We start from the raw sequence: 288,358 nt of genomic DNA on the forward strand, positions 1-288,358 counted from the left end.
TATATCGGATCCTCACATGATTACCACATCATCAGTTGCAGAAATATAACAACTATTTCGCTTCAGCTCTGTTATTACATTTGTGTATGAGTTTAATATGTGATACGTGATATGCCATCGCGTTAAAAATTATTTATGTCATATCGACGTGCATGCACTGTGCCTGTGGGTGCTCGAAATTGTCCGGGCGTATGATGATTATATAGTTCCAGGCGATTATACTGACTCCAAGGCTGTCAGTGCGTTTTTTCCCTTAATGTTGTTAGGCGGGGTAACAACAGATTCCATGATGCAGCCAGGGTATCAAACCACCGATCAACTATTCTTTGGATCGAGGCACTTATCACGACCTACATGTACGGAGGTGGTGCTTATTGAAAAATGATACCTACACTACTGCCTAGATGTTCATTCCCCTTACACGCATGGGCAACGCGTTACGCAACCCGTGTGCACCCCGTTGGTCACTCGTGTGGAACCCGTCCGCCACGCGTGTGATACCCGTGTGCAACGCGTTGAACACGGATGTGCAGCCCGTTCGTCACTCGTGTGCAACGCGTGTCACACTCATTAGAGTGACCAAAGGAGGACCCATATTTAGATGAACCTGGAGGTTGTAACAAGGAGATAACCTTTGGATTTCTTGAGGAAAAATGTAAATACACATTTTATTATATGTACTTGCTGATTTTTTTGGAAAATATGAGAACTGTTGTGGCATCTGCATGATGTCTTGCGATGGTGTTAAGAGAATACATGATCCTGTTATATGTTATTGCTATTCAAATGCTTTTTTGTGATTTGACATTAAACGTCTGTAGTGCGACTTTCAGTGATAATGTTGATGAGGTTTGGTGGAGCATTGTATTTATTGGACCCTAATTACTTTATGATGATTGGGTCTCTTTGTCTCAGCTCCATAGTCGTGACGCTTCGAAAGGGCAGCATTTAATTAATGAGAGTAGGTTATATCATGGAGGATACACTTGAGGGAGGGTGTTCTACTAATTACCGTACATCAGGAAAAGACCTGTAGACGTGAGCGCGGGGTTGTGTTTAAGATGGCGTTGCATAATGGCCGCCAGGAGTGGTAAACATTGAGCTAAAGCAGTGTTGTTTTCACGGGCTTGTTGAATAAATTCCCAGCGCTGCTGTCCATATATCTTCTACTTGATCCTAGATACATCATTCTGGCATTTACAATTTATATTCTTCAACGTACATTAATGGTTTACTAGTCATATATTTTAGAGTATTTGTCAATACTGTTCAATGACTGTTCCCTACACCCATCAATATCATAATTAATGAACATTAGTTTATTGTATGGATTTATATAAAGCTCTCACTAAGTATATGTGTTACATGCATGACAGATGGGATTAAGGGAGAAAGGAAATATTTTCCTGAACGTTTCCAATAACTAGTGGAGGAAATTGGAAATGGCTGAACCTGCAGATCACATAACTCATAGGGTAACATTCTAGAATAAAATAGAATAGCTAGAATGTTTCATATCTACAAAATTGTATATGCGTCAGTGTGGTTTATCAACACATGTGTAATGATTATTCACGCTTGGAGTGCCAGACTGAAATTGAACATTATGATAGCGTCAGCAGGAATAATACAGGTCATAAGACGTGGATCAGAAGATCATACATAAATATGTTTCAGTTACATAGGCAGCAGACTAGATTATTTACAGCAATACAGTTCAAATATTGTGTTCAATAAAAGAAAACGTTGATTTTTAACACTCTTATTTTTGTACTATTTAACAAACTGTGGACTTTGAAGACATGTTCGCTCATTGCAATAACATCAAGGTAAAAATCATATCTTTCTCTGAAATCCACGGGCATAGTTGCTGTCAAACATAAGAACATAATCAGGGCGGCAGGTGTTGACTTGTCGTGTGCCTTAAAGTGAGTTTAAACATGTCTCAAGCGATTGATCCTACAATCAATGGTCATTTACTCCAACATTCTAACTGTCAATCGTCTTAACAGGATCATAACGTTTGTCATCATATCGACGACCTGTCTCTATGTCTTAAGTTGTTAATCGGTAACTGCGGTCCAAATTTATCAACTTATTCATCTATTGTTGCAAACTTGCAATTATTTCGCCGCAATATAACTGAAAAAAATGCTGATGTGACGTGACATATAAACTTACCCACAGACAATGCATTTTCCCAGAGAGTGTAGCACAATTTTATCAAAGTTTTATTTACAATTTGAAAAACTATAATAATATGAATATTAAAATTCATCATCACTTTTGAAGTTTACTAAAATGTCACCAGTTGGAAGATGTCACAGATAAACAAGGATTCCAACTAAGTTTGATCGTCACAGGTCTTTCCCCAGTTTGCCAGCACAATGCAGAGGATTAACAGTTACTGTGAGTGAGCATGGTTTTACGCCGCTTTTAGCAGTTATACAAGTTATACAGAAGTCATGCCTAAACGCTCACAGTCGTTAGTGAGTAAACTCAACTGAGGATTATACAAGTATCCATCACAACCTTTGAATGCTAACATGTGAATAACCTCAGTTCACTGAAATTTACATAATTTAGGCATTTGCAGTGGCCAATTAACAAGTAATCATTGAGATAGTATAGAAATACTGGGCACGCTAAACAACTTGATTGTAAATAGACAAATGCACCTGTGAATGGTCAATGTTTTAAATACCGAGTGAAACAAAAACAAGGTGCCAGCCTACACTGGAAATACTGTATGCTGCATGTCCAGCCTCCATCAACACCTCCAGTGATCTTTTCGCGATTCCGAGCCTTGCGCATAACCATTGTCATGACCTGGAACGTGAAAGGATTACCCACAGAGAAAGAAAGGATTAAAATCCTATCCAAATGGTATAAGTACTCACAACCAATTTCCTCTGAAACTGTCACCTTTGGTATCCCCAACAATACTCACCATGGTCATTGGGCAAATGTAAAAATCACAAACCATAATTGGATTCTGTCTACATGGTCACACCCGGTGATTGTGAAGATCTAAAGTTCTATCAACAGTGAGACAAAATGGCTGTTCATATTCATTTCCAATATCCTCTTAGAATTAGTGATAAATGCCCACACAAAACTTTCTCTTCATAATCCTACAAAATACCAAACAGAAAGTTGGGTGTGTGAAAATGGGACATATTCCTACGTGAAATAATAAGACATAAGCACTGATGACTGTTCTATCATAATTGTACTATCTAAAGCATAAATTTGGCGAACGAAAAACGTTATATTTGAAGTCACCCTGAATGACTCACGTGGGCAAAACTTAAAACGAATATGTTCGCAATCCACAAACAAACACTTCATTAATGACGAGGATTTACCAACCCGCGAAAATCGTGTCAACTCGGATATTCCCCTAGCAATAAACTCGCTTCTAAACTCACTACTGTTCTACTGTTGGGTAGCCACAATGGCTAGACTGGACCCTCATGGAATGGTTCATGCCATAAAAGTCCAGCAACCGAACACTAATTAAGACGGCCGACCTTGTGTTCAGGGGTCTGGTGAACACTGGTCAATGGCCGCTCATTAACTCAAGATTCACATCTCACTGTTTTGATTTATAACTGTAATTGCCAATTAATTCATTGGCATGAACATAAGAAGTGCTCCACAATCATGACGGTAGGGTCTGTCATGGTGGCATGGTTGTCACAAATATCAATAAGCTGTGTGGGGTTCAGAACAGGCTCTCACTCACGGCACGCGGAGTATATCCGAGGTCAATTACTTGAGGTGGAATGCGACGCCAATTCTCTACTTGTGCTTGCAATAAACCATGTCTACATTGTAGTCGAAATGTCGGCTGGGTTAGGAAATGGTGTTTATCAAACAATGGTTAGTGTTATCGTTAACCGACCCCAAAACATTAGCATCACGATCCTTTAAATATGAAATAATGTGAACTGACATGAACTACTTTTTCAACTCTGTACATCGATACAATGTATGGGTTATGTTTTTAATGGAATAACCATGAACAGAAACTTTCACAAACCTATTAATAATTTTTGAAAATCATTGTGCCACTTTATCTTGTCACAAGCATCTACGGGCATCAGAAATAAAGGACACTGTGTGCGACAAGCATAGTTATAAATATAAATAAGCTTCAGTTTTAACACAGTTGTGATGAGATAGCACCTCCGCGTTATCACCCAGAGGTGACCTGCATATCACTGTGAAGAATGTTACCTGTCCAGGTAGGTGCGTTGAGTCTCGTCTCCAGCCTCGCCCCCTTTGCACAGGTAACTCTTCGATATTCAGAGCTGAAATGTCAATGTGTATGTCAATAAACTAACAGGATGTCAAACGTGGTACAATTCTTAATGTTAATGTCCTGCAGAGGCATAATACCCGTGAAACGTAACTTCCGATCATTCCTACTTTCGCTTTGCATCTTGGATAGGCAAGCCACTCATACAGTTACACACTTCAGTGTTGTTATTCTACATACACTCAAGCGCACCGAATTACATTAGAAATGTGATGCTGACCCAGCGTAATTATTGACTTCATATAGACGGGAGCTACGTATTGAAAACAGTAATTGTCTCTCTAAAACAAGTCGGGCTTTGCTCCTATATCAAGTTGATACGAATTGACATACCTGAAATATACTCACTTCGTACACGACTTGATATACCTGAAATATACTCTTTATATATTGTAAAAAGTAGGGTATATTTGACAATAAAAATGATTTCAGAAATAGAAAGAGGCACCGATGGATGACAATGGGTATAGGAAGGTGTAACATGACACTCAGCAGAATATGTTGATAGGGGTGAGGGGGGTAGCATATTGTAACGATGAAAACAATCAAGAAAGGCGACAAAAAATGAACGTTTGAGATGATTTGATCAATAAAATTAGTCATGCCGACAAGATTGGTCAACCATTCCTATATACGGCGTGTTATGGTCTGAATCAATATCCAAATGACACTTTGAGGGAGTCTTCTTGCAACGCCTGGACCAGTTCAACCGCGTAGCGGGTTGCCTTTGACGTCGGCGTATACGTCTCCCGATCATGTCCTAGACGTTCGCTAACCGGGAAAAGGTCAAGACTCATTGCTGCTGATTGCATTCTGGTGATGTTTTGCTGCTGGGGTTAGACAGTTACGATAAGTGCACAGTGAGCGTTATCGACTTTAAAGGAAAGACGTGGAACAGCATGGAGCTCAAAAGGGCACACCTATTGGCTTCTGGTTGTCCCGGTATTACTGTCCTGTGAACCTTCAATGCACAATATGCAGAAGAGTTTTGGCAGTCATAGTGATCCGGCCCCATATCTTTACAGACCCTACCCTCAAAAGGTTATGCTGCCTTACATGGACGTTCATTAAGACGCCTACAGACCTGTCCACGCCTATTCAGAAAGTCCAAAGTGAATCTGGACTAATTACATGAGACCATCGGAGGTTCCCCAAGTTTCTACGATCTAAATACCTTTGGCGTATGGCCAGAATGTGGCGTGCAAAGCTGGTACAACGTGTGGTCGGCAAGTATGGAAATGATTCGTCTGGTCAGAAGCTTGTACTCTGGTGGCCTGGCGCAAGCAAACATTAATTTAATTTAGGCTGTTGGGTTCGATTTCTTAAAACATGTTGTTTTGTTAATCGATCCGGGCGCCCTGTTTGGGGACGATCACTAGCATTGTGTGTCTACAAAACACAAACATATTGGCTACCTCTCCCTGAGCTATTATAGATTTGAAGCATGTCAGTTGCCCTTTGGCGTTCTGTGGGTTAAGATGACACATTCCGAATGTTATCACGAATACTGCATTAAATCAAGTGTGGAGAGTTTATGCATTAAGGTAGATAATAAATATCAACAATACTGATGGTTCAGAGGGCTTTGACATTCTTAGTTTTCAACATTTAAGCAACATTCCTTTGTTGAATGCGTGCATCCTTCACATTTCTGGGGTGAGATGTATTTCTTCAAAAACCTGGTAATTCCCAAGCACGAATACATTGTTGCCTCTAATAACTTAGATCTTGAACCCTGCAATTTGGCATACATTGGGTAAAGACAAAGAGTTTGAATGCATGAATATTCCTGCTACCACCTATCGTAGTAAACAAAATGAAGAAATGCACCCCTGAATGCTAGCATTCAAATAGCGTTGATTTCCGAATTACGGAGTTTCTTGTTGGCCACAAATGCCTCCCTATACCATTATGCCACCGCCTCCAAACGGATGAAATTCCTGGACACATGCTTGGGCTTGCCGTTCATCCTTCCTTCGATCTACCCTGACTCTACCATCGGCATAAAACAGTTTTCATCTACTCTCATCACCGAACATAAGCCGAGCCAAGCCATGTCGATGTCGAAGTTGCACAGTTGTCACTTGGCGTTGTCGATTGATGTGATGCAGCTGTGGTTTGAGAGTTTGAGCGACAGGGCTGTTTGTTGCACAAAACTGTGACATACCAATGACTCTCCCTCATTTCGGCATTATTTTGGTGTTCTTTCACTACAAAAATACCATTAAACTCGATCCATCGGTTTTTATAGTGCTGCACAAACGACACATGTAAATGGCGAACCATGCTTTTTTCATGACTTTCACCCAAATCGAAGTAGACCGGGCTCAGGTTATTTTTTGCGAAACGTTAATGTCATGTTTGCTCAGAATATTTCTTTATTGCTGAAACCCAGCATAGTTTTAATTTGATCTTTGCTGCGAAATAGGTGTAACGTTTCTTTTGTTCTTCAGTTTAGATTCAATATCGATTGACTTTGTGTACGCTGAACTCTTTTGTATGTATCATATATTTTACTCCGAAACATCTGCAGACCTCCCAGGTGATCTAATAGTGAGTCAATGTTTTCTCGTATTTAAATATGTTTCTCTGCTCATCAGCGGTAATGCGGAACTAAAGTGGAATACAATTTCTTCTTTTTATGCAGATCGCTAATGAAAAAATGCAATTCCTATAAAAATGGTCGTGTTGCATATTATCTGTAATTACTGCCCATTGCCATGTTTAATTTCTAGCCATGATATCACTCCCAAATGTATTATTTGATTGTCTATCATGTCATAACCTTCGTGAGGTGGTGACATGTTTAATAACAGTAAATTCCTGTGAAATAGTTATCTTGGCCACTTCTGAACACAGTGTTTTCCTACAAAATAGTAAAAGCTAAATGAAAATTATTTTTTTTCTCTAATTTATGTATGTTAAAGATGTTATGCCACTCATTGGTGGGGATACAAATGTAATAATTCAAGTTTCTAGGATGTTTGTGTTATGCTATTTTTCAAGAGACATATTTCTTTTCATACACAGGAGGAAAATGTCTAGGAGATTACCCTCATGACATTGTACAATGGGCGATGATGTTCACAATATATATCTTGGAGGGTATGTACATTAATAAAATAATATTATTTATTTTGAATATTACTAAGTGTGTCATTAAACATCAAACAATGAATACTCAACATGTCAGAGTTAAAGGGGGTACAATTACATGTGTACTATTCAAGGGATTTCTAAGTCCCAATACCTCACAGCCCTCTGGTAACTGATGCGTGTATTTTTGTTTGTATTCTCAAGTCCCAAAGTCATTTTTTGTAAATATTATTATCACTATAATGATAGATTTTAGTAGTAACAATTATTCAAATCACTCAATTTGATTATTGTGTACATGATGATAAAAGCAACTATTTATTTTAATGTTGGTGGTACCTGTAACTGTATCCAGGCATAGCAGATGTGGGATTTGAGATAGACAAACTAATTATTACTTAAAAAATAAAAGAAACTAATTACATACAGAAATATTCGAGTAGAAATTGTTGAAAAAGATTTCTTTAATGTTCCTTTGATTCACCCACCACCTTATTCTTTTTCTCATTTTTTAAAGGACAAAATACCATATGTAATACTCGGTATTACAAATTCTCCATCAGCAATAACTGGGAAACTCATTGAACCTTTCCTGGTAGCTTATTGTCATATATACGTGGAAGCTTTATAACAGTTTGGCCAGCAAAATGTCCTCATATATATGGAGAGACCATAAATATGTTATGGTCTCTGTTACATATGGAATCTAAATAATATCATTTAATATGATTGAAATATTTACAAAGGCTTCAAAATTACCAACTTAAGACAAATAACATACATTTAATAAACCCATTACTAATAGAGAATTGAACTTGTTATCTCATGACATTATTATTTGCAAGACAAAGCAACAGTAAGAGTAATCCTATCCTCCCTTCACAACTTGATCAAAATGGCTCCCATGTCACGACTATCCACCGATGCTTATGAAAACTGCCCTGCGGATGGTGCTCATTGGGTAGTGACGGCTAGGACTCCAGCTGCAGGGGGTTTCAGCCCTTTTAGCCATCTCTCGTTTGAAGACGCAGACTCACCTCTCAACATTGAGGAGGAGGCGGAGAGTACACAATCACCTTCTGGTAAGAATAACGGAACTGTTTCGGGCGTCTAGAAGCGCACCTCCCTATTATGTGGTGATTGTATGTATATATGCCAGATTTCTTGGCAGCTTTGAAGTGTTATTTGTATATATTTTATTTCAATTGTAATAAAATATTTTCAATGTATGCACTTTTTAAGGTATTCTTAAAGACTTAAAGAGAGAGGAGGGAGTTGGGGGTGGGGTGGGGTGTGGTGGGGAGATATACCAGGTTTAGCTACGTCACAAGTAGAATATGTTGTATGACGTCACACACACATGCTTAGGGAATGATCACGCGATGTTACATACGTGTTCGACGATGCTATGACATCACGCAACACGACCACCGACCCAAAATGGCGATCACCCAAGGCACAATTCCCCCAAACTCAACATGTATCCTTAGGATCCTTGAGAATATAAAGAAAACATTTCTCATTTGACTTTACATTTCATTAGATTGTGTTCAAATGCGAAATAAATTTCTATCTAGAAACATTAATATGTTACAATATTAACGGAATAACATCCCTGTTTATGATTTTACCCGACTAGAGGAAATAGGTAGAGGTTATTAGAACAGATGGTAAATAATACTGATTATCATGGCAAATATATGAGCTTGCCATGAACATATGGCTCATTGTGAGGACAGGCTTCGCACGGATGGGTCGGTTGGAGAACTGCTGGTTTGTTGAGGGCAGTTAACTTCATGGTACGAATTCATTTATTATTTCTCTTTTAACCAGCATCGGTGGTACATGAGCAATAGCATAACATATGATATACAGAATGTGAATCAGTGAATACACGTTCAGTTAATGCGACATCAAATTGTATTCTGCATATATGACTATTTAGTTAACTCTGCATTTACAACTGCCAGGAACCTACCAAGTTGCTTTAAGTATTTACATTTTGGAGTACAATACAGGCGTTTTAGATTCGAAATGTTTGGGCAGTTAGGTATTTATTATCGATATGTGTTATTCTTTGTTTTCTAAAAGCCTCATGACAATGAAATATATAATGAAATTCGTCTGTATTGCCTGCATTTGTGACCATCTCGTCCCATTCCTGGGCAAGCCGAATGTAGATTCGTGTCCCTCTCGAAGGTTTCGACATTGTCGCATGATGCTTGTAGACAAACTTCTATGTATTTGTTAAAGAGAACCATGAGTTTTGAGCAAAGGAAAATAGTTTTGAGAAAAGGAATAGGCGAATTTTTTTTTAATAACGCCATAAATTAGTTGAATTCACTTAAAATGTGTTGAATCATGTGTCATAAAGCTTGTAGACAAACCTCTATGTATTTGTTAAAGAAAAACATGAGTTTTGAGAAAAGGAAAATATTCTCGCCCATGGGCGAAATATTTTAATAACGCCACAAATTATGACACATGATTCAACACATTTTAACTTAATTCAACTAATTTGTGGCGTTATTAAAATATTTCGCCTATGGGAGCCCCAGTGAGAGGGGAGATTCAGACATTGGGACATGCTAAACTTGCTTAATTGAGAACTATAGCATTACAGTAAGGGCTGGGCGGAAGGGGACTGTGAGACAGCGAGCATGTATCACCAGAACTCGCGAACGTAATTATCCCGTCTTCTTTCTGGCTAACCGTTCCAACAAATACAGCTGTATGTACGTCGTTTTCGCATCCGTGTCGCAGCCCGTTTGCGAAACACACATATATTTTGTAGGCTAATGTATGTGGTGATTATTACCAATGATTATGATCAATTAAAAAAGCAAACACAAAGACGATAATATTTTCGCTGTTATCTTGCATGAGAAATGATTTTGATTTTATATATTTTCTTTTCAAAATATTGAATATTTCTATGTAATGCTATTTAATCAACTTAAACATTATTGACTGGCACAACAGCAAACACACTGCCCCAAAAATGTCGACCTTGATGGCGAAGCACTGCCTCATACCATACATATTATTCATAACTTCGAAACAGAAACAGTCGCGATAGAATATATGCAAATTCTCTATTAACTCTGTCCAGAATTAACGTTGTTCAGATTGTAATTGTTTGTTTTTCAACGCCGCACAAAGCAATATTCAAGCTGTATGACGACGGTCTGTACCAGTCTGGACCAGACAATTCATTGATTTACATTATGAGCATCGATCCACGCCTTTGGGATACGATGACATGCATCAACCAAGTCGGCGAGCCTGACCACCCGATCCCATTAGTCGCTTCTTAAGACAAGCATATCCTGACCTACCGGTGGTACCAATCACTAACACCTGTAAAAATATTTCAGCTATATGACAAGCATGAGTTGCTGAAGACCAATACTAACCGGGTCTTCACGGGGAAGGAATGCAAATAGAATAGATAGCATTACTGTAATAACGTCATGTAGTCTTGATGGCCATACCAGCTACATCATTTAAGGATTAACCAGTTCAGAAATAACATGCAATAAATATGTGTACAGTTACCTGCTTCTTTTAAACAGCATCCATATACCACATGCTTAATGAATATTAACTATTAAATACTATATTCAGTGGAACTTTACCATATTTCATTGATACCATTTTCGTACATTTTCAGATGCAAGATCGAAAAGTCTTAATTATCCTAATTGGGGCCTGCGTGGCATGCTTCATGTACCTTTTCGCGTTGCCATCATATACCGGAAGTCGCGGTTTTGTTTCTCCCCTTGATGAAGGAGTGCGTCAATTTTCATCTCTGAAGGCAGACACGTGGGAGGATACCTTGATTGGGAAATTGACATCAGGATCAGACAGGGTTAAGAGTAACCCCTACACAATCTTACAACATGCGTCATCTCAGCTTGTCTTCAATGAAGCCATTACAAAGTACTGGAATCCAATAGGTGGGGTCAATATGGATCTCCCATTCAAATACAAGTCCTTGACAAATTACCCTGTAAATGGAACAAAGCTTATTGTATTTGATAATTGTCCTGACTGGTTGCGCTCATCACTTAAAGGTAAGATGAAGCTATGCAAATACAGCAACTGTTTGTTGTCAGAGAATCGCTCAATGATTGCAGAGGCAGACGCAGTGCTCTTCAATGGCAGATCGATAACCCCGACACCCCCAACCCGCACCCCGGGACAAGTGTGGATAATATTCGCTTGGGAGAGTCCTGCTAACCTTGCACACACAATGACCACAATGCACACACTGAAATGGAGAAGAGTATTTAATTGGACTATGACATACAGAACAGATTCCGACCTCTTCGCGCCCGTGGGGATGTTTTTACCGACTCTGAAACTCCCCTCGTATCATGATCTTCTGAATATCGTGCAACGCAAGACGAAGGCAGTTGCTTGGTTTGTTAGCCATTGTAAAACAGTTTCAAGACGAATGGCATATGTCGAAAGGCTAAAGAAAATCATTGACGTTGACGTATTTGGACGTTGTGGGCCTGAGGAATGTCTAAAATCTAGTCCAGAATGCTTAAACATGCTAAACCATACCTACATGTTTTATTTGTCGTTTGAGAACTCCTTGTGTAAAGACTACATCACGGAGAAGCTGTACAAGACATTCAACGTGCCCTGCGTCCCGATAGTCCGGGGAGGGGCCGACTACAAACACCTAGTACCCAATGGGACGTACATCAATGCAGCTGATTTTTCCAACCCGGAGTCTCTGGGCTGGCATCTCAAGAGTCTTATGTCTAACACGTCTGCTTACATGGACATACTCATGAGGAAGGAACAGTACAGGGTTTTCGGGTCACATCATGGGAAGCAAATGGCATTTTGTGAACTTTGTTATCGACTTAATAACCCAGGTACTCTGTGGGACACACAGACAGATGTAGAGAAATGGAAAGAAGAATGCCATGCACCAAGAGATCTTGGCTAGGTGAAACCAAAAGGATTAATGTTCGAATAATAAATTTACAGATTAATTAAAAAACAGTGATTGTTGTAGGCCTTGAAGAGGCATGAGTATCGCAGGGACGGGGAAACAATTTGTTTTCAATTGAAGCAACAAGAACAAGTGGTTGACGCCACCACAACCAAAATGAGTCCGTGGGTTCGAACCAATGTGCTTTTTGGTTATCATCCTTGGTCAGTGGATGCAATAATCCCGATCATTTTAAAGGGATAAACCTCTTTGTCAATTAACGTGCATAAGTCTCAGAATTAAGAGGGCACACTTTGATATAACTGATCTACTTTTCAAAACGTTGATTCTCTCACATTCACCCTGAAGATTGAGATATCCAGTTTGTGATTATAAACAGATGTTCAACAAACAACATACATCTCAATATCTAACTATACACAAATAAAATAGTTGAAAACCCCCTGTATATATAACAATGACTGGTTGTACGAGCGTTGGCATTTAAACCCCAATAGCAATAAGCTCGGAAAAAACGAATGTTGTTTCATAAAGACACCTCTGACTATAAGTAAACATAAAAAAATTATCCTGTTTTCAAATTTTAATCATTATTCTCACATCAATTCAGAGGCACACATCAATTCCACATCATGATTCATGATGAAAAATGTCATTTTCAGTTCAAGATTACATTCATGACACAAATCATTGATAGCGGGAAACCCACAATGTGCCCGAATAACAGCTTACAGCCTTCGTCTCCTCCCTCGAGTATGTCGTCTGCTCTGTTGAAGAGGCAACTGCAGCCATTCCCCAATGAAAAGCTGCCTCCCATCGGGCCAGAGCATGTACCGGTAGGTCCAGTGCCTGTACTCGACGCCCCAAAATGTCCTAAATATGCTTTTGTGGTTAAGTGCAGGTGTTGCCACATCGGCATTCTGGAGAAAAGACATTACTGCTCCGGAAATGTGGTCGGGTGATATCGATGACGAGTGGGTTGTTGTCGAAATTATGTACAACAAATGATTGCAGGACGTTACGAATGTACCGATCATCATTGAGAGTTCCTTGGATCCACTCTACGCGTCACAGGCAACCTCAAACCATAACGGAACCTCCACCATACGGGGTCGTAGGTTTTACGTTCCTGGGTGTGTAGGCCATATTGTATCCCTCTAAACCCTTAATCGGCCATGTGTGACGTGGGGAAGGAAACTCCTTCCATTGGACCAATGGACTCTTCGTCAAGGCCTCAGATTCCAAGCTCTCCGGGCCAAACACCATATTAAACGAATTTTCCGATGATGATCGGCAAGGAAGGGACGCTTGATGACCCTTCTGGACTTCATACCTGCCGATTTCAGTCGATTCCTCAATGTTCTGGTGGACATCCGTCTATTGAGTAACCATTGGCGTTTCAGAACAGAGGATGTTGCAAATGGTTGACGACGTATAAGCTGAAGCAGGGCTATGACTTCACGCCTTGACGCCATGCGAGGTCTTCCTGGGCGTAGAAGATCCTGTACGGCATTGGTGTGGCCGTGTGATCGTATCAGTCTAATGATTATGGTATAATGATATCCTTATTGACGTCCTATGCTTTAGTTGGTCATGCTTGTCGAATGCACACCAACAATGCGCCATCTTTGCGCCTCTGATAATCTTTTTCGTGCCATATTCACAGACAATGCTTCAACAATGCAAGATGGTGACGTTAAATACCCACAATTGCGGTGTACATATATTGCAATGTTAATTTTAAAATGAATGGGTGGAATGCTGCACGTGCATGTCGTACTGCGATGTGACGTTACAGTTGCCATTGTACTGTCCTATTATTTCGAAGGAACCCCGAATCTCATTAAAATCAGATCTTAGTTCTCGCAATTGCTAAACAAAGATCTGAGGACATCCCATTACGGGTCATTACGGGTTGAAACGAATGACGTAAAGCTCGAGAAAGCTGCTTTCTAATTGGCTGATGTCGACTTCTTGTTAGTCGTTTCAGTGGTCGGTCAAAGTTCGCGAAGGGTCGTTCTGACGTGACCCGTACTGGGATGTCCTCAGATCTTTGTTTAGCGATAGAATTGAGATTGACAGAACCCCATTCTTGACATATTGAACACGAAACCTGCAGTAGTTACGAATGGGGATATTTCAGTATAACTTAGTTCCAGGTGTCCTTTGCTTGTTTCTTTGTGTATATATAGATCTTGGATAATTAATGTTGTCTAATGCAATAGAACTAAGTTGTAGGCCTATACATACACTATTAAGCACGTCCGTTTAAATTACATAACTTTCATTCTGGAAAATGTGCCTACAATATTACAACTTTGAAACAGAAAGTCACATGTACCTAGATGCTCTTAAACAAAGTTATAATAAGCACTACAAACCGAACGAGCTCGAGTACCAGTGGCTAAAGCGAACAACGAGTAAAGTGTGTGAAGCCCATTTCTGGCGTCTCTGGCCTGATATAACTTACTTGAATATGAAAACCAAATCCACTGACTACGAATTGGAAGCATGTGTTGTACGTTACTGTAGCATACTGTAAATACAGCCAGAATTATACTGTTTGCAAGTCCTTCAAAGTGTGAATGACCATGACCAGTGTAAAAGTGAACTAAGAGTGAACTTAAATGAAGTATCCCACATTTTGTCAAGTTTCTCGTGACCTTGACCTTCATTGGTTATCAACAATCTTCTCCAAAAAGAGACAATATACCCAAAGTTTGGTTAAATGTCTGTAGTTATAGTAGGAACACAATTTGGTTTGAAATGTGATAAAAACATGGTATATTAATTCTTACAATACTACAAAACTATGAGAAGCTGACACAGACGAAAAGCACAAGTAAGGTACACCGGTTTCTGAACGAGTTCGTAACCTGGAGATAGAACAGAAACCAACACAACACTACATGTGCATTCCGTTTGATGCAGGCGGCTGGGGGCCCCAAGGAAGAGGAGAAACCGCAACAGTGAGGCCAGATTTCAAATGTACGAACTGACACTTGTAGAGCTTGCCGATGAGACTGCTGATCTGCTATCCGTTTAGAACAAACTTGTATACGCCTTCAAATATATGCCATTCGCCAAAAGCTTTCCTCTGTTATATTGTTCCCCTCTCAGATAACATCGGTCAAGGGGGAACGGGTGGCCCGGTCGTCTCAGGCGCCGCGATTCGCTGTGCAGAGTTGCGTCCCTTGGACACGCCAGAAACCTATGATTGTGGGTTCGAATCCAGGTTCGCCCCGATTATGTTTCTAGGTTTGTCAGCACCATACCCGTGCTCGTGGGTTTCACCGAAGTGGTAAACGTCTGGGAACTGCATCACTTCGGGCTTTCCTCCCACATTAAGCTGACACGCCGTGATATAACAGGAATAATGTTAAAAAGGGCGTTAAACCCAACTCACAAACTCACTAACATCGGTCAAAACGAGTGCAAGGTTCAACAGCATGACCAGAGCGACCTTCTTTTCCCTCGAATTTGGACTAAAGATACGCAAAGGTCGCTCTCCTGACACTTCCCCGGAGTTATGCTGTGTGGAGCGTTAAACAACAAAAACAATAATAAATACTCAAGTTATCATGTGCACAATCTCTTTGATGCCTACTTCAAGTTGTCATCGAATCATATGTCAGGAAAAAATCAGGTCTGCACATGAGGTATATCAGGCAGTGGAAACCCAATTGCAGCAGTGGCAGAGCTCAAATATAAGCAAATAAACAAAAGTTCCTGTGACACCAATATTTTAGTGTATTTTTTAAACAATTAAAGTTTGGTTTTCAGTGTTGAAGTACATGTATTGAATCAAGTCACAAAAACGCAACTGCTACTGAAAAGCATGCATTCCATGCAAAAGTTAACTTTTAGGCAAGGATCATGCATTTCACTACCCAAGAATGGACATAAAAACATGTGCCTTAACGGGATTCCATATGCAATGTTTAGCATCATGCTGACAACATGTACAACCACTCAGAAAAACAACAAAATCACGCAATTATTCAACATTACGAAATGCCACGCCTGTCCGAAAATGAGCGTCTGCAAGCCATTGATATGCTTGAAGCAGGATCGAGTCAACGTGATGTTGCAAGATAATTTTACGTCCACAGACGAATGTCAGAGATCATCCTCGGAGAGGCAGGCCACGCGTAACCAATAATCGACAAGACAACTGGGCTCGAACAACACATCTACGAAATCGATTCCAGCCAGCAACAGTGACTGCAAGAAGCATCCCTGGCCTTCGACGAATATCTTCACAAACCGTACGTCGTCGCCTCGAATTGTCGCCAGGAGACCCGCCAGCCGTCCCATTTTGACAGGAAACCACCGCCAAGCACGTCTACAGTGGTGCAGACAGTGTCTACGCTGGACGGTAATGCAGTGAGAACAAGTCCTATTCACTGCCGGGTCTCGTTTCAGCCACAGCGATTGACGGATTCGAGTTGTACCGACGTCGAGGTGAACGTTACGTCAATCACAGCAAGACAGCAATTACAGCAAGACAGAGGATCCGTTTGATAGTGGTAGAGGGAAATCTCAATGGACAGCACCACCGCGACGAGATTATCGGCGCTGTTGTTCTACCGGTTTATCGTCGTCATGGCCCAGGCATTACCTTTCAACATGACAACACCCGGCCTCATATTGCTCGACTTGTTCAGGACTCTCTTCAACAAAACAACATGAATGTCATCCCCTGGTCGGCTCGCTCCCCTGATCTCTGACCAATCGAGCACATGTGGGATGAGATGAATCGGCGCCTTCGACGTCAGCCACGTGTTCCACAGACACTCCATGAGTGACCATTGAATGACATTGAGACTGGGAACAACTGATTGATTGCGTGGCACACATCAGGTCTTTGTTGCAATGTCGCATATGTTTAGCAATACTGGATGGTTGATGTTAGACTTTCTATCAGTGGGTGGATTTGATTTTGTCTACAGGGATTCTTGATGTTATCTGAAACAAAATCCATTATCGTTCTATTTGTCCCGCGTATGTGAACATTCCATTCCATTGATTTCATTACGTAAGAGCAGGTAAAATCTGTGTAGGGCCAAACTACTTCTTTTTGCTTCTGTTCACTCATTATATTTCCTTTGTTTCACATGGAGTTTAACCATACCATATAAAGAAACCTTTAAGTGTATATGTTTCCTTCTACTCTTTTGTCTCAATTTGGTGTAACACACTTCAACACTTTAAGTTATGTAGTAGCGATAAGACCTGTACAAGGTAAACAAACAATTGCTCTCGTTTATATTTGTATACTGGCATCCCCGGCTGTCATTCTTGTTGTTCAATGACAATGGAACATTGATTGCTTCCTTTTCTCTTTCCCCTTAAGAAAGATATGTTTTGGTTTTATTTATCATTACATTTACCTCAGTTTAGTGTATGACGTTCCATAAATTATGCATGGACAGAAAAAATAATCCTTGCAGTTGGACGAAACTCTATATATAGACATTTATTTTCTAAATGCGGTGATAAGGGATTTCATAAAGGCATGTTAAAGATGTCTAATTTAAATTATGTATTTATACAAAGAGAAATTCACTCTTGTATACTTTGCTGGTACGGGTTGGTGTACTAGTATTTGAAATTAAGGCTTCTTATGAGTCCATCTTATTCTTGGTGTTTCTTTGTTTCTTCAGTTGTTATAAAATTCCACTGTCGTAATATGTACAACATGAAAATAACAAATTCTGGAAGGCATACAAAAGTCAGCATTTCAAAATTGATCATGTATATCTATCCCATTTGTCATCGTAATGGGGTCTTAAAGAGTAAGAATTATGTCTATGAACTGTAGGGGTATTGGCGACAACCTAAAGCCAAAACAAGTCTTTTCCTTTCTCAAAAAGAAAAAAAAACATCCATTTATTGTTTACAAGATTTGCATTTTACGAAACAACAAGAACAATTCATCAAACAACAATGGGGCTATTCAGAATGTTATGTTACCTCATATAAATCAAACGCTCGTGGAACTGCAATTCTTTTTAATAATAACTTTGAATTTAAAGTTTGTAAAGAATATTCAGGTAAGGACTTTAGGAATTACAAGGCCCTATATATTGAAATTGAAAATAAGACATACCTACTCATAAATCTGTATGGCCCAAATGAAGATAACCCCGAATTTTATGAACAGATTGCAGATATTTTAAACGAATCCGAGGCTGAATTTTTAATCATTTGTGGAGATTGGAATTGTACTTTAGATCCTCTAATTGATCAATTTAATTGCAAGAATGTAAATAATTATTACTACTTTATAACTAAAGCGATAGCTTACTCTAACTGTAACTGCTCGTGAAGCTTTGGTCCAGTTGCCATCAACTATTTTTGTAACCATATCAACTCAAATACTGAATTATCTGAGTTCATATGCCCCCATGATGTATGATTCTGTTGTTGTTTTAAGAATCGCTGTATGAACATTAATATGTGTGAAATTCTGTACGACAAAAAAAGTTGGATAATAAAAATAAAAAAATAGACGACTCTATCTATAAACACTAGGTTCTTGACCACCAGGATCCAAAACGAGACCACCTTACATAAGATCATTAGGGTAAACTGTATATCGGATCCTCACATGATTACCACATCATCAGTTGCAGAAATATAACAACTATTTCGCTTCAGCTCTGTTATTACATTTGTGTATGAGTTTAATATGTGATACGTGACATGCCATCGCGTTAAAAATTATTTATGTCATATCGACGTGCATGCACTGTGCCTGTGGGTGCTCGAAATTGTCCCGGCGTATGATGATTATATAGTTCCAGGCGATTATACTGACTCCAAGGCTGTCAGTGCGTTTTTTCCCTTAATGTTGTTAGGCGGGGTAACAACAGATTCCATGATGCAGCCAGGGTATCAAACCACCGATCAACTATTCTTTGGATCGAGGCACTTATCACGACCTACATGTACGGAGGTGGTGCTTATTGAAAAATGATACCTACACTACTGCCTAGATGTTCATTCCCCTTACACGCATGGGCAACGCGTTACGCAACCCGTGTGCACCCCGTTGGTCACTCGTGTGGAACCCGTCCGCCACGCGTGTGATACCCGTGTGCAACGCGTTGAACACGGATGTGCAGCCCGTTCGTCACTCGTGTGCAACGCGTGTCACACTCATTAGAGTGACCAAAGGAGGACCCATATTTAGATGAACCTGGAGGTGGTAACAAGGAGATGACCTTTGGATTTCTTGAGGAAAAATGTAAATACACATTTTATTATATGTACTTGCTGATTTTTTTGGAAAATATGAGAACTGTTGTGGCATCTGCATGATGTCTTGCGATGGTGTTAAGAGAATACATGATCCTGTTATATGTTATTGCTATTCAAATGCTTTTTTGTGATTTGACATTAAACGTCTGTAGTGCGACTTTCAGTGATCATGTTTATGAGGTTTGGTGGAGCATTGTATTTATTGGACCCTAATTACTTTATGATGATTGGGTCTCTTTGTCTCAGCTCCATAGTCGTGACGCTTCGAAAGGGCAGCATTTAATTAATGAGAGTAGGTTATATCATGGAGGATACACTTGAGGGAGGGTGTTCTACTAATTACCGTACATCAGGAAAAGACCTGTAGACGTGAGCGCGGGGTTGTGTTTAAGATGGCGTTGCATAATGGCCGCCAGGAGTGGTAAACATTGAGCTAAAGCAGTGTTGTTTTCACGGGCTTGTTGAATAAATTCCCAGCGCTGCTGTCCATATATCTTCTACTTGATCCTAGATACATCATTGTGGCATTTACAATTTATATTCTTCAACGTACATTAATGGTTTACTAGTCATATATTTTAGAGTATTTGTCAATACTGTTCAATGACTGTTCCCTACACCCATCAATATCATAATTAATGAACATTAGTTTATTGTATGGATTTATATAAAGCTCTCACTAAGTATATGTGTTACATGCATGACAGATGGGATTAAGGGAGAAAGGAAATATTTTCCTGAACGTTTTCAATAACTAGTGGAGGAAATTGGAAATGGCTGAACCTGCAGATCACATAAGTCATAGGGTAACATTCTAGAATAAAATAGAATAGCTAGAATGTTTCATATCTACAAAATTGTATATGCGTCAGTGTGGTTTATCAACACATGTGTAATGATTATTCACGCTTGGAGTGCCAGACTGAAATTGAACATTATGATAGCGTCAGCAGGAATAATACAGGTCATAAGACGTGGATCAGAAGATCATACATAAATATGTTTCAGTTACATAGGCAGCAGACTAGATTATTTACAGCAATACTGTTCAAATATTGTGTTCAATAAAAGAAAACGTTGATTTTTAACACTCTTATTTTTGTACTATTTTACAAACTGTGGACTTTGAAGACATTTTCGCTCATTGCAATAACATCAAGGTAAAAATCATATCTTTCTCTGAAATCCACGGGCATAGTTGCTGTCAAACATAAGAACATAATCAGGGCGGCAGGTGTTGACTTGTCGTGTGCCTTAAAGTGAGTTTAAACATGTCTCAAGCGATTGATCCTACAATCAATGGTCATTTACTCCAACATTCTAACTGTCAATCGTCTTAACAGGATCATAACGTTTGTTATAATATCGACGACCTGTCTCTATGTCTTAAGTTGTTAATCGGTAACTGCGGTCCAAATGTATCAACTTATTCATCTATTGTTGCAAACTTGCAATTATTTCGCCGCAATATAACTGAAAAAAATGCTGATGTGACGTGACATATAAACTTACCCACAGACAATGCATTTTCCCAGAGAGTGTAGCACAATTTTATCAAAGTTTTATTTACAATTTGAAAAACTATAATAATATGAATATTAAAATTCATCATCACTTTTGAAGTTTACTAAAATGTCACCAGTTGGAAGATGTCACAGATAAACAAGGATTCCAACTAAGTTTGATCGTCACAGGTCTTTCCCCAGTTTGCCAGCACAATGCAGAGGATTAACAGTTACTGTGAGTGAGCATGGTTTTACGCCGCTTTTAGCAGTTATACAAGTTATACAGAAGTCATGCCAAAACGCTTACAGTCGTTAGTGAGTAAACTCAACTGAGGATTATACAAGTATCCATCACAACCTTTGAATGCTAACATGTGAATAAACTCAGTTCACTGAAATTTACATAATTTAGGCATTTGCAGTGGCCAATTAACAAGTAATCAGTGAGATAGTATAGAAATACTGGGCACGCTAAACAACTTCATTGTAAATAGACAAATGCACCTGTGAATGGTCAAGGTTTTAAAGACCGAGTGAAACAAAAACAAGGTGCCAGCCTACACTGGAAATACTGTATGCTGCATGTCCAGCCTCCATCAACACCTCCAGTGATCTTTTCGCGATTCCGAGCCTTGCGCATAACCATTGTCATGACCTGGAACGTGAAAGGATTACCCACAGAGAAAGAAAGGATTAAAATCCTATCCAAATGGTATAAGTTCTCACAACCAATTTCCTCTGAAACTGTCACCTTTGGTATCCCCAACAATACTCACCATGGTCATTGGGCAAATGTAAAAATCACAAACCATAATTGGATTCTGTCTACATGGTCACACTCGGTGATTGTGAAGATCTAAAGTTCTATCAACAGTGAGACAAAATGGCTGTTCATATTCATTTCCAATATCCTCTTAGAATTAGTGATAAATGCCCACACAAAACTTTCTCTTCATAATCCTACAAAATACCAAACAGAAAGTTGGGAGTGTGAAAATTGGACATATTCCTACGTGAAATAATAAGACATAAGCACTGATGACTGTTCTATAATAATTGTACTATCTAAAGCATAAATTTGGCGAACGAAAAACGTTATATTTGAAGTCACCCTGAATGACTCACGTGGGCAAAACTTAAAACGAATATGTTCGCAATCCACAAACAAACACTTCATTAATGACGAGGATTTACCAACCCGCGAAAATCGTGTCAACTCGGATATTCCCCTAGCAATAAACTCGCTTCTAAACTCACTACTGTTCTACTGTTGGGTAGCCACAATGGCTAGACTGGACCCTCATGGAATGGTTCATGCCATAAAAGTCCAGCAACCGAACACTAATTAAGACGGGCCGACCTTGTGTTCAGGGGTCTGGTGAACACTGGTCAATGGCCGCTCATTAACTCAAGATTCACATCTCACTGTTTTGATTTATAACTGTAATTGCCAATTAATTCATTGGCATGAACATATGAAGTGCTCCACAATCATGACGGTAGGGTCTGTCATGGTGGCATGGTTGTCACAAATATCAATAAGCTGTGTGGGGTTCAGAACAGGCTCTCACTCACGGCACGCGGAGTATATCCGAGGTCAATTACTTGAGGTGGAATGCGACGCCAATTCTCTACTTGTGCTTGCAATAAACCATGTCTACATTGTAGTCGAAATGTCGGCTGGGTTAGGAAATGGTGTTTATCAAACAATGGTTAGTGTTATCGTTAACCGACCCCAAAACATTAGCATCACGATCCTTTAAATATGAAATAATGTGAACTGACATGAACTACTTTTTAAACTCCGTACATCGATACAATGTATGGGTTATGTTTTTAATGGAATAACCATGAACACAAACTTTCACAAACCTATTAATAAATTTTTTAAATTATTGTGTCACTTTATCTTGTCACAATCATCTACGGGCATCAGAAATATAGGACACTGTGTGCGACAAGCATAGTTTTAAAAATAAATATACTTCAGTATTAACACAGTTGTAGTGAGATAGCACCTCCGCGTTATCACCCAGAGGTGACCTGCATATCACTGTGAAGAACGTTACCTGTCCAGGTAGGTGCGTTGAGTCTCGTCTCCAGCCTCGCCCCCTTTGCACAGGTAACTCTTCGATATTCAGAACTGAAACGTCAATGTGTATGTCAATATACTATCAGGTTGTCAAACGGGGTACAATTCTTAATGTTAATATCCTGCAGAGGCATAATATCCGTGCTGCGTAACTTCAGATCATTCCTACTTTCGCTTTGCATCTGTGATAGGCTAGCCACTCAAACAGTAACACACTTTAGTGTTGTTATTCTACATACACTCAAGCGCACCGAATTACATTAGAAATGTGACGCTAACCCCGGTAATTATTGACTTCATATAGACGGGAGCTACGTATTGAAAACAGTAATTATCTCTCTAAAACAAGTCGGGCTTTGCTCCTATATAAATTTGACACGAATTGACATACCTGAAATATAGTCACTTCATACACAACTTGATATACCTGAAATATACTCTTTATATATTGTAAAAAGTAGGGTATATTTGACAATAAAACAATGATTTCAGAAATAGAAAGAGGCACCGATGGATGGCAATGGGTATAGGAAGGTGTAACAGGACACTCAGCAGAATATGTTGACAGGGGTGAGGGGGTGGCATATTGAAACGGTGAAAACAATCAAGAAAGGTGACAAAAATGAACGTTTGAGATGACTTGATCAATAAAATTAGTCATGCCGACAAGATTGGTCAACCATTCCTATATACGGCGTGTTATGGTCTGAATCAATATCCAAATGACACTTTGAGGGAGTCTTCTTGCAACGCCTGACCAGTTCAACTGTCAGTAGCGGGTGGCCTTTGACGTCGGCGTATACGTCTCCCGATCATGTCCTAGACGTTCGCTAACCGGCAAAAGGTCAAGACTCATTGCTGCTTATTGCATTCTGGTTATGTGTTGCTGCTGGGGTTAGACAGTTACGATAAGTGCACAGTGAGCGTTATCGACTTGAAAGGAAAAACGTGGACCAGCATGGAGCTCAAAAGGGCACACCCATTGGCTTCCGGTTGTCCCGGTATACCTGTCCTATGAACCTTCAATGCACAATATGCAGTAGAGTTCTGGCAGTCATAGCGATCCGGTCCCATATCATTACAGACCCTACCCCAAAACGATTATGCTGCCTTACATTGACGGTCATTAAGACGCCTACAGACATGTCCCCGCTTATTCAGAAAGTCCAAAGTGAATCTGGACTAATTACATGAGACCATCGGAGGTTCCCCCAGTTTCTACGATCTAAATACCTTTGGCGTCTGGCCAGAATGTGGCGTACAAAGCTGGTTCAACGTGTGGTCGGCAAGTATGGAAATGATTCGTCTGGTCAGAAGCTTGTACTCTGGTGGCCTGGCGCAAGTAAACATTAATTTGATTTAGGCTGTTGGGTTCGATTTCTTAAAACCTGTTGTTTTGTTAATCAATCCGGGTGCCCTGTTCTGGGACGATCACTAGCATTGTGGGTCCACAAAACACAAACATATTGGCTACCTCTCGCTGAGCTATTATAGATGTGAAGCATGCCAGTAGCCTTTTGGCGTTCTACACGGTAAAGACGACGCATTCCCAATGTTATCACGAAAACTGCATTAAATCAAGAGTGGAGAGTTTATGCATTACGGTAAATAATAAATATCAACAATACTAATGGTTCAGAGGGTTTTGATATTTTAGGTTTTTAACTGTTAAGCAACATTCCTTTGCCGAATGTGTGTATTCATAATCGTACGAACGAAACAATGGTTGTCTCCTTAACATTTCTGGGGAAAAGCCTGGTAATTCCCAAGCATGAATACATTGTTGTCTCTAATAACTTGATTTTGAACTCTGCATTTTGGCATACATTGGGTAACGATAAAGAGTTTGTCTGCATGCGCGTACAGGAATATCCCCGCTACCACCCAACCTAGTAAACAAAAAGGAGAAAAGCACCCCTGTATGCTGGCAATCAAATAACAATGAATGTTGAATAAGGGAGTCTTTAGTTGACCACATACCATTATTCTACCACCTCCAAACGGATGAACTTCCTGGACACATGCTTGGGTTGCCGTTCATCCTTCCACTGATCTACCCTGACTCTACCATCGGTATGAAACAAATTGAATCGATGCTCATCGCCAAACATTGGCAAACCAAGCCACATCGGTGTTAACGTCACACAGTTCTCGCTCGATGTTGTCTATTGATGCGATGTTGCGGTGTCAACGCTCTCCCATGGAATGGCTCGAAGGCCATGTTCCCTGCTTAACGTAAACGTGTCGTCTAATCACTGTGATCCTGCTTATGCGATGACCCAACTCTGTCGCTGATGATGACGCCACCGTGTGGAACCTATTATGTTGGTGAATTGTCCGGGAGCACTGGTCTTCTTGGGGGGTTGTGACCCTTGATCTTCTTCTTCCGGGACTGTCAGATGTCCAACCAATTTGTTGGACCCGTTTGTTTGAGCCATATGATTCGTTGCTGCCCCCGCCTGTGATATACATTGTACCGATGGCTCTCTCTCAATGTACTGTGGTTGATTTCGGCATTGTTTTTGTGTTTTTTTCACTACAATAAGCCTATTAAACACGGTCGATCGGCTTTTATAGTGAGCATGCACATACCGCACTTGTAAATGGCCAAAAACGCTTTTTCAGAGTTCAGGTGAAACCGTGATAAGTTTATGTCATGTTTGCTCACAATATTTTGTATTGCTAAAACTCAGCTAGTTTAAATGTGATTTTTGCTTTAAAAAACACATTTTGACAGGTGTCAAGTTTCTTTCGTACTTTTACAGTTTAGATTTAATATCAAAAATATTTTGAGTACTTTGAATTCGTTTGTACGTACGTATCTTATAATGTACATCGACACATGTACAGACCTTCTAGGTTATGTAATAGTCAGTCAAATGTTTCTCCTATTTAAAGCTGGTTAATCTTGTTGGTGAAAGATGTTTCTGTGTGGATCACAAGTGTGTAAACTTGTATACTTTACAGGTAACTGCGACACAATTATAAATAGAAAATCATTTTAATTATACATGTGTCTCCCATTATCACAATGGATGTTACTTCATCAGTGATGTAGTAGTGGTTGATGTCAGGTTCTGCTCGTCATTCGTTCCAAATCCTGATGAAGGTCATTGGCATATCGATACTTTACCCATCTATTACTGGTGTCACAATAATTTATCATATTTTTACACAATGTCACTAAATTCCCAAGTCGCTCGCTCAGGCCTCCTATGATCTCCCCCATGAACATCCGGGTAAGAAGTGTCTTCAGCAACTTACGCTTTCATACGAGGCGCCTGACGGGATCGATTGATTAAGTTCGTTGATTTATGTCATCATATTCCAGTTGCATAGATCGATTTCATAATGTCTATTATTGGATGATCCAGTAGACATTCGATTATTTACATTAGTTATTTACCATCTTGTAGGTGGAATACATTCTGAATGAAACGTCAAACAACAAAACAGACATACCATGGCGTGGTATTATTTTTTGATAGTTTTCAAAGAAAATCCTATAATCCGAGTTAGTTAGTGCTTAACCTCTGGCACACGTGTTCAACTTTCAGTGACAGAAAGGTTGATCCAAAATCAATGATAATAAACCGTGCCCTTGGTTCAACGTCTAATTCTTCTTTTGCTTTATGGGTACAATGTGTGAAGCCCATGCAGGTGTCCCCCGCCGTGATATCGCTGGAATATTGCTAAAAGCGGTGTAAACTCACTCACACACTCTTTTGCTTTAGATGCCATCTCAGGTGACATGAATAAGTATTTACAATGTATAGCATACATTTAACAATAATGTACCTTATGAACTAGATCGTTGTTTACGTGTAATGAGAAGGCCTTATATCATGCACATATAGTTATCGTGTAGTGTTATCAGATGCATGCTTCATGAGGTGACGGTGTACACCTCCCTTTGATTGGACAAAACTGGTCCATCAGTCGCATGATCTCTTTTGCACGTGACGACAGTTGGTATCATTGAACTATATTGGCGATTACGCCTCAAGTCCTTGATGTAATCGTATATTTATAGGGGTCATGTAAACTATGTTTGTCTAGGAACACTGCTAGCAGTTACTACATCTCCGTCTATCCTGATCCTGCATTGAACTTCATGGCAAGAATTACTTTTGTAAAGAATAGATCGAATTTCAACACGTGACAACCAAGTCATTCCGAGTGTTTCTTGATTTTCTGTCGTGAAAAGACATCATGGGGTTTGTTCAATATATTCCTAATACTCAAGATTTGGATCACACACTCCCTCTGTTTTATGATAGGTTTTGCGAAACATATTATGAATGAAGTCAGTCTGTCATACAGAGGCAGAAAATAAGATCACCATTACCTCATGTGAGATCAAAGTTCAAATGACAGTGTCATCTACAATGCCACATTCGAGATAATGATAGAGCCAGGATAATGTATTCCCACTATGTCCAGCTGGCCTAAGCTTTGGTCAGCCAGCCCTAACATTTACAACCAGTATAAGGAAACGCTTTGCTTGTGTGTCATCAGTGTATGGAGGCTTAGGGGTTAAATGAACCCAGTGCATCAGCCACCAGCACTTATCGGTGTTCCAATTACTGTTCTACATATCCAACCACCACTGGTGTCGAGAACCCTTGCCACCAGCTTGCCAACCACATATCCCCACGTACTAGCACATTAAAACACATCTGTGACGCCATTCTATTGTTTGAACGCTCCATTATTTTTCAGGAATGGAGAGTTGCTTGTCAACTGTACATTATCTTGAAGCAGCATTTGAATTTTTCAAATATTTTCAACTACAGAATATTTTGTCAAAGTGTAAAAGTAGAGATGAGTTTTAAGTAGGGGAATATCCTCGTAACTCTCCATTCCTTCCTCGAGTTTACCAATTTTGCAGCACTCTGCTATGACTTGCGTCAAAGAGATATATTTATCATGTCACATTTGGCACAAAGCCAATGGAAGTAGCCTAGTCACAATCTCAGTCCAGAATATTCATGGCCAAAAGTGTCGTCACAGGCACACGCATCTTGGATACAGAGTACAAAATATTTACAGGGTGTATTACAGATCTTGTGTCATCATACTGCGCTTCCTATGACATTATTTACATGAAGCAGAAAGGAGCGAGAAAGGGCTAGTGGGGTTGTAAGGATCAACTACTTGTTCAGAAAACGATTCTCAAAGAGGCTTAAACTTACGACCGTAACCTCTCAATGTGTTGGATAGACTACAGAAAAGCTTATGATTCTGTACCAGGAGAATGCTGACAGAGTCTGCTACGGGTCAATGAGGTTTTACCTCGTTTACTTCCCACCCGTTGTAATCCCCCATTGCTCTCTAAAACAAAAATTTCATCACCTATGATGAGCTTGTCATAAGACAAGAAGGCTGTCTTGTCTTCACTTCTGCCGTCCAGCATGTGGTGGATGAAACCGGCTCTAGTCTCAAGTGTCATTCAGAGCATGTATAGTTACCATGACTTTTTCTTATTGCCATGACTTGAAAACCACAAACAAATAAAACTCTTTCCACAAGTCAAAGGTTTTCGCAACAGCACAAACTTATATTGGTATTTCCCAATTACCATTGCTATACACTATGTGAACATTTATATTAATCTGTATCACGAGCTCAGAGCAGAGTAACGCAGTTGTTGCAAGTCTAGTGCAATGAGTGTTATCTCGCGACCTTTCTGACCCTCTGATGGTGTGTAAAACTGTGACGTCAGTCCGAAGAACTCAATAGCTTATTCTTAAATCACCCCTTTGCTACTTTTCGTGGTGTTTTTGCATTTTCATATTTATGGTGTCCAATTCAGATCCAATACATTTTAGTTAGATGTAATTGGAACTCATATCTGACAGCTGATATACAGAATCATTGAATACTTCTTGACAAGTAGGTGAAAATTATTTGGGAATACTTCAGGCTGTCAGCAATTATCTATAACCCGGTATTCAATGTAATTATTTATTGTTCAAAACATGACCGTATAAATAACTAGAAGACTTTTTTTGCATTACATGCCACATCCCAACTTCAATGCTCAAAAACGTTCACATCAGAAACATGTGAAACATGTTCACATCATTAACCATTTCGACCTTACCACAAAAGGGTGACAGTGGATCTCGTACAGGTCCAATTCAGTACAACTTTGACACAGAAAGTCCTATGCCTTTAAAATTTAGTTGTATTAAAAAAACACATTTGTAAGCACTTCCGGTTTAATGACATATGTGTGTTAAGAGTTTTACTCAATTCACGCTTTTCGGGACATCTCCCATCTTCTGAGTGACTTCGACCTTCAATGCCATCCAAGCACATGCGAGAAGATTACTTGTTAGAAATATAGCATACTATCAATACGTCCTGAATGAAATTGTTTATACGTCATCTAAGGATAGAATGACCTTCGACGCGACCTTCCTATTGACAGTTGCAAAAAATGCAGTTTTAGTGTAATTTGACAGTTGTAAAATCTACGATTCTTCATGAGTGAGAGAGTGAGTATGGTTTTAAGCCGCTTTTTGCAATATTGCAGCAATATCATGGGGGCAGATATCGGAAAACGATTTTTCATGAATTAACTTGACCTTTCGTGCATTGTAAACCATGTTGTTACCTCTGCTGACTGACCATACACTAGCATTTTTGACGCTAAACTAACATGCGAGAACATTACTTTTGGCAAAATAAGGCTGTGTTACAAATATAAAAATCTGCTTAAATATCCTGAATGATTCTAGTTACTAGTCATTTCACGAGTGCATTACCTTCAACCTGACCTTGACATTTGACATTGCCTTCCAAGACATTGAGTTAATTACTGATGGGCAATCAGACGTGATTGGAAAATGATTTTAATGAATTCATTTTAAAAGTGAAATTTCCTTATTGGACTGATCTTGATCTTACAATGGTATCACCAAAAAGTTGTTATAATGATTATGTCAGAAATATTCTCAAGGGGTATAATAGAGATATATCATGTCTCGTCTGCATCCATATCACACAGTCGTTCGACTTCCTATTATTATCCGTGCCCTCTGCTTGGTGTCCCCTGGCATCAGATCAGGACAGTACCCGGCTTTGCCACTCGAAGAACAATCCAACCGTCAACCTGGCTACTGCAGGCGGCTGCCGTGTTGGAGAGTCTCCTTCTCTGTCTGGAGCGTGGGTAGAAGTGGCAAGAAAATTAATTGACAGTGCCAGGTCCAGCCACTACCACACACCCTCTCCCCCGCCACACACACACGCACGCTTGCACGCACGCACGCACGCACGCACACACACACACTCTCACATACACACACACACACTCAAACAGTCAGCGACAATCCCACACCCCGCTTCATATTACAGTTAATTTCTACTTCAATCTGTAAAAATACGATATCACTCCATCATTCCATACATCTGTATATATCTGCTTTGTAATTAATTCAGACATTACATGTTTTCAGGTTTTAGAGTGATTGACTGGTGCTTGCAGAGAAGGCGCATCCAGCTTTGTTATGATGCTGATGACATGTCATCACTGGGTTTAGAAACCGCTAAGAAGTATATAGGTAACAATATTATTTTTTTTGTAATACTGCCTGCAGTTTATACGTCTTAAGATTATTGAATAATCTCAACAACACCAGGTTCAGATGATTCAAAATTTCGGACATGTACTATTTGCTTTCATATAAATGCGGTTGTCATTCAAATTGATACGGATTAGAAAGAATGGTTTCAGGTCATACGTTTTTTTACATGTCCAGTCCACCTTTAGCAAATAGAAAAAATCACGACAAGTATTAGGGTACAAGTGCCATGTGCAATGTCTGAAGTGTTATATTGAGTTAGTCTACGTAGTTTAATGCCGGTGCAATATTCCAACTAAGCTATGGTTCCCTGTAAATAATATAGTCAAGTCTCGACCAATAAAATCACTGACTAAAAGCATGAGAAACGTTCGACGCAATTGGAGTAGGACACCATGTCACCAGCATAGTCGTAGTGCATGATCAACAGATCTTACAGTTCTGACCCAGAGGCGATAGTTCAGAAAGGCAACATATACATGCACTGTTGCATAAGGTGGTATTTTGCAATGCATGTTTTAGTGAGTGTCTTTCAAATGTTTTACTGTCATATGTACATTTTCAGATGGGTGCGCAAAATGTGAGGCGGTAGGGAAATCATACAAGTCTCAATACAACAGTGCCAATTGCATTATTCTTCACACGAAACGGTGTATTATTTGTGCTGGAAAGAAATCTGGAAAACTTTTAGAAACGAAAAAGAAAACTCTTGACAGACTAGGGAAGGTAGTCTCAGCTTTGAGGAACAGCGGAGGGGGTCAAGTTCTGATTCACGTAGAGGATCAAATACCCGAGGACAGGTGTCTGGAACAGTTTGATGAGTTCATCACCAGGAGTCTGTCTGATCTCATTGATGACGGAGAGTTATATGTAGACACATACAGGCGACATTGGCTCTCTGATATATATGAGTTTCAAGGTCAGACGGACTACGTCTTAGTGAGCGTGAAGGAAACGAATGGGATAGCTACTGTGGATTTTAACACGAAAGTGAGGAACGATATTGAAAACATATCAGTAACTTCCGCCAGTTTGGCTGTGTGCATGATCAGTAGACAGAATAACACAGATACCAAGAAACTCAAGACAAAAGGTTTATGTGAGAATATTCAATATCTCCATGAAAGCAGGAATATTGAGATCAAACGTTTCAATATTGGCAAATTGAAGAATCAAATAACAAAGCAAATTTCGAGAAATCTGTCACATTTCGTAGATTATATATGGCATGATCTCAAACTTAAAGACAATCTGACCTCTATGTCCAAGGTTGAAGGGGGCGGATCATACTATGTTGGGATAAGTGAGGATATTCTGGACATTGAGAGTTACAGAACCAAACTTCTTAACATTGATGGGTTTTGTGTGACATTTGAAGAATCCGAGATCATCAGAGCCATTAAAGCTAAACTTCAAAGTGACACAATAGCCTTACAGAAGGACAAATTCCGTTGTGTTCCTGACGATTTGATTGAAGTGCAGTTACATCCATTACCGGGAACTGAGAGGCGTGTTCTAGAGATAGTTGTGCGCTATTATGATGGCATTGTCTTCAGTGATAAGGACGGACCAAGGGCGTATGAAGTAAAAGACAACGCTATACATCGGATGGACAAAGCGACCTGGTTAGGGCGTTTTAAAGCCGCAAAAAAATAATTTAAGGGACGTTCAACATGGCAGAGCAGTTGGAGTGTCCCAGCAAGACGAGTGACAGTGACGAGAGTGATGACTCCAGTGTGTCAAGCAGATACAGCTCGGAAGGAGAAGTTCCATTACTGACCTGTAATGACCTTTCTGACTCGGATGATCCAGTATTGATTTCTGGTGAGGCTTTTTGTACGTTCTATAACAGATACATCATGTTCATCTCTGTACAATGTGAATGTAATCCGTTTGCTTGACCTGTTTCAGGTGATATGCTCCCTTTTAGAAGTGTCTCCATAACAGACCAAAGGAAAATAGTGAGGATTCTATCAGATGAATCGGGACAATCATGTACGTGTAAGAGAGAGACTTCCTGATTGATATCAGGACATGCAATAATTGTATCTGACATGTACTGCGCCCGATCAAATACTGCCCATATGATTTTGTCTTATGCACAGTTTCTTGTTGTGCCTTGTGATATGTTATATCGGTATTATATACACTGTACAACTGTATACATATAGTTTTATGCCTGGACATTATTTGATCGTACAAAAGCCATGTCCATCTCCTTAGTTATCTCCAAGTTAAATGAGGGAAAACAATTCAATATTTATCATAAGGACCATCTCCTTTAGATGTCACACATATACATGCATTTAAAAAAAAACTTTTATATAAATCTGTACCCCGACATTTGTTTGACTTTATGTATACAAACTTTCGTAGCTTCCGACCTGCTGATGACCATTAGTGCAAGATGAGCATGTGTGACTCAGTTGATTTCAAAACTCATATCATTCTATTTGTGTGGTGGCTGTTTCAGTTTTTGGCATCTTCCCGGCAGTTATTGAAGGCAAACTCACCACAAAATATGCCCACATTGTACAGAGGCTGAGGGAGCTACCAGACAGAGATCGTACAGTCATCATCTCAGCAGGCAGCTTACTGAAGATAGTGGACCCATCCTGGGAGCGGCGGGTCCCCGCGTCTCTCCTGTGTGATGTATGTGTGTTCTCCACAACACGGCCTGTCTTGGTGCTGACTTTCACAGCTAGGGATGGGATCAACATGAAGACCATTCAATACAACACCCAGTTGGCGAGATTGATCGTACGACATGTGAAGGAGGATACGAAATTTGATTTCAATGTTGTACACGCTGCTGTAGACAACTTTGAATGTCAGAAGAAGTACAGTTTTCTGGCAAGGATCAACCAGCGTGAGAATGCAGCAGAATGCATCTGCTTCCCTGCCGACCTGCACATGAATAGAGACAAGTGTACAGCCATTATTAAGTCCTTCCTGAAATATCTGCCGGGAGACACTGAGTCAGAGACATCCAAAGAAGATGTAAGTATACATTCCATTTCATAGGTCAAATAAACCAGTTGAATAACCTCATCTTCAGGCAGGCAGGGAGGGTTAGGTATAGACTTAAAATTACCAGGGGTAGAAATAGGGAAAATAAGGGAAAACAAGGGTGTGGATAAATGGGGTTATTACGAGACTGTGAGTTGATATGGTAAATATACTTAATCAGGCTTAAACATTGTATTTATTCACAAGTAATATCAGTGATTCAGACAGTGATATAGGTATAACGATTCCGAATGACAATGATTTAACTACCATATATGCAAAGTTCATATTTTTTAAAAATATATTTTTAAAGTACAAAATAACTTTGTAATTCTTCGCAGAACGCCCGGGGTCCGCCCGTGAGAGTAAGCGCCCTTTCCTTTGGCCAATGAACGTTTCTTTAGTGTGTGTTACTACGAGACATTTGTTTAAAGTCATAATGTTAGGAAAGAGTGTCAGATATCTCACATTTTTGTATTTTTACGAAATCCAACAATTAGGAATTAAGCTCCAGGCACAGGTATTGAAAATAATGATTAGCGTGCTCTCTAATATCCTAATAATATCTTCAATGGTAAATTACTTGTATAGTTCTAAAAGACTTTATCCCCAGTTAGACACTGATTTTCGATATCTGAGACATCTATTTCCATAATCACAGTTCCTGTACTTCCCTGACTGTTACGTCTGTTTCGATATTTATGTTTAATTTGTAAATACTGCAAGTACTGCCTACCGGTCTTTTTATGTGTATAGTTTTCTGTCTGTTGCTTTATTCAGCCGTGAAACATACCCATGATATGATAAATCATTAAATTGAAATTAGAGTTTGTTCCTCATCGCCCCACGCTTCCTAATCAAATGTTAGTTTTCCTACATACATGTTTATTTTATTTTTCAAGGCACTTGATGAATTGCGACAACAATTACATACAGCGGAGACCGATCACGACCGTAAAATCAACAGCGTTAATCAACACTACAGAGAGGAAGTTTCACAACTGAATTATCTGCATGAACAGCAAAAGGAGAAACTGGAGAGCGAAATCAAAGAATTACTTCTTCAGCTTCCGCATGATAGACAAGGTAAAAAATCTGGAAAATAAAAAACACATTTGACATATGTAAAACATTATATAAGGTTTTCAGTCTAAGGTTTTGAAACCCTTTAGCACCTGATTAATGTATTTATATGTCTCTGTGTTTTTCCTTGTTGACTCTTTAATGGATGCTAAAACATGTATACCTACTGTATCAATATAATACAACTCGTTGGTTAATAACCACTTGATACCAAACCAAGTGAAACATAGAACCTTACAATGCCTGGATACAGTCATTACACACAATTTGCAAAAGCAAGTCAAAACTTTAATGTCGTATGTGGACTCTGGAGTTCATAGTTTTACACAGATGACTATGACCAGCCATTATGTCAGAAAACGGTGTCCTGGATGAACTGAACGTTCGCGCGTCACGACGTAAGAAATGAGTAGCGTTGGGATGTAGAAGTTCACCTTACAAAGAGATCAAGCTCCACTTTCTTCCCTCGTGAGAAAACCGATGCCACGAGACGAAAAGTGTGGGTCCTCGGATGCACTTTCACAATGGAGACAATGAACTGTTGAAGTCGAGTTTCGATGCATACTGGTACATCTCGGTGTCTAGGTTCAGATAGTACTTTATAATTCCGCGGCAAATTTGCGTAGAAACGGTTACATTCTCAGCGGCAAAAATATTTTAATAAGGATTAACATTAACAATACCTTAAAATATTGAACAAGCTGACTTCACGCTAAACAGTTGATGTGTAAGTTATCCATTCTCTTACCACATATAACAAAACACATGATAAATAACACATGTGATTCTATTAGTACTGCAGGAATCTAGATTAGTGGCGCAAGGATATTTAGTAACTCATTTGAATTTGTTGTTACAACACTTTGGGACGTAATAATAGCAGCAGGAACCTTTGGTCAGATGATTTCACCAAGTCTGTTATCAATCTGTATATAGTCAAGCAGCAAAACCTAGACAAGCCTTCACCTCAGGTAATTTTCAATGAAATAAAGATTTAATATTTCAGTTTAATATTTGAGCGAATGTATTGGACTATTATGAAAGGAGATTGGCACATATGATTGGCAAATATACAAACGGGCGCATACCTTGTAAAACATTACCAATTTAAAAAATGATAATTAAAATGACACTAAAAGAGTACCTGATTTCTGTTTTCTAGTATATCTGGCATGTGTGTGAATTGTAGAACGTAAGCTTTAGTAGCAATTCATGTAAACCGAATTACGCGTCATACTGTAACATCTGAAAACATTTCGTAGCTAACATGGTTTTATTTTCAAACAACCTGAAAAATACCATTTTCCTGACATTTGCATGGCGGTTGAATGTCAATAAATGTTGTGGTGAAACGTTCCGGTGTTCCCCGAGACACAATAATGCCTCTTTGTTTCTAACAAACTGGTATCACCAGGACATTTCCAATTTTTTATCAGTGACCAAGGTGCTGTTGGTTGGATGCAGGTCCCTATTTTGACATGTGTCATACGTGTTTGAACTATTGACTTGTCGTTGCATTAGACGTGGTACCATTGGGAAAGTTACGCTCACCTAGGTATCATCACTATTTGATAGTGACTCATAACTATAAACTTATTCTTTGATCGGAATCGTACAATAGACTCTGTTCTAAGAAAAAAAATGTTATAATTATAAATAAGGATATTGTTGCTTTTCTAAGAGTATCACATCTTTTCAACATTGCACGCTTGAGGTTAGCAGAGAGGCATCCAGCTCTTGAATTGTTATAGGCTGTCGTAAACAAGTTCCACTCGGACCAAACAACCATTGACCGATACGTTATTAACAAATATGCAGCTAGCGTTCATAACCGACCCCGACCAGTGCGACGTCGCGTAACCATGCCTCATCACCATCTTGTGAGGAGAGTTAAGGCACATTTTAGGAGTGACCTTATTGGCATTAACGGTAGTTTCACGGCTCAGTTCTATGTGGACAATGTCCTGCTGTCTGCCCTGCAGCCTTTGCTGAGACGTTTTCAGCGTCAGTTGTTTTTTCCAGCAGCATCACGTCCGCCCCAACTCTGCAAAGATCAAACAGCAATTCCTCTCAACAGTCATTAATGTCAAGGAATTGCTCGTATTTTCCCCAGATCTGAATGTGATAGATCACATGTGGGATTAGGTCGGATTATGTATGCGACCAACACCCACTGCTCACACTGAATAGTGTCTTCTTGATCTTGGTGTGGTGCTGTAATCCCCTATGTTGCTGCTTGAACCAATGCCTACCAGAATATCCTGTCCACTCATTTTGTTATGCAACCGTCATTCTTTGTCATGCGAGTATTATTTTTACTGCTAAACTCATTTTCAGGTTATTCAAGTTATGATCACACATTTTCATTATGTGTCAGCATATTACGAAAACAAATTATAAGCTGCTACGATGGATTTCTACCACATGGAAAGAACATTTGCCATGAATTTTTAAAAAAAATACCCGATTTTGATTGTTTATCAGAGGTATTGAATTACGAAAACCTCCTCTGACTGAAACAGACGATTTGACTGCCGCATCACCACGAAAGCCCATATCATATAATCAGTACTTCTTTCACAGTCATTGTCTGTACGCATATTCCAAAATTATATCTAAAATTATAGGCTACAAAACGCAAAGTTGCGGTTGATACAATATTCAAACGATATGTGACAATACCTTTCGTGCAGAAAAAACGATAGAAAAATGCAAAGAGAATGTATTTCAAATTTCGTGGTCAACAGATATCTTGCTATTTGGCGCTTTTCTATATACGATTGTGACGTCATATATTGTGCGTTACAATGAGCGATATGACGTCATAATAATGGCATGTGGTGTAGAACAAAATCATTTCAAGGCTTGCATAGCTTTTGTATGTGTGTCCTCCTCATTTTAGCTCACAAAGTGCCGTACTACATGCTTTCAGTGCCTGTCGGTGATTTAAGACTGTTGTCGGGAATTCTGTAAATTCTGATTGACAACCCACTCAAAACACTGGACTCAGCCCATACATGTCCATTAGGACACCAAAGAGTTCGCGTTGTATTTAGTCATGGTAGAATGGAGATAAACATACTGTGTTTTCAAAGTAGAGCTGGGTTACCTCTAGATGTAACCACGCCAAATTTAACATTTGAAACCTCGTAAGGCACGTTTTGTTTTAAATTCAAGCTAGCGTAACCTAATTCTACACTGAAAACACAGTATGTTTTTCTCCTAAACTAACTACTAACAGTCCATGTGATGAGCGCTCCAGTCATATGCTAATGAGTCAAGTCACATAGGCAAGTTCTCACAGCCTGTAGCGAATGTGTTCACAGATCTGAATTCCTACAAGGTTGCTCGGAGATTTGGAAGGCATCACAAGCGCGATACCATGATTTCATCCCAGACATATATTTTGGCGAAGAATTGTCACCTGTCGGAGGCCACAACCCTGGTCGTCTCTGAAGTATTTTTATTTTCCAACTCAACTGCTATATGCCGTGCGACATCATGCTGTGAGGTACTGGATTCAAACATTCATATCGCTCACGGTCGTTTTCACTTTCGCATTGCATTGTGTAATCTCATCACAACGATCATTAGTGGTGATACAATCATGAAGATACAATAAGGGAAATAGAAAAACAACAACAGATAGATGTGTTACCATTGCTGAACTTGAGGAAGACACATTGAAGAGAACATTTGGAGCTAATTGAGGAGGATTTCGAGTTGAAACAGAGATAAGTAACAGGTGTTGAAACTTGGGTCTACCACTATGATCCCGAGTCAAGACGTCAATCCATATAATGGCACCATTCAACTTCTCCGTCACCAAAGACATACACGTCTCTAAGATCAGGGAAGAAAGTTATGGCCACTGTATTCTGGGATGTAATGCATGTGAGCCTTGTTGATGACTTAGAAAAGCAAAAGACGATAACCGGTGCCTACTTTGTTGATTTGTGTCATCGCCTGTGAGATTATATCACAGAAAAGCGGCAAGGAATGGAGTTCTACTACTTCATGACGGTGCCTCTTCTTACACCTCTTAGCTTGCAAAGGCTGCTTTGCGATAATGTGGGTTCGAAGAGCTTCCTGACCCTCCATACTCGCCAGACTTGGAACAAAGGTATTTCCACCTGTTGCCTAAACTGAAGGAACGCTTTCGTGGAAAGAGCAATGACGACAACGATGACTTCAAAGCTGTCGTGAATGGGTTTTTAAGGGTGGCTTCAGAAAACTCCTTCCTTCCTGGAAATGAAAAGCTTCACTATCGAGATGAGAAAGGTATTAAAAAGCAGCGAGATTATACCGAAAAATAAACTTACAAACACTTTCACATATTGTTGGTTTTGTTTGTTTGGCTAAGAGTGAGTGAGTTAAAATAAACGTCGCATCGCCATTATTTCAGCCATATAGCGACGAGACCAAGTTAATATGTTTACAATTGAGCCATTGATGAAAAGTAATATCTAAAAACAATTTATGAAATATTTTGTGCATAATAATATCATGTATACAGTTATAAAACACGGGCTATAGGCCACCAGCAACCAAAGCTGGGCCACCTCGCTGGGGAACCACGGGGACTTACAGTACATCTGCCTCCTGCATGATACCCCAGCAGGATTTGTTAGGTTTAGAGCATTGACCAGCACTTGGTTTATTGAAGCTCTTTTTCGGTTTTCAGACGTTGATACGTAGACTTGTCTCAACAATTTCATTAGAGATTCTCAGTCGAATAAAGAAGGCTGTCTAACAAAGAAAAGCAGCTTGACAAACGTGTGATATCTTCGAACACCATTTAATTTATACCTCATACGTCTCGGTTCATCAGCAGTGTCCACGGAGGTTCTGAGATGACATATTAATAATTATCAATATATCAATGCAATAGCTATTTTTCAACAAGGAGCGTTAGGTATTCACTAGCTGATATTAAACCTTTCAAATGGAGTAAAATGGCTTTATGTCCTTCGAGGATGTGTCTGAATCTTTGAGTAAGTGCGTTTGTTTTAACGCATTCATGTAGTGTACAATAATACGACTTTACGGTTAAATACTCATGTTATTTGTTAAAAGTGATGGTGTCATATTATTCCTTTCACAGAACTGCAAGACTTGAACTCCGGTACCAGAACATCGAGCAAGTAAGGCACATTATTCATCTTCCTATTTGTTATTCACAAACACATTTATTAATCTAATTAAGGAGCAAGGCCTAACAAATGTATAATTACACTTCATTGCCTCAGTGGAATTATCTATGTGACACAGACTGCCTTCTGCTATGAATTTGGAAAATGCGCGATTCTGTTTGGTCAGTTGGTGGTTTAAACCACAATAACCATTACATAACAAATTACATTGTTTGACGTCCGGTGAAAAAGTAAACCTCGTGCAGATACAGTAGCATACAGAAAAATACGGTTTTAACGAACTCCAATTTTAGTTCATTATAACCGTAATTCGTTATAAGCATATCAGCACATATGCAGCAAATATACAGCACATTGTCGGGATCAAAACACATTTCGCTATATCCGTCAGTTCGTTATGAGCGTGTTCGTTATAAACGTAGTTTACTGTGTTTGGTTTTGAGTTTGTTTTCGTTGTTTTCCCAATTCAGATCGAAAACCCATTCAAAACAATGGACTAGAGCCGTGCTTCACGCAATACAAAATATTTAATGTTGCCACAAAAGAATGGAGATAAACTCATTTTAGCACAAGTAAATCTACAGCTAAACAGCTGAACAATGAAAACACCGTACGGCCATCTTCTAAATGATTAGCCTCCTCTGCTTCCCGTTACCCTGTAAGAAAGTCATTTTTCAGCATATGGTCATTGGACGACGGAATATTCTTTAACACTGTTACACTGGTGCACTCCAGAACGTCGAAATTTTGTTACGTACGTCTGCGAATCATATTTCTGATAACGGTACACAAGTGAATCTTTCACTTACAAGGGACAACGATTACTGGTAAGCTTTCCTACATTTGAGTAAACAAGCAGAGCAGCCGCGGACCGTTGCAGTGCAACTCAATAAAGTCAGATTAATAACAAATGAGATAATATCAGAAATTGTATAAATCAGGTAATTCATAACACTCTTTCGTTTGTTTGTAGACATAAATGTATGAGGAGTATTTACCCAGAACTTGAATTACACACAGACAACGTCGCAGTTTGAAGATATCAGTCCCTAATCACCACACCTACACCATGTACCTCGTGTTTCATTCGCAGTGACCTGCTTATTTTTTACTAATCACGTGCGATTTTTTCGTGAAATCCGGATTAACATTGGGTTGTCTCCAATGGAAAGAGCACATTACACATAACGCTAAACCAAGCCTTTAGGCGTGAAGAGCAAACGATTTAGCCACTATATTACCCCACCGTCCCGAGAAGAAGAAGAAGAAGAATAAACTCTTAAAAGTCTCACACATTGTACAATGCCAGCATGGCAATCATACATATACTGAGTCAAATTAAAAACTTCACGTTTTTAAAAGTAATCCCATAAATGATATACAACGGACAAATGTATCAGAGAAGGTAATTTTTAAACATTAATATCCAAAGAAGGATTTTAATTAGGGGTGGTAACCATAATTTGTTCCAAGCACCTACGGTATTCGGTAATAACATCAACAGTTTATCAACATCAACAAGTCCCAAGCACGAGAATCTGATGGCACACAGGTTCAGTAGCGTGTATGGCCACCATGTGCGTTGACAACTGCCACACGACGCCTCTGCGTGGACCTTGTGATGCTTGTGAACACATGATTGGGAAGACGACGCCATTGTTGCTGCAAAATGGTGCAAAGATCTTGCAAATTTTGTGGTTGGTTCTGGAGATTGCGCAGACTTCTGCCAAGAGCATCCCAGACGTGTTCGATGGGATTGAAGTCGGGAGACCTTGACGGCCAGTCCATGACGTTGACTCCCGCATTCTGAAGGAAATGCCTTGTCACAACTGCTGTGTGGGGTCTGGCATTGTCGTGTTGGAAGATCAAACCAGGTCCATGTGCTGACATAAAAGGCAGAAGTTCTGGTGCCAGTACCTAGTCGCGGTAAGCAGCAGCGTTGAGGTTGCCACGGATGACAAGTAGCCTGGAACGTGCAGTGCCACAGAAAGTACCCCACACCGCCTCGAAATCTGTCAACTTCCTGTACACAACACTGGGCGTAACGTTCATGACGGGACTCATCACTGAAGACGACTTGATTCCAATTCCTCACAGGTCCATCGTAAGTGTCGCTGGGCCCACAATTGACGTTGACGTCTGTGTAATTGAGTCAGAATCGGCCTGCAGTATGGTCGTCGTGCTTGAAGGTGAGCAGTTCTCAGACGGTTTCGAACAGTTTGCGCACACAGTCTACCCCTAAACAGTTCATTTCTGGTTGATGTAGCCGTCAAAAATCGGTTACGGAGGTGACGTAAGACAATCTGACGGTCCTCTGCATGTGACGTCAAACGTGGTCGACCTGGCCGAGGGCGATCAGCGGTGGTACCCGTTTGCTGTAGACGCGTCTGTAAAGCATAAACAGTCCGTCGACTACAACCCATCGTCCTTGCGACTTCAGCTACGGACGTTCCCGTCTGCAACATGCCGATGGCACGTTCACGTTGCACATTTGAAAGGCGTGGCATGACAAATGGCCGTAAAGACTTTTGTCTTCTCGTGTGTTATTTTTTATATTAATGACTGCCACCAAGTATGGCTGAAAACACGTGCCGTATTATGGCCACGTGACCAGTTGCACGATGATTTTGATCGATTCACCTGCACAAAAACGGGTGTTATCTGAAGACAACACGTGACCATTACAGTTTAAATACACAATAAGGGCCCACAATGATAACTGGTCAAAATGTTAAAATTTTAGGATTGTGAAGTTTTTAATTTGGTTCAGTATACACACACACACACACACACACACACACACACACACACACACACACACACACACACACACACACACACATTCCGAGATGGTGTGTCGTGCCCCACGCTCGGCGACCATGTTGCAGTTCTTTTGAATTTTCACTCATTGGAATGTAGTATGTTTGTAACTTTACCCATGCTAGCACCATTCAAAAGATTCGTAACAGCGGATACACGTGAAACTTTGACTATTTTATTTCAATCCGTTTATTATTGTTTCGAACTCTCACTGTTTACATGTTGTGCTGTGAAAAAAACAACCACTTACTGTTTGTGCCTGATGATACTTGTGTGAGATCGAAATGTCCTCACTGTTATAGTTAGGGTCATATTTGACCATGACCAGAACTCATCTGAATATAACGAAAACTGGTTGTCCTTTATCGCGTTATGCATAACTAGGATATCGTTAGCACACAACATACTCACCCACACATTGACTCACTCCCTCACTCTATTATATGGTCTTTGATATGGGGGGATTGGGGGAGGGGGGAGTAGGGGCACGGGTGGCCCAGTCGTCTAAGGCGCCGCGATTTGCTGTGAAGAGTTGCGTCCCTTGGGCACGCCAGAAACCTATGCTTGTGGGTTCGAATCCCGGTTCGCTTAAGCTGACACGCCACGATATAACTGGAATACCGTTTAAAGCGGCGTTAACCCAAACTCACTCACTCACTCACTTTGATATGATCATGTCAATCTATATATGTATATATTTCACTACAGTGGTAGTGTTGTGTTTGCAGAATTCCACCTTGCCCACTCTTAAAGGATATGTCACGACCGGAAGGGCTGGTGACCTAAAATCCTCATAGTGATGTAATAAAATGAATTATTTCTCTTTCGGGATTATTAACGCAGAAAGTTAAACATAACCACAACACAAATGTCTATAGTTATAAGATTTGTGTAATGATAAGGTGAAACCTTTTTCTGTCAATATTTTAGACTCTGTACCTTTCGGCAGTTTTGTTAACAATATTATTTCTAATTATCAACAAATATATATGCTGGCATCAACCCTACTTGTCATCTTTTTTGTAACCGCCCGCATATCTAAGACTAATCAACAAATACTTCCTTCTTGAAGTTTGCCCGGTTCAGGAACTCGAATAATTCACTTTTCGATGGATATGTTTAAGTGTTGAGGAAGTAAATCACATCATTTTCTGTAATATTAGTGAATCCTGAGATAATAATCAAAATAAGACTGATTTAATCCCGATCTTGATAATGTTCGTATTTTCTTGCGGATGAAATCAATTGGTATAAAAAAAGCTGGCCGAATAGTCTCCGGTATTTGGTGTTTACGCAACTGTATGGGTGAGTACGTAAACAGAATTCGAGACAGTTGTGATAAGTGAAAAGTTCACCTTTTTTTCCAGGTTTGTAAGTGTGTACTGTCTGACTAAAAAGGAATTCAACGCCAGTGTCAACATTATATAATCGCTGACCGTCTCACATTCCTACTTTTCTACCAGTCCAGTCGTTATTCATACAAACCATAATCCACATAAGCAACTGATATGTTATGTACAGATAAGCCTCCCTCGTGTAGGATAACCTTAGAAGCGTGATGTGTTGAGTCATGTTCATTTTAACACTGCACGGATATTGATTGTATGGAAAAATAAAAGCACGAATTTTGTTACTATGATATTTGTGTTTGTGATCCTTAATGCAGAGCGAAGGAATTGGATCTGCCTTTCTTGAGTAAATATATGGTGTATCTGAATGTACATATATCGTGTAAATGTGTTTCAGTGTTATGATAGGATTACTAGATGTCTGCAATAAACGGCATTTCATTAATACTTATGGAAATATAGCAAGACACAGTGAACGGGCACAACAAATTATATCCATGTAATGAATCGAACATGACTCTTTGGCGTGGCAAGCTATCACTTTAGCCACAAGGCAGCAGCACCTTCCATATATTTGTTTGATAGAACTGTTAGTGACAACTTTGAGTTTACAAGTTCAAACATTTTAGATGTTGGGCATGTTTAAATTATATTCATGCAAAACAACCACGGATAACTCTGTTATATTGTAACGCAGTGTACACTTAATTTGAATGTTGGTGTGGATTGGTACGTGTCACAACATTAAACAGATCTTAGCCGCTGATATACGTTTTCTGCCTTTCAGAATAGAAATATTTCCGATGTGTTCAGTCTGTCAGCTGCAGTTTACCCTGAAAGGTCCAGTCCCCTACTTACTGCCCTGTCTACACGCTGTGTGTGAGACGTGTATGACATCTGCAGCTCGTGGTGTGATATCATGCTCTACATGTCATAGGAAGGTCAACCTCACAGACACAAGTCTCCAAAAGGATGCAGTCAGACAGAAGGAAATATTCCACCTGACAGTCAAACATCGCCCCATGGAGCTCCTCTGTACACATGAAGATGACGGGAACCAGGCTGTGTGTTGGTGTCAGGAATGTGCAGAGTTCCTCTGTGAAAACTGCCAGAACATGCACAACAGTTTCAAACTTAACAAGAACCATGTTGTTCAAAACTTCACTGACATGGAACCGACAGCCTCGAACATTCCAACATTTTGCGGTATCCATAAACATGACTCCCTTTATCTGTTTGATAAAAGCTGCAGGAAGTTAATCTGTGCGAGATGTAGGTTTGAAGACCATGCTGACCACGAAGTTGAGAAGATTGATGTGGTTGCTGATACTATAACAAAACAGTTGGACCATCATAAGAATGAGCTGTCAAAGTTACTGGCTCGTCAGCAATCACACATGCAGAGCATCAGGCAAGGAAGCGAAGCAACCGACAGAACATACAACACTTTGAAAGAAAGTATTGGCCACACATTCCAGACTCTGAGATCACAACTTGATCGAAGAGAGAAGTCACTTCTGATCGCCCTTGAAAGTCATACAAAGGAGACCAAGGCAACTCTACATGCTCGTCTAAACACATATGAAGATTATTGGAAGACATGCACTGGGGTTTTAGACTATATCGCAAAATCCCTCCTCTATGCCTCAAACTTTGACATTCTGGATCTTCGGAGTTGTATAGGGAAGATGACTCAGATGTGCCTGGACACTGTTACGCCACAAACACATGATGTACCTACAGCTGTCTACAACACCAGCAGCCTGTCAAATCTTCAATCAAGAATATCAGAATTTGGTGCAATTTTGACGTGTGAAATGGATGGAGAATCTGTTCAAGGTATTCATTTGTGAAAATATCTGTTGGTCATTCGATCATGGAATGTGATGTTTAATACTGCATTCTTTTTCCAACCTCTTTCAATTAGTTTGTCAATTTTCCACTTGCTAGGCCAGTCGTGTAAACCTTTGATCATGTAATATCCGTTTTTCTGTCAGACAAGGATACGCAGACATACGACTTTATTGCAGACTTGGAAATGAAACACAAAATGGTGAGTATAGTCAGTGGTGATACATAATGAATTCGTGTCTGCAAATTGACGAACAGACTTGAATTACTATGATCAGTCATGATTTGGTTTTATACATTTGAGAGATAGCATCAGTTCATTAACTATTTTGTGTTTACTATATTATCATGGTATAAGGTAAGTAACAAAGAAATCAGATCATACAAAACTAATTTGTGAAATCAGTAAATTACTACACAAGATAAATGAGTAATTAATAAATTGTAGCTCTAGTTAAGCAAGCACCAAATGCAGGTAATGGAATTGGTCAATACATTGGCAGTAATAATGAGTAACAGGCCCAATTACATATTTCGATGGATTCATGGGCTCCGTACTTCAATCACTAGTGGTGTTGGAAGCTGCAGAGCTTGTGGCGTTTTCAGATAGGTATCCCATCCGCACTATGCAAGTAGATAAGACACAAGTCAGGTCGCTCAAGACCACGTATCACCATAGTATTGCTCGTATTACGGTACAGCCAGCCTTTTACAGCAAGTCACAGAACTTCTTGACCACCAACCTCTCCTCATGTCAACAACAAAGAAGGGAGGTAACTCTAACTCAAACTTAGGGTGCAGATTTGCTACTTCAGTGCTCGATATTTTCCAAACGACATAATCATTTACTGCTTCAGACACTCACTAGAAGTAAACTCTACTGTCAGGTTACATCATATTGAAGATTTTTGTTGCAGGACATTACAGAACTGAAGACGAAAATTGATGCAGATGAAAAACATATTGAAAGCCTTAAACTGCTTACAGACCAGCTGAATGCTGAAATCAAAAGCTTGAAATTGGTTTGTTTATTAACCCACACGTACTGATACTTTCTAACCTTATATTCAGAATTGTGTTATAAAGATGAAATCACAAAATGTAATCACATTACTTAAAACATTTTACAGGAGATGCTTAGTTAATGCAATGACCTCCTTTCCTTCGTTTTGAGTGAGTGAGTGAGTGAGGAGTGAGTTAGTGAGTGGTCTCTATATAAATGGCTTATTCTTGACATAGATAGTAAACGTTCATTAGCGAATTATTGAACGCACACATTATTGAAGGCAGACCATGACAAGCAAATATTTGTTATATTTTCAGCGCATTGACGAGAAGGAAAAAGTCGAGAAGAGAGCCCCCCAAATCATGGATTTCTTGCGTGGTAAATAAGCATTTCCTGTTTTCCTTGACCTCCAATAATCATGCACCTAAAATTAATCTGACGAGTTTACATTACAATTGTATTAATATGGTAAACATGTACGAACGATATTCTTACATAACTGACATATCAAGCAAAAAACTGTACATTGATGTTGCAGAATTAGCCAGTGAACACAGTGTCCATCTGCTGAATCCAGGAGCTGTAGACACATCCATGCTGGTGAAATGTGAGTACATTTATCATTTACCCTTTTACAATATAACGAATGATGTACACATTTAACTAAGTAAAAACAGAATATTAGTGTAGTCCATACTTGTCTTGAGTAATGAAGACCGGATGTTGGCCATGGGTGAGTGTGTGTCATTGTGTCAAAATGACCCATGTTCATTACTTACAGCAAGATGTGATATCGATACAATATTGGTGGCTTTTTGGCACGAGATTTTAACATACAGGTTGCACCAGATTGGAAACTGGGAACCAGCATGATGTTCGTTGCAGTCTAATTTGGATAACGACAGATTTGAAACTTGAGCAATCTAATGAACACTTGTATATTTGTATAAAAGTATATTGTATATTTAATCATACTGTGTGGGACTAGGTATAAATGTTGACTCAATTTTTTACCTACTTTCATTTAGACCTGTCCATTTTTACACATAAATAATCTAACCTTTCTGCAATAACAACAAGCACGATTCCTTACTTGTAAGATAAAATCTGCCAAACCCTCCGGAAGTAGAATGAAAGGTTGATGCATTTGACACTGGAAACCATTTTAACTTGCTAGCAGGAAAACACAGAAAAGATGGCATAGACATTTTCCGAAAATGTCTAACGAATCGTTTAAAGAATACAATGTGATTTCAACTGCGTCAGCAATACGTTTTTAGTTTTGGAAGGTGAGGGGATTGGCTGAAATCCCTAAATTCAACACTGGATCGCTTGTTCCCTTAAAACGTCAATGGTATAATTGTTATCAGGTGAGAATTTAACAAGGTGATTTTAACAACGTCAGCAACAGGTCTTTACTGTTGGGGGTGATATTGAAATTTCCAATAATGAAACGCCTGAAACAGTGATGTTAAAAGACCCTCTGAAAACTTAACATGCCTGTAATATAAATACACCTGTGTCAGGGGACATGTACAGAATTACAGGAACTGCAAAGGTGAGGGTCAGTAGATCAAAAACAAAGAACCTGCGACATGGAAATTATATTGATAAAGTGTATTGGTTGACAACGTATCATGTTAGATTGTTTATGAGCTCACAAACACATAAATACAAGAAAATGATTACACAATGTGAGTTCTGAGATTAAATGCATATTTACTTTGTTTCACTTGGACAACATAAAACGAATCAACAAAGGAATATCATCCTTTACTTGCGCAAGGCCTGTTTGCGACTCAGTCTTTTTTACTGCGCATAGTTGCTCGTGCGTTTAACAGGATCGTATGCAGTGTCATTGACCGATTACCTTAGCGGATTTTGTCTGTCAAAACTGTGGCAAATATACAGTCAAGACTCGTTAATCCGACACCTGTTAATCCGACAATCGGCTTTATGTGACACTAATGATGGGAACCGATTTAATCAGTGCTTTTTGGACCAGTTAATCCGAAAATCTCGCACTCCAACTCCGACACACCTAATTTGCAATGAATTGCTAAAAATCACTTTTTAATCAGTCTCGTTAATCCGACACGGTGATCAGCGTACTCCTTGGCTATCTGCTCACGAGTATAAAGCTGGTGTTTTGATGCGAGACGAGTCGAGGAGTAGCTGCATATTGGATTGGATTGGATTTTCGGGGATTTAACGTGTGCTTTCCGCATGTAATAAATTACACTTTAGCGTATCTCGCACACGGGGAAGCACTTATACTAAATAGGAAAAAAAGCGTAATGAATAAAAGGTGCGACCCAATCAAATGTAAAGGTGAGGCGGAGGGGTGGGGGGTGGGGGAGGGTGTCAAGCGTGGGAAGGCACGGCGTCGGTTGGCGAGCTGGTGAGGCGAGTTACTGCTTCTTCCCCAGCCAGGCTAGGTCGAGCTCTCCGGGAGGAAGAGCTCGGAACAGTGCGGCGGTGAGGCGGGCGGAGGCGTTGGTGATGAAGTGCGGACTGACTGGGAGATCACAGTCTGCCAGGAAGTCCGAGAGATCCTGGTAGCTGTGAATCTCGTGTTCAAATCTTTCTTCACCCCAGTACTGCACCAGCACCATGGGTGGGCGTGGGAGGTTGCTGGGGTAGATATTACGGCTCTCGTGCTTGTAGCAGGGGTTAGGGTGGACCTTGTGCTGCTCCAGAATGAGGACTGCCTGCTGTGCAAGGTGGACACGGACGTCTACCTCAACATCTTGATCCGGGACCTGGATCGGTCTGGACTTGGCTGGTGTTGAGGGAGGGGCCTAATGGTGTGGCGGTCTGGGTTTCCGTGGTCTTGCAGGCTGTTGGTGATGGGAGGGGAGAAGAGTCAGGGGAGAAGATACTTCTCCTCTTTCTCTTTTTCCTTCCGTGGCCAGTCCCTTCCGGCGTGCAAAAGGGCTCCTCCCCTCTGGATTCGAGGGGAGCGAGTTCCAGTGCAGCTGTCGGGGGCGGAGGGGTGGTGGGAAGGCTCTCCTGGGTCTCCATGGGAGCGACTGGTGGAGCCTTCTTCACTGTAGGCGGTCTGGCCTTCATTTAACCTTTTACGATATAACGAATGATGTACACATTTAACTAAGTAAAAAAAGAATATTAGTGTAGTCCATACTTGTCTTGAGCAATGAAGGCCGGGTGGTGACCATGGGTGAGTGTGTGTCATTGTGTCAAAATGACCCATATTCATTACTTACAGCAAGATGTGATATAGATACAATATTGGTGGCAGTTTAGCACGCGATATTAACATACAGGTTGCACAAGATTGGAAACTGGGAACCAGCATGAGGCTCGTTGCAGTCTAAACGACAGATTTGAAACTTGAGCAATCTAATGAACACTTGTATATTTGTATAAAAGTATATTGTATATTTAATCATACTGTGTGGGACTAGGTATAAATGTTGACTCAATTTTTTACCTACTTTCATTTAGACCTGTCCCTTTTTACACATAAATAATCTAACCTTTCTGCCATAACAACAAGCACGATTCCTTACTTGTTAGATAAAATCTGCCAAACCCTCCGGAAGTAGAATGAAAGGTTGATGCATTTGACACTGGAAACCATTTTAACTTGCTAGCAGGAAAACACAGAAAAGATGGCATAGAAATTTTCCGAAAATGTCTAACGTATCGTTTAAAGAATACAATGTGATTTCAACTGCGTCAGCAATACGTTTTTAGTTTTGGAAGGTGAGGGGATTGGCTGAAATCCCTAAATTCAACACTGGATCGCTTGTTCCCTTAAAACGTCAATGGTATTGTTATCAGGTGAGAATATAACAAGGTGATTTTAACAACGTCAGCAACAGGTTTTTACTGTTGGGGGTGATACTGAAATTTCCAATAACGAAACGTCTGAAACATTGATGTTAAAAGACCCTCTGAAAACTTAACATGCCTGTAATATAAATACACCTGTGTCTGGGGACATGTACAGAATTACAGGAACTGCAAAGGTGAGGGTCAGTAGATCAAAAACAAAGAACCTGCGACATGGAAATTATATTGATAAAGTGTATTGGTTGACAACGTATCATGTTAGATTGTTTATGAGCTCACAAACACATACATACAAGAAAATGATTACACAATGTGAGTTCTGAGATTAAATGCATATTTCCTTTGTTTCACTTGGACAACATAAAACGAATCAACAAAGGAATAACACCCTTTACTTGCGCAAGGCCTGTTTGGGACTCAGTCTTTTTTACTGCGCATAGTTGCTCGTGCGTTTAACAGGCTCGTATGCAGTGTCATTGACCGATTACCTTAGCGGATTTTGTCTGTCAAAACTGTAGCAAATTTAGAGTCAAGACTCGTTAATCCGACACCTGTTAATCCGACAATCGGCTTTATGTGACACTAATGATGGGAACCGATTTAATCAGTGCTTTTTGGACCAGTTAATCCGAAAATCTCGCACTCCAACTCCGACACACCTAATTTGCAATGAATTGCTAAAAATCACTTTTTAATCAGTCTCGTTAATCCGACACGGTGATCAGCGTACTCCTTGGCTATCTGCTCACGAGTATAAAGCTGGTGTTTTGATGCGAGACGAGTCGAGGAGTAGCTGCATATTGGATTGGATTGGATTTTCGGGGATTTAACGTGTGCTTTCCGCATGTAATAAATTACACTTTAGCGTATCTCGCACACGGGGAAGCACTTATACTAAATAGGAAAAAAAGCGTAATGAATAAAAGGTGCGACCCAATCAAATGTAAAGGTGAGGCGGAGGGGTGGGGGGTGGGGGAGGGTGTCAAGCGTGGGAAGGCACGGCGTCGGTTGGCGAGCTGGTGAGGCGAGTTACTGCTTCTTCCCCAGCCAGGCTAGGTCGAGCTCTCCGGGAGGAAGAGCTCGGAACAGTGCGGCGGTGAGGCGGGCGGAGGCGTTGGTGATGAAGTGCGGACTGACTGGGAGATCACAGTCTGCCAGGAAGTCCGAGAGATCCTGGTAGCTGTGAATCTCGTGTTCAAATCTTTCTTCACCCCAGTACTGCACCAGCACCATGGGTGGGCGTGGGAGGTTGCTGGGGTAGATATTACGGCTCTCGTGCTTGTAGCAGGGGTTAGGGTGGACCTTGTGCTGCTCCAGAATGAGGTCTGCCTGCTGTGCAAGGTGGACACGGACGTCTACCTCAACATCTTGATCCGGGACCTGGATCGGTCTGGACTTGGCTGGTGTTGAGGGAGGGGCCTAATGGTGTGGCGGTCTGGGTTTCCGTGGTCTTGCAGGCTGTTGGTGATGGGAGGGGAGAAGAGTCAGGGGAGAAGATACTTCTCCTCTTTTTCTTTTTCCTTCCGTGGCCAGTCCCTTCCGGCGTGCAAAAGGGCTCCTCCCCTCTGGATTCGAGGGGAGCGAGTTCCAGTGCAGCTGTCGGGGGCGGAGGGGTGGTGGGAAGGCTCTCCTGGGTCTCCATGGGAGCGACTGGTGGAGCCTTCTTCACTGTAGGCGGTCTGGCCTTCATTTAACCTTTTACGATATAACGAATGATGTACACATTTAACTAAGTAAAAAAAGAATATTAGTGTAGTCCATACTTGTCTTGAGCAATGAAGGCCGGGTGGTGGCCATGGGTGAGTGTGTGTCATTGTGTCAAAATGACCCATATTCATTACTTACAGCAAGATGTGATATAGATACAATATTGGTGGCAGTTTAGCACGCGATATTAACATACAGGTTGCACAAGATTGGAAACTGGGAACAAGCATGAGGCTCGTTGCAGTCTAAACGACAGATTTGAAACTTGAGCAATCTAATGAACACTTGTATATTTGTATAAAAGTATATTGTATATTTAATCATACTGTGTGGGACTAGGTATAAATGTTGACTCAATTTTTTACCTACTTTCATTTAGACCTGTCCCTTTTTACACATAAATAATCTAACCTTTCTGCCATAACAACAAGCACGATTCCTTACTTGTTAGATAAAATCTGCCAAACCCTCCGGAAGTAGAATGAAAGGTTGATGCATTTGACACTGGAAACCATTTTAACTTGCTAGCAGGAAAACACAGAAAAGATGGCATAGAAATTTTCCGAAAATGTCTAACGTATCGTTTAAAGAATACAATGTGATTTCAACTGCGTCAGCAATACGTTTTTAGTTTTGGAAGGTGAGGGGATTGGCTGAAATCCCTAAATTCAACACTGGATCGCTTGTTCCCTTAAAACGTCAATGGTATTGTTATCAGGTGAGAATATAACAAGGTGATTTTAACAACGTCAGCAACAGGTTTTTACTGTTGGGGGTGATACTGAAATTTCCAATAACGAAACGTCTGAAACATTGATGTTAAAAGACCCTCTGAAAACTTAACATGCCTGTAATATAAATACACCTGTGTCTGGGGACATGTACAGAATTACAGGAACTGCAAAGGTGAGGGTCAGTAGATCAAAAACAAAGAACCTGCGACATGGAAATTATATTGATAAAGTGTATTGGTTGACAACGTATCATGTTAGATTGTTTATGAGCTCACAAACACATACATACAAGAAAATGATTACACAATGTGAGTTCTGAGATTAAATGCATATTTCCTTTGTTTCACTTGGACAACATAAAACGAATCAACAAAGGAATAACACCCTTTACTTGCGCAAGGCCTGTTTGGGACTCAGTCTTTTTTACTGCGCATAGTTGCTCGTGCGTTTAACAGGCTCGTATGCAGTGTCATTGACCGATTACCTTAGCGGATTTTGTCTGTCAAAACTGTAGCAAATTTAGAGTCAAGACTCGTTAATCCGACACCTGTTAATCCGACAATCGGCTTTATGTGACACTAATGATGGGAACCGATTTAATCAGTGCTTTTTGGACCAGTTAATCCGAAAATCTCGCACTCCAACTCCGACACACCTAATTTGCAATGCATTGCTAAAAATCACTTTTTAATCAGTCTCGTTAATCCGACACGGTGATCAGCGTACTCCTTGGCTATCTGCTCACGAGTATAAAGCTGGTGTTTTGATGCGAGACGAGTCGAGGAGTAGCTGCATATTGGATTGGATTGGATTTTCGGGGATTTAACGTGTGCTTTCCGCATGTAATAAATTACACTTTAGCGTATCTCGCACACGGGGAAGCACTTATACTAAATAGGAAAAAAAGCGTAATGAATAAAAGGTGCGACCCAATCAAATGTAAAGGTGAGGCGGAGGGGTGGGGGGTGGGGGAGGGTGTCAAGCGTGGGAAGGCACGGCGTCGGTTGGCGAGCTGGTGAGGCGAGTTACTGCTTCTTCCCCAGCCAGGCTAGGTCGAGCTCTCCGGGAGGAAGAGCTCGGAACAGTGCGGCGGTGAGGCGGGCGGAGGCGTTGGTGATGAAGTGCGGACTGACTGGGAGATCACAGTCTGCCAGGAAGTCCGAGAGATCCTGGTAGCTGTGAATCTCGTGTTCAAATCTTTCTTCACCCCAGTACTGCACCAGCACCATGGGTGGGCGTGGGAGGTTGCTGGGGTAGATATTACGGCTCTCGTGCTTGTAGCAGGGGTTAGGGTGGACCTTGTGCTGCTCCAGAATGAGGTCTACCTGCTGTGCAAGGTGGACAAGGACGTCTACCTCAACATCTTGATCCGGGACCTGGATCGGTCTGGACTTGGCTGGTGTTGAGGGAGGGGCCTAATGGTGTGGCGGTCTGGGTTTCCGTGGTCTTGCAGGCTGTTGGTGATGGGAGGGGAGAAGAGTCAGGGGAGAAGATACTTCTCCTCTTTTTCTTTTTCCTTCCGTGGCCAGTCCCTTCCGGCGTGCAAAAGGGCTCCTCCCCTCTGGATTCGAGGGGAGCGAGTTCCAGTGCAGCTGTCGGGGGCGGAGGGGTGGTGGGAAGGCTCTCCTGGGTCTCCATGGGAGCGACTGGTGGAGCCTTCTTCACTGTAGGCGGTCTGGCCTTCATTTAACCTTTTACGATATAACGAATGATGTACACATTTAACTAAGTAAAAAAAGAATATTAGTGTAGTCCATACTTGTCTTGAGCAATGAAGGCCGGGTGGTGGCCATGGGTGAGTGTGTGTCATTGTGTCAAAATGACCCATATTCATTACTTACAGCAAGATGTGATATAGATACAATATTGGTGGCAGTTTAGCACGCGATATTAACATACAGGTTGCACAAGATTGGAAACTGGGAACCAGCATGAGGCTCGTTGCAGTCTAAACGACAGATTTGAAACTTGAGCAATCTAATGAACACTTGTATATTTGTATAAAAGTATATTGTATATTTAATCATACTGTGTGGGACTAGGTATAAATGTTGACTCAATTTTTTACCTACTTTCATTTAGACCTGTCCCTTTTTACACATAAATAATCTAACCTTTCTGCCATAACAACAAGCACGATTCCTTACTTGTTAGATAAAATCTGCCAAACCCTCCGGAAGTAGAATGAAAGGTTGATGCATTTGACACTGGAAACCATTTTAACTTGCTAGCAGGAAAACACAGAAAAGATGGCATAGAAATTTTCCGAAAATGTCTAACGTATCGTTTAAAGAATACAATGTGATTTCAACTGCGTCAGCAATACGTTTTTAGTTTTGGAAGGTGAGGGGATTGGCTGAAATCCCTAAATTCAACACTGGATCGCTTGTTCCCTTAAAACGTCAATGGTATTGTTATCAGGTGAGAATATAACAAGGTGATTTTAACAACGTCAGCAACAGGTTTTTACTGTTGGGGGTGATACTGAAATTTCCAATAACGAAACGTCTGAAACATTGATGTTAAAAGACCCTCTGAAAACTTAACATGCCTGTAATATAAATACACCTGTGTCTGGGGACATGTACAGAATTACAGGAACTGCAAAGGTGAGGGTCAGTAGATCAAAAACAAAGAACCTGCGACATGGAAATTATATTGATAAAGTGTATTGGTTGACAACGTATCATGTTAGATTGTTTATGAGCTCACAAACACATACATACAAGAAAATGATTACACAATGTGAGTTCTGAGATTAAATGCATATTTCCTTTGTTTCACTTGGACAACATAAAACGAATCAACAAAGGAATAACACCCTTTACTTGCGCAAGGCCTGTTTGGGACTCAGTCTTTTTTACTGCGCATAGTTGCTCGTGCGTTTAACAGGCTCGTATGCAGTGTCATTGACCGATTACCTTAGCGGATTTTGTCTGTCAAAACTGTAGCAAATTTAGAGTCAAGACTCGTTAATCCGACACCTGTTAATCCGACAATCGGCTTTATGTGACACTAATGATGGGAACCGATTTAATCAGTGCTTTTTGGACCAGTTAATCCGAAAATCTCGCACTCCAACTCCGACACACCTAATTTGCAATGCATTGCTAAAAATCACTTTTTAATCAGTCTCGTTAATCCGACACGGTGATCAGCGTACTCCTTGGCTATCTGCTCACGAGTATAAAGCTGGTGTTTTGATGCGAGACGAGTCGAGGAGTAGCTGCATATTGGATTGGATTGGATTTTCGGGGATTTAACGTGTGCTTTCCGCATGTAATAAATTACACTTTAGCGTATCTCGCACACGGGGAAGCACTTATACTAAATAGGAAAAAAAGCGTAATGAATAAAAGGTGCGACCCAATCAAATGTAAAGGTGAGGCGGAGGGGTGGGGGGTGGGGGAGGGTGTCAAGCGTGGGAAGGCACGGCGTCGGTTGGCGAGCTGGTGAGGCGAGTTACTGCTTCTTCCCCAGCCAGGCTAGGTCGAGCTCTCCGGGAGGAAGAGCTCGGAACAGTGCGGCGGTGAGGCGGGCGGAGGCGTTGGTGATGAAGTGCGGACTGACTGGGAGATCACAGTCTGCCAGGAAGTCCGAGAGATCCTGGTAGCTGTGAATCTCGTGTTCAAATCTTTCTTCACCCCAGTACTGCACCAGCACCATGGGTGGGCGTGGGAGGTTGCTGGGGTAGATATTACGGCTCTCGTGCTTGTAGCAGGGGTTAGGGTGGACCTTGTGCTGCTCCAGAATGAGGTCTACCTGCTGTGCAAGGTGGACAAGGACGTCTACCTCAACATCTTGATCCGGGACCTGGATCGGTCTGGACTTGGCTGGTGTTGAGGGAGGGGCCTAATGGTGTGGCGGTCTGGGTTTCCGTGGTCTTGCAGGCTGTTGGTGATGGGAGGGGAGAAGAGTCAGGGGAGAAGATACTTCTCCTCTTTTTCTTTTTCCTTCCGTGGCCAGTCCCTTCCGGCGTGCAAAAGGGCTCCTCCCCTCTGGATTCGAGGGGAGCGAGTTCCAGTGCAGCTGTCGGGGGCGGAGGGGTGGTGGGAAGGCTCTCCTGGGTCTCCATGGGAGCGACTGGTGGAGCCTTCTTCACTGTAGGCGGTCTGGCCTTCATTTAACCTTTTACGATATAACGAATGATGTACACATTTAACTAAGTAAAAAAAGAATATTAGTGTAGTCCATACTTGTCTTGAGCAATGAAGGCCGGGTGGTGGCCATGGGTGAGTGTGTGTCATTGTGTCAAAATGACCCATATTCATTACTTACAGCAAGATGTGATATAGATACAATATTGGTGGCAGTTTAGCACGCGATATTAACATACAGGTTGCACAAGATTGGAAACTGGGAACCAGCATGAGGCTCGTTGCAGTCTAAACGACAGATTTGAAACTTGAGCAATCTAATGAACACTTGTATATTTGTATAAAAGTATATTGTATATTTAATCATACTGTGTGGGACTAGGTATAAATGTTGACTCAATTTTTTACCTACTTTCATTTAGACCTGTCCCTTTTTACACATAAATAATCTAACCTTTCTGCCATAACAACAAGCACGATTCCTTACTTGTTAGATAAAATCTGCCAAACCCTCCGGAAGTAGAATGAAAGGTTGATGCATTTGACACTGGAAACCATTTTAACTTGCTAGCAGGAAAACACAGAAAAGATGGCATAGAAATTTTCCGAAAATGTCTAACGTATCGTTTAAAGAATACAATGTGATTTCAACTGCGTCAGCAATACGTTTTTAGTTTTGGAAGGTGAGGGGATTGGCTGAAATCCCTAAATTCAACACTGGATCGCTTGTTCCCTTAAAACGTCAATGGTATTGTTATCAGGTGAGAATATAACAAGGTGATTTTAACAACGTCAGCAACAGGTTTTTACTGTTGGGGGTGATACTGAAATTTCCAATAACGAAACGTCTGAAACATTGATGTTAAAAGACCCTCTGAAAACTTAACATGCCTGTAATATAAATACACCTGTGTCTGGGGACATGTACAGAATTACAGGAACTGCAAAGGTGAGGGTCAGTAGATCAAAAACAAAGAACCTGCGACATGGAAATTATATTGATAAAGTGTATTGGTTGACAACGTATCATGTTAGATTGTTTATGAGCTCACAAACACATACATACAAGAAAATGATTACACAATGTGAGTTCTGAGATTAAATGCATATTTCCTTTGTTTCACTTGGACAACATAAAACGAATCAACAAAGGAATAACACCCTTTACTTGCGCAAGGCCTGTTTGGGACTCAGTCTTTTGTACTGCGCATAGTTGCTCGTGCGTTTAACAGGCTCGTATGCAGTGTCATTGACCGATTACCTTAGCGGATTTTGTCTGTCAAAACTGTAGCAAATTTAGAGTCAAGACTCGTTAATCTGACACCTGTTAATCCGACAATCGGCTTTATGTGACACTAATGATGGGAACCGATTTAATCAGTGCTTTTTGGACCTGTTAATCCGAAAGTCTCGCGCTACGACTCCAACACACCTAATTTGCAATGAATTCCTGAAATCACTTATTAATCAGTCTCGTTAATCCGAACGGTGATCAGCGTACTCCGTGGCCATCTGCTCACGAGTATATAGCTGGTGTTTTGATGCGAGACGAGTCGAGGATTAGCTGCATATTTCAACGGCTGCAGAGATATACTGGCTACCCAATAAATAATTATTTAAAAAAAACAAAAAACAGGATTGATCACATGCTTCGACTACCTCAATCTCATTAAAATCGGATACAAGTTCTCGCTACCACTGAGGACATCCCATTACAGGTCACGCCAGAACGTTTATGAGTTCCTATTTACTACGAGTAACACAGGGAATTATATAGGTTTGAAACACAACGTTCCCTTATCCAACTTTAAAGCACTAATAATCCGTTCTTGTTGTTGACAGATGTCTGTCATTTTATGTCCATCAGGCGGAGAACTTGAGAGGTGTCGCCTGTGTGAGTGAGTGAATGTTGATTTAGGTTTCATGCAGCAATATTTTACCCGATTCACGGTGGTAATCGAGTCTGGGCAGGATACATCGTTATTTGATGGTCTCAGAAACGATCAACGTTGTCGGTGTACGATGACACACAATCAGCAAGGTCAATCATTGAACCCAACATTCTCTAGTCGCACGTCAAAGTCACAGCTTCGATTCCCCACATGGGTACAATACGTGAAGCGCATTCTGGTGTTCCCCGCTGACATAATGCTGGAATATTGCTAAAGACGGCATAAAACTCACTCACTCAATCTATAATGTCGCCTGTTACAACAAACATGTTTGTGAAGGGGGTGTATTCTGCCCCCGAAGCCCCCCAGGTGATGTGCACCGCGCAGAATACACGTAAAATCCAGTGCTGCATAGTTTACCCTTGGAGTATGACCACCATGGGTTAACGTGATATGTGATATTTACATGGCATGTGTTGGTGTCATTATACATGGACGTTTGTGTTACATCTCATCTAAACGTAATCTGTTTATTTAATAGTTGCATTCACCTGAAAACAATCGTAGAAGCCACATATCATGCTGTGTCTTGCTCACTCTCAATTATTTTCAGGCTTCCGTGATAACGCTATTCTTAACTATGAGTTATAACAAAATGCAGTTACTAAATCAACGCCAACCCCTTATGAAACACTATTATCATTCAGCCTGGATGTATCCTGGTTCTTGTGGCCAGCACATCCAGAAGATATCCCCATGCATGTGTACCTCGTCTCTCAGAGGTTTTCTTAGTTATAACTTTGTCATTATATTTTTTATTCATTATGAATCAACAAGATAAATCAATGTTTTGGTATACCTAATGACGTGCGCGTGACCACGTGACAGATACGGTGAAGACGATTGCGACAACGGGTACTGTACAGTTTGCTATATTTCCATTGTTTTCGTTCCCACTTGGCGCTGTGTAACAGATCCTCTCAAACCTTTCTCCTGGAACCAAGATGAGCGCCTTTCCTCTTAGTTCCACAAAATCAATGTCGGCAGTACATTGAACTTTGAAGTTAGAATAGGGGCGGTCGGGTAGCCCAGTGGTTAAGGCGTTCGCTCTTCACGCCGAAAACCCGGGTTCGATTCCCGACATGGGTACAATGTGTGAAGCCCATTTCTGGTGTCTCCCGCCGTGATATTGCTGGAATATTGCTAAAAGCGGCGTAAAACCATACTCACTCACTCACTCACTGAAGTTAGAATAATCCTCAACTAAAGTGGTGACGACAGCGCCAAGTGATCGTCTGCTGTTTTCAAAAATGAGAACATTCAAAGCGAAAGCGCCTCAGCAAGAGCGGTGTCACCATGGTTTTACAGTCGTAATCTATTTCGCTCGTGCAGCACGAAGTTTCTCGTCACAACAAGACGGTTAATCAATTTTATCAACAGTCTCCAAGCTGGTACAATACCAAATAAATCAGGTGCTGTTTGCTCATATCAGTATATTAAAACAGAAGAACATTATCACAATAAAGACAATTCCGGAAAATGTTTGAATGATCTTCAAAGCAAGCGCCCAGAACACTTCACACAGCTGCCGGATGAGGCCACCTGGTCACGTGACATAGTGCTATTTGTTTGCCAAGCAATGTACATGTTGCTCGTTATACCGTGTTTCTGTTATAAGACGACGTGTGGGAGCAGTAACTCCCTGTCATCGCCTTCAGTGTGATTATCACGCAACGTTTAAGCATAAGTAACTCAAAATAGCATCCGCAAATATATCTGATGATGTAGTATCATTTTCTAATGTTGATATGTTATATATCAAAAGGCCTTCTTCACTTCTGTGATGTGATTGTGTTTTTGTTACATTATTTGGAGTTGAGTAGATTGTAGTTATTTATAAATCCTAAACCATCTAAATATCATGATACACCTTAATCATCACTGTTTGTTTTACGTACATGAAAACTACATTCATATGTTGTAGGTATACATCTGAAGTATGACAAAGACAGAGTCAATCTCGACACAGTCCACATCAACACAAAGGGAGACCTGGTCAACAGGGAGTCGGACACCAGACCTGCAGGGGAGGGGAGACTGAAGGAGTACACTGGCACATGTAGCACTGCCCCCCTCCCCCGGGCTGGCTGTCCCCAGTACTGGGAGGTGGTGAACAGGGTCAGTCTGGAGGAACCGCTCACAGTGGAGGCCCTCATCCTGGAGGTGGGTGTGTGCAGGGAGGAGCAGAGGGACGTGTCTCATTGTATAGGTAGAGAACCCAGCTCCTGGTGCCTTACCGTCGCCCGCTGTCCTACACACGGCGGGATATGCAGTCAGACATGGAAGGAGGAGGAGCATGTGCTGTGTCTGCTTGACACTCTCCCCAACAGAGCAGGGGCATCACAAACACTACATTACGGTGTTGTCTATGATGACGCCAGGAAGAAGATTGTCTTCATTGATGTGAAGGAGAACAAAGTGATGTCGACGTTAGACAATTTAGACTCTAGTCAGCCACTGTGGCCGATGTTCGGGGTGTATAACCCACATCACCTCACTGTCAGCATGACACTTGTAGTGGGCAGCGACATCAACATGACAGAGGAGAAGAAAGCAATGATTGTCAAGGCGCTGTCGTGATGGTGGCAATGATTGTCAAGGCACTGTCGTGATGGTGGCAATGATTGTCAAGGCGCTGTCGTGATGGTGACAATGATTGTCAAGGCGCTGTCGTGATGGTGACAATGATTGTCAAGGGCTGTCGTGATGTTGACAATGATTGTCAAGGCGATGTCGTGATGGTGACAATGATTGTCAAGGGCTGTCGTGATGGTGACAATGATTGTTAAGGCGCTGTCGTGATGGTGACTATGATTGTTAAGGCGTTGCCGTGATGGTGACAATGATTGTCAAGGCGTTGTCGTGATGGTGACAATGATTGTCAAGGGCTGTCGTGATTGTGACAATGATTGTCAAGGCGCTGTCGTGATGGTGACAATGATTGTCAAGGGCTGTCGTGATGGTGACAATGATTGTTAAGGCGCTGTCGTGATGGTGACAATGATTGTCAAGGCGCTGTCGTGATGGTGACAATGATTGTCAAGGCGTTGTCGTGATGGTGACAATGATTGTCAAGGCGCTGTCGTGATGGGGACAATGATTGTCAAGGGTTGTCGTGATGGTGACAATGATTGTCGAGGCGCTGTCGTGATGGTGACATTGATTGTCAAGGCGCTGTCGTGAAAGTGACAATGATTGTCAAGGCGCTGTCGTGATGGTGGCAATGATTGTTAAGCCGCTGTCGTGATGGTGGCAATGATTGTCAAGGCGCTGTCGTGATGGTGACAATGATTGTCAAGGCACAGTCGTGATGTCGTGGCGTGAGAGAGGTGGTCGTGATGGGGATAATGAACAAACAAAGACATAGATATTAACTACTCAGAAACAACTATATGGCAAACAAATAACTTATATTTGACGGAAGGCTTTCAGTATGAGCTGACGGTATAAGATATCCTCGTGTATCCATGTAGTGGCCATGTATTCTAGTCACAGTTAAAAACAACTGTCATTGAGAATTATGAATAGTTAAGATGAAACAGATAGTATTTTCCAGTTACCGACAGTCAATCTGAAGGCGACACACATCCAATGTTACTACACAAGAATGAAGTAACTGAAGCGTTCGTAAAATGCACGAGATCAACAATTTTGAGAGGCAGGTAGTGACAACAAAGATGAAAACAATATATTTTGACTTACTATAAATAAAAGTGAGTGAGTGAGTTGGGCTTAACGCCGCTTTTAACAATATCCCAGTTATATCGCGGCGTGTCAGCTTAATGTGGGAGGAAAGCCCGAAGTGATGCAGGTCGCAGACGTTTACCACTTCGGTTAAACCCACGAGCACGGGTATGGTGCTGACAAACCTAGAAACATAATCGGGGCGAACCGGGATTCGAACCCACAATCATAGGTTTCGGGCGCGCCCAAGGGACGCAACTCTGCACAGCGAATCGCGGCGCCTTAGACGACTGGGCCACCCGTGCCCCTATAAATAAAAGACGATCGGGGGATCCAAATTTGGTATCCTATGTACGCATTTATTGTTATTATTTGGCATTGTCGCGCTTTGAATAATAATGTTGACACTTTTTGCTTGTTAAGTACAAGCGACAATGTCTTTTACAGGGTTTCAACGGTGACAAAGCCATGTTTTTGGAACATTCAAACAGAAATGTTAAGACGTTTATCAACAAGACTGATTCAATGAAATACGAGTCAAAATGTTTACATTATTATTCAATGATTCAATGTATTTTTGCAACCGGGATATATATTACATAAATTAAATCAATACAGCTACATCGAATGTTGATCTCTTAAAGATGTAATGTACGTGATCTCTACACTTGAACAGCAAGCATTTCTAAAAGTCCCCTGAGATTGATACACAGCCTGTTTATGTAATTCACGTATTATCAATATGCTCTGAATTGAACATATATATCAATACTTTGGTAATGAATCATCTCATGAAAGGTATGATCTACTCCATACTGATGTGGATATATTGTTTCGGGGTCGTCCCAATAGCCCGGCTAGTGGATAGGTTTGGATAGGTTTACCCCGTGTTGTTTCACGCATCAACATTAAAGAGTGGCCGACTCTAATCTGTTTCTATTGTCCAGTAAATACATCAACTTGTTAAACATATAACTTGATGAAGAAGTAAGCATATACTCCGAAACGTTTTGTTCCTCATAATAAGGGGGCACGGGTGGTCCAGTCGTCTACGGCGCCGCGATTCGCTGTGCAGAGTTGCGTCCCTTGGACACGCCAGAAAACTGTGACTGTTGGTTCGAATCCCGGTTCGCCCCGATTATGTTTCTAGGTTTGTCAGCACCATACCCGTCAACGTGGGTTTCACCGAAGTGGTAAACGTCTGAGACCTGCATCACTACGGGCTTTCCTCCGACATTAAGCTGACACGCCGCGATATGACTGGAATACTGTTAAAAGCGGCGTTAAACCCAACTCACTCACTCCTTATAATAAAGAAGTTGAGATCCATATATTCTCTCCCTTATGTGCATCACTTCTTTATGCCTTTCAAAGACTTCTTAAACACAATTTTCAGTATTAAGAACCAGTCAGGTGTGATATTTTGCAACAACACAACCGATAGCACATTTCTGTCCATTATCAATTTGCCTCTTGTATTCGGCGATCATGGCCACCTTCCTTTCCAAAACGTTTCTGTTTCTGTTAGCGGTACTTTTATACCATATATTTCACATAGGGCTAAGAGGTTATATGAAATACTTTGTTGTAAACCCGTCCCCATTCTCAATGTCAAGGTTCAATGTCAACTACATGCATGTCCACTGTTATTGTATATATGATGTACTTTTGTCCTATTACCCTCATAAGGGGGTACGGGAGGCCCAGTCGTCTGAGGCGCCGCGATTCGCTGTGCAAAGTTGTGTCCCTTGGGCACGCAAGAAACCTATGATTGTGGGTTCGATTACCGGTTCCCTCGATTATGTTTCTAGGATTGTCAGCACCATACCCGTGCTCGTGGGTTTCACCGAAGTGGTAAACGTCTGAGACCTGCATCACTTCGGGCTTTCCTCCCACATTAAGCTGACACGCCGCGATATGACTGGAATACTGTTAATAGCGGCGTCAAACCCACCTCACTCACTCACTCACTATCCTCGTATACTAATAAGATGTCTATATATATAATACACAACAAAAATACTGTGATCCTATCACTTACTGATCAGTGGATATCTTTATATAATATAACTGCTAAGTCTCCTAACTTTGCACACAAAATGCCGCGTCCAGGGTGTAGTGGATAGAGAGGGGGTCGGTGTTTCAATTCCCTGACCACGTCATACCAAAAGACATTATATGATGGTGTTTCTTGTTACCATGCCTGGAGATCGACATTAGTGAGTGAGTATGAATTTACGCCGCTTTTAGCAATATTCCAGCAATATCACGGCGGGGGACACCAGAAATGGGCTTCAAACATTGTACCCATGTCGGGAATCGAACCCGGGTCTTCGGCGTGACGAGAGAACGCTTTAACCGCTAGGCTGCCAGACCGCTCTTAGAGCTTGACATTAAGTAGGCTTGTACTACAAAAATAGCGCGTCCGCACACATACAAGCAGCCAGACACACACGTGCATGCAACAATCATGATATCATCCTCACCTTAATATGTTTTGTTTCAATAACTCAATTAACCTATCGTTACGTGAGTCAAAACTTTCAGCGCTAGGATGTACAGGCCCGAATGGAAAAAAAAACAAGGAATGGTCGGCTCGGGGTCTATACTGTGTCTTAGTGGGTGTCCATGTTAAACTGCGGCATGGTAACTCAGTAGGCTAAAGCCCCTATCTCACATTCACGGATCTGAACACGAATGAACCCGATTTAACGTTTAATGATTTAAGTCGTGGTCGGTCGCGCGCGGTCGTATGGACGTCGCAGCTCGGCTTAAAACGTGTTCAGTCGTATGAAGGTCGTATGAGGGTCGTATGAGGGTCGTATGAGGGTCGTTTTTGGTCGTATGAGGGTCGTGTTTGGTTAAGAAATTTGCATAAACCAAAAGGTCGAGCACGAATCAACACGATTTTTCAACATTTCTTAAATCGTGTTCGCAATTTCTTAAATCGTGTATGTAAGATAGGGACTTAACACTATAAAACTGACATGATATAAGTATGGACTTGCAAAAACAGCGATACATGTGTAATCCTTATTTGGTAATAAATAGACAAGTCACCTTTACTTCTGTGAAAAACACAAAATGGAGAGGCAGAATTTTGATTTTCCGAGTGAACCCTATTGCCCGAATGAATTCTTGATTCGATTGTGTGAGTTCAATGCTTCTTGCCATCAAAATGTGATGGGTGAGGATATGATCACAGTAATCTTTTGTTGGGTGAAGTACACATGAGTTTTCACGCCATGTATTATTATTTTGCATTTTGTTTCATGCAGAATGTTATGTTAGAAGTGACTGGCTTGACGAATGTCTATGTGTACTAATATGGTAGTTACACACTTCTACAAATATGACATACAGGAACATCAGCTGAAAAGACTTCTTGCACACTGACCATCGTTTGCAGTTTTATCTTATGGGAGATATAGGACTTGATGTTGATGAAGCATCACAATCACATGTACCGTTATCTCACTTACACTTGTATTATTGATGTCATATAGTCTAAATATATGTCATATAGTCTAAATATATATTTTATCATATGATTAAAATGATTTCCCAAAATCTTTTTTGCCATCTGTTACACAAGCTTGGAATGCACTTGATATTGATATTAGAAATGTAGATTCCTTATCTCGGTTTAAGCAATTAATTTCTAGAGAAACTAAGCTTACTTCAAATTTTACATCTTTTGCTAGTTATGGCCATTGGGAATGCCAAGTGATTTTATCTGGACTTAGGCTAGGTTGTAGTGATTTAAAATCACATTCATTTGACAGATTTCTGATTGATAATCCCATCTGTCCATGTGGCCTAAATAGAGAAGATGCTTTCCAATTTTTTATATCTTGTCCACGCTATGCCAAGTTTAGAATTGATATATACTTTTTTGTTAACCAGCTCAGCATACATACTATACTCCACGGCAATGAAGATCCATCTCCCTCAGACAATGAACACATTATACAATCAGTTCACAATTACATCATTGAAACAAACCGCTTTACGTAAGTTATGTGTCAACTTAAGAATATATAATGCATTGGGTATCTTGCTTTCCATTTTATATCAGTTTGTGTTACTCATTAATGTCTGCTCTATGGACTTCATTACAATCTACATGTATGGTGAACAATATCAGGAGAAGCATCAATATAGGCCTTTTTGGTCTGTTTGCTAATCCTTTTTCCATTTTGTAACGTTATGTAATGTAAAATCTGAACATTAATGGAAATAAAATACTGTTTAAATCATTTCAAAAACCGTTGATGGCCCTGCATGTTGTTTGAAATAGTTATTCATTCTACCTCTGCTCGTGGGTTTCAACAAAGTGGTAAACATCTAAGACCCGCATCACTTGATTGCAGTCAACATGAAGCTGACACACCGTGATATAACTGAAATACTGAAGTGACCCTTAACCACACTCACTTAGTAATGATCTTTCAACATGATGGGTTAAAGTGTACAATATCTTCAAACATGTACCTACATTTCAATATGTGTGACAGGCCCATGACGAAAGACGTGGTTTCTCTTGTCCTAACATATACTTACAGATAGTCCATATGGTTAACTAAAACATCAACAGTCGGGCATCCAAATCACTATATTATGACACAACAAACGTCGGATGTACAAACTGACCAAATAACGCATATTCAGACACACAAACAGTCGGATATGACAAGTAGTGTTGGGACACACCAGGCAGTGGAACAATACCACTTATGTTTGTATCGAGCAAACAATCCAGAGACAGACTACCAATGGATTTCATTAACCTTAGAACGAATATTTACACATAACAACAAATATTCCCACATAACCGACAGGAGTACAGGGAGATATACAAACAACATACATCAACAGTCTCGCATAACATGCAGACAGACAGTTTCGCTGATTTGCCTGATCCAGGTCGCATGAGATGTTCATTGTCTATATCCAACGAAAATCTAATTCTGGGTTGTATGTTCAGTATCAACCACTGGTTTACATCCCACATATTGGGTTGTATGTTCAGTATCAACCACTGGTTTACCTCTCCAAAGCTGGGTTGTATGTTCAGTATCAACCACTGGTTTACCTTCCACATGTTGGGTTGTATGTTCAGTATCAACCACTGGTTTAACTCCCACATGCTGGGTTGTATGTTCAGTATCAACCACTGGTTTACCCCTCATATGCTGGGTTGTATGTTCAGTAACAACCACTGGTTTACCTCCCACATGTTGGGTTGTATGTTCAGTATCAACCACTGGTTAACCTCTCACATGCTGGGTTGTATGTTCAGTATCAACCACTTGTTTTTGTCTCCCACACCGGGTTTTATGTTCAGTATCAACCACTGGTTAACCAGATACATGCTTGGGTGTACGTTAGGTAGAGGTAACGGTGACCCGGTCGTCACGGTGACGACATATCGCTAGTAGAATTGAATTTCCGGGATAAGATTATACATTCAAATCCCAGGTTAGTGTGTGATTATTCGTTTGTTTAATCCATGCATACTCTTGTGCTAAACGTGATAAGACTTTAGGCTGTCCTCCCTTTTCAACTCATAAGCTTAGCCGGAGAAAGCCTAAGGCTGACATGTATAAACATGAAAATGTCAGTGGCTTACTATTGCTTGGATTTCATCATTAGTTTAGATGATCAGTATGTTAATGTTTCCGTCTGTATGAGGGAACGTAAGACCATTCTGTCCCTTGGAGTATGCCATTAGTTTTAATGATCTGTATGTCCAGGTTTCCTTCCATATGGAACCACCACCGTGTTTTAGTGGTAGAGCGTCTGCCCGGAGAGTGGAAGTTCGGGTGTTCAATCCCAAGGCGCATCACAACCAACGAGTTTGAAAGGTGGTTCTTGTAATTGCCTGTTGCTTGACATCAAGCAAGGACTTGTTGGTTCGGAGTCAGTGTACTGTACATGGTATCCCAGTGGAATAGCACCATAAAATCGTCATAAATCCGGAGCTGTACAAGGAATCACACACTGACACACACATGCATACAGGATGCTTTACAAGTGCAATAACCTTGAACGTGATGTTAAACCCAATTTCACCTCACCTCCTGTATGGATGGATATAGGAGCACTCTGGACCTTGGAGTTTGTCATTAGTTTAGATGATCTATATGTCTTGTTTCCTTCTGTATGGATTGCCATAGGAGCACTCTGGACCTTTGAGTTTGTCATTAGTTCAGATGATATATATGTCTTGTTTCCTTCTATATGAATTGCCATAGGAGCACTCTGGACCTTTGAGTTTGTCATTAGTTCAGATGATCTATATGTCTTGTTTCCTTCTATATGGATTGCCATAGGAGCACTCTGGACCTTTGTGTTTGTCATTAGTTTAGATGATCTATATGTCTTGTTTCCTTCTATATGAATTGCCATAGGAGCACTCTGGACCTTTGTGTTTGTCATTAGTTTAGATGATCTATATGTTTTGTTTCCTTCTATATGGATGGACTTAGGAGCACTCTGGACCTTGAAGCTTGTCATTAGTTCAGATGATCTATTTGTCTTGTTTCCTTCTATATGGATGGATACAGGAGCACTCTGGACCTTGGAGTTTGTCATTAGTTCAGATGATCTATATATCTTGTTTCCTTCTATATGGATGGACATAGGAGCACTCTGGACCTTGTAGTTTGTCATTAGTTCAGATGATCTATTTGTCTTGTTTCCTTCTATATGGATGGACTTAGGAGCACTCTGGACCTTGTAGTTTGTCATTAGTTCAGATGATCTATATGTCTTGTTTCCTTCTATATGGATTGACATAGAAGCACTCTGAACCTTTGTGTTTGTCATTAGTTTAGATGATCCATATGTCTTGTTTCCTTCTATATGGATGGACATAGGAGCACTCTGGACCTTGTGTTTGTCATTATTTTAGATGATCTATATGTCTTGTTTCCTTCTAAATGGGTGGACATTGGAACACACTGAGTTGTCATTATGATAAGTATCTCCATGAAAGACATTCATAAAGTAGAACAATGAGACAAACGTACACATAAATCTGAATCAGTGCAGTCATTTACCATCTTTTTTTTATTTCCTACTTAAATACATATAATTAACAATAGATCTAGAGTAACCACATCAATCATCCTACAATAAAACAAACTGCAATGCATGAAGTACCAGCATATGCATAACAAATTTTTGGCTGAAATAATAACTAATGGCAACAAAAACGTTGCTTAAAAAAGAAGCCTAAACTACAACTTAACTTATCCTTAACTTAAAAGTCAGCTCGACAGTCTTCAAACAATCACACATAAATCACACTTTTCTAAAACATATCACAGACTTAATACAATTCATAGTTTGTTAGAGCAAAATGGTATTTTCAATTGCTTGGTTTACATAAAGAAATGATAATCTAAAATAACACCTGTTTTTATTAGTTTGTTTGTTTCATGCCGCACTCAGCAATATCCCAGCTGTAAATAATCAAGTATGGACCCGACAATCGAGGTATTGACGTCATGAGCATTGATCTACGCAATTGGGATATGATGACATGCATAAACCAAGTCAGTGAGCATGACATCTGTATGTCACCTCGACGACAATCACTGATACCTCTGACGAGAAGCACAAGTTGATGAAAACCATTTCCAAACAAGATCTTCTAAGGTCGTTTTCCTTACTGATTTATTTGCCAACTACTTCCAGAACTGAATGTGACTAAGTGAATCGTGTTTACCTCCACAGCATGAGGTAAACAGACCTACAGTTGTGGGTTATTATTATCTAGTTTCGACCATGCAAACCAGTGACTGAAGTATGAGCAAGGATCCAAACCAGTCGGGCACAAAATCACAGAGACTTATCACCATTGTAGCTGTTTGTTAGGATACGCTCGAGGTACAGCTAATTTACTCCTTATGACCCGATTTTAACAATGGCAGGGATGAGCAAAGGAAACATCAAAGTAGGTCAATAGTGTAAAGTAGTAAAACTTTCGATTTTCAATTAATGTTTTTGAGAACAGTTGAATTGTTTTGTCATCCATGAACCAAGTAATCTAACAAAGATAAAGTTGTGTTGACTTCTATTATTGCATTTGATTTCTGCTGATCTCATAAAATAAAATAAAAATTTGAAAAAAAAACAATATACAAGATTCTAATGCATATATACATGAATGTTGAGTAAGTTAGGGATCTATATAACAGTCTTAATACCTACACATGGACTCATCACCATTTTAACAGAAAAAAACGATGGGGATATCTTCTGTTATCAGGAAACAACTCATAATACACTAAACTTATACCTTGAATTAACTGATGTCGAGGACAGACTGTGAATCATAATACTGTGATGCACTCTGCATCATTTGCTGATGAGTACATCCAGTGTATTATCAACACGTGCTACCACACACAATGTTCTAAACGTATCTGTTTTAGTATCACATGTATTATCTAACACATCAGATTGATTTAATGACTAACATCTTCTTTAAAAAACGACGATGATCATGACTATTAAAATGGACATTCTATTGAGGGCGTCATCATTATTTAAATACGGGTAAATATTTTTAAAGCTTGTACATTTTATCATCATTTTTAAACAGGCCGTACATATTGTTGATATCTCATATAAGAAATGAATGAGTCATTGTCATTGTTTATCATTCAATAAAACACTGCAGGGAAAATAAACCATGAGGGGCAGTGCTTTATTGTACGATAAACAACAACCATTGGTCCTTTTTAATACTGAAATGTTCTACTTCAAGCTACCATAATGAACAGGGTCACATTTGTCACGTTATAATGAGATTCATACAACTGAGGGTTAATTGGTCAACACTTATGATCCGCCACTGATTAGGATAGGTAAAATATATTACATACATTGACACAGAAGTACATATCTTGGCAAAAGTATTGGATCTTTTGCAGAGAAAAAAGGGCATCATTTCAGAGGATTCGTAGAAATATTGTGATACTTATGCAGTACACCATCAATGATTCAATGTCAGTATTAGCGCCAGGAACTAACGCAGTAGACCATCAATACTTCAATGTCAGTATTAGGGCAAGGTACCAACGGAGTAGACCATCAGTGCTTCAATGTCAGGATTAGGGCCAGGTACTAACGGAGTAGACCATCAGTGCTTCAATGTCAGTATTAGGGCCAGGTACTAACGGAGTAGACCATCAGTGCTTCAATGTCAGTTTTAGGGCCAGGTACTAACGGAGTAAACCATCAGTGCTTCAATGTCAGGATTAGGGCCAGGTACTAACGGAGTAGAGTATCAGTGCTTCAATGTCAGTATTAGGTCCAGGTACCAGTGCAAAAGACCATCAATACTTCAATGTCAGTACCAGGTCCAGGTAATAGTCCATCGAATACTTCAATGTCAATATTAGGTCCGAGCACTAGTTAAGTATAAATGCTTTAATGCCAGTATTGTCCACAGGTGCGTCTAGTGAAATGTTTCAATGACATAAGTAGGCCTATATAATCATGCAGTAGACCATCAATGCTTCCACATCACTAATAAAGTCAATGTGCTCTTTTACTTGGCCATTACTTCCAAGAGGACTTTAATACTGAATTACCAATGTGTCTGATCCATGATAGTACATGCTTATTTCAGTGTACTGTTTCCACTCAGTACTTGGAGAAGGGGCCTGGTTCGTGTGGCAGCAACACTCGGTGTGGGTAGAAGGAGTGGTCTACTGAGTAGTGGAGCAGGTTTGTCAGACTCGACATGTACATGTCAGCAAACCGGGCCAGGCGTCGAGTGAAGTAAGTTGGATTGTGGTATGTCCGAAACAGACTGCCAAACCGTGGATTGAACACGCCTTTCGTGTAGTTTCTGCCACAGAAGTAAAATAATGATTATTAAATTCAACTGATATGGAAGTGTGAAATATTCATAACATTCAACTCATTGAAAAGATCACATGTTGCAATATACTGACTATGATAAACCAAACTATAAGCATAGAAATTAACATTCACAAAGAGGTGATTATCAGAACACTGTTTGAAAGACATCTTCATGTTTACTGCAAACCATCAAAAAAGAGGAAAGGAAGTCAAATATATGGAACAAGTAGTTTATTTAATTTGCAATGGGTAGAAGGTAGCCCAATGGAATGATGAAGTGAAACTTTGCTGCATTCTTCATTCCCGACATTACAATCTATTCCAAGCCTGGCCCCAGATAGTTTCAGACAGCCTCACCTGAGATCATCTCTCTCCTTCAGCCATGCCTGTATCACTTCCCTCTGTTCAGGGCTGTCCTGACACTGGGAAATAAACAATACTGTTAGTTGGGTTTCTCAAGATCCACACAACCATCAACCATTCAAAATCATCATGATTTTAGTCTCTACTTCAAAATGATTTCACATGTGAAGTACCACATAAATATGCTTTCACATAAAATTTTCTAAAATATCAACTCTCCAAACCATACTACCAATACTTCCTGGATAGAATTTTTTCCTGAGAGTATAAGGTCATAACCATGTAACAACCTTGACTGGTTGGCGAGGGACTTTGATGTGGCTGATTGCGTATCATCATGTCCTGATATTATGGACCATTGCTCATGCTTTCAGTCACCAATTTGTCTGGTCCAACTCGATTATTTACAGGCCAATGTGAAAAAGCTGTACTATTGCTGACTGTGGCCACAAAAGAAAAACTACATCGAACTATTTCTTTGAGTGACCTTAACAAGTGTCATTGAGATTTCACTCATCCATGACTTATTCAAACAGCTGGTGATTTAGTTATTTATAGATTCCTCTTCACAGATTACAAAATGCTTTGTATAATCAAGAATAAAGCCACATATTTAAGGTTTTCAACATGTTTCTTTTTTGAGCTATGGTGCCATTGTCTTTATATGGAGGTCACATCAACACTGATGCAATCCAGGTCTCAACAAAGAGGTTATGAGTCCTCAGTTTTCTCAAATACAAATTTTTAATACTCCAAATATTGTGAACACATGCTCTTTCAGGATGACCTTAACTTTCAATATTCCTTAATATCAATACCGTGAATGATGCAACTCAATGAGATAAACAGTGCATTTACCACTACCACAATTACACATCCTCCATATCTCACCTTGTGGTGCATAAGAATATAACCATACTCATATGACAAGAATATCCCAACTGATTGTATATCAGACTGCATGGAGATTGTCAGCCCAATGAGATAAACAGTGCATTTACCAACCACCATAACACATCCTCTATATCTTACACAGTATGATTTCTCACCTTGTGGTGTGAAAGAATATAACTATACTCGTACGACAAGAATGTCTCAACATATTGTATATCAGACTGCAGAGAGATTGTCACTCCAACACTGTATGATTTCTCACCTAGCGGTGTGAAAGAATATAACAATACTCATATGACAAGAATATCTCAACGTATTGTATATCAGACTGCAGGGAGATTGTAACCCTGACACAATATGATTTCTCACCTTGTGGTGCATTAGAATATAACAATACTCATATTACAAGAATGTCTCAACTGATTGTATGTCTGACTGCAGGGAGATTGTCACTCCGACACAATATGATGTCTCACCTCGTGGTGTGAACGAATATAACTATACATATATGACCAGACTATCTCAACTTATTGTATGTCAGACTGCAGGGAGATTGTCACACCAACACATTATGATTTCTCAGTTTGTGGTGTGAAAGAATATAACTATACTCATATGACCAGAATGTCTCAACTTATTGTATGTCAGACTGCAGGGAGATTGTCACTCCAACACTGTATGATTTCTCACCTAGCGGTGTGAAAGAATATAACAATACTCATATGACAAGAATATCCCAACTGATTGTATGCAAGACTGTAGGGAGATTGCCACACCAACACTGTACGATTTCTCACATACTGATGCATATAAAGGATATTACAATATTAATAGCATGTAAATTTTACATCAAATTGTATATGTATATTAGAATATATCCTTATCCCATCTCAAACTATGTATTTATTCCTTCTCCTTCCATACTTAAGTGGAATTGTGCTTGAAGTTTTAAGCATTTAAAACCATCTTGCCAAATCACATCACTGTAATTCTCTGTGTGTGACCTAAAGTCACCTTACACGACTTGATCACCTGACTACCCCTACCATAGGCTAGAGGAGCCGTGATTCCGTGAAGTAGATAAGGGAGGGCTATGCCAATCTAGACTGTCATGTTTCCAAACCAACATAGTTAAATTTGATCCTTGATTCTTATATATATCTCAATGCAATAGAGTAACCTGTCTTGATGATACAGTACGTTAGGATTAAGGACAACTCGTCAAACAGGTGGTAAACATTCAGCTTTTAAGAATGAAACGGATAACACATCCTCTTCCATTGATAGTGAAGTGATGGTCAATGATGAGGTTTTGAAAAAAAACACAAGCGTCTGATCGCTTAGGTATGTAGGTGAAAAAGAAAGTCTGCATATCTTGCAGGACGGGCGTTTATCAAGATAATTTCCCATAATTGGCCATAAATGTTTATAAGATGTAAGAGGAAACCCTTTAAAAAAACAAGAATAATTTCTCTACTTATTCAAAGCACGTCCCTACACAATGGTGATGAGAAAGAGAGTGATGTGGCAGGGGTAGTCAGATGATAAAGTCGTGTAAGGTGACTTTAGGTCACACTCAGGGCACACATACACATGATGGTATTTCATCTGGTGATGCAGCTTAGTATAGCTAGAAGACACACATACTCATGATGTTAGGATGATATCTCACCTGATGTTTTTCTATGAGTTGTTGTAGAGATACCAGCCACCTCACAGCTGACTTGTATGCAGGGTCGTTCTGCTGTTCAATCTCAGCCTGAAGTAAACACTAAAGGTTATGCATTTCCTATTGTCTAGAAGGAGTTCTTGCTTTCCTGATTTATAGTGATAAATGGGCAGTTTCAATTGGTTCTAATCCTTTGTAATACTTTGCCCTGAGATGTTTCTGAGAGAGAAAGTATGGTTGTGATTGTAGCTATTTTTATATGCCATCACAAGTGAGTTGAAATAAAGAAGCAAACACATCCTTGTTTACTGGGTGTCACACATCTCCATTCTATTATGAGATATCCCCTGGACTCAATAGCCACCGAAGCTTTGTTTCCGAAGTAATGCCAACAGCTCCATTCCTCCTATCACTGATTCACTCGTGAGTGTAGTTTGATTAGACAGCTGCATTTAACGCACTGTCTGTTATTCAGATCCTGCTCATAACGAAGCTATAGTTGCGAATGGGTTCAGGGTTTGGATAACAGATGATACTTGGATATGTTACTAACATAATGTATGTTCAATACAATGTTGAGTATGTGAAACTTTCCAACTGAGTTGAAATTTCAACATGATAACTTCAAGCATCATTGAAATTATACATGTCTACAGAAAGCATTGTCAGCGTCAGCAACAAACCAACCCTGAAGTGTCGGCCTGCAAATAATCAAGTCTGGTCAAGACAACATGTGATGGTGACCTCTGTAATAACACTCTCGCATTTGGAAATTGTTTAAAACTTTTAGTTGAATTTAATGCTAGAAGTATAGTACTGTATCATAATGTCTTTCTCCCTGTACATGAAGTACTACAGAGTTCGCTCCCTTTATCCGCACTACTCACAGCAAGATCACTGTACACATGGTCACCAAAGTACAGAACCCTTGAGCCGTACCAGCCGGTCATCTGTGTCAGGAGGTAGACGTTGCCCTGGCAAAAGAGATTGTGGTAAGTCACAGAATCAGCATCAAACATTGGAAATAACAACATTCAGTTCTATGGTTGACCAGTAGTACATTCATTATCAGTACTTCAGACTGCAGACAACAAACATAAAGACACACTCCCTTGCCAGGTCAACGAAACTAGGATGTTGATCTGAAGATACCTGCTGTTGCGTCCCAGTGAACTAAACCGTGCATCATTACCATATTTTCCTGAGTACAGTGTGCACATCTTGTAAAAAAAAACACAGCGGTGTAGAGGGGGTTGCACATTATACACTATATAATGAGTTTTGATGTCTTTTCCCCCAACACAAAGACATTACCATGAGCATGTAACACCTGAAATACCATGTGAAAAACGTACTGAAGTATGCAAATTAATCATGTAGTAACACTGTTTGGTTACAAAAATGTTCATTGTATATCTGGACTTATGTTTGTAACCAGCGTCCTACCATAGATCTGATTCCTATATAAATAGTAAAGCTGCAATGAAAACAACATGATATTGAAATATATTATTCCTGATAAAATAACAGTTTCATATACAATTCTGACGATCATTGCATAAAACAAATGTAACTTATATTATTGGGTACTTTCTAACCAATTCATCGGTAGAGTGGGAGAAAACGGGTGTACAACTGATTGCTCTTACTGGCTTAGTTTACAATGGTTTACAAGAAATGCACACGATAATCTCAAACAAATACAATACCTAGTAGAACAGGAAATACATTTTAACAGTAAATCATCTTGTCTAATTATATTTTGTTTGTTATCACCTGTTTGTTTACCTGAATTCGCCGATGGGAAAATGTAACATTTTTAAGTGCTTAAAAGTCGAAAGATTTTGAATTTTAAAATAACGAATCCACTAGAGGGGGCCTGCACACTTAAGTCAATAAAATATCATACTGTCTTACAGACTGCGATGATCTGGAGATAACTTCTGATTATATCCTGGTGAACTAATCCGTGCATCATTGCTGTCTTATTGACTGAGACGATCAGATAAGGATCTATAGTTACCGTATTCAACGTAATAAACGCCCAGGGCGCTCTCGAAATTAGAAATAGGGGCTCTTATTAGAATATTATTTTCTTAAAAAAAAAACAGAGTTGAAACATAAATTTTGTGGTTTATACTGACAGCCTGAAATGTCTATGTACGACAAACATATTTTTCTAGAATTTAATTGCCCATAATTAAGGGTGCATATAACACATGAGTGCGTCTTGTACGCTAATAAATAAGCCTTGTGAACATTGATCCATCGGAAGGGGTGCTAATTGAGATTGTTCACTAGCCAACATATTAGCAAATACCGGCGCTTATTGCGTCGAATACGGTATCTGCTGTTTATATCCAGTGGGAGCCAAGCCATATGGTGGCACATAATACACCATATAATGAGTTTTGATGTCTTTTGCCCCCAACACAAAGTCATTACCATGAGCATGTCAACCCTGAAATTCCATGTCAACAAATTCGTACTGAAGTGTGCAAATTAATCATGTTGTAACACTGTCTGGTTACAAAAAGTGTTCATTGTATTTCTGGACTGGTCCTACCATAGATCTGAGTCCTACATTTATTCGGTTTGTAATCTAATCGGAGCCGAAGTACAGTTCGCGCGTTTTGTTGTCATGGTAGAATGGAGAAAAACCAATTGTGTTTACAATGTGGTTAACCACGCGATCGGTTCAAATTTCAAGTAACCTCGGTTACATCCATACTTAGACTCAGTCTGCATTGAAACCATTGTGTGCTTATCTCCTTCTGTAATCAAGCCACGTAAACCAGCCAGGCCCACCCGGATCTGCCAAACGTATCAACTGTGGAATTTAACATGCTATTTATCAACTTCTCCACCTTGCCTCGGTCTTAAAAACAACGTTCCCCTTGGTGATATCACATAATGCAACTCTCGAAATAATTCCTTACGTAATAACGTTTGTAGCATTCTAAACTGAAGGCGATCTATGTTCTATGCGACGAGATAACTCTCACATGTACAATTATAGATTGCATAAAAAACATGTAATCGGCTGCACATTCATTCAATATTAGTTTTTGTTTCAATTGAATTTTCCATCTTTAATTTTTAATTGTGATCAACCTCCCGAAAATACATGTCTTAACTTGTTGTATTCTTCTAACATTTCCTGAAGAAAACTTTGTGAAGATGATATGGTGTTAAGGACTAGGCATACAGGTAGGTTAAATTATTTGTATTCGCAACCCAAGATCGTAGACGATGATCAGTGTAGTTGGAACATTGTCACAATCAGATAAACACCACCGCCATAAAGGACGTCGTATTCATTACGTGTTACCTGGTCTGTAGTTAGTCATGGCCCTACCTCATCCACACGTTGTAACATGTTTCCCGCTGTTGTTTTTGTGATTTGTGCATTGAAGGGATAAAACAAGGACTGGTCGGCTCGGAGTGTTCTGTGTCAGTGGGGTATTCATGGGGAATGTGGCATTTGTATCTCGGTGGACTGGCACTATACACCCAGCATTATTCCGGTCTGGCACACACAACACACACACGCACACACAAATACATGAACGCCGCGACGCTTAGCCCCATTTCACCATACCCACTTGAAGTATGTCAGAAAATGTTGATCCCGATATATTATGTTAGGTGTCGAGTGTTGCCTGGATGTAATGCAGATTGTTTTATTACATTCTCAAAGAAACAATAGATCTGTTGTTGCTTTTACATAGATCCTCCTTATCTGTATACTATTGTAATAGTATCCAGTTATACACTGCATATGTTTAATGTGCTTCATCAGGTGACATGATGAGTAAAAATTGTGAGAAAGATTTCTCTATGACGAAAATAATATTCATTGTAAACTGTTAACATATGATGCATACTGTTTTGCTCATATATACGAGTATGTTGTTGCAAATCGTTAAACTCGACACCTGTAAATTGTTCATTTGTCTGACATTGTCTCAAGAACTTCTGGCCAGATTATTTCCCTAATGTAAATTGGCTGTCATTAAGATTGATCAAATAGTCTGAATATTAGCCTGTATATATATGTATAATGACATAAGGTTCTTGGTAGCTTGAAGACTGGGTAAACGTCCGTGAGTAATATCACGTCATAGTTTAGTATTCGGGGATGGAACGTCTACAGTTCTAGCAGTTTCAGAGAGTTAAGGTAGTACGAAAACGTTAGCCTCTTACCGAAATGAGCTCTCGATGGCACCTTTATCTTAGTAAACGCTAAACTGAAAAAGCATTCACAGAGCATTTACAGCAGTTCATAAAGCTAGGGTAACAGAGCGTTGTATTTAATGCCTTCATTGGAAAAGCGTTTAGTATATAAGGATTATCTGCATTCAATGGAGTAGACCATTGTATACAAGAGATGTTTGTCTTCAGTGGAGCAGGGTGTTGTGTGTGGGGTTGCCTGTCTCATGTTGAGTAGAGTGTTGTACAAATTGGTTGTCTTACCTCAGGTGAGTAAAGTGTTATACAGGGGTTGTCTTATTCAGTGGAGTACAGTGGAGTACAGTGATGTATGCAGGGTTGTCTGTCTGTGCAGAGTGAAGTATATAGGTGTTGTCTGCCTTAAGTGAAGTTAAATGGTGTATATAAGAGTATCTGCATTCATTAGAGCAGAGTGTTGTTTACAATTGCAAGGGTGTCTGCCTTCAGAGTTCATGCAGAGTTGTATGTAGGGTTGTCTGCTTTCAATAGAGCATAGTGCTGTATATATTGGTTCTTTGTCTTCAATGGAGTTAAGCGATGCATATAGAATTGTTTTTCGTCTATGGAGCAGAGTGTTGTGAATAGGGTTGTTTGTCTTTACTTGGGTAGAAAGTTGTAAAAAGTATTGTCTCCCTTAAGTGGAGTAGAGCATTATGGATAAGGTTGTGTGCATTCTATGGAGTAAAGTGATGCATGCAGGGTCGGCTGCCTTCTGTGAAATAGAGCTTTGTGTATATGGTTGTCTGCCTTCAATGGTGTATTGTGTAAAGGGGTCGTTTGTCCTCAGTTGAGTAGTGCGTTTTAAACTATGACTCCTTTGTCTTTGATCGTGGTCTAACTAACTGAATTGTTAGTTAAACACCAATTGGCAATGACGGAACTTCTTTTTCCATATACGTTATCTTGATGATAGAACGATTTCATGAAAAACTCTTGTCGCCAGCGGGATTCGAACCCACGGAGTCGCACGGAAGGCTAACGAATGTAGTCTTCTGCCACGGTGACATGGGAAAAATTGTGCGAAATTAACAACTAAATATTTACTTGACCAGGGCTATGTTTGATTATAATAGGCCCATCAAACTGGGCAAGTTATATCAAGGTGATTGATAAAAGTGCTCGAGTTGGTCCAAAGTGAATGGTACACTTGCCCCGGGATATGCATTTTATAACGCAAATCGGCAAAGTGCGAGGTGCACGTGCGAAATATCTTTCAAAATACCTTTAGAAAAACAATGTTTTTAAAACATTTTCGATGCTATAAATGTTGGACATGGTTTAAGTATGTTAGCGCCTCGTGGTTTAATTAACCATTTCAACGATAAGACATTAGATCCTCGTAGTCTAACCTATGCGTATATAGGGTAGTCTCCCTTAAGCGGAGTAGATAATTGTATTTAAGTGATCTCTATCTTCAGTTGAGTAGACTGTTGTGTAACACTGGCAATCTTGCTAGCACGTTTCTATGAGCTGTGATATTTTGGGTTCAACAGCTTGCTTTTCATACCAAATCTGCATTTTCATTTTGCGTCATCATAAAAACACACATTACACAAAGTTAACAAACTGCAGATAATGGTGATTGTGTTTCAGTTTCCTTAAACCAAGGAATATATAGAATACTACACTCTCTCTCGTTAGATACCATTTTTACGAAACGACTGGACTTTATAGTATCTGACCGAGCGAAAGCGAGGTCACCTACCATAGAAAGTTCACGAGTTTCGTTAAAATGGTATGTCACGAGAATGAGTATGGTATTTTATTTATTACCCACGTAATATATATATATTTAAGTGTCAATGCATAACAACTTTCGTTCGTTGACAGACCAAACTGAAACTAGTTGAAAATCTGGTTGCGCATGAATGTCACGCGAATGTGTTTGGGGATGGTAAATATCCTGCATTTGGATTGTATTGAGCAACCTTGGCGAGCTGAATACATTGTGTTTATTCCTAATACATGATTTTACCATCCCCAAACATACAAGCGTGATAACCTCTTTATCATATAATGTCATTCCTTAATTCTTTGATTGAAAATCGCTTTCCCTCTCTCACAAACATTACCGAAACATTGCGAGTTTTACTGGAATGCGCGCATGAATATTTATTACGTCACGGGGTAAGTGATGTGTCAGTCGGACAGTGACAGTGGCCAATATAGTTCCAACTGAAATCTGTTTCGGTGGCGAAGAACATATACGCAAAAACAACAATTGTTTTACTTGCCTTTCGCGGCAATCAAACGGTCTGTCCGCTAGAGTAACTGCCCTTTGTGAGACACACACCAGATGTAACAGGGACAATTCACCATTAAATATAGCATACATTGGTCTTTTATACATATTGTATATCTTAATACCGTAACTTCAAACACAAACTTCCTGTATTCAGATCTAAAGCCTTCTATTAAAAAGTATGTGAATGATCATTTGCAACGAAGTTGGAATACAAAGGTTTTGAATAAACTCCGTGTCATTAAGCCACTGATTGGAGGTCACACCCATTCTGGCCTACATCGTCAGTTTAAGCGGTGCCGCATTGGACACCGTCATTATACACATTTTTTTTATTGGAAATTGAAGTTGTACCTTCTTGCATCCCTTGTCATAGTCCAATTACTTTATAGCACATTTTGCTTGAAAGTGTGGATTTCGCGCTTCTCAGACAACGGTTTTATGATAACGTTCATACCTTATCTGAACTAGTTTCTAACCATTTGATTTCAGCATATTTAAAAGAAATCAATGTCTATGATAAAATAAAAGTCATAATTTTAGCAATCAGTTTTATACCTTTGCATATGTAATTTTACTAAGATTTTAGTGATTTTCCATATCACTTTTATTTATTTCCGGCATTCAGCAATATTCACTGACTCACATCTAGCGAATTAAGGTTGTGATACTTCCACCTCATGTAGATCAGTTGGATTTATGTAAGACCACAATTCACAAGCGCACACTCCACTGGAACGCCATATTTAAAGGCAGGATGTTCGCAGTCCAATGTATCTTAGAGAGCAATGATTCGTCTCAACTTAGCACATGCTCCTGTAGTTTTATCAGCTTCTTTTTGTGTAGTCATAAAAATGTATGCAAATAAAATATGAAGTTCAGTGCATATGAGAAACGATATGTAATGATATGGACTTCCTCAGCGATAACAGCCACATGCACATGGATGTGCAATCTTGGGAATATGACATTTAGGCAAGAAGTATGCATCCCTACGGACATTTAACTGTGCTCTGCTTCTTTGTTGCTTTATGCTCATGAATCGGAATTTAACTTAAACTTCTGTTATTTTGTTTTGCTGATGTGATATCCTTCAATGATAGTCAGATAGCCAATTCCCTTCCACTGATTTATCCGGTTACACGGCATCTTACGGCTTTTACGGGCTTGTGGAAGATGTTTCCACCTTTAACGCATGCGTGACCGCAATATTCCGTGATCCTATTTTGACTTGTAACATAACTTTCCCGTATAAGTTCAGTTTAACAATTGACAGGCATGCAATTGATACGGGTGCCACCAGTAGGGCAGGATACGGTGACCTTTTCGCAAACACATCTTCTCATCTCTGTACGATTTCATAGAACGATTTCTTTTGTTTATAAACGTGGCTTGTTTTATGTTTATGCACCAATATTCCATTACTTTGGTTGTTTGTGATTAAACCCATGTACACTGTATGCTTTGTAATAATATACACCTGCATATAGGTAACGGGAGAGATAAAGAGTGTGCTTCTGAATCTAAAATCACAGAGGCGATTTCAGGTGAAGATCATTCTTGCATCTTGTGTAGGTTATGACAGTGACAATAATGTGACAAAGATAAACATTTATACCATTTGCAGAACGGGGGTAGTACAGTGAACCCGTTGAGCATTTTTAGATGCGACAGTGTATGAGTGAGTGAGTGGGTGAGTATGATTTTACGCCGCTTTTAGCAATATTCCAGCAATATCACAGCGGGGGACACCAGAAATGGGCTTCACACATTGTACCCATGTCGGGAACCGAACCTGGGTCTTCGGCGTGACGAGCGAAAGCTTTAACCACTAGGCTACCCAACCGCCCCGACAATGTATGAAATTGTATTGCTCTCATAATAGCTATTACTGTTTCTGGCCAAGACCTGTTGGCAGGCATATATCATTATATTTGCGGAGAATGTTATCGTAGTGAAATACCTATAGACATGCTCAGCAATGGCAATTATTATATACTTATTTCTTATGTTATTAATGGGTATAAAGGAATAAATCCCAAGTTTACAAATTGAGGGTCTGTTGAACATATATTCTCTTTTGGTTGTTGGCATAAACTGCAAAAACTTGTGTTTTATTAATATTATATCTTTGCAAGAACGGTTACTTAATTACCATGGAATATATTGTTTGTACTTCTTTAATTATTGTAAAGATTTGCAGTTGACTCAAACAGTTCAATACGGTTGCCTTAAATATTTTTTGCAATAGAAATTAATTTCCTTTACTACTCCTGGAAAATGGATCACAAGCCAGAATAGTACAGACCCATGACGGGGAAAAACATACATACGTTCCTTGTGTATCCCAACACAGGTAAGACACCGAACTTTGTTCACACTTGACATCTCAACACAGCTGTGTGTTCAATGGTCAACATGTCTATTGTTCACAGGACATTTGTTGCAAAATAATTTCTTTCTTTGTTGACGAGTAATTAAGCAGTCAGTGAAGTTATTAATATTATTTGTATGAATTGGCTTCAATATATTTGTTTGCGTTTGTGGATATGTAAACGTAAGCAAACCGGTGTGCACTCGTTTTCATCTCCACAAACGCACACGGTTTTGAAGTAAACAAGGAATAACGTTTTAATATCCATTTGTCATTCTCATACATGTGGGAGGCTTTTGGTGTTAAGCCCTTTTTCTGCAAGGGCTTGATCATGTTTTACAGAGCCATGCATTTTACTGACTTGTCACAGTGAAACAATTAGAGTAGACCAAGTAGACTAATGTTTTTTGTGGATATACCTCTATGACATCATGTAATGTCCACAACAAAATAGTTCACTGCAACGCAATGTGAGGCTTAGAACGTCTCAGTGAACCCTCGCATGTGTTAATACTTCAAAGCATGCAGAGTCATCACATACGTATTGTCTGGAGGTGTACTGCGTGTCAACAGTGAAGGAAGTTAAATGTCCAGGTAGGTGTGTTGTGTCTCGTCTCTCACTTTGTCCCCTACACACAGATAACTGTTCGATATTCAGTGTCATAACTTACATGTATATGTCAAGGCACTATCAGGGTGTTGAACGCGGTACTTATATCTTTTTTTATACAGCGTGTAGCCTGAATATTTGTGTTAGCTCACAACCAGAAATTCCTGCTCTCGCTTTAAAACTAGGCTGGGCTTCACACATGCACAGCATGACACCCTTTTACGTTGTTAGATTGTGACACATACCTGGAAACACTAAATACCAAAACCCTCTACATACAGAGGAAAATACTGATCTGTTACAACGCCTTGATTATTATGGTCCTTAATGCAGAGTGATATAATTTGGAGCTTCTCATCTTGAGTGCATGTATTGACAATTTGTTGCATCTGGATGTACAGTGTGAGGGATATATCGTTGTTGGTGTCGGGTTACAGGAGATATATAAAGTGCGTCCTAGAGTGCGTTTGTGGTTCATACAAGTAGGGTCCTTTAAAGCATTAAATATAGGTATGTGGTATCAAATTGTACACGCACAATGTATTATGAGAACACATGATCATTAAGTCTGAGTAATACAACGTTTGACAAATTAAAGATATTTCAGAGATTGTTCACCATGACGACATTGTCGTACATGTCATTGTTAGTCTGGCTGCATATGGTGCAGATTATAGATTTGTAAAGAAATAATTTCTTATTTTTCCGAACCAAACTGCCACTAAATTTAAATTGCCCCTAATTAAATTGTTCCCATGCTCCCTCGTGACAGTCTATTTGTAATCAAAGTAATTAGAGTATATATCATGGTTTAATACATACAAGATATTTTCTTCAAACGTACATGCTGCCTGAGAAAATCTATCCTACAGAGTCAGTTTTGAGAAACTACATTTATTTAACACAATCAAGTACAGTGAGTAGTTCCGATCTAAACGGTCATACGGGATGTACATCGTGATAACTGTTTCATAGAAATTGACTTATCCAATCAATATTGTAAATAGGTTAGGCAAAGGGAATCTATTATCTGAGTAAACTGTTTTTATAGTGCTTTACCTGTTGTCGTATTGTCTTTCACTTATCCCATAGAAAGGGGTTATATGAGTGAGTGAGTGTGTGAGTTAAGATTCATAGTCACATCGGCAATATTTCAACCATTTCGTGACTAAATCAAGTTGTACATTAATAATACATAAATATAGACATTAAAATCTGTCGATAAAGGACAGTAAAAACACTAGACAATCACAGATGTAGATTTTAAAACTAGCATATCATATTAAAAGTCGTAACAATTCATAACAGTACACAATAAAAATAGGCTATAGATCACCAATAGCCAAAGGTAGGTCACCATAGGGTTACATGAAGACAAACACTTTATATCATATGTGTTCCCGCATTTTATATAAATTGAATAAGTAACTGTTGATCATCCTGGCTTGCAGTGAGAATCGGCTACTTTCAAAATATTGATCAGCTGTTTCAATGAGATTGTGTTGTAATTTGAAACCATTGATTGACCAATCAGAATTACTTGCTTTTACCCAACTTCAGGGTGAACAATCAGTAAGGGGATTTATTATTCAAATCTATTGTTATGCAACAATGTGAAGGTATGTGACACCAATTCTTTTTTCTCGAACTAGTATTTCTGTTACGATAAATACTATCGTACAATGTTGTAATAGAACGCCTATGAATAACTTTATGGCAGACATACAAGCTAGAGGATGCATGCAATATCAGGCTAGCATCAACACAGATGTAGGTTGCAAAGACTAAGTGACATTTAAAACAGATATATCCTCTTCGCTAATTGATAATCTATGATCATTATTTGAACTAGAGGTTGTTTTCTATCTTTACTGTTCCAAATGTACTATCTTATCATTGTCATGTGATTCTCTCGGATTTGTCTTTGCTCGCATAGGTGCTACATATCATGAATGCCACAATATATGTTTGTTTGTTTGTTGTTTAACGCCGCAATCAGCAATATGACAGCTATGTGACGGCGGTCTGTAAGTAATCGAGTCTGGACCAGACAATCCGGTGATTGACATCATGAGCATCGATTCCCGCTATTTGGATACGATGACATGCATCAACCAAGTCAGCAAACCTGACTTCCCGATCCCGTTAGTCGCCTTTTACGGCAAGCATGGGTTGCTGCAGACCTATTCTATCCCGGGTCTTCACGGGTCCTAAATACATGTGTACGTATTACAGCATACACAGTGTTAAATAAGTGGATTAAAGCGATCGACTAATCTGATCGGGGCGTCAATTTTTTGGCCATTTGTCATTAAAACTCATTTAGAAATTGCTCTAACTGGCTTTGCGGCGCCTATTCGAAATATTATATCGTTTAGACCAGACCCCGCTCACGGGCATATATCATTGATTGATTGTGGTATTGGAGTGAAATACCCATGGGTATGCTCAGCAATGACATATAATCATAGGCTATTGATTGACACTAATTTTGTTATTAACGTGCCACCAAGATGTCATAAATGAAAAGTATTCAAATGGGTGCGGGTTTGTAGGGTGGGGGATAGCATATGTTCTCTTTTGCTTTGTTGGCATACAAATAAAACTGCTCCTGCAAATGCTAGGGGTGTATTATGTATTTCCTATGACTGTTCCTTATTAATGGAGAATTATTGTTTTTGCTTCTTGCATGGACAGATATGCATATCAATCATACAGGTCAATGTGGTTGTATTATATACTGTTCTGAAAGAAACGTTCTTTAGTAGTCAGACACGCAGATCTTTTGTTTACTACTCCGGAAAAATGGATCACAGGCCAGAATAGTACAGATGCATGACTGAAGACACATGCAAATGTTCTTTTCGTATTCTGATACAGGTTAGACACTGAACAGTGCTCACACTTTACATGTCAATAAAGCTGACTTTTCAATGGTCAACATTTACATTGTTTACATAATTAGCAATTGAAATGATCGGTTTCATACGTGCAGTATTAAACATACTACTTTCATAACACGCACATAGGCACAGGTAACATGCATTCAAAACAGTTATTATATAGATTATTCTGTTCATTGCGAAAAAGTCACATCCCATCAGTAGTTTATAGCTTGAATGCTGAGAAGTAATTATTTTACTTACATTTCTTTGAAAATGACTAGTTGATAAAAAAAATTTCACAAACATTAACGTCAGTGACATTAAGTATCAGACGATGACACTAGACTACTTCGAACTTTATTTCTTGTATTTTGCTCTAAATGACACTGTATTTAGTACTAGTATCAGAATGTATTGTAGCATACGTTGCCGTTTTAGTGAAAATTATTTTGGTTGAAATATAATATTAAACACACCCAATGCCGTTCGAACTTTGAAATGCGTTATCTTGGGTTACATGTCTACACAAAGAATTTGCATAGATGGTTCTGAACGGCTGTGTTAATGTATAGCTCTGTGACTCATTGTACACAGTAGAATATATTATTATTGGCAGCCTGGATACGGGGTTGTAACCCTGTAAGGAAGGAGTTACCTAATATCTGCGCTTGATACAGAATAGTGGGTACACTGGATATGGAGAGAGCTGTGACAAGGAATGCAACTGGTTTGTCGCAGTGTTCCGCCTGAATGCTCTTCTCATGTACACTAGTCGCTGTGTTACGGTGACCTAAGAATTGTGATTATATTGTTCATGTTTATAATATGCAAACTATCTTGTGAATGTTGCATTGTTTGCAATGTGTTGATGCGTTATGGAAAATATCTTTCAACACAGAAGATAAGACAGTTGTCCCCACTAAAGTGTGTTTCAGTGAACAGGGATCATTAGATGATTACTTTCCATGATTGATATTTACCTTTATGTCGGTTGATTAAATGGAGAAATCATGATCATTTATTGACTGCGGGAGTAAAATCAACGAACACGTGTTGATTCGACGTTTTGAATTAACATATTCGAGGGATTCTCTGACTTAAACTAAAGTACGTTTGATACATAACTTTTCTATGATGTAGTTCGAACATATTTTATTCAACTTAACGTGAAAGGGATTGGTAAACAGGCCCAATTGCAACTGGCTCATGTAAATACCGTTCCCTCTTAAATAATTACACCTGTGTTGACATCAAAACTTTAAAGTCAAGAAACAATACATTGTATTTTGTAAGAAGACCGCTCATAGGCGAGGAAATAAGTTCAACATTTCTTGAATATTTGATATCCAGAAGATGTATATCATTCGAACGCTCAGAGTATGCTGAATAAGATTATGCCTGATATGGAAGTGTTTGGATGGACAGTTTTCCCTAAAATACCTCTAAAGTCTATACCCCTCTTGATAACATTTTCTCATATATTCTAAATATATTCCTGAACCTCGTCAACATAACCAGCGGAAAAGAGTTAACTATGCTCAACATGGAACAAAAAAATCATTTATTGAAAATGAATTTTGATAATTAAGTAATATGTCTTTCAATCCATGAAGACATCGCCACTCCACTTTATGGTCCTGATTCACATTTTGCACGTGCATGTTAATGCACGGCGCACAATTTTAATGTTTGCGAGATTGTTGGGAGCATTGTATTCACACACATGTATTTTTTTTCCATTTGAACAGAACAAAATAATTGTTTAACTATCAGGTGCTCATAAAAACACATCTTTACGGTTTAACTACAAATAACGCTTACGCCTGTTCACGGTTTGCTGAAAATCAACGACTACGCTACGTGGGTAGGCTGCAAACAGGAATGGCGCTAAACGAGGTTACAAAACACTTTAATGTTCATCGGAGCACAATATAATCTCTTCGGAGAGATTATCAAAGCAAGTCAACACGCATCATTTGCTACGAGCAGGACGTTCACGTGTGACGTCACGCCAACAAGACAACCATATTCGGTTTGTACTTGTAACCTGAGCCGAGCTAAGGCATTTACAACAATCAATCAATATTTTATTTGTACTTGAGGCCTCAGGCCCATATACAAAGTATACGAAGTATACAACAATACAAATTATACATCAAGGTGATGGCGGTTTATCATACTTATATATTCAATGATAACAGAGTGTACAGTAATTAATGATAACATGCTCTCCTCATAAGTGAAGCTTTACAGAATTTTAGCAAGTTTCCTACTATAGGTGGATAATAATAATTCATTAAATTAACAAAACATTTGGATGTGCATTTCCTTAAATACTTCTTTGGTACAAAAAGATTTCTCAAATCATTAAAACATGGGCATTCCATTATTATGTGGAATTCATCCTCTAACTCATTTAGATTACAATTCTGACAGATTCTTTTTACTTTTTTCTACTTTTTTTTCCATCTTCCAACATTTATGTAAATTTATGAACCTCCAGTTCTTAAAAGAGCTAAGTATCTTCAATGCATTGCTTGTCGATGAGAGCATTCAAAACAAAAATATTATCAGAAGTAGAGTAACCTTCGCGAAAGCCAGCTTGTTTCTCCGATATTTTCTTAGAACTATTTGCCCAAGTTGTTAATCTATTATTAAGGATTGATGTATAGAGTTTGCTTAATACATTCATTAAAGTGATGCCCCTATAGTTATCTGGCTTTGTTTTGTCACCACTCTTATGCAGAGAAAGAATTATACCTATGTTCCACGGATCCGGAAAAAGACTATTTTAAAGAGATAATTATATAAATCAAGGAGATAAGGAATAAAATAACATTCTCCTACTTTTACATATTCTCCTAACATTTGATCTAAACCTGGAGCTTTCCTATTTTTAAGACTGCTGATAGCTTTTACAAGTTCATCACTGCTTATTTCCCTGTTATAATCATCATCAAAATCCATTTCATATTTGTTTGACGTACAAAAGTTAATATCGCAATCAATCTCTATATGGTCACTATGCAGTGTTGAAAAATGATCAAACGAATCTGTTATCTTTTTTTAAATTACATGGAGTATGCTGATACCGACGACTTCTAATTGCTTTACTAATTACATTAGTAAACATTTCAATTGATTCGTTAACATTATGTTGTATGATAGATTTAGCATATTATATTTGGTTGAGAGATTCGTCAGATGATATATTCAAAGCAAACTCCCCTGCTTTATCATCACTCCATATTTTATTTTCCATATAACTGGTCGAATTCTCATCAAATGATCCTATTGTTTTCATAACTAATGATATTGGTTGATGACTAGATTCGGTCCTATTTTCAACATTACATTCTTTTACATAATCATTATTTTCTATAGACGTTAAACAATAATCAACTAAAATACTCCCGCAACACCCATTAAATGTAAACTACTAGTCTTAGACTCAGTGCCATGTATCCCATTGAGAATATAAATACTTAGGGATGCGCAGAGATCAATTACAGATTTTCCGAAAATATCTATGACGTTATCCTCAGATATCCTTTCATCCATCTCTATCTTATCTACATCGTCTCGCTCTGTACTATCTGATATAATTTAACTGTAGGAAACACTTCCTGTAAATTACCTGATCTAGCAGTCAGATCACCTAATATCAATAATATAAGATCATATCTAAACTTAATAGCTTGGTCTAAAAGTATCTCTTCTAATTCAATGATACCATTTTTCTCAAGTTTGTTGTCATAATATCTGGACTATTGTGGTGGTTTATATGTACATCCATACAACACGTCACGATTATGACAAAATAAATCATGACTTAACTTCAGGAATATACCCAAATGACAAGAATGTAAATGTGAAACAAAACTACTTATTTCCTTTCTAACTAGAACAATAATTCCTCCGGCATATCTGCCCGTATTAACTTTGTCTGTGAATCTCAATGCTGGCTGCATAGACGCAACAAAGTTTTCAAAATAATGAGTCAAGTCAAAGTCATGTAACCATGTTTCCATCAAACCAATCACATCGTATGACTTAACATATTGCATAAAGGAAGAATAATCTAAGAGTGACAAGAGTCCTTCAACATTCCAAAATCCATACTTAATGTGAGTTTTTGATTGTTTATTTACAGGAGTGATATATTCACGCTCACTTGAGGCCCGGCCGAGACCCTATCTACGTGAAGCGCCACTAGCGCCCCGTGATATCCTTGAACCCCATATAGACTTGCTCCTAGTCCACATACCACTATGGAGACTCCCCATTGAGCTCGTCGATGTAGAGTTTACCATTTACGTAGTAGCCCCTTCATTCACTAGGGACAGATAATCCGTTATTCCGAGTTTCGATTCTATATATTACTTGTACAAAATTTCAGAGAAAATGTATGAAATGTTAAGCATACTCACTGAAGGCAGCCGCCACTTCTTCAGAAGACGTCGTGAACTTATTTGTTCTCAACATTGAAGACGTGAGGTATTATGGCTTGAATGGACCAATCAGCAATCAGAATCTTTAACATATACACGTGCAGATATCGTGCAATCTTTACACACGGTCAGTCTGTCCTTTGGGTAATAATGTGTAATGGTGTTGCCTTATGTCTGAGAAAACTCCCTTGCTGTTTCCTGTCTTCAGTGTAGTGTTGTATATCTATATAACTCATTACAACAATTTAAACAAGTTAAGGATCACCCGATTCTTTAGTTTTAGTTTAACCATATTTTTTCTCATGAAAAGGATTGGGCACAACTTATCACAACTTATCCCATAGATTTACATGTATACATATTTACAATCAATAAATGATATGACAGAAAGAAAATAATAGAAATAGTGACATGATTGTACATTAACATTGCTCGCTCAAAATTTTTTGTTTTCTTTATATATGTATGTACATTTCGCAAAATGTTTCCCTTCACAGGATTAGGTAAGACTGCATTGCCAACTGGCATCAGGTCAATATTTACATCACAAGTATCTTTCACAATCAACAATAGTGAGTGTATCAATTCGTTTCTAGCTGACTTAAACATTCCCTCATTTTACAAAAGATAATCCTTAACTTGTTTTAGTAGTAACCCCAATATCCTATGTGATATAACAAGCTGATACTCAAAGAATGTCACGGATGAATAATTATATAAAACGTCAGCAAGGAGATAACAACTTGAATGCGACGAATATAATGCAGTACATGTAACTTAAACACCGTCACGGGTGAGGTGGAATAGGGTTTAACGTCGCGTCCAAGATTATTGCACTTAAAAAGCGACGTGCATCCACGTGTATGTGTGTGTGTGGCTGCTTGTAGTAGTCCGGACTGATGTCGGTTTATAGTGCTAGCACACTGAGATACCATGCCGCAGTTTAACATGAATATCACACTCAGACATGGTATTCTGACTCCGGGCCGACCAATCCTTGTTTTAGACCCTTAATCCCGAGCGACAGACAGGGTAACAACAAGTACCATCTTTTGACGTCTTTTGGTATGGCAGGGATTGAACTGTCCATGGTTAGCTAATAAACAGGGATTATTATACGAGCATGTGCGTCATACTGATTTTGCGAAAAGAGTATCATAAATGTTTCCGAGCGAGAGCGAAGGCAATACATGAAATCTTGCCGAGTTTCCTAAAATCAATATGACATACATGCAAGTGTAATAATTTGTTTATTACCCATTATTTTCGTAATCCTTTCGATCTCCCTACGAAAACCGCCTCTAGGAAAACCTCCGTCGTAGAAAACTACTACTTGTCTAATGACATTACAATCTTCAGCTGTGACTTCTTTTCTATTGTGATGTCATTACTACAATACTATTCGAATGATTTTCAACAATGGCGTCTGGATGACACGGCAATTTCACCGATGCGCGTGAAGTGATATTTGCACTATAGCACATATTTTCAATTTTGATTATAATCTGATTGCATTAAAATGGCGGGCGATAAGTCAAACAAACATGTTTCAGCAGGTACCCAGATTTGTGTGCCTCTCTGTTGGGCTCACTGCATAGGCACGGACGGCCAAGTCGTCTAAGGCACCGCAATTCGACGTGCAGAGTTGCGTCCCTTGGGCACGCCAGAAACCTATGATTGTGGGTTCGAAAACCGGATCGCCCTGATTATGCTTCTAGGTTTGCCAGCACCGTACCCGCGCTCGTGGGTTTCACCGAAGTGGTAAACGTCTGAGACCTGCATCACTTCGAGCTTTCCTCCCGCATTAAGCTGACACGCCGTGATATAACTTGAATACTGTTAAAAGCGGTGTTAAACACAACTCACTCACTCACTAACTCCATATTTTGGGTGATACTGACTAGGCAACGCTTTCTCGAAAAAGTCTCATTCCGTATGTAGAGAAGGCAAGAAATTGAGCTTACTATGTCATAATTTAATTACATGTTCTAGGTATTACAGTGATTAACTAGTGGCTGCAGAAAAGATGCATCTAGGTTCGTCATCGTCATGATGCTGATAATAATATTAATTCCTATTGTCATATTGCCTATGGTTTATACAGTTTAAGAGTATTTGAGTACTTGTAAACCACTAGGTAAAGAAGATTCAAAATTAACTTTTGACTCATTCACTGTGGTTTCATATGAATGCGATTTGTCATACACAGTGATGGGTGAGAAATACTGGTTTCATGTCAAGTGTTTGTTTTTACATGTCAGTCCATCTTTCACCAAAAAGGATAAGATCACAACCAGTGTGGGGCTACACAATATGTCATACCTTGTGTTTGAAGCGTAATAATTAGTAGGATAGAGAATGTATGTTACCTGTAAGCTACCTGGAAATAATCAAGTCTGGACCAACCAAATCACTGACTAACAGTAAGAGAAACGTTCCACGCCATTAGGGTACGACAACATGATCAACATACATCAACTTTTCAGTTCTGCCACAGATTCCTAGCACGGACAGTTTAGAAAGGCAGCATGTCTGTATAACTTGATATTTGCAAAACATACAAGCATAAAACATACGAGTGTTTTCAAATATTTTACTCTCATACATGCATTTACAGACAGATATAAAATGTGAGACAGTAGAACATATAACACGTATCATAACGACGGTCTTAATATCGTTTTTGTTTTCACACAACTCGGTCTGTTATAATCGTTGAGCCAGCAAAACGTCATGTAATCCGAGGCGGTAGCAGGCAGACCATATGCAGGCCCGGTCGTTGAAATTGTGCAGCATATCAAACTCTGTACACCCACTTTCACCCCAGTGGCGGGTTTTTCCTGTGGGTAACGATTTCGCCTGCTTTTTAGTATAGTCTCTTTTGCGATATTTCTGGTATTTTTCAAATTTAGCTTAGGTCAAGAATTTGTGATTAAGCATGTCTTAAAGTTTTAATATTTGTAAAGTTGCTATGTTGAATTTACTTGGCGCGAAACGTGTTCAGCCGACAATGACCTAGAAAGGAGGCGGAAGAGGTGATTGTGCTTTGAAGCATGTAATTTTGGAGGAGATCACCTACCTGTACAGCACAGACCATATGTAGAACCTCTATATATAGTCTCCACCTCCGATGTATTTCGTTTCAGCCTTTGCAGCTGATAGACAACACTGAAACATTATTTCTTTTGTATTCGATTTGTTTGATAAACGTTTTATCCTTGTCAGACAAAAACAATACGATGCTTAATGTAACGTGATAACGTTAGCCTCTTGCTGAAATGAGCACTCGACATCTACATCTCATGTAGTAGACGCTCAACTGAAGATGCAATTCATATCATTACTTGATAGAAAATATAATCAACACTAAAGAATAAACAGTCTCCACTATGTGCTGAATATGTTTATCGTATTGTAGTCTGTTCCTGCACTTTGGGACGAATACCTATGACGTCGACGTCGGAAGTGATCACTGTTGTCTGGAAGTGAATGGTGACATTGAGCTGAACCCCGGTTCGAAAACCAAGACGGGAGCATGTTGGAAGTAGAGGCAGGTCAAGTAAACAGACAGTGCTAAACTTCACAGGGGATTTGCATAATTATGAACTTGATCAAAATGGCGAAAGTATGTCTCAAGTGCTAATGCTTATAAAGTCAGAACTAGCATCGCTTAACAATTCTTCGACTCTGTGTATCGAGAGCTGACTGGTAATTATGAAATCCTGAAAAAAGAAACAACAGAGCTGAAATCTTGTGTGGATAAACTGGAGAAAAAAATTGGACAAGAAAGAGGCCCATGTCAGTCGAAGTAATGTGATTATTCATTATATTGAAGGCAAAAGGGAGAAAGGTGGAAGGACACAGAAACGGGTTTGTAGAACTTTCCAGAGAATACTTTGGACCATCAAAACTCGCAATCTATACAGATTGAACGCGCCCATCGTCTGAAAGCGAATGATCTAGTCAAACCTAAAATTGTCGTGTTTACGTTCTACAGCAAAACTGAAGAATAGAGAAGGACCACGTGTTGCTAAGGATTATACCCAGAGAGTTCGTGAGCTGATAACCTACATGATAAGAGGAAGGGAGTGTGAATAAGTCTAACATAATTGTTTTAGAAACTGTGGTTACTTACGCACTGTAGAAAAAAGTTTTTATTCAGGAGTTGAAATGAAAACTCTTATCTAATAATAATTATCTAGGTACTATTTTCTCCTCTAAATAGATGTGGTCAACGGCTTGTGAAACACCTTCTATTCAAGCCAAAAAGGCTAGCATTCCTATTAAGGAGTTATCAAAATTTACCTTTTCATGATATTCAAACAATAATTGACACGACGATATTTTTTTGTGTATGATGCAGACATCTGGGGATTCTCTTTTTGGGAAACCTTAGAAAAGGAATGTCCAGTATCACAGTCGTTGCCTCAGATATGTGTGTAGACTATTACTTATGGAAAAGCATAGATGCACAAATGCATGTTTCGACATGATGAAACGCATGTTCAATCAGATGTAAAGATATAGAGTTTCAGAATTGGCATGATAAGATTTCAAGATCTTCCTTTTTGAATCTGTATAGTGATAATCAGTCTGTCCAAGAAGTTGAAAAATATTTAACTGAATTATTTAATTGTAGGGACTTTTCGCGAGTATTTTGTACTTTTTGTTCGTCATCCTATAAGTTCAAAATACAACATCAACGATTTAAGATGCAAGTTGATCCGGAAATGTTGTTATGTACACATTGTAATTAAAAATTGTATTGAAGACGAGTTCCATTTCCTCCTTGTATGTCAATCAGAGAAACTGAATATCTCTTTTTATTTTTACTACCCTAGAAGATATATTTTTTGTAGCTTATGTCATTAACACATCCTTGTCACTTTAAAAGTGTGTCCTTATACCTAAAATGGAATTTACCAATATCATTTTTGGGAAGTGTAATTACATGAAATGTCTCCATGAACTTGTGTTTCTGTTCCATTATGTATATCAGCGCACTGTAAATATTTTGTATAAGCAGTATCTTTGGCAGTGAGGCCTGCAATGGAAATAAACTTGGCACTTGGTACTTGGCACTCAAGTAAGATTCGATTTGGCGTAAAAGACAGAGAAGTGGTGAAAATTGTATAGATAAATAGACACCACGTATTCGCGAAAAGGATAGACATGCAATTCTCTCCCAGTGGCATCCGGCATTTACACAATTTGCATAAAAAGCATTGTTAGTTATTTGTTTCAAATACGTTATTCCCTCATTTCAATTATAATTAAGGGGACGGGTGGCCCAGTCGTCTGTGCGTCCCTTGTGCACGCCGGAAACCTCTAGGTTTGTCAGCGCCATATCCGTGCTCGTGGGTTTGAGACCTGCCTCACTTCGGGCTTTCTTTCCACATTTAGCTGGCACGCCGTGATGTTACTAGATTACTGTTAAAAGCGGCGTTAATCCCAACTCACTTACTCAGTTATAATTAACCTCCCGTAAATACACGGGAAAAATAGTGTATCCCTCTAACTTTTTTCTTCAATAAAACTGTATAATTAACTGTCAAAATTAGCATATGATTTCTCATGTTGTTGATATTATTATTAACGTAGGAACTATTATTATATGACCCGGAAGTAAAACACATGTCTACGAAATGCATTAAAGGGGGACTTCAGAATGCGGGAATCAACGTTATGGACTGGCCGTCACAGTCTCCCGACCACAATCCCATCGAACACGTCTGGGATGCTCTTGGCAGAAGTCTGCGCAATCTCGAGAACCAACCACAGAATTTGCAAGATCTTGGCACCATTTTGCAGCAACAATGGTGTCGTCTTCCCAATCGTGTGTTCACAAGCATCACGAGGTCAATGCGTTGTGTGGCAGTTGTCAACGCACATGGTGGCAATACACGCTTCTGAACTTGTGTGCCATCAGATTCTCGTGCTTGGGACGTATGATTTAAACTGTTGATGTTATTACAGAATACCGTAGGTGCTATGGTTACCACCGTTAGTTAAAATCCTTCTTTGGACATTAATGATAATATTTTTTTCTTCTCTGATACATTTGTCCGTTGTATATCATATATGGGATTACTTTTAAAAATGTGAAGTTTTTAATTTGACTCAGTATATATCTGAAGAGACCAAACCAGATCAGTTGCACAACTTTGGCCTCCTTTGAGTTCACTAGGCTGTTATAAATATCTCATGCTTACTCCATCCAGAAGTTTTTGTTCTTTACCTCTCTTCGGTGCTGAAGATTCGAATTCACAGATTTCATTGTAATAGCATCGGATGGTTTCTTCCCAATTAATCTTGTTACTTCATTATTCAGGGCTGATACAACAGCTGATTATCGTTGATCTCAATCGATATGATTTCATTTCAATCACATACTAATATCCAAACAAACGTTCTGCTATTGTCTGGTTAAATCTTTCAAGAATTGTTTGGCTATGATTTGCCCCTTTTCTGCCACGCCTGTTTGCAACATCGTGCTTTGTTAATAGTTTAGTTACTGATCCCATAAACTTGCGACGAGGATCTACTTGAAATAACTTCGTCCATTTGTATGATCCACGTTTATAAGTGCGGCCAAGTGCATTTGCTTCTTCAGTTGAATTTTTTAAGTATATAGTTCAGACTAGCTACATCTACTACGGTTAAAGCACATTTATATATTTTGCGTCTTACCTTCTCATGAGGAAGAAAGAAGAGGTCAGCCTGATGAACTTGATAAGTTTTGGAAATATTAATCGTGGGGCCAGTAAATATATTTGCCATATTGTTTGGCAATTTAGCCATTCCTTGTATTGGCAACATCTTTAGATACCTTAGGCATTGCAGCTAGTTTTTGTTCCGCCGCTATTCCTTTCCAGTCTGCTTGCGGACTACAGTAAATTTTATCCATTATTAATTAATATTGATGTTTCTTTAAAACAACTATTTATAACAATAGACAATTACAAGCCAACAAAAGAAGAACTTGACAAAGCTATTGAAGCATTTCTGCTCTTGGACAGATTCGAAAATGACAACAAGGTATATACTTTATCTTGGATGTCAAGCCAACCACATACGGTTTTCAATTGTTTCTTTCCAATTGTGAAGAAGAGCATACAGTCTGGTCTCCTTGTAAAATGAACAAAGAACTTAGTAAAAATGTTGCGTAAAATGATATTAAAGACTCTACGAAGGCATGCACACATAACCTTTCAACCAGTGTTGAAAAATATATTCGATATCAAGCCATCCGAATACGGTTATTAATTGTTTCTTTCCAGTTGTGAAGAAGAGTATTCAGTCTGGTCTTAGTAAAAATGTTGAATATCACTTTGTCCAAAATTATAGTATGCGTATGAATAAAAATATTGGAGAATAATTTCATAACAATTTAGCTTAAACTATTCCTCGAGATATGACGATCCTTGAATCGTCTTACATAGATCGAATAAACTTCACACTCTATAGATGCATTGACAGGGACCAACCTGGTCCAGGTTGGGTGGTCCAGAATACCCATCGTCTATACTGCTCACGGTCATAAGAAAATATATCCTCTACGTTGATAATACTTTCATCTACATAGATGTAACTCACATCTACGTAGATGATGCGACCATATACATATATGCAGATGATACTACTCACATCTATGTAGATGATACTTCTCACATCTATGTAGAATAAACTTTCATCTATGTATATACTATTATATTCTACGTTGAAGAAAGTAGTATTTTCTATCGAATTATCGACTTGCCCCACCGTCGTACAACCGTAATAAACAAACCAACAACCGAATAATAATATCGTATGTGTCAATCATTCAGATTGCATTATACACACTAACGGCTGGGAGAAACAGGTTATATGTGCAAGATATTGGTATTCATAAATCATCTTACTTTAAAAACACAGGAGCAACACCCGTTTTTGGACAGGTGAATCGATCAAAATCATGTGCACAGCACTATAGTGGCAAAAGTGTTTTTTCACGTGCAACTGGTCACGTGGCCATAATACCGCACGTGTTTTCAGCCATGCTTGTTAGCAGTCATTAACAAAAAAAGAAAAAACACAAGAAAACAAAAGTCTTAACGGCCATTTGTCATGCCACGCCTTTCAAATGTGCAACGTGAACGTGCCATCGGCACGTTGCAGACGGGAACGTCCGTAGCTGAAGTCGCAAAGGCGATGGGTTGTAGTCGACGGACTGTTTATGATTTACAGACGCGTCTAAAGCAAACGGGTACCACCGCTTATCGCCCTCGGCAAGGTCGACCACGTGTGACGTCACATGAAGAGGATCGTCAGATTGTCTCACGTCACCTCCGTAACCGATTTTTGACGGCTACATCAACCAGAAATGAACTGTTTAGGGGTAGACTGAGTTCGCAAACTGTTCGAAACCGTCTTGTAACTGCTCACCTTCAAACACGACGGCCATTATGTGGGCCGATTCTGACTCAATTACACAGACGACAACGTCAATTGTGGGCACAGCGACACTTACGATGCGGCTGCTTACCGCGACCAGGTACTGGCACCAGAACTTCTGCCTTTTATGGCAGCACATGGACCCGGTTTGATCTCCCAACACGAAAATGCCAGACCCCACACATCAATTTTGAAGGAATTTCCTTAGAATGCGGGAATCAACGTTATGGACTGGCCGTCACGGTCTCCCGACCACAATCCCATCGAACACGTCTGGGATGCTCTTGGCAGAAGTCTGCGCAATCTCGAGAACCAACCACAGAATTTGCAAGATCTTGGCACCATTTTGCAGCAACAATGGTGTCGTCTTCCCAATCGTGTGTTCACAAGCATCACGAGGTCAATGCGTTGTGTGGCAGTTGTCAACGCACATGGTGGCAATACACACTTCTGAACTTGTGTGCCATCAGATTCTCGTGCTTGGGACGTATGATTTAAACTGTTGATGTTATTACAGAATACCGTAGGTGCTATGGTTACCACCGTTAGTTAAAATCCTTCTTTGGACATTAATGATAATATTTTTTTCTTCTCTGATACATTTGACCGTTGTATATCATATATGGGATTACTTTTAAAAATGTGAAGTTTTTAATTTGACTCAGTATATATCTGAAGAGACCAAACCAGATCAGTTGCACAACTTTGGCCTCCTTTGAGTTCACTACGGTTTTCAATTGTTTCTTTCCAATTGTGAAGAAGAGCATACAGTCTGGTCTCCTTGTAAAATGAACAAAGAACTTAGTAAAAATGTTGCGTAAAATGATATTAAAGACTCTACGAAGGCATGCACACATAACCTTTCAACCAGTGTTGAAAATATATTTGATATCAAGCCATCCGAATACGGTTATTAATTGTTTCTTTCCAGTTGTGAAGAAGAGTATTCAGTCTGGTCTTAGTAAAAATGTTGAATATCACTTTGTCCAAAATTATAGTATGCGTATGAATAAAAATATTGGAGAATAATTTCATTACAATTTAGCTTAAACTATTCCTCGAGATATGACGATCCTTGAATCGTCTTACATAGATCGAATAAACTTCACACTCTATAGATGCATTGACAGGGACCAACCTGGTCCAGGTTGGGTGGTCCAGAATACCCATCGTCTATACTGCTCACGGTCATAAGAAAATATATCCTCTACGTTGATAATACTTTCATCTACATAGATGTAACTCACATCTACGTAGATGATGCGACCATATACATATATGCAGATGATACTACTCACATCTATGTAGATGATACTACTCACATCTATGTAGAATAAACTTTCATCTATGTATATACTATTATATTCTACATTGAAGAAAGTAGTATTTTCTATCGAATTATCGACTTGCCCCACCGTCGTACAACCGTAATAAACAAACCAACAACCGAATAATAATATCGTATGTGTCAATCATTCAGATTGCATTATACACACTAACGGCTGGGAGAAACAGGTTATATGTGCAAGATATTGGTATTCATAAATCATCTTACTTTAAAAACACAGGAGCAACATGTCTGTTTCTCCTTTTTTCACAAAACATTGTGCAGAAGGTAGCGAAACGTTCATTGTACAACATCGTGCCTCCTTGAAAGTTTATCACAAGAAGAGTGCTCTTAAAAGACTTGTTACTTGTCGACTACCAAATTGAAAAAAATAAGAGATATATACGTAAAACCATTCAATGTTAAACCAACAAACAACAAATAATTGATACACAAGTAACAATTCATTTGTTTTGTTTGTAAAATTAACTAGGTTTACAAATCAACATATATTACTGGAAAGTAATTAAATAGGCAGTACACATAATAGAGTGGCAGTACAAACGCCACTGACAGTAGACCAAAAATTGGCAAAGTGGTAGCAGCAAAATAAATCAGTGATTATCATATTCACCTAGCAGCAACAGTGGTCAAACTTCCAAGATAGGTCTAGGTTACATTTCCAGGGTGAAAACAATGATTTTCACACAAACGCTTGATGTAATATGAGATGTAAGAGGCACACTTATGCCCTTTCTTTAGCCTAAATCCCTTCCAGAGCAGTATGTTACATGATGGATTAGTCTGTACTGTTCCAGAAGATTCCAGATTACATTTGATACGAAGTATTCTAAATAAAGTAACTTCCACACCTCTGCTTATATTATATAGTAATACATTCCCGACAACTAACCATTGCCAAAACACAACGCTATGAACGTCCACTGAATATCAACAGAAACAATGAATTGTTATTATAACATTTTTTTAACAATAACTTACATCACCTGTTTTATAACAGTGTTAGTGTATACACCAAAACGTCGCATTCATTGGAATAAAGAAGTTGTATAACCATAGATCTATCTCCCTTGTTCACCATACCAAATTCTAGGTGCCATTTAAAGAAGTAATTAATTACCTTGCCATATAACAATATATATATGATTTTGAAGGCATAGTTTTATGTTATATCAAAATAAATATGACGCTTAACATCTATTACAGATTGGTACACGTGTTGTTGTTACCTGGAAATACTAAACAAAACTACATGCACACTTTTATTAAGTGATTTGCGTATGGTCTGACACCGTGTTGATGAATTTTCTCGTCAAGCCAATATGGGGATCAAATTTGTGTGCTATGATCAAATGAAATAAATGAGTCAGATGTTTTTAGTCTTATCCAAATCTGCCTTGTGGTTGCCAGTTGTGTTACTTAAATGTACTGCTTGTTGAATAAACAGAAATAAACATTAAATGTGACACACAATCTGATGGTTACTTTTTCATATTTGTTTGTCAAACAGGTAATATCTCATTTATACTGTTTTAATCGTTTCTCCAGGGCAACTAACATGTTTACCTACCGAAATGTCTTCTAAATGAGTGCATTTGTTAGCTGTAGATCTTCTCTGCCTGCAACAATGGAACCTTCTCTTCCCTACACTGACATCCTGCAGCAGAACCATACGTTCCTGAAAGAGATTCTTGATGTGGGACCAGTTCTAGAGGGATTATACACAGGACATATCTTTACACTGGAAGACTATGAGACGTGCAAGTCGAAGCAGACTGTATCTGAGAAAATTGAAATGTTACTGTTGATACTGAGAAGGAAGGGGCCGAACGGATACGTGTATTTTCGTGATGTTCTGGCAACGTCACAACCACACGTTAAGAAACGGCTAGACGAAACCAAAAAGAAAACAGGTAATTCAAATATCTAGTTAAGAGTAACTGTTCACATATTCTACATTTTCCGATAAACGAATTTCTTTATGCTGAATAGGGAAACGTGTTTGGTAGTTACCAATTTGTGTGGCTTAATTAAACAGAATATGTATTTTGTTTGTATTTGTATGTTAAAAGAAACGGGGATATATATCAATCAAACTTTCTATGTTTATGAGAGTGATACCTGAAATGTCACGTATGACAGCCTGAACCTGAACAATGCAACTTGCTGGATAATACTCAGAATGTAATGTAGAGGGAAGCGTGCGTTTTTCCCGAAACACCATAAAGCAAAGCATATAATGAGAAATACATATCTTATAGAGCAGTGACGATCCGTGTTACAATTGGTCCTTCAGCAACCCATGGATGTCGTAAGAGGCAACTAGTAAGTGTGTGAGTGAGTATGGGTTTACCCCGCTTTTCGCAATATTCCAGCAATATCACGGCGGGGGACACCAGAAATGGGCTTCACACATTGTACCCATGTCGGGAATCGAATCCGTGTGTTCAGCCAGACGAGCAAAATTAATGCTTCTTACCACAAAGCTACCTGACCGCCCCATAAGAGGCAACTAACGCGATCGGGTGGTCACGCTCGCTGACTTGGTTGATGCACGTCATTGTATCCCAATTGCGTAGACAAGAGCTCATACTGTCAATCACTGGACTGTCTGTTATGGAATCAAGTGCGGCGTCATACAAGAAACAAACAAACGTGTCTTAGAAAGGATGTTACAGTTAGCAATCCAATGACAAAGATACAATTATGTATGTATATATATTCATAAGAAGAAATGAATTTCCACTGAAAACGATCATCATGGAAAATAATTTGTTGTTAGTAAATATTGAAGATTTCTTATGAATAAATGTCCCTTTTCGTTGCCACACATTATTTCTGATTTCTAACATGGATTTAAGTTGTTTTAAAGTAATTTAATTCATTGTTTGCTAGGCACTACTTAGAAGTTGACGGGTGACAAAGTAAACACAATTTATGGATAAACAACCTCTTTAATACTGTAAAGGCGACATTTCGATATAGATCCATATACCTTATCCTGTTTAATTGGCTACATGTCCCCCACCTTTGTGCTCTCTGTCCATCATGTTGTGACAGCCTTATCCTTTTGTTGTCATTACTTACTCATGTTATCCCAGTCATGTATGCAATTGTGTGTTACTGTTAAACCTCTACTGTTAATCCTCCACCAACTATATATATTCTGTACCATGTTCCTAACTCAGCCTTGCTTAACAACGGTATAATTATAAGGATCTATACCGAAACGTCGTTTTTACAGTATTAAAGAAGTTGTTATCCATATCTACTTTGTAATTTCATTCGTGTGGATTAGTGTAAAAATAAATCCCTGTTGTTTCAGGACATATGATGCAACGGGAGCAACAGAAAGAGCCTTTTGATGAACTCAAGGCTGTAAGTACCTACTGTCAATGTCTATACTGCAGTCGAATCTCGTTAAGTAGAAACAGGAGAGACCCGTGAAGATCCGCGGTAGGATAGGTCTTCAGCAACCCATGCTTGCCGTAAAAGGCGACCATGTTTGTAAAAGGCGACTAACGGGATCAGGTGGTCAGGCTAGCTGACTTGGTTGATGAATGACATTAATCACAATTTACGTGGATCGATGCTTATGATGTCAATCACTGGATTGTCTGATTATTTACAGACCGTAATATAGCTGGAATATTGCTGAGTGCGGCGTTAAACAACAAACAAACAAAAGAAACAGGAGAACCAGACAAAAAATCACCTGATACCTTCTTTCCGGTCCTGATAACAAACGTTTTTCTTTATCGTCACTTAAAACGAGATAGCAAGAAACGTACAAGCTGGCAAAGTCCTTAAATGCATCTGAGTGCGATGTTGGTTCACAATTGATCGACACATCTAAACATTTGTTAGACAACGAATGTACATCGGGACAATGATTGGTAATTGCAGCACTTAAATTTATCATTGTTTACAGAGAGAGCTGCTCATTATAAACAAAGGGTTTTATACATGAAATATAATGTCAAAGATGGTGGTCGAAACATTATTAATGGAATAGTATTTTGTTTTTTTTGGGTTACTTATTGTGAATAAATAACTTTAAAATATATACAACTAATATATAAAATAATTTCCCTGCTTTAATTGCGGTAAATTGAAATAACCACTACGGTAAATTGTAATACAATATTATTCTTTGCTAATATACAAAGAAACATGCATGAAGTGGAAAATGTGGGACTAAGCTGTTTGGAAATCAAAATCTAGACTTTGAAAATATTGAATTGATAAAGACTCCTGTACTTTAAAGTTTCAATGATTGTATCTACTTCAAACAACTTCGATTTGACGTTTTTGTTCGACTGCATCCACTATGGTCAATTCCGACCACCATCATGTTAAAAGACGAAGCCGTTTCGGAGGTGAATTGTCCGGATGTAGCGGTCTTGAAAGGGCGTGGTCACCCGTAGTCTTCAGTTTCTCCGACGTAACCGTTGCATCAGCCTGGTAGCATTTATACGGGCTCATCCAAACGTTCTCGTAATGACGGCGTGCAGCGCCCCCTGTTGATTTCAAAGGCTCTCTCCCTCTCTATAGCCGTTAAACGTCCCATTTCTTTAGTGTCCCGGCCCGTTTTTTCCCACAGATAACATTTGGCTTGGTACGTGTGATATGTTTGAGTATGTTTTCATATAAAACAAATAAATTTATTGACAATGTTTCTTAGTTCGGGAAATATACCACAAACATAATGCTTTACACATACTATCTCCGTTAAATAGTGATGATGCATTGCAGTTGGTTCTCATTCCAGGTGTCTAAATTTATCTACTTAGTAGTATAGGTGCCTACAATTTCTTATAGAAGCACTCTGTCAGTGCTATGAATATATTAGATAAATACATATATGTTTTATCTATTAACAGACATCGCACGTGAAGATCCTGAAACGCAATTCTTCCTTCCTGGTCAAAAACCTGGAGCTGAAGCCAATTCTTGACAAATTGTACGAGCTCAAAATATTCTCTGAGGAAAACAAGCAGGACTGTAATTTAAAGGAGGGGACACCTTCTCAGATTAAAGAGCTTATCTCAATCCTCGAAAGGAAAGGAAGATCAGACTTTGATTCCTTCCTTCACGTACTGGGTGAGATTCAACCCTTCATTAAAGATCATCTAAAGGGACTAGAGGACACGACCACTGCAACAGACACGCTCGTTTTCAAACAGAAAGCTAAAATAAAGGAACTCGAAGGGGTATGTGGATCTTTAGACTACATGTAACCGTAAATGAGCTTACTCAGAGATTATAAGCCGACTGTTTGTTTCATTAACTTTTATATCATATATTAGGAATAGCAATTTTATCATGTGATCATTTGGTGAACAGGATATATTTTCCTTTATTTTAATGTGATTTTTATTCGGAAACCATGAGGGTAATATTGCATGTATTTAGCAAAGCATATAATTCATAAAATAGTTAATGTTTAAGGCGTGTTTTCACCCACTGAAGTTACTTCCCAAACCATGCATGAATATGTACACAGACTTCAGTGAAGGCTAAGGTCATATTCTGAGCAACTACTTCCTACCCTAGCGTGGCCCTCAACAATACTTTTCCACCATATCTGTGGCTTATCAAGGCGTTGATGATAATGCAAACCAGACAAGGCCGACGAACATTTAACTCTCAAAAACCATACATATTCGACACATACGGAGGTGAATTCAACCGAAGCACGAGTAACTTATCAATGAATTACAGGTAATTCAGGTAATGTGTCAGTCATAATTTCACCTATGGTCATCACCATGGAGTAACCAATCACGGACCTTGAATTCCATCTCACAGATATCTTCAATGGGTTTCTCTCCTACAAGTGTGTATGAAAAGTAGGTCCTGCTTGGTGACGGATCTGATACCAAGTGTACAAGAATGATGTATTGCTTCTATAAAACTATTAGTTTTAATGATGCGAGTTATGCCATTTGTAAGAGATGAACGCTTCTAAGCGAGTAAGTGAGCTCGAGTTCACTGGCTTCACATATTGTTTCCGTTTGAAAGATATTCGAGGGCATCAATTGTAATTTTACTTACCGTATCATGGTGAGAGGTATTTGTATTTACTTCAGGAAAATGACATCCAGAAGAAGCATATTGCAAGTTTGCAAGAAATGATAGAACCACTCCAGGAGTCTCTTGTGCAACTAAGGAAAGAGAAGGCTGACAGTGATAGGGAAAGACAGCTGCTGAAGCAGAGGAATAAATATCTTGAAGGGGTATGAAAAGTCTAACTGAGGAATTGCTATGGAATTTGAGCCAACCATAGAGTGATTTGTTTTTCTTAACATTATTTACAGACCGCCGTCATATAGCTGGAATATTGCTGAGTGTGGCGTTAAACATTTTTCATGATCATGTGCTTGCCAGAGCTTATAATTACACGTGAACCAATCGCAAATGTGGACAAATCATTGTAAGGGTGCATATATATTTTAGAGTAGCTAAAGTCAGGTGACGTCAGTGGTAGAATGCACATTCTGAAAAAAGAAACAGCAATGGAATAAACCTATCCCAGCCAGCTGTCATCAAAAGTATGGCTGCCATACGTGAAAAGTTTGTGTTAGTTCCCACTTACAAGGCCTCATATACCACAGCCATTATATGTTTACATAATAACGTTAAATGTTTGATGAGTTTGATCAGTACTATCAACTTTTGGATTCTATAACCAGATGGCATGTCCATCCTCTTGTATACTGGATTCCAATGATCCACAAATTCCAAAGAGATATATATTGGAAGGCCCAGCAAGTGTTCCTCCAAACCCGTGTGTCAGAGATTAACCATAATTCATAAAACAGTCAGGGACTTTCACTTTATTCACATAAAGTATTTGAGACAAGTGGAACCCATGTGGATTCTCAAAACAGTTACAATCTAAAAAAGAACCAATTTCAATTCTGTCAACCAATCTTTTAACCACTGTGCTACAGGACAAAATTATGTGAATCCTTTATTCCTTAATTCACGAGGCATTTGGCATTAAACGTGGTGAACATTTATACTGAACCGCAAAGGAAACGTCACCATGGATAGATATATGAGAAACCGTATTTGTCCAAACACTGTATACATACTTTGAGACATATTAAAAAGATGAAGCTTGGCAAAAATGATCATCAAGGTTGACATTACAGTGTCAAATGTTCTTAAAGTGAAACACAACACTAGTCTCTCAGAAAATGGCATCACAAGTCAGCATCTCGTGTGTCCGCCATGTGCATTGATGACTGCTGTGCAACGTCGATACATTGAATAGATGAGGCCGTTGATGAAGGTCATAGACACTTGAGCCAACACTCTGAGGAACGCCTGACGCAGTTCAGCTGCAGTTGTCGGCCTTGGTCGGACGTCATTCAGCCGTCTTTGAATCTCGTCCCACAGGTGCTCAATGGGATTTAAATCGGGACTGAGGGCAGGCCACTGCATGGTTCTGATGCCATTCTGCTGGAGGAACTCTCTTGTTGCTTTTGCAGTGTGGGCACGGGCGTTATCATGCTGAAACTCGTGGTTTCGGCGACGTGCCAAACGAGGTATGGCGTGTGTCTCAAGACTTGATCAATGTACCGAGCTGCTGTGACACCAATGCCTCTCCCTGAACCGTTGTTCTGGAAGACCACAGGGCCGACCCCCTGTGCAAGACCAATTCCACCCCACACCAGGAGTCTCTCTCAAGAACACAAGCATCCGAATAACGTTCCCCACGGCGTCGCGAGACTCTCTCTCTACCATCTGCTGTTGAGATACAGTAATGGCTCTCGTCTGAGAAGAGGACTCTTCTCCACTGCCGGTGGCGCAATGCTGGTGCTGTGTTGCCCACTGAAGACGATCCCGGCGATGACGTGGTGTTGGAATGGGTCCTCGGTGTGGCCGGTGACAGTGGAGGTGTCTGTTCGTCATTCGTCGACGCACGGTGTCCGCACTAATGTGTCGCTGTCGTGTCCCTATGGTCTGTCGAGAGGTCTCCGCAGGAGTAACAAAGCGATCTTGAAGATGCTGTAGCACAATCTGACGATCCTGACGTCGGGTGATGACTTGCTCTTCCACTAAGTGCTCGGTCATCTTTAGTGTTGCTGGAGCCTGCCTATAGTCCTTCTGTGGACTTGAAATGCATTGGCTCCTTGCCGGGCGGTTTGTCCTGCAATTCAACGACGAATGAATGTTATCCGATCTGGGTGGATTTTTATAGGGCAAGAAATGGGGGAATGCATGTGCATTTCAATTTGCACGGAACAGACGTGCATCCGATTACCATGGCGTTTGGGCGATCGGTTTTATTGTCACCTGCTTTGTTTTTTTATCATCAAAATTCATGACAATTTTTATTGTAAGAGGCACACACGACAAATTGTCAAAAATGAAAGCAAATGCCATCTGAAGTTTACTGAGAGTACAGTATGTAAAATGCTGGACTTTCTTACAGATAACATGTACAGGACATTGAATCAATAAGCAGACATGCCCATAGGGACCGATTATGCTCGGAGCGTTTGGAAAATCAGTTTAACACTCATGTATGCTTCACTTATATCGACGGTCTGACATCGTTAATAATGGCCAATTAGCCAATTTCCCACTGACTTACAAATCTGAAAAGGTGACAAGCCAGGGTGACAAAACTATCCACAAGATTGTTGGAGAACTTTCACTTTCCGACAGTCCCTTTTGTAGAGCAAATTTCGAGCAGCTCCAGCTTTTTTATGTCTACATTTAATGTTTGAAGCACAATCGAGCTTGCTCTTTTACAAAGATTTCAAAGAGCTCTGTAGGACGGTTTGCTCAAACAAATTTTGATAAGGGTTACAACATTCTAGACCTAGGTAAAACTTTCATTTTTTATGCTAGACGTGTGAAGGACATTTCTAAATTTGATTAATCAGTTACCAAAATGTGCAATGCAATTTCCAATTTTGACTCCTACCATATGGTATTCTGTTCATGTGAACACGGAACTTGACTTTGAACGTGTTTGTGAAGAATGCTATCACTAATTGACAGTCAATCATAAACACATCTTATGATACTGTCTAATTTGTACAACGGACAATGTTTTTTGTCTTCTTTATTTATTATTATTTTTATGAAAAGTTTTTTTAGCTTTTAAATTATACGGAACATATAAAACGTGATTTTTACATCAACTGAACAAATTCGAACTCTTTGATATCCAGTTAACTATATTATGAGCCGTGGATATGAGTAAAATGAATTATGATATGATATAATGTGTTATGTTTGTCATTTGTATTTTTGTTCAGGTGCAAAACTTGTCTAGAGATGAAACCCCTGACAGAGAACGTATCAAAAGCTTACTTGGATCCCTTTCAAATATGGGTAATAATATTTGTATGTAACTTATCATATATCGAATTTAAGCCACATCATACACATCATAATGTTTTGATTCAAGAAAAAAGTAAATATGTATTCAAATTGTAAAGGCTGACACAGTTATAGATAGTATTATTTATTTAACTTACAATAACAATTTTTTATTTCTAGCAATTCTCACTTTTTAGGTCTTTCCCACAATGTCACACCTCATCTGCTGAAGTCGAATGCAGTGGACAACACCTTTGTTCTACAATGTGAGTATTCTGGTGTGTTCTAACAGGTTGGTATATTACACTTGTTTGGAAAGACTATGGTGGTAATAATTTCAACATATGTCATATGACCAGACTACGTTGTGCACGTCGGAAATGACAGATTTGTTCAACCGTTCCTTCTGAATAACGAAAGTTGAAAATACAACGCATTTATAACAGAATTGACAAAAGAAAAATATGTGTGATTAGATTAATTGTTATCATTTCGGATTGCTTCATCGTATTATAGAACATGTAGCCTATGATCGATTGTTTTTCATACTACTTACATTGTATTTGGTTGTTTAGGGCCCGTGATCATGATCAGTTACTATATTGAAAGTTTTAAATAATTGTATCATTTGTTGTGCAAACATAGATACACATTTAACTTTCCAGTCAACCACTGTCATAAGCATGACGTTAATCTGATATTTATTATGAGGAACATATAGGAATGGGAATCTATCGTGCCAGGTTAAGGACTACATGGGGCTGCTATCGACTACTCCCGGCTGTTATTTACGATCCCGATTATTGGCTGAATGGCTCGGTGTTTGAACTAGTTTGAATATATATTTTCACAGGGCGTGACTTCCTGATCCCTGTTTTAGTTGCCTCTTGCGACAGGTTTCACATTTTTGGGACCATTGTGAGAAAATGCTCAAGACACCGTTCGGGATAGAATGATGACAAATTGTACTTCGTGGGTTTACCATGTTTCCGCAATTGTTGATTACGTCTGATATATGTCACTGGTATGTAAAAGTGCTTTATACATTGTAACATTCCAAGCGTCTGAAACACACAATGGTGATTTTTGTTGAGATTAACATCGTCAGAATATGCAGGTTATATCCAAAGGTACTTCAGCAAATCAATTTATCTACTTACTGTGGATGATCAAGTTTTAGTTATGCCATTATAACTGTATAGGTTTTTAGACTTTTCTCAGACATGTCATGATACTGTATGGGACATAAATAGCTGATAGTGAATAGTACGGTTGTTGACACTGACTGACAGTGTTGTGATTACATTTTGTGCCTCAGACAAGTTACACGAGCACGATGACAACCACGATCTTTGATGTGGTTCAACATTAACCTGTAGATTTATTTGGAATGAGCCTGCTGGTGCAATGCGATTGCCAATGGAACTGAGTATGACTGATGAAGCCGTTTTTTAGGCTGCAGACGAGCCGGTTTTTTTGACACAGGAATCTGCATGATTTGACCTGCCACTTTCAAGAGTTCAGGGATTCAAAGCCTATGTGTGAAAGCAATGAGACCTTTATGACTCAGACATAGTGGTTAGTGTATGATTTTCATTATTGTACGTGTCCTGAAATGAATTTCATCAAGTTTGAAAATTGTTTTCGTGGCATTTCGAAGGGACCAGTGTTTTCTGATGGACTTTCAAATCGGTCATTGTCGGTTATTGCAAAGACGAAATTGCCTGTTCCGAGTCTGTTCGTCATCGAACATGTCCCTAAAAGTTTCATAAACAGTTCATTTGTATGAAAAAAGATATGCCTTAGTAAAGTATTGTAATCTCATCATCGAAGCAGTCAGGGTTACGGCCTAGAATCTCATATCGTCTCCAAAAACATCCAATATCAAACTACCGTACTTCCTCTTTTAGACGCTGGGCCGTCTATTTATTTCGCTGGAACCCTTGACACGGCGTGTAATGGAGACCTGCCTTGTATTTGACACCCAGCGTGTAATAGGGGAAATATATATACGTTTTACAGTTTATAGAGGGCCGATCGATCGGCAGCCATTTTTGTATGAATCGATATGTAGGCTAAGGATGTATTCATACGCACGGTTTTTTGTGTGAAAAGGCTTGATATATTTTAAGGGGGTTTTCCAAGCAAAAAGGCTCTTTTTCACTCATCAGAATCATGCGTTCATCAATGTCATGGACGAATATGGTTTTACGCCATCTTTAGCAATATTCCAGGAATATCACGGCGGGGGACACCAGAAATGAGCTTCACACAATGTCCGCATTTGGGGAATCGAACCCGGGTCATCGACGTGACGAGCGAACGCTTTTGCTACTAGGCAACCCAACCGCCCCCTCACTTCATGAATAAGAATAATGCTGCTAAGATGTATTGTCGTTAAATGAAACAGAGACAGATAGATTTAAAAGAAACACAATTCACTTCATAATCCTCGAAGACAAGGCTCAGAAGTACTCTCTCTTGAAGCAGTGGGGGTAATAGGTATTTTATTTCAGGCATAAGCTCGACGGAGAGGCGACGGCAGACAAAGACGTTTACTAGTATTCACATAAATAGGGTACTGTTTACACATTAAAATAACATCGCAGGTTCTAGTAATGTGCTAGTATTAAATCTGTTGTTTTTTGCGTTGAGCCGCAACACCACATGAGTCAAATTACACAATCTCGACTAAATATACTTGGTAGATTGAGCCATCCGTTCGCTAGTAGTTCATTTTTATGTGGTATTATGTCATCATTTCTTATGATTTGTGATGATACCTAATGTATATTGTAAGAAAAAAAGGAAAAAACGTGCAGACAGGTCTGTGTCGTGATACCTTAAATATTCGGAGAATCACCAACAATTACACAGCCGAATTGCACATAATGTGTTTTTGATAACGTAAAATAATAAATAATTAAAAAGTTTTGATATTGCTGAAGCGCTGCGCGCGATCACGATGATGTTTAGACGATGGGGGAAACTCCCTCTGGGCCATATAACTGAAATCGACTAATTAATCATTTGCACCTCGATTTGTTACAGCACAAAGTAAGTTGTACAGTCTACACAATCGTGTCATTACAGTTTACATCGGCATTTCAATTATTTCAGAAATACTAAGAACAAAATGATGCTTACTTGTGGTCTGCAAGTAATACCAGTCGATACTTGAACACTAAGCCTCTGGTCACACCTTAAAGCTATTTGCTGTTTTTCATAAGTAATTATGTCATTGTTGGTCCCTTTGAGTATTCGACGCTACATATGACAAAACACCCAATATGAATTTTCTATATGGATTTGTTTTTCTTTCATATCCTTTCAAACTCTTGGTACCATTTCTTTTTGACATTAGCATATGTAGCTGTGAGCTACAACAAAATGCAGTTACTCAATCACCCTTAACCCCTCATGAACCATACTATCATCATTCAACCTGGATGTATCCTAGTTCTTGTTGCCAGGGACATCCAGAATATATCCCCGTGCATATAAGACAGCTTTGGCCTAGATCAAATGACGGTCAGGCCTCGATATAGGGAATTAGCTATTGGGAGGTGGCCTTCAAACAAGAGAGGAGAGAGCTGAGAGGTCAATGGTTTATACAAGCAAGTGTCACATAATTCAATCATATATAATATGACATTCAATGATAATAATAATGATAAAATACTATCCCAATACAGTTTCAATCTTAGCCTGGGTACAAATGCAATGTATGTTATATTGGAGTGTGTACGGTAGTAAATACGCACAAAGACATTAGTACAACGGATACAACATTTACTAGAGTAATAACGGTAATGACAAATAACATTAGTTTCTAGGTAATGATATAAACAGCTAATAATAATGTCTTTTAGTAATATTATCGTAATACAGTTTCAAGTGTAGGAATCAATGCAATGTATGTTATATTGGAGTGTGTACGGTGTACGGTAGCGTTATTATACAAGTGATACACGTTTACTGAAGTAATAACGGCAATGACAAATAACATGAGTTTACAGATAAATTGAGTAATCCTAACATTTTGATAGAGCATGTAAGGTACAACCTACATGACAATTATATACGTCGTGGGATGTTGTGCCAATTTGGACCACTACGGTAAGAATGTTTTACTAAGGTTTACACCAAATTGATAGAAAGAGAAATATATACGTTGGGCTTATACGGTAATCTGCGCAGAGTGGTCAGACGAGGAACATGACATTTACTTTGGTAAAGACGGTAAACATTCATATGTGTATTTTTAGTAATACTTTTTATAACATCATAGTCTCGGCAAATACGGTAGGTAAAATAGTCGGGTGATTGTTCAGAGTAATGATGCTAAGGTTTACGGTAGAAGATATAGCTTAGTTTAAAAGAGAATATTAAGTTTCATTAGTGATCCTATTTGGTGACTACAGTAATCTATCATGAGGGAGCGTAATTATTTCAGGAAAAACGGTAAATAAAAGAGCAGGGTGATTGGTCCGAATAAAAATACGAAGGTACGCGGTAGGAGAAGGAGAAAGGTTGTTTTGTACTGTATATAATTGAGTAAGGAAAGAAACCTATTGCAGTATTTAAATACTTATACATGGTGATAAAACATAAAAAATCCAAATGCGTTGTTGTTGTAGCTTATACTGAAAGCACGTACGGGAGGTAAGTCTACTCATATAACATTTGATGAGCGAACTGGTGTAAATATCAATTGATTGACCTACCTATAACATAATTATTAGTTGATTAATCTTTTTGTGACAGAGCTACCTGTACGCTACGCTTCAGTTCGAAAATCCTGAATGTGTATACATTGTTGAACATAGACATAGAATGGGGATATTATAGTGGATGTGGAAAAGTGGTAATGGAATATTGGTTTTGTACATAAATACATATAACTGGAGGCGCTCACGACGCAATATGCCTAAAACATTATTGGATAGTACCTAAGTATTAAACGGTAAATACTATATTATCAGCAGGCGTTTAGAACAAGCATGTATTTGCGCATATTAGATAGAACGTTACAGTGTGACAGTACTGATTCACTTATTTAAACTTAACTCTAACATTTTCTAGACAATAATAACAACCAAATAAGCATCGTAAACATAAACTAACAAGTCGTCTTACCTTGAAACAAGAGAGGAAAGAGGTGTGAGGTCCAAGGCTTATTCAAGCTAGTGTTCTTGTGACAGCTCTAATGTATAACATTGATATGTTCTCTGATGTTGTGGGTTTGAAACGATGGTATCTAGCCAATGCCGAAAACGTTTACAACGCGCAGTTTTTGGTAAGCAACTGGTGTCAGTCTGGCCTACTGAGAGATGATATTAATTACTGTTTAGACCGTGGTTAAACATATGTCTGCTGCCAAACGAATAGGTATTCACGACAGAAGAAGGGAATAGAAAGATGGTTCATCTCAGTATTGCCGAACAACAGTTGATTTTAATTATAGTTTGGAAGATCGTTAATCATGCTTTATCTATCAAAAGTTAACTTATGGTTCTTGTAAATGAGTTCGACTCGTGTCATGATAAACGAGCTGTGCCGTGCCGACTGACTTGCCAATATGAGGATTTCCGTTGTTAAGGATAATTTGTGAAAAATTTAAAAAAAGCACGGGTATGGTGCTGACAAACCTAGAAACATAATCTGGGCGAACCGGGATCCGAACCCACAATCATGGGTTTCTGGCGTGATCAAGGGACGCAACTCTGCAAAGCAAATCCCTTCTCCTTAGACGACAGGGCCACCTGTGTCCCCGTTGTTCCCCCAAAACGTCAAAGTTATTGTTATCAGGTGAGAATATAACAAGGTGATTTCAACAACGTCAGCAACAGGTCTTTATTGTTGGGGGTGATGCTGAAATTTCCAAGAATGAAACGTCTGAAACATTGCTGTTAAAAGTCCCTCTGAACACTTTACATGCCTGTATATAAATAGACCAGGGTCAGAGGACATGTAAAGAATTACAGGAAATGGAAAGGTGAGGGTCAGTAGATCAAAAACAAAGAACCTGCGACATGGAAATTACATTGATAAAGTGTATTGGTTGACAACGTATTATTATAGATTGTTAATGAGCTCACAAACACATAAATACAAGAAAATGTTTACGGGATGTCAGTTCTAGGACTAATTACATATTAATTCAGTTTCACTTGGACAACATAAAACGAAGCAACATGGAAATTACATCCTCTAACTACACAAGTTCTATTTTATGACTCAGTCTTATCAAATTTGCATAGTTACATGTGCGTTTATCAGGTTCGTATGCAGTGTCATTGACTGATTAACTTAGCGGATTTTGTTTACTATCAAGACTGTAGCAAATACACAGTCAAAGATTCGTTAATCCGACACCCGTTAATCCGACATTCGGCTTTATTAGACACTAATGATGGGAACCGATTATATCAGTGTTTTTAAGACCCGTTAATCCGAAAGTCTCGCACTCCGACTCCGACTCCGACTCCGACACACCTAATTTGCAACGAATTGCTGAAATCACTTATTGGTCAGTCTCGTTGATCCGGCACGGTGATCAGCGTACTCCGTGGCGATCTACTCACGGGTACACAGCCGGGTTTTGTTATTCGGCGAGTAGCTGCATATTGCAACGGCTGCAAATATGTACTTGCTTATCAATAAACAATTACTGCTTTAAATAAACAAAACAGGATTAATCACATGCTCAGATTACCTCAATCTCATTAAAATCGGATACAAGTTCCCGCTACCGCTGAGGACATCCCATTACAGGTCACGTCAGAACGTTTATGAGTTCCTATTTACTACGAGTAACACAGGGAATTACATTTGTATATGGGGTTGAAACACAACCTTCCCTTTCTAACGACCTGGCACTTAAAATATAATCTATTCTTGTTGTTGACAGATGTCTGTCATTTTATGTCAGTCAGCCGGAGAAGTTGAGAGGTGTCGCCTGTGTGAGTGAGTGAATGTTGATTTAGGTTTCATGCAGCAATATTTTACCCGATTCACGGTGGTAATCGAGTCTGGGCAGGCTACATCGGTATTTGATGGTCTCAGCAACGATCAGCGTTGTCGGTGTACGATGACACACAATCAGCCAGGTCAATCATTGAACCCAACATTTTCTAATCCCGCGTCAAAGTCCCAGCTTCCATTCCCCACATGGGTACAATACCTGAAGCGCATTCTGGTGTTCACCGCCGCCATAATGCTGGAATATTCCTTAAGGCGGCATAAAACTCACTCACTCAATCTATATTGTCGCCTGTTACACAAACATGCCTGTGAAGGGGGTGTATTCTGCCTCCGAAGTCCCCAAGGGGGCCCCGCCTGGCCCCACCTGGCCACGTGACATATTTGTTTGCCAAGCAATGTACATGTTGCTCGTTATACCGTGTTTCTGTTATAAGACGACGTGTGGGAGCAGTAACTCCCTGTCATCGCCTTCAGTGTGATTATCACGCAACATTTAAGCCTAAGTAAATCAAAATAGCATCCGCAATCATATCTGATGATGTAGTATCATTTTATAATGTTGATATATTGATATGTTATATATCTAAATCCTTCTCCACTTCTGTGATGTGATTGTTTTTATGTCACATTAATTGTAGTTGAGTAGATTGTAGTTATTTATAAATCACGAAACCATCTAAATATCATGATGTACCTTAATCATCACTGTTTGTTTATGTACATGTAAACTACAATCATATGTTGTAGGTATACATCTGAAGTATGACAAAGACAGAGTCAATCCCGACTACGTCCACATCAACACAGAAGGAGACCTGGTCAACAGGAAGTCGGACACCAGACCTGCAGGGGAGGGGAGACTGAAGAAGTACAGGGGCACATGTAGCACTGCCCCCCTCCCTCGGGCTGGCTGTCCCCAGTACTGGGAGATGGTGTCTAGGGTCAGTCTGGACAAACCACTCACAGAGACCAACCTCATCCTGGAGGTGGGTGTATGCTGGGGGGAGCAGAGGGACGTGTCTCATTGTATCAATGCACTACCCAGTTCCTACTGCATGCAGGTCGCCCACTGTACTACACACGGCGGGATATGCAGACAGACATGGAAGGAGGAGAAGCGTGTGGTGTGTCTGCCTGACACTCTCCCCAACACAGCAGGGTCATCACACACACTACATTACGGTGTTGTCTATGATGACGCCACGAAGAAGATTGTCTTCATTGATGTGAAGGAGAACAAAGTGATGTCGACGTTAGACAATGTAGACTCCAGTCAGCCACTGTGGCCGATGTTCGGGGTGTATATGCCCTTATCGGGTAATGTCAGCATGACACTTGTAGTGGGCAGCGACATCAACATGACAGAGGAGAAGAAAGCAATGATTGTCAAGGCACTGTCGTGACGGAGACAATGATTGCCAGGGCACTGTCGTGATGGTGACAATGATTGTCAAGGCGCTGCCGTGATCGTGACAATGATTGTCAAGGCGCTGCCGTGATGGTGACAATGATTGTCAAGGCACTGTCGTGATCGTGGCACTGATTGTCAAGGCACTGTCGTCATGGTGGCAATCATTGCCAAGGCGCTGTCATGATGTCGTGGCGTGAGAGAGGTGGTCGTGATGGGGATAATGAACAAACAGAGACATAGATATTTACTACTCAGAAACAACTACATCACAATCAAATAAATTATATGTGACGGAAGGCTTTCAGTATGAGCTGACGGTATAAGATATCGTCGTGTATCCATGTAGTGGCCATGTATTCTACTCACAGTTAAAAACAAATGTCATTGAGAATTATGAATATTCAATATGAAATAGATAGTATTTTTTAATTACCGACAGCCAATCTGAAGGCGACACATATCCCATGTTACCACACAAGAATGAAATAGCTGAAGCGTTCGTAAAATGCATGAGATTAACAATTTTGAGAGGCAGATAGTGACAACAAAGTTGAATACAATATGTTTTGATTTACTATGAATAAAAGACGATTGGGGGATCTCAATTGGGTGTCCTATGTACGCACTTATTATTATTATTTAACATGGTCGCGCTTTGAACAATAATTTTGACACGTTTTGTTTGTTTAGTGCGAGCGACACTGTCTCTTATAGGATTCCATAGGTGACAAAGACATGTTTTTGCAACATTCAACAATACTGATTCAATGAAATACGAGTGAAAATGTTTACATTATTATTCAATGAATCAATGTATTTTTGCACCCGAGATATATATTACATGAATTAAATCAGTAGAGCTATATCGAATGTTGATCTCTTAAAGATGTAATGTACGTGATCTCTACACTTGAGCAGCAAGCATTTCTAAAAGTCCCCTGAGATTGATACACAGCCTGTTAATGTAATTCACGTATTATCAATATACTCTGAATTGAACATATATATCAATACTTTGGTAATGAATCATCTCATGAAAGGTATGATCTACTCCATACTGATGTGGATATATTGTTTCGGGGTCGTCCCAATAGCCCGGCTGGTGGATAGGTTTGGATAGGTTTACCCCGTGTTGTTTCACGCATCAACATTAAAGAGTGGCCGACTCTAATTTGTTTCTATTGTCCAGTTAATACATCAACTTGTTAAACACACAACCTGATGAAAGAATAAGCATATACCCCGAAACGTTGTGTTCCTCATAATAAGGGGGCAAGGGTGGCCCAGTCGTCTAAGGCGCCGCGATTCGCTGTGCAGAGTTGCGTCCCTTGGACACGCCAGAAACCTATGATTGTGGGTTCGAATCCCGGTTCGCCCTGATTATGTTTCTAGGTTTGTCAGCACCATACCCGTGCTCGTGGGTTTCACCGAAGTGGTAAACGTCTGACACCTGCATCACTTCGGGCTTTCCTCCTACATTAAGCTGACACGCCGCGATATGACTGGAATACTGTTAAAAGCGGCGTTAAACCCAACTCACACGCTCCTCATAATAAAGAAGTTGAGATCCATATATTCTCTTCCTTATGTGCATCACTTCTTTATGCCTTTCAAAGACTCGTTAAACACAATTTTCAGTAATAAGAACCAGTCAGGTGTGATATAATGCAACAACACAACCGATAGCACATTTCTGTCCATTATCAATTTGTCTCTTGTATTCGACGATCATGGTCACCTTCCCTTCCAAAACGTTTCTGTTTCTGTTAGCAGTACTGCTGTTCCATATATTTCACATAGGGCTAAGAGGTTATATGAAATACTTTGTTGTAAACCCGTCCCCATTCTCAATGGCAAGGTTCACTGTCAACTACATGTATGTCCACTGTTATTGTATATATGTTGTACTTTTGTCCTATTATCCTCATAAGGGGGCACGGGAGGCCCAGTCGTCTGAGGCGCCGCGATTCGCTGTGCAGAGTTCCATCCTTTTGACACGCCAGAAACCTATGTTAGTGGGTTCGATTACCGGTTCCCCCGATTATGTTTCTAGGATCGTCAGCACCATACCCGTGCTCGTGGGTTTCACCGAAGTGGTAAACGTCTGAGACCTGCATCACTTCGGGCTTTCCTCACACATTAAGCTGACACGTCGCGATATGACTTGAATACTGTTACAAGCGGCGACAAATCCACCTCACTCACTCACTATTATCCTCATATACTGATAAGATGTCTATATATATATATATATATATAATACACAACAAATAATACTGTGATCCTATCACATACTGATCAGTGAATATCTTTATATTATATAACTGCTAAGTCTCCTAACTTTGCACACAAAAAGCCGCGTCCGGGCCGTAGTGGATAAAGAGGGCGTCAGTGTTTCAATCCCCTGACCACGTCATACCAAAAGACATTACATGATGGTATTTCTTGTTACCCTGCTTGGTGCTCGACATTAAGTTGGCTAGTACTACAAAAACAGCGCGTCCGCACACATACAAGCAGCTGTCCCAGTCGTCTAAGGCGCCGCGATTCGCTGTGCAGAGTTGCGTCCCTTGGACACGCCAGAAACCAATGATTGTGGGTTCGAATCCCGGTTCGCCCGGATTATGTTTCTAGGTTTGCCAATACCATACCCGTGCTCGTGGGTTTCACCGAAGTGGTACACGTATAAGACCTGCATCACTTCGGGCTTTCCCCCCACATTAAGCTGACACGCCGCGATATAACTGGAATACTGTTAAAAGCGGCGTTAAACCCAACTCACTCACTCACTCACATACAAGCAGCCAGACACACACGTGCATGCAACAATCATGATCTCATCCCCACCTTACCATGTTCTGTTTCAATAACTCAATTAACCTATGGTATTTCAGTAGGCTAACACTATTAAACTGACATGATAGAAGCATGGACTGGTACAAACATCCAGACATGTGTAATCCTTATTTGGAAATAAACAGACAAGTGAAAAACACGGAATGGAGAGGCAGAATTTTGATTTGAAATCAAACCCATCTAAAATCCGAGTGAAGCCTATTGGCCGAATGAACACTTGATTCGATTGTGTTCAATGCTTCTTGCCATCAAAATGTGATGAATGAGGATATGATCACAGTTATCTTTTGTTGGGTGAAGTACACATGCGTTTTCACGTTATGTATAATTATTTTGCATTTTGTTTCATGCAGAATGTTATGTTAGAAGCGACTGGCTTGACGAATGTCTATGTGTAGTAATATAGTAGTTACACACTTCTACAAATATGACATACGGGGAAAAATCAGCTGAAAATACTTCTTGCACACTGAACATCGTTTGCAGTTATATGTTGTGGGAGAGATAGGACTTGATGTTGAGGGAGTATCACAATCACATGTACCGTTATCTCACATATACTTGTATTATTGGTGTCATATAGTCTAAATATATATTCTATCATATGATTAAAATGATTTCGCAAAATGTTGTTGACATATTTATTCATTTTACCTCTGCTCGTGGATTTCAACAAAGTGGTACACATCTGAGACCCGCATCACTTGACTGCAGTCAACATGCTGGGTTCCATGTTCAGTATCAATCACTAGATTACTTCCCACATGTTGGGTTGTATGTTCAGTATCAACCACTGGTTTACCCCTCACATGCTGGGTTGTATATTTAGTATCAACCACTGGTTTATCTCCAACGTGTTCAGTTGTATGTTCAGTATCAACCACTGGTTTACCCCTCATATGCTGGGTTGTATGCTCAGTATCAACCACTGGTTTACCCCTCATATGCTGGGTTGTATGTTCAGTATCAACCACTGGTTAACTTACCACATGCTGGGTTGTATGTTCAGTATCAACCACTGGTTTACCTCCCACATGTTGGGTTGTATGTTCAGTATCAACAACTGGTTTAATTCCCACATGTTGATTTGTATGTTCAGTATCAACCACTGGTTCCCCTCTCCCATGCTGGGTTGTATGTTCAGTATCAACCACTAGTTTACTTACCACATGATTGTTTGTATGTTCAGTAACAATTATTGGCTTGCCTCTCCCATGCTGGGTTGTATGTTCAGTATCAACAACTGGTTTACATACCACATGGTGGGTTGTATGTTCAGTATCAACCACTGGTTTACCTCCCATATGTTGAGTGGTATGCTCAGTATCAACCACTGGTTTACCTCCCACATGTTGAGTTGTATGTTCAGTATCAACCACTGGTTTACTTACCACATGTTGAGTTGTATGTTCAGTATCAACCACTGGTTTACTTCCCACATGTTGAGTTGTCTCTTCAGTATCAACCACTGGTTTAATTACCACATGCTGGGTTGTATGTTCAGTATCAACCACTGGCTTACCCCTCATATGCTGGGTTGTATGTTCAGTATCAACCACTGGTTTACCCCTCATATGCTGGGCTGTATGTTCAGTATCAACCACAGGTTTACTTACCACATGCTGGGTTGTATGTTCAGTATCAATCACTGGTTTACTTACCACATGATTGGTTGTATGTTCAGTACCAATTATTGGCTTGCCTCTCCCATCCTGGGTTGTATGTTCAGTATCAACAAACTGGTTCACCTCCCACATGGTGGCTTGTATGTTCAGTGTCAACCACTGGTTTACCTCCCACATGTTGAGTTGTATGTTCAGTGTCAACCACTGGTTTACCTCCCACATGTTGAGTTGTATGTTCAGTGTCAACCACTGGTTAACTTACCACATGCTGGGTTGTATGTTCAGTATCAACCACTGGTTTACCTCCCAAATGTTGGGTTGTATGTTCAGCATCAACCACTGGTTTACCCCTCATATGCTGGGTTGTATGCTCAGTATCAACCACTGGTTTACCCCTCATATGCTGGGTTGTATGTTCAGTATCAACAACTGGTTTACCTCCCACATGTTGAGTTGTATGCTCAGCATGAACCACTGGTTTACCTCCAACATGTTGAGTTCTATGCTCAGCATGAACCACTGGTTTACCTCCCACATGTTGAGTTGTATGCTCAGCATCAACCACTGGTTTACTTACCACATGTTGAGTTGTATGCTCAGCATCAATCACTGGTTTACCTCCCACTTGTTGAGTTGTATGCTCAGCATCAATCACTGGTTTACCTCCCACATGTTGAGTTGTATGCTCAGCATGAACCACTGGTTTACCTCCCACATGTTGAGTTGTATGCTCAGTATCAACCACTGGTTTACCTCCCACATGTTGAGTTGTATGCTCAGTATCAACCACTAGTTTACCTCCCACATGTTGAGTTGTATGCTCAGCATCAACCACTGGTTTACCTCCCACAAGTTGAGTTGTATGCTCAGCATCAATCACTGGTTTACCTCCCACATGTTGAGTTGTATGCTCAGCATCAACCACTGGTTTACCTCCCACATGTTGAGTTGTATGCTCAGTATCAACCACTGGTTTACCTCCCACATGTTGAGTTGTGTGCTCAGTATCAACCACTAGTTTACCTTCCACATGTTGAGTTGTATGCTCAGCATCAACCACTGGTTTACCCCTCATATGCTGGGCTGTATGTTCAGTATCAACAACTGGTTTACTTGCCACATGCTGGGTTGTATGTTCAGTATCAACCACTGGTTTACCTCCCACATGTTGGGTTGTATGTTCAGTATCAACCACTGGTTTACCTCCCACATGTTGATTTGTATGTTCAGTATCAACCACTGGTTCCCCTCTCCCATGCTGGGTTGTATGTTCAGTATCAACCACTGGTTTACCCCTCACATGCTGGGTTGTATGCTCAGTATCAACAACTGGTTTACTTACCACATGGTTGGTTGTATGTTCAGTATCAACAACTGGTTTACATCCCATATGGTGGGTTGTATGCTCAGTATCAACCACTGGTTTACCCCTCATATGCTGGGTTGTATGTTCAATATCAACAACTGGTTTACTTACCACATGCTGTTTTGTATGTTCAGTATCAACCACTGGTTTACCTCCTACATGTTGGGTTGTATGTTCAGTATCAACCACTGGTTTACCTCCCACATGTTCATTTGTATGTTTAGTATCAACCACTGGTTCCCCTCTCCCATGCTGGGTTGTATGTTCAGTATCAACCACTGGTTTACCCCTCATATGCTGGGTTGTATGTTCAGTATCAACCACTGGTTTACCTCCCACATGTTGAGTTGTATGCTCAGCATAAACCACTGGTTTACCCCTCATATGCTGGGTTGTATGCTCAGTATCAACCACTGGTTTACCCCTCATATGCTGGGTTGTATGTTCAGTATCAACAACTGGTTTACTTACCACATGTTGAGTTGTATGTTCAGTATCAACCATTGGTTTACCTCCCACATGTTGAGTTGTATGTTCAGTGTCAACCACTGGTTTACCGACCACATGTTGAGTTGTATGTTCAGTATCAACCACTGGTTTAATTACCACATGTTGGGTTGTATGTTCAGTATCAACCACTGGTTTACCCCTCATATGCTGGGTTGTATGTTCAGTATCAACCACTGGTTTACCCCTCATATGCTGGGTTGTATGCTCAGCATCAACCACTGGTTTACCTCCCACATGTTGAGTTGTATGCTCAGCATGAACCACTGGTTTACCTCCCACATGTTGAGTTGTATGCTCAGCATGAACCACTGGTTTACCTCCCACATGTTGAGTTGTATGCTCAGCATGAACCACTGGTTTACCTCCCACATGTTGAGTTGTATGCTCAGCATGAACCACTGGTTTACCTCCCACATGTTGAGTTGTATGCTCAGCATGAACCACTGGTTTACCTCCCACATGTTGTTTTGTATGCTCAGCATCAACCACTGGTTTACCTCCCACATGTTGAGTTGTATGCTCAACATCAATCACTGGTTTACCTCCCACATGTTGAGTTGTATGCTCAGCATCAATCACTGGTTTACCTCCCACATGTTGAGTTGTATGCTCAGCATCAACCACTGGTTTACCTCCCACATGTTGAGTTGTATGTTCAGCATCAACCACTGGTTTACCTCCCACATGTTGAGTTGTATGCTCAGTATCAACCATTGGTTTACCTTCCACATGTTGAGTTGTATGCTCAGCATCAACCACTGGTTTACCCCTCATATGCTGGGCTGTATGTTCAGTATCAACAACTGGTTTACTTACCACATGCTTGGTTGTATGATCAGTATCAACCACTGGTTTACCTCCCACATGTTGGGTTGTATGTTCAGTATCAACCACTGGTTTACCTCCCACATGTTGATTTGTATGTTCAGTATCAACCACTGGTTCCCCTCTCCCATGCTGGGTTGTATGTTCAGTATCAACCACTGGTTTACCCCTCACATGCTGGGTTGTATGCTCAGTATCAACAACTGGTTTACTTACCACATGGTTGGTTGTATGTTCAGTATCAACAACTGGTTTACATCCCAAATGGTGGGTTGTATGCTCAGTATCAACCACTGGTTTACCCCTCATATGCTGGGTTGTATGTTCAATATCAACAACTGGTTTACTTACCACATGCTGTTTTGTATGTTCAGTATCAACCACTGGTTTACCTCCTACATGTTGGGTTGTACGTTCAGTATCAACCACTGGTTTACCTCCCACATGTCCATTTGTGTGTTTAGTATCAACCACTTGTTCCCCTCTCCCATGCTGGGTTGTATGTTCAGTATCAACCACTGGTTTACTTACCACATGATTGGTTGTATGTTCAGTCTCAATTATTGGCTTGCCTCTCCCATGCTGGGTTGTATGTTCAGTATCAACAACGGGTTTACATACCACATGGTGGGTTGTATGTTCAGTATCAACCACAGGTTTACCTCCCACATGTTGAGTTGTATGTTCAGTATCAACCATTGGTTTACCTCCCACATGTTGAGTTGTATGTTCAGTCTCAACCACTGGTTTACCTCCCACATGTTGAGTTGTATGTTCAGTATCAACCACTGGTTCCATTACCACATGCTGGGTTGTATGTTCAGTATCAACCACTGGTTTAATTACCACATGCTGGGTTGTATGTTCAGTAACAACCACTGGTTTACCCCTCATATGCTGGGTTGTATGCTCAGCATAAACCACTGGTTTACCTCCCACATGTTGAGTTGTATGCTCAGTATCAACCACTGGTTTACCTCCCACATGTTGAGTTGTATGCTCAGTATCAACCACTGGTTTACCCCTCATATGCTGGGCTGTATGTTCAGTATCAACAACTGGTTTACTTAACACATGCTGGGTTGTATGTTCAGTATCAACAACTGGTTTACCTCCCACATGTTGGGTTGTATGTTCAGTATCAACCACTGGTTTACCTCCCACATGTTTATTTGTATGTTCAGTATCAACCACTGGTTCCCCTCTCCCATGCTGGGTTGTATGTTCAGTATCAACCACTGGTTTACCTCCTCACATGCTGGGTTGTATGCTCAGTATCAACCACTGGTTTACTTTCCACATGGTTGGTTGTATGTTCAGTATCAACAACTGGTTTACTTACCACATGCTGGGTTGTATGTTCAGTATCAACCACTGGTTTACCCCTCATATGCTGGGTTGTATGTTCAGTATCAACCACTGGTTTACCCCTCATATGCTGGGTTGTATGCACAGCATCAACCACTGGTTTACCTCCCACATGTTGAGTTGTATGCTCAGCATCAACCACTGGTTTACCTCCCACATGTTGAGTTGTATGCTCAGCATCAACCACTGGTTTACCTCCCACACGTTGAGTTGTATGCTCAGCATCAACCACTGGTTTACCTCCAACACGTTGAGTTGTATGCTCAGCATGAACCACTGGTTTACCTCCCACATGTTGAGTTGTATGCTCAGCATGAACCACTGCTTTACCTCCCACATGTTGAGTTGTATGCTCAGCATCAACAACTGGTTTACCTCCCACATGTTGAGTTGTATGCTCAGCATCAATCACTGGTTTACCTCCCACATGTTGAGTTGTATGCTCAGCATCAATCACTGGTTTACCTCCCACATGTTGAGTTGTATGCTCAGCATGAACCACCGGTTTACCTCCCACATGTTGAGTTGTATGTTCAGCATCAACCACTGGTTTAACTCCCACATGTTGAGTTGTATGCTCAGCATCAACCACTGGTTTACCTCCCACATGTTGAGTTGTATGCTCAGTATCAACCACTAGTTTACCTCCCACATGTTGAGTTGTATGCTCAGCATCAACAACTGGTTTACCTCCCACATGTTGAGTTGTATGCTAAGCATCAATCACTGGTTTACCTCCAACATGTTGAGTTGTATGCTCAGCATCAACCACTGGTTTACCTCCCACATGTTGAGTTGTATGTTCAGTATCAACCACTGGTTTACCTCCCACATGTTGAGTTGTATGCTCAGTATCAACCACTAGTTTACCTTCCACATGTTGAGTTGTATGCTCAGCATCAACCACTGGTTTACCCCTCATATGCTGGGCTGTATGTTCAGTATCAACAACTGGTTTACTTACCACATGCTGGGTTGTTTGTTCAGTATCAACCACTGGTTTACTTCCCACATGTTGGGTTGTATGTTCAGTATCAACCACTGGTTTACCTCCCACATGTTGATTTTTATGTTCAGTATCAACCACTGGTTCCCCTCTCCCATGCTGGGTTGTATGTTCAGTATCAACCACTGGTTTACCCCTCACATGCTGGGTTGTATGCTCAGTATCAACCACTGGTTTACTTACCACATGGTTGGTTGTATGTTCAGTATCAACAACTGGTTTACTTACCACATGGTTGGTTGTATGTTCAGTATCAACCACTGGTTTACCCCTCATATGCTGGGTTGTATGCTCAGTATCAACCACTGGTTTACCCCTCATATGCTGGGTTGTATGTTCAGTATCAACCACTCGTTTACCACCCACATGGTGGGTTCTATGTTCAGTATCAACCACTGGTTTACCTCCCACATGTTGAGTTGTATGTTCAGTGTCAACCACTGGTTCAATGACCACATGCTGGGTTGTATGTTCAGTATCAACCACTGGTTTAATTACCACATGTTGGGTTGTATGTTCAGTATCAACCACTGGTTTACCCCTCATATGCTGGGTTGTATGCTCAGCATCAACCACTGGTTTACCTCCCACATGTTGAGTTGTATGCTCAGCATCAACCACTGGTTTACCTCCCACATGTTGAGTTGTATGCTCAGCATGAACCACTGGTTTACCTCCCACATGTTGAGTTGTATGCTCAGCATCAACCACTGGTTTACCTCCCACATGTTGAGTTGTATGCTCAGCATGAACCACTGGTTTACCTCCCACATGTTGAGTTGTATGCTCAGCATGAACCACTGGTTTACCTCCCACATGTTGTTTTGTATGCTCAGCATCAACCACTGGTTTACCTCCCACATGTTGAGTTGTATGCTCAACATCAATCACTGGTTTACCTCCCACATGTTGAGTTGTATGCTCAGCATCAATCACTGGTTTACCTCCCACATGTTGAGTTGTATGCTCAGCATCAACCACTGGTTTACCTCCCACATGTTGAGTTGTATGTTCAGCATCAACCACTGGTTTACCTCCCACATGTTGAGTTGTATGCTCAGTATCAACCACTGGTTTACCTTCCACATGTTGAGTTGTATGCTCAGCATCAACCACTGGTTTACCCCTCATATGCTGGGTTGTATGTTCAGTATCAACAACTGGTTTACATCCCACATGTTGATTTGTATGTTCAGTATCAACCACTCGTTTACCACCCACATGGTGGGTTCTATGTTCAGTATCAACCACTGGTTTACCTCCCACATGTTGAGTTGTATGTTCAGTGTCAACCACTGGTTTACCGACCACATGTTGAGTTGTATGTTCAGTATCAACCACTAGTTTAATTACCACATGCTGGGTTGTATGTTCAGTATCAACCACTGGTTTACCCCTCATATGCTGGGTTGTATGTTCAGTATCAACCACTGGTTTACCCTTCATATGCTGGGTTGTATGCTCAGTATCAACCACTGGTTTACCACTCATATGCTGGGCTGTATGTTCAGCATCAACCACTGGTTTACCTCCCAAATGTTCGGTTGTATGTTCAGTATCAACCACTGGTTTACCTCCCACATGTTGATTTGTATGTTCAGTATCAACCACTGGTTCCCCTCTCCCATGCTGGGTTGTATGTTCAGTATCAACCACTGGTTTACTTACCAAATGATTGGTTGTATGTTCAGTATCAATTATTGGCTTGCCTCTCCCATGCTGGGTTGTATGTTCAGTATCAACAACTGGTTTACATACCACATGGTGGGTTGTATGTTCTGTATCAACCACTGCTTTATCTCCAACATGTTGAGTTGTATGTTCAGTATCAACCACTGGTTTACTTACCACATGTTGAGTTGTATGTTCAGTATCAACCACTGGTTTACTTCCCACATGTTGAGTTGTCTCTTCAGTATCAACCACTGGTTTAATTACCACATGCTGGGTTGTATGTTCAGTCTCAACCACTGGTTTACCTTCCACATGTTGAGTTGTATGTTCAGTATCAACCACTGGTTTAATTACCACATGCTGGGTTGTCTGTTCAGTATCAACCACTGGTTTACCCCTCATATGCTGGGTTGTATGTTCAGTATCAACCACTGGTTTACCCCTCATATGCTGGGTTGTATGCTCAGAATCAACCACTGGTTTACCTCCCACATGTTGAGTTGTATGCTCAGCATCAACCACTGGTTTACCTCCCACATGTTGAGTTGTATGCTCAGCATCAACCACTAGTTTACCTCCCACATGTTGAGTTGTATGCTCAGCATCAACCACTGGTTTACCTCCCACATGTTGAGTTGTATGTTCAGTATCAACCACTGGTTTACTTCCCACATGTTGAGTTGTCTGTTCAGTATCAACCACTGGTTTAATTACCACATGCTGGGTTGTATGTTCAGTATCAACCACTGGCTTACCCCTCATATGCTGGGTTATATGTTCAGTATCAACCACTGGTTTACCCCTCATATGCTGGGCTGTATGTTCAGCATCAACCACTGGTTTACCTCCCACATGTTGAGTTGTATGCTCAGCATCAATCACTGGTTTACCTCCCACATGTTGAGTTGTATGCTCAGCATCAATCACTGGTTTACCTCCCACATGTTGAGTTGTATGCTCAGCATGAACCACTGGTTTACCTCCCACATGTTGAGTTGTATGTTCAGCATCAACCACTGGTTTACCTCCCACATGTTGAGTTGTATGCTCAGTATCAACCACTGGTTTACCTCCCACATGTTGAGTTGTATGCTCAGTATCAACCACTAGTTTACCTCCCACATGTTGAGTTGTATGCTCAGCATCAACAACTGGTTTACCTCCCACATGATGAGTTGTATGCTCAGCATCAATCACTGGTTTACCTCCCACATGTTGAGTTGTATGCTCAGCATCAACCACTGGTTTACCTCCAACATGTTGAGTTGTATGTTCAGTATCAACCACTGGTTTACCTCCCACATGTTGAGTTGTATGCTCAGTATCAACCACTAGTTTACCTTCCACATGTTGAGTTGTATGCTCAGCATCAACCACTGGTTTACCCCTCATATGCTGGGCTGTATGTTCAGTATCAACAACTGGTTTACTTACCATATGCTGGGTTGTATGTTCAGTATCAACCACTGGTTTACCTCCCACATGTTGGGTTGTATGTTCAGTATCAACCACTGGTTTACCTCCCACATGTTGAGTTGTATGCTCAGCATCAACCACTGGTTTACCTCCCACATGTTGAGTTGTATGCTCAGCATCAACCACTAGTTTACCTCCCACATGTTGAGTTGTATGCTCAGCATCAACCACTGGTTTACCTCCCACATGTTGAGTTGTATGTTCAGTATCAACCACTGGTTTACTTCCCACATGTTGAGTTGTCTGTTCAGTATCAACCACTGGTTTAATTACCACATGCTGGGTTGTATGTTCAGTATCAACCACTGGCTTACCCCTCATATGCTGGGTTATATGTTCAGTATCAACCACTGGTTTACCCCTCATATGCTGGGCTGTATGTTCAGCATCAACCACTGGTTTACCTCCCACATGTTGAGTTGTATGCTCAGCATCAATCACTGGTTTACCTCCCACATGTTGAGTTGTATGCTCAGCATCAATCACTGGTTTACCTCCCACATGTTGAGTTGTATGCTCAGCATCAACCACTGGTTTACCTCCCACATGTTGAGTTGTATGTTCAGTATCAACCACTGGTTTACTTCCCACATGTTGAGTTGTCTGTTCAGTATCAACCACTGGTTTAATTACCACATGCTGGGTTGTATGTTCAGTATCAACCACTGGCTTACCCCTCATATGCTGGGTTATATGTTCAGTATCAACCACTGGTTTACCCCTCATATGCTGGGCTGTATGTTCAGCATCAACCACTGGTTTACCTCCCACATGTTGAGTTGTATGCTCAGCATCAATCACTGGTTTACCTCCCACATGTTGAGTTGTATGCTCAGCATCAATCACTGGTTTACCTCCCACATGTTGAGTTGTATGCTCAGCATGAACCACTGGTTTACCTCCCACATGTTGAGTTGTATGTTCAGCATCAACCACTGGTTTACCTCCCACATGTTGAGTTGTATGATCAGTATCAACCACTGGTTTACCTCCCACATGTTGAGTTGTATGCTCAGTATCAACCACTAGTTTACCTCCCACATGTTGAGTTGTATGCTCAGCATCAACAACTGGTTTACCTCCCACATGATGAGTTGTATGCTCAGCATCAATCACTGGTTTACCTCCCACATGTTGAGTTGTATGCTCAGCATCAACCACTGGTTTACCTCCAACATGTTGAGTTGTATGTTCAGTATCAACCACTGGTTTACCTCCCACATGTTGAGTTGTATGCTCAGTATCAACCACTAGTTTACCTTCCACATGTTGAGTTGTATGCTCAGCATCAACCACTGGTTTACCCCTCATATGCTGGGCTGTATGTTCAGTATCAACAACTGGTTTACTTACCATATGCTGGGTTGTATGTTCAGTATCAACCACTGGTTTACCTCCCACATGTTGGGTTGTATGTTCAGTATCAACCACTGGTTTACCTCCCACATGTTGAGTTGTATGCTCAGCATCAACCACTGGTTTACCTCCCACATGTTGAGTTGTATGCTCAGCATCAACCACTGGTTTACCTCCCACATGTTGAGTTGTATGCTCAGCATCAACCACTGGTTTACCTCCCACATGTTGAGTTGTATGCTCAGCATCAACCACTGGTTTACCTCCCACATGTTGAGTTGTATGTTCAGTATCAACCACTGGTTTACTTCCCGCATGTTGAGTTGTCTGTTCAGTATCAACAACTGGTTTAATTACCACATGCTGGGTTGTATGTTCAGTATCAACCACTGGCTTACCCCTCATATGCTGGGTTGTATGCTCAGGATCAACCACTGGTTTACCTCCCACATGTTGAGTTGTATGCTCAGCATCAACCACTGGTTTACCTCCCACATGTTGAGTTGTATGCTCAGCATCAACCACTGGTTTACCTCCCACATGTTGAGTTGTATGCTCAGCATCAACCACTGGTTTACCTCCCACATGTTGAGTTGTATGTTCAGTATCAACCACTGGTTTACTTCCCACATGTTGAGTTGTCTGTTCAGTATCAACCACTGGTTTAATTACCACATGCTGGGTTGTATGTTCAGTATCAACCACTGGCTTACCCCTCATATGCTGGGTTATATGTTCAGTATCAACCACTGGTTTACCCCTCATATGCTGGGCTGTATGTTCAGCATCAACCACTGGTTTACCTCCCACATGTTGAGTTGTATGCTCAGCATCAATCACTGGTTTACCTCCCACATGTTGAGTTGTATGCTCAGCATCAATCACTGGTTTACCTCCCACATGTTGAGTTGTATGCTCAGCATGAACCACTTGTTTACCTCCCACATGTTGAGTTGTATGTTCAGCATCAACCACTGGTTTACCTCCCACATGTTGAGTTGTATGCTCAGTATCAACCACTGGTTTACCTCCCACATGTTGAGTTGTATGCTCAGTATCAACCACTAGTTTACCTCCCACATGTTGAGTTGTATGCTCAGCATCAACCACTGGTTTACCTCCTACATGATGAGTTGTATGCTCAGCATCAATCACTGGTTTACCTCCCACATGTTGAGTTGTATGCTCAGCATCAACCACTGGTTTACCTCCCACATGTTGAGTTGTATGTTCAGTATCAACCACTGGTTTACCTCCCACATGTTGAGTTGTATGCTCAGTATCAACCACTAGTTTACCTTCCACATGTTGAGTTGTATGCTCAGCATCAACCACTGGTTTACCCCTCATATGCTGGGCTGTATGTTCAGTATCAACAACTGGTTTACTTACCATATGCTGGGTTGTATGTTCAGTATCAACCACTGGTTTACCTCCCACATGTTGGGTTGTATGTTCAGTATCAACCACTGGTTTACCTCCCACATGTTGATTTGTATGTTCAGTATCAACCACTGGTTCCCCTCTCCCATGCTGGGTTGTATGTTCAGTATCAACAACTGGTTTACCCCTCACATGCTGGGTTGTATGCTCAGTATCAACCACTGGTTTACCCCTCATATGCTGGGTTGTATGCTCAGTATCAACCACTGGTTTACCATTCATATGCTGGGCTGTATGTTCAGTGTCAACCACTGGTTTACCTACCACATGTTGAGTTGTATGTTCAGTATCAACCACTGGTTTAATTACCACATGCTGGGTTGTATGTTCAGTATCAACCACTGGTTTACCCCTCATATGCTGGGCTGTATGTTCAGTATCAACCACTGGTTTACCACCCAAATGTTGGGTTGTATGTTCAGTATCAACCACTGGTTTACCCCTCATATGCTGGGTTGTATGCTCAGTATCAACCAATGGTTACCTCCCACATGTTGAGTTGTATGCTCAGTATCAACCACTGGTTTACCTCCCACATGTTGGGTTGTATGTTCAGTATCAACCACTGGTTTACCTCCCACATGTTGATTTGTATGTTCAGTATCAACCACTGGTTTACCTCTCCCATGCTGGGTTGTATGTTCAGTATCAACCACTGGTTTACCCCTCACATGCCTGGTTGTATGCTCAGTATCAACCACTGGTTTACTTACCACATGGTTGGTTGTATGTTCAGTATCAACAACCGGTTTACTTACCACATGCTGGGTTGTATGTTCAGTATCAACCACTGGTTTACCCCTCATATGCTGGGTTGTATGCTCAGTATCAACCACTGGTTTACCCCACATATGCTGGGTTGTATCTTCAGTATCAACAACTGGTTTACTTACCACATGTTGAGTTGTATGTTCAGTATCAACCACTGGTTTACCACCCACATGGTGGGTTCTATGTTCAGTATCAACCACTGGTTTACCTCCCACATGTTGAGTTGTATGTTCAGTGTCAACCACTGGTTTACCGACCACATGTTGAGTTGTATGTTCAGTATCAACCACTAGTTTAATTACCACATGCTGGGCTGTATGTTCAGTTTCAACCACTGGTTTACCCCTCATATGCTGGGTTGTATGTTCAGTATCAACCACTGGTTTACCCTTCATATGCTGGGTTGTATGCTCAGTATCAACCACTGGTTTACCACTCATATGCTGGGCTGTATGTTCAGTATCAACCACTGGTTTACCTCCCAAATGTTGGGTTGTATGTTCAGTATCAACAATTGGTTTACCTCCAACATGTTGATTTGTATCTTCAGTATCAACCACTGGTTCCCCTCTCCCATGCTGGGTTGTATGTTCAGTATCAACCACTGGTTTACTTACCACATGATTGGTTGTATGTTCAGCATCAATTATTGGCTTGCCTCTCCCATGCTGGGTTGTATGTTCAGTATCAACAACTGGTTTACATACCACATGGTGGGTTGTATGTTCAGTATCAACCACTGGTTTACCTTCCACATGTTGAGTTGTATGTTCAGTATCAACCACTGGTTTAATTACCACATACTGGGTTGTATGTTCCGTATCAACCACTGGTTTACCCCTCATATGCTGGGTTGTATGTTCAGTATCAACCACTGGTTTACCCCTCATATGCTGGGTTGTATGCTCAGGATCAACCACTGGTTTACCTCCCACATGTTGAGTTGTATGCTCAGCATCAACCACTGGTTCCCCTCTCCTATGCTGGGTTGTATGTTCAGTATCAACCACTGGTTTACTTACTACATGATTGGGTGTATGTTCAGTATCAATTATTGGCTTGCCTCTCCCATGCTGGGTTGTATGTTCAGTATCAACAACTGGTTTACATACCACATGTTGGGTTGTATGTTCAGTATCAACCACTGGTTTACCTCCCACATGTTGAGTTGTATGTTCAGTATGAACCACCGGTTTACCTCCCACATGTTGAGTTGTATGTTCAGTCTCAACCACTGGTTTACCTCAAACATGTTGAGTTGTATGTTCAGTATCAACCACTGGTTTAATAACAACATGCTGGGTTGTATGTTTAGTATCAACAACTGGTTTACCCCTCATATGCTGGGTTGTATGTTCAGTATCAACCACTGGTTTACCCCTCATATGCTGGGTTGTATGCTCAGCATCAACCACTGGTTTACCTCCCACATGTTGAGTTGTATGCTCAGCATCAATCACTGGTTTACCTCCCACATGTTGAGTTGTATGCTCAGCATCAATCACTGGTTTAACTCCCACATGTTGAGTTGTATGCTCAGCATGAACCACTGGTTTACCTCCCACATGTTGAGTTGTATGTTCAGCATCAACCACTAGTTTACCTCCCACATGTTGAGTTGTGTGCTCAGCATCAACCACTGGTTTACCTCCCACATGATGAGTTGTATGCTCAGCATCAATCACTGGTTTACCTCCCACATGTTGAGTTGTATGCTCAGCATCAACCACTGGTTTACCTCCCACATGTTGAGTTGTATGTTCAGTATCAACCACTGGTTTACCTCCCACATGTTGAGTTGTATGCTCAGTATCAACCACTAGTTTACCTTCCACATGTTGAGTTGTATGCTCAGCATCAACCACTGGTTTACCCCTCATATGCTGGGCTGTATGTTCAGTATCAACAACTGGTTTACTTACCATATGCTGGGTTGTATGTTCAGTATCAACCACTGGTTTACCTCCCACATGTTGGGTTGTATGTTCAGTATCAACCACTGGTTTACCTCCCACATGTTGATTTGTATGTTCAGTATCAACCACTGGTTCCCCTCTCCCATGCTGGGTTGTATGTTCAGTATCAACAACTGGTTTACCCCTCACATGCTGGGTTGTATGCTCAGTATCAACCACTGGTTTACCCCTCATATGCTGGGTTGTATGCTCAGTATCAACCACTGGTTTACCATTCATATGCTGGGCTGTATGTTCAGTGTCAACCACTGGTTTACCTACCACATGTTGAGTTGTATGTTCAGTATCAACCACTGGTTTAATTACCACATGCTGGGTTGTATGTTCAGTATCAACCACTGGTTTACCCCTCATATGCTGGATTGTATGCTCAGTATCAACCACTGGTTTACCACTCATATGCTGGGCTGTATGTTCAGTATCAACCACTGGTTTACCACCCAAATGTTGGGTTGTATGTTCAGTATCAACCACTGGTTTACCCCTCATATGCTGGGTTGTATGCTCAGTATCAACCAATGGTTACCTCCCACATGTTGAGTTGTATGCTCAGTATCAACCACTGGTTTACCTCCCACATGTTGGGTTGTATGTTCAGTATCAACCACTGGTTTACCTCCCACATGTTGATTTGTATGTTCAGTATCAACCACTGGTTTACCTCTCCCATGCTGGGTTGTATGTTCAGTATCAACCACTGGTTTACCCATCACATGCCTGGTTGTATGCTCAGTATCAACCACTGGTTTACTTACCACATGGTTGGTTGTATGTTCAGTATCAACAACTGGTTTACTTACCACATGCTGGGTTGTATGTTCAGTATCAACCACTGGTTTACCCCTCATATGCTGGGTTGTATGCTCAGTATCAACCACTGGTTTACCCCTCATATGCTGGGTTGTATGTTCAGTATCAACAACTGGTTTACTTACCACATGTTGAGTTGTATGTTCAGTATCAACCACTGGTTTACCACCCACATGGTGGGTTCTATGTTCAGTATCAACCACTGGTTTACCTCCCACATGTTGAGTTGTATGTTCAGTGTCAACCACTGGTTTACCGACCACATGTTGAGTTGTATGTCCAGTATCAACCACTAGTTTAATTACCACATGCTGGGCTGTATGTTCAGTTTCAACCACTGGTTTACCCCTCATATGCTGGGTTGTATGTTCAGTATCAACCACTGGTTTACCCTTCATATGCTGGGTTGTATGCTCAGTATCAACCACTGGTTTACCACTCATATGCTGGGCTGTATGTTCAGTATCAACCACTGGTTTACCTCCCAAATGTTGGGTTGTATGTTCAGTATCAACCACTGGTTTACCTCCAACATGTTGATTTGTATCTTCAGTATCAACCACTGGTTCCCCTCTCCCATGCTGGGTTGTATGTTCAGTATCAACCACTGGTTTACTTACCACATGATTGGTTGTATGTTCAGCATCAATTATTGGCTTGCCTCTCCCATGCTGGGTTGTATGTTCAGTATCAACAACTGGTTTACATACCACATGGTGGGTTGTATGTTCAGTATCAACCACTGGTTTACCTTCCACATGTTGAGTTGTATGTTCAGTATCAACCACTGGTTTAATTACCACATGCTGGGTTGTATGTTCAGTATCAACCACTGGTTTACCCCTCATATGCTGGGTTGTATGTTCAGTATCAACCCCTGGTTTACCCCTCATATGCTGGGTTGTATGCTCAGGATCAACCACTGGTTTACCTCCCACATGTTGAGTTGTATGCTCAGCATCAACCACTGGTTCCCCTCTCCCATGCTGGGTTGTATGTTCAGTATCAACCACTGGTTTACTTACTACATGATTGGGTGTATGTTCAGTATCAATTATTGGCTTGCCTCTCCCATGCTGGGTTGTATGTTCAGTATCAACAACTGGTTTACATACCACATGTTGGGTTGTATGTTCAGTATCAACCACTGGTTTACCTCCCACATGTTGAGTTGTATGTTCAGTATGAACCACCGCTTTACCTCCCACATGTTGAGTTGTATGTTCAGTCTCAACCACTGGTTTACCTCAAACATGTTGAGTTGTATGTTCAGTATCAACCACTGGTTTAATAACAACATGCTGGGTTGTATGTTTAGTATCAACAACTGGTTTACCCCTCATATGCTGGGTTGTATGTTCAGTATCAACCACTGGTTTACCCCTCATATGCTGGGTTGTATGCTCAGCATCAACCACTGGTTTACCTCCCACATGTTGAGTTGTATGCTCAGCATCAACCACTGGTTTACCTCCCACATGTTGAGTTGTATGCTCAGCATGAACCACTGGTTTACCTCCCACATGTTGAGTTGTATGCTCAGCATCAACCACTGGTTTACCTCCCACATATTGAGTTGTATGCTCAGCATCAACCACTGGTTTACCTCCCACATGTTGAGTTGTATGCTCAGCATCAATCATTGGTTTACCTCCCACATGTTGAGTTGTATGCTCAGCATCAATCACTGGTTTACCTCCAACATGTTGAGTTGTATGCTCAGCATGAACCACTGGTTTACCTCCCACATGTTGAGTTGTATGTTCAGTTTCAACCACTGGTTTACCTCCCACATGTTGAGTTGTATGCTCAGTATCAACCACTGCTTTACCTCCCACATGTTGAGTTGTATGCTCAGTATCAACCACTAGTTTACCTCCCACATGTTGAGTTGTATGCTCAGCATCAACCACTGGTTTACTTCCCACATGTTGAGTTGTATGCTCAGTATCAACCACTGGTTTACCTCCCACATGTTGGGTTGTATGTTTAGTATCAACCACTGGTTTACCTCCCACATGTTGATTTGTATGTTCAGTATCAACCACTGGTTTACCTCTCCCATGCTGGGTTGTATGTTCAGTATCAACCACTGGTTTACCTCAAACATGTTGAGTTGTATGTTCAGTATCAACCACTGGTTTAATAACAACATGCTGGGTTGTATGTTTAGTATCAACAACTGGTTTACCCCTCATATGCTGGGTTGTATGTTCAGTATCAACCACTGGTTTACCCCTCATATGCTGGGTTGTATGCTCAGCATCAACCACTGGTTTACCTCCCACATGTTGAGTTGTATGCTCAGCATCAATCACTGGTTTACCTCCCACATGTTGAGTTGTATGCTCAGCATCAATCACTGGTTTACCTCCCACATGTTGAGTTGTATGCTCAGCATGAACCACTGGTTTACCTCCCACATGTTGAGTTGTATGTTCAGCATCAACCACTAGTTTACCTCCCACATGTTGAGTTGTGTGCTCAGCATCAACCACTGGTTTACCTCCCACATGATGAGTTGTATGCTCAGCATCAATCACTGGTTTACCTCCCACATGTTGAGTTGTATGCTCAGCATCAACCACTGGTTTACCTCCCACATGTTGAGTTGTATGTTCAGTATCAACCACTGGTTTACCTCCCACATGTTGAGTTGTATGCTCAGTATCAACCACTAGTTTACCTTCCACATGTTGAGTTGTATGCTCAGCATCAACCACTGGTTTACCCCTCATATGCTGGGCTGTATGTTCAGTATCAACAACTGGTTTACTTACCATATGCTGGGTTGTATGTTCAGTATCAACCACTGGTTTACCTCCCACATGTTGGGTTGTATGTTCAGTATCAACCACTGGTTTACCTCCCACATGTTGATTTGTATGTTCAGTATCAACCACTGGTTCCCCTCTCCCATGCTGGGTTGTATGTTCAGTATCAACAACTGGTTTACCCCTCACATGCTGGGTTGTATGCTCAGTATCAACCACTGGTTTACCCCTCATATGCTGGGTTGTATGCTCAGTATCAACCACTGGTTTACCATTCATATGCTGGGCTGTATGTTCAGTGTCAACCACTGGTTTACCTACCACATGTTGAGTTGTATGTTCAGTATCAACCACTGGTTTAATTACCACATGCTGGGTTGTATGTTCAGTATCAACCACTGGTTTACCCCTCATATGCTGGATTGTATGCTCAGTATCAACCACTGGTTTACCACTCATATGCTGGGCTGTATGTTCAGTATCAACCACTGGTTTACCACCCAAATGTTGGGTTGTATGTTCAGTATCAACCACTGGTTTACCCCTCATATGCTGGGTTGTATGCTCAGTATCAACCAATGGTTACCTCCCACATGTTGAGTTGTATGCTCAGTATCAACCACTGGTTTACCTCCCACATGTTGGGTTGTATGTTCAGTATCAACCACTGGTTTACCTCCCACATGTTGATTTGTATGTTCAGTATCAACCACTGGTTTACCTCTCCCATGCTGGGTTGTATGTTCAGTATCAACCACTGGTTTACCCCTCACATGCCTGGTTGTATGCTCAGTATCAACCACTGGTTTACTTACCACATGGTTGGTTGTATGTTCAGTATCAACAACTGGTTTACTTACCACATGCTGGGTTGTATGTTCAGTATCAACCACTGGTTTACCCCTCATATGCTGGGTTGTATGCTCAGTATCAACCACTGGTTTACCCCTCATATGCTGGGTTGTATGTTCAGTATCAACAACTGGTTTACTTACCACATGTTGAGTTGTATGTTCAGTATCAACCACTGGTTTACCACCCACATGGTGGGTTCTATGTTCAGTATCAACCACTGGTTTACCTCCAACATGTTGAGTTGTATGTTCAGTGTCAACCACTGGTTTACCGACCACATGTTGAGTTGTATGTTCAGTATCAACAACTAGTTTAATTACCACATGCTGGGCTGTATGTTCAGTTTCAACCACTGGTTTACCCCTCATATGCTGGGTTGTATGTTCAGTATCAACCACTGGTTTACCCTTCATATGCTGGGTTGTATGCTCAGTATCAACCACTGGTTTACCACTCATATGCTGGGCTGTATGTTCAGTATCAACCACTGGTTTACCTCCCAAATGTTGGGTTGTATGTTCAGTATCAACCACTGGTTTACCTCCAACATGTTGATTTGTATCTTCAGTATCAACCACTGGTTCCCCTCTCCCATGCTGGGTTGTATGTTCAGTATCAACCACTGGTTTACTTACCACATGATTGGTTGTATGTTCAGCATCAATTATTGGCTTGCCTCTCCCATGCTGGGTTGTATGTTCAGTATCAACAACTGGTTTACATACCACATGGTGGGTTGTATGTTCAGTATCAACCACTGGTTTACCTTCCACATGTTGAGTTGTATGTTCAGTATCAACCACTGGTTTAATTACCACATGCTGGGTTGTATGTTCAGTATCAACCACTGGTTTACCCCTCATATGCTGGGTTGTATGTTCAGTATCAACCCCTGGTTTACCCCTCATATGCTGGGTTGTATGCTCAGGATCAACCACTGGTTTACCTCCCACATGTTGAGTTGTATGCTCAGCATCAACCACTGGTTCCCCTCTCCCATGCTGGGTTGTATGTTCAGTATCAACCACTGGTTTACTTACTACATGATTGGGTGTATGTTCAGTATCAATTATTGGCTTGCCTCTCCCATGCTGGGTTGTATGTTCAGTATCAACAACTGGTTTACATACCACATGTTGGGTTGTATGTTCAGTATCAACCACTGGTTTACCTCCCACATGTTGAGTTGTATGTTCAGTATGAACCACCGCTTTACCTCCCACATGTTGAGTTGTATGTTCAGTCTCAACCACTGGTTTACCTCAAACATGTTGAGTTGTATGTTCAGTATCAACCACTGGTTTAATAACAACATGCTGGGTTGTATGTTTAGTATCAACAACTGGTTTACCCCTCATATGCTGGGTTGTATGTTCAGTATCAACCACTGGTTTACCCCTCATATGCTGGGTTGTATGCTCAGCATCAACCACTGGTTTACCTCCCACATGTTGAGTTGTATGCTCAGCATCAACCACTGGTTTACCTCCCACATGTTGAGTTGTATGCTCAGCATGAACCACTGGTTTACCTCCCACATGTTGAGTTGTATGCTCAGCATCAACCACTGGTTTACCTCCCACATATTGAGTTGTATGCTCAGCATCAACCACTGGTTTACCTCCCACATGTTGAGTTGTATGCTCAGCATCAATCATTGGTTTACCTCCCACATGTTGAGTTGTATGCTCAGCATCAATCACTGGTTTACCTCCAACATGTTGAGTTGTATGCTCAGCATGAACCACTGGTTTACCTCCCACATGTTGAGTTGTATGTTCAGTTTCAACCACTGGTTTACCTCCCACATGTTGAGTTGTATGCTCAGTATCAACCACTGCTTTACCTCCCACATGTTGAGTTGTATGCTCAGTATCAACCACTAGTTTACCTCCCACATGTTGAGTTGTATGCTCAGCATCAACCACTGGTTTACTTCCCACATGTTGAGTTGTATGCTCAGTATCAACCACTGGTTTACCTCCCACATCTTGGGTTGTATGTTTAGTATCAACCACTGGTTTACCTCCCACATGTTGATTTGTATGTTCAGTATCAACCACTGGTTTACCTCTCCCATGCTGGGTTGTATGTTCAGTATCAACCACTGGTTTACCCCTCACATGCTGGGTTGTATGCTCAGTATCAACCACTGGTTTACTTACCACATGGTTGGTTGTATGTTCAGTATAAACAACTGGTTTACTTACAACATGCTGGGTTGTATGTTCAGTATCAACCACTGGTTTACCCCTCATATGCTGGGTTGTATGCTCAGTATCAACCACTGGTTTACCCCTCATATGCTGGGTTGTATGTTCAGTATCAACAACTGGTTTACTTACCACATGTTGAGTTGTATGTTCAGTATCAACCACTGGTTTACCACCCACATGGTGGGTTCTATGTTCAGTATCAACCACTGGTTTACCTCCCACATGTTGAGTTGTATGTTCAGTGTCAACCACTGGTTTACCGACCACATGTTGAGTTGTATGTTCAGTATCAACCACTAGTTTAATTACCACATGCTGGGTTGTATGTTCAGTATCAACCACTGGTTTACCCCTCATATGCTGGGTTGTATGTTCAGTATCAACCACTGGTTTACCCTTCATATGCTGGGTTGTATGCTCAGTATCAACCACTGGTTTACCACTCATATGCTGGGCTGTATGTTCAGTATGAACCACTGGTTTACCTCCCAAATGTTGGGTTGTATGTTCAGTATCAACCACTGGTTTACCTCCCACATGTTGATTTGTATCTTCAGTATCAACCACTGGTTCCCCTCTCACATGCTGGGTTGTATGTTCAGTATCAACCACTGGTTTACTTACCACATGATTGGTTGTATGTTCAGCATCAATTATTGGCTTGCCTCTCCCATGCTGGGTTGTATGTTCAGTATCAACAACTGGTTTACATACCACATGGTGGGTTGTATGTTCAGTATCAACCACTGGTTTATCTCCAACATGTTCAGTTGTATGTCCAGTATCAACCACTGGTTTACCTCCCACATGTTGGGTTGTATGTTCAGTCTCAACCACTGGTTTACCTTCCACATGTCGAGTTGTATGTTCAGTATCAACCACTGGTTTAATTACCACATGCTGGGTTGTATGTTCAGTATCAACCACTGGTTTACCCCTCATATGCTGGGTTGTATGTTCAGTATCAACCACTGGTTTACCCCTCATATGCTGGGTTGTATGCTCAGGATCAACCACTGGTTTACATACCACATGTTGAGTTGTATGCTCAGCATCAACCACTGGTTAACCTCCCACATGTTCAGTTGTATGCTCACCATGAACCACTGGTTTACCTCCCACATGTTGAGTTGTATGCTCAGCATCAACCACTGGTTTACCTCCCACATGTTGAGTTCTATGTTCAGTATCAACCACTGGTTTACTTCCCACATGTTGAGTTGTCTGTTCAGTATCAACCACTGGTTTAATTACCACATGCTGGGTTGTATGTTCAGTATCAACCACTGGCTTACCCCTCATATGCTGGGTTGTATGTTTAGTATCAACCACTGGTTTACCCCTCATATGCTGGGCTGTATGTTCAGTATCAACCACTGGTTTACCCCTCATATGCTGGGTTGTATGCTCAGTATCAAGCACTGGTTTACCACTCATATGCTGGGCTGTATGTTCAGTATCAACCACTGGTTTACCCCTCATATGCCTGGCTGTATGTTCATTATCAACTACTAGTTTACTTACCACATGCTGGGTTGTATGTTCAGAATCAACCACTGGTTTACCTCCCAAATGTTGGGTTGTATGTTCAGTATCAACCACTGGTTCCCCTCTCCCATGCTGGGTTGTATGTTCAGTATGACCCACTGGTTTACTTACCACATGATTGGTTGTATGTTCAGTATCAATTATTTGCTTTCCTCTCCCATGCTGAGTTGTATGTTCAGTATCAACAACTGGTTTACATCCCACATGCTGGGTTTTATGTTCAGTATCAACCACTGGTTTACCTCCCACATGTTGAGTTGTATGTTCAATATCAACCACTGGTTACCTCTCACATGTTGAGTTGTATATTCAGTATCAACCACTGGTTTACCTCCCACATTTTCAGTTGTATATTCAGTATCAACCACTGGTTTACCCCTCATATGCTGGGTTGTATGTTCGGTATCAACAACTGGTTTACATACCACATGATGCGTTGTATGTTCAGTATCAACCACTGGTTTACCTCTCACATGTTGAGTTGTATGTTCAGTATCAACCACTGGTTTACCTCCCACATGTTGAGTTGTATGTTCAGTATCAACCACTGGTTTACCTCCCACATTTTCAATTGTATGTTCAGTATCAACCACTGGTTTACCTCCCACATGGTGGGTTGTATGTTCAGTATCAACCACTGGTTTACCTCCCACATCTTGAGTTGTATGTTCAGTGTCAACCACTGGTTTACCTCCCACATGTTGAGTTGTATGTTCAGTATCAACCACTGGTTCCCCTCTCCCATGCTGGGTTGTATGTTCAGTATCAACCACTGGTTTACTTACCACATGATTGGTTGTATGTTCAGCATCAATTATTGGCTTGCCTCTCCCATGCTGGGTTGTATGTTCAGTATCAACAACTGGTTTACATACCACATGGTGGGTTGTATGTTCAGTATCAACCACTGGTTTATCTCCAACATGTTCAGTTGTATGTTCAGTATCAACCACTGGTTTACCTCCCACATGTTGGGTTGTATGTTCAGTCTCAACCACTGGTTTACCTTCCACATGTTGAGTTGTATGTTCAGTATCAACCACTGGTTTAATTACCACATGCTGGGTTGTATGTTCAGTATCAACCACTGGTTTACCCCTCATATGCTGGGTTGTATGTTCAGTATCAACCACTGGTTTACCCCTCATATGCAGGGTTGTATGCTCAGGATCAACCACTGGTTTACCTCCCACATGTTGAGTTGTATGCTCAGCATCAACCACTCGTTAACCTCCCACATGTTCAGTTGTATGCTCACCATGAACCACTGGTTTACCTCCCACATGTTGAGTTGTATGCTCAGCATCAACCACTGGTTTACCTCCCACATGTTGAGTTCTATGTTCAGTATCAACCACTGGTTTACTTCCCACATGTTGAGTTGTCTGTTCAGTATCAACCACTGGTTTAATTACGACATGCTGGGTTGTATGTTCAGTATCAACCACTGGCTTACCCCTCATATGCTGGGTTGTATGTTTAGTATCAACCACTGGTTTATCCCTCATATGCTGGGCTGTATGTTCAGCATCAACCACTGGTTTACCTCCCACATGTTGAGTTGTATGCTCAGCATCAATCACTGGTTTACCTCCCACATGTTGAGTTGTATGCTCAGCATCAATCACTGGTTTACCTCCCACATGTTGAGTTGTATGCTCAGCATGAACCAATGGTTTACCTCCCACATGTTGAGTTGTATGTTCAGCATCAACCACTGGTTTACCTCCCACATGTTGAGTTGTATGTTCAGTATCAACCACTGGTTTACCTCCAACATGTTGAGTTGTATGCTCAGTATCAACCACTAGTTTACCTCCCACATGTTGAGTTGTATGCTCAGCATCAACCACTGGTTTACCCCCCACATGCTGGGTTGCATGTTCAGTATCAACCAGTGGCTTACCTCCCACATGTTGAGTTGTATGTTCAATATCAACCACTGGTTACCTCCCACATGTTGAGTTGTATGTTCAGTATCCACCACTGGTTTACATCCCACATTTTCAGTTGTAAGTTCAGTATCAACCACTGGTTTACATACCACATGGTGGGTTGTATGTTCAGTATCAACCACTGGTTTACCTCCCACATGTTTTGTTGTATGTTCAGTGTCAACCACTGGTTTTCCTCCCACATGTTGAGTTGTATGTTCAGTATCAACCACTGGTTTACTTCCCACATGGTGGGTTGTATGTTCAGTATCAACCACTGGTTTACCTCCCACATGTTGAGTTGTATGTTCAGTATCAACCACTGGTTTACCCCTCATATGCTGGGTTGTATGTTCAGTATCAACCACTGGTTTACCCCTCATATGCTGGGTTGTATGCTCAGTATCAACCACTGGTTTACCCCTCATATGCTGGGCTGTATGTTCATTATCAACTACTGGTTTACTTACCACATGCTGGGTTGTATGTTCAGAATCAACCACAGGTTTACCTCCCAAATGTTGGGTTGTATGTTCAGTATCAACCAATGGTTTTCCTCTCCCATGCTGAGTCGTATGTTTAGTATCAACCACTGGTTTACCTCCGACATGCTGGGTTGCATGCTCAGTATCAACCACTGGTTTACTTACCACATGATTGGTTCTATGTTCAGTATCAATTATTTGCTTGCCTCTCCCATGCTGAGTTGTATGTTCAGTATCAACAACTGGTTTACATACCACATGTTGAGTTGTATGTTCAGTATCAACCACTGGTTACCTCCCGCTTGTTGAGTTCTATGTTCAGTATCAACCACTAGTTACCTCCCACATGTTGAGTTGTATGTTCAGTATCAACCACTGGTTTACATACCACATGGTGGGTTGTATGTTCAGTATCAACCACTGGTTTACCTCCCACATGTTGAGTTCTATGTTCAGTATCAACCACTGGTTTACCCCTCATATACTGTGTTGTATGTTCAGTATCATCCACTGGTTTACCCCTCATATGCTGGGTTGTATGCTCAGTATCAACCACTGGTTACCTCTCACATGTTGAGTTCTATGTTCAGTATCAACCACTGGTTTACCCCTCATATACTGTGTTGTATGTTCAGTATCATCCACTGGTTTACCTCCCACATGTTGAGTTGTATGTTCAGTATCAACCACTGGTTACCTCTCACATGTTGAGTTGTATATTCAGTATCAACCACTGGTTTACCTCCCACATTTTCAGTTGTATGTTCAGTATCAACCACTGGTTTACCCCTCATATGCTGGGTTGTATGTTCAGTATCAACAACTGGTTTACATACCACATGGTGCGTTGTATGTTCAGTATCAACCACTGGTTTACCTCTCACATGTTGAGTTGTATGTTCAGTATCAACCACTGGTTTACCTCCCATATGTTGAGTTGTATGTTCAGTATCAACCACTGGTTTACCTCCCACATTTTCAATTGTATGTTCAGTATCAACCACTGGTTTACCTCCCACATGGTGGGTTGTATGTTCAGTATCAACCACTGGTTTACCTCCCACATCTTGAGTTGTATGTTCAGTGTCAACCACTGGTTTACCTCCCACATGTTGAGTTGTATGTTCAGTATCAACCACTGGTTTACCCCTCATATGCTGGGTTGTATGTTCAGTATTAACCACTGGTTTACTTACCACATGCTGGGTTGTATGTTCAGTATCAACCACAGATTTACCTCCCACATGGTTGGTTGTATGTTCAGTATCAACCATTGGTTTACCTCTAACATGTTGAGTTGTAGGTTCAGTATCAACCACTGGTTTACACCTCATATGCTGGGTTGTATGCTCAGTATCAACCACAGGTTTCCCTCTCCCATGCTGGGTTATATGTTCAGTATCAACCACTGGTTTACTTACCACATTCTTGGTTGTATGTTTAGTATCAACTATTGGCTTGTCTCTCCCATGCTGGGTTGTATGTCCAGTATCAATCACTGGTTTACCCCTCATATCTTGTGTTGTATGTTCAGTATCAACCACTGGTTTACCACCCACATGTTTGGTTGTATGTTCAGTATCAACCACTGGTTTGCATCCCATATGGTGGGTTCTATGTTCAGTATCAAACACGGGTTTACCCTCATATCCTGGGTTGTATGCTCAGTATCAACCACTGGTTTACCTCCTACATGTTGGGTTGTATCTTCAGTAACAACCACTGGTTTAGTTCTCATATGTTGTGTTGTATGTTCGGTATCAACCACTGGTTTACCTCCCACATGTTGGGTTGTATGTGTAGTATCAACCAGTGGTTTACCTCCTACATGGTGGGTTGTATGTTCAGTATCAACCACTGGTTTACCCCTCATATGCTGGGTTGTATGCTAAGTATCAACGACTGGTTTCCCTCTCCCATGCTGGGCTGTATGTTCAGTATCAACCAATGGTTAACTTACCACATGGTGGGTTGTATGTTCAGTATCAACTATTGGCTTGCCTCTCCCATGCTGGGTTGTATGTTCAGTATCAACCACTGGTTTACTTACCACATTCTGCGTTGTATGTTCAGTATCAACCACTGATTTACCTCCCATATGGTGGGTTGTATGTTCAGTATCAACCACTGATTTACCTCCCACATGTTGAGTTGTAGGTACAGTATCAACCACTGGTTTACACCCCATTTGCTGGGTTGTATGCTCAGTATCAACCACTGGCTTCCCTCTCCCATGCTGGCCTCTATGTTCAGTTTCACCCACTGGTTTACTTACCACATTCTTGGTTGTATGTTTGGTATCAACTATTGGCTTTTTTGTCTCTCCCATGCTGGGTTGTATGTTCAGTATCAATCACTGGTTTACCCCTCATATCTTGTGTTGTATGTTCAGTATCAACCACTGGTTTACCACCCACATGTTTGGTTGTATGTTCAGTATCAACCACTGGTTTACATCCCATATGGTGGGTTGTATGTTCAGTATCAACCACGGGTTTACCCCTCATATGCTGGGTTGTATGCTCAGTACCAACCACAGATTTCCCTCTCCCATGCTGAGCTGTATGTTCAGTATCAACCACTGGTTTACCTCTCCTATGCTGGGTTGTATGTTCAGTATCAACAACAGGTTTACCTCCCACATGCTGGGTTGTATGCTCAGTATCAACCACTGGTTTACCTCCCACATGTTGGGTTGTATGTTCAGTATCAACCACTGGTTTAGTTCTCATATGTTGTGTTGTATGTTCAGTATCAACCACTGGTTTACCTCCCGCATGTTGGGTTATATGTGTAGTATCAACCAGTGGTTTACCTCCCACATGGTGGGTTGTATATTCAGTATCAACCACTGGTTTACCCCTCATATGCTGGCTTGTATGCTAAGTATCAACGACTGGTTTCCCTCTCCCATGCTGGGTTGTATGTTCAGTATCAACCACAGGTTTACCTCCAACATGCTGGGTTATATGCTCAGTATCAACCACTGGTTTACCTCCCACATGTTGGGTTGTATGTTCAGCATCAACCACTGGTTTACCTCTCATATGTTGTGTCGTATGTTCAGTATCAACCACTGGTTTACATCCCACATGTTCAGTTGTATGTTCAGTATCAACCACTGGTTTACCTCCCACATGTTCAGTTGTATGTTCAGTATCAACCACTGGTTTACCTCCCACATGTTGGGTTATATGGGTAGTATCAACCAGTGGTTTACCTCCCACATGGTGGGTTGTATGTTCAGTATCAACCACTGATTTACCCCTCACATGCTGGGTTGTATGCTAAGTATCAACGACTGGTTTCATTCTCCCATGCTGGGCTTTATGTTCAGTATCAACCACTGGATTACCTCCCACATGTTGAGTTGTATGTTCAGTATCAACCACTGGTTACCTACAACATGTTGAGTTGTATGTTCAGTATCCACCACTGGTTTACCTCCCACATTTTCAGTTGTATGTTCAGTATCAACCACTGGTTTACCTCCCACATTTTCAGTTGTATGTTCAGTGTCAACCTCCTGTTTACCTCCCACATGGTGGGTTGTATGTTCAGTATCAACCACTGGTTTACCTCCCACATCTTGAGTTGTATGTTCAGTGTCAACCTCTGGTTTACCTCCCACATGTTGAGTTGTATTTTAAGTATCAACCACTGGTTTACCTCTCATATGAGGGGTTGTATTTTCAGTATCAATCTCTGGCTTACTTACCACATTTTGGGTTGTATGTTCAGTATCAACCACAGATTTACCTCCCACATGGTTGGTTGTATGTTCGGTATCAACCATTGGTTTACCTCTAACATATTGAGTTGTAGGTTCAGTATCAACCACTGGTTTACACATCATATGCTGGGTTGTATGCTCAGTATCAACAGCAGGTTTCCCTCTCCCATGCTGGGCTATATGTTCAGTATCACCCACTGGTTTACTTACCACATTCTTGGTTGTATGTTTAGTATCAACTATTGGCTTGTCTCTCCCATGCTGGGTTGTATGTCTAGTATCAATCACTGGTTTACCCCTCATATGTTGTGTTGTATGTTCAGTATCAACCACTGGTTTACCACCCACATGTTTGGTTGTATGTTCAGTATCAACCACTGGTTTGCATCTCATATGGTGGGTTGTATGTTCAGTTTCAACCACGGGTTTACCCCTCATATGGTGGGTTGTATGCTCAGTATCAATCACTGGTTTACGTCCTACATGTTGGGTTGTATGTTCAGTAACAACCACCGGTTTAGTTCTCATATGTTGTGTTGTATGTTCGGTATCAACCACTGGTTTACCTCCCACATGTTGGGTTGTATGTGTAGTATCATCCAGTGGTTTACCTCCCACATGGTGGGTTGTATGTTCAGTATCAACCACTGGTTTACCCCTCATATGCTGGGTTGTATGCTAAGTATCAACGACTGGTTTCCCTGTCCCATGCTGGGCTGTATGTTCAGTATCAACCACTGGTTAACTTAACACATGTTGGGTTGTATGTTCAGTATCAACTATTGGCTTGCCTCTCCCATGCTGGGTTGTATGTTCAGTATCAACCACAGGTTTACATACCACATGGTGGGTCGTATGTTCAGTATCAACCACTGGTTTACCTCCCACATGTTGAGTTGTATGTTCAGTATCAACCACTGGTTACCTCCCACATGTTGAGTTGTGTGTTCAGTATCAACCACTGGTTTACCTGCCACATTTTCAGTTGTATGTTCAGTATCAACCACTGATTTACCTCCCACATGGTGGGTTGTATGTTCAGTATCAACCACTGGTTTACCTCCCACATCTTGAGTTGTATGTTCAGTGTCAACCACTGGTTTACCTCCCACATGTTGAGTTGTATCCTCAGTATCAACCACTGGTTTACCCCTCATATGCTGGGTTGTATGTTCAGTATCAATCACTGGTTTACTTACCACATTCTGGGTTGTATGTTCAGTATCAACCACTGATTTACCTCCCACATGGTGGGATGTATGTTCAGTATCAACCACAGGTTTACCTCCCACATGTTGAGTTGTAGGTACAGTATCAACCACTGGTTTACACCTCATATGCTGGGTTGTATGCTCAGTATCAACCACAGGTTTCCCTCTCCCATGCTGGGCTGTATGTTCAGTTTCACCCACTGGTTTACTTACCACATTCTTCGTTGTATGTTTAGTATCAACTATTGGCTTATCTCTCCCATGCTGGGTTGTATGTTCAGTATCAATCACTGGTTCACCCCTCATATGTTGTGTTGTATGTTCAGTATCAACAACTGGTTTACCACCAACATGTTTGGTTGTATGTTCAGTATCAACCACTGGTTTACATCCCATATGGTGGGTTGTATGTTCAGTATCAACCACGGGTTAACCCCTCATATGCTGGGTTGTATGCTCAGTATCAACCACTGGTTTACCCCTCATATGCTGGGTTGTATGTTCAGTATCAATCACTGGTTTACTTACCACATTCTGGGTTGTATGTTCAGTATCAACCACTGGTTTACATCCCATATGCTGGGTTGTATGCTCAGTATCAACCACAGATTTCCCTCTCCCATGCTGGGCTGTATGTTCAGTATCAACCACTGGTTTACCTCTCCTATGCTGGGTTGTATGTTCAGTATCAACAACAGGTTTACCTCCCACATGCTGGGTTGTATGCTCAGTATCAACCACTGGTTTACCTCCTACATCTTGGGTTGTATGTTCAGTACCAACCACCGGTTTAGTTCTCATATGTTGTGTTGTATGTTCAGTATCAACCACTGGTTTACCTCCCACATGTTGGGTTATATGTGTAGTAGCAACCAGTGGTTTACCTCACACATGGTGAGTTGTTTATTCAGTATCAACCACTGGTTTACCCCTCATATGCTGGGTTGTATGCTCAGTATCAACGACTGGTTTACCTCTCCCATGCTGGGCTGTATGTTCAGTATCAAACACTGGTTAACTTACCACAAGGTGGGTTGTATGTTCAGTATCAACTATTGGCTTGCCTCTCCCATGCTGGGTTGTATGTTCAGTATCAACCACAGGTTTACCTCCAACATGCTGGGTTGTATGCTCAGTATCAACCACTGGTTTACCTTCAACATGTTGGGTTGTATGTTCGGTATCAACCACTCGTTTACCTTTCATATGTTGTGTTGTATGTTCAGTATCAACCATTGGTTTACATTCCCACATGTTGAGTTGTATGTTCAGTATCAACAACTGGTTTACCTCCCACATGTTGAGTTTTATGTTCAGTATGAACCACTGGTTACCTCCTACATGTTGAGTTTTATGCTCAGTATCAACCACTGGATTACCTCCCACATGTTGGGTTATATGTGTAGTATCAACCAGTGGTTTACCTCCCACATGGTTGGTTGTATGTTCAGTATCAACCACTGGTTTAACCCCTCTCATATGCTGGGTTCTATGCTAAGTATCAACGACTGGTTTCCCTCTCCCATGCTGGGCTGTATGTTCAGTATCAACAACTGGATTACCTCCGGCTTGTTGAGTTGTATGTCCAGTATCAACCACTGGTTACCTACAACATGTTGAGTTGTATGTTCAGTATCAACCACTTTTTTACCTCCCACATCTTGAGTTGTATGTTCAGTGTCAACCTCTGGTTTACCTCCCACATGTTGAGTTGTATGTTAAGTATCAACCACTGGTTTACCCCTCATATGCTGGGTTGTATTTTCAGTATCAACCACTGGTTTACTTACCACATTTTGGGTTGTATGTTCAGAACCAACCACATATTTACCTCCCACATGGTTGGTTGTATGTTCAGTATCAACCATTGGTTTACCTCCAACATGTTGAGTTGTAGGTTCAGTATCAACCACTGATTTACACCTCATATGCTGGGTTGTATGCTCAGTATCAACCACAGGTTTCCCTCTCCCATTCTGGGCTATATGTTCAGTATCACCCACTGGTTTACTTACCACATTCTTGGTTGTATGTTTAGTATCAACTATTGGCTTGTCTCTTCCATGCTGGGTTGTATGTCCAGTATCAATGACTGGTTTACCCCTCACATGTTGTGTTGTATGTTCAGTATCAACCACTGGTTTACCACCCACATGTTTGGTTGTATGTTCAGTATCAACCACTGGTTTGCATCCCATATGGTGGGTTGTATGTTCAGTATCAACCACGGGTTTACCCCTCATATGCTGGGTTGTATGCTCAGTATCAACCACAGGTTTCCCTCTCCCATGCTGGGCTGTATGTTCAGTATCAACCACTGGTTTACCTCTCCTATGCTGGGTTGTATGTTCAGTATCAACAACAGGTTTACCTCCCACATGCTGGGTTGTATGCTCAGTATCAACCACTGGTTTACCTCCCACATGTTTGGTTTTAGATTCAGTATCAACCACTGGTTTAGTTCTCATATGTTGTGTTGGATGTTCAGTATCAACCACTGGTTTACCTCCCACATGTTGGGTTGTATGTGTAGTATCAACCACTGGTTTACCTTCCACATGGTGGGTTGTATGTTCAGTATCAACCACTGGTTTACCCCTCATATGCTGGGTTGTATGCTAACTATCAACGACTGGTTTCCCTCTCCCATGCTGGGCTGTATGTTCAGTATCAACCACTGGTTAACTTACCACATGGTGGGTTGTATGTTCATTATCAACTATTGGCTTGCCTCTCCCATGTTGGGTTGTATGCTCAGTATCAACCACTCGTTTACCTCTCATATGTTGTGTTGTATGTTCAGTATCAACCGCTGGTTTACATCCCACATGTTGAGTTGTATGTTCAGTATCAACCACTGGTTTACCTCCCACATGGTTGGTTGTATGTTCAGTATCAACCACTGGTTTACCCCTCATATGCTGGGTTGTATGCTAAGTATCAACGACTGGTTTCCCTCTCCCATGCTGGGCTGTATGTTCAGTATCAACCACTGGATTACCTCCCACATGTTGAGTTGTATGTCCAGTATCAACCACTGGTTACCTACAACATGTTGAGTTGTATGTTCAGTATCAACCACTGGTTTACCTCCCACATTTTCAGTTGTATGCTCAGTATCAACCACTGGTTTACATCCCACATTTTCAGTTGTATGTTCAGTGTCAACCACTTGTTTACCTCCCACATGGTGGGTTGTATGTTCAGTATCAACCACTGGTTTACCTCCCACATCTTGAGTTGTATGTTCAGTGTCAACCTCTGGTTTACCTTCCACATGTTGAGTTGTATGTTAAGTATCAACCACTGGTTTACCCCTCATATGCTGGGTTGTATTTTCAGTATAAACCACTGGTTTACTTACCACATTTTGGGATGTATGTTCAGAACCAACCACATATTTACCTCCCACATGGTTTGTTGTATGTTCAGTATCAACCATTGGTTTACCTCCAACATGGTGAGTTGTAGGTTCAGTATCAACCAATGATTTACACCTCATATGCTGGGTTGTATGCTCAGTATCAACCACAGGTTTCCCTCTCCCATGCTGGGCTGTATGTTCAGTATCACCCACTGGTTTACTTATCACATTCTTGGTTGTATGTTTAGTATCAACTATTGGCTTGTCTCTCCCATGCTGGGTTGTATGTCCAGTATCAATGACTGGTTTACCCCTCACATGTTGTGTTGTATGTTCAGTATCAACCACTGGTTTACCACCCACATGTTTGGTTGTATGTTCAGTATCAACCACTGGTTTGCATCCCATATGGTGGGTTGTAAGTTCAGTATCAACCACGGGTTTACCCCTCATATGCTGGGTTGTATGCTCAGTATCAACCACAGGTTTCCCTCTCCCATGCTGGGCTGTATGTTCAGTATCAACCACTGGTTTACCTCTCCTATGCTGGGTTGTATGTTCAGTATCAACAACAGGTTTACCTCCCACATGCTGGGTTGTATGCTCAGTATCAACCACTGGTTTACCTCCCACATGTTTGGTTTTAGATGCAGTATCAACCACTGGTTTAGTTCTCATATGTTGTGTTGGATGTTCAGTATCAACCACTGGTTTACCTCCCACATGTTGGGTTGTATGTGTAGTATCAACCACTGCTTTACCTTCCACATGGTGGGTTGTATGTTCAGTATCAACCACTGGTTTACCCCTCATATGCTGGGTTGTATGCTAACTATCAACGACTGGTTTCCCTCTCCCATGCTGGGCTGTATGTTCAGTATCAACCACTGGTTAACTTACCACATGGTGGGTTGTATGTTCATTATCAACTATTGGCTTGCCTCTCCCATGTTGGGTTGTATGCTCAGTATCAACCACTCGTTTACCTCTCATATGTTGTGTTCTATGTTCAGTATCAACCACTGGTTTACATCCCACATGTTGAGTTCTATGTTCAGTATCAACCACTGGTTTACCTCCCACATGGTTGGTTGTATGTTCAGTATCAGCCACTGGTTTACCCCTCATATGCAGGGTTGTATGCTAAGTATCAACGACTGGTTTCCCTCTCCCATGCGGGGCTGTATGTTCAGTATCAACAACTGGATTACCTCCCACATGTTGAGTTGTATGTCCAGTATCAACCACTGGTTACCTACAACATGTTGAGTTGTATGTTCAGTATCAACCACTGGTTTACCTCCCACATTTTCAGTTGTATGCTCAGTATCAACCACTGGTTTACATCCCACATTTTCAGTTGTATGTTCAGTGTCAACCACTTGTTTACCTCCCACATGGTGGGTTGTATGTTCAGTATCAACCACTGGTTTACCTCCCACATCTTGAGTTGTATGTTCAGTGTCAACCTCTGGTTTACCTCCCACATGTTGAGTTGTATGTTAAGTATCAACCACCGGTTTAGTTCTCATATGTTGTGTTGTATGTTCAGTATCAACCACTGGTTTACCTCCCACATGTTGGGTTATATGTGTAGTAGCAACCAGTGGTTTACCTCACACATGGTGAGTTGTTTATTCAGTATCAACCACTGGTTTACCCCTCATATGCTGGGTTGTATTTTCAGTATAAACCACTGGTTTACTTACCACATTTTGGGATGTATGTTCAGAACCAACCACATATTTACCTCCCACATGGTTTGTTGTATGTTCAGTATCAACCATTGGTTTACCTCCAACATGGTGAGTTGTAGGTTCAGTATCAACCAATGATTTACACCTCATATGCTGGGTTGTATGCTCAGTATCAACCACAGGTTTCCCTCTCCCATGCTGGGCTGTATGTTCAGTATCACCCACTGGTTTACTTACCACATTCTTGGTTGTATGTTTAGTATCAACTATTGGCTTGTCTCTCCCATGCTGGGTTGTATGTCCAGTATCAATGACTGGTTTACCCCTCACATGTTGTGTTGTATGTTCAGTATCAACCACTGGTTTACCACCCACATGTTTGGTTGTATGTTCAGTATCAACCACTGGTTTGCATCCCATATGGTGGGTTGTATGTTCAGTATCAACCACGGGTTTACCCCTCATATGCTGGGTTGTATGCTCAGTATCAACCACAGGGTTCCCTCTCCCATGCTGGGCTGTATGTTCAGTATCAACCACTGGTTTACCTCTCCTATGCTGGGTTGTATGTTCAGTATCAACAACAGGTTTACCTCCCACATGCTGGGTTGTATGCTCAGTATCAACCACTGGTTTACCTCCCACATGTTTGGTTTTAGATGCAGTATCAACCACTGGTTTAGTTCTCATATGTTGTGTTGGATGTTCAGTATCAACCACTGGTTTACCTCCCACATGTTGGGTTGTATGTGTAGTATCAACCACTGCTTTACCTTCCACATGGTGGGTTGTATGTTCAGTATCAACCACTGGTTTACCCCTCATATGCTGGGTTGTATGCTAACTATCAACGACTGGTTTCCCTCTCCCATGCTGGGCTGTATGTTCAGTATCAACCACTGGTTAACTTACCACATGGTGGGTTGTATGTTCATTATCAACTATTGGCTTGCCTCTCCCATGTTGGGTTGTATGCTCAGTATCAACCACTCGTTTACCTCTCATATGTTGTGTTCTATGTTCAGTATCAACCACTGGTTTACATCCCACATGTTGAGTTCTATGTTCAGTATCAACCACTGGTTTACCTCCCACATGGTTGGTTGTATGTTCAGTATCAACCACTGGTTTACCCCTCATATGCTGGGTTGTATGCTAAGTATCAACGACTGGTTTCCCTCTCCCATGCTGGGCTGTATGTTCAGTATCAACCACTGGATTACCTCCCACATGTTGAGTTGTATGTCCAGTATCAACCACTGGTTACCTACAACATGTTGAGTTGTATGTTCAGTATCAACCACTGGTTTACCTCCCACATTTTCAGTTGTATGCTCAGTATCAACCACTGGTTTACATCCCACATTTTCAGTTGTATGTTCAGTGTCAACCACTTGTTTACCTCCCACATGGTGGGTTGTATGTTCAGTATCAACCACTGGTTTACCTCCCACATCTTGAGTTGTATGTTCAGTGTCAACCTCTGGTTTACCTCCCACATGTTGAGTTGTATGTTAAGTATCAACCACTGGTTTACCACTCATATGCTGGGTTGTATTTTCAGTATAAACCACTGGTTTACTTACCACATTTTGGGATGTATGTTCAGAACCAACCACATATTTACCTCCCACATGGTTTGTTGTATGTTCAGTATCAACCATTGGTTTACCTCCAACATGTTGAGTTGTAGGTTCAGTATTAACGAATGATTTACACCTCATATGCTGGGTTGTATGCTCAGTATCAACCACAGGTTTCCCTCTCCCATGCTGGGCTATATGTTCAGTATCACCCACTGGTTTACTTACCACATTCTTGTTTGTATGTTTAGTATCAACTATTGGCTTGTCTCTCCCATACTGGGTTGTATGTCCAGTATCAATGACTGGTTTACCACTCACATGTTGTGTTGTATGTTCAGTATCAACCACTGGTTTACCACCCACATGTTTGGTTGTATGTTCAGTATCAACCACTGGTTTGCATCCCATATGGTGGGTTGTATGTTCAGTATCAACCACGGGTTTCCCCTCATATGCTGGGTTGTGTGCTCAGTATCAACCACAGATTTCCCTCTCCCATGCTGGGCTGTATGTTCAGTATCAACCACTGGTTTACCTCTCCTATGCTGGGTTGTATGTTCAGTATCAACAACAGGTTTACCTCCCACATGCTGGGATGTATGCTCAGTATCAACCACTGGTTTACGTCCCACATGTTTGGTTCTATGTTCAGTATCAACCACTGGTTTAGTTCTCATATGTTGTGTTGGATGTTCAGTATCAACCACTGGTTTACCTCCCACATGTTGGGTTGTATGTGTAGTATCAACCACTGGTTTACCTTCCACATGGTGGGTTGTATGTTCAGTATAAACCACTGGTTTACCCCTCATATGCTGGGTTGTATGCTAAGTATCAACGACTGGTTTCCCTCTCCCATGCTGGGCTGTATGTTCAGTATCAACCACTGGTTAACTTACCACATGGTGGGTTGTATGTTCATTATCAACTATTGGCTTGCCTCTCCCATGTTGGGTTGTATGCTCAGTATCAACCACTGGTTTACCTCCCACATGTTCGGTTGAATGTTCGGTATCAACCACTCGTTTACCTCTCATATGTTGTGTTGTATGTTCAGTATCAACCACTGGTTTACTTCCACATGTTGGGTTGTATGTTCAGTATCAACTACGTGTTTCCCCCTCATATGCAGGGTTATATGTTCAGTATCAACCACTGGTTTACCTCCCACATGTTGGGTTGTATGTTTAGTTTCAACCACTGGTTTACCCCTCATATGTTGTGTTGTATGTTCAGTATCAACCACTGGTTTACCTCCCACATGTTGGGTTGTATGTGTAGTATCAACCAGTGGTTTACCTCCCACATGGTGGGTTGTATGTTCAGTATCAACCACTGGTTTACCCCTCATATGCTGGGTTGTATGCTAAGTATCAACGACTGGTTTCCCTCTCCCATGCTGGGCTGTATGTTCAGTATCAACTACTGGTTTACTTACCACATGCTGGGTTGTATGTTCAGTATCAACCAGTGGTTTACTTACCACATGTTGGGTTGTATATTCAGTATCAACAACTGGTTTACCCCTCATATGCTGGGTTGTATGCTCAGTATCAACCACAGGTTTCCCTCTCCTATGATGGGCTCTATGTTCAGTATCACCCATTGGTTTACTTACCACATTCTTGGTTGTATGTTTAGTATCAACTATTGGCTTCTCTCTCCCATGCTGGGTTGTATGTTCAGTATCAACCACTGGTTTACCTCCCAAATGCTGGGATGCATGCTCAGTATCAACCACTGGTTTACCTCTCCCATGTTGAGTTGTATGTTCAGTATCAACCACTGGTTTACCTCATAACTGTTGAGTTCTATGTTCAGTGTCAACCAATGGTTTATATCCCACATGTTGAGTTATATGTTCAGTATCAACCACTAGTTTACCCCTCATATGCTGGGTTGTATGTTCAGTATCAACCACTGGTTTACTTACCACATTCTGGGTTGTATGCTCAGTATCAACCACTGAATTACGTCCCACATGGTGGGTTGTATGTTCAGTATCAACCATTGGTTTACCTCCCACATGTTGAGTTGTAGGTACAGTATCAACCACTGGTTTACACCTCATATGCTGGGTTGTATGCTCAGTATCAACCACTGGTTTCCCTCTCCTATGCTGGGCTACATGTTCAGTATCACCCATTGGTTTACTTACCACATTCTTGGTTGTATGTTTAGTATCAACTATTGGCTTGTCTCTCCCATACTGGGTTGTATGTTCAGTATCTACCACTGGTTTACCTCACAAATGCTGGGTTGCATGCTCAGTATCAACCATTGGTTTACTTCCCACATGTTGGGTTGTATGTTCAGTATCAATCACTGGTTTACCCCTCATATGTTGTGTTGTATGTTCTATATCAACCACTGGTTTACCTCTCCTATGCTGGGTTGTATGTTCAGTATCAACCACCGGTTTAGTTCTCATATGTTGTGTTGTATGTTCAGTATCAACCACTGGTTTACCTCCCACATGTTGGGTTGTATGTGTAGTATCAACCACTGGTTTACCCCTCATATGCTGGGTTGTATGTTCAGTATCAACCTTTGGTTTACTTACCACATTCTGGGTTCTATGTTCAGTATCAACCACTGATTTACATCCCACATGGTGGGTTGTATGTTCAGTATCAACAACTGGTTAACTTACCACATGGTGGGTTGTATGTTCAGTATCAACTATTGGCTTGAATCTCCCATGCTGGGTTGTATGTTCAGTATCAACCAGAGGTTTACCTTTCCCATGCTGGGTTTTATGCTCAGTATAAAACCACTGGTTTACCTCCCACATGGTGGATTGTATGTTCAGTATCAACCACTCGTTTACCTCTAATATGTTGTGTTGTATGTTCAGTATGAACCACTGGTTTACCTCCCACATGTTGGGTTGTATGTTCAGTATCAACTACTGGTTCCCCCTCATATGCTGGGTTGTATGTTCAGTATGAACCACTGGTTTACCTCCCACATGTTGGGTTGTATGTTCAGTATCAACCACTGGTTTACCTCTCCCATGTTGAGTTGTATGTTCAGTATCAACCACTGGTTTACCTCATACATGTTGAGTTGTATGTTCAGTGTCAACCAATGGTTTACATCCCACATGTTGAGTTATATCTTTAGTATCAACCACTGGTTTACCCCTCATATGCTGGGTTGTATGTTCAGTATCAACCACTGGTTTACTTACCACATTCTGGGTTGTATGCTCAGTATCAACCACTGATTTACCTCCCACATGGTAGGTTGTATGTTCAGTATCAACCATTGGTTTACCTCCCACATGTTGAGTTGTAGGTACAGTATCAACCACTGGTTTACACCTCATATGCTGGGTTGTATGCTCAGTATCAACCACTGGTTTCCCTCTCCCATGGTGGGCTACATGTTCAGTATCACCCATTGGTTTACTTACCACATTCTTGGTTGTATGTTTAGTATCAACTATTGGCTTGTCTCTCCCATGCTGGGTTGTATGTTCAGTATCAACCACTGGTTTACCTCCCAAATGCTGGGTTGCATGCTCAGTATCAACCACTGGTTTACCTCTCCCATGTTGAGTTGTATGTTCAGTAACAACCACTGGTTTACTTCCCACATGTTGGGTTGTATGTTCAGTATCAATCACTGGTTTACCCCTCATATGTTGTGTTGTATGTTCTATATCAACCACTGGTTTACCTCTCCTATGCTGGGTTGTATGTTCAGTATCAACCACCGGTTTAGTTCTCATATGTTGTGTTGTATGTTCAGTATCAACCACTGGTATGCCTCCCACATGTTGGGTTGTATGTGTAGTATCAACCACTAGTTTACCCCTCATATGCTGGGTTGTGTGTTCAGTATCAACCACTGGTTTACTTACCACATTCTGGGTTGTATGCTCAGTATCAACCACTGATTTACCTCCCACATGGTGGGTTGTATGTTCAGTATAAACCACTGGTTAACTTACCACATGGTGGGTTGTATGTTCAGGATCAACTATTGGCTTGAATCTCCCATGCTGGGTTGTATATTCAGTATCAACCAGAGGTTTACCTTTCCCGTGCTGGGTTGTATGCTCAGTATAAAACCACAGGTTTACCTCCCACATGGAGGATTGTATGTTCAGTATCAACCACTCGTTTACCTCTAATATGTTGTGTTGTATGTTCAGTATCAACCACTGGTTTACCTCCCACATCTTGGGTTGTATGTTCAGTATCAACTACTGGTTCCCCCTCATATGCTGGGTTGTATGTTCAGTATGAAAAACTGGTTTACCTCCCACATGTTGGGTTGTAGGTACAGTATCAACCACTGGTTTACACCTCATATGCTGGGTTGTATGCTCAGTATCAACCACTGGTTTCCCTCTCCCATGGTGGGCTACATGTTCAGTATCACCCATTGGTTTACTTACCACATTCTTGGTTGTATGTTTAGTATCAACTATTGGCTTGTCTCTCCCATGCTGGGTTGTATGTTCAGTATCAACCACTGGTTTACCTCCCAAATGCTGGGTTGCATGCTCAGTATCAACCACTGGTTTACCTCTCCCATGTTGAGTTGTATGTTCAGTAACAACCACTGGTTTACTTCCCACATGTTGGGTTGTATGTTCAGTATCAATCACTGGTTTACCCCTCATATGTTGTGTTGTATGTTCTATATCAACCACTGGTTTACCTCTCCTATGCTGGGTTGTATGTTCAGTATCAACCACCGGTTTAGTTCTCATATGTTGTGTTGTATGTTCAGTATCAACCACTGGTATGCCTCCCACATGTTGGGTTGTATGTGTAGTATCAACCACTAGTTTACCCCTCATATGCTGGGTTGTGTGTTCAGTATCAACCACTGGTTTACTTACCACATTCTGGGTTGTATGCTCAGTATCAACCACTGATTTACCTCCCACATGGTGGGTTGTATGTTCAGTATAAACCACTGGTTAACTTACCACATGGTGGGTTGTATGTTCAGGATCAACTATTGGCTTGAATCTCCCATGCTGGGTTGTATATTCAGTATCAACCAGAGGTTTACCTTTCCCGTGCTGGGTTGTATGCTCAGTATAAAACCACAGGTTTACCTCCCACATGGAGGATTGTATGTTCAGTATCAACCACTCGTTTACCTCTAATATGTTGTGTTGTATGTTCAGTATCAACCACTGGTTTACCTCCCACATCTTGGGTTGTATGTTCAGTATCAACTACTGGTTCCCCCTCATATGCTGGGTTGTATGTTCAGTATGAAAAACTGGTTTACCTCCCACATGTTGGGTTGTATGTTCAGTATCAACCACTGGTTTACCCCTCATATGCTGGGTTGTATGTTCAGTATCAACCACTGGTTTACTTACCACATTCTGGGTTGTATGCTCAGTATCAACCACCGATTTACCTCCCACATGGTGGGTTGTATGTTCAGTATCAACCATTGGTTTACACCTAATATGCTGGGTTGTATGTTCAGTATCAACCACTGGTTTACTTACCACATTCTGGGTTGTATGCTCAGTATCAACCACCGATTTACCTCCCACGTGGTGGGTTGTATGTTCAGTATCTACCATTGGTTTACCTCCCACACGTTGAGTTGTATGTACAGTATCAACCACTGGTTTCCCCCTCATATGCTGGGTTGTATGTTCAGTATGAACCACTGGTTTACCTCCCACATGTTGGGTTGTATGTTCAGTATCAACCACTGGTTTTCCCCTAATATGTTGTGTTGTTTGTTCAGTATCAACCACTTGTTTACCTCCCACATGTTGGGTTGTATGTTCAGTATCAACCACTGGTTTACATCCCAGATGGTAGGTTGTATGTTCAGTATCAACCACTGGTTTACCCCGCATATTCTGGGTTGTATGCTTAGTATCAACCACAGGTTTCCCTCTCCCATGCTGGGCTGTATGTTCAGTATCAACCACTGGTTTACTTACCACATGTTGGGTTGTATGCTCAGTATCAACCACAGGTTTCCCTCTCCCATGCTGGGCTGTATGTTCAGGATCAACCATTGGTTTACATCCCACATGGTGGGCTGTATGTTCAGTATCAACCATTGGTTTACTCCTCATATGCTGGGTTGTATGCTCAGTATCAACCACAGGTTTCCCTCTCCCATGCTTGGCTGTATGTTCAGTATCAACCGCGGTTTACTTACCACATGCTGGGTTGTTTGTTCAGTGTCAACCACTGATTTACCTCCCACATGCTGGGTTGTATGTTCAGTATCAACCACTGGTTTATCTCCCAAATGTTGGGTTGTATGTTCCGTATCAACTACTTGTTTTTGTCTTCCACACTGGGTTTTATGTTCAATATCAGCCACTGGTTTACCTCCCACATGTTGAGTTGTATGTTCAGTGTCAACCACTGGTTCCCCTCTCCTATGCTTGGCTGTATGTTCAGTATCAACCACTGGTTTAGTTACCACACGGTTGGTTGTATGTTCAGTATCAACTATTGGCGTGCCTCTCCCATTCTGTGTTGTATGTTCAGTATCAACAACTGGTTTTCTTACCACATGATGGGTTGTATGTTCAGTATCAATTACTGGTTTATCTCCCACATGTTGATTTGTATGTTCAGTATCAACACCTGGTTTACTTACCACATGATGGGTTGTATGTCCAGTATCAGCCACTGGTTTCCATCGCACATGTTGGGTTGTATGTTCAGTATCAACCACTGGTTTCCCCACATATGCTGGGTTGTATGCACAGTATCAACCACAGGTTTCCCTCTCCCATGCTGGGCTGTATGTTCAGTATCAACCACTGGTTAACTTACCACATGTTGGGTTGTATGTTCAGAAGGAACCACTGGTTTACCTCCCAAATGCTGGGTAGTTTGTTCCGTATCAACCACTTGTTTTTGTCTCCCACACTGGGTTTTATGTTCAGTATCAGCCACTGGTTTACCTCCCACATGTTGAGTTGTATGTTCAGTATCAACCACTGGTTACCCTCTCCCATCCTGGGCTGTATGTTCAGTATCAACCATTGGTTAACTTACAACATGATTGGTTGTATGTTCAGTATCAACTATTGGTTTGCCTCTCACATGCTGGGTTGTATGTTCAGTATCAACAACTGGTTTACTTACCACATGCTGGGTTGTATGTTCAGTATCAACAATAGGTTTACCTCCCACATGCTGGGTTGTATGCTCAGTATCAACCACTGGTTTACCTCCCACATGTTGGGTTGTATGTTCAGTATCAACCACTGGTTTACTTCTTATATGTTGTGTTGTATGTTCCGTATCAACCACTTGTTTTTGTCTCCCACACTGGGTTTTATGTTCAGTATCAGCCACTGGTTTACCTCCCACATGTTGTGTTTTATGTTCAGTATCAACAACTGGTTTACTTACCACATGCTGGGTTGTATGTTCAGTATCAACTATTCGCTTGCCTCTCCCATGCTGGGTTGTATGTTCAGTATCAACAATTGGTTTACTTACCACATGGTGGGTTGTATGTTCAGTATCAACAACTGGTTTACTTACCACATGTTGGGTTGTATGTTCAGTATCAACCACTGGTTTACCTCCCACATGTTGGGTTGTATGTTCAGTATCAACCACTGCTTTATCCCTCATATGCTGTGTTGTATGCTCAGTATCAACCACAGGTTTCCCCCTCATATGCTGGGCTGTATGCTCAGTATCAACCACAGGTTTCCCTCTCCCATGCTGGGCTGTATGTTCAGTATCAACCACTGGTTTAAATCCCACATGGTGGGTTGTATGTTCAGTATCAACCACTGGTTTACCCCTCATATGCTGGGCTGTATCCTCAGTATCAACCACAGGTTTCATTCTCCCATGCTGGGCTGTATGTTAAGTATCAAACACTGGTTTACCTCCCACATTTTCAGTTGTATGTTCAGTATCAACCACTGGTTTATCCCTGATATGCTGTGTTGTATGTTCAGTGTCAACCTCCTGTTTACCTCCCACATGGTGGGTTGTATGTTCAGTGTCAACCTCTGGTTTACCTCCCACATGTTGAGTTGTATGTTAAGTATCAACCACTGGTTTACCTCTCATATGCTGGGTTGTATTTTCAGTATCAATCACTGGTTTAATTACAACATTTTGGGTTGTATGTTCAGTATCAACCACAGATTTACCTCCCACATGATTGGTTGTATGTTCAGTATCAACCATTGGTTTACCTCTAACATGTTGAGTTGTAGGTTCAGTATCAACCACTGGTTTACACCTCATATGCTGGGTTGTATGCTCAGTATCAACCACAGGTTTCCCTCTCCCATGCAAGGCTATATGTTCAGTATAACCCACTGGTTTACTTACCACATTCTTGGTTGTATGTTTAGTATCAACTATTGGCTTGTCTCTCCCATGCTGGGTTGTATGTCCAGTATCAATCACTGGTTTACCCCTCATATGTTGTGTTGTATGTTCAGTATCAACCACTGGTTTACCACGCACATGTTTGGTTGTATGTTCAGTATCAACCACTGGTTTGCATCCCATATGGTGGGTTGTATGTTCAGTATCAACCACTGGTTTACCCCTCATATGCTGGGTTGTATGCTCAGTATCAACCACTGCTTTATCCCTCATATGCTGTGTGGTATGCTCAGTATCAACCACAGGTTTCCCCCTCATATGCTGGGCTGTATGCTCAGTATCAACCACTGGTTTACCCCTCATATGCTGGGTTGTATGTTCAGTATCAACCACTGGTTTTCCTCCTACATGTTGGGTTGTATGTTCAGTAACAAACACCGATTTAATTCTCATATGTTGTGTTCGATGTTCAGTATCAACCACTGGTTTACCTCCCACACCTTGGGTTGTATGTGTAGTATCAACCACTGGTTTACCTCCCACATGGTGGGTTGTATGTTCAGTATCAACCACTGGTTTACCCCTCATATGCTGGGTTGTATGCTAAGTATCAACGACTGGTTTCCCTCTCCCATGCTGGGCTGTATGTTCAGTATCAACCAATGGTTAACTTACCACATGGTGGGATGTATGTTCAGTATCAACTATTGGCTTACCTCTCCCATGCTGGGTTATATGTTCAGTATCAACCACAGGTTTACAATGCACATTGTGGGTTGTATGTTCAGTATCAACCACTGGTTTACCTCCCACATGTTGAGTTGTATGTTCAGTATCAACCACTGGTTACCTCCCACATGTAGAGTTGTGGGTTCAGTATCAACCACTGGTTTACCTGCCACATTTTCAGTTGTATGTTCAGTATCAACCACTGGTTTACCTCCCATATGGTGGGTTGTATGTTCAGTATCAACCACTGGTTTACCTCCCACATCTTGAGTTGTATGGTCAGTGTCAACCACTGGTTTACCTCCCACATGTTGAGTTGTATGCTCAGTATCAACCACTGGTTTACCCCTCATATGCTGGGTTGTATGTTCCGTATCAACCACTGGCTTACTTACCACATTCTGGGTTATATGTTCAGTATCAACCACTGATTTACCTCCCACATGGTGGGTTGTATGTTCAGTATCAACCACTGGTTTACCTCTCATATGCTGGGTGTATTTTCAGTATCAATCACTGGTTTAATTACAACATTTTGGGTTGTATGTTCAGTATCAACCACAGATTTACCTCCCACATGATTGGTTGTATGTTCAGTATCAACCATTGGTTTACCTCTAACATGTTGAGTTGTAGGTTCAGTATCAACCACTGGTTTACACCTCATATGCTGGGTTGTATGCTCAGTATCAACCACAGGTTTCCCTTTCCCATGCAAGGCTATATGATCAGTATAACCCACTGGTTTACTTACCACATTCTTGGTTGTATGTTTAGTATCAACTATTGGCTTGTCTCTCCCATGCTGGATTGTACGTCCAGTATCAATCACTGGTTTACCCCTCATATGTTGTGTTGTATGTTCAGTATCAACCACTGGTTTACCACGCACATGTTTGGTTGTATGTTCCGTATCAACCACTTGTTTTTGTCTCCCACACTGGGTTTTATGTTCAGTATCAGCCACTGGTTTACCTCCCACATGCTGGGCTGTATGTTCAGTATCAACCACTGGTTTACTTACCACAGGGTTGGTTGTATGTTCAGTATTAACTATTGGCTTGCCTCTCACATGCTGGGTTGTATGTTCAGTATCAACAACTGGTTAACTTACCACATGGTGGGTTGTATGTTCAGTATCAACCACTGGTTTACCTCCCACATGTTGTGTTGTATGTTCAGTATCAACAACTGGTTTACTTACCACATGCTGGGTTGTATGTTCAGTATCAACTATTCGCTTGCCTCTCCCATGCTGGGTTGTATGTTCAGTATCAACAATTGGTTTACTTACCACATGGTGGGTTGTATGTTCAGTATCAAGAACTGGTTTACTTACCACATGTTGGGTTGTATGTTCAGTATCAACCACTGGTTTACCTCCCACATGTTGGGTTGTATGTTCAGTATCAACCACTGCTTTATCCCTCATATGCTGTGTTGTATGCTCAGTATCAACCACAGGTTTCCCCCTCATATGCTGGGCTGTATGCTCAGTATCAACCACAGGTTTCCCTCTCCCATGCTGGGCTGTATGTTCAGTATCAACCACTGGTTTAAATCCCACATGGTGGGTTGTATGTTCAGTATCAACCACTGGTTTACCCCTCATATGCTGGGCTGTATGCTCAGTATCAACCACAGGTTTCATTCTCCCATGCTGGGCTGTATGTTCAGTATCAAACACTGGTTTACCTCCCACATTTTCAGTTGTATGTTCAGTATCAACCACTGGTTTATCCCTGATATGCTGTGTTGTATGTTCAGTGTCAACCTCCTGTTTACCTCCCACATGGTGGGTTGTATGTTCAGTGTCAACCTCTGGTTTACCTCCCACATGTTGAGTTGTATGTTAAGTATCAACCACTGGTTTACCTCTCATATGCTGGGTTGTATTTTCAGTATCAATCACTGGTTTAATTACAACATTTTGGGTTGTATGTTCAGTATCAACCACAGATTTACCTCCCACATGATTGGTTGTATGTTCAGTTTCAACCATTGGTTTACCTCTAACATGTTGAGTTGTAGGTTCAGTATCAACCACTGGTTTACACCTCATATGCTGGGTTGTATGCTCAGTATCAACCACAGGTTTCCCTCTCCCATGCAAGGCTATATGTTCAGTATAACCCACTGGTTTACTTACCACATTCTTGGTTGTATGTTTAGTATCAACTATTGGCTTGTCTCTCCCATGCTGGGTTGTATGTCCAGTATCAATCACTGGTTTACCCCTCATTTGTTGTGTTGTATGTTCAGTATCAACCACTGGTTTGCATCCCATATGGTGGGTTGTATGTTCAGTATCAACCACTGGTTTACCCCTCATATGCTGGGTTGTATGCTCAGTATCAACCACTGCTTTATCCCTCATATGCTGTGTTGTATGCTCAGTATCAACCACAGGTTTCCCCCTCATATGCTGGGCTGTATGCTCAGTATCAACCACTGGTTTACCCCTCATATGCTGGGTTGTATGCTCAGTATCAACCACTGGTTTACCTCCTACATGTTGGGTTGTATGTTCAGTAACAAACACCGGTTTAATTCTCATATGTTGTGTTCGATGTTCAGTATCAACCACTGGTTTACCTCCCACATCTTGGGTTGTATGTGTAGTATCAACCACTGGTTTACCTCCGACATGGTGGGTTGTATGTTCAGTATCAACAACTGGTTTACCCCTCATATGCTGGGTTGTATGCTAAGTATCAACGACTGGTTTCCCTCTCCCATGCTGGGCTGTATGTTCAGTATCAACCAATGGTTAACTTACCACATGGTGGGATGTATGTTCAGTATCAACTATTGGCTTCCCTCTCCCATGCTGGGTTATATGTTCAGTATCAACCAGAGGTTTACCTTTCCCATGCTGGGTTGTATGCTCAGTATAAAACCACTGGTTTACCTCCCACATGGTGGATTGTATGTTCAGTATCAACCACTGGTTTATCTCCCAAATGTTGGGTTGTATGTTCTATATCAACCACTGGTTTACCTCTCCTATGCTGGGTTGTATGTTCAGTATCAACCACCGGTTTAGTTCTCATATGTTGTGTTGTATGTTCAGTATCAACCACTGGTTTACATCCCACATTTTCAGTTGTATGTTCAGTATCAACCACAGGTTTACCCCTCATATGCTGGGTTGTATGTTAAGTATCAACCACAGGTTTCACTCTCCCATGCTGGGCTGTATGTTCAGTATCAACTACTGCTTTACTTACCACATGTTGGGTTGTATGTTCAGTATCAACCACTGGTTTACCTCCCACATGTTGGGTTGTATGTTCAGTATCAACCACTGGTTTATCCCTAGTATGCTGTGTTGTATGCTCAGTATCAACCACAGGTTTCCCTCTCCCATGCTGGGCTGTATGTTCAGGATCAACCACTGGTTTACATCACACATGGTGGGTTGTATGTTCAGTATCAACCACTGGTTTACTCCTCATATGCTGGGTTGTATGCTCAATATCAACCACAGGTTTCCCTGTCCCATGCTTGGCTGTATGTTCAGTATCAACCATGGTTTCCTTACCACATGCTGGGTGGTTTGTTCAGTGTCAACCACTGATTTACCTCCCACATGCTGGGTTGTATGTTCAGTATCAACCACTGGTTTATCTCCCAAATGTTGGGTTGTATGTTCAGTATCAACTACTTGTTTTTGTCTCCCACACTGGGTTTTATGTTCAGTATCAGCCACTGGTTTACCTCCCACATGTTGAGTTGTATGTTCAGTATCAACCACTGGTTCCCCTCTCCTATGCTTGGCTGTTTCTTCAGTATCAACCACTGGTTTAGTTACCACACGGTTGGTTGTATGTTCAGTATAAACTATTGGCGTGCCTCTCCCATTCTGTGTTGTATGTTCAGTATCAACAACTGGTTTACTTACCACATGTTGAGTTGTATGTTCAGTATCAACCACTGATTTACCTCCCACATGTTGGGTTGTATGTTCAGTATCAACCACTGGTTTATCCCGCATATGTTGTGTTGTATGTTCAGTATCAACCACTGGTTTACCTCCCACATGGTGGGTTGTATGTTCAGTATCAACCACGGGTTTCCCCTCATATGCTGGGTTGTATGCACAGTATCAACCACAGGTTTCCCTCTCCCATGCTGGGCTGTATGTTCAGTATCAACCACTGGTTAACTTACCACATGTTGGGTTGTATGTTCAGTATGAACCACTGGTTTACCTCCCAAATGCTGGGTAGTATGTTCCGTATCAACCACTTGTTTTTGTCTCCCACACTGGGTTTTATGTTCAGTATCAGCCACTGGTTTACCTCCCACATCTTGAGTTGTATGTTCAGTATCAACCACTGGTTACCCTCTCCCATGCTGGGCTGTATGTTTAGTATCAACCATTGGTTAACTTACAACATGATTGGTTGTATGTTCAGTATCAACTATTGGTTTGCCTCTCACATGCTGGGTTGTATGTTCAGTATCAACAACTGGTTTACTTACCACATGTTGGGTTGTATGTTCAGTATCAACAACTGGCTTACTTAGCACATGCTGGGTTGTATGTTCAGTATCAACAATAGGTTTACCTTCCACATGCTGGGTTGTATGCTCAGTATCAACCACTGGTTTACCTCCCACATGTTGGGTTGTATGTTCAGTATCAACCACCGGTTTACTTCTCATATGTTGTGTTGTATGTTCCGTATCAACCACTTGTTTTTGTCTCCCACACTGGCTTTTATGTTAAGTATCAGCCACTGGTTTACCTCCCACATGTTCAGTTGTATGTTCAGTATCAACAACAGGTTTACTTACCACATCCTGGGTTGTATGTTCAGTATCAACCACTGGTTTACCTCCAACATGTTGGGTTGTATGTTCAGTATCAACCACTGGTTTATTCCTCATATGTTGTGTTGTATGCTCAGTATCAACCACAGGTTACCCTTTCCCATGCTGGGCTGTATGTTCAGTATCAACCACTGGTTTACTTACAACATGATTGGTTGTATGTTCAGTATCAACTATTGGCTTGCCTCTTCCATACTGGGTTGTATGTTCAGTATCAACAATTGGTTTACTTACCATATGGTGGGTTGTATGTTCAGTATCAACAACTGGTATACTTACCACATGCTGGGTTGTATGTTCAGTATGAACCACTGGTTTACCTCCCACATGTTGGATTGTATGTTCAGTATCAACCACTACTTTATCCCTCATATGCTGTGTTGTATGCTCAGTATCAACCACAGGTTTCCCTCTCCCATGCTGGGCTGTATGTTCAGGATCAACCACTGGTTTACATCACACATGGTGGGTTGTATGTTCAGTATCAACCACTGGTTTACTCCTCATATGCTGGGTTGTATGCTCAATATCAACCACAGGTTTCCCTGTCCCATGCTTGGCTGTATGTTCAGTATCAACCATGGTTTCCTTACCACATGCTGGGTGGTTTGTTCAGTGTCAACCACTGATTTACCTCCCACATGCTGGGTTGTATGTTCAGTATCAACCACTGGTTTATCTCCCAAATGTTGGGTTGTATGTTCAGTATCAACTACTTGTTTTTGTCTCCCACACTGGGTTTTATGTTCAGTATCAGCCACTGGTTTACCTCCCACATGTTGAGTTGTATGTTCAGTATCAACCACTGGTTCCCCTCTCCTATGCTTGGCTGTTTCTTCAGTATCAACCACTGGTTTAGTTACCACACGGTTGGTTGTATGTTCAGTATAAACTATTGGCGTGCCTCTCCCATTCTTTGTTGTATGTTCAGTATCAACAACTGGTTTACTTACCACATGATGGGTTGTATGTTCAGTATCAACTACTGGTTTACTTACCACATGTTGGGTTGTATGTTCAGTATCAACCACTGGTTTACCTCCCACATGTTGGGTTGTATGTTCAGTATCAACCACTGGTTTATCCCTAGTATGCTGTGTTGTATGCTCAGTATCAACCACAGGTTTCCCTCTCCCATGCTGGGCTGTATGTTCAGGATCAACCACTGGTTTACATCACACATGGTGGGTTGTATGTTCAGTATCAACCACTGGTTTACTCCTCATATGCTGGGTTGTATGCTCAATATCAACCACAGGTTTCCCTGTCCCATGCTTGGCTGTATGTTCAGTATCAACCATGGTTTCCTTACCACATGCTGGGTGGTTTGTTCAGTGTCAACCACTGATTTACGTCTCACATGCTGGGTTGTATGTTCAGTATCAACCACTGGTTTATCTCCCAAATGTTGGGTTGTATGTTCAGTATCAACTACTTGTTTTTGTCTCCCACACTGGGTTTTATGTTCAGTATCAGCCACTGGTTTACCTCCCACATGTTGAGTTGTATGTTCAGTATCAACCACTGGTTCCCCTCTCCTATGCTTGGCTGTTTCTTCAGTATCAACCACTGGTTTAGTTACCACACGGTTGGTTGTATGTTCAGTATAAACTATTGGCGTGCCTCTCCCATTCTGTGTTGTATGTTCAGTATCAACAACTGGTTTACTTACCACATGATGGGTTGTATGTTCAGTATCAACCACTGGTTTACCTCCCACATGTTGAGTTGTATGTTCAGTATCAACCACTGATTTACCTCCCACATGTTGGGTTGTATGTTCAGTATCAACCACTGGTTTATCCCGCATATGTTGTGTTGTATGTTCAGTATCAACCACTGGTTTACCTCCCACATGGTGGGTTGTATGTTCAGTATCAACCACGGGTTTCCCCTCATATGCTGGGTTGTATGCACAGTATCAACCACAGGTTTCCCTCTCCCATGCTGGGCTGTATGTTCAGTATCAACCACTGGTTAACTTACCACATGTTGGGTTGTATGTTCAGTATGAACCACTGGTTTACCTCCCAAATGCTGGGTAGTATGTTCCGTGTCAACCACTTGTTTTTGTCTCCCACACTGGGTTTTATGTTCAGTATCAGCCACTGGTTTACCTCCCACATCTTGAGTTGTATGTTCAGTATCAACCACTGGTTACCCTCTCCCATGCTGGGCTGTATGTTCAGTATCAACCATTGGTTAACTTACAACATGATTGGTTGTATGTTCAGTATCAACTATTGGTTTGCCTCTCACATGCTGGGTTGTATGTTCAGTATCAACAACTGGTTTACTTACCACATGTTGGGTTGTATGTTCAGTATCAACAACTGGCTTACTTAGCACATGCTGGGTTGTATGTTCAGTATCAACAATAGGTTTACCTTCCACATGCTGGGTTGTATGCTCAGTATCAACCACTGGTTTACCTCCCACATGTTGGGTTGTATGTTCAGTATCAACCACCGGTTTACTTCTCATATGTTGTGTTGTATGTTCCGTATCAACCACTTGTTTTTGTCTCCCACACTGGCTTTTATGTTAAGTATCAGCCACTGGTTTACCTCCCACATGTTCAGTTGTATGTTCAGTATCAACAACAGGTTTACTTACCACATCCTGGGTTGTATGTTCAGTATCAACCACTGGTTTACCTCCAACATGTTGGGTTGTATGTTCAGTATCAACCACTGGTTTATTCCTCATATCTTGTGTTGTATGCTCAGTATCAACCACAGGTTACCCTTTCCCATGCTGGGCTGTATGTTCAGTATCAACCACTGGTTTATTCCTCATATGTTGTGTTGTATGCTCAGTATCAACCACTGGTTACCCTTTCCCATGCTGGGCTGTATGTTCAGTATCAACCACTGGTTTACTTACAACATGATTGGTTGTATGTTCAGTATCAACTATTGGCTTGCCTCTTCCATACTGGGTTGTATGTTCAGTATCAACAATTGGTTTACTTACCATATGGTGGGTTGTATGTTCAGTATCAACAACTGGTATACTTACCACATGCTGGGTTGTATGTTCAGTATGAACCACTGGTTTACCTCCCACATGTTGGATTGTATGTTCAGTATCAACCACTACTTTATCCCTCATATGCTGTGTTGTATGCTCAGTATCAACCACAGGTTTCCCTCTCCCATGCTGGGCTGTATGTTCAGGATCAACCACTGGTTTACATCACACATGGTGGGTTGTATGTTCAGTATCAACCACTGGTTTACTCCTCATATGCTGGGTTGTATGCTCAATATCAACCACAGGTTTCCCTGTCCCATGCTTGGCTGTATGTTCAGTATCAACCATGGTTTCCTTACCACATGCTGGGTGGTTTGTTCAGTGTCAACCACTGATTTACCTCCCACATGCTGGGTTGTATGTTCAGTATCAACCACTGGTTTATCTCCCAAATGTTGGGTTGTATGTTCAGTATCAACTACTTGTTTTTGTCTCCCACACTGGGTTTTATGTTCAGTATCAGCCACTGGTTTACCTCCCACATGTTGAGTTGTATGTTCAGTATCAACCACTGGTTCCCCTCTCCTATGCTTGGCTGTTTCTTCAGTATCAACCACTGGTTTAGTTACCACACGGTTGGTTGTATGTTCAGTATAAACTATTGGCGTGCCTCTCCCATTCTTTGTTGTATGTTCAGTATCAACAACTGGTTTACTTACCACATGATGGGTTGTATGTTCAGTATCAACCACTGGTTTACCTCCCACATGTTGAGTTGTATGTTCAGTATCAACCACTGGTTACCCTCTCCCATGCTGGGCTGTATGTTCAGTATCAACCATTGGTTAACTTACAACATGATTGGTTGTATGTTCAGTATCAACAATTGGTTTGCCTCTCACATGCTGGGTTGTATGTTCAATATCAACAACTGGTTTACTTACCACATGTTGGGTTGTATGTTCAGTATCAACAACTGGTTTACTTAGCACATGCTGGGTTGTATGTTCAGTATCAACAATAGGTTTACCTCCCACATGCTGGGTTGTATGCTCAGTATCAACCACTGGTTTACCTCCCACATCTTGGGTTGTATGTTCAGTATCAACCACCGGTTTACTTCTCATATGTTGTGTTGTATGTTCCGTATCAACCACTTGTTTTTGTCTCCCACACTGGGTTTTATGTTAAGTATCAGCCACTGGTTTACCTCCCACATGCTGGGCTGTATGTTCAGTATCAACCACTGGTTTACTTACCACAGGGTTGGTTGTATGTTCAGTATCAACTATTGCCTTGCCTCTCACATGCTGGGTTGTATGTTAAGTATCAACAACTGGTTAACTTACCACATGGTGGGTTGTATGTTCAGTATCAACCACTGGTTTACCTCCCACATGTTGAGTTGTATGGTCAGTATCAACAACCGGTTTACTTACCAGATCCTGGGTTGTATGTTCAGTATCAACCACTGGTTTACCTCCAACATGTTGGGTTGCATGTTCAGTATCAACCACTGGTTTATTCCTCACATGCTGTGTTGTATGCTCAGGATCAACCACTGGTTACCCTCTCCCATGCTGGGCTGTATGTTTAGTATCAACCACTGGTTTACTTACAACATGATTGGTTGTATGTTCAGTATCAACTATTGGCTTGCCTCTCCCATGCTGGGTTGTATGTTCAGTATCAACAATTGGTTTACTTACCATATGGTGGGTTGTATGTTCAGTATCAACAACTGGTTTACTTACCAGATGCTGGGTTGTATGTTCAGTATCAACCACTGGTTTACCTCCCACATGTTGGATTGTATGTTCAGTATCAACCACTGCTTTATCCCTCATATGCTGTGTTGTATGCTCAGTATCAACCACAGGTTTCCCTCTCCCATGCTTGGCTGTATGTTCAGTATCAACCATGGTTTACTTACCACATGCTGGGTGGTTTGTTCAGTGTCAACCACTGATTTACCTCCCACATGCTGGGTTGTATGTTCAGTAACAACCACTGGTTTATCTCCCAAATGTTGGGTTGTATGTTCAGTATCAACTACTTGTTTTTGTCTCCCACACTGGGTTTTATGTTCAGTATCAGCCACTGGTTTACCTCCCACATGTTGAGTTGTATGTTCAGTATCAACCACTGGTTCCCCTCTCCTATGCTTGGCTGTTTCTTCAGTATCAACCACTGGTTTAGTTACCACACGGTTGGTTGTATGTTCAGTATAAACTAGTGGCGTGCCTCTCCCATTCTGTGTTGTATGTTCAGTATCAACAACTGGTTTACTTACCACATGATGGGTTGTATGTTCAGTATCAACCACTGGTTTACCTCCCACATGTTGAGTTGTATGTTCAGTATCAACAACTGGTTTACTTACCACATGCTGGGTTGTATGTTCAGTATCAACCACTGATTTACCTCCCACATGTTGGGTTGTATGTTCAGTATCAACCACTGGTTTATCCCTCATATGTTGTGTTGTATGTCCAGTATCAACCACTGGTTTACATCCCACATGGTGGGTTGTATGTTCGGTTAACCACTGGTTTCCCCTCATATGCTGGGTTGTATGCACAGTATCAACCACAGGTTTCCCTCTCCCATGCTGGGCTGTATGTTCAGTATCAACCACTGGTTAACTTACCACATGTTGGGTTGTATGTTCAGTATGAACCACTGGTTTACCTCCCAAATACTGGGTAGTATGTTCCGTATCAACCACTTGTTTTTGTCTCCCACACTGGGTTTTATGTTCAGTATCAGCCACTGGTTTACCTCCTACATGTTGAGTTGTATGTTCAGTATCAACCACTGGTTACCCTCTCCCATGCTGGGCTGTATGTTCAGTATCAACCATTGGTTAACTTACAACATGATTGGTTGTATGTTCAGTATCAACTATTGGTTTGCCTCTCACATACTGGGTTGTATGTTCAGTATCAACAACTGGTTTACTTACCACATGTTGGGTTGTATGTTCAGTATCAACAACTGGTTTACTTAGCACATGCTGGGTTGTATGTTCAGTATCAACAATAGGTTTACCTCCCACATGCTGGGTTGTATGCTCAGTATCAACCACTGGTTTACCTCCCACATGTTGGGTTGTATGTTCAGTATCAACCACCGGTTTACTTCTCATATGTTGTGTTGTATTTTCCGTATCAACCACTTGTTTTTGTCTCCCACACTGGGTTTTATGTTAAGTATCAGCCACTGGTTTACCTCCCACATGCTGGGCTGTATGTTCAGCATCAACCAATGGTTTACTTACCACAGGGTTGGTTGTATGTTCAGTATCAACTATTGGCTTGCCTCTCACATCCTGGGTTGTATGTTCAGTATCAACAACTGGTTAACTTACCACATGGTGGGTTGTATGTTCAGTATCAACCACTGGTTTACCTCCCTCATGTTGAGCTGTATGTTCAGTATCAACAACCGGGTTACTTACCACATCCTGGGTTGTATGTTCAGTATCAACCACTGGTTTACCTCCAACATGTTGGGTTGTATGTTCAGTATCAACCACTGGTTTATTCCTCATATGCTGTGTTGTATGCTCAGTATCAACCACAGGTTACCCTCTCCATTGCTGGGCTGTATGTTCAGTATCAACCACTGGTTTACTTACAACATGATTGGTTGTATGTTCAGTATCAACTATTGGCTTGCCTCTCCCATGCTGGGTTGTATGTTCAGTATCAACAATTGGTTTACTGACCATATGGTGGGTTGTATGTTCAGTATCAACAACTGGTTTACTTACCACATGCTGGGTTGTATGTTCAGTATCAACCACTGGTTTACCTCCCACATGTTAGATTGTATGTTCAGTATCAACCACTGCTTTATCCCTCATATGATGTGTTGTATGCTCAGTATCAACCACAGGTTTCCCCCTCATATGCTGGGCTGTATGCTCAGTATCAACCACAGGTTTCAATCTCCCATGCTGGGCTGTATGTTCAGTATCAACCACTGGTTTACATCCCTCATGGTGCGTTGTATGTTCAGTATCAACCACTGGTTTACCCCTCATATGCTGGGCTGTATGCTCAGTATCAACCACAGGTTTCCCTCTCCCATGCTGGGCTGCATGTTCAGGATCAAACACTGGTTAACTTACCACATGCTGGGTCGTATGTTCAGTATCAACCACTGGTTTACCTCCCACATGTTGGGCTGTATGCTCAGTATCAACCACAGGTTTCAATCGCCAATGCTGGGCTGTATGTTCAGTATCAACCACTGGATTACATCCCTCATGGTGGGTTGTATGTTCAGTATCAACCACTGGTTTACCCACCATATGCTGGGCTGTATGCTCAGTATCAACCACTGGTTTACCCACCATATGCTGGGTTGTATCGTCAGTATCAACCACTGGTTTCCCTCTCCCATGCTTGGCTGCATGTTCAGCATCAACCACTGGTTAACTTACCACATCCTGGGTTGTATGTTCAGTATCAACCACTGGTTTACCTCCCACATGTTGGGTTGTATGTTCAGTTTCAACCACTGATTTACCCCTCATATGCTGGGTTGTATGCTCAGTATCAACCACAGGTTTCCCTCTCCCATGCTGGGTTGTATGTTCAGTATCAACCACTGGTTTACCTCCCACATGTTGGGTTATATGTTCAGTATCAACCACTGATTTACCCCTCATATGCTGGGTTCTATGCTCAGTATCAACCACAGGTTTCCCTCTCCCATGCTGGGCTGTATGTTCAGTATCAACCACTTGTTTTTGTCTCCCACACTGGGTTTTATGTTCAGTATCAGCCACTTGTTTACCTCCCACATGTTGGGTTGTATGTTCAGTATCAACCACTGGTTACCCTCTCCCATGCTGGGCTGTATGTTCAGTATCAACCACTGGTTTACCTCCTACATGTTGGGTTGTATGTTCAGTATCAACCACTGGTTTATCCCTCATATGCTGGGTTGTATGCTCAGTATCAACCACAGGTTTCCCTCTCCCATGCTGGGTTGTATGTTCAGTATCAACCACTGGTTTACATCCCACATGGTGGGTTGTATGTTCAGTATCAACCACTGGTTTACCCCTCATATGCTGGGTTGTATGCTCAGTATCAACCACAGGTTTCCCTCTCCCATGCTGGGCTGTATGTTCAGTATCAACCACTGGTTTACCATCCACATGCTGGGTTGTATGTTCAGTTATCAACCACTGATTTACCTCCCACATGTTGGGTTGTATGTTCAGTATCAAACACTGGTTTACCACCTACATGTTGGGTTATATGTTCAGTATCAACCACTGGTTTATTCCTCATATGCTGGGTTGTATGCTCAGTATCAACCACAGGTTTCCCTCTCCATTGCTGGGCTGTATGTTCAGTATCAACCACTGGTTTACATCCCACATGGAGGTTTGTATGTTCAGTATCAACCACTGGTTTACCCCTCATATGCTGGGTTGTATGCTCAGTATCAACCACAGGTTTCCCTCTCCCATGCTGGGCTGTATGTTCAGTATCAATCACAGGTTAAGTTACCACATGTTGGGTTGTATGTTCAGTATCAGCCACTGGTTTCCCTCCCACATGTTGGGATGTATGTTCAGTATTAACCACTGGTTTCCCTCTCCCATGCAGGGCTGTATGTTCAGTATCAACCACTGGTTTACCACCCACATGCTGGGTTGTGTGTTCAGTTATCAACCACTGATTTACCTCCAACATGGTGGGTTCTATGTTCAGTATCAACCCCTGGTTTACCTCCCACATGTTGAGTTGTATGTTCAGTATCAACCACTGGTTACCTCCCACATGTTGAGTTCTATGTTCAGTATCAACCACTGGTTACGTCCCACATGTTCAGTTGTATGTTCAGTATCAACCACTGGTTTACCTCCCACATGTTCAGTTGTATGTTCAGTATCAACCACTGGTTTACCTCCAAGATGCTGGGTTGTATGTTCAGTATCAAACACTGGTTTACCTCCCACATGTTGAGTTGTATGTTCAGTATCAACCACTGGTTTACCTCCCACATGTTGAGTTGTATGTTCAGTATCAACCACTGGTTTAACCCTCATATGCTGGGTTGTATGCTCAGTATCAACCACTGGTTTACCCCTCATCTGCTGTATTGTCTGTTCAGTATCAACCACTGGTTTACCTCCCACATGTTGAGTTGTATGTTCAGTATCAACCACTGGTTTACCCCTCATCTGCTGGGCTGTATGTTCAGTATCAACCACTCTTTTACCTCTCCTATGCTGGGTTGTATGTTCAGTATCAACAACAGGTTTACCTCCCACATGCTGGGTTGTATGCTCAGTATCAACCAATGGTTTACCTCCCACATGCTGGGTTGTATGTTCAGTATCAACCAGTGGTTTACCTCCCACATGGTGGGTTGTATGTTCAGTATCAACCACTGGTTTACCACTCATATGCTGGGTTGTATGTTCAGTATCAACCACTGGTTTACCACTCATATGCTGGGTTGTATGTTCAGTATCAACCACTGGTTTACCCCTCATAGGCTGGGTTGTATGCTAAGTATCAACCACTGGTTTACCCCTCATATACTGTGTTGTATGTTCAGTATCATCTAATGGTTTACTTACCACATGCTGGGTTGTATGTTCAGTATCAACCACTGGTTTACATCCCACATGTTGAGTTGTATGTTCAGTATCAACCACTGGTTTACCCCTCATATGCTGGGTTGTATGCTCAGTATCAACCACAGGTTTCCCTCTCCCATGATGGGCTGTATGTTCAGTATCAACTGCTGATTTACTAACAACATGGTGGGTTGTATGTTCAGTATCAAACACTGGTTTACCTCCCACATGTTGAGTTGTATGTTCAGTATCAACCACTGGTTTACTTCCACATGTTGGGTTGTATGTTCAGTATCAACCACTGGTTTACCTTTCATATGTTGGGTTGTATGTTCAGTATCAACCACCGGTTTATCTTCCACATATTGGGTTGTATCTTCAGTATCAACCACTGGTTTTCGCCTCATATGCTGGGTTGTATGTTCAGTATCAACCACTGGTTTACCTCCCACATGTTGTGTTGTATGTTCAGTATCAACCATTGGTTTACACCTCATATGCTGGGTTGTATGCTCAGTATCAACCACAGGTTTCCCTCTCCCATGCTGGGCTGTATGTTCAGTATTACCCACTGGTTTACTTACCACATTCTTGGTTGTATGTTTAGTATCAACTATTGGCTTGCCTCTCCCATGCTGGGTTGTATGTTTAGTATCAACCACTGGTTTTCCTCTCCTATGCTGGGTTGTATGTTTAGTATCAACCACTGGTTTACCTGCCAGATGCTGGGTTGCATGTTCAGTTATCAACCACTGATTTACCTCCCACATGGTAGGTTGTATGTTCAGTATCAACCCCTGGTTTACCTCCCACATGTTGAGTTGTATGTTCAGTATCAACCACTGGTTTACCACGCACATGCTGGGTTGTTTGTTCAGTTATCAACCACTGATTTACCTCCCACATGGTGGGTTGTATGTTCAGTATCAACCCCTGGTTTACCTCCAACATGTTGAGTTGTATGTTCAGTATCAACCACTGGTTACCTCCCACATGTTGAGTTGTATGTTCAATTTCAACCACTAGTTTACCTCCCACATGTTCCGTTGTATGTTCAGTATCAACCACTGGTTTACCTCCCACATGTTCCGTTGTATGTTTAGTATCAACCACTGGTTTACTAACAACATGCTGGGTTGTATGTTCAGTATCAACAACAGGTTTACCTCTCCCATGTTGAGTTGTATGTTCAGTATCAACCACTGGTTTACTTCCACATGTTGGGTTGTATGTTCGGTATCAGCCACTGGTTTACCTCTCATATGTTGGGTTGTATGTTCAGTATCAACCAGTGGTTTACCTTCCACATATCGGGTTGTATGTTCTGTATCAACCACTGGTTTCCGCCTCATATGCTGGGTTGTATGTTCAGTATCAACCACTGGTTTACCTCCCACATGTTGGGTTGTATGTTCAGTATGAACCACTGGTTCACCCCTCATATGTTGGGTTGTATATCCAGTATCAACCACTGGTTTACCTCCCACATGTTGTGTTGTATGTTCAGTATCAACCACTAGTTTACCTCCAACATGTTGTGTTGTATGTTCAGTATCAACCACTGGTTTACACCTCATATGCTGGGTTGTATGTTCAGTATCAACCACTGGTTTACCTCCCACATGCTGGGTTGTATATTCAGCATCAACCACTGGTTTACCCCTCATATGTTGTGTTGTATGTCCAGTATCAACCACTGGTTTACCTCCCACATGTTGTGTTGTATGTTCAGTATCAACCACTGGTTTACACCTCATAAGCTGGGTTGTATGCTCAGTATCAACCACAGGTTTCCCTCTCCCATGCTGGGCTGTATGTTCAGTATTACCCACTGGTTTACTTACCACATTCTTGGTTGTATGTTTAGTATCAACTATCGGCTAGCCTCTCCCATGCTGGGTTATATGTTCAGTATCAACCACTGGTTTTCCTCTCCTATGCTGGGTTGTATGTTTAGTATCAACCACTGGTTTACCTCCCACATGCTGGGTTGTATGTTCAGTTATCAACCACTGATTTACCTCCCACATGGTGGGTTGTATGTTCAGTATCAACCGCTGGTTTACCTCCCACATGTTGAGTTGTATGTTCATTATCAACCACTGGTTTACCTCCCACATGCTGGGTTGTTTGTTCAGTTATCAACCACTGATATACCTCCCACATGGTGGGTTGTATGTTCAGTATCAACCACTGGTTTACCTCCAACATGTTGAGTTGTATGTTCAGTATCAACCACTGGCTACCTCCCACATGTTCAGTTGTATGTTCAGTATCAACTACTGGTTTACCTCCCACATGTTCCGTTGTATGTTTAGTATCAACCACTGGTTTACCTACATCATGCTGGGTTGTATATCCAGTATCAACCACTGGTTTACATCCGACATGTTCAGTTGTATGTTCAGTATCAACCACTGGTTTACCTTCCACATATTGGGTTGTATGTTCAGTATCAACCACAGGTTTCCGCCTCATATGCTGGGTTGTATGTTCAGTATCAACCACTGGTTTACCTCCAACATGCTGGGTTGTATGCTCAGTATCAACCACTGGTTTACTTACACATGTTGGGTTGTATGTTCGGTATCAACCACTGGTTTACCTATCATATGTTGGGTTATATGTTCAGTATCAACCACTGGTTTACCTTCCACATATTGGGTTGTATGTTCAGTATCAACCACTGGTTTCCGCCTCATATGCTGGGTTGTATGTTCAGTATCAACCACTGGTTTACCCCTCATATGTTGTGTTGTATGTTCAGTATCAACCACTGGTTTACCTCCCACATGTTGTGTTGTATGTTCAGTATCAACCACTGGTTTACATCCCACATGTTGAGTTGTATGTTCAGTATCAACCACTGGTTTACCCCTCATATGCTGGGTTGTATGCTCAGTATCAACCACAGGTTTCCCTCTCCCATGATGGGCTGTATGTTCAGTATCAACTGCTGGTTTAGTAACAACATGCTGGGTTGTATGTTCAGTATCAACCACTGGTTTACCTCCGACATGTTGAGTTGTATGTTCAGTATCAACCACTGGTTTACTTTCACATGTTGGGTTATATGTTCGGTATCAACCACTGGTTTACCCCTCATATGTTGTGTTGTATGTCCAGTATCAACCACTGGTTTACCTCCCACATGTTGTGTTGTATGTTTAGTATCAACCACTGGTTTACACCTCATATGCTGGGTTGTATGTTCAGTATCAACCACTGGTTTACCTCCCACATGTTGGGTTGTATGTTCAGTATGAACCACTGGTTTACCCTCCATATCTTGTGTTGTATGTCCAGCATCAACCACTGGTTTACCTCCCACATGTTGTGTTGTATGTTCAGTATCAACCACTGGTTTACACCTCATATGCTGGGTTGTATGCTCAGTATCAACCTCAGGTTTCCCTCTCCCATGCTGGGCTGTATGTTCAGTATTACCCACTGGTTTACTTACCACATTCTTGGTTGTATGTTTAGTATCAACTATTGGCTTGCCTCTCCCATGCTGGGTTTTATGTTCAGCATCAACCACTGGTTTTCCTCTCCTATGCTGTGTTGTATGTTTAGTATCAACCACTGGTTTACCTCCCACATGGTGGGTTGTATGTTCAGTTATCAACCACTGATTTACCTCCCACATGCTGGGTTGTATGTTCAGTATCATCCCCTGGTTTACCTCCCACATGTTGAGTTGTATGTTCAGTATCAACCACTGGTTTACCACCCACATGCTGGGTTGTTTGTTCAGTTATCAACCACTGATATACCTCCCACATGGTGGGTTGTATGTTCAGTATCAACCACTGGTTTACCTCCAACATATGTTGACTTGTATCTTCAGTATCAAACACTGGTTACCTCCCACATGTTGAGTTGTATGTTCAGTATCAACCACTGGTTACCTCCCACATGTTCAGTTGTATGTTCAGTATCAACCACTGGTTTACCTCCCACATGTTCCGTTGTATGTTCAGTGTCAACCACTGGTTTACTTCCACATGTTGGCTTGTATGTTCGGTATCAACCACTGGTTTACCTCTCATATGTTGTGTTGTATGTTCAGTATCAACCACTGGTTTACCTTCCACATATTGGGTTGTATGTTCAGTATCAACCACTGGTTTCCGCCTCATATGCTTGGTTGTATGTTCAGTATCAACCACTGGTTTACCTCCCACATGTTGGGTTGTATGTACAGTATCAACCACTGGTTTACCCCTCATATGTTGTGTTGTATGTCCAGTATCAACCACTGGTTTACCTCCCACATGTTGTGTGGTATGTTCAGTATCAACCACTGGTTTACACCTCATATGCTGGGTTGTATGTTCAGTATCAACCACAGGTTTCCCTCTCCCATGCAGGGCTGTATGTTCAGTATTACCCACTGGTTTACTTACCACATTCTTGGTTGTATGTTTAGTATCAACTATTGGCTTTCCTCTCCCATGCTAGGTTGTATGCTCAGTATCAACCACTGGTTTTCCTCTCCTATGCTGGGTTGTATGTTTAGTATCAACCACTGGTTTACCTCCCACATGGTGGGTTGTATGTTCAGTTATCAACCACTGATTTACCTCCCACATGGTGGGTTGTATGTTTAGTATCAACCACTGGTTTACCTCCCACATGTTGAGTTGTATGTTCAGTATCAACCCCTGGTTTACCACCCACATGCTGGGTTGTTTGTTCAGTTATCAACCACTGATATACCTCCCACATGGTGGGTTGTATGTTCAGTATCAACCCCTGGTTTAACTCCAACATGTTGAGTTGTATGTTCAGTATCAACCACTGGTTACCTCCCACATGTTGAGTTGTGTGTTTAGTATCAACCACTGGTTACCTCCCACATGTTGAGTTGTATGTTCAGTATCAAACACTGGTTTACCTCCCACATGTTGTGTTGTATGTTTAGTATCAACCACTGGTTTACCTCCATCATGCTGGGTTGTATATCCAGTATCAACCACTGGTTTACCTCCCACATGTTGAGTTGTATGTTCAGTATCAACCACTGGTTTACCTCCCACATGTTGAGTTGTATGTTCAGGATCAACCACTGGTTTACCCCTGATATGTTTGGTTGTATGCTCAGTATCAACCACTGGTTTACCCCTCATATACTGTGTTGTATGTTCAGTATCATCTAATGGTTTACTTACCACATGCTGGGTTGTATGTTCAGTATCAACCATTGGTTTACATCCCACATGTTGAGTTGTATGTTCAGTATCAACCACTGGTTTACCCCTCATATGCTGGGTTGTATGCTCAGTATCAACCACAGGTTTCCCTCTCCCATGATGGGCTGTATGTTCTGTTTCAACTGCTGGTTTACTAACAACATGCTGGGTTGTATGTTCAGTATCAACCACTGGTTTACCTCCCACATATTTAGTTGTATGTTCAGTATCAACCACTGGTTTACTTCCACATGTTGGGTTGTATGTTCGGTATCAACCACTGGTTTACCTCTCATATGTTGAGTTGTATGTTCAGTATCAACCACTGGTTTACCTCCTACATGTTGGCTTCTATGTTCAGTATGAACCACTGGTTTACCCTTCACATGTTGTTTTGTATGTCCAGTATCAACCACTGGTTTACCTCCCACATGTTGTGTTGTATGTTCAGTATCAACCACTGGTTTACACCTCATATGCTGGGTTTTATGCTCAGTATCAACCACAGGTTTCCCTCTCCCATGCTGGGCTGTATGTTCAGTATTACCCACTGGTTTACTTACCACATTCTTGGGTGTATGTTTAGTATCAACTATTGGCTTGCCTCTCCCATGCTGGGTTGTATGTACAGTATCAACCACTGGCTTTCCTCTCCTATGCTGGGTTGTTTGTTTAGTATCAACCGCTGGTTTACCTCCCACGTGCTGGGTTGTATGTTCAGTTATCAACCACTGATTTACCTCCCATATGGTGGGTTGTATGTTCAGTATCAACCCCTGGTTTACCTCCTACATGTTGAGTTGTATGTTCAGTATCAACCACTGGTTCACCACCCACATGCTGGGTTGTTTGTTCAGTTATCAACCACTGATATACCTCCCACATGGTGGGTTGTATGTTCAGTATCAACTACTGGTTTACCTCCCACATGTTGAGTTGTATGTTCAGTATCAACCACTGGTTACCTCCCACATGTTGAGTTGTATGTTCAGTATCACCCACTGGTTACCTCCCACATGTTCAGTTGTATGTTCAGTATCCATCACTGGTTTACCTCCCACATGTTCCGTTGTATGTTTAGTATCATCCACTGGTTTACTAACAACATGCTGGGTTGTATGTTCAGTATCAACCACTGGTTTACCTCCCACATGTTGAGTTGTATGTTCAGTATCAACCACTGGTTTACTTCCACATGTTGGGTTGTATGTTCAGTATCAACCACTGGTTTACCTCTCATATGTTGGGGTGTATGTTCAGTATCAACCACTGGTTTACCTTCCACATATTGGGTTGTATGTTCAGTATCAACCACTGGTTTCCGCCTCATATGCTGGGTTGTATGTTCAGTATCAACCACTGGTTTACCTCCCACATGTTGCGTTGTATGTTCAGTATGAACCACTGGTTTACACCTCATATGTTGAGTTGTATGTTCAGTATCAACCACTGGTTCACTTCCACATGTTGGGTTGTATATTCGGTATCAACCACTGGTTTACCTCTCATATGTTGGGTTGTATGTTCAGTATCAACCACTGGTTTACCTTCCACATATTGGGTTGTATGTTCAGTATCAACCACTGGTTTCCGCCTCATATGCTGGGTTGTATGTTCAGTATCAACCACTGGTTTACCTCCTACATGTTGGGTTGTACCTTCAGTATGAACCACTGGTTTACCTTCCACATATTGGGTTGTATGTTCAGTATCAACCACTGGTTTCCGCCTCATATGCTGGGTTGTTTGTTCAGTATCAACCACTGGTTTACCTCCCACATGTTGGGTTGAATGTTCAGTATGAACCACTGGTTTACCCCTCATATGTTGTGTTGTATGTCCAGTATCAACCACTGGTTTACCTCCCATATGTTGTGTGGTATGTTCAGTATCAACCACTGGTTTACACCTCATATGCTGGGTTGTATGCTCAGTATCAACCACAGGTTTCCCTCTCCCATGCTGGGCTGTATGTTCAGTATTACCCACTGGTTTACTTACCACATTCTTGGTTGTATGTTTAGTATCAACTATTGGCTTGCCTCTCCCATGCTAGGTTGTATGTTCAGTATCAACCACTGGTTTTCCTCTCCTATGCTGGGCTGTATGTTTAGTATCAACCACTGGTTTCCGCCTCCCACATGCTGGGTTGTATGTTCAGTTATCAACCACTGATTTACCTCCCACATGGTGGGTTGTATGTTCAGTATCAACCCCTGGTTTACCTCCCACATGTTGAGTTGTATGTTCAGTATCAACCACTGGTTTACCACCCACATGCTGGGTTGTTTGTTCAGTTATCAACCACTGATATACCTCCCACATGGTGGGTTGTATGTTCAGTATCAACCCCTGGTTTACCTCCTACATGTTGAGTTGTATGTTCAGTATCAACCACTGGTTCACCACCCACATGCTGGGTTGTTTGTTCAGTTTTCAACCACTGATATACCTCCCACAGGGTGGGTTGTATGTTCAGTATCAACCAATGGTTTACCTCCAACATGTTGAGTTGTATGTTCAGTATCAACCACTGGTTACCTCCCACATGTTGAGTTGTATGTTCAGTATCAACCACTGGTTACCTCCCACATGTTCAGTTGTATGTTCAGTATCAACCACTGGTTTACCTCCCACATGTTCCGTTGTATGTTTAGTATCAACCACTGGTTTACTAACAACATGCTGGGTTGTATGTTCAGTATCAACCACTGGTTTACCTCCCACATGTTGAGTTGTATGTTCAGTATCAACCACTGGTTTACTTCCACATGTTGGGTTGTATGTTCGGTATCAACCACTGGTTTACCTCTCATATGTTGGGTTGTATGTTCAGTATCAACCACTGGTTTACCTTCCACATATTCGGTTGTATGTTCAGTATCAACCACTGGTTTCCGCCTCATATGCTGGGTTGTATGTTCAGTATCAACCACTGGTTTACCTCCCACATGTTGTGTTGTATGCTCAGTATCAACCACTGGTTTCCCTCTCCCATGCAGGGCTGTATGTTCAGTATTACCCACTGGTTTACTTACCACATTCTTGGTTGTATGTTTAGTATCAACTATTGGCTTGCCTCTCCCATGCTAGGTTGTATGTTCAGTATCAACCACTGGTTTTCCTCTCCTATGCTGGGTTGTATGTTTAGTATCAACCACTGGTTTACCTCCCACATGCTGGGTTGTATGTTCAGTTATCAAGCACTTATTTACCTCCCACATGGTGGGTTGTATGTTCAGTATCAACCCCTGGTTTACCTCCCACATGTTGAGTTGTATGTTCAGTATCAACCACTGGTTTACCACCCACATGCTGGGTTGTTTGTTCAGTTATCAACCACTGATATACCTCCCACATGGTGGGTTGTATGTTCAGTAGCAACCCCTGGTTTACCTCCAACATGTTGAGTTGTATGTTCAGTATCAACCACTGGTTACCTCCCACATGTTGTGTTGTATGTTTAGTATCAACCACTGGTTTACCTCCATCATGCTGGGTTGTATATCCAGTATCAACCACTGGTTTACCTCCCACATGTTGAGTTGTATGTTCAGTATCAACCACTGGTTTACCTCCCACATGTTGGGTTGTATGTTCAGTATGAACCACTGGTTTACCCCTCATATGTTGTGTTGTATGTCCAGTATCAACCACTGGTTTACCTCCCACATCTTGTGTTGTATGCTCAGTATCAACCACTGGTTTCCCTCTCCCATGCAGGGCTGTATGTTCAGTATTACCCACTGGTTTACTTACCACATTCTTGGTTGTATGTTTAGTATCAACTATTGGCTTGCCTCTCCAATGCTAGGTTGTATGTTCAGTATCAACCACTGGTTTTCCTCTCCTATGCTGGGTTGTATGTTTAGTATCAACCACTGGTTTACCTCCCACATGCTGGGTTGTATGTTCAGTTATCAACCACTTATTTACCTCCCACATGGTGGGTTGTATGTTCAGTATCAACCCCTGGTTTACCTCCCACATGTTGAGTTGTATGTTCAGTATCAACCACTGGTTTACCACCCACATGCTGGGTTGTTTGTTCAGTTATCAACCACTGATATACCTCCCACATGGTGGGTTGTATGTTCAGTAGCAACCCCTGGTTTACCTCCAACATGTTGAGTTGTATGTTCAGTATCAACCACTGGTTACCTCCCACATGTTGTGTTGTATGTTTAGTATCAACCACTGGTTTACCTCCATCATGCTGGGTTGTATATCCAGTATCAACCACTGGTTTACCTCCCACATGTTGAGTTGTATGTTCAGTATCAACCACTGGTTTACCTCCCACATGTTGAGTTGTATGTTCAGTATCAACCACTGGTTTACCTCCCACATGTTGTGTTGTATGTTCAGTATCAACCACTGGTTTACACCTCATATGCTGGGTTGTATGCTCAGTATCAACCACAGGTTTCCCTCTCCCATGCTGGGCTGTTTGTTCAGTATTACCCACTGGTTTACTTACCACATTCTTGGTTGTATGTTTAGTATTAACTATTGGCTTGCCTCTCCCATGCTGGGTTGTATGTTCAGTATCAACCACTGGTTTTCCTCTCCTATGCTGGGTTGTATGTTTAGTATCAACCACTGGTTTACCCCTGATATGTTGGGTTGTATGCTCAGTATCAACCACTGGTTTACCTCCCACATGGTGGGTTGTATGTTCAGTATCAACCCCTGGTTTACCTCCCACATGTTGAGTTGTATGTTCAGTATCAACCACTGGTTTACCAACCACATGCTGGGTTGTATGTTCAGTTATCAACCACTGATATACCTCCCACATGGTGGGTTGTATGTTCAGTATCAACCCCTGGTTTACCTCCAACATGTTGAGTTGTATGTTCAGTATCAACCACTGGTTTACCACCCACATGCTGGGTTGTTTGTTCAGTTATCAACCACTGATATACCTCCCACATGGTGGGTTGTATGTTCAGTATCAACCCCTGGTTTACCTCCAACATGTTGAGTTGTATGTTCAGTATCAACCACTGGTTACCTCCCACATGTTGAGTTCTATGTTCAGTATCAACCACTGGTTACCTCCCACATGTTCAGTTGTATGTTCAGTATCAACCACTGGTTTACCTCCCACATGTTCCGTTGTATGTTTAGTATCAACCACTGGTTTACCTCCATCATGCTGGGTTGTATATCCAGTATCAACCACAGGTTTACCTCCCACATGTTGAGTTGTATGTTCAGTATCAACCACTGGTTTACCTCCCACATGTTGAGTTGTATGTTCAGTATCAACCACTGGTTTACCCCTGATATGTTGGGTTGTATGCTCAGTATCAACCACTGGTTTACCCCTCATATACTGTGTTGTATGTTCAGTATCATCTAATGGTTTACTTACCACATGCTGGGTTGTATGTTCAGTATCAACCACTGGTTTACATCCCACATGTTGAGTTGTATGTTCAGTATCAACCACTGGTTTACCCCTCATATGCTGGGTTGTATGCTCAGTATCAACCACAGGTTTCCCTCTCCCATGATGGGCTGTATGTTCAGTATCAACTGCTGGTTTAGTAACAACATGCTGGGTTGTATGTTCAGTATCAACCACTGGTTTACCTCCCACATGTTGAGTTGTATGTTCAGTATCAACCACTGGTTTACTTCCACATGTTGGGTTGTATGTTCAGTATCAACCACTGGTTTACCTCTCATATGTTGAGTTGTATGTTCAGTATCAACCACTGGTTTACTTCCACATGTTGGGTTGTATGTTCGGTATCAACCACTGGTTTACCTCTCATATGCTGGGTTGTATGTTCAGTATCAACCACTGGTTTACTTCCACATGTTGGGTTGTATGTTCGGTATCAACCACTGGTTTACCTCTCATATGTTGGGTTGTATGTTCAGTATCAACCACTGGTTTACCTCCCACATGTTGGGTTCTATGTTCAGTATGAACCACTGGTTTACCCTTCACATGTTGTGTTGTATGTCCAATATCAACCACTGGTTTACCTCCCACATGTTGTGTTGTATGTTCAGTATCAACCACTGGTTTACACCTCATATGCTGGGTTGTATGCTCAGTATCAACCACAGGTTTCCCTCTCCCATGCTGGGCTGTTTGTTCAGTATTACCCACTGGTTTACTTACCACATTCTTGGTTGTATGTTTAGTATTAACTATTGGCTTGCCTCTCCCATGCTGGGTTGTATGTTCAGTATCAACCACTGGTTTTCCTCTCCTATGCTGGGTTGTATGTTTAGTATCAACCACTGGTTTACCCCTGATATGTTGGGTTGTATGCTCAGTATCAACCACTGGTTTACCTCCCACATGGTGGGTTGTATGTTCAGTATCAACCCCTGGTTTACCTCCCACATGTTGAGTTGTATGTTCAGTATCAACCACTGGTTTACCAACCACATGCTGGGTTGTATGTTCAGTTATCAACCACTGATATACCTCCCACATGGTGGGTTGTATGTTCAGTATCAACCCCTGGTTTACCCCCAACATGTTGAGTTGTATGTTCAGTATCAACCACTGGTTTACCACCCACATGCTGGGTTGTTTGTTCAGTTATCAACCACTGATATACCTCCCACATGGTGGGTTGTATGTTCAGTATCAACCCCTGGTTTACCTCCAACATCTTGAGTTGTATGTTCAGTATCAACCACTGGTTACCTCCCACATGTTGAGTTCTATGTTCAGTATCAACCACTGGTTACCTCCCACATGTTCAGTTGTATGTTCAGTATCAACCACTGGTTTACCTCCCACATGTTCCGTTGTATGTTTAGTATCAACCACTGGTTTACCTCCATCATGCTGGGTTGTATATCCAGTATCAACCACAGGTTTACCTCCCACATGTTGAGTTGTATGTTCAGTATCAACCACTGGTTTACCTCCCACATGTTGAGTTGTATGTTCAGTATCAACCACTGGTTTACCCCTGATATGTTGGGTTGTATGCTCAGTATCAACCACTGGTTTACCCCTCATATACTGTGTTGTATGTTCAGTATCATCTAATGGTTTACTTACCACATGCTGGGTTGTATGTTCAGTATCAACCACTGGTTTACATCCCACATGTTGAGTTGTATGTTCAGTATCAACCACTGGTTTACCCCTCATATGCTGGGTTGTATGCTCAGTATCAACCACAGGTTTCCCTCTCCCATGATGGGCTGTATGTTCAGTATCAACTGCTGGTTTAGTAACAACATGCTGGGTTGTATGTTCAGTATCAACCACTGGTTTACCTCCCACATGTTGAGTTGTATGTTCAGTATCAACCACTGGTTTACTTCCACATGTTGGGTTGTATGTTCAGTATCAACCACTGGTTTACCTCTCATATGTTGAGTTGTATGTTCAGTATCAACCACTGGTTTACTTCCACATGTTGGGTTGTATGTTCGGTATCAACCACTGGTTTACCTCTCATATGCTGGGTTGTATGTTCAGTATCAACTACTGGTTTACCCCCCACATGTTGGGTTCTATGTTCAGTATGAACCACTGGTTTACCTCCCACGTGTTGTGTTGTATGTTCAGAATCAACCACTGGTTTCCCTCTCACATGCTGGGCTGTATGTTCAATATTACCCACTGGTTTACTTACCACATTCTTGGTTGTATGTTTAGTATCAACTATTGGCTAGCCTCTCCCATGCTGGGTTGTATGTTCAGTATCAATCAATGGTTTTCCTCTCCTATGCTGGGTTGAATGTTTAGTATCAACCACTGGTTTACCTCCCACATGCTGGGTTGTATGTTCAGTTATCAACCACTGATTTACCTCCCACATGGTGGGTTGTATGTTCAGTATCAACCAATGGTTTACCTCCCACATGTTGAGTTGTATGTTCAGTATCAACCACTGGTTTACCACCCACATGCTGGGTTGTTTGTTCAGTTATCAACCACTGATATACCTCCCACATGGTGGGTTGTATGTTCAGTATCAACCCCTGGTTTACCTCCAACATGTTGAGTTGTATGTTCAGTATCAACCACTGGTTACCTCCCACATGTTCAGTTGTATGTTCAGTATCAACCACTGGTTTACCTCCCACATGTTCCGTTGTATGTTCAGTATCAACCACTGGTTTACCCCCTATCCTGCTGGGTTGTATATCCAGTATCAACCACTGGTTTACATCCCACATGTTGAGTTGTATGTTCAGTATCAACCACTGGTTTACCTCCCACGTGTTGAGTCATATGTTCAGTATCAACCACTGGTTTACCCCTGATATGTTGGGTTGTATGCTCAGTATCAACCACTGGTTTACCCCTCATATACTGTGTTCTATGTTCAGTATCATCTAATGGTTTACTTACCACATGCTGGGTTGTATGTTCAGTATCAACCACTGGTTTACACCTCATATGCTGGGTTCTATGCTCAGTATCAACCACAGGTTTCCCTCTCCCATGCTGGGCTGTATGTTCAGTATCACCCACTGGTTTACTTACCACATTCATGGTTGTATGTTTAGTATCAACTATTGGCTAGCCTCTCCCATGCTGGGTTGTATGTTCAGTATCAATCAATGGTTTACCACCCACATGCTGGGTTGTATGTTCAATATCAACCACTGGTTACCTCCCACATGTTGAGTTGTATGTTCAGTATCAACCACTGGTTTACCTCCCACATGTTGAGTTGTATGTTCAGTATCAACCACTGGTTTACCCCTGATATGTTGGGTTGTATGCTCAGTATCAACCACTGGTTTACCCCTCATATACTTCGTTGTATGTTCAGTATCATCTAATGGTTTACTTACCACATGCTGGGTTGTATGTTCAGTATCAACCACTGGTTTACATCCCACATGTTGAGTTGTATGTTCAGTATCAACCACTGGTTTACCCCTCATATGCTGGGTTGTATGCTCAGTATCAACCACAGGTTTCCCTCTCCCATGATGGGCTGTATGTTCAGTATCAACTGCTGGTTTAGTAACAACATGCTGGGTTGTATGTTCAGTATCAACCACTGGTTTACCTCCCACATGTTGAGTTGTATGTTCAGTATCAACCACTGGTTTACTTCCACATGTTGGGTTGTATGTTCAGTATCAACCACTGGTTTACCTCTCATATGTTGAGTTGTATGTTCAGTATCAACCACTGGTTTACTTCCACATGTTGGGTTGTATGTTCGGTATCAACCACTGGTTTACCTCTCATATGCTGGGTTGTATGTTCAGTATCAACTACTGGTTTACCCCCCACATGTTGGGTTCTATGTTCAGTATGAACCACTGGTTTACCTCCCACGTGTTGTGTTGTATGTTCAGAATCAACCACTGGTTTCCCTCTCACATGCTGGGCTGTATGTTCAATATTACCCACTGGTTTACTTACCACATTCTTGGTTGTATGTTTAGTATCAACTATTGGCTAGCCTCTCCCATGCTGGGTTGTATGTTCAGTATCAATCAATGGTTTTCCTCTCCTATGCTGGGTTGTATGTTTAGTATCAACCACTGGTTTACCTCCCACATGCTGGGTTGTATGTTCAGTTATCAACCACTGATTTACCTCCCACATGGTGGGTTGTATGTTCAGTATCAACCACTGGTTTACTTCCACATGTTGGGTTGTATGTTCGGTATCAACCACTGGTTTACCTCTCATATGTTGGGTTGTATGTTCAGTATCAACCACTGGTTTACCTCCCACATGTTGGGTTCTATGTTCAGTATGAACCACTGGTTTACCCTTCACATGTTGTGTTGTATGTCCAATATCAACCACTGGTTTACCTCCCACATGTTGTGTTGTATGTTCAGTATCAACCACTGGTTTACACCTCATATGCTGGGTTGTATGCTCAGTATCAACCACAGGTTTCCCTCTCCCATGCTGGGCTGTTTGTTCAGTATTACCCACTGGTTTACTTACCACATTCTTTGTTGTATGTTTAGTATTAACTATTGGCTTGCCTCTCCCATGCTGGGTTGTATGTTCAGTATCAACCACTGGTTTTCCTCTCCTATGCTGGGTTGTATGTTTAGTATCAACCACTGGTTTACCCCTGGTATGTTGGGTTGTATGCTCAGTATCAACCACTGGTTTACCTCCCACATGGTGGGTTGTATGTTCAGTATCAACCCCTGGTTTACCTCCCACATGTTGAGTTGTATGTTCAGTATCAACCACTGGTTTACCAACCACATGCTGGGTTGTATGTTCAGTTATCAACCACTGATATACCTCCCACATGGTGGGTTGTATGTTCAGTATCAACCCCTGGTTTACCTCCAACATGTTGAGTTGTATGTTCAGTATCAACCACTGGTTTACCACCCACATGCTGGGTTGTATGTTCAGTTATCAACCACTGGTTTACCTCCCACATGGTGGGTTGTATGTTCAGTATCAACCCCTGGTTTACCTCCAACATGTTGAGTTGTATGTTCAGTATCAACCACTGGTTACCTCCCACATGTTGAGTTCTATGTTCAGTATCAACCACTGGTTACCTCCCACATGTTCAGTTGTATGTTCAGTATCAACCACTGGTTTACCTCCCACATGTTCCGTTGTATGTTTAGTATCAACCACTGGTTTACCTCCATCATGCTGGGTTGTATATCCAGTATCAACCACAGGTTTACCTCCCACATGTTGAGTTGTATGTTCAGTATCAACCACTGGTTTACCTCCCACATGTTGAGTTGTATGTTCAGTATCAACCACTGGTTTACCCCTGATATGTGGGGTTGTATGCTCAGTATCAACCACTGGTTTACCCCTCATATACTGTGTTGTATGTTCAGTATCATCTAATGGTTTACTTACCACATGCTGGGTTGTATGTTCAGTATCAACCACTGGTTTACATCCCACATGTTGAGTTGTATGTTCAGTATCAACCACTGGTTTACCCCTCATATGCTGGGTTGTATGCTCAGTATCAACCACAGGTTTCCCTCTCCCATGATGGGCTGTATGTTCAGTATCAACTGCTGGTTTAGTAACAACATGCTGGGTTGTATGTTCAGTATCAACCACTGGTTTACCTCCCACATGTTGAGTTGTATGTTCAGTATCAACCACTGGTTTACTTCCACATGTTGGGTTGTATGTTCAGTATCAACCACTGGTTTACCTCTCATATGTTGAGTTGTATGTTCAGTAACAACCACTGGTTTACTTCCACATGTTGTGTTGTATGTTCGGTATCAACCACTGGTTTACCTCTCATATGCTGGGTTGTATGTTCAGTATCAACTACTGGTTTACCCCCCACATGTTGGGTTCTATGTTCAGTATGAACCACTGGTTTACCTCCCACGTGTTGTGTTGTATGTTCAGAATCAACCACTGGTTTCCCTCTCACATGCTGGGCTGTATGTTCAATATTACCCACTGGTTTACTTACCACATTCTTGGTTGTATGTTTAGTATCAACTATTGGCTAGCCTCTCCCATGCTGGGTTGTATGTTCAGTATCAATCAATGGTTTTCCTCTCCTATGCTGGGTTGAATGTTTAGTATCAACCACTGGTTTACCTCCCACATGCTGGGTTGTATGTTCAGTTATCAACCACTGATTTACCTCCCACATGGTGGGTTGTATGTTCAGTATCAACCAATGGTTTACCTCCCACATGTTGAGTTGTATGTTCAGTATCAACCACTGGTTTACCTCCCACATGCTGGGTTGTATGTTCAGTTATCAACCACTGATTTACCTCCCACATGGTGGGTTGTATGTTCAGTATCAACCACTGGTTTACTTCCACATGTTGGGTTGTATGTTCGGTATCAACCACTGGTTTACCTCTCATATGTTGGGTTGTATGTTCAGTATCAACCACTGGTTTACCTCCCACATGTTGGGTTCTATGTTCAGTATGAACCACTGGTTTACCCTTCACATGTTGTGTTGTATGTCCAATATCAACCACTGGTTTACCTCCCACATGTTGTGTTGTATGTTCAGTATCAACCACTGGTTTACACCTCATATGCTGGGTTGTATGCTCAGTATCAACCACAGGTTTCCCTCTCCCATGCTGGGCTGTTTGTTCAGTATTACCCACTGGTTTACTTACCACATTCTTTGTTGTATGTTTAGTATTAACTATTGGCTTGCCTCTCCCATGCTGGGTTGTATGTTCAGTATCAACCACTGGTTTTCCTCTCCTATGCTGGGTTGTATGTTTAGTATCAACCACTGGTTTACCCCTGGTATGTTGGGTTGTATGCTCAGTATCAACCACTGGTTTACCTCCCACATGGTGGGTTGTATGTTCAGTATCAACCCCTGGTTTACCTCCCACATGTTGAGTTGTATGTTCAGTATCAACCACTGGTTTACCAACCACATGCTGGGTTGTATGTTCAGTTATCAACCACTGATATACCTCCCACATGGTGGGTTGTATGTTCAGTATCAACCCCTGGTTTACCTCCAACATGTTGAGTTGTATGTTCAGTATCAACCACTGGTTTACCACCCACATGCTGGGTTGTATGTTCAGTTATCAACCACTGGTTTACCTCCCACATGGTGGGTTGTATGTTCAGTATCAACCCCTGGTTTACCTCCAACATGTTGAGTTGTATGTTCAGTATCAACCACTGGTTACCTCCCACATGTTGAGTTCTATGTTCAGTATCAACCACTGGTTACCTCCCACATGTTCAGTTGTATGTTCAGTATCAACCACTGGTTTACCTCCCACATGTTCCGTTGTATGTTTAGTATCAACCACTGGTTTACCTCCATCATGCTGGGTTGTATATCCAGTATCAACCACAGGTTTACCTCCCACATGTTGAGTTGTATGTTCAGTATCAACCACTGGTTTACCTCCCACATGTTGAGTTGTATGTTCAGTATCAACCACTGGTTTACCCCTGATATGTGGGGTTGTATGCTCAGTATCAACCACTGGTTTACCCCTCATATACTGTGTTGTATGTTCAGTATCATCTAATGGTTTACTTACCACATGCTGGGTTGTATGTTCAGTATCAACCACTGGTTTACATCCCACATGTTGAGTTGTATGTTCAGTATCAACCACTGGTTTACCCCTCATATGCTGGGTTGTATGCTCAGTATCAACCACAGGTTTCCCTCTCCCATGATGGGCTGTATGTTCAGTATCAACTGCTGGTTTAGTAACAACATGCTGGGTTGTATGTTCAGTATCAACCACTGGTTTACCTCCCACATGTTGAGTTGTATGTTCAGTATCAACCACTGGTTTACTTCCACATGTTGGGTTGTATGTTCAGTATCAACCACTGGTTTACCTCTCATATGTTGAGTTGTATGTTCAGTAACAACCACTGGTTTACTTCCACATGTTGTGTTGTATGTTCGGTATCAACCACTGGTTTACCTCTCATATGCTGGGTTGTATGTTCAGTATCAACTACTGGTTTACCCCCCACATGTTGGGTTCTATGTTCAGTATGAACCACTGGTTTACCTCCCACGTGTTGTGTTGTATGTTCAGAATCAACCACTGGTTTCCCTCTCACATGCTGGGCTGTATGTTCAATATTACCCACTGGTTTACTTACCACATTCTTGGTTGTATGTTTAGTATCAACTATTGGCTAGCCTCTCCCATGCTGGGTTGTATGTTCAGTATCAATCAATGGTTTTCCTCTCCTATGCTGGGTTGAATGTTTAGTATCAACCACTGGTTTACCTCCCACATGCTGGGTTGTATGTTCAGTTATCAACCACTGATTTACCTCCCACATGGTGGGTTGTATGTTCAGTATCAACCAATGGTTTACCTCCCACATGTTGAGTTGTATGTTCAGTATCAACCACTGGTTTACCTCCCACATGCTGGGTTGTATGTTCAGTTATCAACCACTGATTTACCTCCCACATGGTGGGTTGTATGTTCAGTATCAACCACTGGTTTACTTCCACATGTTGGGTTGTATGTTCGGTATCAACCACTGGTTTACCTCTCATATGTTGGGTTGTATGTTCAGTATCAACCACTGGTTTACCTCCCACATGTTGGGTTCTATGTTCAGTATGAACCACTGGTTTACCCTTCACATGTTGTGTTGTATGTCCAATATCAACCACTGGTTTACCTCCCACATGTTGTGTTGTATGTTCAGTATCAACCACTGGTTTACACCTCATATGCTGGGTTGTATGCTCAGTATCAACCACAGGTTTCCCTCTCCCATGCTGGGCTGTTTGTTCAGTATTACCCACTGGTTTACTTACCACATTCTTTGTTGTATGTTTAGTATTAACTATTGGCTTGCCTCTCCCATGCTGGGTTGTATGTTCAGTATCAACCACTGGTTTTCCTCTCCTATGCTGGGTTGTATGTTTAGTATCAACCACTGGTTTACCCCTGGTATGTTGGGTTGTATGCTCAGTATCAACCACTGGTTTACCTCCCACATGGTGGGTTGTATGTTCAGTATCAACCCCTGGTTTACCTCCCACATGTTGAGTTGTATGTTCAGTATCAACCACTGGTTTACCAACCACATGCTGGGTTGTATGTTCAGTTATCAACCACTGATATACCTCCCACATGGTGGGTTGTATGTTCAGTATCAACCCCTGGTTTACCTCCAACATGTTGAGTTGTATGTTCAGTATCAACCACTGGTTTACCACCCACATGCTGGGTTGTATGTTCAGTTATCAACCACTGGTTTACCTCCCACATGGTGGGTTGTATGTTCAGTATCAACCCCTGGTTTACCTCCAACATGTTGAGTTGTATGTTCAGTATCAACCACTGGTTACCTCCCACATGTTGAGTTCTATGTTCAGTATCAACCACTGGTTACCTCCCACATGTTCAGTTGTATGTTCAGTATCAACCACTGGTTTACCTCCCACATGTTCCGTTGTATGTTTAGTATCAACCACTGGTTTACCTCCATCATGCTGGGTTGTATATCCAGTATCAACCACAGGTTTACCTCCCACATGTTGAGTTGTATGTTCAGTATCAACCACTGGTTTACCTCCCACATGTTGAGTTGTATGTTCAGTATCAACCACTGGTTTACCCCTGATATGTGGGGTTGTATGCTCAGTATCAACCACTGGTTTACCCCTCATATACTGTGTTGTATGTTCAGTATCATCTAATGGTTTACTTACCACATGCTGGGTTGTATGTTCAGTATCAACCACTGGTTTACATCCCACATGTTGAGTTGTATGTTCAGTATCAACCACTGGTTTACCCCTCATATGCTGGGTTGTATGCTCAGTATCAACCACAGGTTTCCCTCTCCCATGATGGGCTGTATGTTCAGTATCAACTGCTGGTTTAGTAACAACATGCTGGGTTGTATGTTCAGTATCAACCACTGGTTTACCTCCCACATGTTGAGTTGTATGTTCAGTATCAACCACTGGTTTACTTCCACATGTTGGGTTGTATGTTCAGTATCAACCACTGGTTTACCTCTCATATGTTGAGTTGTATGTTCAGTAACAACCACTGGTTTACTTCCACATGTTGTGTTGTATGTTCGGTATCAACCACTGGTTTACCTCTCATATGCTGGGTTGTATGTTCAGTATCAACTACTGGTTTACCCCCCACATGTTGGGTTCTATGTTCAGTATGAACCACTGGTTTACCTCCCACGTGTTGTGTTGTATGTTCAGAATCAACCACTGGTTTCCCTCTCACATGCTGGGCTGTATGTTCAATATTACCCACTGGTTTACTTACCACATTCTTGGTTGTATGTTTAGTATCAACTATTGGCTAGCCTCTCCCATGCTGGGTTGTATGTTCAGTATCAATCAATGGTTTTCCTCTCCTATGCTGGGTTGAATGTTTAGTATCAACCACTGGTTTACCTCCCACATGCTGGGTTGTATGTTCAGTTATCAACCACTGATTTACCTCCCACATGGTGGGTTGTATGTTCAGTATCAACCAATGGTTTACCTCCCACATGTTGAGTTGTATGTTCAGTATCAACCACTGGTTTACCACCCACATGCTGGGTTGTTTGTTCAGTTATCAACCACTGATATACCTCCCACATGGTGGGTTGTATGTTCAGTATCAACCCCTGGTTTACCTCCAACATGTTGAGTTGTATGTTCAGTATCAACCACTGGTTACCTCCCACATGTTCAGTTGTATGTTCAGTATCAACCACTGGTTTACCTCCCACATGTTCCGTTGTATGTTCAGTATCAACCACTGGTTTACCCCCTATCCTGCTGGGTTGTATATCCAGTATCAACCACTGGTTTACATCCCACATGTTGAGTTGTATGTTCAGTATCAACCACTGGTTTACCTCCCACGTGTTGAGTCGTATGTTCAGTATCAACCACTGGTTTACCCCTGATATGTTGGGTTGTATGCTCAGTATCAACCACTGGTTTACCCCTCATATACTGTGTTGTATGTTCAGTATCATCTAATGGTTTACTTACCACATGCTGGGTTGTATGTTCAGTATCAACCACTGGTTTACACCTCATATGCTGGGTTCTATGCTCAGTATCAACCACAGGTTTCCCTCTCCCATGCTGGGCTGTATGTTCAGTATCACCCAGTGGTTTACTTACCACATTCATGGTTGTATGTTTAGTATCAACTATTGGCTAGCCTCTCCCATGCTGGGTTGTATGTTCAGTATCAATCAATGGTTTTCCTCTCCTATGCTGGGTTGTATGTTTAGTATCACCCACTGGTTTACCTCCCACATGCTGGGTTGTATGTTCAGTTATCAACCACTGATTTACCTCCCACATGGTGGGTTGTATCTTCAGTATCAACCCCTGGTTTACCTCCCACATGTTGAGTTGTATGTTCAGTATCAACCACTGGTTTACCACCCACATGCTGGGTTGTTTGTTCAGTTATCAACCACTGATATACCTCCCACATGGTGGGTTGTATGTTCAATATCGACCCCTGGTTTACCTCCAACATGTTGAGTTGTATGTTCGGTATCAACCACTGGTTACCTCCCACATGTTGAGTTGTATGTTCAGTATCAACCACTGGTTTACCACCCACATGCTGGGTTGTTTGTTCAGTTATCAACCACTGATTTACCTCCCACATGGTGGGTTGTATGTTCAGTATCAACCCCTGGTTTACCTCCAACATGTTGATTTGTATGTTCAGTATCAACCACTGGTTTACCTCCCACATGCTGGGTTGTATGCTCAGTATCAACCACTGGTTTAGCTCCCACATGGTGGGTTGTATGTTCAGTATCAACCAGTGGTCTACCTCCCACATGGTGGGTTGTATGTTCAGTATCAACCACTGGTTTACCACTCATATGCTGGGTTGTATGCTAAGTATCAACAACTGGTTTCCCTCTCCCATGCTGGGCTGTATGCTCAGTATCAACCACTGGTTAATTTACCACATGGTAGGTTGTATGTTCAGTATCAACTATAGGCTTGCCTCTCCCATGCTGGGTTGTATATTCAGTATTAACCACAGGTTTACCTCCAACATGCTGGGTTGTATGCTCAGTATCAACCAGTGGTTTACTTCCACATGTTGGGTTGTATGTTCGGTATCAACCACTGGTTTACCTATCATATGTTGTGTTGTATGTTCAGTATCAACCACTGGTTTACCGTCCACATATTGGGTTGTATGTTCAGTATCAACCACTGGTTTCCGCCTCATATGCTGCGTTGTATGTTCAGTATCAACCAGTGGTTTACCTCCAACATGTTGGGTTGTATGTTCAGTATCAACCACTGGTTTACCCCTCATATGCTGGGTTGTATGCTCAGTATCAACCACAGGTTTCTCTCTCCCATGCTGGGCTGTATGTTCAGTATCAACTACTGGTTTACTAACAACATGCTTGGTTGTATGTTCAGTATCAACCACTGGTTTACCTCCCACATGTTGAGTTGTATGTTCAGTATCAACCACTGGTTTACTTCCACATGTTGGGTTGTATGTTCGGTATCAACCACTGGTTTACCTCTCATATGTTGGGTTGTATGTTCAGTATCAACCCCTGGTTTACCTTCCACATATTGGGTTGTATGTTCAGTATCAACCACTGGTTTCCGCCTCATATGCTGGGTTGTATGTTCAGTATCAACCACTGGTTTACCTCCCACATGTTGGGTTGTATGTTCAGTATGAACCACTAGTTTACCCCTCATATGTTGTGTTGTATGTCCAGTATCAACCACTGGTTTACCTCCCACATGTTGTGTTGTATGTTCAGTATCAACCACTGGTTTACATCCCACATGTTGGGTTGAATGTTCAGTATCAACCACTGGTTTACCCCTCATATGCTGGGTTGTATGCTCAGTATCAACCACGGGTCGCCCTCTCCCATGCTGGGCTGTATGTTCAGTATCACCCACTGGTTTACTTACCAAATTATTGGTTGTATGTTTAGTATCAACTATTGGCTTGCCTCTCCCATGCTGGGTTGTATGTTCAGTATCAACCACTGGTTTTCCTCTCCTATGCTGGGTTGTATGTTTAGTATCAACCACTGGTTTAGTAACAACATGCTGGGTTGTATGCTCAGTATCAACCACTGGTTTACCTCTCCCATGTTGAGTTGTATGTTCAGTATCAACCACTGGTTTACTTACCACATGTTGGGTTGTATGTTCAGTATCAACCACTGGTTTACCTCCCACATGTTGGGTTGTATGTTCAGTATCAACCACTGGTTTTCCCCTCATATGCTGGGTTGTATGCTCAGTATTAACCACAGGTTTCCCTCTCCCATGCTCTCGACACAATATAACTTCTCACCTCGTGGTGTGAAAGAATATAACTATACTTGTATAAGAAGAATGTCTCAACATATTGTATATCAGACTGCAGGGAGATTGTCACTCCAACACTGTATGTTTTCTCACCTTGTGGTGCATAAGAATATAACTATACTCATATGACAAGAATGTCTAAACTGATTGTATATCAGACTTCAGGGAGATTGTCACTCCAACACTGTATGATTTCTCACCTTGTGGTGCATAAGAATATAACTATACTCATATGACAAGAATCTATCAACTGATTGTATATCAGACTGCAGGGAGATTGTCACTCCAACACTGTATGTTTTCTCACCTTGTGGTGCATAAGAATATAACTATACTCATATGACAAGAATGTCTAAACTGATTGTATATCAGACTTCAGGGAGATTGTCACCCTGGCACAGTATGATTTCTCACCTTGTGGTGCATAATAATATAACAATACTCATATGACAAGAATGTCTCAACTTATTGTATGTCAGACTGCAGGGAGATTGTCACTCCGACACAATATGACTTCTCACCTCGTGGTGTGAAAGAATATAACTATACTCATATGACAAGAATATCTCAACTGATTGTATATCAGACTGCAGGGAGATTGTCACTCCAACACTGTATGTTTTCTCACCTTGTGGTGCATAAGAATATAACTATACTCATATGACAAGAATCTATCAACTGATTGTATATCAGACTGCAGGGAGATTGTCACTCCAACACTGTATGATTTCTCACCTAGCAGTGTTTAAGAACATAAAAAAACTCATAATACAAGAATCTATCAACTGATTGTATATCAGACTGCAGGGAGATTGTCACCCTGGCACAGTATGATTTCTCACCTTGTGGTGCATAAGAATATAACAATACTCATATGACAAGAATGTCTCAAATTATTGTATGTCAGACTGCAGGGAGATTGTCACTCCGACACAATAAGACTTCTCACCTCGTGGTGTGAAAGAATATAACTATACTCATATGACAAGAATATCTTAACTGATTGTATATCAGACTGCAGGGAGATTGTCACTCCAACACAATAAGACTTCTCACCTCGTGGTGTGAAAGAATATAACTATACTCATATAACAAGAATATCTCAACTGATTATATATCAGACTGCAGGGAGATTGTCACTCCATCACTGTATGTTTTCTCTCCTTGTGGTGCATAAGAATATAACTATACTCATATGACAAGAATATCTAAACTGATTGTATATCAGATTGCAGGGAGATTGCCACACCAACACTATACAATTTCTCACATACTGATGCATATACAGGATATAACAATATTAATAGCATTGTAAATTTTACATGAAATTGTATATGTATATCAGAATATATTCTCATCCCATCTCACACCATGCATTAATTCCTTCTCCTTTCCATACTTAAGTGGAATTGTGCGTGAAGTTTTAAGCATTTAAAATATCAATCCTTAATATCAATACCGTGAATGATTCAACTCAGTGAGATACACAGTGCATTTACCACTACCACTACCACAATTACACATCCTCAACATCTCACCTTGTGGTGCATAAGAATGTAACTATACTCATATGTCAAGAATATCTCAACTGATTCTATATCAGACTGCAGGGAGATTGTCAACTCAGTGAGATAAACGATGAATATAACAATACTAATATGACAAGAATATCTCAACTGATTGTATATCAGACTGCAGGGAGATTGTCACTCCAACACTGTATGATTTGTCACCTAGCAGTGTTTAAGAACATAGCAATACTCACATGACAAGAATATCTTAACTGATTGTATATCAGACTGCAGGGAGATTGTCACTCCAACACAATAAGACTTCTCACCTCGTGGTGTGAAAGAATATAACTATACTCATATGAGAAGAATATCTCAACTGATTATATATCAGACTGCAGGGAGATTGTCACTCCATCACTGTATGTTTTCTCACCTTGTGGTGCATAAGAATATAACTATACTCATATGACAAGAATATCTAAACTGATTGTATATCAGATTGCAGGGAGATTGCCACACCAACACTATACAATTTCTCACATACTGATGCATATACAGGATATAACAATATTAATAGCATTGTAAATTTTACATGAAATTGTATATGTATATCAGAATATATTCTCATCCCATCTCACACCATGCATTAATTCCTTCTCCTTTCCATACTTAAGTGGAATTGTGCGTGAAGTTTTAAGCATTTAAAATATCAATCCTTAATATCAATACCGTGAATGATTCAACTCAGTGAGATACACAGTGCATTTACCACTACCACTACCACAATTACACATCCTCAACATCTCACCTTGTGGTGCATAAGAATGTAACTATACTCATATGTCAAGAATATCTCAACTGATTCTATATCAGACTGCAGGGAGATTGTCAACTCAGTGAGATAAACGATGAATATAACAATACTAATATGACAAGAATATCTCAACTGATTGTATATCAGACTGCAGGGAGATTGTCACTCCAACACTGTATGATTTGTCACCTAGCAGTGTTTAAGAACATAGCAATACTCACATGACAAGAATATCTTAACTGATTGTATATCAGACGGCAGGGAGATTGTCACTCCGACACAATAAGACTTCTCACCTCGTGGTGTGAAAGAATATAACTATACTCATATGACAAGAATATCTCAACTGATTATATATCAGACTGCAGGGAGATTGTCACTCCATCACTGTATGTTTTCTCACCTTGTGGTGCATAAGAATATAACTATACTCATATGACAAGAATATCTAAACTGATTGTATATCAGATTGCAGGGAGATTGCCACACCAACACTATACAATTTCTCACATACTGATGCATATACAGGATATAACAATATTAATAGCATTGTAAATTTTACATGAAATTGTATATGTATATCAGAAAATATTCTCATCCCATCTCACACCATGCATTAATTCCTTCTCCTTTCCATACTTTAAGTGGAATTGTGCGTGAAGTTTTAAGCATTTAAAATATCAATCCTTAATATCAATACCGTGAATGATTCAACTCAATGAGATACACAGTGCATTTACCACTACCACTACCACAATTACACATCCTCAATATCTCACCTTGTGGTGCATAAGAATGTAACTATACTCATATGTCAAGAATATCTCAACTCATTCTATATCAGACTGCAGGGAGATTGTCAACTCAGTGAGATAAACGATGAATATAACAATACTAATATGACAAGAATATCTCAACTGATTGTATATCAGACTGCAGGGAGATTGTCACTCCAACACTGTATGATTTGTCACCTAGCAGTGTTTAAGAACATAGCAATACTCACATGACAAGAATATCTTAACTGATTGTATATCAGACTGCAGGGAGATTGTCACTCCAACACTGTACGATTTCTCACATACTGATGCATATAAAGGATATTACAATATTAATAGCATTGTAAATTTTACATCACATTGTATATGTATATCAGAATATATCCTCATCCCATCTCACACCATGCATTTATTCCTTCTCCATACTTAAGTGGAATTGTGCGTGAAGTTTTAAGCATTTTAAACCATTTTGCCAAAACACATCACTGTAATTTCCATTCTGTTACCTAAAGTCACCTCACACGACTTGATCACCTGACTACCCCTACCACAGGCTAGAGGAGCTGTGATTCCGTGAAGTAGATAAGGGAGAGCTATGCCAATCTAGACTGTCATGTCTCCAAACCAACATAGTTCATCTGATCCAGGCGAATGCCTGTGGCAATATTCCATCAAGATGACGTTGATTCTTATATATATATGTCAATGCAATAGAGTAACCAGTCTTGATGATACAGTACGTTAGGATGTAGGACAACTGTGCAAGGCTATTGTGCATCATGCATCGTGGCTGTGGTCGTCAAAGAGGCGGTAAACATGCAGCTGTTTTGAATGAAACAGATAACACATCCTTTTCCGTTGATAGTGAAGTGATGGTCAATGATGAGATTTTGAAAAAAAACACAATAAGAGTCTGATCGCTTAGGTTTCATGGTTGACGATAGTACAGAATTCTTCAACGAAGCCTTGAAATACCGAACCATTGAATGCTTGACAATTGCGAAGGCGGATTATATTTCAATCTCAGAAGCTAAAAATACTGCTGACATTCTTTAGAGACCCTCAGGATAGGGGTGTCATTGTCGCTCAGATGTCGATCCACAAGTGGAGGGAATTATGTCAATCCTGATGTTGATCCGTAGACAATAAGTATAGATGTCGATCCTTAGAAGATTGGTATCAATGTCGATCTATTAATCAGCCAGGTGAGGGCCCATTTGCATATCGTTGTCGCTTCTGATGGCGCTCTTGGAGTGATGTATAGCGATAACAATAAGACATAGATTTGTAATCCGGATATGATGTCTATCCATCGTAATGGCCAAGCGACGGGTAACTGACGGGCGTGTGAAGGTGTCGATCCGGAGAGGGAGGGGTATTGGGTCGATCCCCTGCTGAATGTTGATAGGCATGGTGTTGTGGTTCTTGGTCAGCACAACAGTCTTCGTCAGTACAATGTCGACCATGTTGATCTTGATGTATGGCATTCTGTGTCTTATCAGTCTGTATCGATGTAGATCTGTATAATGTTGATCCCTCTAACATCGATCCCTCGAATGTAGATCCTGGTCAGAGAGGTGTGATCTATCTAAACTCTTCCTTTCTGTGAAGGGTTAAGACAAGTACGAAGTATGCTGGGGTCCATACTACAGGGGGAGTCTGGGGAGCACTAAATCATCCCATGGGGGAACGAGAGATGACAGACAACTCTCAGTTGAGAGTTGGGGAATGCTGGGATGGTTGGTAGCAGTAGTTGTCACGGTTGTCATGCTTGTCGTGAAGAGACTGTTTTTTGCCAAAACTGTACATTTGTCTGTAGTTGAGCAAATATCGGCTTAGTAACAGGTGTGCAGGTGACAGTCAACAGTCATCGTCAACTGATAATGAAGTCTGGGTATTATGACTGCCACAGCAGAGGAAATGGTTGGCTTTGTCAGACGTTAGAATTTTTAGACGATGAAAACCCAAGTTCCACGTCCTAGATGTAAACTGTCGATGTTGCGTTTCTTGCATTTGCCAGAGATCATGAGGACCGGCTGGTGAGTAAGAACATCTGCATATCTTGCAGGTTGGGTGTTTATCATGATCATTTCCCATTATTGGCCGTAAAGGTTTATAAGACGTAAAAGGAAACCCTTTAAAAATACAAGAGTCAATTCGCTATTATTCCAAATACGTCCCTACATAATAATGACCAGAAAGAGAGTGATGTGGCAGGGGTAGTAAGATGATAAAGTCATGCAGCTGTGTATAGCTAGAAGACACACATACTCATGATGGTATTTCATCTGGTGATGCAGCTGTGTACAGCTAGAAGACACACATACTCATGATGTTAGGATGATATCTCACCTGGTGTTTTTCTATGAGCTGTTGTAGCGATACTAGCCACCTCACAGCTCACAAGTCGTTCCGCTGCTCAATCTTAGCCTGAAGTAGACTATAAATGTTATGCATTTCTTATTGTCTAGAAGGATTTCTTGCTTTCCTGATTTATAGTGATAAGTGGGCAGTTTTTATTAGTGGGTTGAACTAAAGAAGCAAACACATTCTTGCTTACTGAGTGTCACAAATCTCTATTTTGAGGAATTCCCTGGACTCAATAGCCACCAAAGCTTTGTTTCCAAGGTGATGTCAACAGCTCCATCCCTCCTATTACCAACTTTCTCTCACTCGTGGGTGTAGTTTGATCAGACAGCTGTATTTAGTGTATTGTTGTTCAGATCATGCTCATAACGAAGCTATGTTTACAGATGGGTTCAGGGTTTATATAATAGATGATACTTGGAAGTGTGAATAATATAATGTATGTTCAATACAATGCTGAGAATGTGAAACATGATAGCGTACCTCCAGCTCAGGAATGATAGCACCAGTTCTCCAGCCATGGCGTAGTGAGGGATCCGGGATCGAGAGGAAATTATACCCAGTGAACTTCAAGCATCATTGAATTTATACATGTCTACAGACAGAACTGTCAGTGTCGGCAACATACCAGCCTGCAAATAATAAGGTCTGGTCTAGACTGTGATGGGGATCTCTCTAATAACACTGACTGGCATTTGGAATCTGTGTAATAATTTTAGTTGATTTTAATACAAGAGTGAGTGAGTGAGTATGGTTATACGCCGCTCTTAGCAATATTCCAGTAATATCACGGCGGGGGACACCAGAAATGGGCTCCACACATTGTACCCATGTTTAATACAAGAAGTATAATACAGTATCATAGTGTATTTCCCCCTTTGTATTACATGAAGTGCTACAGAGTTCACTCCCTTTATCTGCACTACTCACAGCAAGATCACTGTACACATGGTCACCAAAGTACAGAACCCTTGAGCCGTACCAGCCGGTCATCTGTGTCAGGAAATAGAAGTTGCCCTGGTAAAAGAGATTGTGGTAAGTCACAGAATCAGCATCAAACATTGGAAATAACAACATTCAGTTCTTTGGTTGACAAGTAGTACATTCATTATCAGCACTTCAGACTGCAGACAACAAACATAAGGACAAACTCCCTTACCGGGTCAACGAATACATATTATCTGTTCTCGCAATTGCACCAATTACAAGACTTAGTATCAAAATCTGGATTGTGAAAACGCCAGCTCTTTTATGCATTTTACCAAGGCATAAATTTTCATTTGGTAAGTCAGACACTTGTAGTTGCGTGGTTGGATCTGTTAAGAACGTCAGACAAATTGTATGTTTAAACATACCAAGCTCTCAGGTAAATCTCGGGTTCTCGAATCTGGGTTGTGTTTAGGAACAGAGGTCCCCGTGTCCAGGTCCTGCTACCCTTCAGAGAGCTACTAAAAATGCCATGAAGCCTTCATTTAGATTGGCCGGTGTCACCTTAGCTTTCACCTGTCTTGCCTACAGATTTTGATGAACAGAGGCAATGATGCAACACGAATAATCTGATTTTAATGAGAATAAATAATAATAACATGTACATTTGTCCAACAATAATTCAACACAATGTATTTCTCTAGCACGTGTAGCAATAACACCAATCAATGGATGTGTACATATTCAAATCACATTTCGTTATCTCCCTGGGGAGTACGCAAACCGATAGACACCAGATTCTTCTGCTCTCACATACCTTTTTCAAAGTAACTCATTGTAAGAAGCAGCAATGACAACAACTTTTCAGTTACCGTGAAACTTCGTTGATAAACGTTTACTTTCTAGCATTGTTTAATGTTGTAACTTAAAGTAGTATAGAGTCTGACCCAATTTCCGGCGTGTCTAAAGGTGGGCAACTCTTCACAACGAATTGTGGCGCCTTCGCCGACAAGCCCATCCGTGCCCCATTGGTAGTTTGATTGATTAACAAATATTTAGAATATGAAGAGCCTTCAGTCAGTGAGTCCATCTGAATTGTTTTACACCTAAACTGTGATTTTTATCTTACTGCTTTTCCCGATGCGATGTAAACTCACTCACTCACTCTTCTTTCGCTATTTGATTCAAAATCTATAGGGTGCAGCTTAGCTAACGTTAGTAATTCTACATAATATATAATGGATAACGTGATACTGTTGCTATTTGTATTTATTTCTGACTTTATTTGGATGTTAGAATGCCAGAATGTGAATAACCAGCATGTCATGTTTCGAACCTAGTGGTGCTTAAATTGAGTTTTAAAATATCCAAGTAATAAAGCGGCGTAGGAAGCCAAAGGATTTCATGTGTTACCTTGTGAGGAATCGAATCCGGGTCTTCATTTTGACCAATGAATGACGTCTTCACCAGGCAACTCAAGCGCCCTCATGAACATATTTGAGCACGATGAAAATGCAGCTGTGTTATAAGTACCTTTGTATCATCATCAGGGAAACAACATTTGAGACGGCGAAGCCATGATATCTTAATTTCATTTTAACTTATTTACTCATTAAAGATAGATAAATTATCCAACTTATTTTGAGTGTGAAGCATGCATCACTTTATCTGAACCTTGTCTTCAAATTTCACAAGTAAAACTGTCCAGTTAGAAATGAAATACAATGAAACAAGGAGTGATGGTAATTCAGTATATCTTTAATGAGTTCAATACTTATTATCATCACGATGCGTTCTTTGTAGTTGGTCCTTTGATCTGTATCATAATATACTCTTGGGTGTATTTTGGGAAACTTTATTTCGTTGTACATATTTGAACTGTTTGCAGTCTGAAGGCACACGCCGGTTAACACACAATAACTACAAACAGAAGATTATGGAAATAAATATCATGGTTTTATTTAAGGTAAAGACACCCTGACCCACCCGGGGCTGACCCGCCCGGAGCTGCAATGTGATCTTCCGAGGTACAAACATTTATCAACTGTTGAATCAACATTCGTTTTGCCCTCTTCACCGTCTTCCGAATATTAACAGCACTACCCGCGTTTTTCAGTTGTCAGCTGTACAATCAATCCCTCACGTGATAGCCAACATAGTGCTGAATGTATGTCCCGTACAGTGCGTGCTGTCAGAGAACCCTGAAGTGGCCAGTGTTGTCGGGGAGTTATGGAGATTATTTTATGTCTTAAAGCAACAATTCATTCTACTAAGCAGCATATGTTCATCAGTGTACACAAACATAACATTCATTGTAAACAGTTTACATGATCTGCACGGTTTTGGGCTAATGGTTTTATTTGATGCACGAGAAAGATTTGCGTACCGTAGTAGTGAGTATTGGCAAGTTTCTATATAGAACAAATTTGGTTTGAAGGCATTCATCTTTAAGTCTAGGTTGCCAATGAAACAGGAAGCGCCATGTTGGTTGAACTGACCACATAGGGAGAACGGTTGGTGTGTTAAGCTGACAGAGTGAATCGATAGTTATCGATCATGCAAGAGCATGCATTGGTTATGGTGTGTTAGTACATGCCTCAGGTTGTTAACAAGTTGTCAACACGACATAAACTAAATCTCTGTCTCCGTATTTTCCTTCTTTAATCGATCTTATTCTATTATTATCCAGTGTATGTGATCAATTGGTCATGGTATTTGTCTTTCAAAATCATACCAATAACTTTAAAACATGTCTGTGATTCCTGCATTGCTTTATTTTATACTTTTGTCTAGAGGTTTAAAGCATGAGTACATTTTACATTCCTTTTACTATATCTGGTGGTCAGGTGTAGATTTGGTCACATTCATGATGAATGCTGGTGATTGGCGTTAACAGGTTAAAGATACGAAATTATATATTAACTAATGTCCATGTCCACAAAGACAATTGTAGACTGAACCAGCTAAACACTTATAAAGGTTGTCCAATGCCAAACCCTAAAATGCTGTCATTATGCCTTGTAGATAGTTAAATTAGCCCTTTCCGACTAGCGTAAGTTTCTCTTTAATAGACCAAAGTCATGCACACAAATAAACAAACATTAAAGTGTGTATTCCTTTGTCATTGATTAGCATTTATGGAAAGCTGATTATGTTTGATATACATTATCAGCATGAAGTCTGCAAGGATTCAAGAAACATTCAACCTTCATTCAACCATGCATGCATTCAATTCAAACCAACTAGCTTTAACGAATGGTTCTGTCTAAAACCCCAAACGTTCAGTTTTATGAAATTATGTATGAACGAATTATCATTCTTATTACCATCATCTTTACTCTACCTTTATCTCAGCGTCACAGACGCATGGTATAATGCTGGTTATGGTTTTAATTCCTAGCATAACCAGCAATGCAAGTCATTTTTAATTCATTGTTGTACTAATGTACATGAATCAAAATGTATATTTATAGCCAAAATTCATTTAATGCCGCTGAAACGAACTATTTCGCGTTCACGTGATCTTGACGCCGAATCTGAAATAGAATACCCCCTCTCTCCACAGCTGTCGCGTGGAATCTACCTGGCAGAATAGCTTATCCGCTGTTTAGTAGTTAAGTTGGTAGATTTCGCTAGAATGATTTCTCAGTGCAGATTGGGGCACGAGTGGCCCAGTCATCTAAGGCGCCGCGATTCGCTTTGCAAAGTTGCGTCCCTTGGGCACGCCAGAAACCTATGATTATGGGTTCGAATCCCGGTTCGCCCCGATTATGTTTCTAGGTTTGTCAGCACCATACCCGTGCTCGTGGGTTTCACCGAAGTGGTAAACGTCTCAGACCTGCATCACTTCGGGCTTTCCTCCCACATTGAGCTGACGCGCCATTATATAACTGGAATAATGTTAAAAGCGGCGTTAAAACCAACTCACTCAGTGCAGATTAAAACCTGGTGTTTGCCTAGATTGAGAGTGGTAAAGTGGTGTATTTAGGTGTTGCCTGTCTACCTGGATAACACCTGTCAAGTGTTGTACACATGGGCTTTTTGTATTAAGAAGGGAACGTTGGGACATACAGGTATTGCATATATTATATTATAGGGGTTGTATGTCTTTACAGGAGCGTGTAAAGGTTCTTTATGTGTGTGCAGTTGTGTATACAGTGGTTGCATTATTTAGTGTAATTGTGTTTCCTTTTGTCAGTGCACTATTGTTTGTGGTTGCATGTCTTCAGTGGTGTACATAGGTGCATGGCGGTGTTATATGCATTTATAATCTCGGGAAAAAAGTAACTGTGCTTAATATTGAATTCAATAAAAGTATCATTTATTCAAAATGAATTCTGCAATTAAATAATATATATTTCAATTCATGAAGACATCTCCATAACTTTATGGTCCTGTTTCACAGTTTGCGTGTGCATGTTAATGCACGTAGTACATTTTGGATGTTTTCGTGATTGTTGGAAGCATAATATTCACACACATGAATTCTTTTTTTTCATTTGAACAGCACAACATGATTGTGTAACTATCAGGCGCTCATAACAAAACACTACTTTAGTTTAACTGTAAATAACGCCTACGCCTGTTCACTGTCTGCTGAAAATCAACGTCTACGCGCCGTGGGTAGGCTGCAAACAGGAAAGGCCGCGCTGAGGTCCCCAAACACTTAATGTCCATCGAAGCACAATATTATCTCTTGGGAGAGGTTATCAAAGCAGGTCAACATGCATCATTTGCCAGGGGCCTGACGTTCACGCGTGACGTCTCGCCAACAAGACAACCAATTTCGGTTTGTACATGTAACCGGTGCCGAGCTTTTGGCGAGGTGCCTAGAATCTTAATTCAAGAGGGACAGCTATTCAGTATTTCCGAGTTTCGAGCATTACCCATTCACATTTTTAGAGAGAAAAGGTACGAAATGTTAGCCATGCAGATAAAATCACTGAAGATAGCCGACTATTCTTCAGATGACGTCATGAAATAAATTGATGACATCATAGACTATTTTTCTCAACATTGAAGCAATGTGAGGTATAATGGCTTCAATGGACTACTCGGTAATCAGAATCTCTCAAATACACACGTGCAGATACCGGACAATCGTTACACACGATCATTCTGTCCTTTGAATAATAATGTGTAATTGTGTCCCATGTAGTGTCCCGTCTTCAAGCTGATACTCAAAGAATGTCATGGGTGAATATGTAAAACGTGAGCAATTCAAGTAGATAACAACTCGCATGCGACGAATATGATGAAGTTCACTTGCACACAATCAGAGGAACATTAGGTCTAAAGGACGTAATTATGACAGATGCGTTGGTTTTATTCAGTGCGATTGTAATCATAATTACATATTGCCCATGGTTAGCTAATAGATGAGGATTAGTATACGTTCACTTGAGCTACACTGATTGTACGAAACGAGAGTAAGAAATGTTATATTTCCGAGCGAGAGCGAGGGTAACACATGAATTCTTACACGTGTTTCATGAAATCAGTATGTCACACATGCAAGTGTAATCATTTGTTTATAATTATTACCCATTATTTCTTAATCCTTTTGATCTCCCTCTTAAAAAATCCACTGATCACTACCGCCGTCATAGAAAACCATTAATGGTCGAATGACGTTAAACATCTACAGCTGTGGCTTCGTTTCAACAATGCCGTACGGATGACGTCAGAAATACACCGCTGCGCGTGAAGTGATATTTGCGATATAAGTGATATAAGTTCGAGGTGGGCCCACATTCGAAACTAAACGCACTTGTTGTTGAGAATATATACTACGTAAACAAACCCGCATAACGAACTCATAATTTGTCTATTTAAAATAAGTATTATGACTTATAATTGGATTGAAATGTACAAATGCGATGGCAATACAGCAGAACTCACTTCTACGAACATCGCCAAACTAGGTCGTGGGGTCATTAATATTCATGAGTTATTCCTTTTGTGGAACAAGTTCTCGTACACGTTTGAGGCTTGTATCATGTCCGAGATCAGTTCAAGTGAAGACATATTTTCAGGCTTATATCGCCACCAACACTTATGATTAGATTGATGTGTTAAACTGGAAAAAGTAGAATGAGTGGTTTTGCCTCTATAAATTTAACTTGAAGTAGATCTTGCTTTGTAACTATTTTTTGTAAAACTAGTGTGGTCAGCTATGATGACGTTATTCAAACTTCAAAGACTTGTGTGCCTTTCGTGAAATTAACGTCACACGAAATGATTTTTAAAGATATTTTCCATTAATATTACAAAATAAGAATAATATATAATGTCACATACCCATGCAAAGTAATGACAAATGTGAGCCCACTAGCCTAAATGACTTCGTCAACCCAATGAAACCCAGCGATTTACAAATGTGGGCCCACCTGTTTCGATCACTATAAGACGGGAACAATGTGGGCCCACATTTTAGAATATGGTTATAAGTAAGCAAAGCTAATGAAGTTTGGCGATTTTTTAATGTGGTCTCTCCAGTTGCAATCACTATGACAGAAGAACGTCTACCCACTAGGCGATATACAAATGTGGGCCCACTTGTTTCGATCACCATATATGATGGGAACAATGTTCATCAATGATTATCAATATTAAAGTAGAAATTCGCGATAAATAAATGTGGTCCCTCCTGTTGCAATCAATATGAAGTACGTCTGCCCACATTTAGGAGTTGATTGTCAGAACTAACGAAAAAAACTAACGCAGCTACGCGAAATACAAAGGTGGGCCCACTTATTTTGATCACCATAGATGACGGGAAAAATGTGGGCCCACATTTTAGAAAATGGTTATCAGCAGTAAACCAATCTTAGAAGATGTACGGATCGAAACATAAATATATAATGCATTCAAACATTTAATTAAGAATACGTTTTACCTTAGGGATAAACTGGGCATTTAATAGCTGGACGAACAACGTTCAGCGTGGGTGACGCCATTTCTTGCAAATGCGAAAAGAACGGAGATAGCTCCCGTTTGAAATTAGAGTGACCTTCCTTTCCTAATATGAACTACTGATAATGCGGTTTCGCCCGATTTTTTTATGAACTTGGTGATTTCTAACCCTTTGACTACTATATGTGGTTATATCAGAAATAACAATATCGTAATTGTCAAAGTTGTTTTATCTTGCGGTGCGGTGCGGTGCGGTGCGGTGCGTCGCGGTAAGGAATGAACGCCATGTAACCCAGTTACGAAGTACATCTATCAGGCAGATATAATATTCTCTTGTTCAAAGTGAGTGAGTGAGTAAGTTTGGTTTTTACGCCGCTTTTAACAGTATTCCAGTTATATCACGGCGTGTCAGCTTAATGTGGGAGGAAAGCCCGAAGTGATGCAGGTCTCAGACGTTTACCACTTCGGTGAAACCCACGAGCACGGGTATGGTGCTGACAAACCTAGAAACATAATCGGGGCGAACCGGGATTCGAACCCACTATCATAGGTTTCTTGCGTGTCCAAGGGACGCAACTCTGCACATCGAATCGTGGCGCCATAGACGACTTGGACATCCGTGTCCCCCTCTTGTTCAAAGATGTTTCAGCATTATAATAGTGAAATACGAAACCCATATTGCATGTTCTGTTGAAACGTATCACTGGCTAAGTTAGATCTTAGTTAACTTGGAATTAAATAGAAACTATACGGGGTTTTATTTTAATATGCATTACATTATTAATAAATGTCGACGTTTACACATCCTAACTGTATACAATAAGAATAATGAGCAGTTTAGCATAAGTATTTAAAGTCTCTTAAACTGCGATTTGAATCACCTCAAAATTTCAATTTGTTAATAATCCAAAATTAGTTATAATAGTTAAGTTAAACACATATTTGTAGCGTCTAGGTTGGGCTCACTGCAGAGGCAAATCCGTACATGTCGATGAACACTTGATATTTGCTGGAGCTCAATGATAAATCTAAAAATATAGAGAGATAAGAAAACACTGAGTCACGAAAGAGGTCGACAGGTTGTGTGCATAATGCAACACAGCAGAGCCTTGCTCATGGTCGAGGGCCCTGGAGCTGTCATTACCATCATTTGTCATGTCCATCAAAACTCAAATGCCACTTGTGCGTGTCTGTTGTTCAAACATGCTATTTAAAGCGCCTTGTCGGCGTGACCTTATCCTCACATGCTCAGCTCTTATCGCACCTGATCTCAATGAAATGGAAACATTTGTATACTCATTCTTTTAAATATAAATTAAATTATTGACTTTACTGTGAAGTTAATTGTATGGGATAATCCACCTTTCTTCATAATTATGGTGATTCCCGTTCAGAAGATGTGCACAGTTCTTCCCGTTTGAAGTCTGACTCTCTCTCTATCTCTCTCTCTCTCTCTCTCTCTCTCTCTCTCTCTCTCTCTCTCTCTCTCTCTCATTCTCTCTCTCTCTCTCTCTCTCTCTCAGGTTTATGTCATGTCAGTCCATCTTTCACAAAAAAAAGGAAAAGATCATAACCACTACACAATGTGTTATACCCTATGTTTGAGGTGTAAAAATTAGTAAGAAAGTGAGTGTATGTTAACAGCTACCTGTCAATAATCAAGTCAAGACGAACCAAACCGTTGACTGGCAGTAAGAGAAACGTTCCACGCCATTAGGGTACGACAACATGATCAACAGACACCCCTTGTTCAGTTCCGATACTGATTCCCATCAGGTACAGTTTAGAAAGGCAGCATGTCTATATGTGTATTGTTTCATAACTTGACATTTGCAAAACATACAAGCCGGAGTGATTTAAAATTGTTTACTATCATAAACACATTTACAGATGGATGTTTAAAATGTGAGACACGTCGGCAAATTATACACGTGTTGTTTGTTGTTTAACGCCGCACTCAGCAAAATTCCAGCTCTATGACAGCGGTCTGTAAATAATCGACATAAAAGACAATCCAGTGATTAATATCATGGGCATCGATCCGCACAATTCGGATCGATACATGCATCAACCAAGTCAGCGAGCCGGGTCACCCGATCCCGTCAGTCGCCTCTCACGACAAGCATTGTCGCCTTTACGGCAAGCATTGGTTGCTTAAGACCTATTCTACCCCGGATCTTCACGGTTCTATACACGTGTCACTACAACAGTCTTAATATCATTTTTCATTATAAAGTAAACAAAGAAATGAAAACTCTTGACAGACGGGAGAAGGTAGTCTCAGCTTGGAGGAACAGAGGGGCAATGTTCTGATTCACATTTTGGGCCTGCTAACTGACATGAGGAGAGGTGTCTGGAACAGTTTGATAGGTTCATCACCAGGACTCATAGATGACGGAGCATTATATGTCAACACTTACAGGTGACACTGGCTGTCTGATATACATGGGATTCAAGGCAATACTAACTGTCTTACTGACCGTGAAGGAAACGAGCGGGGGAGAAACTGTGGATTTTAACACGGAAGCGAGTGACGATATTGGAAACATTTCAGTAACTTCTGCAAGTCCATGACTAATACCATGGACTACCAAGGCTTTGTTACAGATGTGAAGTCGACAGCCCCTTCGACAAGTAATACTGCAATCATGAAATACATGAGTCACCAAATTAACTGGAAAGTATATGGAAATGTTAATTTCACCTTTTCATTTGCCGATATTCCTTGGAATCACTGACTTGTCACCTCTGAGACAATTCGGGCTTGTTCCATCTTGTGATGCTTAGCAACTATACGGATACATCAGGAAGCGGTCATCAATACAAAATCAAAATTTCTGTCCCAAAACAACAGCACTGCATATATTCCTGAGTGTGGATATTTAAAATAACAATTAATGTCTGTAACTAGCTTTTCATGACTATAATCGTTGCAGCTTGAAATGAATCACGAAATGTCGTGATGATTAATTAACGAATGCAGCTAAATTTGTTATAATATTTATAAAGTGAAAACAAGCCATTCCAGCGATAAACATATTACTTAGAATAAATACAAAACACACACAAAGTCTGTTCTACAAAGAATTGTCTATGTTACAAGCCAGGAAAGTCATCATTGGGTTTTGATCATACGGTTAAATTCGGGTTAGGGCCGGCAGTCAGTCGATTATACTTGGTGAACCAGAAAAAAGCCACGTAATCCGAGGCGGAAGTAGGCAGACCAGATCGTTGAAATTCCGCAGAATATTGAATACTGTAAACCCACTTTCACCAAAGTGGCGGGTTTTGTCTTGTGGGGAACGATTTCATCTGTCTTATTAGCATAGTTTCTTTCACGATATTTCCGGTATTGTTTTTGCAAATTTATCTTTGGTCAAGCATTTGTGATTAAGTATGTCCTAAAGCTTTTATATTTGTAAAGTTGCTATGGTGAATTTATTTGCCGCGAAACGTGTGCAGCCGACTATGCCCTCGGAAGGAGGAGGAAGGGGTGCTCGTGCTTTCAAGCACGTAATTTTGGAGAATATCACCTACCTGTACAGACCGCCTCCGTGGTCTAGTGGTAGAGCGTTCGCCCAGAGAGCGGAAGGTCCGGGGTTCGATCCCCGGCCGCGTGAAATCAAAAGACGTTAAAAGATGGTACTTGCTGTTACCCTGTCTGGCGCTCGGCATTAAGGGGCTAAAACAAGGACTGGTCGGCTCGGAGTCCGTATACTGTGTCTGAGTGGGATAAACTGCGGCAAGGTATCTCAGTGGGCTAGCACTATAAATCGGCATCAGTCCGGACTAGTCCAAGCAGCCACACACACACACACACACACACACACACACACACGTGCATGCACGTCGCTATATAAGCGCAATAATCTTGGACGCGACGTTAAACCCAATTTCACTTAACCTCACCTACCTGGACAGCACAGTCCATATGTAGAACCTTTTTACATTTTGTCTCCGTCTCCACTGTATTTCGTGTCAGCCTTTGCAGCGGATTGACACTACTTAAGAGCCAAGTAACCTTATTTAGCCTTGTGTTGATATGCTATTTTCATTAACGATGTTACGATCCATCCAATTCTATCCTTGGGACTGTACAGTATGGTATGATCTGAAGTATTTTATAGTATTATTTAGATCACAGGAACATGACACTGTGCATTTCAGACCTTGCACAGTGTCATGTTCCTGTGATATAAATATCGTCCAGTCCAGGAATAGCAGGCAAAGAGCAAGTGAGTTGAGTTTGGTGCCACTCAGAACAACATTTCAGTTGTATATTACAGTCTGATATCGGTGAAATCCACAAGCACGGTGCGACGCCCACAAACCAATTGCAGAATCATACCACGGACGAAGTTAGGACTCAATCCGGAGTTCATTCTAACTAGATTAAGTACAAATCCGTTATTGACAAGAATAATATTATTATACTGCAGTCCATCTCCCTGGAGGAACGTAACTTTAATGGGTAGCTTATAAACACTTATGATCGTCAGGCTGTGTATTTTGTACTTCGTATATATATTTGGGACACACTTCTGCTCAGTGTGCATGCCGGTACAAACGTAATAACTACTGACAGAAGATTGTGTAAATCAATATGATAGTTTTTTTATACGATTTTGTCAAGCCATCTCGACCCACCCAGAGCTGACAAATTTAGCAACTGTTGAATTTAACAAGTGTTTGTCGCCTTCTTAACCTTATCACGGTCTTGAAAAACACCCTTAACCTCGTTCAGGATATCACATAAAATCAATTGTCAACTTACAAACAATCCCTCACGTAATAATCGGTATAGCGTTTAACTATGTTCCCTACAGCACTGTCCGGAAAGCTGGATACCGACGTTGGTTAAGTGTCGAGTGTTTTGTGGAAGTTATGTAGATTGTGTTATTACGTTTTTAAAGATAGAATACATCTTGAAATTTATAAACAAACGTTGTGTTCCGTACATAGACCCTTTTTATCTGTATATCATCTAAATATTTTGTATATTCTGAAACTGCAAATGTTCAATATGCTACAATGTGACAGGATGGGTAAATGTTGAGTGAAAGATTTCTCCAATGGCAAACCTACTATTTATCGTAAACTGTTTAGATATTGATGTACACGGATTTGCTCTTAGGGACGAGTAAGTTATGCTTTCTGCCTTGAAAAGTAGTGACGAGTTTCCATATTGAACATTAAGGCATTCACTTTTAAGTTGTGTTGTTGCAAATCGTCTATAAATTGTTAATTTGTCTGCATTCATCTCCAGAACTACACGGCAGATGTTTCATTAATAATGTTCGGTGCGTCAGGGTTGGGGTGTATGCTTAATCCAATTTGTTGTTTTTTTCTTTCATGGGTTTTTGTTAAATAGATAAAAAGTATAAATATTAGCCCGTCAATGATTTTTGTGTATAATACTGCCATGCTGGTCTTAGTAGCTTGGACATCGGGTAGACCTACTTGAAAAACATCAGTCGAAAGTGGAGTGTTGAGGAGAGGATCGTATACGACGAGACTACTTTCTCAGTTATGACGCCCCTTCACATGTTAAGCTTGTATGTTTTTTCTTCACTGTCTGCATCTAAACTGCTTTTTCGAAAGTAGTGTACAATACGGTTTTCCTATTTTTCCGATGTCGATTGTTAAGCTGTAACTATAAACACAAGTTCATAAGTACATTACGTTAGCTGAATATGATGCGTAAAATTGTCAACTCAAAATGTAACTAAAACTGAGTTTATCTACACTGACAAATCCTCACAACTGTTTTATTGTCAAATATGTGTTTTGAATACAAATATGTTTAAGAAAAAAATGAATGTTTGCAACCAATATCTCCGAATGTATTTGATACGAGGGCTTGTCAGAAAATTCCAAGCCAAACAATCAAAACCAACAATTGTGAAAGTGTTTTTAATTTTATTTTGCAACGTAATCTTCCTGCTTTTTAATACAATTCTCATATCGATAGTGAAGCTTTTCAATTCCAGTCAGGAAAACCTTTCCTGGAGCCACCCTGAAATATCCATTCACGGGAGCTTTGAGGTCATCGTTGTCATCACAGCGCTTTCCTTAGTTAACTTTGTTATTGCCCATAGTCGAAAGTTTGTCAGACTTAGAACTTTCTGACCAGCCCTCGTACGCCACAAGCACACAACACTGAAACATTATCGTATTCGATTTGTTTGATAAACGTTTTAACCTTGTCAGACAAAAACAATGCGATGTTTCATGCCTCTTGCTGAAATGAGCACTCGACATCTACCTCTAATGTAGTAAAGGCTCAACTGAAGATGCAATTCACATCATTACTTGATAGAAAATATAATCAACACTTAAAAATAATCACTCTCCACTATGTGCTGAATATGATTCTCTAATTGTGAGTTTGTTCCTGTTCTTTGGGACTAATGTCTATGACGTAGGAAGTGATCACTGTTGTCACTCGGTCAACGGAATACATCACTGTCAGTCAAAGGAAAACGGTTGTCGTACACGGAAGGTGGTGTTCACTCCCCGGTCTGTGGAAGTGAGAGGTGACATTAGGCTGAACCCCGGCCCGAAAACCGAGACGGGAGCAGGGACCATGTGGGAGGTAGAGGCAGGTCAAGTAAACAGACAGTGCTAAACTTCACAGGGGATTTGAATAATTATGATAATTTGATCAAAATGGCGAAAGTATGTCTCAAATGCCAATGCTTATGAAGTCAGAACTAACATCGCTTAACAATTCTTCGACTCTGTGTATCGAGAGTTGACTGGTAATTATGAAATCCTAATAAATATAGAAATACACATTGCAACAACTAAAATTGTGGTAGAAGTGATGTCGGGTCCACTACCTTATAATATCCATTATGAACTGTAAATGGCTGTTTGAAGAGTCGCTGCAGCTTTTGTGCTGTAAAGAATGATATCTGAATGTTTGAGGGAACGGTAAGGGATGTGCTAGTAAGTTTATTTGTTACCATAAAGCCTGTCCAATCAACTGACAGAGTGGGAAAAATGTATCCTGAAACACAAAGGTTGTCTACTGTATATGGGGCCTGGATGTCCCAGTAGGCAGGGCATAGAGTCAAAGACAAAATGGGGACAGTGACACATTCAGGGCCTGTAGTAAGTTCTAAAACAAGGCCATTTTGAAGTCCTGAACGGCGCTGAAAGATGAGTATAAGCAAGATGGAGGCAATTAAAAGTGTGATAAAACCGAGAAGGATAGAGACATGGTAGTCAGCAAGATCTGTGATGACAAAGTCCGTGAATTTCTACAAGAACTGAAGGAGGCTGGGTAAAATATATCTTCAGTTGAGGGAGAGGAATAGCAGGGAGTTGCAATAAGACAAAACTGACAACCAGGAATCATACGATGAGTGCCAGGACAAGTAAGGGTCAGGAATGGAACTCTGTAGACAAGAACATTTGAAGAACCAACAGAGATGAGTGTAGGTGGTTGAGGTCTGGTTACATAGCGGAAGTTACAAAGTGCCTTAACTTGCTGTTTATTGTTTTGAAAGAGTGCCAAAAGACAAGAAGATTTAGTAATTGAATTAAGAGAAAGCCTAACTGGACATAGCAAAGGAAATTCATCACCTGTACATGGGACAAGCATTGAGCTATCAATATTGATATGGTGCTGGGAATCAGCAGACAATGCAAAATAAGTGGGAGCGTCTAACAATTGGGTAGAGTGTGGTGAGGTGCTATTGATTGGCAAAGGTAAAGAGATAGCTTTATACATTCGAAGCGGTTAAGCCAATGAAGAGAGTGGAAATTTAACTGAGATATAGATATGGGACTTAGTACGGGCAAAGATAAATTTAGCATGGGAATAATAAAATGTTGGGGTTGTGTGCAATAGTTGAAAATTTGGATATTTATCAGATAAAACTGCGGACAGGTGATAAATAGTTGTTTGTTCTAAAATTTCAGGTTCTACCAGCAATGGTGATAACCTTTTTTGGGCTAAGTCTTAGATTCCTAACTTTAATTCTTCCTACTGGTGTTCTTTAATGGAAGCATGTTGGATTTGATTATTCAAAAGGCCTGTGAGAGCAGTAAATGTAGACTGGATTGTTTTGACATTGTTTTCCATAGCAATAGCTGTAAATGTAATTGCATCATGATTAGCTTTGACACGTTTAAGTGCATTCTTACATCTAGAGTCGACAAGTTTCATAAAAGAGGAGAGATGGGTAGAGTGTTGTTGGATGGTGTTTGCAAGGTCTATATCATGTCTTGTGAGAGCGGGGCAGTCGGGTAGCCTAGTGGTAAAAGCGTCCGCTCGTCACGCCGAAGACCCGGGTTCGATTCCCGACATGGGTACAATGTGTGAAGCCCATTTCTGGTGTCCCCCGCCGTGATATTGCTGGAATTTTGCTAAAAGCGGCGTAAAACCAAACTCACTCACTCACTCACTCTTGTGAGAGCATTAATATGTTTGGCGAGAAGGTTTATAACTTTTCTACAACATAATGCTTAAAGTATAGTTTCTGAGATATTCTATACAGCGTCCATTCATCTTACTGAATGGAAATAATATGCATAAATTGGAAAACATCAATTTATCAGGCATTGCTGAAATTGCGTGCATTTATCTGTAACAAAAGTTACGTTCGAGTATTGTGGTCTAGTGATATGCCCTCACACAGTTCTTACCTAATAAGAAATATATTTTGGGCTACAGATAAGAATAATATACCTTGCTGTACTTGCACTGATCTGGTTTTGTATATGGAGAATATATCTGATGCATGAACATCGGATATAAGTTATATTCTAGAACCGTATTTATCAGGCATAAGAACACAAACAAATATACATAACGTAAATTATCTCGAGTAACTGGATCTTGTTAATGCATATTGACGCATTTAACGTTGTTGCATTATAAAACCACTCTACTAACGATACAGCATACAATAAGGTAAATAACACGACACACATACCGATACACGGACAAATAATTCATACATTATTATAATGCACGCTATTCACATTGAAACATGATAATTATGAAGCATCCACGACACCTGTGATTAATAATTACAAATGTATTTGCCTACTAGTTTTAACCCGATAAATAAACATTTGGGATACGAACGCTGATTGTGGAATAGTAATATTTCTACAAGAGACGCACGCATATAAATTACTGTGTTAATTTGTGTCAGTAAAACTTGAATAATATGCAGCTTAGATTCTAACGGCATTTCGAATACATAGCGTATAAGTTCATTGTTCAAGCAAGATATTCATACAAAATTAAAGACAATTTTAAAAGACAATTATAAGCAAAGTTCAACCTTAATTGCAAAGTAACAAGTAAAAGTGACTTACCTTCAAAGACAAACAGCGACAGGTTCTCAGGCAAAGCAGGAATGACTAACAGTCGATTTCCCCCTATATTTATACCTGAGACCTCCTTTGTTAATCTGAAGGCAAGTCTACACGTGCATGTCCAGTTTGAAATTTGAGACTTTGGACTAATAAAGACTGGACATGTTATACAATTTTGTAAGATGGGTTTGGTCTGTTAATAGCCAAAGCAGACGGTTTGGAAAGTTGAGTAATAGAAGATTATAAATGCCGATAGAATCACTCAGCTCGTGTTTGGTTTCGCGTTTTCAATTTTCTAGTTTGGTCAGTTACAGCTAAATAGCTGATAACGGTACACTGGTAAGTGCCAAGCGCACTGACCACTACCAGTTGTTATTCAACATGTGATTAAAGTTTCGCCCACCGACCTGTTTGTGACAGCGTAAATCTGAAATGCCAGATGATGTTATACAATTTCTTATCGCTAGTATGTACCGACAGGTCTTAAATGGTTAACCGACAACTTATGAATTGAAGTCGAATTTCACAAAAAGTTGAATAAAATATAGCAATTTTAGCACTGTTACAATGATAAAGGTGAAGATGAACTTGACTCTCGCATAGCAGTTATTAAATGTGAACATGGGTTAAGAGATTAATATGAATAAGTCTAACATAATTGTTTTAGAAACTTTGGTTACTTACGCACTGTAGAAAAGAAGTTTTATTCATGAGTTGAAATGAAAACTCTAATCTAATAATAATTATCTAGGTACTATTTTCTCCTCTAAATTAGTGTTGTCAACGACTTGTGAAACACTTTCTATTCAAGCCAGAAAGGCTAGCATTCCAATTCTTAGACTATTAAGGAGTTATCAAAATTTACCTGTTCATGATGTTCAAACAATATTTGATACGACAATATTTAAATTGTTTAGTGTATGCTGCAGACATCTGGGGATTCTCTTTTAGGGAAGCCTTAGAAAAGGAATGTCCATTATTACAGTCGTTGCCTGAGATATATGTGTAGACTATTACTTATGGAAAAGCATAGATGCACAAAGGCATGGTACGACATGATGAAATCAGATGTAAAGATATAGTTTCAGAATTGGCATGATAAAATTTAAAGATCATGAAAGAAGTTGAAAAGTATGTAACCAAATTATTTAATTGTAAGGACTTTTTGCGAGTATTTTGTATTTTTTGTTCGTCATCCCATAAGTTGAAAATACAACATCAAAGACTTAAGATGCAAGTTGATCCGGAAATGTTGTTATGCACACATTGTAATTGAAACTTGTAGCGAAGACGAGTTCCATTCCTCCTTGTATGTCAAGCAGAGAAACTGAATATCTCTTTATATTTACTACCCTAGAAGATATATTTTTTGTAGCTTATGTCATTAACACATTCTTGTCACTTTAAAAGTGTGTCCTTATACCTAAAATGGAATTTACCAATATAATTATTGGGAAGCATAATTACATGAATTTCATGTGTCCATGAACGTGTGTTTCTGTTCTATCATTATGTATATCAGTGCACTGTAAATGTTTTGTATAAGCAGTATCTTTGGCAGTGAGGCCTGCAATACAAATAAACTTGGCACTTGGTACTTGGCACTTAAATAAGATTCGATTTGGCGTAAAAGACAAATAAGTGGTGAAAATTGAAAAGATATAATACTGAAAATCAGTGATGACACCACGTATTCGCGAAAAGGATAGGCATGCAACTCTCTCCCAGCAGCATCCGGCATTTACACAATTTGCATAAAAAGTGTTGTTAATTATTTGTTTGAAATACGCTATTCCCTCATTTCAATTATAATTAGGGGGCACGGGTGGCCAAGTCGTCTAAGACGCCGCGATTCGCCGTGCGTCCCTTGTGCACGCCGGAAACCTCTAGGTTTGTCAGTGCCATATCCGTGCTCGTGGGTTTGAGACCTGCATCACTTCGTGATGTAACTTGAATACTGTTAAAAGTGGCGTTAAAACCAACTCACTTACTCACTTAGTTATAATTAACCTCCCGAAAATACACGGGGAAAATAGTGTATCCTTCTAACTATTTCCTTTAATAAAACTGTATAATTAACTGTCAAAATTAACATATAATTTCTCATGTTGTTAATATTATTATTAACGTAGGAACTATCATTAAATGACCCGGAAGTAAAACACATATCTACGAAAAGCATTACAGGTAGACTTCGTCATATAAATTATGTTACCTGGTCTGTGGTTGAAATGATCCTACATTCGTTTACCAGTTTGACAGGTTTTCCCGCTAGTGTCCTTGACATAGTTTATAGATACACCCACTGTCGGCTTCATGTTGAAATGAAGGCGTCAGGTTGTTTACAGATGGAACGGTTACTAGCGTAGTGAATTGGGGGCTAGAGTACATGCAATGGTGAGTAGATTTCCTAATTGTAAATCACTTAATACTATTCTATATTGGTTAAGGTGTATTTATGTAAGTCTAAGGTAGTTAACGTGTTGTAAACTTGACATTTACCACTTACATTTCTAGGCTCTCTGTCCCTGTATTTTAAGAAATGCAATACACAAGAAGTTGATATCCATAAAGTTACTCAACCAACAATGACAATCAAACTGTTCATCGGTTTTAGTTTTCATACATTTCATTTATGCATTGCTTTAAATGTAGCTTAAGGTTAAAGGTTTAAGACAACAGTTAATTCTATAATCTGCAGACACTCACAGGATTATTGGCGTTGACTTCTTGAAAATACGACATTATATGTAATTGTACGCTGAACTAGCTATAACACCTGCATAATGGTTACTCAATTCATAATCCTAATGTTATAATTAAACACTGAAAACATTGATATGTGCCCTGTCCGATCAGCGTTAGTTTAGACATTCTTATATACCCACAAATAAACAACCAGTACATTTTCGTTCACTTTACCATTGATTGGCTTTGTTTGGAAAGCTCTTGTTGTAGACAGATACATATAATTGTCATACAATATGATCAGGTTCTGGTTTCCTAGCGTTCCAAGTTGCATTCGGGGCGGTCGGGTAGCCTTGTGGTTAAAGCGTTCGCTCGTAACGCCGAAGACCAGGCTTCGATTCCCGACATAGTTTCAATGTGTGAAGCCAATTTCTGGTGGTCCCCGCCGTGATATTTCTGCTAAATTGCTAAAAGCGGCGTAAAACCTCACTCACTCACTCATTCACACACTCACTCACTCACTCCAAGTTACATTCGCCCTTATACAATGTATGCATTCATGTAAATCAAACCAGCTCAACCAAAGTAAATTGTGGACAACCACTGTTTTTTATAGTGATTATTTATGAACTTATTGATGAATCAATCCAGAACAATTGTGTACACATTTAAAATAATTTTAAATTGACAGCATGTTCATTACACATTTGTGATGCCTTAATATACCATGTTCAGAAAGAAAAGTAAGAGTGTTAACTTCACACAATAAGTTTGTAACAAAATATTGAAACGATATGACTTGCTTTGGCTCCTCCCTAGGGGCGTTTCGTGCAGTAAAGAGGCTACATTGGGGTGTCTGCCTTCAACGGAATCCTTTATATTGAGGTTGACTGTCTTCAGCTGAGTAGGGTGTTGTCTTCAGTGGAGTGAAGACTGGTCAAAAAGTTCTAAGCCTAGTAACAAAGAAAACCAACAATTGTGAAAGTGATTTTAAGTTTATTTTTCAACATAATCTCTAATATCGATAGTGAAGCTTTTCAATGCCAGTCAGGAAGAAGTTTTCTGAAGCCACCGTGAAACACCCATTCACGACAGCTTTGAGGTCATCTTTGTCGTCATGTTCTTACAGTTCAGGTGGGAATGACTTGGTGTCAGGTCTGGCGAGTATGGAGAGTAAGGAAGTTCTTCGAACCAACATTGTCGCACAGTAGCCTTTGTAAGTCGAGAGGTGTGAGAAGAGGCATTGTCAAGAAGTAGTAGAACTGCAGCCGTCAGAATTCCTCGGCCCTTTATTGGATAGAATATCATAGGTGATGAAGCAAATTAGCATAGTAGACACCGGTAATCGTCTTTTGACTTTCTAAGTAATCAACAAGGATCACACCCTTTCCATCCCTGAATACAGTGGCCATAACTTTCTTTACAGATCTTGAAGACTTGAATTTTCTCTGGTGCTAGAGAAGTGAAATAGTGCCATTCCATGGATTGACGTTTTGTCTCGGGATCATAGTGGTATACCCATGTTTCAACAACAGTTACTAATATCTTCTCGAATTTGACGAAATCCTCCCCAATTAGCAGATAAATTATCGATCTACAAATGTTCATGAATTATAGTTGCAATGAATCCATGGCTCAGACCTGTTCATTTTGTTATGGCCCATAGTTGAAGATAAATCAGGCTTAGAACGTATTTGACCAGCCCTCATATACACAGGGGTTGTCTGTCTTCAGCTGTGAAGATTCCTGTTTAAAGGGGTTGCCTGTCCCTCCGTTGAGAGCATTGCTGTTTACAGTGATCGACTATATTTCGAAGTTGGAGTTGCCTATATTCAGTGGAGTGTGTTGTAGTTCATAAGTGCCTATATTCGGCGTACTTGTTGAACATAGTGGTTGCCTTGAAAAATGTGCTGCCTGTCACAAATACACTCAGTGCAGTGTTGTTTGTGGCTGCTTGCCTTCAGTGGAGTACAGTAATGTATATGAGTATTATGTGTACCTATGTTAAACATGTATTTAATATGATATTTGACAGTGTTGTGTACAGGAACTGCCTATATTCGGTGTTGTTTTTATATAGGGCTTACCTTTTTTCAGTGAAATGCAGTGTTGCATTTATTGATGGCTTGTCTAGCTCAAGTGGAATACAGTGTTGTTTATAGGTGTTGCGTGGCTTCAGTGGAAAACAGTCTGTATATATGGGTTGCTATTTGCTGTAAACAGGGATTGTCTACAGTCAGAATATCACAGTGAAATAAAAATGTATTGAAGGTAGTTATTATTTTCAAAACACAATATAATTATTCCCTTTACTTTTTTAAATTCATTTGTGTAGAGATATCCACTTTGAATTATATGGTGAATACGGGTCAGAAAAGGTTTATAGTAATTCTTGTGTCGGCGGGTCAGACGCTTGTGTTGTATCGTGCCATCGTACAGTGATGACGGTTATCGTTGTTGTCACTTTCAGTCCAGGTTAAATTATCTACAGACCCTCACAACGCATATATAATGTATTGATATGGCGGGTTAAGAACTGTAAATGAGTAACTGTTAATTTTGATTTTGATTTCAGGTAATACTAATGAAACGCGTTTCAACTCGTTTATACGATTTCTCTTTTGCAAAGCCGTGATGAAAAGAAGTCGCGGATTTAAGCCTACTTTAGGTGCTGATTTCTCGGTAAAAATATGAAACCTGCATTTCCTAAATACTGAAAAACCTATATGTTACGACACTTAAAACCTTATAATGCTCCAAGCAGCTATGTAAAGTTTAACGCGTGTGGGTGTTATTTCTGGCACGAATGTACACTTTTTAATTTCTTAACAAATCACACCTGTCACGTATTACCGACTGTCCTGCATGACAGTGGTATGTCATCTGACTTGCGATTTATATAATCCATAAGTATAAGCTACATATGTTAATATCAATACAGGACACTAAGCGGTATATTTTCCATACCAGCCTTTGAATTAATTTCCCTTTTGCTAAACTTCGGGGCGTTTCAACAATATTTGTTTGTGTATTAAGTTACCATGATTTTGAAGTTGGATAACTCATTATATTTTAAGTTTATTACGGTGTATTTTATAATAGCGTCGGGGTGGCTAGTAGTTTTCCATAACATTAATTGAAATGCACAGCAACTCTAAACAGGATGGCAGTTACCTGGATACTGAGGACCACCTACAACTATCATGTGGTGTGTGTGGTCGGACGTTTTATTGTAATAGTTTTGTCTGTTGTCGTTGCTTCTTTGAGACAACTGGAATAAAGTCAAGTTTGTGTTTTTTAAGTCAAAGGATGTGCTCGAAATGCTGAAGCCTCAGAACAAAGTGACATTGTTTCAAAACATTTATTTTTTTCATTTTTGTACACCACTATCCAACAAAAAAAAAACAATTAAGGAAAAACCAAAATTCCGTGATCCATGGGACATTGGTCACTGAACACTGTGACCATAGATGTACTTACATCTCTATCTTAAAACGTTTGATCATGAACTTCCTTATTGATAACATGTATGTGAAACTTGATAATATTACATTTAGGCAAGAAGCTGACATCCCCATTTTCACTGTGCTTCCTTTTGTTTTCTCATCTTTAAGTTTATGCTTATGAATCGCAAGTTTACCGTCAGCTTCAGATATTTTGAAGATGTTATATCGTTCAAGAATGCTCAAACATCCAATTCCCTTCCACTGATTCATCCAACAGAACTAGAAATACAAGTGACTGGTGAAACCTCATCTATTTCATATTTATAATCTATGCATAAGATTAAGAATGACACATTTCTATCATTCCTTTTATGTCGAGAACATGCTTTTTCTAGCGTCATACGGCTCGTGCTAGAAATCTGTTTGATCAGGGTTACAACATTCAAGGTCTCGGTAAAGCGTTCACAAGGTTGTAGGGCAGACAAGTAGAACTGGCCCAGCTAGATGTCAGACGTTGAGCACACGTTGACTGAATATCGATAGCCTTGCGTTGGGTCAACGTTGGTACGACGTTGGATTAACGTCGATTATATTTTTCAATCCCACTAAGGCAGCCTGAAATGTTTGTACCACACGTATGCAGTTAAGATATCACTTAGCAAGCATTACATATTGCAAGGTGAATTCCTATTTGAACTCTGTATCCATGAAACAGCAGGCGAATGCAATGCACCCTCGTATGACATGGTACCCCTGGACAGTTTGATATAGAGCCAAGGAATATAACATCATTTTTTATTACAATAAGGTTATATATCATATTTGTTTTCAAAACAATTTTCAAGACTATGAGCGCATATTTCTCAAAAGTTTTAATACAATTAAAAGGAATTTGATTGTGGACCCTGCACAAAGCCACACATGATAATGTAACACATTTGATTTTTTCTTGATCCCCATACATTCAGCATTGAGGGTAAGATTGTACCATGCGTTCACGTGGTTGTTCAGTTGAACAGTTAACTTGCCTTTGCATGTATTTGTGACAGGTGCCACCGGTGGGGCAGGATACGCTTGCCCTTTTGCGAACACTATGTATCATGGTTATAATATGGGTATCTGGCCACATTCTCCTCTATTTCGGTTTGAGGATCGATACCCAAATATGCGTTTACGTGCATAAACATGAACTTTCTATGCAATCGTATTCCCATAAACACACATTTCTGATCCATAAAATACAGCTGGTGTTATCTTTGTATACACTATTGAAAATTTACTGGGCACTTTCCGGGCACATTTTCATATTTCACCACTTTGCATGATTTACATCAACACTTTAAAAGCTTCAACAGTTGTAGATTCAGGATATCTATCCCAACTCAAAATGCTGGTAAATAATATTCCAAGGAAGGTATAAGATGACTCTATCTCTAAATACGGATCTTGCTCTCATTGTTTTTAAAAACAACTTTTGTTTTACTAAATATTTCAATATGTCTATGTCTTGGGTCATAGAAAACAGGAGAGTATATATCCTCCGAAAAAAATAAAATGAATAATTGTATTAGCTCTGGAATTAATTGCATGTCATTATTAGATGTTGGGCTAATTTCAAGTCAATCAACAAAAAGAATGAGCCTCATACACAACCCTGACGCACTCCTAACGGGCAACCAAACATACTGAAAGGTTTTATTAGTGTGTATTCAAGCTCTAACTGATTTTCCATCTTTGATCCCCACCAATGTTAGGTAAAATGAGCGCCAAAGTTAAACAGAGACAAAGGCCTTCAAGTTACCGACAAAACATGAATACATTTTACTTCCCTTTTTAGAGAGATACTAGAATTGCGTTACTTAACCTTGTAAAATGAAATTATTGTATAGTGTTGAATATCCAACTTTAAATCCTGCTCATTCAAGTGTATTCTTTGTCAACTGTTCCATGATATGAAACTATATGGTTTGATGTTTAAATCTTTCCCAAAGGTATGTGACAACATTGTTTTTATCTCAGACTAGTAATAGTCTTGAGATATAACAAAATCGTAAAATGTAGAGGGTAATACAACGTGCATGAATTACGTTATGACAGACATATAAATGCAATGTAATTATAGCATTAACACAGGTGCAGGTTGCAGGTGCAGGTTGCAAAGATAAAGAATAATACGTACCTAAATGTAAAATCACAGAAGACCATTACAGCTGAAGACCTGTCTTTTCCAGATTTGCCAGGCTATGTAGGATATGACAGTAGCACTATTCGATAAAGATAAATAAAAATACAAAATCCTGCACTTTAAAACCGTTCATAGTGCTGCTGCACGTGCAATACGTGCAGCTTCATGGCCCTTTTGTTTTTTTTCCGAATCGTACGTGTTTCCCGACAAATGGTTTGCATGTCCTTGTTGTGATCATTTTGATCCGGGAAATTTGTCACTGACACACAATAACACAATAAACCCATCCATTTTGCACCTATTGGTCCGCATATTTTGCTTTTATTGCCAACAATATCCGCATTGCGTTTCTTTCTTTTGAATACTATATTTTAAATCATCATCTCTTAAGAACCGTTTTAATAATACAAATTGTCTTTTAATTTTAAGTTTTAAAAAAGAAATAGAACTTATTAATACATCATGAATATTCTAGATAGTTATTTTTTATAGTATTGGTAGTGTTTAAGTTGCAACTGTAATTGGTATCCCTTGAGATGAAAGAATCACAGTCAAGCATGTCCGGCTTGACTGTATTGATTTTTCCATCACAAGGGATCAATATTTCAGTGTAAAACAGTTAAAGACATTTTAAGCAATGTTAATTCACGTTAAATCATTATTTTTTCAAAAGATATAGAACTAATTTAGACAATTTGATGTAGAAAGTTATGTATTTTATACATCGGTTGGGTATGATTATTAACCGAGATGGTCAGTGACTGTATCCTCAGACGGGGTTTAAGTAGCATAAAATTATTGTCCCCCTGAGAGGATACGTAAGACCACATAATTCAAAGTAGATTTATTCCTACCACGTTTTGGGCCGTAGAATATGTAATGTTTTAATGTCTTGCTAAATTTGCAAATAATCGCCAGTACCCGAGGGATGATGTAAATCCTGCTGGGGTCCATGCAGGCAACAAAGATACCGTAAATCCCCAAGGTCCCAAGTATTTTGATCTCTCTTCAGCTGCTTGAGATCTGTAACCCCTTTTTTATATCATGTTGATAAATAATAGTTTATTTTTACATGCTCTCAATTAAGTTTTAAATAAGTCTATGATATTCTAGTTATTGTACTGTCCTTCAACGACAGGATAGTTTACATAGTCCGCATGTATTTGTATTTAATATTGTGTTACTTAATATTAAGTAGGGGATAACTAAGACACAGTTATTAAGATATTAAGGAATGCAATGAGTAGATTTAGTAGTTTAGTAACACAAGACCACTGATCATAACGATCACGCAGAGTCCAAGAAATAACAGATTAATTAGTTATCACACACGGATTAAAAGACTTTCTTCAATTCGAGATAAAATTAAAACCCAGGTTCTACTGGTAAATGTATCAAACGACGTTTTCAAGGATTTGTGTGAAAAGTCAAATCCATTGGATCTTGTTGGAACATGGGACAATATGGGACTTTTAAATTTTATTCACTGCCAGAAATAAATTGTTCTCGAATTGTCGTGTGATGACTCTGTTATAGGTGGAGACTATCTAATGGATCTTCTCGTAACATTTTTTTTTTCTTTTTTGTTTACCGGCTGCCTCTGTTCGTCTCAAATGTACCTGAATTACAATTGCAAACAATAACAAAGACAATGTTTATTGTACCTATCTTAAAGACTAAGATAATAAAAGGCTATTTAGTATTTACTTTCATTTTCTATTGTAACCAAATTATCTCACTAAACTTGGTAACATGATTTCATTGGACTTCTTGGCGCGTGCCCCACATATAACACATCTTAAAAGTGACACGGCCTTTGGCTTCATGGGATCGGCGCAATGTAATTGGCCGTTTTCATTTGTACAAGGCGGAGCAAAAAGCATCGTTTTTCCTCGACGCTTTTCCGGACACTTTCTGGACGTTCACTAATATATCTAATCAATTTTAGTGAATTTTTTGTCCAGTGTCCGGAACGAAACAACGTTTGCAGGGATGCTAACGCAATAACAAAAAATAATATTATATATTTCTAGAAAATTAAACTGATGAATGTGCGAGTGTGTAAGGTTCCATGCATACATAAATTGGCCACACGGGTGGAAATAAACAAGACTGTTGATGGAAAGTCCTCTTTGATGGATAAACAAATGGAATAGACTTGATCTACTTATGGTTTCTAGGGCTTTCAAACAAAGAAAGATGGGTTGACGCACGTGTGGTTATCTCTGAACGCAATTGATTTCTACCCCATACGTCCCGGTTCACCAGCAGGGTTCAATGAGCTGTTGAGATGACATAATAGTATCAATCTATCAATGCAATAGCTATTGTTCAACAATTAGTGTTACTGACTAAAATACGTTTTTGTACCCTGAGTACCTTCTGAAACTGCTGGTTTTCATTCGTTCCTTGGGGACATATATCGATATACATTTCACTTTGGTTAACATAGATAACTGAATGGTTTTTCTATTTTTCCTGTGACATGATAAACAATGAAATGTTTAGTGTCATACTGTAGTATTCGAAGTTATTACCCACGTGGTAAGTATAAAGTGGCAGGTACTTAATCCGTACGTCCCACTTGTGTCGGTCAAGGTTGACATCTTTTTATTTGTTTCGAGTGAATAACCGCGACCTCTGTCGCACCGGAACTACTTTTTTCATTCATAAAAACATCACGAGAATGTCATTCATTTTTACAACTAGGCAGAACGGAAGAAATCTCATGATAGCGAGAGACATTAACACACTTTATTATACCAAACGAGATCGTCACACGCATCAAATTCGCTTTACCTTTATATATTAGTTATGAATACAGCTACTACAGACATTATATAATCGAGCTATGTCCATATGCCATGAACGACTACCGATTAGCCGAGGGTCCCCTATGAGGGTGACGCACCCGACCTCTTTCGCGACTTATCAATGTGATTTAACTTGAAAGGTTAAGCCTGGTGAAATGAAGTCAGCTTAAACTACCTGGACAGACATCTAGACTTACGATGGATGCTCCGGTTGTGCCATCAGTGCCCTTATTCGAAGTGTATTTTGTAACATGGCCTCCGATTCACGAACAAACACGACTGCATGATCACTCAAAGTGTACAGTTCCGATACAAATCATTCGAAAACTCCGTGGAAGTGTGCCTGACTGAAGACGAAATGTGGACGTCGCAGACAAGTAGGCCACCTGTTCCCCCTTTAAATGTTGAAAAATGTTGTATTTTAAATGATACCTAACACGTACATCTTAACACATTATACATTAAAGCACAGTATTTAGTTTTACATTTCAAAAGCACATCAGTATTATCGGTAATGTAACCGAAATTACAAATGCAAATAATAAAACGGTCATGATCCATATCTTGACAATGTTCTTTTGTATTACAGATTAAATCAATTGATATCTAACAAAAGTGGCCTAACGGTGTCCGTTTTTGGGGTTAATGCAGCTGTATATAAACATAGCTTGAGACCAAAAACGTTGTACATTTGTGAAAAGTGAAGTATTCACCTTTGTTGTAATTGTGTACTGTCTGACATACAAGAAATCAACGCAAGTGTCAACATTCTGAGACTGATATTTAACCAGAGGTAAGAGAAATAGAAAAGGTATCATTTTTTCTTGTTCTAATTAAATTGGAGGGCAAGAAATTGAGAGTGTCAACAGATTGGTATGTAACCATAGGTAAAATAAATAGAATTTCTACTTTTTCTGATTAGATTGAAGGGAATTGGCTATCACGGTACCACAAAGTTCTTCATATGTTCAGTATGCATGTCAATGTTAGTTAGGCAATGTATTGATAGACGTTCATTCAATGGATTCGGATGTAGAGTGCCAATGCATGTTTCTCAACTCTTGGCTCTTTTAATGGTCAAAAGTTCAACACATGTATCCATCTTCCAATAAGATAGTGTTATTTGTTATGCATAATTACTACACAACAGTTTCATAATGTGAAGGAAAGGTAGTTCTGAATTAAATTAGTGAAATGAGTGCACATGCCTATTTTTCAACCAGTACTATCGCTAGGGTTTTATGCTTTTTCTTCTAAAAGCAGGACGCACGCGATCCGTCCTCAATTACAATTGTCATCGAAAAACACATTTTGCCATGTCTCAGCTCTCAGAACAAATTAAAGGTTGAATTTATGTTGCTAATCTGATGTATTCAAACCAAAGAAATATAATAGAAATATTAAAAATTCTTTATCTTAAGTTTTTGGTACTTCCAAATATGTTAGCCCCCAGAAAAAAGAGAATACCTGATTAAAAATGGCTAGCTGTGTATGATGTCAAAAGTTGTATTGAAAAGGAGAAACTTCAACAAATGGACAAAGTGTCAACAAGACAGGAAGCTGAAATCAGACCATTACCTTTCATTGTCCTCAGCCTTTATTTTCGGAACCTCCCCACACTGCAGCAACGATAGCACAAGCATTCAAAGAAGCCTATGGGTAAGGCAACCCAACTTTTGCAAACAGGCCAAACACCTGTAATAACCATGGACCAACCATTATTCTGTATTGCCCAATTAATCCAATGTTTCTTTACACTGTGTGAACTCCGCATGGTGGCTCCCTATTCACATAGGAAAAGAGTTATACAAGACACACACAATGTTGATGCTTTGTCATCATGACTGCGGCATAGGACCAAGGGGACTAGGCAAGGCAACTTCTGTTTGCAAGGGCAGGCATCTGGATCATTACACTACAGAGTCTGCTCGTTCTACACATATTATGAGTGCTACATACTCAGCTGGATATAGCTGCGGTAAATCACTGGAAGCTAATCAACACCAACCAAGCCCGTGTGACTGGCGATGGACCACGGACGTCAGTGATCAATCAATTCCTTTCTGAACAACCCTTCCAAGGCAGCCACATTATTCAAGGAAGAACTGTTCAAATTCGGAAGCATGTAGGCCCCCTTGCATATGTTTCAATTCTTCACTTCCATGCACTGAACTGTCTATATCTTTAATGTGTGTACATATAAAAAACATGTTTCCTGAATTATAATGTGGCTATTCAGACGTGATAAAGCAAATAGTATGGTAACTGGTTGACAGAGGTTTTGATAGCTACCATATTTGATTTTGTACAAACACTCTACATGGATAAGTTTTGCCAGTTCTATTGAAATCCTTGGGAATAAAAAGCAATTTGGATAAGCAACTCTTCCCGTACAAATCCCCTGCCCAGCCCATATTTAAGATAATTTCGAAAAGGTTGGCCTTTTTTCATAACCAGTCGACTAATGTTATATACTGAACCAAATTAAAAACTTCACAATCCTAAATATTAATATTTTGACCAGTTATCAATGTGGGCCCTTATTGTGTATTTAAACAGTAATGGCCACGTATTGTCTTCAGAGAACACCCGTTTTTGTGCAGGTGAATCGATCAAAATCATGTGCACAGCACTATAGTGGCAAAAGTGTTTTTTCACGTGCAACTGGTCACGTGGCCATAATACCGTACGTGTTTTTAGCCACACTTGTTAGCAGTCATTAACAAAAAAAGAAAAAACACAAGAAAACAAAAGTCTTTACGGCCATTTGTCATGCCACGCCTTTCAAATGTGCAACGTGAACGTGCCATCGGCACGTTGCAGACGGGAACGTCCGTAGCTGAAGTCGCAAAGGCGATGGGTTGTAGTCGACGGACTGTTTATGATTTACAGACGCGTCTAAAGCAAACGGGTACCACCGCTTATCGCCCTCGGCAAGGTCGACCACGTGTGACGTCACATGCAGAGGATCGTCAGATTGTCTTACGTCACCTCCATAACCGATTTTTGACGGCTACATCAACCAGAAATGAACTGTTTAGGGGTAGACTGAGTTCGCAAACTGTTCGAAACCGTCTTGTAACTGCTCACCTTCAAACACGACGGCCATTCTGTGGGCCGATTCAGACGACAACATCAATTGTGGGCACAGCGACACTTACGATGCGGCTGCTTACCGCGACCAGGTACTGGCACCAGAACTTCTGCCTTTTATAGCAGCACATGGACCCGGTTTGATCTACCAACACGAAAATGCCAGACCCCACACATCAATTTTGAAGGAATTTCCTTCAGAATGCGGGAATCAACGTTATGGACTGGGCGTCACGGTCTCCCGACCACAATCCCATCGAACACGTCTGGGATGCTCTTGGCAGAAGTCTGCGCAATCTCGAGAACCAACCACAGAATTTGCAAGATCTTGGCACCATTTTGCAGCAACCATGGCGTCGTCTTCCCAATCGTGTGTTCACAAGCATCACAAGGTCAATGCGTTGTGTGGCAGTTGTCAACGCACATGGTGGCAATACACGCTTCTGAACTTGTGTGCCATCAGATTCTCGTGCTTGGGACGTATGATTTAAACTGTTGATGTTATTACAGAATACCGTAGGTGCTTGGAACAAATTATGGTTACCACCGTTAGTTAAAATCCTTCTTTGGACATTAATGATAATATTTTTTTCTTCTCTGATACATCTGTCCGTTGTATATCATATATGGGATTACTTTTAAAAATGTGAAGTTTTTAATTTGACTCAGTATATATCTGAAGAGACCAAACCAGATCAGTTGCACAACTTTGGCCTCCTTTGAGTTCACTAGGCTGTTATAAATATCTTATGCTTACTCCATCCAGAAGTTTTTGTTCTTTACCTCTCTTCGGTGCTGAAGATTCGAATTCACAGATTTCATTGTAATAGCATCGGATGGTTTCTTCCCAATTAATCTTGTTACTTCATTATTCAGGGCTGATACAACAGCTGATTATCGTTGATCTCAATCGATATGATTTCATTTCAATCACATACTGATATCCAAACAAACGTTCTGCTAATGTCTGGTTAATTCTTTCAACAATTGTTTGGCTATGATTTGCCCCTTTTCTGCCACGCCTGTTTGCAACATCGTGCTTTGTTAATAGTTTAGTTACTGATCCCATAAACTCGCGACGAAGATCTACTTGAAATAACTTCGTCCATTTGTATGATCCACGTTTATAAGTGCGGCCAAGTGCATTTGCTTCTTCAGTTGAATTTTTTAAGTATATAGTTCAGACTAGCTACATCTACTACGGTTAAAGCACATTTATATATTTTGCGTCTTACCTTCTCATGAGGAAGAAAGAAGAGGTCAGCCTGATGAACTTGATAAGTTTTGGAAATATTAATCGTGGGGCCAGTAAGTATATTTGCCATATTGCTTGGCAATTTAACCATTCCTTGTATTGGCAACATCTTTAGATACCTTAGGCATTGCAGCTAGTTTTTGTTCCGCCGCTATTCCTTTCTAGTCTGCTTGCGGACTACAGTAAATTTTATCCATTATTAATTAATATTGATGTTTCTTTAAAACAACCATTTATAACAATAGACAATTACAAGCCAACAAAAGAAGAACTTGACAAAGCTATTGAAGCTTCTGCTCTTGGACAAATTTATCAAAGTCGAAAATGACAACAAGGTATATACTTTATCATGGATGTCAAGCCAACCACATACGGTTTTCAATTGTTTCTTTCCAATTGTGAAGAAGAGCATACAGTCTGGTCTCCTTGTAAAATGAACAAAGAACTTAGTAAAAATGTTGCGTAAAATGATATTAAAGACTCTACGAAGGCATGCACACATTACCTTTCAACCAGTGTTGAAAAATATATTCGATATCAAGCCATCCGAATACGGTTATTAATTGTTTCTTTCCAGTTGTGAAGAAGAGTATTCAGTCTGGTCTTAGTAAAAATGTTGAATATCACTTTGTCCAAAATTATGGTATGCGTATGAATAAAAATATTAGAGAATAATTTCATTACAATTTAGCTTAAACTATTCCTCGAGATATGACGATCCTTGAATCGTCTTACATAGATCGAATAAACTTCACACTCTATAGATGCATTGACAGGGACCGACCTGGTCCAGGTTGGGTGGTCCAGAATACCCATCGTCTATACTGCTCACGGTCATAAGAAAATATATCCTCTACGTTGATAATACTTTCATCTACATAGATGTAACTCACATCTACGTAGATGATGCGACCATATACATATATGCAGATGATACTACTCACATCTATGTAGATGATACTACTCACATCTATGTAGAATAAACTTTCATCTATGTATATACTATTATATTCTACGTTGAAGAAAGTAGTATCTTCTATCGAATTATCGACTTGCCCCACCGTCGTACAACCGCAATAAACAAACCAACAACCGAATAATAATATCGTATGTGTCAATCATTCAGATTGCATTATACACACTAACGGCTGGGAGAAACAGGTGATATGTGCAAGATATTGGTATTCATAAATCATCTTACTTTAAAAACACAGGAGCAACATGTCTGTTTCTCCTTTTTCACAAAACATTGTGCAGAAGGTAGCCTAACGTTCATTGTACAACATCGTGCCTCCTTGAAAGATTATCACAAGAAGAGTACTCTTAAAAGACTTGTTACTTGTCGACTACCAAATTGAAAAAAATAAGAGATATATACGTGAAACCATTCAATGTTAAACCAACAAACAACAAATAATTGATACACAAGTAACAATTCATTTGTTTTGTTTGTAAAATTAACTAGGTTTACAAATCAACATATATTACTGGAAAGTAATTAAATAGGCAGTACACACAATAGAGTGGCAGTACAACGCCACTGACAGTAGACCAAAAATTGGCAAAGTGGTATCAGCAAAAGAAGTCGGTGATTATCATATTCACCTAGCAGCAACAGTGGTCAAACTTCCAAGATAGGTCTAGGTTACATTTCCAGGGTGAAAACAATGATTTTCACACAAACGCTTGATGTAATATGAGATGTAAGAGGCACACTTATGCCCTTTCTTTAGCCTAAATCCCTCCAGAGCAGTACGTTACATGATGGATTAGTCTGTACTGTTCCAGAAGATTCCAGATTACATTTGATACGAAGTATTCTAAATAAAGTAACTTCCACACCTCTGCTTTTATTATATAATAATCCATTCCCGACAACTAACCATTGCCAAAACACAACGCTATGAACGTCCACTGAATATCAACAGAAACAATGTAATGTTATTATGACATTGTTTAACAATAACTTACATCATCGGTTTTATAACAGTGTTACTGTATACACCAAAACGTCGCATTAATTGGAATAAAGAAATTGCATACCCATAGATCTATCTCCCTTGTTCACCATACCAACTTATAAGTGCCATTTAAAGAAGTAATAAATTACCTTGCCATATAACAATATATATGACTTCGAAGGCATAGTTTTATGTTATATCAAAATAAATATGACGCTTAACATATATTATAGATTGGTACACGTGTTGTTGTTGTTACCTGGAAATACTATACAAAAATACATGCACACTTTTATTAAGTGATTTGTGTATGGTCTGACACTGTGTTGATGAATTTTCTCGTCAAGCCAATATGGGGATAAAATTTGTGTGCTATGATCAAACGAAATAAATGAGTCAGATGTTTTTAGTCTTATACAAATCTGCCTTGTGGTTGCCAGTTGTGTTACTTAAATGTACTGCTTGTTGAATAAACAGAAATAAACATTAAATGTGACACACAATCTGATGGTTACTTTTTCATATTTTTTTTTGTCAAACAGGTAATATCTCATTTATACTGTTTTAATCGTTTCTCCAGGGCAACTAACATGTTTACCTAGCGAAATGTCTTCTAAATGTGTGCATTTGTTAGCTGTAGATCTTCTCTGCCTGCAACAATGGAACCTTCTCTTCCCTTCACTGACATCCTGCAGCAGAACCATACGTTCCTGAAAGAGAATCTTGATGTGGGACCAGTTCTAGAGCGACTATACACAGGACATATCTTTACCCTGGAAGACTATGAGGCATGCAAGTCGAAGCAGACTGTATCTGAGAAATGTGAAATGTTACTGTCGATACTGAGAAGGAAGGGGCCGAACGGATACGTGTATTTTCTTGATGTTCTGGCAACGTCACAACTACACGTTAAGAAACGGCTAGACGAAACCAAAAAGAAAACAGGTAATTCAAATATCTAGTTAAGAGTAACTGTTCACATATTCTACATTTTCCTGTAAACGAATTTATTGATGCTGAATAGGGAAACGTGTTTGGTAGTTACCAATTTGTGTGGCTTAATCATACAGAATATGTATTTTGTTTGTATTTGTATGTTAAAAGAAACGGGGAAATATATCAATCAAACTTTCCATGTTTATGAGAGTGATACCTGAAATGTCACGTATGACAGCCTGAACCTGAACAATGCAACTTGCTGGATAATACTCAGCATATGATGAGGTGAGGTGAAATTGGGTTTAACGTCGCGTCCAAGATTATTGCACTTATATAGCGACGTGCATGCACGTGTATGTGTGTGTGTGGCTGCTTGTACTAGTCCGGAGTGATGCCGATTTATAGTGCTAGCTCACTGAGATACCATGCCGCAGTTTAACATGAATACCCCACTCAGACACAGTATACTGACTCCGAGCCGACCAGTCCTTGTTTTAGCCCCTTAATGCCGAGCGCCAGACAGGGTAACAACAAGTACAATCTTTTAACATCTTTTTGTATGACGCGGCCCGGGATCGAACCCTGGACCTTCCGCTCTCCGGGCGGACGCTCTACCACAAGACCACGGAGGCGGTCGCATATGATGAGAAATACATATCTTATAGTGCAGTGACTAGTAAGTGTGTGAGTGAGTATGGGTTTATGCCAGTTTACGAGCAAAATTAATACTTCTTACCACAAAGCTACCTGACCGCCCCATAAGAGACAACTAACGCGATCGGGTGGTCAGGCTCGCTGACTTGGTTGATGCATGTCATCGTATCCCAATTGCGTAGACAAGAGCTCATACTGTCAATCACTGGACTGTCTGTTATGGAATCAAGTGCGGCGTTATACAACAAACAAACGTGTCTTAGAAAGGATGTTACAGTTAGCAATCCAATGACAAAGATATAATTATGTATGTATATATATTCATAAGAAGAAATGTATTTCCACTGAAAACGATCATCATGGAAAATCATTTGTTGTTAGTAAATATTGAAGATTTCTTATGAATAAATTTCCCTTTTCGTTGCCACACATTATTTCTGATTTCTAACATGGATTTAAGTTGTTTTAAAGTAATTTCATTCATTGTTTGCTAGGCACTACTTAGAAGTTGACGGGTGACACAGTAGACACAATTTATGGATAAACAACCTCTTTAATACTGTAAAGGCGACATTTCGATATAGATTCATATACCTTATCCTGTTTAATTGGCTATATGTCCCCCACCTTTGTGTTCTCTGTCCATCTTGTTGTGACAGCCTTATCCTTTTGTTGTCATGACTTACTCATGTTATCCCAATCATGTATGCAATTGTGTGTTACTGTTAAACCTCTACTGTTAATCCTCCACCAACTATATATATTCTGTACAATGTTCCTAACTTAGCCTTGCTTGACAACGGTGTAAGGATCTATACTGAAACGTCGTTTTTACAGTATTAAAGAAGTTGTTATCCATAAATTGAGTCTACTTTGTAATTTCATTCGTGTAGATTAGTGTAAAACAAAATCCCTGTTTGTTTCAGGACATATGATGCAACGGGAGCAACAGAAAGAGCCTTTTGATGAACTCAAGGCTGTAAGTACCTACTGTCAATGTCTATACTGCAGTCGAATCTCGTTAAGTAGACAGGAGAGACCCGTGAAGATCCGCGGTAGAATAGGTCTTCAGCAACCCATGCTTGCCGTAAAAGGCGACCATGTTTGTAAGAGGCGACTAACGGGATCAGGTGGTCAGGCTAGCTGACTTGGTTGATGAATGACATTAATCACAATTTACGTGGATCGATGCTTTTGATGTCAATCACTGGATTGTCTGATTATTTACAGACCGTCATATAGCTGGAATATTGCTGAGTGCGGCGTTAAACAACAAACAAACAAAAGAAACATGAGAACCAGAAAAAAAATCACCTGATACCTTCTTTCTGGTCCCGATAACAAACGTTTCTCTTTATCGTCACTTAAAACGAGATAGCAAGAAACGTACAAGCTGGCAAACTCCTTCAATGCATCTGAGTGCGATGTCGGTTCACAATTGATCGACACATCTAAACATTTGTTAGACAACGAATGTGCATCGGGACACTGATTGGTAATTGCAGCACTTAAATTTGTCATTGAGAGAGAGCTGCTCATTATAAACAAAGGGTTTTATACATGAAATATAATGTCAAAGATGGTGGTCGAAACATTATTAATGGAATAGTATTTTGTTTTTTTGGGTTACTTATTGTAAATAAATAACTTTAAAATACATACAACTAATATATGAAATAATTTCCCTGCTTTAATTGCGGTAAATTGCAATAACCACTACGGTAAATTGTAATAAAATATTATTCTTTGCTAATATACAAAGAAACATGCATGAAGTGGAAAATATGGGACTAAGCTGTTTGGAAATCAAAATCTAGACTTTGAAAATATTGAATTGATAAAGACTCCTGTACTTTAAATTTTCAATGATTGTATCTACTCCAAACAACTTCGATTTGAAGTGTTTGTTCGACTGCATTCACCATGGTCAATTGTCCGGATGTAGAGGTCTTGAATGGGCGTGGTCACCCGTAGTCTTCAGTTTCTCCGACGTAACCGTTGCATCAACCTGGTAGCATTCATACGGGCTCATCCAAACGTTCTCGTAAAGACGGCGTGCGGCGCCCCCTGTTGATTTCAACGGCTCTCTCCCTTTCTATAGCCGTGAAACGTCCCATTTCTTTGGTGTCCCGTTTTTTCCCACCGATTACATTTGGCTTGGTACGTGTGATATGTTTGAGTATGTTTTCATATAAAACAAATACATTTATTGACAATGTTTCTTAGTGCGGGAAATATACCACAAACATAATGCTTTACACATACTATCTCCGTTAAATAGTGATGATGCATTGCAGTTGGTTCTTATTCCCCAGGTGTCTAAATTTATCTACTTAGTAGTATAGGTGCCTACAATTTCTTATAGAAGCACTCTGTCAGTGCTATGAATATATTAGATAAATACATATATGTTTTATCTATTAACAGACATCGCACGTGAAAATCCTGAAACGCAATTCTTCCTTCCTGGTCAAAAACCTGGAGCTTAAGCCAAATCTTGACAAATTGTACGAGCTCAAAATATTCTCTGAGGAAAACAAGCAGGACTGTATTTCAAAGGAGGGCACAACTTCTCAGATTAAAGAGCTTATCTCAATCCTCGAAAGGAAAGGAAGAGCGGACTTTGATTCCTTCCTTCACGTACTGGGTGAGATTCAACCCTTCATTAAAGATCATCTAAAGGGACTAGAGGACACCACCACTGCAACAGACACGCTCGTTTTCAAACTGAAAGCTAAAATAAAGGAACTCGAAGGGGTATGTAGATCTTTAGACTACATGTAACTGTAAATGAGCTTACTCAGATATTATAAGCCGACTGTTTGTTTTATTAACTTTTATATCATATATTAGGAATAGCAATTTTATCATGTGATAATTTGGTGAACAGGATATATTTTCCTTTAATTCTAATAATGACAATTCTTATTCGGAAACCATGAGGGTAATATTGCATGTATTTAGCAAAGCATATAATTCATAAAAAAGTTAATGTTTAAGGCGTATTTTCACCCACTGAAGTAACTTGTACACAGACTTCGGTGAAGGTTAAGGTCATATTCTGAGCAACTACTTACTACCCTTGTGTGGCCCTCAACAATACGTTTCCAACATATCTGTGGATTATCAAGGCATTGATGATAATGCAAACCAGACAAGACCGTCGAACATTTAATAACTCTCAAAAACCATACATATTCGACACATACGGAGGTGAATTCAACCGAAGCACGAGTACCTTATCAATGAATTACAATCAGGTAATGTGTCAGTCATAATTTCACCTATGGTCATCACCATGGAGTAACCAATCACGGACCTTGAATTCCATCTCACAGTTATCTTCAATGGGTTTCTCTCCTACAAGTGTGTATGAAAAGTAGGTCCTGCTTGGTGACGGATCTGATGTAGGAATGATGTATTGCTTCTACAAAACTATTAGTTTTAATGATGCGAGTTATGCCATTTGTAAGAGATGAACGCATCTAAGCGAGTAAGTGAGCTCGAGTTCGGTTGTTTTAATGTTATTCCAGGCATATTAAAGCAGGGGAGGAATTGGCTTCACATATTGTTTCCGTTTGAAAGATATTCGATGGCATGAATTGTAATTTTACTTACCGCATCATGGTGAGAGGTGTTTTTATTTACTTCAGGAAAATGACATCCAGAAGAAGGATATTGCAAGTTTGCAAGAAATGATAGAACCACTCCAGGAGTCTCTTGTGCAACTAAGGAAAGAGAAGGCTGACAGTGACAGGGAAAGACAGCTGCTGAAGCAGAGGAATAAATATCTTGAAGGGGTATGAAAAGTCTAACTGAGGAATTGCTATGGAATTTGAGCCAACCATAGTGTGATTTGTTTTTCTTAACATTATTTACAGACCGCCGTCATATAGCTGGAATATTGCTGAGTGTGGCGTTAAACATTTTTCATGATCATGTGCTTGCCAGAGCTTATAATTACACGTGAACCAATCGCAAATGTGGACAAATCATTCTAGGGGTGCATATATCTTTTAGAGTAGCTAAAGTCAGGTGACGTCAGTGGTAGAATGCACAATCTGAAAAAAAGAAACAGCAATGGAATAAACCTATCCCAGCCAGCTGTCATCAAAAGTCTGGCTGCCATACGTGAAACGTTTGTGTTAGTTCCCACTTACAAGGCCTCCTGTGCCACCGCCATTATATGTTACATAATTACGTTAAATGTTGTTTGATCAGTACTATCAACTTTGGATTCTATAACCAGATGGTATGTCCATTCTCTTGTATACTGGATTCCAATGATCCACAAATTCCAAAGAAATATATATTGGGAGGTTCAGCAAGTGTTCCTCCAAACCCGTGTGTCAGAGATTAACCATAATTCATAAAACAGTCAGGGACTTTCACTTTATTCACATAATTTTTTTGAGACAAGTGGAACCCATGTGGATTCTCAAAACAGTTACAATCTAAAAAAGAACCAATTTCAATTCTGTCAACCAATCTTTTAACCACTGTCCTACAGGACAAAATTATGTGAATCCTTTATTCCTTAATTCACGAGGCATTTGGCATTAAACGTGGTGAACATATATACTGAGGAAACGTCACCATGGATAGATATATGAGAAACCGTATTTGTCCAAACACTGTATACATACTTTGAGACATATTAAAAAGATGAAACTTGGCAAGACTGATCATCAAGGTTGACATTACAGTGCCAAATGTTCTTAAAGTGAAACACAACACTAGTCTCAGAAAATGGCATCACAAGTCAGTATATCGTGTGTCCGCCATGTGCATTGATGACTGCCGTGCAACGTCAATACATGGAATAGATGAGGCGGTTGATGAAGGCCATAGACACTTGAGCCAACACTCTGAGGAACGCCTGACGCAGTTCGGCTGCAGTTGTCGGCCTTGGTCGGACGTCATTCAGCCGTCTTTGAATCTCGTCCCACAGGTGCTCAATGGGATTTAAATCGGGACTGAGGGTAGGCCACTGCATGGTTCTGATGCCATTCTGCTGGAGGAACTCTCTTGTTGCTTTTGCAGTGAGGGCACGGGCGTTATCATGCTGAAACTCGTGGTTACGGCGACGTGCCAAGCGAGGTATGGCGTGTGTTCCAAAGACTTGATCAATGTACCGAGCTGCTGTGACAACATTGCCTCTCCCTGAACCGTTGTTCTGGAAGACCACAGGGCCGACCCTCTGTGCAAGACCAATTCTAACCCACACCAGGATGCTCGACCACCCCACGATTCTCTCCAGAACAAAAGCATCCGAAAAACGTTCCCCACGGCGTCACCAGACTCTCTCTCTCTCTCTCTCTCTCTCTCTCTCTCTCTCTCTCTCTCTCTCTCTCTCTCTCTCTCTCTCTACCTTCTGCTGTTGAGATACAGTGATGGCTCTCGTCTGAGAAGAGGACTCTTTTCCAGTGCTGGTGGCGCAATGCTGGTGCTGTGTTGCCCACTGAAGACGATCCCGGCGATGACGTGGTGTCGGAATGGGTCCTCGGTGTGGCCTGTGACAGTGGAGGTGTCTGTTCGTCAATCGTCGACGCACGGTGTCCGCACTAATGTGTCGCTGGTGTGTCCCCATGGTCTTTCGAGAAGTCTCCGCAGCAGTAACAAAGCGATCTTGAAGACGCTGTAGCACAATCTGACGATCCTGACGTCGGGTGGTGACCGTTGGTCTTCCACTACGTGGTCTGAAGTTTACTGAAAGTACATTATGTGAAATGATGGACTTCCTTACAGATAACACGTACAGGACATTGAATCAATAAGCAGACATGCCCATAGGGACCGATTATGCTCCGAGCGTTTGGCAAATTAGTTTAACTTTCGTATATGTCGACGGTCTGACATCGTTTAATAATGGCCAATTAGCCAATTTCCCACTGACTTACACACCTGAAAAGTGACAAGCCAGGGTGACAAAACTATCCACAAGATTGTATGACAAGTGGGAGAAATTTCACTTTCCGACAGTTCCTTTTGTAGAGCAAGTTTCGAGCAGCTCCAGCTTTTTGATGTCTACATTTAATGTTTGAAGCACAATCGAGCGTGCTCTTTTACAAAGTTTTCAAAGAGCTCTGTAGGACGGTTTGCTCAAACATATGTTAATAAGGGTACAACATTCTCGACCTAGGTAAAACTTTCATTTTTATGCTACTAGACGTGTGAAGGCCATTTCTAAATTTGATTAATCAGTTACCAAAATGTTCAATGCAATTTCCAATTTTGACTCCTACCATATGTTATTCTGTTCATGTGAACACGGAACTTGACTATGAACGTGGTTGTGAAGAATGCTATCACTAATTGACAGTAAATCATAAACACATTCTCATGATACTGTCTAATTTGTACAACGGACTCAGCTTTTGGCAAAGATTTCTTAGGTTTATGGAAATGTTTTTTGTCTCTTTTATTTATTATTATTTTTGTGAAAAGTTTTTTTTAGCTTTTAAATTATACTGAACATATAAAACGTGACTTTTACATGAACTGAACAAATTCGAACTCTTTGATATCCAGTTAACTATATTATGAGACGTGGTAGGAGTAAAATGAATTATGATATGATATAATGTGTTATGTTTGTCATTTGTATTTTTGTTCAGGTGCAAAACTTGTCTAGAGATGAAACCCCTGACAGAGAACGTATTAAAAGCCTACTTGGATCCCTTTCAAATATGGGTAATAATATTTGTATGTCACTTATCATATATCGAATTTAGGCCACATCATACACATCATAATGTTTTGATTCAAGAAAAAAGTAAACATGTATTGAAATTGTAAAGGCTGACACAGTTAGGGATAATATTATTTATTTAACTTACAATAACAAATTATTATTTCTAGCACTTCTCACTTTTTAGGTATTTCCCACAATGTCACACCCCATCTGCTGAAGTCGACTGCAGTGGACAACACCTTTGTTCTACAATGTGAGTATTCTGGTGTGTTCTAACAGGTTGGTATAATACACTTGTTTGCAAGGACTATGGTGGTAATACTTTCAACATATGCCATATGACCAGACTACGTTGTGCACGTCGGAAATGACAGATTTGTTCAACCGTTCCTTCTGAATAACGAAATATTTTGTTTCGAAACACGTCAGAGAAGTTAAAAAGTTGAAAATACAACGCATTTATAACAGAATGGGTATGTGAAAAGGACAGAAGAAAAACATGTGTGCCAAAAGCGGTTAGATTAATTGTTATCATTTCTGATTGCTTCATCGTATTATAGAACATGTAGCCTATGATCGATTGTTTTTCATACTACTTACATTGTATTTGGTTGTTTAGGACCCCTGATCCTGATCAGTTACTATATTAAAAGTTTTAAATAACTATCATTTGTTGTGCAAACACAGATACACATTTAACTTTCCAGTCAACCACTGTCATAAGCAAGACGTTAATCTCATATTTATTATGAGGAATATATAAAACCGGGGATATATATTGTGCCAGGTTAAGGATTATATAGAAAATCGCTATCGACTTCTCCCGGCTGTTATTTACGATCCAGATTATCCGCTGACTGGCCCGGTGTTTGAACTAGTTTGAATATATATTTTCTGACGTATTAATGTGTGGGAAAGGACAAAACTGACAATGCAAACTGCATGTCACAGGGCGTGACCACCTGATCCATGTTTTAGTTCCCTCTTGCGACAGGTTTAACATTATTTGGACCATTGGGAGAAAATGCTCAAGACATTATACTTATGCTACCGTTTGGGATAGAATGAGTACAAATTGTACTTCGTGAGTTTCCCATGTTTCCTCAATTGTTGATTACATATTTATACATCTACATCACATTTGTATGTAAAAGTGCTTTAAACGTTGTACAGTCAAGTCTCGTTAATCCGACACTCGTTAATCCGACACTCGGCTTTATACGACACAAATGATGGGAACCGATTGATTCAGTGCTATTTAGTCCCGTTAATCCGACATTCTCGCACTCCGACTCCGACACACCTAATTTGCAACGAATTACCGAAATCACTCATTAATCAGTCTATTTTAAGTAGATGAAGCAAGTTGTTAAGACAGTAGCACTTGTATTTACACGAGGAAACGTGTGTGGTTGATGTGATATATTCAGTGAGTAATGTCTCTATTGTTACGTATAAATGGGAAAATTATTATTATAAGGTACACACGGTTATTATCTATCGTGAAGATGTCCGATTTTTTTATCACAAATCACTTAATTTCGTTAATCCGACATACTCGTTAATCCGACACAATCATGTGCATCCAACGATGTCGGATTAACGAGACTTGACTGTAATTGTTCTAGATACTTCCAAGAGGCTGAAACACACAATGGTGATTTTTGCTGAGATTCACATCATAACAATATGCAGGTTATGTCCAAAGGTCCTTCAGTGTACTATCACCAAAAGATCGAAAGGATTGTTTTCTTTAATAGCAAATCGAGGTATCTCCTTACTGTGGATGATCAAGTTTGAGTCATGCCATTATAACTGTATAGGTTTTTAGACTAATCTCAGACTTGTCATGATACTGTATGGGACATAAATAGCTGGTAATGAATAGTACGATTGTTGATACTGACAGTGGAAAACGGGAAACCAGTCATTTGTGGCAATCAACATGTCGTTTTCGGCTGGAATAGCTGTAAATACTCAATTTCGTCTCGCAACTAGTGTATTACAAATGTGGCACCTGTAACAGTCTCGTAACAAACACGTTGCTTTCGAGAAGCTTCGTTATTGCATAACATGCCATTTATTGAAGAGTTTATAACATTTAGTGATATGTTCCTGCCGATGTTTATTCATTTGTGGGACCAAGGTGTAAACCCACTTCGTGAGTGAGTGAGTGAGTGAGTGAGTGAGTGAGTTAGGAGATAAACCTACGGTATTTTGATTTTTTTATGTATTTCCACTGTAGAGTAGATACCTCTTATTTAAATATTGAACTGGGTGCTTTAGCGCTTTAGCGACAGTGGGACTACATCAAATTTCAAAACATGGAAGGTTTATCTCTATTCTACCATGACGGCAACAACGCTTTGTAAACGGTATTCTCTTGCAACACGTAACAGAACCGGGCACAAACGTCTGCAATATTAGAACATTCCGACAAGTGACAACAGGTAGTAATATGTGTAACAAATATGAATAAGGTTCATCATTTAAATACCCATAGTCTTGGGAAATTCAAAATAGGTGTTCAAAACACATAGTTTTTCAAAAAGAAGTTGACAAATAACTCACAAAACTTAGTCCCAAATATATATGTTTAATTCCATGGCAACCTGCTCAGCGCTGGTTCGACTCAGCGAGTCATTTCTTGGAAATCAACGAGAAAAGTCATGTCTTGGAAATCGAGTATGCCATTTCCATTGTAGGGGTGACAGGTTGTTAAATAGTTATAAAAATGCTGAACGTATATAGTTCTCAAACAAACTTTATGAATTAGCATTCTACTATTAATTTTACATGAGTAAGTTTTATTAGATTTGCAATTACCCCAGTAGATAATTGAAAAGAACAAAATAAATGCCTCTCCACCTGGAACTTGGATGTGGCAGAACTTGACCTACATCACGGTTACTCACATCTCACAACTGTCAATGGCTGACAGTGTTGTGATTACATTTTGTGCCACAGACAAGTTACACGAGCACGATGACAACGCTGATCTTTCATGTTATTCAACATTAACGTGTAGATTTACTCGAATGAGCCTGCTGGTGCAATGCGATTGCCAATGGAACTGAGTATGACTGATGAAGCCGCTTTTTAGGCTAAAGACAAGCCGGCTATTTTGACACAGGAATCTGCATGATTTGACCTGTCACTTTCAAGATTTCAGGGATTTAAAGCCTATGTGTGAAAGCAATGATACCTTTGTGACTCAGACATAGTGGTTCGTGTATGAGTTTCATTATTGTGCGTGTCCTGAATTGAATTTCATCACGTTAGAAAAGCTGTGACTTCAGTGATGTCGGGACTGACGTCACAGCGTTTCAAACTTGATGAAATTCATTTGTCATTGTTTTCGTGGCATTTCGAAGGAACCAGTGTTTTCTGATGGACTTTCAAATCGGTCATTGTCGGTTATTGCAATGATGAAATTGTCTGTTCCGAGTCTGTTCGTCATCGAACATGTCCCTAAAAGTTTCATAAACAGTTCATTTGCATGCATAAAATATGCCTTAGTAAAGTATTGTAATCTCATCATCGAAGCAGTCAGGGTTACGGCCTAGAACATAATATCGTCGCCAAAAACATCCAATATCAAACTACCGTACTTCAACTATTAGACGCTGGGCCGTCTATTTATTTCGCGGGAACCCTTGACACGGCGTGTAATAGGGGAAATATATATACGTTTTACAGTTTATATAGGGCCGATCGATCGGCAGCCATTTTTGTATGAATCGAAATTTAAGCTATGGATGTATTCATACGCACGTTTTTTGGTGTGAAAAGGCTTGATATATTTTAAGGGGTTTCCCTAGCAAAAAGGCTCTTTGGAACTAATCAGAATCAAGCATTCATCAATGTCATATGGCGAATATGGTTTTACGCCACCTTTAGCAATATTCCAGATATATCACGGCGGGGGACACCAGAAATGAGCTTCACACAATGTACGCATTTGGGGAATCGAACCCGGGTCATCGACGTGACGAGCGAACGCTTTTACTACTAGGCTACCCCACCAAACCCAAACGTCATGATTAAGAATAATGCTGCTGAGGTGTATTGTCGTTAAATGAAACAGAGGCAGATAGGTTTAAAAGAAACACAATTCACTTCATAATCCTCGAAGACAAGGCTCAGAAGTACTCTCTCTCTCTTGCAGCAGTGGGGGCAATAGCCATTTTATTTTAGGCATAAACATTAAAAGAAGCAAGTCTAGATTTTCCTCAGGTGCTGAGTCTCCCATCTCATTTGGTGCTCCTTTTAAATGGATTTATTTTATTCTATCAAACTTACATATTTTAAGAGACTAAGCGTCAGTCTAGCCCACACCTACACATGCGTGTCGTGGGAGGCGACGACAGACAAAGACGTTTATTCACATAAATAGGGCACCGTTTACACATTAAAATATCATCTGGCAATGTGACAGTATTAAATCTGGGCTTCTTGCGTTGAGCCGCAACACCACATGAGTCAAATTACACAATCTCGACTAAATTACATGGTAGATTGAGCCATCCGTTCGCTTGTGGTTCATTTTTATATAGTATTATGTCATCATTACGTAGGATTTGCGATGATACCTCTTGTAAGAAAAAAGGAAAAAACGTGCCGACAGGTCTGTGTGGTGATACCTTAAATATTCGGAGCATCACTAACAATTACACAGCCGAATTGCACATTATGTGTTTTTGATAAGGTGGGTTGTGTCTGTTGACAAGTGACAAATTTTCAACGCATTTGTATTTACTGTCTATAAAATAATTAAATAATACTACATAATTATGAGTTTCGATATTGCTGAAGAGCTGCGCGTGATCACGATGATGTTCAGACGATGGGGAAATCTCCCTCTGGTCCATATAACTGAAATCGACTAATTAAACATTTGCACCTCGATTTGTTACAACACAAAGTAAGTTGTACAGTCTTCACAGTCATGTGATTACAGTTTACATCGGCATTTCAATTATTTCAGAAATACAAAAAACAAAATGATGCTTACTTGTGGTCTGCCAGTAAGACCAGTCGATACTTGAACGCTAAGCCTCGGGTCACACCTTAAAGCTATTTGCTGTTTTTCATAAATAATTAGGTCATTGTTGGTCCCTTTGAGTATTCGACGCTAAATATGACAAAACACCCAATATGAATTTTCTCCTTTCAAACACTTTGTATCATTTCTTTTGGACATTAGTGTATGTAGCTATCGTGAACCATACTATTATCATTCAACCTGGATGTATCCTAATTCTTGTTGCCAGGGACATCCAGAATATATCCCCATGCATATAAGACAGCTTTGGCCTAGATCAAGTTACTCTCAGGCCTCGATATAGGGAATTAGCTTTTGGGAGGTGGCCTTGAAACAAGAGAGGAGAGAGCTGAGAGGTCCATGGTTTATACAAGCAAGTGTCATATAATTCAATCATATATACTATGACATTCAATGATAATAATAATGATAATACTATCCCAATACAGTTTCACTCTTGTCCTGGGTACAAATGCAATGTATGTAATACTGGAGCGTGTACGGTAGTAACTACGCACAAAGTTATTAATACAAAGGATATAACATTTACTTGAGTAGTAACGGTAATGACAAATAACATTAGTTTCTAAGTAATAATATCAACAGCTAATAATAATGCCTTTTGGTAATATTATCGTAATACAGTTTCAAGTCTAGGAACCCATGCAATGTATGTTATATTGGAGTGTGTACAGGGTATGGTGTACGGTAGCGTTATTATACAAGGGATACACATTTACTGAATTAATAACGGCAATAACAAATAACATGAGTTTACAGATAAATTGAGTAATCCTAACATTTTGATAGAGCATGTAAGGTACAACCTGCATGACAATTATATACGTCGTGGGATGTTGTGCCAATTTGGACCACTACGGTAAGAATGTTTGACTAAGGTTTACACCAAATTGATAGAAAGAGAAATATATACGTTGGGCTTATACGGTAATCTGCGCAGAGTGGTCAGACGAGGAACATGACATTTACTTTGGAAAAGACGGTAAACATTCATATGTGTATTTTTAGTAATACTTTTTATAACATCATAGTCTCGGCAAATACGGTAGGTAAAATAGTCGGGTGATTGTTCAGAGTAATGATGCTAAGGTTTACGGTAGAAGATATAGCTTAGTTTAAGAGAGAATATTAAGTTTCATTAGTGATCCTATTTGGTGACTACAGTAATCTTTCATGAGGGAGCGTAATTATTTCAGGAAAAACGGTAAATAAAAGAGCAGGGTGATTGGTCCGAATAAAAATACGAAGGTACGCGGTAGGAGAAGGAGAAAGGTTGTTTTGTACTGTATATAAGTGAGTAAGGAAAGAAACCTATTGCAGTATTTAAATACTTATACATGGTGATAAAACATAAAAAATCAGAATGCGTTGTTGTTGTAGCTTATACTGAAAGCACGTACGGGAGGTAAGTCTACTCATATAACATTTGATGAGCGAACTGGTGTAAATATCAATTGATTGACCTACCTATAACATAATTATTAGTTGAGTAATTTTTTTGGTGACAGAGCTACCTGTACCCTACGCTTCAGTTCGAAAATCCTGAATGTGTATACATTGTTGAACATAGACATAGAATGGGGATATTATAGTGGATGTGGAAAAGTGGTAATGGAATATTGGTTTTGTACATAAATACATATAACTGGAGGCGCCCACGACGCAATATGCCTAAAACATTATTGGATAGTACCTAAGTATTAAACGGTAAATACTATATTATCAGCAGGCGTTTAGAACAAGCATGTATTTGCGCATACTAGATAGAACGTTACACTTTGACAGTACTGATTCACTTATTTAAACTTAATTCTAACATTTTCGAGACAATAATAACAACCAAATAAGCATCGTAAACATAAACTAACAAGTCGTCTTACCTTGAAACAAGAGAGGAGAGAGGTGTGAGGTCCAAGGCTTATTCAAGCTAGTGTTTTTGTGACAGCTCTAATGTATGACATTATTATTTTCTCTGATGTTGTGGGTTTGAAACGATGGTATCTAGCCAATGCCGAAAACGTTTACAACGCGCAGTTTGTGGTAAGCAACTGGTGTCTGTCTGACCTACCGAGAGATGATATTAATTACTGTTTAGACCATGGTTAAACATGTGTCTGCTGCCAAGCGAATAGGTATTCACGACAGAAGAACGGAATGGAAAGATGATAATCTCAGTATTGCCGAACAAAAGTTGATTTTAATTATAGTTTGGAAGATCGTTAATAATGCGCCTGCTGGGTATAACATACTAATCAACGCTTTACCAGAGAAGAAAGTCTGTGCATGTTGGCTATAAAATACTGGTCGACGCTTAACCAGAGAAGAAAGGCTGTGTCAACACTGATGCGCAATGCTCTATCTATGATAAGTTAATTTATGGTTCTTGTAAATGAGTTTGCTGAGGGAACGCCGCTGCGTTCGACTCGTGTCGTGATAAACGAGCTGTACCGTGCCGACTGACTTGCCAATATTAGGCTTTCCGTTGTTAAGGATAATTTGTGAAAAATGAAAAAGCACGGGTATGGGGCTGACAAACCTAGAAACATAAATGGGGCGAACCGGAATTCGAACCCACAATCATTGGTTTCTGGCTGCAGAGTGAACGCGGCGCCTTAGACGACTGGGACACCCGTGTCCCCGTTGTTCCCTCAAAACGTCAAAGGTATTGTTATCAGGTGATTTCAACAACGTCAGCAACAGGTCTTTACTGTTGGGGGTGAAGCCGAATTTTCCAATAATGAAACGTCTGAAACACTACCTCTGAACACTTTACATGCCTGTATATAAATAGACCTTTGTCTAGGGACATGTAAAGAATTACAGGAATTGGAAAGGTGAGGGTCAGTAGATCAAACATAAACCAACTGCGACATGGAAATTATATTGATAAAGTGTATTGGTTGACAACATATCATTTTAGATTGTTAATGAGTTCACCGACACATAAATACAAGAAAATGTTTACGCAATGTGAGTTCTAGGACTAATTGCATATTTGCTTTATTTCACTTGGACAACATAAAACGAATCAACACAGGAATAATATCCTCGAATTGCACAAGGCCTGTTTGTGACTCAGTCTTATCAAATGTGCATAGTTACATGTGCGTTTATCAGGTTCGTATGCAGTGTCATTGACTGATTAACTTAGCGGATTTTGTTTACCATCAAGACTGTGGCAAACATACAGTCAAAGACTCGTTAATTCGACACCCGTTAATCCGACAATCGGCTTTATCCGACACTAATGATGGGAACCGATTAAATCAGTTTTTTAGACCCGTTAATCCGAAAGTCTCGCACTCCGACACACCTAATTTGCAATGAATTGCTGAACTTACTTATTAATCAGTCTCGTTAATCCGACACGGTGATCAGCGTACTCCGTGGCCATCTGCCCGCGAGTACACAGCCCCGTGTTTCGATGCGAGACGAGTCGGCGAGTAGCTGCATATTTCAACGGCTGCTACTTGCTTACCAGTAAACAATTACTGCTTTAAATAAAAAAACAGGATTCATCACATGCATAGACTACCTCAATCTCATTAAAATCGGATACAAGTTCCCGCTACCGCTGAGGACATCCCATTACAGGTCACGTCAGAACGTTTATGAGTTCCTATTTACTACGAGTAACACAGGGAATTACATTTGTATATGGGGTTGAAACACAACTTCCCCTTATCCAAATACCTAGCTCTTATAATCTCTTGTTGTTGGTTGATATATGTCTGTCATTTTATGTCAGTCAGGCGGAGTAGTTGAGATTGTGTGAGTGAGTGAATGTTGCTTCAGGTTTCATGCAGCAATATTTTACCCGATTCACGGTGGTAATCGAGTCTGGGCAGGATACATCGGTATATTGCTTAAGGCGGTATAAAACTCACTCACCTAATCTATAATGTCCCCTGTTACAACAAACTTGTTTGTTAAGGGATGTACTAGTATTCTGCCTCCGAAGTCCCCCAGGGGATGTGCACCGCGCAAAAAACACGTAAAATCCAGTGCTGCATAGTTTACCCTTGGAGTATGAGCACCATGGGTTAAAATGATATGTGATATTTACATGGCATGTTTTGGTGTCATTATACATGGGCGTTTGTGTTACATCTCATCTAAACGTATTCTGTTTATTTAATAGTTGCATTCAACTGAAAACAATCGTAGAAGCCACATATCATGGTGTGTCTTGCTCACTCTCAATTATTTTCAGGCTTCCGTGATACAGCTATTCTTAACTATGAGTTACAACAAAATGCAGTTACTCAATCACCCCAATCCCGCATAAAACATACTATTATCAATCAACCTGGATGTATCCTAGTTCTTGTGGCCAGCACATCCAGAAGATATCCCCATGCATGTGTACCTCGTCTCTCAGAGGTTTTCTTAGTTATTAATTTGTCATTATCTTTTTATTCATTGTGAATCAAAAAGGTAAATCAATGTTTTGGTATACCTAATGACGTGCGCGTGACCACGTGGCAGATACGGTGAAGACGATTGCGATAACGGGTACTGTACAGTTTGTTATATTTCCATTGTTTTCGTTCCCACTCGTCGCTGTGTAACAGATCCTCTCAAACCTTTATCCTTGAACCAAGATGAGCGCCTTTCCTCTTAGTTCAACAAAATCAATGTCGGCAGTACATTGAACTTTGAAGTTAGAATAATCCTGAACTAAAGTGGTGACGACGGCGCCATGTCATCGTCTGCTGTTTTCAAAAACGAGAACATTCAAATCGAAAGCGCCTCAGCAAGAGCGGTGTCACCATGGTTTTACAGTCTTAATCTATTTCGCACGTGCAGCACGAAGTTTCTTGTCACAACAAGACGCGTAATCAATTTTATTAACAATCTCCAAGCTGGTATGTATACTACCAAATAAGTCAGGTGCTGTATGCCCATATCAGTATATTATCATGTAAAAAACAGAAGAACATTATCACAATAATGACAATTCCGGAAAATGTTTGAATGATGTTCAAAGCATGCGCCTAGAACACTGCACACAGCTGCCGGATGAGGCCACATGGCCACGTGACATAGTGCTATTTGTTTGCCAAGCAATGTACATGTTGCTCGTTATACCGTGTTTCTGTTATAAGACGACGTATGGGAGCAGTAACTCCCTGTCATCGCCTTCAGTGTGATTATCACGCAACGTTTAAGTAAATCAAAATAGCATCCGCAAATATATCTGATGATGTAGTATCAGTTTATAATGTTGATATATTGATATGTTATATATCAAAATGCCTTCTTCAATTCTGTGATGTGACTGTTTTTATGTTACAATAATTGTAGTTGTGTAGACTGTAGTTATTTATAAATCACGAAACCATCTAAATATCATGATACACCTTAGTCATCACTGTTGGTTTATGTACATGTAAACTACATTCATATGTTGTAGGTATACATCTGAAGTATGACAAAGACAGAGTCAATCTCAAATGGGTCCACATCAACACAGAAGGAGGCCTGGTCAGCAGGAAGTCGGACACCAGACCTGCAGGGGAGGGGAAACTGAAGAAGTACCATGGCACATGTAGCACTGCCCCCCTCCCCCGGGCTGGCTGTCCCCAGTACTGGGAGGTGTTGAACAGGGTCAGTCTGGACAAACCACTCGCATGGGGGAACCTCATCCTGGAGGTGGGTGTATGCAGGGAGGAGCAGAGGGACGTGTGTCATTGTATCAATGCACTACCCAGCTCCTGCTGCATGCAGGTCTCCCACTGTACTACACACGGCGGGATATGCAGGCGGACATGGAAGGAGGGGAAGCGTGTGCTGTGTCTGCCTGACACTCTCCCCAACACAGCAGGGGCATCACACACACTACATTACGGTGTTGTCTATGATGACGCCAGGAAGAAGATTGTCTTCATTGATGTGAAGGAGAACAAAGTGATGTCGACGTTAGACAATGTAGACTCTAGTTAGCCACTGTGGCCGATGTTCGGGATGTATAACCCACATCTCCTCACTGTCAGCATGACACTTGTAGTGGGCGGCGACATCAACATGACAGAGGAGAAGAAAGCAATGATTGCCAAGGCGCTGTCGTGATGGTGACAGTGATTGTCAAGGCGCTGTCGTGATGGTGACAGTGATTGTCAAGGCGCTGTCGTGATGGTGACAATGATAGCCAAGGCGTTGTCGTGATGGTGACAATGATTGTCATGGCGTTGTCGTGATGGTGACAATGATTGTCAAGGCGCTGTCGTGATGGTGACAGTGATTGTCAAGGCGTTGTCGTGATGGTGACAGTGATTGTCAAGGCGCTGTCGTGATGGTGACAGTGATTGTCAAGGCGTTGTCGTGATGGTGACAATGGTTGTTAAGCCGTTGTCGTGATGTCGTTGCGTGAGTGAGGTGGCCATGATGGGGATGTTGAACAAACAAAGACACAGATATTTACTACTCAGAAACAACTATATGACAAACAAATAACTTATATATGACGGAAGGATTTCAGTATGAGCTGACGGTACAATATATCCTCGTGTATCCATGAAGTGGTCATGTATTCTATTCACAGTTAAAAACAACTGTCATTGAGAATTATGAATAGTTAAGATGAAACAGATAGTATTTTCCAGTTACCGACAGCTAGTCAATCTGAAGGCGACACACATCCAATGTTACAACACAAGAATGAAATAACTGAAGCGTTCGTAAAATGCACGAGATCAACAATTTTGAGAGGCAGATAGTGACAACAAAGATGAAAACAATATATTTTGACTTACTATAAATAAAAGTGAGTTAGTGAGTTGAGTTTAATGCCGCTTTTAACAAAATCCCAGTTATATCGCGTCGTGTCAGCTTAATGTGGGAGGAAAGCCCGAAGTGATGCAGGTCTCAGACGTTTACCACTTCGGTGAAACCCACGAGCTCGGGTACGGTGCTGACAAACCTAGAAACATATGCATAATCGGGGCGAACCAGGATTCGAACCCACAATCAGAGGTTTCTGGCGTGCCCAAGGGACGCAACTCTGCACAGCGAATAGCGGCGTCTTAGACGACTGGGCCACCCGTGCCCCCTATAAATAAAAGACGATTGGGGGATCCAAATTTGGTATCCTATGTACGCATTTATTATTATTATTATTTGGCATGGTTGCGCTTTGAATAATAATGTTGACACTTTTTGCTTGTTTAGTACAAGCGACAATGTCTCTTACAAGATTTCAAAGGTGACAAAGACATGTATTTGGAACATTCAAACAGAAATGTTAAGACATTTATCAACAAGACTGATTCAATAAAATACGAGTCAAAATGTTTACATTATTATTCAATGATTCAATGTATTTTTGCACCCGTGATATATATTGTATGAATTAAATCAATACAGCTACATCGAATGTTGATCTCTTAAAGATGTAATGTACGTGATCGCTACACATGAGCAGCAAGACTTTCTAAAATTCCCCTGAGATTGATACACAGCCTGTTTATGTAATTCACGTTTTATCAATATGCTCTGAATTGAACATATATATCAATACTTTGGTAATGAATCATCTCATGAAAGGTATGATCTACTCCTTATTAATGTGGAAATAATATTTTAGCTGAAGAGGAAAACGGCTTCAGAAAAAAGGCGCTGTTTGGATCACCTCTACAGCATTTGTACAATAATCAAAAATAGAAAACAATCAAAATTATCAACATTTTGCTGTTTTATTGACATAAAAAAGGCGTTCGATAATGTAAACAGAGATTGTTCATGGTTTAAAATATTAAAAAATGGCATAAATGGAAAAATGTTTGAAGCTGTTAAAAGTTTATACAGCAATGTGAAGTGCGATGTGAGAGGATGCTTTGTCTCTCCATTATTGTTCTCTATTTACATTAAAGACCTGGCGGACAATATAAAAAGCATGAACTGTGGTGTTGACGTAAATGATTTAAATATTGGTATTATGTTATATGCTGATGCTATTTTATTATTGGCGCCCACGGAGGACAAACTGCAAAATTTGTTAAACGTGGTTAATGAATGGCGTCAAAAGTGGAGACTTACAGTTAATCCTACAAAAACTAAGATTGTTCAGTTTAGGTCCAACAATACAAATTGCTCCACAACCAACTTTTCAATTGGAGAAACTCTTTTGAAGTGTAGTAACAATTATAAATATATTGGTTTGTGGCTCAACGAACACATGGACTTTAAGTTCACAATTAATGAACTGACTAAATCGGCAAACCGAGCTTTTGGTGTTTTATGTACAAAATATTTTGATGCTGGTGGTTTTACTTATGCAATATACACTAAATTGTATGAATCCTTGGTTCAGCCTTTTATGCAATATGGTGCTTCAATCTGGGGGTTGTATGAACATTAAAAGTTAAAGCAAAACAAAGCATGTAATTTTTTTCTCGGCCTTAGACGTAATGCGTCAAATGTCGCCGCCAGGGGAGACATGGGTTTGAAAATCATGTGTCACTAAGCAACGCATAGAAGTATTTCGTTTATTCTTCCGCCTTAACAGTATGGAAATTACACGATTGCCCCGTGTCATTCATGCTTGGTCAAGTAAAAGAGGGCGCTCATGGGGAAAAGGAGGTTTACAAGCTAGCTAGAAACTTAAATGTCGTCGACTTGATCGACGTCCATTCGATGACACGTGGTTAGTTCACTCTCATTATGCAAAAATTATTTCAAGTGGATGAAACTGCTTGGTTTTCAGAGCTGTGGAATGATGCTAATAACCCTAATGGTAATAAGCTGAGGACCTATAGATTACTTAAGACGGATCTAGCGCCTGAGCCCTATGTCTTATCAAATTATATCCATAGAAACAATAGAAAATATTTGGCAATTTTACGCAGTGGCAGCCTCCCGATTAACAATGAAAAAAAAGGTACAGTCGTCCCCCTGTCCCCCTTCAAGATAGAACTTGCCCTTTTTGTTTTAACTCAGTAGAGACTGAGGTCCACTTCTTAATTGATTGTAACACGGATGATGATTTACGTTATGATGTAATGAACGCTATGTGTGAATGTATGCCAGATTTCAAAAACTTATCTTCAACCGAGAAATTTATAACATTACTCAGATGTGAACACGGGTGTTATACTCTTTGTAAGCTAATTGATCAAATGTTCCAAAGACGCTTGTCACTCATTTGTTTCTGTGTGCGCTTTTCTGCATGTATGTCATAATGCTTGTGAATTGTAGTATTTCTTCTTGTGATCAATGTTATACTTGTAATGTTTATGTTGAGTGTCGGTGAAGATAAATGCACCCCTGTATTGTGTGTGTGTGTGTGTGTGTGGGAGGGTGTGTGTGTGTGTGTGTGTGGGGGGGGGGGGGGGGGGGTTATAATGTACGTATGGTGTGTGTGTGGGCGTGTGTGTGGTATAATGTACGTATGGTATGTGTGTGTGCGTGCATGTGTGCGTGTGTGCGTGTACTTGTGCGTGTGTGTGTGCGTGTGTGCGTGGTATGGTGTGGGGTGGGTGGGTATCTACGTGTTTGTGTATGATTGCGTGCGTGACTTTATAAGTTATTTGGCGTGTGTGTGTGCGTGTGCGTGCGAGCGTGCGTGTTCATAACCCAACCTTAATTTTAAACATTGTGTTAGTTTATGTTTTATTTTACCTTATCCAGATCATGGCGTTATAATTTGCTTTTATGTCTAAGTGTCTCGTAGGCCATACCTGGTCGGATGTTATATTTTATTGTTCGTGTACGTGTTTTAGTATGAAGTGTATATAACATGTGATACTATAATAAACATTATTCTCGCTCTCTCCCCTCATCTTTATGCCTTTCAAAGACTTCTTAAACACAATTTTCAGTATTAAGAACCAGTCAGGTGTGATATAATGCAACATACCCCATAGCACATTTCTGTCCTTTCTCAATTTGTCTCTTGTATACGGCCAGGGCATTGTCCAATTCTGTACATTTCTCCTTGCGCACCTGTCTATTGCCACCACCGCTTAGCTGCATCACAGTTCACTTTTCAGATGGGATGGGAGCCGGCACTCTGAAGACTTAGTTTCCCATGCCACCCCTTGACATGATTAGTTGCACCTGGACCAACGGTGCCGTAGTGGTTCCACAAACTGCGACCATGGTCACCTTCCTTTCCAAAACGTATTGTTTCTGTTAGCTGTACTGTTGTGCCATATATTTCACATAGGGCTAAGAGATTATATGAAATGCTTTGTTGTAAACCCGTCATCATTCTCAATGTCAAGGTTCATTGTCAACTACATGTATGTCTACTGTTAATGTGTATATGTTGTACTTTTGTCCAATTATCCTTATATACTAATAAGATGTCTATATATATATATATACTGTGATCCTATCAGTTACTGATCAGTGAATATCTTTATATGATATAACTGCTGTCTCTTAACTTTGCACACAAAAAGCCGCGTCCATGTTGTAGTTGATAGAGAGAGGGGGCAGTGTTTCGATCCCCTGACCACGTCATACCAAAAGACATTACATGATGGTATTTCTTGTTACCCTGCCTGGAGCGCGACATTAAGTGTGCTAGCACTACAAAAACAGCGCATCCGCACACATACAAGCAGCCAGACACGTGCATGCAACAATCATGATCTCATTCTCACCTTACCATGTTGTGTTTCAATAACTCAATTAACCTATCGATACATGAGTCAAAACTTTTAGCGCTAGGATGTACCGGCCAGAATGGACAAACCAAGGACTGGTCGGCTCGGGGTCTATACTGTGTCTGAGTGGGGTGTCCATGTTAAACTGCGGCATGGTATCTCAGTAGGCTAACACTATAAAACTGACATGATATAAGTATGGACTGGTACAAACAGCCACACATGTGTAATCCTTATTTGGTAATAAACAGACAAGTCACCTTTACTTCTGTGAAAAACACAAAATGGAGAGGCGGAATTTTAGTTTGAAATCAAACACAATCTAAAATCTGAGTGAAGCCTATTGCCCGAATGAATTCTTAACTCGATTGTGTAAGTTGAATGCTTCTTGCCATCAACATGTGATGGATGAGGATATGATCATAGTTATATTTTGTTGGGTGAAGTACACTTGGGTTTTCACGTCATGTATTATTATTTTGCATTTTGTTTCATGCAGTATGTTATGTTAGAAGTGACTGGCTTGACGAATGTCTATGTGTAGTAATATGGTAGTTACACACTTCTATAAATATGACAAACAGTAAAATCAGCTAAAAAGACTTCTTGTACACTGACCATTGTTTGCAGTTTTAAGTTGTGGGAGATATAGGACTTGATGTTGATGAAGCATCACAATCACATGTACCGTTATCTCACATACACTTGTATTATTGATGTCATATAGTCTAAATATATATTTTATCATATGATTAAAATGATTTCCCAAAATGTTGATGGCCCTGAATGTTGTTTGAAATATTTATTCATTCTACCTCTGCTTGTGGGTTTCAACAAAGTGGTAAACATCTGAGACCCGCATCACTTGATTGCAGTCAACATGAAGCTGACACACCGTGATATAACTGAAATACTCAAGTGACCCTTAACCCCACTCACTTAGTAATGATCTATCAACATGATGGGTTAACGTGTACAATATCTTCAAACATACACCTACATTTCAATATCTGTGACAGGCCCATGACGAGAGACGTGGTTACTCTTGTCCTAACATATACTTAAAGATAGTCCATATGGTTAACTAAAACATCAACAGTCGGGCATCCAAATCACTATATTATGACACAACAAACGTCGGATGTACAAACTGACCAAATAACGCATATTCAGACACACAAAAACAGTCGGATATGACAAACAGTTCAGGTACACACCTGGGACACACCAGACAGTGGAACAATACCACATATGTTTGTCGAACAAACAATCCAGAGACAGACTACCAATGGATTTCATAAACCTTAGAACGAATAAATATTCCCACATAACCGACAGGAGTACATGGAGATATACAAACAACATGCATCAACAGTCTCGCACAGATGCAGACAGACAGTTTTGCTGATTTGCCTGATCCAGGTCGCATGACATGTTCATGGTCTATATCCAACGAATAACTCATGCTGGGTTGTATGTTTAGTATCAACCACTGATTTACCTCTCCCATGCTGGGTTGTATGTTCAGTATCAACCACTGGTTAACCTCTCCCATGCTGGGTTTTATGTTCAGTATCAACCACTGGTTAACCTCTCCCATGCTGGGTTGTATGTTCAGTATCAACCACTGGTTAACCTCTGCCATGCTGGGTTGTATGTTCAGTGCCTACCACTGATTTACCTCTCCCATGCTGGGTTGTATGTTCAGTATCAACCACTGGTTAACCTCTCCCATGCTGGGTTGTATGTTCAGTAAAAACCACTGGTTTACCTCCACATGTTTGGTTGTATGTTCTGTGTCAACCACTGGTTTACCTCCACGTGTTGGGTTGTATGTTCAGTTTCAACCACTGGTTTACCTCCACATGGTGGGTTGTATGATCAGTATCAACCACTGGTTAACCTCCACATGTTGGGTTGTATGTTCAGTATAAACCACTGGTTTACCTCTTACATGCTGGGTTGTATGTTCAGTAACAACCACTGGTTTACCTCCACATGTTGGGTTGTATGTTCAGTATCAACCACTAGTTTACCTCTCACATGTTGGGTTGTATGTTCAGTACCAACCACTGGTTTACCACTCATATGTTGGGTTGTATGTTCAGTATCAACCACTGGTTTACCTCCACATGTTGGGTTGTATGTTCAGTATCAACCACTGGTTTACCTCTCCAATGCTGTTTTGTATGTTCAGTAACAACCACTGGTTTACCCCTCATAAGCTGGGTTGTATGTTCAGCATCAACCACTAGTTTCCCTCTCCCATGCTGGGTTGCATGTTCAGTATCAACCATTGGTTTACTTCTCACATGCTGGGTTGTATGTTCAGTATCAACCACTGGTTTACCTCTCTCATGCTGGGTTGTATGTTCAGTATCAACCACTGGTTTACCTCTCACATGTTGGGTTGTATGTTCAGTATCAACCACTGGTTTACCTCTCACATGTTGGGTTGTATGTTCAGTATCAACCACTGGTTTACCTCTCACATGTTGGGTTGTATGTTCAGTATCAACCACTGGTTTACCTCTCACATGTTGGGTTGTATGTTCAGTATCAACCATTGGTTTACTTCTCACATGTTGGGTTGTCTGTTCAGTATCAACCATTGGTTTACCTCTCTCATGCTGGGTTGTATGTGCAGTATCAACCACTGGTTTACCTCTCACATGTTGGGTTGTATGTTCAGTATCAACCACTGGTTTACCTCTCACATGCTGGGTTGTATGTTCAGTATCAATCACTAGTTTACGTCTCCTATGCTGGGTAGTATGTTCAGTATCAACCACTGGTGAACCTCTCCCATGCTGGGTTGTATGTTCAGTATCAACCACTGGTTTACCTCCCACATGTTGGGTTGTATTTTCAGTATCAACCACTGGTTAACCTCTCACATGCTGGGTTGTATGTTAGGTAGAGGTGACAGTGACCCGGTCGTCACGGGTACTGCAAATCACTCGTAGAATTGAATTTTCGGGATAAGACTATATGTTCGAAAACCAGGTTTTCGTGTGGTCATACGTTTGTTTGATCCATGCATACTCTTGTGATTAACGTGATAAGACTTTAGGCTTTCCTCCCTTTTAAACTCATACTGACATATATAAACATGGAAGATGTCAGTGGCTTATTTTTGCTTCGATTTCATCATTAGTTTAGATGATCAGTATGTCTTGTTTCCTTCTATGTGGCTGGATATAAGAGCACTCTGGACCTTGGAGTTTGTCATTAGTTCAGATGATCTATATGTCTTGTTTCCTTCTATACGGATTGACATAGGAGCACTCTGGACCTTGGAGTTTGTCATTAGTTTAGATGATCTATATGTCTTGTTTCCTTCTATATGGATCGACATACGAGCACTCTGGACCTTGGAGTTTGTCATTAGTTCAGATGATCTATTTGTCTTGTTTCCTTCTAATTGGGTGGATATTGGAACACACTGGGTTGTCATTATAAGTATGTCCATGAAAGACATTCATAAAGCAGAACAATGAAACAAACGTACACACGAATCTGAAACAGTGCAGTCTGTAACTTTTTTATTTCATACTAAAATACATATAATTAACAATAGATCTAGATTAACCACAACAATCATCCTACAATAAAACAAACTGCAATGCATGAAGTACCAGCATATGCATAAATAATTTTTTGCTGACATAACAACAAATGGCAACAAAAACGTTGCTTAAAAAGAAGGCTAAACTACAATTTAACTTATCCAAACCAATTTAAAAATCAGCTCGACAGTCTTCAAACAAACACACATAAATCAAATTTTTCTAAAACATATCACAGACTTAATACAATTCATAGTTTGTTAGAGCAAAATGGTATTTTTAATGGCTGGGCTTTCACAGAGAAATAAATAATAATCTGAAATAACAGCTGTTTTTATTTCTGTTTGTTTGTTTGTTTGTTTCACGCCGCACTCAGCAATATCCCAGCTGTAAATAATGGTGTATGGACCAGACAATCGAGGTACTGACGTCATGAGCATTGATCTACGCAATTGGGATATGATGACATGCATCAACCAAGTCAGTGAGCATGACCACCTGAATCTCTAAGTCGCTAAGTTCCTGAAGACCATTTCTAAACGAGATCTTCTCAGGTCGTTTTCCTTACTGATTTATTTGCCAACTACTTCCAGTACTGAATGTGAGTGAGTAAATCTTGTTTACCTCCACAACAAGAAATAAACAGGCCTTAAGTTGTGGGTTATTATTATCTAGTTTCGGCCATGCAAACCAGAGACCGAAGTATGTTCAAGGATCCAAACCAGTCAGGCACGAAGTCACCGAGACTTATCACCATTTTAGCTGTTTGTTAGGATAAGCGTGAGGTACAGCTAATTTATTGCTTATTACCCGATTTTAACATGGGCAGGGATGAGCAAAGGAAGCATCAAAGTAGGCAAATAGTGTAAAGTGGTAAAACTTTCGATTTTCAATTAATGTTTTTGAGAAAAGTTGAATTGTTTTGTCATCCATAAACCAAGCAATCTAACAAATATAAAGTTGTGTTGACTCATATTATTGCATTTGATTTCTGATGATCTCATAAAATAAAATGCATTTCTGAAAAAAAAACAATATACAAGATTCAAAATGTTATTGATGTGATTAAGGTGCTCCACGTGTGAAATGGCAGTGGTTTACTCGAAGGGCTAATGCATATATACATGAATGTTGAGTAGGTTAGGGATCTATATAACAGTCTTAATACCTACACATGGACTCATCATCATTTTAACAGTAGAACAATGGGGATGTGTGCTCTTAAAATAAAACAACTCATAATACCTCAACTCAACTTATACCTTGTATTAACTGATGTCGAGGATACTGACTGTGAATCATGATACTGTGATGCACTCTGCATCCTTTGCTGATGAGCACATCCAGTGTATTATCAACACGTGATACCACACACAGTGTTCGAAACGTATCTGTTTTAGTATCACATGTATTATCTAACACATCAGATTGATTTAATGACTAACATCTTCTTTAAAAACGACGATGATCATGACTGTTATTGTTTAACAAACAACACTAAATAACACTAATTCTGTCATCAGAACATTATCTTGCAACTAACATTCCCCTTAAGGAACAGTATGTGGAGTATTATACTTTCAAGTCATAGAGCCCCATATGATATACATCAAGGATACCAACATAGTGCCCACTTCTACCAAGGAGAATACATAGAAGATACCATGTGTAAGACAGATTCTGATATCAAATGTAGTCAAAATCAGAATTTGATATTAACATACATACAATATTGTTATTTTTACTTAATCTTCTATTTTCCACACATATTACCAAAAGGTAAGTGAGTGGGTGAGTTTGGTTTACTGCCGCTTTCAACAGCACTATCGCAGTGTGTCAGATTAATGTGGGAGGAAAGCCCGAGGTGATACAGGTCTCAGACGTTTACCACTTCGGTGAAACCCACAAGCATGGGTATGGTGCTGACAAACCCAGAAACATAATCGGGGAAACCAGGATTCGAACCCATAATCATAGGTTTCTGGTGTGCCTAAGGGATGCAGCTCTGCACAGCCAATAGCGGCGCCTTATAATAAGATGACTGGGCCACCCATGCCCACTTAAAGGTAAGGATAGGGTGGAGAGCAACCTGTGCCTTGGTAAACAATGCTGTGTGACGTCTCCCAAACATCACTGGCACAATGTGCCGGCAACAGTCTTCTAGCCACAGTCAGTAATAGACATTTATGCATAAGTGGAAACCATGAACTTTAGGAAATCAATTTGTTCATGAAGCTTGATAATGTTTGTTATGAGGGTCAATATGAATATGCCCTGTCAGAGATTTATTGGCAAATATAAGTTAGCTACGCGATAACTGCAAAGAATAGTGAAGAATGAAGCCTTGCTTATTTCACGATAAAACATTGTTCTATCATGACCTCATATCTCGAGATTCGAACATGCGCTCACAACTTGAAGACATCGTATATATGACAACGCTATGTTTGAGAGGGGAGTGTCTAGTGAGTTGTTTCCCAAAGATGTAGCTGGGCAACACAGATTAACGCGATGACCCAACGATCATATCCCAAAACAGGAGAGATATGGTAATTGTTATTTGGAGAAAAGGTACAGATAATCGACGTGAGGATAGTGAGAATATGTGGGAAATACCCATAAAATGGACCTTCTATTGAGGGAGTCATCATTATGTAAATACGGGTAAATATTTTTAAAGCTCGTACATTTTATCATCATTCTTAAACAGGCCGTACATAATGTTGATATCTCATATAAGAAATAAACGAGTCATTGTCATTGTTTAGCTTTCAATAAAATACTGCAGGGAGAATAAACCATGATTTGCAGTGTTTTATTGTACGATAAACAACAACCACGAGTCCTTTTTTACCTAAATGTTCTACAAGCTACCATAATGAACAGGGTGCAAGATATCACATTTGCCATGTAATAATGAGATTCATACAACTGATGGTTAACTGGTCAACACTTATGATCCGCCACTGATTAGGATAGGTAAAATATATTACACATATTGTCAGAGAAGTACATATCTTGGCAAAAGTATTGCATCTTTTGCGGAGAAAAAAGGGCAGCCTTTCAGAGGATTCGTTGAAATATTGTGATACTAACGCAGTACACCATCAATGCTTCAATGTCTGTATTAGGGCCAGGTACTAACGGAGTATACCATCAATGCTTTAATGTCAGTATTAGGGCCAGGTACTAATGGAGTATACCATCAATGCTTCAATGTCAGTACTGGGGCCAGGTACCAGTGCAATTGACCATCAATACTTCAATGTCAGACCCAGGTCCAGGTATTAGTCTATTGAATACTTCAATGTCAATATTAGGTCCGAGCACTAGTTAAGTATAAATGCTTTAATGCCAGTATTGTCCCCAGGTGCGTCTAGTGAAATGTTTCAATGACATAAGTAGGCCTATATACTCATGCAGTAGACCATCAATGCTTCCACGTCACTAATAAGGTCAATGTGCTCTTTTACTTGGCCATTACTTCCAAGAGGACTTTAATACTGAATTACCAATGTGTCTGATCCATGATAGTACATGCTTATTTCAGTGTACTGTTTCCACTCAGTACTTGGAGAAGGGGCCTGGTTCGTGTGGCAGTAACACTCGGTGTGGGTAGAAGGAGTGGTCCACTGAGTAGTGGAGCAGGTTTGTCAGACTTGACATGTACATGTCAGCAAACCGGGCCAGGCGTCGAGTGAAGTAAGTTGGATTGTGGTATGTCCGAAACAGACTGCCAAACCGTGGATTGAACACGCCTTTTGTGTAGTTTCTGCCACAGAAGTAAAATAGTGATTATTAAATTCAACTGATATTATGGAAATGTGAAATATTCATAACATTCAACTCATTGAAAAGAACACATGTTGCAATATACTGACTATGATAAACCAAACTCTAAGCATAGAAATTAACATTCACAAAGAGGTGATTATCAGAACACTGTTTGAAAGACATCTTCATGTTTACTGCAAACCATCAAGAAAGAGGAAAGGAAGTCAAACAGTCTTGCTAAATATATGGAACAAGTATTTTATTTTATTTGCAATGGGTAGAAGGTAGCCCAATGGAATGATGAAGTGAAACTTTGCTGCATTCTTCATTCCCGACATTACAATCTATTCCAAGCCTGGCCCCAGATGGTTTCAGACAGCCTCACCTGAGATCATCTCTCTCTTTCAGCCATGCCTGTATCACTTCTCTCTGTTCAGGGCTGTCCTGACACTGGGAAATAAACAATAATGTCAGTTGGGTTTCTCAAGATCCACACAACCATCAACCATTCAAAATCATCATAATTTTAGACTCTACTTCTATATGATTTCACATGTGAAGTACCACATAAATATGCTTTCACATAAACTTAATATCTCATATTCGTCCATTTGCTTTCTGGTGACATTCCAAAAGACAAATTTTCGAAAATATCAACTCTCCAAACCATACTACCAATATTTCCTGGATAGAATTGTTTCCTGAGAGTAGCGGTGTGAAAGAATATAACAATACTCATATGACAAGAATATCTCAACTTATTGTATATCAGACTGCAGGGAGATTGTCACCCTGACACAATATGATTTCTCACCTTGTGGTGCATTAGAATATAACAATACTCATATGAGAAGAATGTCTCAACTGATTGTATGTCAGACTGCAGGGAGATTGTCACTCCGACACAATATGATTTCTCACCTCATGGAATATAACTATACTCGTATGACAAGAATGTCTCAACTGATTGTATATCAGACTGCAGGGAGATTGTCACTCCGACACAATATGTTTTCTCACCTCGTGGTGTGAAAGAATATAACTATACTCGTATGACAAGAATATCTCAACTGATTGTATATCAGACTGCAGGGAGATTATCACCCTGACACAATATGATTTCTCACCTTGTGGTGCATTAGAATATAACAATACTCATATGACAAGAATGTCTCAACTGATTGTATGTCAGACTGCAGGGAGATTGTCACCCTGACACAGTATGATTTCTCACCTTGTGGTGCGTAAGAATATTACTATACTCGTATGACAAGAATGTCTCAACTGATTGTATATCAGGCTGCAGAGATTATCACTCCAAAACTGTATGTTTTCTCACCTTGTGGTGCATAAGAATATAACAACACTCATATGACCAGAATGTCTCAACTGATTGTATATCAGACTGCAAGGAGATTGTCACCCTGACACAGTATGATTTCTCACCTTGTGGTGCATAAGAATACAACAATACTCATATGACAAGAATGTCTCAACTGATTGTATATCACTCCAAAACTGTATGTTTTCTCACCTTGTGGTGCATAAGAATATAACTATACTCATATGACCAGAATGTTTCAACTGATTGTATATCAGACTGCAAGGAGATTGTAACCCTGACACAGTATGATTTCTCACCTTGTGGTGCATAAGAATATAACAATACTCATATGACAAGAATATCTAAACTGATTGTATATCAGACTGCAGGGAAATTGTCACGCCAACACTGTATGATTTCTCACCTAGCGGTGTGAAAGAATATAACAATACTCATATGACCAGAATATCTCAACTGATTGTACATAAGACTGTAGGGAGATTGTCACACCAACACTGTACGATATCTCACATACTGATGCATATAAAGGATATTACAATATTAATAGCATGTAAATTTTACATCAAATTGTATATGTATATCAGAATATATCCTTATCCCATCTCACACTATGCATTGATTCCTTCTCCTTTCCATACGTAAGTGGAATTGTGCGTGAAGTTTTAAGCATTTAAAACCATTTTGCCAAAACACATCACTGTAATTCCCATTGTGTGGCCTAAAGTCACCTCACACGACTTGATCACCTGCCTACCCCTACCACAGGCTAGAGGAGCCGTGATTCCGTGAAGTAGATAAGGGAGGGCTATGCCAATCTAGACTGTCATGTTTCCAAACCAACATAGTTAAATTTGATCCTTGATTCCTATATATATGTCAATGCAATAGAGTAACCCGTCTTGATGATACAGTATGTTAGGATGTAGGACAACTGTACAAGGCTATTCTGCATCATGCATCGTGGCCGTGGTCGTCAAACAGGCGGTAAACATTCAGCTGTTAAGAATGAAGCGGATAACAGATCCTCTTCCATTGATAGTGAAGTGATGGTCAATGATGAGGTTTTGAAAATAAACACAATAAGGGTCTGATCGCTTTGGTTTCATGGTTGACGATAGTACAGAATTCTTCAACGAAGCCTTGAAATACCGAACCATTGAATGCTTGACAGTTGCGAAGGCAGATTATATTTCAATCTCAGGAGCTAAAAGTACTGCTGACATTCTTAAGAGATAGAAAATATGCCCCTGATATCGATTTTGATGTCGACCCTCAGGAAAGGGGTGTCATTGTCGCTCAGATGTCAAGTGGAGGGAATCATGTCAATCCTGATGATAATTCGTAGACAATAAGTATCGATGTCGATCCTTAGAAGATTGGTATCAATGTCGATCTATTAATCAACCAGGTGAGGGCCCATTTGCATATCGTTGTCGAAACTGATGGCGCTCTTGGGGTGGTGTATAGCGATAGTAATAAGACATAGATTTGTAATCCGAATATGATGTGTATCGATCGTAATGGCCAAGCGATGGGTAACGGTCAGGCATGTGAAGGTATGGATCCAGAGAGGGAGGGGTATTGATACCAGCTTTGATGGCAATCCCTATAAACGTTACGTCAATCCCCTGCTGAATGTTGATAGGCATGGTGTTGTGGTTCTTGGTCAGCGCAACAGTCTTCGTCAGTACAATGTCGACCATGTTGATCTTGATGTATGGCATTCTGTGTCTTATCAGTCTGTATCGATGTAGATCTCTAGAATGTTGATCCCTCTAACATCGATCCCTCGAATGTAGAACCCTCACATGTCAATCCTGGTCAGAGGGGTGTGATCTATCTCTTCCTTTCTGTGAAGGGTGAAGACAAGGACGAAGTATGCTGGGGTCCATACTACAGGTGGAGTCTGGGGAGCACTAAATCATCTCATGGGGGAGCGAGAGATCACAGACAACTCTCAGCTGAGGGTTAGGGGTATGCTGGTAGGGTTGGTAGCAGTAGTTGTCGCGCTTGTTATGCTTGTCGTGAAGGAACTGTCTTTTGCCAAAACTGTACATATGTCTGTAGTTGAGCAAATATCGGCTTAGTAACAGGTGTGCAGGTGACAGTCAACTGTCATCGTCAACTGATAATGAAGTCAGGGTGATCATATGAGGTTGTATTAAGACTGTCCTAGATGTAAACTGTCTATCCATATTGCATTTCTGGCATTTGCGAAAGGCTTCTTCTGTCAAATGGGAAGTTTGCAGGTAGCGGTGAGCCAGAATCCAGGGCAATCACAACAGAGATCCTGAGGACCGGCTGGTGAATAAGAACGTCTGCATATCTTGCAGGACGGGCGTTTATCATGATAATTTCCCATAATTGGCCGTAAATGTTTATAAGATGTAAGAGGAAACCCTTTTAAAAAACACGAATCAATTCTCTACTTATTCAAAACACGTCCCTACACAATGGTGATGAGAAAGAGAGTGATGTGGCAGGGGTAGTCAGATGATAAAGTCGTGTAAGGTGACTTTAGGTCACACTCAGGGCACACATACACATGATGGTATATCATCTGGTGATGCAGCTTAGTATAGCTAGAAGACACACATACTCATGATGTTAGGATGATATCTCACCTGATGTTTTTCTATGAGTTGTTGTAGAGATACCAGCCACCTCACAGCTGACTTGTATGCAGGGTCGTTCTGCTGTTCAATCTCAGCCTGAAGTAAACATTAAATGTTATGCATTTCCTATTGTCTAGAAGCAGTTCTTGCTTTCCTGATTTATAGTGATAAATGGACAGTTTCACTGGGTTCTTAGCGTTTGTAATACTTTGCCCTGAGATGTTTCTGAGAGAGAAAGTATGGGTGTGACTGTAGCTATTTTTATATACCATCACAAGTGGGTTGAACTAAAGAAGCAAACACATCCTTGTTCACTGAGGGTCACACATCTCCATTCTATTACGAGATATCCCCTGGACTCCACAGCCACCGAAGCTTTGTTTCCGAAATGATGCCAACAGCTCCATTCCTCCTATCACTGACTTTCTCTCACCCATGAGTGTAGTTTGATTAGACAGCTGCATTTAGCGCACTGTCTGTTATTCAGATCATGCTCATAATGAAGCTATGGTTGCGAATGGATTCAGGGTTTGAATAACAGATGATACTTGGAAGTGTGACTAACATAATGTATGTTCAATACAATGTTGAGTATGTGAAACCTTCCAACTGAATTGAAATTTCAACTACATTATAGCGTACCTCCAGCTCAGGAATGATAGCACCAGTTCTCCAGCCATGGCGTAGTGAGGGATCCTGGATGTAGAGGAAATTATACCCAGTGAACTTCAAGCATCATTGAAATTATACATGTCTACAGACAGAACTGTGTTGGCAACATAGCAGCCCTGAAGTGTCAGCCTGCAAATAATCAAGTCTGGTCCAGACAACATGTGATGGGGACCTCTGTAATAACACTGACTCGCATTTGGAATCTGTGTAATACTTTTAGTTGATTTTAATTCAAGAAGTATAATACTGTATCACAATGTATTTCTCCCTGTACATGAAGTACTACAGAGTTCGCTCCCTTTATCCGCACTACTCACAGCAAGATCACTGTACACATGGTCACCAAAGTACAGAACCCTTGAGCCGTACCAGCCGGTCATCTGTGTCAGGAGGTAGAAGTTGCCCTGGTAAAAGAGATTGTGGTAAGTCACAGAATCAGCATCAAACATTGGAAATAACAACATTCAGTTCTTTGGTTGACCAGTAGTACATTCATTATCAGTACTTCAGACTGCAGACAACAAACATAAAGACAAGCTCCCTTGCCAGGTCAATGAAACTATGATGTTGATCTGGAGATACCTGCTGTTGCGTCCCAGTGTACTAAACCCTGCATCAGTGAACTAAACCCTGCATCATTACCATATTTTCTTGAGTAGAGTGTGCACATCTTTTTTCCAAAAAACACAGCGGTGTAGAGGCAGGTGCACATTATACAATATATAATGAGTTTTGATGTCTTTTCCCCAAACACAAAGACATTACCATGAGCATGTAACACCTGAAATACCATGTCAACAAATCCGTACTGAAGTATGCAAATTAATCATGTAGTAACACTGTCTGGTTTCAAAAATGTTCATTGTATATCTGGACTTATGTTTGTAACCAGCGTCCTACCATAGATCTGATTCCTACATATATAGTAAAGCTGCGATGAAAACAACAAAATATTGAAATATATTATTCCTGATAAAATAACAGTTTCAAATACAATTCTGACGATCATTGCATAAAACAAATGTAACTTATATTATTGGGTAATTTCTAACCAATTCATTGGTAGAGTGGGAGAAAACGGGTGTACAACTGATTGCTCTTACTGGCTTACTAGTTTACAATGGTTTACAACAAATGCACACGATAATCTTAATGTCTGCATATAAAACAATACCTAGTAGAACAGGAAATACAATTTAAACAGTAAATCATCTTGTCTAGTTATATTTTGTTGGTTATCACCTGTTTGTTTACCTGAATTCGCCGATGGGAAAATGTAATATTTTTAAGTGCATAAAACTCGAAAGATTTTGCTTTTTAAAATAACGAATCCCCTAGAGGGGGGCTGCACACTTTAGTCAAGAAATATGATACTGTCTTACAGACTTCGATGATCTGGAGATATCTTCTGATTATATCCTGGTGAACTAATCCGTGCATCATTGCTGTCTTATTGACTGAGACGATCAGATAATGATCTATAGTTACCATATTCAACGTAATAATCGCCCAGGGGGCTCTCGAAATTAGAAGTAGGGGGCTCTTATTAGAATATTATTTTCCTGAAAAAAACAGACTAGAATTTAATTGCCCATAATTAAGGGTGCATATAACACTTGAGTGCATATTGTATGCTTATAAATAAGTCTTGTGAACATTGATCAATCGGAAGGGGTGCTAATTGGGATTGTTCACTAGCCAATATATTAGCAAATACCGGCGTGGGCACTTGTTAGAGCGGGGTGCTTATTACGTTGAATACAGTATCTGCTGTTTATATCCAGAGGGAGCCAAGCCATGTGGTCAACATGTACCTGTTGATAAACTTTGCCTTTCTCCAGTGTCTGAACCCGGTCCCAGGATTGGCTGAACAAGGCTGGATCGTAGGTGCGGAATGGCCTGAAAGAACATGTGTGAAGCTGTCCATAAAATACTGTCCAAGGCCACCAGCTTAACATTGAACCTGTGAAGATTCGGGGTAGAATAAATCTTCAGCAACCCATGCTTGCTGTAAAAAGTGACCATGCTTGTCGTAAGAGGTGACGAACGGGATTGGGTGGCCATTCGCTGACTTGGTTGATGCATGTCATCGATCCCAATTGCGTGGATTGATGTTCATGATGTCAATCACTTTTACAAACCTGTAGAGGTTATGAATTCTCTGATGAAATCCTCCTTGGGGCACTTATTGCATTTTCCTTGCTCAAGAAAATCTACATGACATAGTTGTGACCATTTTCCTTAATAAAAAATGTTACCACACAAAAAACTTCGTTTTTGTATGATATACGACCACCCTTACGGGGCCTCACCCCCCACGGCGCCTCACGCCAGGGGGAGCAACTTTCACCCAAATCACTTTCCATATGTCAAATGCTGACGGAATGTGGGGAAGTGGGTGGCCGTGCCCCAAGGAGGATTTCATCAGAGAATTCATAACCTCTACAGGTTTGTAAAATTCTCTTTAAGATTAAATCCTCCTTGGGGCACTTATTGCATCAAGACAGACTCCCAAAGATAATCGAGGAAGTGGCATCCATCAGCAACAGGCGTAAATAAATACATCGTATTTGATTATTCAACAGAATAAAATATTGAGTTCAATAAATGGAACCAACCTTATCGTGAGGCACCACCGTCGAAAGGCGGGGGCTAGAGACAGGGCGTGGTCGACCATATATTATGATAAAGCCTGTTTTTGCGGCTTGTTTTCATAAGTTGAGAACTCGAAACACCCCCCAACCCCCCCCCCCCCCCCCCCCACACTTTTTTTGAACAAGTGATATAGGGGCGTAGATCACGAGACTATAACCTGCGCTGAGCTAGGCCAGAGGGTCCCCAAGGATCGAAGGAGTGCGTGTGCAAAATACGAGTATTATCGAGTAGTAAGGACTGATATTTATCGACCGCAGAAGATAAAATCCAGACCATTACTGAGCAGTATAACCGGAGGACTGTCTAAAATTTCGAATGCTCAATCGGCTAGAGATTAGAACTTTGCCCAGTTCAGAGAACTGACTGACCAAACCGACCACGCTCGCTTGAGTGTTTGTCGAGTTGGTAATGCTTGATGAACGTGCTCGGCTGGCTCCAAACAGCCGTGGAACAGATCTCCTCAATGGGCAGAGCCGTGGCGTACGCTTGTGACGTAGCCACTGCTCTAACCGAATGAGCCTTCAACCTGGTAGGGGGGTCCCTGCCTGTAAGCGTATACGCTGTACAAATGGTTGAAACTATCCACCTCAAGGTAGATTGTTTGCTCGCAGGTGAGCCAGCCTTCCCACCGCCGTAACAGCAAAATAGTTGGTTATCCTTACGGATACCCATGGTTCTGCTGATATAGGCCTTGAGGGTCCTGCGGACATCCAAGACATGTCTTGCAGTGGTCCCCAATGAGGAAGGCTGTGAAAGAGCAGGTAGCTCAATAGGAGCCGTTCACGTGGAAGGCGTGTGCGACGGTAAGAGTCCGGTAGTCGAAAACTGACTCTGCCCCGGTGGAAGACAGTTATTTCGGGATCGGCTGACACACCACAAGGAACGCCGTCTTCCAGCTCAACAGCTGAAGAGAGAGACAACAGATCTCGAAAGGAAGGACGGGACAGCCAATCAAGAACGATTGACAAGTCCCAAGGGGGACTGATCCGCCGGACTGGCGGTCGGATCCTGTCCACACCTGCTAAAAAGCGCTGCACTAATTGGTGTGCACCCAGAAGTGCCCCGTCGACAGGGACGTGAAAAGCTGCGATAGCTGTAGAGTACCCTCGGACTGTTGATGCGGCCAGGCCGTCATCTAGTCGCGACTGGAGGAACTCAAGCACGGCTACGAGATCTGCAGAAAAAAATCTGCAATCCCTCTATCGACACACCAGCGCGCATAGCAGGCCTATCTATCCTCGTACTGAACGTTTGTCGAATCCCTCCGCGAAGCCAGTATTGTGTCTGCAACTCGTGCAGGAATACCGCTCTTCTGGGGGCGATTCCTGACACTGGCCAAGCCACCCATTGAATCCTGGGATTCGGGTGGAGGGCCCCGTTCTGGGATAGGAGGTCCGGTCGTAAAGGTAATATAACAGGAGGCTGAGCCAGAAACCTGAGTATTACTGGAAACCAACTCTGCACCGACTAAAGAGGTCCCAGGAGCACAATTAGTCGCGCAGGCTGAGTGCCTAGCTG

At 40.4% G+C, this 288,358-nt stretch overlaps 5 protein-coding genes and 1 pseudogene across 8 annotated transcripts; 4 read left to right on the forward strand and 2 right to left on the reverse strand.

Moving 5' to 3' along the window:
• Window positions 1-8,162: 8,162 nt before the first annotated feature.
• On the forward strand, window positions 8,163-12,391 carry LOC124123176 (alpha-(1,3)-fucosyltransferase C-like). The gene is made up of 2 exons (XM_048391341.1): window positions 8,163-8,502; window positions 11,094-12,391. Exon 2 carries the CDS (start codon window positions 11,094-11,096, stop codon window positions 12,384-12,386), a length of 1,293 nt encoding a protein of 430 aa, XP_048247298.1. The 5' UTR covers window positions 8,163-8,502; the 3' UTR covers window positions 12,387-12,391.
• Window positions 12,392-23,234: 10,843 nt separating this feature from the next.
• Window positions 23,235-62,092, forward strand: LOC124123178. The gene is made up of 13 exons (XM_048390894.1): window positions 23,235-23,285; window positions 30,719-30,823; window positions 31,410-32,668; window positions 32,756-32,839; window positions 33,318-33,844; window positions 34,756-34,939; window positions 40,041-40,080; window positions 45,046-46,097; window positions 46,256-46,311; window positions 47,027-47,131; window positions 47,433-47,493; window positions 47,654-47,722; window positions 61,349-62,092. The coding sequence occupies exons 3-13, from the start codon at window positions 32,518-32,520 to the stop codon at window positions 62,002-62,004; spliced, it is 2,985 nt and encodes a 994-aa protein (XP_048246851.1). The 5' UTR covers window positions 23,235-23,285; window positions 30,719-30,823; window positions 31,410-32,517; the 3' UTR covers window positions 62,005-62,092.
• Window positions 62,093-70,236: 8,144 nt separating this feature from the next.
• On the reverse strand, window positions 70,237-214,166 carry LOC124125000 (5'-nucleotidase domain-containing protein 3-like). 3 transcript variants are annotated; one of them, XM_048390907.1, is made up of 5 exons: window positions 92,691-92,764; window positions 76,804-76,890; window positions 75,920-76,006; window positions 73,348-73,412; window positions 70,237-72,976 (listed from the first exon to the last, which is right to left on the reverse strand). In XM_048390907.1, the coding sequence occupies exons 2-5, from the start codon at window positions 76,864-76,866 to the stop codon at window positions 72,769-72,771; spliced, it is 423 nt and encodes a 140-aa protein (XP_048246864.1). In that variant the 5' UTR covers window positions 76,867-76,890; window positions 92,691-92,764; the 3' UTR covers window positions 70,237-72,768. The 3 variants fall into 3 exon arrangements, 2 of the variants coding, with proteins under 2 accessions (XP_048246864.1, XP_048246863.1); XR_007219642.1 differs by lacking the exons at window positions 76,804-76,890; window positions 92,691-92,764 and adding an exon at window positions 214,113-214,166; XM_048390906.1 differs by lacking the exon at window positions 92,691-92,764 and having other exon boundaries at window positions 76,804-77,146.
• Window positions 85,310-121,482, forward strand: LOC125377443. 2 transcript variants are annotated; one of them, XM_048390902.1, is made up of 8 exons: window positions 85,310-85,359; window positions 104,098-104,408; window positions 105,821-105,873; window positions 107,379-107,708; window positions 108,588-108,734; window positions 111,777-111,852; window positions 112,038-112,106; window positions 119,575-121,482. In XM_048390902.1, exons 1-8 carry the CDS (start codon window positions 85,352-85,354, stop codon window positions 120,228-120,230), a joined length of 1,650 nt encoding a protein of 549 aa, XP_048246859.1. In that variant the 5' UTR covers window positions 85,310-85,351; the 3' UTR covers window positions 120,231-121,482. The 2 variants fall into 2 exon arrangements, with proteins under 2 accessions (XP_048246859.1, XP_048246858.1); XM_048390901.1 differs by lacking the exon at window positions 85,310-85,359 and having other exon boundaries at window positions 103,945-104,408.
• Window positions 214,167-248,862: 34,696 nt separating the features above from the next.
• Window positions 248,863-267,775, forward strand: LOC125377444. The gene is made up of 7 exons (XM_048390903.1): window positions 248,863-249,193; window positions 250,768-250,820; window positions 252,269-252,598; window positions 253,495-253,641; window positions 256,459-256,534; window positions 256,720-256,788; window positions 267,017-267,775. Exons 1-7 carry the CDS (start codon window positions 248,866-248,868, stop codon window positions 267,544-267,546), a joined length of 1,533 nt encoding a protein of 510 aa, XP_048246860.1. The 5' UTR covers window positions 248,863-248,865; the 3' UTR covers window positions 267,547-267,775.
• An 11,238-nt stretch (window positions 267,776-279,013) lies between these two features.
• The window catches only part of LOC124118089, a 20,623-nt pseudogene continuing 11,278 nt past the window's right edge, over window positions 279,014-288,358 (reverse strand).

The sequence above is a fragment of the Haliotis rufescens genome, unplaced genomic scaffold, assembly GCF_023055435.1.
Source record: "Haliotis rufescens isolate VD_foot unplaced genomic scaffold, xgHalRufe1.0.p SCAF_9, whole genome shotgun sequence".
Taxonomy (NCBI): domain Eukaryota; kingdom Metazoa; phylum Mollusca; class Gastropoda; order Lepetellida; family Haliotidae; genus Haliotis; species Haliotis rufescens.

What these genes read in the sequence shown, in the direction of transcription:
- LOC124123176 (XM_048391341.1), top strand. Translation starts at nt 11,094, where the DNA reads ATGCAAGATCGAAAAGTCTTAATTATCCTAATTGGGGCCTGCGTGGCA.
- LOC124123178 (XM_048390894.1), top strand. Translation starts at nt 32,518, where the DNA reads ATGGCAGAGCAGTTGGAGTGTCCCAGCAAGACGAGTGACAGTGACGAG. An exon ending in AGATGAATCGGGACAATCAT is followed by an intron (nt 32,840 to 33,317) that starts GTACGTGTAAGA and finishes TGGCTGTTTCAG; the next exon opens with TTTTTGGCATCTTCCCGGCA. An exon ending in AAATCAAAAGCTTGAAATTG is followed by an intron (nt 47,132 to 47,432) that starts GTTTGTTTATTA and finishes TTATATTTTCAG; the next exon opens with CGCATTGACGAGAAGGAAAA.
- LOC124125000 (XM_048390906.1), bottom strand. Translation starts at nt 76,950, where the DNA reads ATGTTGTTATTTCCAATGTTTGATGCTGATTCTGTGACTTACCACAAT. An exon ending in ATGTGTACAGTGATCTTGCT is followed by an intron (nt 76,007 to 76,803) that starts GTGAGTAGTGCG and finishes TGTTTACTTCAG; the next exon opens with GCTGAGATTGAACAGCAGAA. An exon ending in AACTCATAGAAAAACATCAG is followed by an intron (nt 73,413 to 75,919) that starts GTGAGATATCAT and finishes TTTATTTCCCAG; the next exon opens with TGTCAGGACAGCCCTGAACA.
- LOC125377443 (XM_048390901.1), top strand. Translation starts at nt 104,081, where the DNA reads ATGAGTGCATTTGTTAGCTGTAGATCTTCTCTGCCTGCAACAATGGAA. An exon ending in GGAATAAATATCTTGAAGGG is followed by an intron (nt 108,735 to 111,776) that starts GTATGAAAAGTC and finishes ATTTTTGTTCAG; the next exon opens with GTGCAAAACTTGTCTAGAGA. An exon ending in CAACACCTTTGTTCTACAAT is followed by an intron (nt 112,107 to 119,574) that starts GTGAGTATTCTG and finishes CATATGTTGTAG; the next exon opens with GTATACATCTGAAGTATGAC.
- LOC125377444 (XM_048390903.1), top strand. Translation starts at nt 248,866, where the DNA reads ATGTGTGCATTTGTTAGCTGTAGATCTTCTCTGCCTGCAACAATGGAA. An exon ending in CGAAACCAAAAAGAAAACAG is followed by an intron (nt 249,194 to 250,767) that starts GTAATTCAAATA and finishes TGTTTGTTTCAG; the next exon opens with GACATATGATGCAACGGGAG. An exon ending in CAACACCTTTGTTCTACAAT is followed by an intron (nt 256,789 to 267,016) that starts GTGAGTATTCTG and finishes CATATGTTGTAG; the next exon opens with GTATACATCTGAAGTATGAC.